This window comes from Quercus suber, unplaced genomic scaffold (assembly GCF_002906115.3).
Source record: "Quercus suber isolate HL8 unplaced genomic scaffold, Cork oak 2.0 scaffold_698, whole genome shotgun sequence".
NCBI classification, from domain to species: Eukaryota; Viridiplantae; Streptophyta; class Magnoliopsida; order Fagales; family Fagaceae; genus Quercus; species Quercus suber.
Genome location: NW_027070139.1, coordinates 64,771 through 353,128, shown reverse-complemented (window position 1 = coordinate 353,128; position 288,358 = coordinate 64,771). Strand labels below are relative to the sequence as shown.

General features: G+C 33.8%; 20 protein-coding genes and 1 non-coding gene across 60 annotated transcripts; 8 read left to right on the top strand and 13 right to left on the bottom strand.

Moving 5' to 3' along the window:
- Positions 1-23,131: 23,131 nt before the first annotated feature.
- Positions 23,132-27,948, bottom strand: LOC112038704 (LEAF RUST 10 DISEASE-RESISTANCE LOCUS RECEPTOR-LIKE PROTEIN KINASE-like 2.4). The gene is made up of 3 exons (XM_024071547.2): positions 27,035-27,948; positions 24,376-24,417; positions 23,132-24,268 (listed from the first exon to the last, which is right to left on the bottom strand). The coding sequence occupies exons 1-3, from the start codon at positions 27,870-27,872 to the stop codon at positions 23,136-23,138; spliced, it is 2,013 nt and encodes a 670-aa protein (XP_023927315.2). The 5' UTR covers positions 27,873-27,948; the 3' UTR covers positions 23,132-23,135.
- Positions 27,949-33,653: 5,705 nt separating this feature from the next.
- On the top strand, positions 33,654-37,410 carry LOC112038694 (protein MET1, chloroplastic). Its single transcript, XM_024071534.2, has 7 exons — positions 33,654-34,293; positions 35,115-35,221; positions 35,401-35,495; positions 35,653-35,729; positions 36,164-36,284; positions 36,766-36,825; positions 36,910-37,410. Exons 1-7 carry the CDS (start codon positions 33,878-33,880, stop codon positions 37,051-37,053), a joined length of 1,020 nt encoding a protein of 339 aa, XP_023927302.1. The 5' UTR covers positions 33,654-33,877; the 3' UTR covers positions 37,054-37,410.
- Positions 37,411-46,514: 9,104 nt separating this feature from the next.
- On the bottom strand, positions 46,515-54,706 carry LOC112038663 (pumilio homolog 12). 2 transcript variants are annotated; one of them, XM_024071498.2, is made up of 7 exons: positions 54,382-54,706; positions 51,854-53,535; positions 51,586-51,748; positions 49,426-49,589; positions 48,246-48,504; positions 47,219-47,332; positions 46,515-47,071 (listed from the first exon to the last, which is right to left on the bottom strand). In XM_024071498.2, exons 2-6 carry the CDS (start codon positions 53,446-53,448, stop codon positions 47,225-47,227), a joined length of 2,289 nt encoding a protein of 762 aa, XP_023927266.2. In that variant the 5' UTR covers positions 53,449-53,535; positions 54,382-54,706; the 3' UTR covers positions 46,515-47,071; positions 47,219-47,224. The 2 variants fall into 2 exon arrangements, with proteins under 2 accessions (XP_023927266.2, XP_023927267.2); XM_024071499.2 differs by having other exon boundaries at positions 54,543-54,706.
- A 5,481-nt stretch (positions 54,707-60,187) lies between these two features.
- Positions 60,188-65,896, bottom strand: LOC112038662 (ruBisCO large subunit-binding protein subunit beta, chloroplastic). Its single transcript, XM_024071497.2, has 15 exons — positions 65,741-65,896; positions 64,322-64,572; positions 64,090-64,215; positions 63,656-63,793; positions 63,326-63,421; positions 62,961-63,203; positions 62,587-62,821; positions 62,298-62,467; positions 62,117-62,194; positions 61,953-62,024; positions 61,754-61,858; positions 61,472-61,564; positions 61,291-61,383; positions 60,627-60,750; positions 60,188-60,523 (listed from the first exon to the last, which is right to left on the bottom strand). The coding sequence occupies exons 2-15, from the start codon at positions 64,556-64,558 to the stop codon at positions 60,510-60,512; spliced, it is 1,824 nt and encodes a 607-aa protein (XP_023927265.1). The 5' UTR covers positions 64,559-64,572; positions 65,741-65,896; the 3' UTR covers positions 60,188-60,509.
- Positions 65,897-73,692: 7,796 nt separating this feature from the next.
- Positions 73,693-74,358, top strand: LOC136064497 (uncharacterized). Its single transcript, XM_065766289.1, has one exon. The coding sequence runs from the start codon at positions 73,693-73,695 to the stop codon at positions 74,356-74,358; it is 666 nt and encodes a 221-aa protein (XP_065622361.1).
- A 7,971-nt stretch (positions 74,359-82,329) lies between these two features.
- Positions 82,330-90,852, bottom strand: LOC112038661 (uncharacterized). 8 transcript variants are annotated; one of them, XR_010626112.1, is made up of 5 exons: positions 90,081-90,626; positions 89,603-89,734; positions 88,958-89,274; positions 87,532-87,649; positions 82,330-82,344 (listed from the first exon to the last, which is right to left on the bottom strand). It is a non-coding gene; the product is annotated as an uncharacterized LOC112038661 (transcript). The 8 variants fall into 8 exon arrangements; XR_010626110.1 differs by lacking the exon at positions 82,330-82,344 and adding an exon at positions 85,428-85,752 and having other exon boundaries at positions 87,532-87,655; XR_010626111.1 differs by lacking the exon at positions 82,330-82,344 and adding an exon at positions 85,428-85,783.
- Positions 90,853-91,380: 528 nt separating this feature from the next.
- Positions 91,381-94,367, bottom strand: LOC112019796 (splicing factor U2af large subunit B). The gene is made up of 5 exons (XM_065766288.1): positions 94,065-94,367; positions 92,887-93,059; positions 92,528-92,647; positions 92,166-92,233; positions 91,381-91,541 (listed from the first exon to the last, which is right to left on the bottom strand). Exons 1-5 carry the CDS (start codon positions 94,161-94,163, stop codon positions 91,381-91,383), a joined length of 621 nt encoding a protein of 206 aa, XP_065622360.1. The 5' UTR covers positions 94,164-94,367.
- Positions 94,368-111,495: 17,128 nt separating this feature from the next.
- Positions 111,496-127,489, top strand: LOC112038682 (subtilisin-like protease SBT3.18). 3 transcript variants are annotated; one of them, XM_024071519.2, is made up of 10 exons: positions 121,201-121,605; positions 121,706-121,797; positions 121,909-122,006; positions 122,158-122,310; positions 122,818-123,506; positions 124,327-124,394; positions 124,713-124,964; positions 125,149-125,263; positions 125,611-125,824; positions 126,734-127,489. In XM_024071519.2, exons 1-10 carry the CDS (start codon positions 121,525-121,527, stop codon positions 127,336-127,338), a joined length of 2,367 nt encoding a protein of 788 aa, XP_023927287.1. In that variant the 5' UTR covers positions 121,201-121,524; the 3' UTR covers positions 127,339-127,489. The 3 variants fall into 3 exon arrangements, with proteins under 3 accessions (XP_065622364.1, XP_065622363.1, XP_023927287.1); XM_065766292.1 differs by lacking the exons at positions 121,201-121,605; positions 121,706-121,797; positions 121,909-122,006; positions 122,158-122,310 and adding exons at positions 111,496-111,729; positions 112,338-112,402; positions 113,741-113,895 and having other exon boundaries at positions 126,734-127,487; XM_065766291.1 differs by lacking the exons at positions 121,201-121,605; positions 121,706-121,797; positions 121,909-122,006; positions 122,158-122,310 and adding exons at positions 112,231-112,402; positions 113,741-113,895 and having other exon boundaries at positions 126,734-127,487.
- Positions 112,631-116,900, bottom strand: LOC112038666 (probable serine/threonine-protein kinase PBL16). The gene is made up of 6 exons (XM_024071500.2): positions 116,324-116,900; positions 115,213-115,508; positions 114,955-115,090; positions 114,176-114,312; positions 113,459-113,582; positions 112,631-113,238 (listed from the first exon to the last, which is right to left on the bottom strand). Exons 1-6 carry the CDS (start codon positions 116,385-116,387, stop codon positions 112,850-112,852), a joined length of 1,146 nt encoding a protein of 381 aa, XP_023927268.1. The 5' UTR covers positions 116,388-116,900; the 3' UTR covers positions 112,631-112,849.
- Positions 127,490-137,289: 9,800 nt separating the features above from the next.
- LOC112038668 (YTH domain-containing protein ECT4) lies at positions 137,290-142,400 on the top strand. Of its 2 annotated transcripts, none has more exons than XM_024071503.2 (9): positions 137,290-137,550; positions 138,333-138,406; positions 138,627-138,786; positions 138,970-139,040; positions 139,240-139,830; positions 140,316-140,900; positions 140,989-141,201; positions 141,282-141,428; positions 141,638-142,400. In XM_024071503.2, the coding sequence occupies exons 1-9, from the start codon at positions 137,508-137,510 to the stop codon at positions 141,878-141,880; spliced, it is 2,127 nt and encodes a 708-aa protein (XP_023927271.1). In that variant the 5' UTR covers positions 137,290-137,507; the 3' UTR covers positions 141,881-142,400. The 2 variants fall into 2 exon arrangements, with proteins under 2 accessions (XP_023927271.1, XP_023927270.1); XM_024071502.2 differs by having other exon boundaries at positions 138,330-138,406.
- Positions 142,401-143,968: 1,568 nt separating this feature from the next.
- Positions 143,969-146,805, top strand: LOC136064496 (YTH domain-containing protein ECT2-like). Its single transcript, XM_065766287.1, has 5 exons — positions 143,969-144,238; positions 144,724-145,308; positions 145,397-145,609; positions 145,690-145,836; positions 146,045-146,805. Exons 1-5 carry the CDS (start codon positions 143,969-143,971, stop codon positions 146,285-146,287), a joined length of 1,458 nt encoding a protein of 485 aa, XP_065622359.1. The 3' UTR covers positions 146,288-146,805.
- Positions 146,806-153,062: 6,257 nt separating this feature from the next.
- On the top strand, positions 153,063-158,220 carry LOC112038705 (YTH domain-containing protein ECT4). 3 transcript variants are annotated; one of them, XM_024071550.2, is made up of 10 exons: positions 153,064-153,198; positions 153,879-153,955; positions 154,155-154,275; positions 154,480-154,559; positions 154,730-155,024; positions 155,172-155,275; positions 155,993-156,568; positions 156,657-156,869; positions 156,954-157,100; positions 157,276-158,220. In XM_024071550.2, the coding sequence occupies exons 1-10, from the start codon at positions 153,174-153,176 to the stop codon at positions 157,516-157,518; spliced, it is 1,881 nt and encodes a 626-aa protein (XP_023927318.1). In that variant the 5' UTR covers positions 153,064-153,173; the 3' UTR covers positions 157,519-158,220. The 3 variants fall into 3 exon arrangements, with proteins under 3 accessions (XP_023927317.1, XP_023927318.1, XP_023927316.1); XM_024071549.2 differs by having other exon boundaries at positions 153,063-153,198; positions 153,888-153,955; positions 154,730-155,275; XM_024071548.2 differs by having other exon boundaries at positions 154,730-155,275.
- Positions 158,221-159,893: 1,673 nt separating this feature from the next.
- On the top strand, positions 159,894-164,279 carry LOC136061419 (YTH domain-containing protein ECT2-like). Its single transcript, XM_065766293.1, has 9 exons — positions 159,894-160,013; positions 160,213-160,333; positions 160,538-160,617; positions 160,788-161,082; positions 161,230-161,333; positions 162,050-162,625; positions 162,714-162,926; positions 163,011-163,157; positions 163,335-164,279. The coding sequence occupies exons 2-9, from the start codon at positions 160,285-160,287 to the stop codon at positions 163,575-163,577; spliced, it is 1,707 nt and encodes a 568-aa protein (XP_065622365.1). The 5' UTR covers positions 159,894-160,013; positions 160,213-160,284; the 3' UTR covers positions 163,578-164,279.
- A 1,623-nt stretch (positions 164,280-165,902) lies between these two features.
- LOC112038670 (2-oxoisovalerate dehydrogenase subunit beta 1, mitochondrial) lies at positions 165,903-172,143 on the top strand. 2 transcript variants are annotated; one of them, XM_024071507.2, is made up of 13 exons: positions 165,903-166,298; positions 167,248-167,359; positions 167,738-167,773; positions 167,883-167,942; positions 168,018-168,075; positions 168,187-168,284; positions 169,138-169,227; positions 169,325-169,393; positions 169,497-169,583; positions 169,961-170,056; positions 170,139-170,216; positions 171,069-171,122; positions 171,669-171,761. In XM_024071507.2, exons 1-12 carry the CDS (start codon positions 166,126-166,128, stop codon positions 171,075-171,077), a joined length of 966 nt encoding a protein of 321 aa, XP_023927275.1. In that variant the 5' UTR covers positions 165,903-166,125; the 3' UTR covers positions 171,078-171,122; positions 171,669-171,761. The 2 variants fall into 2 exon arrangements, with proteins under 2 accessions (XP_023927275.1, XP_023927274.2); XM_024071506.2 differs by lacking the exon at positions 171,069-171,122 and adding an exon at positions 171,843-172,143 and having other exon boundaries at positions 165,906-166,298; positions 171,669-171,755.
- A 1,186-nt stretch (positions 172,144-173,329) lies between these two features.
- LOC112038669 (geraniol 8-hydroxylase) lies at positions 173,330-175,675 on the bottom strand. Its single transcript, XM_024071504.2, has 2 exons — positions 174,427-175,675; positions 173,330-174,158 (listed from the first exon to the last, which is right to left on the bottom strand). Exons 1-2 carry the CDS (start codon positions 175,315-175,317, stop codon positions 173,553-173,555), a joined length of 1,497 nt encoding a protein of 498 aa, XP_023927272.2. The 5' UTR covers positions 175,318-175,675; the 3' UTR covers positions 173,330-173,552.
- Positions 175,676-181,167: 5,492 nt separating this feature from the next.
- Positions 181,168-183,314, bottom strand: LOC112038707 (geraniol 8-hydroxylase). The gene is made up of 2 exons (XM_065766324.1): positions 182,263-183,314; positions 181,168-181,996 (listed from the first exon to the last, which is right to left on the bottom strand). The coding sequence occupies exons 1-2, from the start codon at positions 183,151-183,153 to the stop codon at positions 181,391-181,393; spliced, it is 1,497 nt and encodes a 498-aa protein (XP_065622396.1). The 5' UTR covers positions 183,154-183,314; the 3' UTR covers positions 181,168-181,390.
- A 7,687-nt stretch (positions 183,315-191,001) lies between these two features.
- On the bottom strand, positions 191,002-193,083 carry LOC112038700 (geraniol 8-hydroxylase). Its single transcript, XM_024071542.2, has 2 exons — positions 192,109-193,083; positions 191,002-191,837 (listed from the first exon to the last, which is right to left on the bottom strand). Exons 1-2 carry the CDS (start codon positions 192,997-192,999, stop codon positions 191,232-191,234), a joined length of 1,497 nt encoding a protein of 498 aa, XP_023927310.2. The 5' UTR covers positions 193,000-193,083; the 3' UTR covers positions 191,002-191,231.
- A 3,492-nt stretch (positions 193,084-196,575) lies between these two features.
- On the bottom strand, positions 196,576-220,138 carry LOC111991686 (disease resistance protein RPV1). 2 transcript variants are annotated; one of them, XM_065766321.1, is made up of 6 exons: positions 219,490-220,138; positions 213,984-215,082; positions 213,579-213,887; positions 211,818-213,493; positions 197,825-199,027; positions 196,576-196,947 (listed from the first exon to the last, which is right to left on the bottom strand). In XM_065766321.1, exons 1-4 carry the CDS (start codon positions 219,993-219,995, stop codon positions 212,609-212,611), a joined length of 2,799 nt encoding a protein of 932 aa, XP_065622393.1. In that variant the 5' UTR covers positions 219,996-220,138; the 3' UTR covers positions 196,576-196,947; positions 197,825-199,027; positions 211,818-212,608. The 2 variants fall into 2 exon arrangements, with proteins under 2 accessions (XP_065622393.1, XP_065622394.1); XM_065766322.1 differs by having other exon boundaries at positions 197,825-198,643.
- LOC111991688 (disease resistance protein RUN1) lies at positions 201,625-246,013 on the bottom strand. 25 transcript variants are annotated; one of them, XM_065766299.1, is made up of 12 exons: positions 245,071-246,013; positions 235,246-236,344; positions 234,841-235,149; positions 233,892-234,755; positions 233,054-233,807; positions 232,870-232,909; positions 232,181-232,665; positions 231,845-231,960; positions 231,569-231,659; positions 231,143-231,477; positions 229,748-229,790; positions 229,515-229,613 (listed from the first exon to the last, which is right to left on the bottom strand). In XM_065766299.1, exons 1-5 carry the CDS (start codon positions 245,577-245,579, stop codon positions 233,160-233,162), a joined length of 3,429 nt encoding a protein of 1,142 aa, XP_065622371.1. In that variant the 5' UTR covers positions 245,580-246,013; the 3' UTR covers positions 229,515-229,613; positions 229,748-229,790; positions 231,143-231,477; positions 231,569-231,659; positions 231,845-231,960; positions 232,181-232,665; positions 232,870-232,909; positions 233,054-233,159. The 25 variants fall into 25 exon arrangements, with proteins under 25 accessions (XP_065622392.1, XP_065622391.1, XP_065622386.1 ...); XM_065766314.1 differs by lacking the exons at positions 229,515-229,613; positions 229,748-229,790; positions 231,143-231,477; positions 231,569-231,659; positions 231,845-231,960 and adding exons at positions 207,314-207,459; positions 208,941-208,985; positions 209,837-210,166; ... (1 more) ...; positions 210,539-210,654; positions 210,905-211,117 and having other exon boundaries at positions 232,530-233,807; XM_065766313.1 differs by lacking the exons at positions 229,515-229,613; positions 229,748-229,790; positions 231,143-231,477; positions 231,569-231,659; positions 231,845-231,960 and adding exons at positions 207,753-208,752; positions 208,941-208,985; positions 209,837-210,166; ... (1 more) ...; positions 210,539-210,654; positions 210,905-211,117 and having other exon boundaries at positions 232,530-233,807.
- A 9,641-nt stretch (positions 246,014-255,654) lies between these two features.
- On the bottom strand, positions 255,655-260,690 carry LOC112038691 (TATA-box-binding protein 2). Its single transcript, XM_065766286.1, has 9 exons — positions 260,638-260,690; positions 259,915-260,002; positions 259,487-259,558; positions 258,963-259,013; positions 258,179-258,223; positions 257,981-258,046; positions 257,204-257,257; positions 256,983-257,113; positions 255,655-255,835 (listed from the first exon to the last, which is right to left on the bottom strand). The coding sequence occupies exons 1-9, from the start codon at positions 260,688-260,690 to the stop codon at positions 255,655-255,657; spliced, it is 741 nt and encodes a 246-aa protein (XP_065622358.1).
- A 1,343-nt stretch (positions 260,691-262,033) lies between these two features.
- LOC112010617 (disease resistance protein RPV1) lies at positions 262,034-269,533 on the bottom strand. The gene is given in 7 exon segments (XM_065766323.1): positions 262,034-262,198; positions 262,450-263,238; positions 263,313-264,818; positions 264,904-265,212; positions 265,309-265,611; positions 265,613-266,405; positions 268,760-269,533. Coding segments are annotated over 6 exon segments (3,954 nt in total). The 5' UTR covers positions 269,284-269,533; the 3' UTR covers positions 262,034-262,198; positions 262,450-262,719.
- Positions 269,534-288,358: the final 18,825 nt, after the last annotated feature.

Here is a 288,358-nt window from a genome sequence, read left to right as displayed (position 1 = left end):
GCGTGTCTACTTACCAGTTAGGTCCCGATTTACAAGTTAGTAAGGCTTGTACACGTTGTCACATGAGCTTGTCGACGTGTGGGATCGCTTGAGCTTTCTCCTCTCACACCTTAGAGAGAGTGCTGGCTCTATCGTAACAACAGCCCATAGTTCCGACTGCCGTGTGCACGTATTCAACAAGCTTAGTCCCCGAGTTTTCACAAGCTTCGGGGTAAAAGCTTGTGCACACGTTAGGGGTTGCCATCACTTATGAACCTTGCTTTGGTCACTCACTTTTATGACAAACTTTTGCTTAGATCCCTCACCTTACGCGTACCTCAAGAGGAGAGCGACCTCGGCTCATACATTTGTAACGACAGAGCCTCACAGTTCCTGACTGCCGTGTGCACATACTTCAACCAGCTTAGGTCCCTGAGTTTCCACAAACTTCTGGGGTAAAAGCTTGTGCACATGTTAGGTTGCCCATCACTTATGAACTTTTACTTTGGTCGCTCACTTTGCGATGTGGGATCTGTGCACACAGCAGTTGGGAATTGGGAGGCTCTATCGTTACAAATGGTATAGAGCCGAGGTCGGCTCTTCTCTTGAAGGTGTGGTAGGGTGAGGGGATCTAAGCCCAAAAGTCCTAATCCCACATCGCAAAGTGAGCGACCAAAGCAAAGGTTCATAAGTGATGGGCAACCCCTAACGTGTGCACAAGCTTTTACCCCAGAAGCTTGTGAAAACTCGGGACCTAAACCTGGTTAAGTATGTGTACACGGTAGTCGAGAACTATGGGGCCTCTGTTGTTACAAATGATATCAGTGCCAAGGTCGGCTCTCCTCTTGAAGGCGTGGTAAAGTGAGGGGATCTAAGCCCAAAAGTCCTGATCCCACATCGCAAAGTGAGCGACCAAAGCAAAGGTTCATAAGTGATGGGCAACCCCTAACGTGTGCACAAGCTTTTACCCCAAAAGCTTGTGAAAACTCGGGACCTAAGCTTGGGTTAAAGTATGTGCACACGACAGTTGGGAACTGTGGGGGCTCTGTCGTTACAAATGGTATCAGAGCCGAAGTCGGCTCTCCTCTTGAAGGTGTGGTAGGGTGAGGGGATCTAAGCCTAAAAGTCCTGATCCCACATCGCAAAGTGAGCGACAAAGCAAAGGTTCATAAGTGATGGGCAACCCCTAACGTGTGCACAAGCTTTTACCCCAGAACTTGTGAAAACTCGGGGACCTAAGCTTGGGTTGAAGTATGTGCACACGGCAGTCGGGAACTGTGGGGGCTCTGTCATTACAAATAGTATACTACCAAGACTCCAATTCATTCTTATCATTAAATAAAAGTATATTAACATTATTATTTTTTATTTGTTAGGATACATTTCTTAAATTAAGGGATAATATTTAACATACAAAAATTTAATTTAGATAATATTTATCATCTAATTAACAATATTTTTTTATTTGTTAGGATATATTTCTTAAATTAGGGGATAATATTTAACATACAAAAATTTAATTTAGATAATATTTATCATCTAAATTTTCAAAATTTTAATATTATTAAATTAATATTATTTTATCAAAATATCAAGCTACAAAACTTGATTATTAAGGGATAAACACAATCCAAATTCTTCAAAAGGTGATTAATATAAATATATCCCAAGAAATCGTATATATCTCCAATAATTTGATAATCTCTATCTATTCCAAAAAACAGTATATATCTCCATTAATTTGATAATTTCTCCATTGATGACATTTAATACATACATATATATATATATATATATATATCAAAATTCCTTATAACTATCAACCACATTCTCTTTCTCTCTTTTTTTTTTTTTAATTTTTTTTATTTTGTTTTTATTAAATTGATTAGTTTTGTGTATTTTTTTTTTTTTTTGGGAGAAACAGGTTTTGTGTATTGGTTGCCTTTTGTTTAAACTAATTTTCTTAGCTTTGATCTAATTTATATGCTTAGCGGTAGGGTCTTAGAATTAATGATTAAATATTGTTAGAATTAATAGATTAATTTTAACAATTTTCTTATTTAATTTTATGTTACATCAAATTATCAAGATATTCTACATGTGTATTCTTGAATTATCAAATTTAATTTTAATTTATAATATTATCAAGATTATATTAATTTTAGATTTATCAATTGTTTAGTATTTTTTTTTAAAAAAATAACTATCAATTTAAAATCAATTTGGAATTATTAATTTAATTTAATTTTAGGAAGTAATCTTACCCTTATTTTAGTGAGATAATTATTTACACTTGATAATTTTTTCTTTCATCTTTATTGAATCTATTAAATATATTATTATTTATACATTTATTTTATAAGATTTTTCATAAAACCGTGCAACGCACGGGCCTATAACTAGTATATATATAAAATTGAAACCTATAAAACTCTCACAATTTTCTATGTAAGTACAATATTTAAATAAAATTATTTTTGTTTAGTCCAAACTTAACAAGATTGAAACTCTTATCTCTTTAACAAGTCCAACTTAAACTTAAACTCAAACTCATTATTATCATTTTTTTTTAAACAAAATTATTTTTGTTTAATCCAAAACTTAACAAGGATTGGAATTCTATCTCTCTAACAAGTCCAACTTAAACTCAAACTCAAACATTGATAATTTATCTCCAAATTTGTGAGGTTAGTTATGAACACTATAAAAAAACAAAGCAAACCCAAATTTAAAATTTAAAAAAAAAAAAAAAAAAAAAAATGAGTAGATGTATGAGCTCTTCTTATGTTATTTTCTTCTCATCTACTTTGGTAAAAAAAAAAAAATATATATTTTATGGTCTTTCATGATTTTTTTAAAACTAATTTTCGTACATGAACAACCAAACTCTCTTTAGCCATTTTTTACAAGATAAAAAAGCTTGCAATAATTAAAATTATTCTTTTGAATATTGTAACCCATTTTTCTCTTATATTTCTCTATTGTTTAGTCATATATATTTTGTTTTGTTTCAATAATTTCTAAATAGTGAATCATCTGATTCTTTAATATTTTTTGTAAGCCATTGTACGTTCAAGCAATGGCTTCTTCATCAAATTGTAACACAAATTGAAGTCATATAAAAGCAAATCATGCAATGATGTTGTTTTTTTAAATTTTTTATAAAATTATTTTAGTCTACCTCACAAATAGGTAGGTTCCCGTACATAACACGGGTTAGCGACTAGTTAATATAAAAAGATGAGACATTTTCTTATAACTTAGGGTTTTTAAGAAGATTATTCAAGTCAATACGAATTTGTGTAGAAGATGAATCTTATAATATAAGTGATTTCTTTATAAGAAATTTGTCTATAATGCTAGCAAAAGAATAAACTATAAATGCGTTCAACATATTCAACTTAGGCATTCAACTGCTATATTGTTCCTATTCAATAATGTATTCAAGCATTATTTTAGTGCATATGCATATGTACAAAATAAATCACATAAATCTAACAAATTCAACTAAATATTAAATCAATCAATAATAGACTAGCTATTTGAAAATGTGCTTTTAAAAAATATAGTGATTTTAAAATATGCCTTTAGAAAACACAATTTAAGAAAATAAAAATTAAACATTTAATTTGGGCTTTTAGGCTAATTTGTTTGTTTGGGAAATTTTTATGAGAGTTACGTGCACAATATTTTAGCAACACTTTCACAACGAAGCCTACATGACAAGTTGTTATTGGTTCTAATTTGATCCTACAACCGAAATTACTTTTTTATTCACCTATAACAACCCGCCACTCTGGATTGGTTGTGAAATTAATGTGAAAAAGTTGTGAAAGTATTGTGAAAATGTTGTGAACATAGCATTTTTTACAATTTTTTTGTTCAACCTTCATTGGACCCAAATTTTAGAAAGGTCAAATTTTTAAGTTAAAGTGTTCAAATTTTTTTTTTTTTAGAGTGGTCAAGTTTGTTTTCTACGGTGGTCATCAACCTATATTACTTTAAAATTAAATTTTCTTAAGATATATATATATATATATAATTCATGTCAGGGTGGTCAAATGACTACCTTGAATAAGACACAGCGTTGCCCTAATTGTTAAAAACATAAAAAATATATATAATCATGTTAATTTTTTATTGAGAATTTGAAGAGTTTATTTTTTGACGAAAAACTTTGTCCTAAAAAATAATACACAAGTCAATCAAATAATTCAATATTTCTTTAATATATGAATTATGATCAAGAAACAAGAATTCCAGATATTCATGTAAAGCCCCCCGGTATTCGAAGATGGTATCGTGTCTACACGTCATCAGATATGTCATCAGAAAAAAAATAATTGAATATTCAATTTCTGTAGATTAGACCCTTTTTTTTGTCTTGCTAGATTTACCTTATGATGATGAGATCACTAAAATGATTTTCAATTTGACTAAGAGTCCTCAATAATGCCTCAGGAAAAAAAAAAAAAAAAAAAGGCCACTTGATTCATCAAAATCTCTGTTCCCATATTAAGGATTTATTTAGATATAGTTTATTTTTTAAAAATTAAAATTAAAATACTATAACAAAATAATTTTTAAATATGTGAATAATACTGTAGGACTTAAATTTATATTAAAATTTATGTTTAGATGACTTTTGTGGGTCCATGAATAATGTCGTAAAGCCACATTTTTTCAAAAAAACACACAAACACAAACGTTCAGTGCAATCCAAACACTCACTAACAAGTTATATCTTATGCAAGGTTATACTTAAATATAGTGTGCTACTCAAGGTTGATATTCAAAAACATTATCATATTTTTAGTGCTGGAGTTTCCTTAGAGTTCACGTGAATGCTTGGGTCAAATAAATCTCCACCTCAAATATTATGTTTGGGAAATCTTTTCCAATTATAAAAATCTTTACCACAACGAAAAAGAGCCACATTTTCTTAGATTTATTAGTCTATTGCTAGATGCCATGCGTGTAGTGAAATTACACGTAGGCACTCGACACATGGTTCAAATAGTTCTTCCTCTTTATACTCCTATTTTCAAGACCATGATATACAAGCCACCTAGTCTTTATAAAGAATAAAATCTAGGATTTTGTCTAAAGTTAAGAGCGAAAGGGGGCTTACTCTTAATATTTGTAGCAAACGTTTACGGTTTACCTATTATGAATAAAGTTTAAAACAACCCTACACTCTATCTCACATCATAACTGGGACACAAATTCGATAAAAGCAAGGTGTATTATCAACTACCAAGATCCGGTATTGAATATGACCACAGCATACTTTTTATCTACAAATCCAAATTTGAACCCGAACGTTTTTGTTGAAAACATCAAAAAAAGCTAGTTGAATTACAAAACTCTCAGTTGGCAATATGATCACAACATATTAATGTATGGATCCTCCATGTATGTCAACTAAGTCATATTCAACCCATTTTAAATAGACAAAAAAATCATCAACATAAGCCCAATTCTTACAGATTGCATAATAAATTGCAGTTTTTAAAGTCATGGTACCAGCTGTGAGGTTTATATGAATCAGGGGACCAAGCAATATGGGGGTTAATCAGTGATTGCGATGGTTGTTGAATTCAGGGTTTAGTCTAGGTCAATTGTTTGGGCTACTAATGTGATGGCTGAGCTTTGCCTCTTTGGGGTGTGACTTGTGAGGGATGGATGGGTAGCTGATTCAATGGGAACTCATTGCTTGCAAATTTGACTCTCTACTAGATGTAGCTTTGTTAATTAACTACATGGTTAACTATTCGCAGGCACTTCATGATCTAGCTTTGTGCCCTCGAAGAACGACATTCTAAACTGTGAAACTAATAAAGCAGCAGATGCCTTGGCAAGAATATAGGAAGACTGAGAAAATGATNGCACAGATCCCACATCGCAAAGTGAGCTACCAAAGTAAAAGTTCATAAGTGATGGGCAACCCTTAACATGTGCACAAGCTTTTACCCCAGAAGTTTGTGGAAACTCAGGGACCTAAGCTTGGGTTGAAGTATGTGCACACGGCAGTCAGGAACTGTGGAGGCTCTGTCGTTACAAATGGTATCAGAGCCGAGGTCGGCTCTCCTCTTGAAGGTACGGTAAGGTGAGGGGATCTAAGCCCAAAAGTCTTGATCCCACATCACAAAGTGAGTGACCAAAGCAAAGGTTCATAAGTGATGGGCAACCCCTAACGTGTGCACAAGCTTTTACCCCCGAAGCTTGTGAAAACTCGGGGACCTAAGCTTGGGTTGAAATACGTGCACACGGCAGTCGGGAACTATGGGGCTTTGTTGTTACAAATGGTATCAGAGCCGAGGTCAGCTCTCCTCTTGAAGGTGTGGTAGAGTGAGGGGATCTAAGCTCAAAAGTCTTGATCCCACATCACAAAGTGAGCGACCAAAGCAAAGGTTCATAAGTGATGGGAAACTCCTAACGTGTGCACAAGCCTTTACTCCAAAAGCTTGTGAAAACTCGGGGACCTAAGCCTGGGTTAAAGTATGTGCACACGACAGTCGGGAACTATGGGGGCTCTGTAATTACAAATGGTATCAGAGCCGAGGTCGGCTTTCCTCTTGAAGGTGTGGTAGGGTGAGGGGATCGAAGCCCAAAAGTCCTAATCCCACATTGCAAAGTGAGCGACCAAAGCAAAGGTTCATAAGTGATGGGCAACCCCTAACGTGTGCACAAGCATTTACCCCAGAAGCTTGTGAAAACTCGGGGACCTAAGCCTAGGTTGCAGTATGTGTACATGGTAGTCGGGAACTGTGGGGGCTCTGTCATTACAAATGGTATCAGAGTCGAGGTCGCTCTCCTCTTGAAGGTGTGGTAGGGTGAGGGGATCTAAGCCCAAAAGTCCTAATCCCACATCGCAAAGTAAGCGACCAAAGCAAAGGTTCATAAGTGATGGGCAACCCCTAACGTGTGCATAAGCTTTTACCCAGAAGCTTGTGAAAACTCGGGGACCTAAGCTTGGGTTGAAGTACGTGCACACGGCAGTCGGGAACTATGGGGCTCTGTTGTTACAAATGGTATCAGAGCTGAGGTCGGCTCTCCTCTTGAAGGTGTGGTAGAGTGAGGGGATCTAAGCTCAAAAGTCTTGATCCCACATAACAAAGTGAGCGACCAAAGCAAAGGTTCATAAGTGATGGGCAACCCCTAACGTGTGCACAAGCCTTTACCCCAAAAGCTTGTGAAAACTCGGGGACCTAAGCCTGGGTTAAAGTATGTGCACACGATAGTCAGGAACTGTGGGGGTTCTGTCATTACAAATGGTATTAGAGCTGAGGTCGGCTCTCCTCTTGAAGGTGTGGTAGGGTGAGGGGATCGAAGCCCAAAAGTCCTAATCCCACATTGCAAAGTGAGCGACCAAAGCAAAGGTTCATAAGTGATGGGCAACCCCTAACGTGTGCACAAGCTTTTACCCCAGAAGCTTGTGAAAACTCGGGGACTTAAGCCTAGGTTGCAGTATGTGTACACGGTAGTCGGGAACTGTGGGGGCTCTGTCATTACAAATGGTATCAGAGCCGAGGTCGCTCTCCTCTTGAAAGTGTGGTAGGATGAGGGGATCTAGGCCCAAAAGTCCTAATCCCACATCGCTAAGTAAGCGACCAAAGCAAAGGTTCATAAGTTATGGACAACCCCTAACGTGTGCACAAGCTTTTACCCTAGAAGCTTGTGAAAACTCGGGGACCTAAGCTTGGGTTGAAGTATGTGCATACGGCAGTCGGGAACTGTGGGGGCTCTGTCGTTACACTATTCCTTTTTAATTCTTTAAAAATCTAAAAATTTAATAAAATTTCTGCAACTTGGTGAAGACACGTGGCGCAACCACGACATCTAAGCCTAACTTTTATTGTATATAATGATATATATATATATATTGATGATCAGGATGAAATAAAAATAGTATATTTACAGAGATGCTTTTTTCAACCTTTTGACCATTATCTCTTAAAAAAAAAATCAGTGGAGTATTGCATCAATTTAATCCTGAACTTTATGTATCTGCACTTTTTTTTTGTGAAGTCAATATATTCAAGTTTTATTTTTATTATTTAATTCATAAACTTATTTTTTATGCATAATCTAATATTATAAAAACTTCGTACGAAAACATTGATTGATGGTGGGTTTTGATCTTCTAGACAATTTTCAAGTACGATGATATAGTAAGAAAATGCAATCTAATGATAGAATTGTCAAAATTCATATTCAATAAAAATATATAAATTAAAAAAAGAATTGTAGAGTTTATCTCCAAACAATCTTGTCATATTTTTGAGCTTAACAGGTTTGAGAATAACCAAGAGTTTTGTAGTTTCTTGAAATTAACCAGGTTTATGTTTTTAATAGAACTCTAGAGAGTGTCCATTCACAGAAAGCACTGGAATACTGATCAGTTAATGAAAAATAAAATCTAATTTGTAATCAAAACTCTCTATATATATATATATATATATAAAAGACACCAGATAAAACTTTCTAGTTAATTAAATTCCAATTAGAATAAGAAAGTACGGAAGCAAAAGAGCGAATAAAGAATGGTTGAATTGTGCGCAGCCAGTTGCATGGTCTAAATTGCTGTTGACCTTGGCTTGTTGCAAATTTGTACAAATTTAAATAAACAGAGATGACATACTTTAGGGGTAATGTGGCGCATCGCCCCACACTCCAGCTCACCTACAACGTTAGCCAATAATGGCAATATAATATAATACTATACCTATTATTACAATAATAATAATAACAATAATACTAATAGTAATGATAATGATATTTAATAATGTTGTATATATAATAATGTATTTTTGTTATGAGAGTGACTTGTGGACTCTCAAAATTAAATCAGAGGTGGATAACCATTTATAAGGTCCAACATTTTAATAAGTAGGGTTATTGGGGCTATTGGCGCTATTGGCTAACATGATTGATTGAGTTTGTTGGAGAAGTATGACTTTCGTATTTTAGTTTGGTGGAACGCTATCCTTAATTTGTTCCTATAATAATCTAGCAAAATGTGTGTTTCAAACTTTCAATCCCTCTATATTAATGACTTAATTTTGTTTAAATATATAACTAATGTACTTTGAGTGAGTGAATTATCCGGAAACCCATGATTTTATTAGTTTGACTTTGGGCCATGACCACAATATAGGTCAGTAATAGGCCATCAACCCCTATTATTTAGGTCTTTAGAGGAAAAAAGTTGAGGAGATATCTTGGGATAAAGCCTAACAAGATTTCGTCGAGAAAAAATAGTAAGTTAATGTGATAGTAACAGATAATTAATTATAGTCTGTTATACATGACAGTTGTGACAAAGTGTAGCATTATTGCTAAATTATAATTATTTCTTTCTCATTTTTTTTTTTTGTTTATATTGGTCAAGAAATTTACAAATGTCATTTTGGGGTTTTGCTGACATGAGAGGTTCACCCAATTCGTTTACTCTTATGAAGAAAGATTACACATTTATGTCTTTCTTTTTGGTGTTTAGGTAAAGATGAAGAAAAAGAATGTGAATTTGTTCACCCAATTGCCTTTCGCCAAACCAAATTTGAACTTGATTTAATATGAGATGAGCTGTTTCTATACTAATTAATTCCCTCTCTAGCTATATTAAAAATGTGACAAAGCAAATCATGTCCCAACAATATTAATCCTACCAATGATATTGCACCACATTTACATATGAAAGTGACCATGGTCATTCTCATGATTACGTGATGGTAATTTAGTTTTGCGTAACATGTAGTCATCATCATATCATATGTCCTTAAATAAAGTGATGATTTTCAATATTTTGTGGGTAAAGAGAAACCATCATATTCCCTTGTTAAAATATTGAGCATAAAATAAAACAATATAGAAAGAGAATCTGAAAGTAATAAGAGAATTAGGGTTGTTTGGCTTTATTAAATCCAGAGATACTGTTACTAGTCTACTAAAAGGTGGGCTGCACGAAACTTCCAGGAAAGTGTCTTGGTTAATAGTATTACTAAGCAGTGGCTTAATTACAAAAATATAAAATCTTATTTTAGTAGTTGTTGGGCCATGGCAAATTGGGTTGTCACCTTTTATTTTGGTGTTTTCGCTTTTCCATAGGATATACTAATCTCTCTCTCTCTCTCTCTTTTTTTTTTTTTTTGGAATGCTGTAGCTTTCACTGCTTTATAAAAAAAATTTATAAAAAAATTCAACAAAAGATAAAATAATAATAACATATTTATGAGATATATTAAGGTAACTCTTAATTAGTACATTGATATTTATTAATATTCGAAATATTTCATTTTTCTAACTTAACTGAAATGGTCTCCAATATGATGTTGAAAACGTTATCTATAAGACTAAAATTGCGACATATTCTTTCATGCATAGAAGCAATTCCTCGCTGGCCTAGTAGAAGAGTTGGTCCTAGTCTCCTAAAGTTCACTTGTAAATGGTTGGAAGTCTTCTTCTCTAGCTACAATATATAAAAGTGACGTATTAGATTGGATGAAAATCCATTGAAAGACTGAAACATTGATGAGGATAAAAGTAGTCATGATAAAGAAAAAGAAAGTCACTAAACTTTGAATGTTCTAATAACATGCTGTGCAACTAAAGCCAAATTATCAGGGCATCTGTTGAATGTATAATTATCTTTGGAGTTTATTGCAAAATACTATAAAACAATAAGTAAAGAGGGTATAAGCTATAGGGCACCCTCATGGTACACCAAACCAAAAAAAGAAAGAGCTACACCTCATGCATATGCCACAAAGAATTCTATTCTAAATAAAGTTTCTAAAAAACAAAAACAAAACATCGTTTTTCATGATGCTAATTTGGCATATGAATCTAAGAAATTGTATGCTTGACAAAGTGAAAAAAATCAAGGTCTTCATTAATGATCAAATGTTTTAATTCTCGCTTGGAGGGAGAGTTAAAGAGAGAATTGGACTACCCTATTTGCCCTACTTTTATGAAACAAATGTTGCTATGATCATAGACAGAGACAATGTCTTTCACAGACACAGATCATTCCGACCCTTTTTTATTTTAGTTAAAAGAAAAGTTCCATAGACAAATAGACAGCACCCAAGATTTAGAGGCCAAAATGCAAAAACACTGCAACAGCCTTGAAAACTCAAGCAAAAAGAGAAGAAGGAGAAACTTTTATTAATAGAAACCTAACAGAGAAACATAGGGAACTGTGTAAGCTCTGGTAGTAGCTGAATTGGTCAGAGAATGAATGAATGCATGGCTGGAGCCCACAGAGTTTGCACTTTAAGGAACAAGTAATCACAATTTCTGGGTGAGTGGGGGCACTTTAAGAAACAACCAGTGAATTAATGTAAAACAACCCGAGTCATGGGAACCGTTTGTTTTAGGGTCCCGAGGTGCCGTCAAAGACTCCATTCAATTCCCTTTGATTTTCCAGTATGAGACTGCTGCCAGCCAATAACTTATTTCTTGGAGTTATTAATTTATGTAGTATTCATTGACAACTACGTGTATCAGTAAGTATCTAGCTAATATATCCTTCATTAGAAAATATAAAAAATGAAGTTTAGTTAGTAGTAACCATTGAAATATGTTGACCCAAAAAAAAAAAAAAAAACCATTGAAATATAGAAAATACATAATAATAATAATAATAAGGCATACTTTTTTGGTTTGTTTTAGGGTCCTACAATTGTTGATTTTAAGTTTTTAACATAGACTTGGAGGCGGGGTGTGAAACTCTCTCTCTCTTTTTTATTCTTTTTATTATTATTTAATTTTATCAAACAATAATGGATAGAATGAAAGTTTATATAATATACTTAACTCTAAATTTACTGCTATCACGTGTAGTACTTGTTAACATGACTGCATGCAACTTTGAATCTACGAACTCTTTTATTCTGGACTTTGTTGAACATGAACCTCCCATTCACAACTTCAAATACCCACCTAAAGAATTGTTCTAGCAACTTTGATGAAATTGGATTGCAGCAACTTCGCTTCACTTACTGGATCTTCAGAACTTGAATTGGATCTCTAGATTGATACTTTAAGAGAGTAGAAAAATCCCCAATACTTGTGCCCAAAGCATGGCTCTTCGGGGTGTTTGGTAGAGGTATTTAAACAACAGTTTTCATTGTTTAAAAACACAACACGTATTTTCACAACATTTTTTCACTCGCATGTATTTCTAAAAAACTTAAACAACGTTACTAGAACAACATTACCAAACAGTGCCTCTTGAAAAACGTGTTCTAGAGTTGTTTTTATACTTAATTTGTAAATTACAAAACCTTGGATCAAATGGCTTAAAAAAAAAAAAAAAAAAAAGCAAAAATAGAAAATTCAATTTGTAATCTCAATCAGCCAAGATTTTGGTTTGATCGGTTGAGATAAGTAAATCTTGTTGGGTCAAGCTAGAATCGAGTTGGAGTCAAGATTCAAGAAACTTTGGGACTATTTGTGTTGTTTGAACTTTGGCTTGTCCTAATCTTAAACTTCATTTCAATCACACTCAGGACACTTAGGCCATGTTTGGTTTGGAGAGTACTCAGTTTTCATATCTCAACACTCAAACTTATTACCCAATTCTAATATTTCTAACTCAATTTCAAAAACTCAACTTTTAAGTAAAGTTGTGGGACCTATAAAAATTATTGCTCAACAAAATGCACAGAATGGCTATTGTTTGTACCTAGGGGTGTCAATGCTCGACCTAACTCGCGAACACGACATGAACCTAACACGGGTTTTTGCAGGTTAGGGTTGGGCCTTAATGGGTTTGGGTTATAAACGGGTTGACCTGATAATGACACGATAAGAAACATGTCATAATCGGGTCAACCCCCGTAACATGCAATAGACACATTAATTTATTTGTGTCAACTCGAAATGACCTACTTAACACAACTCATTTAACTTGTATAACAAATAAATATCTTTTTTTTTTTTTTTTTTAGATTTGTCAAATACCTTTTATCTCCTACAAATATTTTAAATTAAAAAGAAAAATGAGTAATTACAAAAACTTACAAGGGATATAATTGAAAATTGAAACTTTACAAACCGTAGATCTCTAAACCCTACAAACCCTAAATCTCTAAACCTTCTTATAAATATCTAATTTTTTTTTTCAGCCATACTACTCAATACTCACTCTTCTATCTTATAGTCTCATGTCCAATTCTCAAACTCAAAGTCTCAGACCAATCCAATTCTCAAACTCAAAGTCTCAGACCAATTATGGCTCTCTCTCTCTCTCTCTCTCTCTCTCATGTGTTTAGTGAGTTTTGGAATTAAAGAAAACTATTTTCTTGGTGTTTCAAACTACTGCAGTAATATTTTTCGCATAATTTTTTTGTTCTATAAACTTTGAACTCGTGCCGTTATTAATATAAGATATATTAATTGTTTATTAAGGCCATAGTTGTAGCTTTTGTCTTGTGCCATGTGTGTTTTTTTTTTTTTTTTTTTGGTGTTTGTATTAGTGTTGGACACTGTCTACTACAATATTAATCCTACCAATGATATTGCACCACATTTACATATGAAAGTGACCATGGTCATTCTCATGATTACGTGATGGTAATTTAGTTTTGCGTAACATGTAGTCATCATCATATCATATGTCCTTAAATAAAGTGATGATTTTCAATATTTTGTGGGTAAAGAGAAACCATCATATTCCCTTGTTAAAATATTGAGCATAAAATAAAACAATATAGAAAGAGAATCTGAAAGTAATAAGAGAATTAGGGTTGTTTGGCTTTATTAAATCCAGAGATACTGTTACTAGTCTACTAAAAGATGGGCTGCACGAAACTTCCAGGAAAGTGTCTTGGTTAATAGTATTACTAAGCAGTGGCTTAATTACAAAAATATAAAATCTTATTTTAGTAGTTGTTGGGCCATGGCAAATTGGGTTGTCACCTTTTATTTTGGTGTTTTCGCTTTTCCATAGGATATACTAATCTCTCTCTCTTTTTTTTTTTTGGAATGCTGTAGCTTTCACTGCTTTATAAAAAAAAATTATAAAAAAATTCAACAAAAGATAAAATAATAATAACATATTTATAAGATATATTAATGTAACTCTTAATTAGTACATTGATATTTATTAATATTCGAAATATTTTATTTTTCTAACTTAACTGAAATGGTCTCCAATATGATGTTGAAAACGTTATCTATAAGACTAAAATTATGACATATTCTTTAATGCATAGAAGCAATTCCTCGCTGGCCTAGTATAAGAGTTGGTCCTAGTCTCCTAAAGTTCACTTGTAAATGGTTGGAAGTCTTCTTCTCTAGCTATAATATATAAAAGTGATGTATTAGATTGGATGAAAATCCATTGAAAGACTGAAACATTGATGAGGATAAAAGTAGTCATGATAAAGAAAAAGAAAGTCACTAAACTTTGAATGTTCTAGTAACATGCTGTGCAACTAAAGCCAAATTATCAGGGCATCTGTTGAATGTATAATTATCTTTGGAGTTTATTGCAAAATACTATAAAACAATAAGTAAAGAGGGTATAAGCTATAGGCACAATAAGTAAAGAGGGTATAAGCTATAGGGCACACTCATGGTACACCAAACCAAAAAAATAAAGAGCTACACCTCATGCATATGCCACAAAGAATTCTATTCTAAATAAAGTTTCTAAAAAACAAAAACAAAACATCGTTTTTCATGATGTGCTAATTTGGCATATGAATCTAAGAAATTGTATGCTTGACAAAGTGAAAAAATCAAGGTCTTCATTAATGATCAAATGTTTTAATTCTCGCTTGGAGGGAGAGTTAAAGAGAGAATTGGACTACCGTATTTGCCCTACTTTCATGAAACAAATGTTGCTATGATCATAGACAGAGACAATGTCTTTCACAGACACAGATCATTCCGATCCTTTTTTATTTTAGTTAAAGAAAAGTTCCATAGACAAATAGACAGCACACAAGATTTAGAGGCCAAAATGCAAAAACACTGCAACAGCCTTGAAAACTCAAGCAAAAAGAGAAGAAGGAGAAACTTTTATTGATAGAAACCTAATAGAGAAACATAGGGAACTGTGTAAGCTCTGGTAGTAGCTGAATTGGTCAGAGAATGAATGAATGAATGGCTGGATCCCACAGAGTTTGCACTTTAAGGAACAAGTAATCACAATTTCTGGGTGAGTGGGGGCACTTTAAGAAACAACCAGTGAATTAATGTAAAACAACCCGAGTCATGGGAACCATTTGTTTTAGGGTCCCGAGGTGCCGTCAAAGACTCCATTCAATTCCCTTTGATTTTCCAGTATGAGACTGCTGCCAGCCAATAACTTATTTCTTGGAGTTATTAATTTATGTAGTATTCATTGACAACTACGTGTATCAGTGAGTATCTTGCTAATATATCCTTCATTAGAAAATATAAAAAATGAAGTTGAGTTAGTAGTAACCATTGAAATATAGAAAATACATAATAATAATAATAATAATAAGGCATACTTTTTTGGTTTGTTTTAGGGTCCTACAATTGTTGATTTTAAGTTTTTAACATAGACTTGGAGGCGGGGTGTGAAACTCTCTCTCTCTCTTTTATTCTTTTTATTATTATTTAATTTTATCAAACAATAATGAATAGAATGAAAGTTTATATAATATACTTAACTCTAAATTTACTGCTATCACATGTAGTACCTGTTAACATGACTGCGTGCAACTTTGAATCTACGAACTCTTTTATTTTGGACTTTGTTGAACATGAACCTCCCATTCACAACTTCAAATACCCACCTAAAGAATTGTTCTAGCAACTTTGATGAAATTGGATTGCAGCAACTTCGCTTCACTTACTGGATCTTCAGAACTTGAATTGGATCTCTAGATTGATACTTTAAGAGAGTAGAAAAAACCCAATACTTGTGCCCAAAACATGGCTCTTCGAGGTGTTTGGTAGAGGTATTTAAACAACAGTTTTCATTATTTAAAAAACACAACATGTATTTCCACAACATTTTTTGACTCACACGTATTTCTAAAAAACTTAAACAACGTTACTAGAACAACATTACCAAATGGTGCCTCTTGAAAAACGTGTTCTAGAATTGTTTTTATACTTAATTTGTAAATTACAAAACCTTGGATCAAATGGCTTAAAAAAAAAAAAAAGCAAAAATAGAAAATTCAATTTGTAATCTCAATCAGCCAAGATTTTGGTTTGATCGGTTGAGATAAGTAAATCTTGTTGGGTCAAGCTAGAATCAAGTTGGAGTCAAGATTCAAGAAACTTTGGGACTATTTGTGTTGTTTGAACTTTGGCTTGTCCTAATCTTAAACTTCATTTCAATCACACTCAGGACACTTAGGCCATGTTTGGTTTGGAGAGTACTCAGTTTTCATATCTCAACACTCAAATCTCATCACTCAAACTTATTACTCAATTCTAATATTTCTAACTCAATTTCAAAAACTCAACTTTTAAGTAAAGTTGTGGGACCTACAAAAATTATTGCTCAACAAAATGCACAGAATGGCTATTATTTGTACCTAGGGGTGTCAATGCTTGACCCAACTCGCGAACACGACATGAACCTGACACGAGTTTTTGCAGGTTAGGGTTGGGCCTTAATGGGTTTGGGTCATAAACGGGTTGACCTGATAACGACACGATAAGAAACATGTCATAATCGAGTCAACCCCCGTAACATGCAATAGACACGCTAATTTATTTGTGTCAACTCAAAATGACCCACTTAACACAACTCATTTAACTTGTATAACAAATAAATATCTATTTTTTTTTTAGATTTGTCAAATACCTTTTATCTCCTACAAATATTTTAAATTAAAAAGAAAAGTGAGTAATTACAAAAATTTACAAGGGATATAATTGAAAATTGAAACTTTACAAACCGTAGATCTCTAAACCCTACAAACCCTAAATTTCTAAACCTTCTTATAAAAATCTAATTTTTTTTTTAGCCATACTACTCAATACTCACTCTTCTCTCTTATAGTCTCATGTCCAATTCTCAAACTCAAAGTCTTAGACCAATTATGGCTCTCTCTCTCTCTCTCTCTCTCTCTCTCTCTCTCTCTCATGTGTTTAGTGAGTTTTGGAATTAAAGAAAACTATTTTCTTGGTGTTTCAAAATACTGCAGTAATATTTTTCGCATAATTTTTTTGTTCTATAAACTTTGAACTCATGTGCCGTTATTAATATAAGATATATTAATTGTTTATTAAGGCCACAGTTGTAGCTTTTGTCTTGTGCCATGTGTGTGTGTGTGTGTGTGTTTTTTTTTTTTGGTGTTTGTATTAGTGTTGGACACTGTCTACATATCTTGCAAATGGGTTTATTGAGATAGTTTATAAACTAGTTCCGATGGGTATTACTTTAAAAGATTACAACTACATGTAACGTTGTAATACTCCCTTTTGATATCATATGAACAATTTTGTGATTGCATGATATGGCCCACTTGTTTTAGTTTCGTTGAATGATAATAAGACTACTTGATGTTATGCTTGTTGGTCATCTTACATTTTGTTGAACTATATTATTTTGAATGTAGGCTGTAGACTTAAAGTATATGCACTACTTTTAGAATGTAAAATATATATATATATATATCTCCAGATGGATGTAATATTTAATATTATATAGGTTGAAATGGGTTGTGTTACATTCATGTCAACTCAACACGACTCGTTTATTAAACGTATTAAATGAGTTGAGTCAGGTCAACCCGCCTTATTAACAGGCCAGGTTAGGGTTAAAGGATCATGACATGATTATTAAGTGGGTCGGATTAGGGTTGAGCCATTTAGTCGAATACCCATACCTCAATACGACACGAACCCGAAACGCTAACCTGAATTGACACCCTTATTTGTACCCGCGTAGACTTTCTCTCTCCACTTTAGAACCCATTCACGTCTTCATCTCTTTAAACAAAACCTAATATAAATTTGGCTTTCCTCTATCTCTCTGTTTTCTCAAAGATGTTGTATGTCTACATGGATGAAGTTTCTTTATATGATAATGGGTTTTATGAAAAGCAGATCTAATAGAAAATCCAACAACAAAAAGGTGAAAAAAAAGCTAGAAATTTTAGAGAGAATCAGATCAGGCTTTAGGGAGTTAGGAATTTAGAAATTAAAGAAAGTTCCAAGAAATTTTCCCTCGATCCACTACGGAAGTGCTTACACAGTTGGGTTTACCATGAGATGCGAGACCCAAAGATGTTGCAAACTTCACAACACACGAACATGGAAGAGGAGAGACCAAAATTTCAGAGTTTGCAAGACCTAGACTGGTTCTTCAGTTATCAGAGTTGTTCTTCACTTCTAAGGATTCAAGAAGGAAAGATATCTCTTCAATTTTTTGGAAGAGATGAAGCTCCAAACTAAAAGAAATGAGTTAGGAAAGTGAAACTAAGAAAAAGTGAAGGAACAACATAAGTCTGGTGTGTGCACAATGATTGAGCCATTGGAGTGCATATGGAACTCTGACTTTGATGCTGACATACAATACATACATGTGGGACCCAAGTAAATGAGCAAAATTGCAAAATTGCCATCTTGAAAATCCGGAAACACCAAAAACTTGTTCTCTTTTTCTATAACTAACTCAATTTTTTGAGTTATGAGTTATGGAAATTAAGAATGAAAATCAAACCAAACAATTGAAACTGGTGTGAGTCCCATGAAAAGTGAGTGATGAGTGATGAAAAACAGGGCAAACCAAACAGGGCCTCAATATTTCTAATATTGGTTACACAGGATCACAATTTGTGAACTTAGTCCTATGGACTCAAAGGATATCACTTATCATTTATTATTGACAATTTATCACATCACAAATTATGATATAAGTTGTATACATAATCTTAAGTGTGTGTTTGGGAACAAATTATAAGTCAGCATTTAGTTTTTTTACTTTTATGTACTATTTTTTAAAACCTCATATTTTTTAATTACTTTTTCTTACTTTTTCATAATACAAGTCTATTTTAACACACTTTTAGGAAAAAATAAATAATAAAATAAAAGCTAAATAAGTTATTCCCAAGTAGAGACTTATTGTCGCAGCGGGTTGGTTTGTGTTGTCAGGGTTTATGGTTGGATAAATATGGCCAAGTACAAGATCAATCAAAATTATTGCATATAGGGTGATGTTTTATCAAAACTAACGGGTCACACCTTCCTCTTCACTTTCTTTTTTTCTTTCTTTTTATTTATTTATTTATTTTTTTATATACATGTATAATGGTGAAGTTTTATTGTAATTTTGATCATTTAAGAGGGTATTCACTAAGCATCTTTCATATAGAAAGATTAACTGCCTTGTGTCATAGATTCATTGCTAAACTAATCTGCAAATTGGCAAAGGGACTTCCGAGCTACCACTATACTAGTTGAGTGGGAGGATCGATGTCAAGAGCGACCAAGATGAGCAAGATTGCTCAATGATTGGCTACCCAATAAAGAGGATACATGGAATTGTATATGTAGTGTGTCAAATACATGGTATATATTGTCATCAAAGTCGGCGCTAAGATTATATATGTTTCTCTGTCAACAAGTTGGTGACCTCGTGCTAATATAGTAGAAATGTTAGAATTAGGCCCCCACGAAAAAGCAGAAATTTTAGATGCTGATATGATATGTTGAGATAAGCAAGAATAAGTTCTGGTTAATTTTCAAACCAATCCCTTTCAATTTCCTTTTTCTTCTTCTATTAATTTTCTAGCACGCTTATATAAGTTATAACAGTACAATTATGTACCAAAATAAGTGCACTTCATAGCATTCGTATAGGTAAAAAGAGAATAATGCATTAAAAATTAGTAAAACATATTGGTATTGAAACTAGCTAGTGTTGCTCTTATCTATAACTTCGGCTTTGGTATGGGCAGAGAATATGGCTGATATATGCCCAAGTTCACTGTGATTAAGATATGAAATCTGTAATAAGAGAAGTGCATGGCATGAAGACACTTGATGATGATGACACTGCAGTGCACCACTCATTGAATTGTTGAACTTTTTTTCCCTGTAGGAATTAGTGTTTTAGAGCACAATATTTCAAATTGTGCTGCTAAAACCATCAAATATTTGAACAACTAAGCATTAACATGGTGGATGGACTCAATTTGATAAGGGAAACTGAACTATACAGTATACACATGAGGTTGGATATGAGTCATATGACCAGTGTGACTTAGCTGAAAATCCCCATTATTGACAGAGACAGTTTGGAATAAGCAAATAGTTACAAATCCCACGATCTGCAAGTTGGGGGTGTGTCAGTGTGACTTAGCTGAAAATCCCCATTATTGACAGAGACAGTTTGGAATAAGCAAATAGTTACAAATCCCACGATCTGCAAGTTGGGGGTGTGGAGACCACACCGAGCTTCTTAACTTTAAGAAAAATCTTTCTCATTTTTTTGACTCTCATCTGAGGACAAAAGGAAATATTCCTAGTATACTTCCCTACGGATTCTCAAGCAATCGATGTTGATAACGATGATGTGATCATTCAAGGCCTTTCACGTGGAATGAATTCAAACAACCTTCATTCATCCTTGTTGCATTAATTTTATACTCAAGATTTAAACTCAGATATCTTTGTTGGAAATACAATAAAAATGTCAATTGAGTTACAAAATTCTCAAAAAAAAGTGGCAATTTTGTGGTGCACGTAGTGTTGTAGTGTGTCAACAGCATCAACATATTAAAACTATTGAAATGCAAAAACAACTCACCTACACCCTCACCCATAACTTTTTTTTTTAATAATATATATATATATAAATGCAAGCTATGAATTTGGTTTTTGAAATATATGTCAAGTTTAATTTCATCATTGAATCATTTATGTTAATTTAATATCTTATTTTTGTTAAAAAAAATTAGTTAATACATATTTTTGTTCTAAAATTTTATTTTAATAAGTGGGTGATTTTTGTGCTTTGCTCGTGAATTAAACAACTGAATTTTATACTTGGTTGTTAAAGACATAGCTTCAGTCCATACTTGGATGTGCTCCTTCTACAATTAATATAAATGACGACAAATTTATGGGTAAGGCAAGTTCAAAGATACTTCCGAATACTACTCATTGCGTATGCGACATTTAAAAAAAAAAAAAAGTTCCATAATATTTGATTCATATATAATAAATATTCACTTTTTCTAAGGGGATTTCACCATTGCATTCATGATCTAATCACTATTGAAGAGTTTCAATTAGAATAAGATGAGCTTATAGACAAGTATGAGTTGGGGGATAATAACAAGTTGAAAATTCTTTACATGCAACGTGAAAAATGGATTCCAGCTTACTTGAGAATGACATTTTGTGGTTGGGATGTCAACAACTCAAGGAGTGAAAGTATGAATAAGTTTTTTAATGATTATGTTTGTTCAAGTACAACAGTAAGTGATGCATCAATATGAAAAGGTCTTAAATGTGCAATTATCTTTAGGAGAAATGAAAGGATGTAAAGACAAAAGCTTCAAAAAACCACATTTGAAAACATGTTATAAGATAGAAGCAAAGGGCGGCAAAAGCTTATATAAGGAAGTAATTCTTGAAATTTTAAGAAGAGTAATTTTCTAGTAAAAAATACAAGGCATCCAAAGATTGTGAGGAAGGAATGAAGAAAATATATAAGGTGGTCCCTCTTAGGAAAAAAAAGGCCAATTTTTGAAGTTAAAAATTGAACTCACAGAAAAGAATGCTATTTGCACATGTCATATGTTTGGATTTATTGGAATTCTTTTGTGAAGAAATCTCTTGTAAACTTTGTTCCTCCATATTATATTTAGAAAGATGGATAGTCAATGAGAAAAATTATATTATACATGAGATATTTGGTGAATATATATAGGTAGGGCACAAATTTCTTCCAAATGATGAGAAATAGTTTAGTGCTACAATTTTCTGAAGTTGGAGAGGTGATGTCACAATCAATTGCCAAAAAGAATAGTATCATATTGCCAAAAGATAAAAAGCATAAAGAGTTGCAACAAATTTGGAGTGGCATTCCAGTTACTCAAACCAAAAGATAGATTACCCAGTTGGTCCCAACTCTGTGAATAAACTCAATGATTATTAGTAAAAACTTAAGTAGCAGTCTTGAATTAAATTCATCATTCTAAGGATAAAGAGACTTTGTGCAATGACATAGTTGTTTTGAGACTCTTAAAATACAATTGAAAGCAAAAAAAACCATCTAGCCCCATGAAAAAAAGGAAGGGAGAACTCTTGGTATTTGGGCGACCTGTCTTCTCATCTTCTTAATTGGAGAGGAATAGAGCAGAAGGTAGAGATGGGTTAGGGTCCCTTCCTTCTTCTTAATACAATTACTCTCACTTAAATTTTTTGAAAAAAATGGAGCAGAATGACCACATTTTTTGTAAGGTAATCCCATCCAATTGATACAGAGTACTTAATTATTAGTACTTTCTGGGTTTCATTTCTTGAACAGTTAAATTATTCAGCTGGGGCAATTCCATTTATGTTGTTTGTAAGAGCAATTGACAGTCATTACACAACATTCAAAATGCAACTTATCAGAATTTTTAAAATTCATGCAAAACAAAGTCAACTCTACAATTTTTGCTAATTGTATCTAGTTTAAAGTTGGGTTATCATGTGCTTCATTACCTTCTCTCATTCATGGATGCTCCAACTATATAGAATATCAGAATGTCAGTCAGAAAGCACAATAGTGTAACAACAAAAGCTAGGTGTATTACAATCAATGTGACCAAATGATGTGAATCCATATTAATTTACTGATTAATTGATGAGTAGAAACACAGCCATGTAATCCCTATATGATTAATGAAAAGACATACTAATTTGTGTAATAAGATTGTGAAGTAAAATCGTTTATCCAATAAACGTGTATTTAGTCTTTGGCATAAACAATTACTCAACAATAGCGAGCAACAATTAAAAAAAAAAAAAAAAAAAAAGAGCAAGCAACAACTCTATTTTTCTATCCAAAAAAGAACGGATAGATTTCCTTAGTTTTTTTTTTTTTTTTTTTTTTTTAAAAAAAAAAAAAAAAAAAAAAAAGCAAGCAACAACTCTATTTTTCTATCCAAAAAAGAACGGATAGATTTCCTTAGGGTTTTTTTTTTCCCCCTTTTTCATGTAAACGATGATGTTGAAGAATTTTGTATGGACATTTTAGGAGGAGACATTTTAGGAGAAGACAAGAAGGGCTTCGGTGGAATTTCGATAGATTGAAGACTACCTTCCAACATCTCCACCACTTTAGTCATTGATGGTCGATCTGTGGGAGCACTTTGAATGCACCACAAACTCACTAATATCATCTTCCATTCCATTTCCTCTACCTCCTCTGCCATTTCAATGTTATTTCCAACATTTTCAACTAGATTTAGTTCCTGGTAAATCCAATCCGGAAAATATTTCTCACTAGTATGAGATGCTCCTACGTTGAGATTTTTTCTTTTTCCAAGCATTTCAAGAACCAACATTCCATAGCTATAGACATCAGCCTTGTATGAGACTCCTCCAAAGCCTCGACTAAAAACCTCTGGTGCAATGTACCCTATAGTTCCTCTAGTACCAAGCATGGATACAATACTATCTTTCCTTTGGCATAGTCTTGCAAGTCCAAAATCAGATATTTTTGGACAAAGATCTTCATCCAAAAGAATGTTCTGAGGTTTTATGTCAAAATGCAAAATCCTTATGCTACAACCACGGTGTAGGTACTCTAATCCTCGAGCAACGCCAACTGCAATTTGGAAGAGTGCTTCCCTTTCCAATTGACAATTTGTTCCTGAAGGCCCTTGGTTGTTTATGAACTTATCTAGAGATCCCTTGGGCATAAATTCGTAGACTAAAGCTCTTTTAGTTGTCCCATAACAGTAACCCAAAAGAGTGACTATGTTAACATGAGAAGTTCTGCTAATGCTAGCAACCTCGTTAATGAATTCTTCTCCACTACCTTTTAACTCTTTTATGACTTTCACTGCGACTAGACGGCCATCCAATAGCTTTCCTTTGTATACGCTGCCATATCCTCCTTGGCCTAGTTTTTCTTTGAATGAATTGGTCATTTTCTTAATCTCTGAATAACTATATCGCTTAGGTTGAAGTGAACCTTGATTCTTTATGAATGCCTTGGCATATTGATTCTCTGTCGTGTTCTTTTTCGTCATCATGACCATGCTTGATAATTGTTCTCTTCTAAGGTAGCAAATTATCACAGCAGAGAGGACTATGATCCCAACAACACCAGCCGAAGCACCTATATTGAAAGAGTGGAATTTAATCATGTAAATCATTCTAAACAAAAGAAATAGAAAGGTGCTTGCTGCCCATGAAATGGTTCACACCGATTATTATATGACATACCTATTAGAATCTTGAACTTTGGTGTCTGCGTGAAGGATAATCCTGTAAAACTTGCATTGTTTTAGTATGAGCAATTGTTTAATTGGAAGATAATGTTATATATCTTAAACCAATTGAGGGTTCAAGGCACATGGAGGTTAATTAATTACATTCCTATTAATTGATGGCTTAGGAAGAATTAAGCACATATATAAAGTTTCAAGTTTAGAGATTGTTGAGTCATGTTCCTATTATTTTTTAAAGATGGTTGGAAAAGAATTTGAAACAAACTTGATAAAATCAACTACCATTGAAAGGTGAGGAAGGATTATATTTAAAAAGGTTCGATTATAAATTGTGTAATTTTGATATTTTTTTAATTAAATCCTTTAACTTTTTTTTTTTTTTTTTCATTTAAGTTATTTAACTTCCTTTTTTGTTCCGATGTAATTCTTTTGTCTAATCTGCACCATTAAGTCCATCAAAACCACAACGTTTTGAAAAGTGAAAAAAATACAAAAGCCTACAGCAAAGTTAAATAAAATTAGATAGAACAACCCAAAACAAATTAAAGTTAAAGAATGCTTAAAGGTACAACCATATAAGACCTAATGAACAGAAGGACAATTTTTTGTGAAGAAAAAGAAAATCATATATATACAGTTTTTTTATTAGAAAAAGTTTCAATTTATGACGTCCGTTCTTGATAATAACTTTATATCATCAGTCCAAGACACCAATCGATTTCTAGTGTATGCGGGAATTGGACTCTAAATCTCTTATTTAACTATCAAAAACTTTACCAGTTAAATTAATAATAATATTTATACGTTAAAAGATATGCATGTAGATGTCAATTTTCTTTATATATAATAACATAAATTAGACGAACATTCTTTAAGGTTTATTGAACTAATACTCCCCAAAAAGTTTGTATAAATAACACTCTATTTCTTTAGATTTCTATAAATAGATACATAAGTCCTTGATTGACTTTTTTTAAAGGAATATTCTATTTCCAAAACAAGATTCTTGCCTAAACTATTGACATTGACAAATTGATATTCTTCTCCCTTAAGGAAGGAACAATGTAATAGGGTATAAATTTATTTGTTGTGTTTATAGTAACCTCAGATGGAGAATATTATTTATACAAATATTTAGGAGAAATTTCATTTAAACTTCAAAAGAGATGTCAAGAGCCTTGTAGTTCAATTGATTTGTACTTTTTAGGGTGTCTATGACATTTAGGGTTCAAACCCCTCTCCAACTATCAAATTATTTATTTAAAAATTTACATTTTAGAAGTATGGAAGCTAGCAAAGTCATAAGTCAATGATGAACATATAATATAGGTGAAATTCATATGTGGGGACCTGAGGATCGAGAAAGGATACAACAAGCTGTGACTATCATTATAAAAGCATTCTAAGCCTGAGGAGGGGACCTGCCCAAGGACAGGAGGAGAGGGGACAAAATACTTCCTGGAAGGGTGAATGGAAAGGATGGTGTTCAGTGAGAGTCAAGATAGGTGAAGGAAGTTTCGAGTGAAAGCTCACCTACTGCCTCCACATTAAATGACTGGTAACAGTTTTATCTGTTACATTAATGAAGAAGTGACCTGAACAATAGAATTCACAGTTAAGTATCTCCTTCTACACCTTCAACAAAAGTTTAAAGGGACAAGTGTCCTAAGGAGAGTGGGGGAGGATTGTAGATGAAAGGCCAGGATTCAATTAGCTGGGGAGTATATAAAGAAAGAGGACTTCCAGATGAAGGGATCCCAGAAAAATCAAGAAAAAGAGATTAGAACAAGAATAGTGATAGAGAGAAAGAGTAAGTACATCCTTGTGCAAGAACATCGTCCTCGGGTGAGATTATAAAGAACCATTTATATACTTAATCTTTGGCTTTCATTCATTCCTTCTCTGTCTGAATTCTCGAGCTAAGCCCAACTTGCTTTACCCCACTCTCTTTACAAATATCTATTAGTTTAGGCCTAGCTAGATAGCACAAATTTCACTATTCTAAGTGAGTTTGGGCCGCCAGATTTTTGTGTCCTTACATCATAAATAAATAAAAATTACTAATGAATGGTTAACTTTTTGGTTAATATTATAATATAAAGACCAATATTGGGGCATTTTGTAATCTAAATAATAATAATAATAAAATCAATATTAAATTTCCATCTCAAAATGGTGAAAAGAAGACCCAAACATGCAATCAAATAGCTAATTAATTAAAGCCCATAGAAAAAGCTAATCAATTAGTTATCAATTAAAGGCTTTAAGTGTTGCAACTTCAATTTATAATATGAATACTTAAAGCTAATAAATAATAGAGAAGGTGACCAAAATTAGAAAATGAAGTATAAAGAGAGGTTTAATACAAAATGCAAATGGTAAATTCTTCTTTTCTTCCTTGAATTGGTAAATTGTGAGGTGAGGTACCCTATTTCCCAAAATAGTAACATTGATGCAAAAGTGGTAAAACAGAGGTCAAGAAGCCCATCAGAGAGCTGCCTAAATTAGGGACAAAATAGTAGACTACCTTAAAACAATGCAAAATTAACAAAATAACTAAAGCTCCAAACTTTAAGAGTAAATATATATATATATATATACAAAAAAGTTATTTCTCATCAATTAATGACAACTTGTTGAAGGAACTTAATTACCTGGCTTAGCTGGTGGTTCAGCACCTGGTTTAGATTGTGAGTAATCGCACGTTGCTTGATTCAATTTGAGGTCATGACCACAAACTCCATTGGACTTGGTGCAGTTGTTACATGCTGAAGAATCCACCTTCAATTTCACATCAAATCCTTGTTTGACAGATTGCTCCAATTTTGACCAATCCAATGTGTCTAAGGACTGACTGTACCGAACGGGAATAATCACACTTGTTTCACAATTCTCATCAGGACCAAGAGCTCCCGGTTTCATGTGCACATCAAACAATGACCCAGTAGTTGTGGAGCAAGTGAGTTGCCTAGGGTGAGCTATCGAAGACAAAGCACAACCATAAGTTAGTGTAAGATTCTGAAAATTACCGTTACCAAAATCAAAGAGTGTGGGATCTAAGGTAGTGTTTGTGAACTTTGGTGAACAAAAACCAGTCCAGTAGTCCTCCCTCGTAATTGTGAGTATCTGGGCACTGAGATTCACATCTAAGACACGGTAAGTCACGTTCATAATCTCCATGGTAGTAACATTTTCCATGCAATTGCGCTTCAGTCCTGGATAGCCACAACCAGTATAGTTTTCTCCCCAGAAAGGAAAGCTAATGTTGTTGATGTTTCCACAAGAGAAAATGTTTTTGCTACAGCTTGAGTATGAATCATCTTTGCAAAGAGAGAGATGAATGTTATCGATGAAAATGAAGAATATGAAAAATGAATAAACAAGAGAATTAGGAGAAGACGAGAGAAGCCAGGAATTCATTTCCTGAGAAGGGTCATGGCCCTTCATGGGAGCAGTAATGGTTGGGTTAAAGGAAAAAAAAAATAGGATCATAGGTTGTGGTGAAGGAAGCTATAGGAAAGTGCAGTCGTAGGACTCCTAGATTTTTATTGACTTAGTAATGTGATGAATGAATACTATTTCAATTTGTAGACTCACTCAACCTATTTTTGTAGAGTCATGTGATCATGTGATGAATACTACAAATTTAATTGTATAAACTTTACAACTGATACGATACTAATCACAAAAATTAATTGAAATATTAATTTATTACGTTATTTAAAGAGAATTAATCATATTTTTTTGTCCTTTTAAACTTTTTGTAATAAAATGATTAAATTAGTAGTAAGTTTAAAATTTTTCATTTTTTTAAAACATATATATATATATATATATATAGTATGATTTTTTTTTGGTGATACCATTCCAGAAAAAAGGCAACTCCCAATAATCTTGCTTGAAACCAAAAAGCAAAAAAATCCTAAAATTTCAATGAAAAAAACTCATACATTTTTAGAGAAATTAGCCCCAAAGTCTGTCAAGTCAATTAATCCACCTTGCAAAATCCCCAAACTGATCAAATAGAGAAGATGAGTTTGTCAATTAATCCACCCTGCAAAATCCCCAAACCGATCAAATAGAGAAGATGAGTCTATCAATAGAGAATGAGCAAAAACTGAGTAGAAGTAGACGAAGAAAGAAGATGAGAGGAAGAGAGGAATGCAACAGGGAGAGAGAAGCTGAGACCTGCGTTGGTGTGCCCAGTGAGAGGAGAAAGAAAAAAAAGAGCGAAAAAGAAAAGGAAGTTTTTTATATTGTACCTGTGTGGACTAATAATATTATTTTAATGTTTACATAAGCTACAGTACCCGTGTATATTTACACAGGTACTGTAACTCATGGAAAAATATGGCCAGCTTTACATATTTTTACACCCACTGATGTGGGTGTTTTTTTACTCAAAATGTGTAAAATTTTCACTGTATATGTATTTTAGAAGACTTTAAATGAACTGATGTGAATGCTCTTACAAGAGGTTCGGATTTACAGAAGAGCAGTTGATTGGCATTTTCGTTGCCACTTTAGCTAGAGAAAAAACGCTACTAGTTACAACTCTTGGGACAAACACAGAGTGATATACAAAATCAGCAGCTAAGAGATGAAACCAATCAGACGTGAGGCTCTTCTCTTGCCAACTAGAGGTGATTTGGCTGTTATTGACTTGCACAGCCCTCCTACAATCACTGAGAAACAAAACGTGCTTAAAACCCATGTCCCTAGCCTTGATTGCTGCCTCCAGCATTGCTCCCTGGATGATGACTAGAATAGGTTGATCTGTACAGCTAGATATACCTTGTAGAATGGGGTTTCCATGAGTAGTCTTGGCTTCATAAGCATACCCGGCTCTGTTCATTTTCTTTGGTCCAGCACCAGCAACTTTGACAATGAGGTGCCAAGGGCCCAAAGGAATTTGAACCCTCCGCCCTAATTCTTCTTGAATTTAGGAATATTGTGAATTTTTATTGTATCTCTAATTTTATTTTATTTTATTTTTGTATAGAATTTCAAAAAAAATGTTATATTTATAACACTTTTATAATATTTTCATAACAAATTTTAAATAGCAAGACAATTCACCAATTTTTATTTTTATTTTTTTGGTTTTAAGCTGTTAATTAATCTACTTAATAAGAATGAGTTAAATGTCTTAGGCTTATTAAGGAGATTCTAAGAGCATTCATATCAAGTGTTTTATAAAAATGTCATTTTGACACATTAAAAAGACTGTTTTATTATTTTAACACACTATTTTACAATTTATCGTACATCACATTTTCTATTCTTCAATTCTATATATTAAAATAATATATACAAATATAAAAATACTATTAAAAAAAAAACAAAAATATATAAAAATACAAAATAAAAAAACCCACAACCTCACCACAACCTATAGCCCACCCCCACTACCAGCACCCATCAATGCCCCACATCCTAGCCACCACCAAATTCACCCATCAGAACTCGATAAGTTGAGATGCTAGACAATGCAAACCCAATAAGATGAGATGCTAGACGAAACAATAATGCTTTGCTTTGAGATGAACTAAACCGAACCAAGTAGCTTCGGTGTATGAGATAAAACAAAGAGGAGAAGAGCAAAAAAACAGGGAAAAAAAATGGTGAAGGAGATTTTATAGATTAGTGAATATGGAATTTATGAGATAGTAGAGAGGAAATTAGTGGTGGCTCATGAATGGGAAAAGAAGAGAGCAAAAGGGAAGAGGGGAGAACAAAAGAGTCTGTGAGAGTAGAGAGGGTGAAGTTGTGAACGTGTGGGTTAAAGTAAAGATAAGAAAAAATATTTTATTTGAGATGAGAGAGAAAGATGAATAAAAAATAATAAAAACCAAATGACATTCCTTCCGTACCATTCCAAAGATGTGATTCTACTGTAGCAAATACCAAAACTTTTTAGCATTTAACATATTTCATGATAGTCTGTTTTTGGTGTTTGGTGTGCCAAATGCCAAATATTTGGCATTTGGCACACCTGATGTGAATGCTCTAATTCTATTAACTTGGTCTTATCTATGTAGAACTGTAGATTAAAATTTTAATGTAAAAAGAGTGTGCTAATTCAAAAGAATATAGATCAAGAAGTTTGTGACTTGAGAGACCTTGTATCAACAGCTTCCAATTCACTAGCAGATCATCAAACATAAAAAATAAAAAAATAATAATAAAAAAAAAACAAAAAAAAATAAAAAAAAAAAAAAAAAAAAAAAAAAAAAAAAAAACCCAAACAAACAAACAAAAAAAAAATTCTAGGTTAGAAGCAAATCCTTTCACACTTGGTATACTTTCTTGAAGTAATTATATGTTTTAACATCAGAAGCAGAGTGGTGTGTTGGGGTGATGGTAAGGAGATACTTAATTTGTCAAGGTCAAAGCAATCACAAACAATTGAAATTACTTTGACCTTGACAAATTGAGTGCTCAATTTCTGGAGGGTAATTGTTTCGAATGAGAATGGGTTGGAATTTGAAGGTCATTTTATATTTACTTATCAAGCCCGGTACATAATTTTTTTTTTTTTGGGTAGTTACTTGGACGGACCTTGAAAAATTGAGTGCCCAATGAGCTCAATTGTGGCCCCAATAGATTGAAACTGGACATTTCTCATTCAAAGCCCATACTGTGTAAATCTGGGCCATAATTGGGGAAATTCATTCCATGAAGAGAGAGAGAGAGGGGAATATGACCGCGAGCTTAAATGCTCAAATCAGGGTCGTGAGTCCAATCAATAATGTAGAATAAAAAATAAATAAATAATCATGACTGAACATAAACTCGTGTGTAAATATAGTGAACAGATAATTTAACACTAAGATTTTCAAAATTTTGAATATATAGATTATCAATTTATCCATGATTGCTGGCTTTTATGATTCCACTCTAAATCATATGTCATTCTTGTACTTACAAGATGTTCAATTTTTCTTTCTCAAAAAAGAAAAATAAAAAAGGTGTTAAATTTTTAGTTATACTTAAGTGGACTAAATGGATTAAAATGGACTTAGTGAGTTGAAGTGGACTGAAATGAACCAAATAGACCAAAATGCTACACTAATATAGCTCAACATGAGTATAACAATAATAAATACTACGCTTAAATTTTTACATATCACTAGCTGTAAATTCACGCGATGCGTAGGAATATAAATATTATATAATAATGTGTAATATATAATGTAGGGTCACAATTTAGGGCCCAAAGAAGAATTGGGTGATGGCCCAATGAGCCCAATACAATAAATTTGTAGAGAGTGGGTTAAAGAGTTAAACTTTAATGAAGTTAATAATGGCTAGTATGGATTTAGAAGATGATCAAGTAAGAACAAGACTCATTGGATTGAATAAATTCACTGTCCGATGAGATAATTCGGAGTATAAATCAATATAACTGTTTATAAATACAACTTTGATTACTATAGTATTTCTTTTCTCCTTTTTCTTCGATACCTCTATCGTGGAAGGTCTATCACATTATACAGTTCATCTCAAGCCATCCTGATCCTACACTTGTGAATCATCTAAACTTTCACTTGAGTGCTTGTTCCATCAGGCGTCTTCTTTGATTTTTCTGTGAATAGTAGTGGATGAGATTGCACTGTTCAGGAGTTTTCTCTACATAAATGCGGCAAAAAAAGTAGTTGCAATTTATTTAATGTGGTAGTAGCAGCTTTTCCTTTAGATATTTTTGAGTTTTTATCACTTAAATACATGCTAGAAGCTCATCTTCATTGTGTAAACCTCCTGATATATCACCTAGGTTGCTGGACTATAGATTTGAACTATATTTGTCATGTCCGAGGAGGAATTACTCCTCGGACCGTTTTCCATCCATTCCTTCTTTGTGAGACTTTAAACTTAGGGTCTCTCTCAATCAATTACCCCTTCTCGGACACACCCATGTTCTCAGATAAAGCCCAATATACAAATTTGGGCATTTATCTTTACATATAAAAAGTAACAATTACTTTAAGTATTGTCTATTTTAAAAAAATATTTTTACAAGTATTTTTTTTAATCTTTTTATCTCTACAAATATATCATTTAATTATTTTTTGTGTGTTTGATTAATATTTTTAAAAGGTGAACTATATTCTTCTAACTTGTATTATAGTGTATTATATTTTCCTAATATACAACTAAACTTTATAAGTTTCAAATTTATTATTCAAATTCCTCATCTTTTAAGGAATAAGGAATTTTTTTTTTTTTTTATGAGGAATAAGGAAATTATCATAATAATCAAAACTTATCATAAAATTACAATGTTATCTTAGCCAAAATTAAAATGAAACTAAAGGAATAAAAAATAGAATTTATAATAATTTATTATTCACACAATTGGTAGGCATATTCAAATTCATATTTTCAAAAGAAACTAAGTATTAACTCAAATCAAAATTCAACCAAAGTTATAAAAGGGAAAGAGAAGACTTTCTAATGGGAAATTAGGGGAAAAAAACACAATACCAAAACACATATTATAAAAGAAAGAAAGAAAAAAAAAAAACTTAATCAGACCTATACGAAAAAACAAATAGAGAGAGAGAGACAAAAAGAGAGAGAGAGAGAGAGAGTACTCACAAATTTTGTGGGGAAAAAATATGGACTAAATGAGGAAAATTATAGAAAATTTATATAAAATGAAATGGGGAGAAGAAGAGTCAAAATATAAAAAAAAATGAAGAAAGTGTAATGGTAAAGTTGACCGTAATGGGGAGATAAAAAGTCAAAAAAGAAGGGAAAATGTTAAAAAAAATGTAACAGTAGATGAGAATTAATAGGGAGAAGAAGAGTTTTTTTATTTATTTTTTATTTTTTTGAGAATAGGGAGGAAAAAAGGTTTAAAAAGAGAAAAGAAAATATATAAAATAAGTGGATGACATGGCTGCTAATATAGTTTAAAAAGAACGTAGTAATAACAAATGTTACGTTTCCGCTTTTAGATATATATATATATATATATAAATATAGATAGAGATGTTCACTATATATACTCAAGTGTAAATAATAATGACCAAGATCCTTATAATTTAATCAACACATCTTTGTATATAAAGTGATTGCGGTATAGAGAGAAAATAGTTCGAGCTGGGGTCAGCAGCCTACCATAACTATATCAAAATTTAAATAAAATAAAATAAGAAGTGTAAATGGTAATGGAACACCTTAAGCCAAGAATGGCATATGCTTTTAGGTCCAGTCGAAAAAGCCAGAGTAGTCCCACAACAGGGTAAGCCCAATAAGTGACACGTGGCAAGACACCAAAGAGTTGAACACCCAACGGCAACGGCCTATTAGAGCCACTAGTCCAATTACCTGTAATCTGAACCTCTTCTTCTTCGACACCAAAAGCCTCACTCTTCCAATGGCCACGTTTTGTTTCTGGATTTCACTACTCAATGATATACTTCTCCAACTCTAATCTCTAAAGCTCAAAAACAAAGCAACTTAAACTAAACAAGTTAAACATACCAACCATGTCTTTAGCTCCAAGTAGTCACCTTTCGCTCTACTCTTCACCACCATTGTCAAGAACTATCCAAACCAAGCAAACCCAACTTCTGTTTTGTCAAACCAACCATTTTTCATTCAAGAAACACTCATTTCTGAGCGCCTCAACCTGTTTTTCACATACCCTTTGGCTGAAACCATCGGTTTTGATAGTAAAAGCATCTGAAACTGAGTCCCAGATATCAGAACAGGAGAGCGGAAGTGAAGGAGGGGATGAAGATCAAGAACAGTATGAAGAGTATGAGGTGGAATTGGTGCAGCCATATGGGCTGAAATTCGTCAAGGGCCGAGATGGTGGGACTTACATAGATGCGATTGGGCAGGGTGGATCAGCTGACAAGACTGGGAAGTTCACTGTGGGGGATAAAGTACTTGCCACCAGGTTTTCTTTGCTCTTTTTTTTTTTTGTATACTTACTTTCTCATTTCTTTGATGAGTTTGTTTTTGTTGTCAAGGATAATAAAAGTGCATGGATATTGCATAAATTGGTAATTCAATTGAATAGGCATACTTTAATTGCTGATTTGCTCAATGTAATTGTTTATGAGTTGGCTTGGTCAATATAACGAGGTTTTCATATTAAATTTTCCATTTTCTTTGTTTATTTTTGGAGAATTTATCTGTTGTTAGTCTTCAGAATAGGCACAAGGTGTACATTAAAATTCTCTAATATGAAATGAGAGGACAGGCAAGGCAGGCCACCATGACTTAGCCTTTGTGGGACAAAATGTGGGGTGATATCGAAAGGAAGTTTTGGACGGGCTAATCATGTGCAAAGAAGACTAAGTTGTGACAGCACCAATTACAAGTTGAAGGTGCTACAAGGACTGGAAAAATGAGTCCTGTTAATCATCTTGGACAAAGGCAGCAAGACAATAAGCTAATGTTTAAATAAAGGTGTCCCTTGATTGAGCTAAATGGTAAATGATTATGTTACCAAATCCGACTCATCTGAGTATGAGTGTGAACGATGGTTTATGTCTTATTTTTATTGATAATGCTTTTAATTGGAATTTTGTACTCAAGCTTGTCACTGGTTCAGCAGATTTAGGCAAATCCAAGTTGTTGATTGGCAAGATATCAGTTTATAGGTTTATCTATGTCTACTTAATTTTCCTAAATCAAAGAAAATTCTGCGACTTCTATTTTATTATTGACAAAGTCGTGATTGAAATGTGACTAAGGAGTTGTAACTGTATCCAGTGCAATGTTTGGGACAGACATATGGCCTGCAGCTGAATATGGAAGGACAATGTACACCATTCGCCAAAGAGTCGGGCCATTGCTCATGAGAATGCAGAAGAGATATGGTTAGTTCATAGCCCATTATCACAGGATAAAACAACTGAGCTCACGCTAATGTCAATCGTGTTAAATTAATAAGACAATTTGCCAATATTTTCAGGCTAATATATCTCTCAATTCATAATTTCAATGACCTCATAATTTTGCATCATGATTAAAGGCTGTAAATTTAAATTTTTATCAGGGAAGCCAGAGCAGAGAGGTGAATTAAGTGAAAGGGAAATTATCAGAGCTGAGAGGAATTCTGGAGTAATAAGTAACAAAGTGAGGGAAATTCAGGTATGTGTGTCATTTTAAAAATGACAATTAATATCTAGCTAAAATTGCATGCCTGTAAACCTTAATCACCTATGCTTCCTCTATCAACAAGAATCATGTTCCCTCTTCATTAAAACATAAAACAACATGGTGTCTGAGTTATTACGATTGGTTTCAGTTGCAAAATGCCCTGAGGAAAAGAGAACAAAAAGAGAGCAGGGAAAAGGATCTTCGTGAAGGACTACAACTTTACAAGTAAGACTTGCCAATGTGATATTTACCTAAGCTTGTTTTGTTTTTTGGTGGTTCTCTAAGCTGGTGACTCTGAAATTTTGTATTCTATTAACGGGATTGGTGGCATCTTTTTATCCCAAAATCTAGAAGTTACAGTTGCTACTTACTAAAATTTTTCATGCGGATTTCACTTCCTAACTTTTGGGCCCTATATGGCATATGAGAACTTAGGATTATATCTTTTCCCCTCAACAAAAATTTCAGTAATAGCCTTATAGGGACCTGAGATGCCTTTTAGGGGCTATCTGATCTTTCACATATAGAATATACTGATTTTTGCCTCTGCAGGTAAATTTAGAATCCATATCTTGCTCTCTTCTTTCATTCATTCACTCTCTTTATTTCCTTTTCCCATTTTTCATTTTTTTTATTTTTCTTTTCGGTTAATCATGAAGGAATGCCAAATATGAGGAAGCATTAGAAAGGTTTGAGTCTTTGTTGGGATCAAAACCAGATCCAGATGAAGCTTCAGTTGCAAGTTACAATGTTGCGTGTTGTTATTCTAAGCTTAATCAGGTAACTGCTCTTGTTAGCATGAACATAACAACATTGTTATCACTGATTAGAAATGCATTTTCTTTTGCTATATTTGTTCTTGGTGGTGTTCACGTTATTAGACCTGGCAAACTTGGACCTAGCAGGCTAGTGCATGAATTTGCTGGGTTTTATGTTCTATAGGTAGAGATCAATGTGACTATAACAGCACAAAGTCTCATGACCTGAGCTGATATAAAACACGGCAAACCAAAATCCCTCAAGCTACTCTACATTGCTCCAATTAGTAGTTTTCTCAATATGTTGTCTCTAATTTCTATCCTAGCTCAATTGCCCAACCAGGAACAACATTTCATCTGAGTGACTTATGTGAGGTTTTGCTACTTTTATGGATTACGGCATTTGATGAAGGATACAATCTTATTTACTATAAACCATCCTTATTTACCAAAAACCTGTCATTTTATGTATCTATTTGCATGAACTATACTTTTTTGAACAGATACAAGCTGGCCTCTCTGCGCTTGAAGATGCCTTGCAAGTAGGATTTGAAGACTTCAAGGTAATGAACCAATGATAAAAGAGTTGTGCTTTTCTTAAACACTATCATCTGCAAGCTGTCTGAAATTGTTGCTACTCTTAACAGAGAATCCGAACAGATCCTGACCTTGCCAATATCAGAGCATCGGAGGGTTTTGAGCCTTTAATGAAAAGATTTGATGAGTCATTTATCAACGAAAATGCCATCAATGCCATTAAATCTTTATTTGGCATATTCAACAAGAAATAGAGCCTTGATTTGATTTGGTTGCAAATAGGAGTCAAGTTCTCAATTGCATGTGAGCTTACAACAAAGCCAATGGAAGGATTGAGTTAGCCATGTTTCCAACAATCAGTTTCTCCTGTGCAAATTTTTTGCATATTGTTAGTTCAATGTGATTTTTTAAGGACTGTTGCTTATCCAAATTTTCTCTCCAATCAGAATATGTTAAGATGATTCTTTGGATCCCAGTTCATTTCTAAATTCCGGTCACCATGGATTGATTGTCCCAACCTAACTAACTGGTAGAGAACAGACAGACATGCTTAGACATGCTTGTGTCCAATCATGGTTCCAAATAATTTTCTTGTTGGCAGATTTTGAGAAGCAAGGGGCAGGTAGCTCTCAAAGAATTGTTTTCTGTTTTTCTTTGTTATTGTGTTTATATGGCGAAACATGACTTGAAAGTGGATGGCAATGACTGCAATTGTCTAAAGATTTTAGTATGGTGTTCAGTTGCTCACTTTCTAAACCCAAGAGCAAAGATTCAAGGGTTGACCCCTCATAAATTTAAATATTACTAATAAATTTGAGACAATTAATTAAAAAAAAAAATATATATATATATATATAAATAATTAAAACAGGTCCGCTTTTCTGTACTACCAAAAATACCTTTGATCTAATTAGGAATGACTTATTAATAAAACAAATTAAGCTTATAGAGGTAAAATATTAAATAATTCAAATTCAAAAAACATGTACAAATAATATCCAAAAAAGATAATAATTAATTAGTAATGATTCTTCTTCTATATATATTAAAACATAATATATGATCATTGGTGTCTTAAGAAAATAACAATTATGAGAAATGGAACAAGTGGAGGAAAGTGATAAAAAAGTGGGAAAAATATAAGATTTTAAAAAACTGTACATAAAAGTTAAGCTAAAATCTGATACCAAAGTGAAATGTTCTTCTTTAGAGTTGTTGTACTTGTATCAACTCAAAAAAAAAAAAAAAAAAAAAAAAAAATTGGGGGGGGGGGGGCATATAAGGTGGCGGCAAGAGGGATTGTTACACCTTTTTTTAAAATGTAAATATTCATCCAAAAAAAAAAAAAAAAGAAAAGAAAATTATCAAGATGTTTCTGAGCTCAAGTGAACACTAAACACCAAGTCATCTTCCCTTCTATCATGCAATAATTTATCATGCAAGCTTTTACCTATTTTGTTTTTACATATATAATGGTAATGATTCTGTGATTTAACATTTTAGATATGGTGGTGGTGGTGGTGGTGGTGGTGGGGATGGACAAACAGTATTTTATTTTGCCTAGAAGCATAAAATAAAAAAGTAAAGAGATTTCAAATATTCCTAGCCAAAAAAAATAAAAAAATAAGGAGATTTCAAATAAATAAATATAGGATACATTATTTCCAGAAATGGAAATTTATGTCTATCTTTATGTTTATCAGTGAGAGATGTATTAAAAAGAAACAATCAGTACAAGCCCTACATCAAAACAGACAGGCCAAACTACAAAACAGGATAGAAGGAACCCATAGTGAACAATTAAACTATACATGTCCTGACCGCAATTCAACTCATGAAACAGAGCGAAACAGAGCACTGCTTGGTTAACATGCTGAATCAGTAATATACTTAAGGATATGAACCCTTAAATGAGTTATCAAATATAGATCTTATTACCATTTTAAATTTTAAATTTTCAATTTCTAAAAATTATTGTTCAAAATTACTGCAGCCCTTGTTGGGTTGTACTAGAGGGACCAATCATCATTGTTTTTTGGATGAATCTGTATACTTTCATTGATGGGAAACAGGAATTACATAACAGCAAAACAACTCCTGTACTGTACAGCCACCCCTACTAATTGAAACATAAAGGAAAAACAAATGCCAATGACAAAGACCATTACATCACTACAGAGAACCTATTGCACACGTAGAGCATTTGATGAGAATTGTGAAAAGTTAGAAGCTTTGCTTCACAAGGTGATGACTATGTCAATGGGTAATCATTAAAAATGTAAAAGTTTGGTTAGCTAGTTTCATGTTAAACATTCAAAAGCCACTAAGTTGCTACTAATCATTCACATGGCTTATCGTCATCTGAAAGTTTCAGACGCTTATTTGGGACAATATCATCCATTTGCATCATTGGTGCAGGATAATTGTTGCTGCAGAAATTTAATTGCAATTCAGCATTTGTAGTGTCAAAATCTTTTTGGTATTGACCCAATTCATTTTCAGAAAATTTCGAATGCACATATCCACTTGATTCATTTGGAAAAGGAGGCATACCAAGAATTGATCCAATCATCTGAGGAGGAGTTCCATAATTGCCAACCACTGATTGCGACTCATTAGGGAAGTGGATCATATTATTAGCAGAACCACTTGATTCATTTCGAAAAGAAGGCATGCCAGGAATTGGTTTAACCATTGCAGGAGGAGTTTTGTACTTGCCAACCACTGCTTGCAAATCATTAGGGAAGCCGACCATATTATTAGCAGATCCACATTCATTTCGAAAAGAAGGCATACCAGGAATTGGTTTAACCATTGCAGGAGGAGTTCCATAATTGCTAACCACTGCTTGCGACTCATTAGGGAAGCGGAACATGTTATTAGCAGATCCACTTGATTCATTTCGAAAAGAAGGCATACCAGGAATTGGTTTAATCATTGCAGGAGGAATTCCATTATTGCCAACCACTGCTTGTGTCTTATTAGGGAAGTGGACTTTGTTATTAGCAAATCTACTTAATTCATTTCGAAAATAACGCATACCAGGAATTGGTTTAACCATTGCAGGAGTTTCATACTTGTCAACCACTGTTTGCAACTCGTTAGGGAGGCTAACCATATTATTAGCATATCCACTTGATTCATTTTGAAAATAATGCATATCAGGAATTGGTTCAATTATCTGAGGAGTTCCATAATCGCTAGCCACTGGATGAAACTGATCCGGGAACCTGCTAGCCATATGAGAAAATGCAGGTACATTTTGGTGGGACTGATTCATATAATCCTCGACTATTACGGTTGTTGGATCAACTTTTGGCATTGGCTGATTTCTAGCATTTCTATCACCATGATGCAAAGATGTGGAACAAGTCTTCTCCTTTTTTCCTTTTCCTTTGACCAGAGAACAAGACTTATCTTGAGTATTAGTTTTGATGTTGTTATAAATCCTGCATAGAACCCACTCATCCAACTGGATGACACAAAATTCAGTGATAGTTAGATCAACAATAGATGACAACAATGATATTGAAAAACAAAATGCACAAGCTCAAAGAAAATTCAAATTACATCTTAATAATAAAAATGCTAAAACGAAAGGATAAAATCTACTTACCCCTGTATCATTTTCATCCCTTCTAGTTACAGGAGGAAGATTAAGTCTATATTCATGCATGATCCAATTGGTCTTGACACCATTTGGAGCTTTTCCTCTATGGAAAACAAACACCTTCTTATACCCAACTATAGCTCCCTTGGATTCAATTTTTATGTCAGCTCTAGAGGGCTTCCAATATCCATCACCTGCCTCTCTATATGGACATGTTCTTTTTTTATACTTTAGTTTCCTTGGAGTAAAAAAGTACCATTCCTCTTTTCCATCATATTTCTTGTTGGCTTCTGTTAATCATCCAAAATGTTACATTTATACACTTGTATGAAAAAATTGCACTCAAAAAACTTAAAAAGTACACCAAGCATACTGTACTATCACTTCACCAATATTAAAACAAAAATCGATTATTGTGATGCACCATGCACATTATTTTCCGCTTGAGTGATTCATCACAATTGTTTGAAGTATATAAACTGTAGAGTAATTTTGAAAGGAAGTTGCAAAAGACTTAAAGAACATGATTTACTTATAAGATGAGGTTATAATGTGGTAAAAGGATCATATTTAAATTAAGTGAAGTTCTAAAAAGAGAAGAAGAAGAAAAACAGAGATGTAACACTCAAAAGCCTAAAGATTGTGTAGCATATCAGTTCTGAGTAAAACATGCACATATAGTCTTATATAAACTAGTGACTACAGAATATGGAAAACCCATGATTCTTTCATTCAGATTAATAAACAATTTAGCAAAAGAAACTCTGAAACTTTAACCTCATGCAAGATTATCAAACTGGCTGATCCATTCAACTCAAAACAATCAAAGAAAAATAAAAAAGAAACCCAGTTAAACATACATGTATGTTTAAGACTATATAATATGGCATGCCAATGATTCTAAGAAAATTTAACACCATGCAATATATAGAATCAAATAAACTCATGATTTGGAAAGAACAAGTCTTAATTAATCAACTCAAAAGAATTAAAGAAAACTAAAAAGAAATATGTTTCAAGAAGAACCTGCAAGCGACTCGGGGTTGTGTTTGTACAGATCAACATCCACAATCTGATTCCATGGCAGGCGTTTCTTCAAGACCTTCCTGATCAAATAACGCATGATGAGGTCATAGTCAGTGGGTTCGAACCTATACCCAATTGGTGGGTCCTTATGTTCAAAGCTGAGGTAGCTCTTCTCTTGTTCCTCACCAAACTGCTTCATCAAATCATTGAGGATTCTGTGTAAAGCCACTGAATCCACCTCTTTTGAAGATTGATTCTCCTCTTCCTTTTGCTCTTCTTGGTCTGGTTCTTCCTCCTCATTATCAGAATGATCAGCCACACTCGGTGATGAACGTGAACTTGTGTTGCTCCTTGGTGTGTTCAGGACTTGTGTTATCACGTTGGGAATCACTTGGTTAGTGACACCAGAAGCCATAATACTCGGCTTGTCTTGCTTAGATTCCATAATATTCTCTGGAGAACAAGACATTGCTATTTGCTACGTACAAACTTGACTTTGAAACTGTCTTTTTATCTCACTATTATATATACGTAAGATTCAAAGAATTCTACCAAGAATCAATCTTGAAATGATAAGTAACCGAAAATAGAAAGACCAAATAACAGAGATTTCCATTTTTTATATATGTTATTGAGATAATCAAAAATATGCCTAACCGTATTTTTCAGGTACATTATTTTTTTAAGGGTAATATTTTTTAAGGGTAATAGTATTATTTTTTTAAGGGTAGCACTAGGGATATTATAAATTGTGCTATAAATGGTTTACAAATTAATGTGACACTAATCATATAAAAAAAATGCAAATATTTATTAATTATGTTATTGAAGTAAAACTAATAATTATATTTATTGACTAATGATGACTCTAGGAATTTTTTCTGAGGTGGTCATTCAAAAACTTAAAAATGATACAAAATTAAATAAAAAGAGAACTTTATATATTGACAACAAAGAAAAAAAAAACATGCAAATACATAAAGTCATATAATTTCCTTCTACAAATTTTCTTATTTTGAAATCGTTGCATGATAGTCTCATTATCAATGTTGCAGATTATATCTCTATCAAAATTTTAGTTCAATAAAAAATTTCTTGAGCCTTTTCTTTTTGTAAAGACCTAATATATTGTTAAGTGGAACAAAATTTAAGGACAAGATTTGGCTTTAAACTTAGTTTTAGGATAAGGCTACAACTTATACTAAACAAATTAACATGTTTACATATTTTGAAAATATAACTGTTGAATTACATGTTCTTAAAACACATGTCAAATTTCATGCCAATTGAATGTTATTTACTATTTAATCCATAAATCTTTTTTTATGTATAACTTTAGACTATAAAAACTCAAAATTTAAACATTTGATTGATGACATAGCTATTGATGTTTGATCTTCTTAAAATTTTGCAAGTATGGAGGAGGATATAAGAAAAAATGTAGTTCAATGGTGAATTTGTCAAAATTCATATCTAATAAAAAAATATTAAGTGGAATTGTAGCATTAGTCTATAACCAAGTTTATTACTAAACATTTTTCAAAATTTAATTAGGTTGGGCCTAAAAAAATTTAGGGTGGTCACAAAATTTTTTTAAAGATAAAAAATCATCAATTTTTTAAAATTTATATATAATAATTTTTTTTCCAAGTTAGGGTGGTCCTGTGACCACCCTGGACTCAATGTGAAGCCGCCTTATCATTGCCGCATCAATATGTAAGCATTTTGTAGTAAAATTGATGGTAGTTAGAGCATTTTCCTTTAAAAAAAAAAAAAGAAAATCCTCATGATTATCAAACTAAATAAAAAAAAATCTGAAAATATACGTATTTTCCATAATTGAATGTATAGATAACATATTAAACATTACTATTGTACAAGAATATTTTCACTTGTCTCAACCTCAATATTTTATTGACAGTATAATCGTTAAATTTGTTAAGTAATCACTATATATATAATAAGAATTAAATTATCAAAATTAATATTGTTTGTTTTAAGTTTTACTATAAACATAAAAATTCTATATATTATATTGTAACCTTGAATTTTTTTTTCATCTATTAAGTCTTTTTTAAGTTAAATTGTGAATGACTAGATCTTATTGCGATATATGATATGTATTTTTGTATATTAGATTTCAAATAAAAAATTATAATTATAATGAATTATAATAATATGAGATAATATATTTTTTATATTGGGTTAATATGCTAAGTAAGTGAACGAAGGAATATATGAACATTATCTCCTTCACTAATTTGATTATATATTTTGCTTAAAAACGCAATTCAAAATTTAATGTATGCATATATACTCTAACATATTAAATACTTGATAATTTGATTTCCTATAACATTTTATAATTAAAGTGACATAAGTATGCCATTCTTTCTAATTTGAAATGCTAGCAATGGGCTTGCATGATGCACGGATAATGCTGTAAATAGCCATATAAGAAGGTTAATAAAATGTTCAAAATATTTTAAAGTAAGAAAATGAGGTAATGTTACGATAACATGAAAAGATTTTTTGTTAAATCAATAATGTACTACAAAATTAAGGGCATGAAGAATTTAGATTATAGAGTAAATGTCATAAAATTAGAAATTGTTATTATGTGGTGTAATAAGTTGATGTTTGTTTAATCATAGTTTTTGTTTCTTCAATGCATTGGAGTTAGCATAATTTTTTTATAATATAATGTTAATGTTTAGTTGGCTTATAGAAATATCGTAGAAAATTTATGATAGTGGTAGGTTAAACACTCAATAAAAATAATTGTGGGAGGGGAAGGCTTGAAGAAGGAATATTACCAAATAGATTCGACTTGAGGAGAAGGTGGGCCCAACTTCTCATTAGCTCCGGTCCAGCACAATGACGATAACCCAAATAGTAAAATCGAGGAAGCAGCCCACCCAAGGAGCCCGGGGAGCGACCACTCCTCAGGAGACCATAGACAAACCACCAAGGCCAGAAAACTGAAGGCAAAGGAAAGAAGTAGACCTACAAGTAAAGAAAAGGGGGAAGTTTCCAGGTAAAGTTCATCACCTCCACATTTAATGCACTGCACCAACTTAGCTGACTGCATTAATGACAGAATGACTCCTGAACAGTACTCTCACAACTTACGACACATTCCACCACCTCCTGCAAAGCCTTGATGGGACAAGCATCCAGGTGAAGATTAGTGGCTATCGAAGTGAAGGGTTGAGATGCACTTCAGGTAGTTATATAAGGAAAAAGGACTCCTCTAGAAAGGGGGAAAACAAAAGAATTAGAGGGAAAAATATAAAGTATATTCAAGAACTTTGTATCCGAGAGAGTGTTATCATATGAGTTAAGGCTCCTCGGACCATCGCGAGGAAGAATTTATACCAATATCTTTGTCTGTTTTCACTATCTTTTCTCATGAAGCTTTTCCTTAATTGCACAGTTTTCTCTTAATCATTTGACATAATTAGTCAGGCTTGAAAGGTTGATCTTGATAACCTACATTTACAAATTAATTTTATTGGGCCACAATACAATACTAAACCATCTAACTTGGGTCGGGCCGCTGTTTTAGTCCACGCACAATAATAATATCCTACTAATAGATTTTTTTTTTTAGGGAAATAGAATTTTATTATAATTCAAAATATGTAAAAACTATGAAATGGAAAACTAAATGAAAAATTACTCTAAAAAAGAGCCACATGGCAGAACTACATGTTCTCCCACATGAGATTTTTACTTTCCTACATAAAATTTAAAAAAAAAAAGTATAAAATACTTTTATATTATAATATTAGTGCACATCTATAAATAATTAATATGTGCATTTACTCTATTGACACATTTAATGAACTAAAAATTTGATATAAATGCAAATTTGATGAGATTGAAGCCTAAATAAGAAAGACTCAAGGAATGTACCACTTAGCAGAACATTATGCTCTCCCACCTCTCTTTGCTTTTATATATGTATTGATTTTTATTTTATTCTATTTTTTTTACAGCAAAACAAACACTTGAAATTGATTTCTTGGAATCAAAGTTTATACACAGTTTATATAAACATGAAAAGCACAAGATTGGATAACTGTTGTCTAATCCAATTCAAATCTAGTCAATCCAACTAAATCCAATCCCACATTCGTGAAAAGTGCTTTGAACTTGATAACTGCGAAAATGAGCTTTCATTTGTACTTAGAAACACACAAATCGTCAAAGAACACTCTGCCTTAGAAATTATCATTTTGGCATAAGGTTCCAATCTAAATTCAAAATATTTAATTTGTTTCTAATTTATAACACCCCCACCCCCAACTTTTTCTTTAAAAAAAAAAAAAAAGATTCTATTTTTGCTAATCTAAATTCATTCTTCTTTTTAAAAAAGATTCTAAGTCTAATAAAACCAGCTAAAAGACACTATTTTTACTTTTTAGCAGAAATGAATTTTTTATTAAGGGTGTAGCAAATGAGCATTGCAGAATCATCAATCATCAACGAGTACACAAACTCCAAAGATGGCATAATACGATCTTCTAACATTAAGTCTATCACTAAAGTACAAAGACTATAACCACAAGGATAGTAGCAACAACAAAGTTATCATTGTCATCAATCACACAAACTCCAAAGATGGCATAATACGATCTTCTAACATTAAGTCTATCACTATAGTACAAAGACTGTAACCACAAGGATAGTAGCAACAACAAAGTTATCATTGTCATCAATCAATTTCCTTATGTGCATTTTTCGATATCATTAGTTCAAATTGTTCAATGTGATTTTTTAAGGATTGTTGCTTCTATCTCTAATGCAACTGTGATATCTATGATTCTTTGGATCCCTATTCATACCTAAATTCCTTTCACTACGGATTGATCCTCTACCTAAGTTGGAACTAGGTGGTAGTGGTCTAGGGTAGACAGGATGATTAGTTGAAGGGAACTTTAACTGGATAATGTTTCATTTCTGCTGGAACATCCCCCCCCCACCCGGCGCGCGGGCGGCAGAAGTGTTAAGTGCATTTGAAGTTAAATTGTCCAAGAGCTCTGCAAAATAAAATGTGAATTCAAGGGTGTAGAATATGAGAATTGTAGACTATTTATACGCCATAGGCAGCATTATACTTATACTATCAAGGCATCACTAAAAGAATATAAAGATCAGAACAAGTATTAATACAATATACGATAACATGAACGAGGGCTAATCGTGGCAATCTACAGGCAAAGGATTCACACCAGATGATAAATGCCTAGCAGAAAACCCAGACATTGAAAAACAGGCTCTTCCATTCTGCAACCACCCGCCAAGCCTTGAGCTCCAGTAAAAAAATCCATCCATAGAACAATTACCATAAACTCAAAGAACTCTAGATTGTCACCCCTTTTCTTTTATTTCTACCCAATGCAAAAAAAAAAAAACGCCTACTTACAAATATGATCCCACCTTGTCCAAAAGGACAATAAAACAACCAAAAATTCTTTCATCTGTTCAGATGAGCTGTTGAAGGCATCAGTGACTTATTTCTTTCAGGACTAAGCTTCTGATTCTGAAATTCACAAGTCATAAAGCCCAACTCAAAGCTTTTCTTCACTTGCTTATTACAGAATATACAGGATTTTCTTGAACAATTAAACCTAAATGAAAAAATAAATAAATAAAAGCATATTAGACTTCCCCATAAAAATAGTTTTTTTTTTTTTTTAAATAAAAAATGCACCAAAAAAAAAGGACCAAGAAAGGTCAAATTTTATATATAGAGGCAAATAAATTTGAGATCATACCAAAAATTATTTTTTCAAACTACTGCAAGAGAGAACTTTCTTCCCATATGGGCTTGTCCGAAGTGCAGGAACATGGGGTCTTATAGCAGCCACCAATGCAATATGAAGAGCTCCCTGCTCAACAAGTACAACAACAATTAGCTTAAAAAAGAAAGAAAAAACTAGTCAAATCACAACTATTAAAGTCGCATAATCTTGGAGTTGTTACTCTAATTGTTAAAAGTAGCAATATTTAGATGATCATAATGTATGGACATATAACAGTGGAAACTCTAATGACCCTCTTTCCTGTGTTTCCTATCTTTGAATCACACAATAAACCTCTTTTGAAGAAAAAAAAAATTAAAAATAGAAAAAGAATGCTTCTCAAAACAAAGCAATCACAACAATGTGGGTATATACCAAGGTTTTTTGTACCATTAAAAGGTTGTACCCAATGCACAAAATTCCCACTTTTGCAGGGTTTCAGAGAGGTCATGGTAGGCAGCCTTACCCCCAATTTATTGGAGAGGCTGATTCCCAAAGACAAACCCGCGACCCATCGTTTTTGGTGAAAGGCATTTGCCATTGCACCAATGCTCAACCTCCTTTTTGTACATTTCTAACTTAATAAAACCTAGTTCACAGTTTTCAATTTTTTAATGCTTTCATTCCTGATTATATCTCCTGCAAGCATATCACGAACTGATGACTGAGCTTCAAACCTTGCTTACAGTGAAACTCCAACGGAAACATGCATTCTCAAGAAAGAAAGTACTAAAATAGAACATGCTAATATACAACTAGATTTAAGCCCATATAAGGAATTCTCCATGAGAGAAATGGATGATTGAATACTAATGAAGATAGAAAATGGGACCATTCAAAAACAGACGAGACTTTAAAACCTTGGAAAAACATGATTAAATCAAATAATTCCTAAGTTTTATGAGTATAACTGCATAATATATTGTTGTAAAGCACGACATGCTTATACACGAAATTGTCCTTAAGAAAAAAGATGGCTTAAAACTCTGCAATTGCTAACCTTTGACTGATTTAATGCTGCTTGGATAACATAATTGCCATAAGGGTCTTGCATTATTTGATCTAACCGAGGATTATCAATCAACTCTTGGATAACACGAGTGCGGTGTTCTTCACCTGCATACTTCAGACATTTCTCAACCACATTACTGCTACATTTCTGCATGGACAAGTCCCCAAAGTGACCCTCCAACTGGTCAATAATATCTTCTGTTGCCCATGGAAGCTGAAGCTCAAAGACAAATTGCACAACATAATTCCTGCAGAAATGAAAGTTAGAGTCTGAAGCTTAATATTGTAAATACAGATATGCACATGCAATGGGAAGTCAGAGTCTTGCTAAAACACATAATAATACAGTGGAATAAAATTCTCAGTGAAATTTAAAATTTGATTTGATGTAACAGGTGTGTTCAGCATGCCTTCCATAAACACATTTCTCAACACACACACAAGAACAAGAACAAAAACAAAAAAAGAAGAGAAAAATGGAAGTGGATCCAATGAACCACTTGCATCTGGGCCCTCCAACCCCAAGCACTAGTTCTATACACATGGCATTTATATAAAAAAGGTTGTATCCAATGCACAAAACTCCCACTTCTATAGGGTCTAGGAAAGTAATTGGTAGGCAGCCTTAACATCCCCCCCACCCCCTTTTTTTCCGAGAGGGTGATTCCCAGAACAGGAAAAATGCAAGAACATCATAGTATTTGACAATCAAGTCAATGACATATTTGATTGTTCCTAATTTTTTTTTATAGACGCGTGTGTGTGTACACACATGCATTGCATGTTATGTGTGTGTGTGTGTGTGTGTGTGTGTGTAATTATGTGTACAAGTAGTTTAAAAGTATAAGGCAGCATCGTTTAATTTATCAGTGCAAATTACATGAGAAATTTTTGCTATAGATCTCAACTATGCTGAATAAAGCCTCATCACATGCATAGCAGGTTAGCTACACAACCTTTTCCTAGCATCCTTCTTAGTACAAGGTCATATCTGTACTTTTAATCGTGAATGACCAAGTCTAAGCACTTTCCAAAAAAAACGTGCAAGAATAATTACATTTAAATAACTCCCAGGACAAGACGTGTTTAAACAACCATTAAGTTCTTGTCACATGTGAATAAGAAAAGATGGCATGGTTACAGAAGAAGGAAGTGGAAAAAAAGAGTACCCGAATTGATCTTGACAAAGGATTAGAGCATTTGATGTAATCTTATAGACTAAACAGCGTCTTTGATCACCAGTAGCATGGCTGAGGCATTTTTGAAGTACACAACAGCCATGGCGATCCGTTGCAAGATTAACACAATTAGTGGTTGCAGCTTCAAAAAGGAACTGCAAAAGAAAACGTTATTATTATTTCATGTCATGCTGCAAACTTCCTTTGACTGCTAAACTAAATATACTGCAAGATTTTAGAACAGCAGAAACACTATCAGATGGATACATACATAGGAGCTGAATAAATGATGTAAGATGATAACTTAAGTTTTTTTATAAGTGTTTCATTAAATAAACGCAAAAAGGGGCAACCCTGTACATAGGATGTGTACACAGAGTACACCAATATTAAGCACAAAATGAACAATTGTCAAGCATCTAAAACATATTCGCAAAAGAAAATGAAGAGGAAGCATTCATCCACTCAAATAAAGCTTTGAGGGAAGAAAGCTTGAGATCTGGAACAGATTTTTCACGTCCCTCAAGAGTCTTAGCAATTCACTCAGATCAAAGACACCACATCACATAGCAAAAGATGATAACTTCAGTTAAGAGGAGCTTGAAAATTGCAATCATTACAATTTCTATTTCACAAAACTCAAAGGCATAAAGCGACACACTAGACGCTACATAATTAAGGAAGAAGACCAATTTCAAATTTTAAAGGAACTTTTTACAAATAATGATACAGAATATGACTTGTACATTGCATCTTCTATGAAGCATTGTCCATATAGAACAGTCTTCCAATGCTACAGATATGAAACAGGCATATTCCACTAACTCTAGAATGATTTTAAATTCCCAGTGATATCTGAACAAAATGAGTTAATGTGCGGAAGATTGTTACAAAACAACTCCAAAAGAAGAGTTTCCAAAAGTTCCATTTCAAAATATTAACTTACTAACAATTAGTATATCAATTGAACTCTCCTTGAGAAAATGTAAAGCACGAACACAGAGCATAAGTTTGGTGAAACATCAATCTTGACTAAAACATAACCTATTCAAGACACAATTTATGAAAGAAATTACGCACAGTTTTAGAAGAAAACCACTGCTACTGACAATAAAGCATACAACACCAAAGAACCCACTGAAATATGCAAAGTATTTCACATATCTGTCATGATATAAAGTGAGACAACAAGTAACAAATAAAAGCAAAATCAGGGGAGCAAACAAACAAGACAAGATGTACTTAAAGGATTACAAGGCCAACCACATATGGAGATATATCGCAAAACCAGATACACTGCATCTGAATGCAGCTCTGAAGAAATTGAATCATATATGTCCTTGTAGAACTTGCACAGCTGCAATGCACCGCCAACACAAAGGCTATCAAATGATATGGTTCCCTCAAAGAGATCTCTAAGACTAGATAAACCCTAGCACCTTTCAATCTTACCATCAATATACAAGGTGTGGACAATATTTGGAGAATTCAACATCCATATCTTCAGTGCACTTGCAACATGAATCAATGGTCACTTAGCATTTGGATCCAAAAACAAAAGTCCTATTTTGTTTTAGGAAAACTTCCATTTTTACATGTTTTAAAATTTCATCGGCAAGATGTTACGAAAAACCACTCCAAGAAGTGAAGAACAACTTCATAGTCTCATCTACTTGATGAAAGTAATACCTAAAATATTACTTCAAGGATTATAACTATCAGCTGGGGACCACAAGTCATGAGGCAAAGGTCAATAGTTTGAATCTCCCCTTCACCCTCCCCTTGGGGCCAAAAACTTACTTGTCCAAAAAAGTAAAGTTAACCTAGTTGGTTTTTGGTAGAACAACAACTTAATAAATAAAATGCTTGATAGTCATACAAGCCTAGAACTTAAATTAAGCTATGCAATATACAACTCTGTTACATGTAGATAAAATCTAACTTCTTTAGAAAAAAATTTTCATTGTAATCTTTGTACACTTTCACCTTGAGAATATGACCCCTAGATGGCGAGGAATAACAAATAGGTTGACTTGTTTGCAACTTTGCATACAGCAAGGGTAAATATCTTTTTTTTTTCACACAGATATATCTGTTAATGCACATACTTAGCTGAAAAGAAATTAGATGCACAAGACATGTAATCCTTACCTCTCTGTATTGAGGCGTTAAATGTTGCAAGCAGCGCTGAGCAACATGGTTGCCATTCATGTTTTTCATTAAAGTCACAATGCCAGGTTTTAGTGAGGAAACAACCATGGAGAACTGCTCTGGAGTCTTAAGGGTTTCAATGACCTTCTGAACAGCCCTAGTCCTGTAGGTGGGAAGAAAAACTCAGCAGACAACTAACACATATCAAATTAAAAATAATAACCATCTAATTGTGCAATAACACTCATGTTAGAGAAAGAGAGCCAACCCGTGCATATCACATGATATCCTAACAAGTTCACCAGAATTTCTAGTGATTGCATGAAGTATTTGCATCCTCTGATCCTCATCACAAACTTCAAGCAACTTCTGTACTAGGTAATTCCCAAAAGGATCCGTCATGAGCACAACAATGTAATCAATGATCTCAAGAAAAATCTTTTCAATATCTTTTGTGGTGCCCTCCACAAATTTTCTCTGTAAGAAGCGGCAACCATGTTGGTCCTTGGCTAAGAGATATATTCTTCCAGTGACTTCATCAACAGAGTTATATTTCTGAGTCAGTGGCTTCAGATCAGTACCCTTGAAATCTGTAGTTTCAGGGGACAAATCCCACGAGCTCAAGCCATCTAACTGACAACATCCAGCAGTTGGAGTAGATAAGCTATGCCAAAGATGATGATTTGAGAGAAATTTCCCATTTTGGCTGACATGGGTTGGTGATTCATTTCTGCCAATGGAGCTGAGCTTCACAGCTCTGGGTGTGTTCATTTCATATGATCTTGTCATAATTTTGTCAGGAAACTTTTGCTTTGTCACTTTGTCCAAAAGTTGAATTGCATTAAAATCTGTGAATGAAAGGGAAGGATTCAAATGGTTTGAACCCCTATGGTTTGTATAGTTGTTCCAAAATGACTCTTGTCTAGATTTTCCAAGCTGGTGAGAGATTGGCACCTCAAAGTATGGCTGCCTTGGGTTCTCACTCATCAGTCTAGTTGAGACATTCCCATGTGCTTGAATAGGATGCTGAGCTTCAAACCTCTGACTTTGGAGCTGCTGCAGGTACAGGTATTGCTGATGCATCCTATAATACTGTTCCTCTTCCACATTCCTCCAACTAATTTGTGGCTGGTTTAATTGTTGTGAATGTAAATAATGCACTGGAGACTGTGCATCCAGGAAGAATTGCTGCCGATCTGGCATAACAGGAAACTGTACACCATGGACCGGCACATTAGAGAGGTACTGTAAGCCCGGCCCCGCATGAGCAAATGGAACAGTAGTGGAGAAATTTTCAGTTGGCTGACAATAGCCTACTTGCTGCTTTAACAAATTTGAACTTTCCTGGCCAACTTTTGTCTCACCAAACTCATCAAAATCACAGGGTACTGTTTTTGGTGGTGATTGGAAAGAGGGAACAACCATCACCTGTGAATCCACATTGGAATTTGGTTTCATTAAGCTGTTTAGATATTGACCATTCAATAAAATGTTGTGATTTTGTAAGGATATAGACTTTCCAGCTTCCATTGGCATGCCATTGGTGAAGCTCAATCCTGCAAATGCAGACGACAAAGACTGGTCACCAGGCAAATTCATTTCCTCTGGTTGAACCCTTTTAGTCGGTGATTGCCCAAATTTATTCAATGAGATTTTTCCCTCATCCAAATTCCTATTGTTTTGAAGTTTCTCACTTGAAGGCCCTTTGCAGGAATGCAGACAAATAGGAGACAAGTTTCCACCCAAAGACACCCCCTTTGGTCCAGATCCCTCAGAATGTGGTTTTCCAGAAGTAGCATTTGGAATCTCACCAAGAAGCTTCTCGAGCTCATCAAATTCTAATTCAGTTCTCCCTTGGTCCATATTGTGAAAAAAAAGAGTTCAAAATCCTCTCTACCAAACAGCGCAAACTCTACCAGGCAATGGAGATCCACACAAAAAATCCTTCAACTGAACAAGAAAAGAAAAAATCACTTGAACCATTCACAATTTTAAATTCAGTAAAATCCTACAAAAAATAAAAAATTTCAATCAAATTAATTAACCAAAATTTCATCAACATCCTTATCATCTAAACAATTTCTACACAAATTAGTTGCAACTACATTGTGCATTATGAAAACAACCCCATAATCATTTCCCAAACAAGAAAAAGTTTTCTTAACAAGGAGTAAATAATCCAACATCTCATAAAAACCTCCATCTTAGCCCCTCCCAAGCCCCACCAAATTAACTGATCCTCAAAATTCAAAGTTATGAACAGATTGAATTGATTCATCAACTAATGCAGTCATACCTCAGTCAACAAATTCTCCCACCACAAAACAAAATTGAATTTAGAAAAAAGAAAAAAAAGAAATTGAATTTAGAAAAAAGAAAAAAAGAAAAATATAAAAGCAACAATTCAAAGAACAGAGAACATATACGGATTCTATACCAGAAAACAAATCAATGCCAAAATCCAACCTCGTAAGCAGACCCCACAAACGACTTGGGAAGCCACTATCATCATCGTCATCAGACCAATTCAAAAACTTTTACGTCCAAACACAATACATAGCACAAATCGGAATGTGTGAACATACAATAAAAAATAATAAAAAATAAAATCCAAATTGAACCAAGTTCACATCACTAAAAACCCAGTATATCCCGATCATCAAAACCCAAAATTCTCACATAAAGTTCAAACTTTTATCCAAAAAAGAACCAAACCCAACAACACAATTCAGCATGAATACGTATTCCAATGACTGATACAGAGAAAAAGAAACCCATATCTTAGAAGGGCATTACCAGTGAAGAAAGAGCCGGCATTAGAGAGAAGAAGACGAGGCCATGACTGAGTTTATGTGTCAGTCAGTGTGTGTATATGTGTGTATATGCGAAAGCGCTTACAAAAGTAAAAATAATAATAAAAAACAAAAACAAACAAATGGGAATGTAAAGGGAGTTACATGTATAAAGCGGTGTTGGTTGAGGTCAGAAAGAGAAAAGAGAGGCGGCGTGAAGAAGAAGGAGAAGTTTTCAAAGGACTAGTGGAGAGAGAGTGTGTGTGTTTTGTGTTTGTGTCATTGTTTTGTGAGAGAGAGAGAGAGAGAGAGAGAGAGCAAATTGATTTGGCTATAAACACAAAGAAACACACGCCAACTAGAATTGCGAGATTTTTATATAGCAAATGACATTGCATGGAAAAAAAGGAATTATTGTATGCCATGCTTTCCCTCATTGTACGTTCCAAATGTCAAACTTCGTATGATAATGTTTTTTTTTTTTTTTGACACATACTATATATTGAGAGAGAGAGAGAGAGAGAGAGCAAATTGATTTGGCTATAAACACAAAGAAACACACGCCAACTAGAATTGCGAGATTTTTATATAGCAAATGACATTGCATGGAAAAAAAGGAATTATTGTATGCCATGCTTTCCCTCATTGTACGTTCCAAATGTCAAACTTCGTATGATAATGTTTTTTTTTTTTTTTGACACATACTATATATTATTTTTTTAAGAATCAACTATATTATATATCTCATGGCCTTTAAAAACTATATTATATATCTCATAGAATTGCCAATGTGTAATCTATACCGCATTATATAACTCTTGCCAATGTCTTATGCCACTTATAATGGATATACATACTTAAGGGAATAGATTTTTTTTTTTTTGTTGAGGAGTACTTAAAGGAATAGTTAAATACTCATCTAGACATCCTTATATATCTTATAAACAACCTATTATTATTATTATTATTATTATTAAGACTTGGTCCTATTTCCAATCATTAGTCTTAAATAAATTATATGATAAAAAATACTAATACATCTATTACTTGTTTGACCTTTTTCCTTTCCTTTTCTATTCTTTGCTTTTTTAAGGTTTCTTTCTCCTACGCGAAACAAATTCCTAGCTAAAATGGTAAACGACAGAAGGGTACGTATGATAAAATTCATGAACATAGCTCCAAATTTTACAGCAAAATAATACTTTAAACTCTAATAATGTCTTTATTACATTTATGTTAGTGTAGTTTACAAGCCATAGTCCAATTCACATTTTACTTTTTTTTTTTTTTAGTAATACTACCGCCACAAACTATTTTACAATATTTTTACAACCTATTGATGTGGCAAATTTTTATTAGTTCTAATATGAGTCCACTACTAACATCAAATTTATGTTTACCAATAATTTTTTGAAAATTACTAAAGCCACATTAGTAATTTGTAAAAATATTGTAAAATAGTTTGTGTTCATAGCATTACTCCTTTTTTTTTTTTTATAAGAAACAACATTTTACCCCTAATTGGGAAAACTATTTACAAGGTCTTTTTTATTATATTTTTTATTTACCTGTTTCCCATTAATTGGCCCTCAGTCCAACCAACTTTTTATTGTATGAATTTTAAAATCCTGCAAATATTTAATATAAACCATCCACCATATGTTTGTTTATCATAATTCTTATGGTGGTGAGTGTTTTGGTCTTATGATAATAATAAATTATTATTATTATAACACAATTCATAAAGGCCTCTTTACGGAAAATCTCAAATGAATTCTTGGAATCAAAGGATATAAGACTATTGGGTTCATATAAAAAGTGCCGCCACTTATTAAAGCATAGGGATAGGGTGCCCCCAGTTGAATACTCACTGTAACACATGGCCCAAAAAAATTAATTAATTTGTTGCAAATTCGGAATGTTAAATTGGTGCGTATTGCGATCGTCATTCTTCTTTTTCTTTTCCTTTTTAATCAAACGCGTTACTATCTTTTTTTTTTTTTTTTTTTGATAAGAAACTTGGATATAATTTCATTAGACCAAAACAGAATACAAGTTTGTTACATCTTTGAGCACTTGGTCTACAATAATGGGTGGAATGTCTTCTACCCATATTTTACAATTCGATAGATTTTTGGCCATCTTAGCCATCAAATGAGCTGCTTCATTTCCGCTCCTGCTGACATGAGATGCAGTCCATGCCTTAAAGCAGCTAAGGCTTTGCAATGAGCCCTCCACTACTTTTTGAATAGGCCACGGGCATAACTCAGACTTCTGCAAGGCTTTGATAACAACTTGAGCATCACCTTCAATTGTGATCTCCCTTAAGCCCAACTCCCATGCAAACTGAACACCTTCCTGCACAGCCCACGCCTCTGCTTCCAATGCCTTCAGCGGCAAATCCACCCGTTTGCTCATGGCTCCCATCATCAGCCCCTCTTCATTCCTTATAACCACCCCCACGCCGCAATTTCCAGATTCCTTAAAAACAGCCCCATCCACATTTATTTTATACCAACCACACCTTGGAGGAGACCATAGAGACTTAGGGGGTTTTGAAGGCTTACTCAAGCTTTGATTTTCCTGTCTAAACGCGTTACTATCTAAACAAATGATATGATGACTTTTCAATACACTTGTAATTGCTTTAAAAAAAAAAAAAAAAAATACACTTGTAATTAGTCGAATGGCTATAGTGCTCTACTGTTATATTAAAGATATCCCCCATTAAAGATAATTACAAACCGTCATTCTATAATGCTAATAACCTATTTGAGAGCGTATAGATTATGTTAAAGTAGGATTTTTATCTCGTATTTAATTGATGGAGTTATTGGCCTCAAAAAAGGATTTGAATCAAAGCTATAAATAATCTTATAAAATAATCTTATAAGAGGATGTTTCAATTTAGTTAAGGAATTGAAATATTCGAGTAGTAGTATGAGATTATCAATATACAATATTTGACTGATATGATTGATAAATTGGAATATTTAGAAATTTGATTTAGATTTTTTTTTCTCCCCTCTCTTTGATGTCATATCTTTCATTTAGATGACATGATATAAGATATGTGAGGTCAAAAGTCAAATGGAATGATCATGCTTGGATCAAGCCTAGCATTTTTTATTTTTGGAGGGGGATGGATCGTGCCTACTTTGTACACCTACCTAAACAACTACAAGCATGTAACCACAATATGTGTGGCTACATTTTACATACACTAAAATTTGTAGATTCTTTACAAAAATAAAAAAAAAATAAAGATTTGTAGATCATATGTTTAACTATCATATTTTAATATTTGTAGGTTATATTTTTTTTATTTTAACTTAAACCATGATGATTTCATGTAATTTTTTGTTAGCACTTAAAAAAAAATCAATCATACAGTTTCAAAGAAGTGTTTTGATCCTAATTAACTTGTATATACTTATAATTTGGTCAAGAACAAATATGTATCATTTTTTTGATACTAAAACAAAACTTATAAGCTACTCACATGGTGATTCTAACATACCACATGGTCAATGAAATGCCACATATTATCCCAAGATCAACCTCGAGGTGATTTAGATCAAAGGTATTTATACAATAAAATGGTTAGATTATGTGTAGGGGTGGCAATTCGTGTTCGTGTGTCGGGTTCATGTCGTGTCAAATTATAAGTATTTGACTACATAGGTCAACACTAACCCGACATATTTATTAAACGGGTCAAGATTCCTCAACCCTAACACGACCCATTTATTAAACGGGTCAGTCGTGTCGACCTGTTTATCAGATTTTATCAAAATGAAAAAAAAAATTATGAAAAAACAAACAAATAAATATTTTTAATGTAAAATTCAGAACTAACGAGTAATTGTATCATAAATAATCATTCAAAATTAAAGCATATCCCAATATCACAAATAATCAATCACAATATGTCAAAGAAAATAAATCACAACAACTAATATGTTTATATACCTAGAGTTTGAAGGGCATATTAGTAAAATACCATTTAATTAAACAAGTTAGACAGGTCAAACGAGTTCTATGTGTTCAACACTAACCCAACCTATTTATTAAACGGGTCAGCCGTGTCAACCCGAATATGACACGAACTTGTTAAGCCTCAACCCATAACCTGTTAATTTCGTATCGTGTCGTGTCGGGTTCGCGGGTCGTGTCAAATTTTGCCACCCCTAATTATGTGTATAGTTGGTTTTCTTATATATGCGTCATTTAATATTGGGCTCTTTATTTTTTTTAATTAACTAACTTGGCACAAAAAATTAGAATCTTGAATAGGTCACGTAGCACAAAATTTGACTTCAATTGAAATGCAATTTAAAATCTAATTCCTATAAAAAAAAAATCTAATTGAATTTTCTCTCAACTTTAACTTTAAATATATAAATGATATAGTTCCTAATAGTTTTTAGTATAATCTAATTATTTACTTGCCGACAGTATTTAAGGATTTACGTTAGTAATATTTATTGCTGCATCATGCACTATATCAACCCCTCAATATTTCTTTAGGAGGACAATTATTTGTAAAGGGTTCTACGAGAGAGAACCAAACAATTTCTCCCCCGATAAACTCAACCAATCCAGTGTGTGCCTTCATTTTGAACCAATTTTGTGGTCCATGATTGTGGTATATATTAATATATGAACTTGAGCAAATACATGTTTATTAATTTCATGTTCTCTCTGCCTCCATAAATTTGTTAGCTGTGTACAGACTCACTCTACAGGGTACACTCTATGTTATTCCTCTCTCTTTTTCCTCCCTTGCAAAATGATTTTTTTTCTTTCAAAAAAAAACATTCATGAGCCAAATATTATATGAGATCCTCCTAAATTAATAATTGAATATTTTACTACACTGACATATATTTTATCTTGGTGCTGCTTTTCTCCATATTCTACGCTTTTAAAGATAGAAAACTAGGAGCAAATTTTCCTCTATTACTCCCATAAAGTTTTTGCTTATATTAAATGCAACCTCAAGTACCTCAGACGTGTATGTGTCTTTTTAATAATTTGATTTTACTACTGTGCAACGTAAAGAAAGCAGGCTCAAAGAGTCAAGAATGCACGTTAACATTGTTATGCTTCTGCATCTAGGCCTAAAGGGACTGACATGATCATCTCAATAAGTTTAAATGCTTATTAACTTCACTCAGGAGACGATGACACAATAGTCAGGTTCATCATGTCTGACCAAATCAGAGAGAGAGAGAGAGAGAGAGAGAGAGCAAATTACATTTTAATTGCACAAATTGAATGTTTTAGTTTAGCTAGTTTCAAATTGAATCCTGATCTTTTAAAATCATACTATCATTATCAATTTAAACCCCAATCAAATCCAAAAACAAACCCCCGCCTCATACTCAAAAGATTCAAAATTTGAGTTGAAATGATTTTACAACTTCAGAACTCAATTTGAAACTAACAAAACTATAAGATTTAACTTGTACCTATCTATCTTAAACTTCAATGTTTAATTTGAAACTTCTGGAATTAAATAGTTTAATTTAAAAAATTTTAAATTGTAAGATTTATTTTGAAACCAAACCACCTTAAATCATAGGATTTAAAATATAATTTTTTTTTTTTTTAAAAAAAAAACCAACTAAACTACTGTCAGTTGGGACATGCATTTATTACCTGGCAGATCACACAAGCTTAGAAATTAGAATAACAATTACGAATAGCGGCACATATTGTACATAAAGAAACACTGAGACCCCAACACGAGAAAAGACACGCATAAGGAGAGATGTGAAAGTGTGCAAAAACAATTGGACCCCAGGTTGAACAAAAAGGAGAATAGTGAGCATTATCATGCTGGAAATCATTAATAAAAGTCCACACAAGTTGAAAGCATTTAGGGCCCAAACAATGTTTATCTAATGGCATTACTCTCAACCCTTGAAAAAATGTCATACTCCTGCAAGCTCACCTCACTACACTTTTATTTCTTTTGCTGCAACATAATAAAATTTACAAAATTTTATAAATAAATAAAAAAGGAGTCAGCTACAATAAAACTACACTGGTTCCGTTCCACTCCTCACTTTCCCCTCACATCTCACAAAGCCAAAGCCGCTTGAAATGCTCTATTGTCAATCAACCTTAGTAGCCATATCCTGATAAAAACAAAACAGAAAACAAAGGCATTTAGTTTAGTTTAGTATCTATTTTTGAACAACATAAGCAAAGGGCAGAGTTATAATTTTTAGCACTACAGACCTGAGTTGTCCATGGGGTTGCCAGCAGGCATTGGTTCCGGCTCCTTGATTTCAACAACTACACAATCTGACATCAAGAATGTTTTTGCTACCGAGGATGCATGCTCAAGGCAACATCTAACCACCTGAAGTAAGAGAATGCAAATGTTTCAATAAATAGCTTCAAAAGTTAGCTGTCTTTGGGAAAAAAAAAAGGATAAGTTATGATTCACTTGTACAACATGCAGATTTGAACCGGGTAAACCCCCATGCTAACTAAACCAAAAGAACTGAAGCCACAGATTAAGGGTCATTTCAAAACTTGAACCATCTATATAGTAAACACTCTACAGCCAACAATTTTTCAGTCTAACAAGAAGGACTAACCGAATCCTTATTTTCTATTTCTATTGTTAACGATATATACATAAAAGAGATGAATGGAAAGTAGAACCCATTCTCTTCAATAAAAGTGGGTATTAGTGCATGAACATGATTTTAAAAGAGAAAACCAGGCCTCCAAGACCCTAACACAAGGTTCTACCAGCACATCATACGATTGCACTTATAACACATTTGTAAGATTCTGGCATGTATTTCATCATGAATTGCTTATAATTTCAACTACCAGCACCTTAAAAAAAAAAACATAACACTGAAAGCATGTCAAAATTATCATAACTCACCTTAGTTGGATCAATAATTCCAGCAGCCATTAAATCTTCATAATTTCCAGTGGCCGCATTATATCCATATTTAGGGTTGTCACTGGAAAGCACCTAAAAATAAAATAAAAAACTACATTCATTACAATACAACATAAAAAAGACTAAAGACAGACCAAAATGACAAGAATAGTAAGAATACCTTCTCGCTAACCACACTTCCATTAACACCAGCATTCTTGGCAATCAATTTCAAAGGGTAACTCAAAGCTCTTTTGACAATATCTGCTCCAACCTGCAATTAATCCAAACAGCTTGAGCCTAAAAAGCTATCTAAAAGATCAATAGGACATGTGCCTCATTTTGCATTTAACAAGATCTACAAATTGGAAGGATTTCAACCAAGTTTAGTACTTCTATTGCTTAGAAGTGACTTCTACAATTTTATCAATGCCAAGACTTGAACCTTCAGTAAATAGCTTACCTTTTCTTCATCATTGTCAAGGCTGTCCCTGATGGCATCCACCTTTGATGCAAGTCTAAGCAAGGTGCATCCACCTCCAACTACAATACCTTCCTCAACAGCAGCCTGAAACTCGTTGAAATTGTAAACTGATAAGGACTTACCCTAAACATAAAACCTATTTGTGCAGGTGTACTTTACAATTGTAACAATGTATTACCTTTGTTGCATTAAGAGCATCTTCGACTCTCAGTTTCTTTTCCTTGAGCTCTGTCTCAGTTTGTGCACCAACCTTGTGAGAAGAAAGTCAATGAATTCAGATTTTCACTCAACCCCAAAAAAAAAATCACACATCACAATTACAACCAGCTATTCGGAACTTACCTGGATAACAGCAACTCCACCGGACAATTTTGCAATCCTTTCATTCAGTTTTTCCCTCTCATAATCTTGCTCTGCAACCTGCATGAGAATGTCGATTTAATTGGCCTATAAACAGTCAAAATGAATCCCACACACACTGCTTGTTTATGTGAAAGATTAAGAGAGGATGAGAGATTGATACCTCAATAAGATTTCTAATCTGTGCAACCCTCTTGTTTACTGCTTCCTGTGTGCTTCCATCACCAACAATTGTTGTAGTATCCTTGGTAAGCACCACCTTAGAAGCAGTGCCAAGTACTTCCTTGTCAGCTTTGTCTAAGGTAAGCCCCACCTCATCCCTAATTACAGTTCCTGCAAGCCAGGCGAAAAATCTCTCAACATGTGACAACAATAGCACAGAAGAATACACTGAGACACTTCATAGTTAATACAGAACAGCCAGGAAAGAAGAGAACATGATGTGAACAGACCTCCAGTGAGAATAGCAATGTCATCAAGGTACTGGCTCTTGCGCTCTCCAAAACCGGGAGCTTTCAGTGCAGCAATCTTCAGAGCCCCCCTAAGCTTGTTCACAACCAAAGTTGCTAGAGCTTCTTGTTCAATGTCTTCTGCAATTATAATAATTGGGTATCCACCTCTGATAGCATCCTCCAAAACATTAATAAGATCCCTTGCATTTGTTATCTTTTTATCAACAAGAAGCAGCTGCAATAAAAAAAAAAAACACACAAGCGTCAATTAGCAGAGCCAACAGATATTACTGTCAATCTTAACGGTTGCAGGAGGGGAAAAAAACCAAAAATACAAAACAAAACAAAACAGGTCAGTCTGACAGGATGCACACCTTGCAGTTTTCAAATTCAACTGCCATTTTCTCACTATCAGTGACAAAGTAAGGTGAGATGTAACCACGATCAAACTGCATTCCTTCAACAACATAGAGGCTGTTCTCAGCACTTTTTCCCTCTTCTAGGGTCACCACACCCTTACGACCCACCTTACTCATGGCTTCAGCTATCATATTTCCTACTTCATAGTTGTTTCCGGCACTAACTGCTGCTACGTCAGCCAACTCGCTGTCTTCAACCTGCAGTCCAATGCCATTGTTATTAAGTGACATTTTAGAAACTGATTAATTCAAGAAAAAATAAAATTATGGTGGGGGCATGATCTTGATGCTTGAAACCAGAAAACTCAGACAAATATTACCTCCTTTGACATCAACTTAAGCTCAGACACAAGAGCTTTCGTGGTCTTCTCAATACCTCGAGTAATTAAAACAGGGTTCGCACCAGCTGCAACCACCTGGAATTGTAAATCATTTTCATGAGATTGGGATATCATCGCTGATTAAAAAAGTTTGAAAGAATTTTTTGTTTTCTTTGTTTTTCTACTATCTTCCTAAATGAAGAGAGAGAAACAGAAAGCACGGCACAGAGATCATATGAATTTAAGTTCATTATTGTCTCTTTTATGAAGTGAATAAAACAGGATTTTCATATTTTTGAACAACACAGTACCATAAATCAAAATACAAACCTTGACACCCTCAGCAATAAGACCTTGTGCAAGAACAACAGATGTTGTTGTTCCATCACCAGCCAAATCATTAGTCTTGGCAGCCGCTTGTCTCACTAACTTAGCACCAATGTTCTCAACTGGGTCCTCCAACTCAACCTTAAAGAGGGGAAAGACCAAAATCCATCAATATCTCACACAAGATGGTATTGGTTCATAATAGGTTGAGCAAAAGAAGTCTATACAAAGGAGAAATTTGTAAAAAGATTAATAGCATCGCATAAGAATTTATTCATCATAATTTTTCTGGGCAAATCAAGTTCATTTGATCCTTAGTTTCATCAATAATGGAAATCTAAGCATCTAACACCAAAACATTCCAACTAATGAAGACAACAGCGTTTTTGAAGATCAAGAAACAACCTTGGCATTGTAAACAATGAATAGAAACTAACCTCTTTTGCAACAGTAACACCATCATTAACAATTTTTGGAGAGCCATACTTGCTTTCCAAAACAACATTCCTGCCTTTTGGACCAAGAGTAACCCCAACTAAATCCGCAAGCTTGTTCACACCAGTCTGAAACAAACCAAGCAATTGATTAGAAACTAGAAAAAACAAATAACCAAAATCAAAACTCCACCACAACAAATCAACACCCAACATCATCTAATCATAGACTCACTTGCAGCTTCTTAATAGCTGAGCCATCCTTGTTGAAATGCAATTCCTTTGCCATGGCACAAATCTTGGGAGAGCAATTTCTTTGTGACATCACATTCTGCCTCCTAGCAAATGAGAATGAAGAAATGGAAGCAGAAGATGACAACTTGTCTGAAGAAGCAAATTTCTTGTCCATAACACGGCAGCCAGGAGTAGCCAAGAAGCCTACTGAAGACATGGCTGTGAAAGTTGATGCCATCTACTTCTCAAAAGCTGAAGACAATGAACATTATTGTCTTAGTAATCTCAAACACATTAGATAAAGGTACTCAATCAAAACACCAAAGGAGGTACTAAAACAGAACATAAGAGAGAAGGAAGGAAGCTACAGGGGAAAAAAGGAAAGCACTTTATCAATTCAATAATACTGACCAAAAGCAGCTCATGTACAAGCAAATGAGACAAATAATTCAAGCAATTTATCAAACCCAGATTACACTTTAACTTCTAACTTCACAATGAAACCAAATTTTGGAATATTAAGCACAAGCATGTAGCTTGACAGGACGCGCACTTGTCATTTGGATAATAATAAGATCTCAAAAAAGTTATCTTTTTTACAAATTTATAACCACATAAACTTTCCAAGCTCGAGTAAGTAATTTCAGACGAGAAAAGTTAAGAAATTTGAATTGGTTCAAAGCTGAACCAGCAGTAATTGGCTAAAGCTGGCATAAAAATTTGAATTTCCCAGCTCAAAACAAACATAGCTGTGAACTAACAAATCTTAGAACGGACTCCAATTGTCCTAGAATATCTAACAACTGCAGCAACATCTCCAATACAACTTTTCACAGATGGCATAGTGAAACATTATAACTTAACCCACAATTAAAATACTTATCACATATTAACACAATTCTTCAACTTTATATTAAGAAAATGAAGCAGTTTCATCAAAACCCAAGTGGTAGTTAATAACAAAAGTACATAGTAAAAGTTTAATAAACCAATCTTCAGGCTCAATTATCCCCAAATCCAAAAAATGAAATGTCAGATATTTACAAGCCAAACTACTCAATCCCCAGAACACCTCCAGGAAATTCAAATGCAGTCATAAACTAAACCAACAAAAATACCATATATTTCCCCCATGCTTCAAAACATTATCCAAATGAAGCCAAAACAAAAGCAAAAAGCACATACAAACCAAACAATGAAACACCTTTGCATTTCAAGTTTTCAACAACAAAAAAGCAATCTTTTCCACAAAACCAATAGCCCCACCAAAAAACAAAAACACCCATATGCATTTTCCAAGGATTTTGCACCATATGAAACCAAACAAAACCAGAAAAACACATACAAAACACACAAGTTTGCATTCAACAACAAAAGCAAAGCCCAAAAAGAACAAATGGGTAATCTGAAAGATGCTTACTTTTGGTGAAAGGGTGAGCTTTCTAGGGTTTAGTGGGGGGTTTTGGATAAGAAACAATGAGAGCGTGTAGTAGTAGTAGGTATAGAGTTGGTTTTTTAATCTCTCTTTGTGTGTTTCTCTCTCTCACTCTGACAACAATGATAAAATAAAATAAAAAAGGGTAAACGGTACCCTTCAAGGATCTTGAAGCTTCGGTTAAATCTGGGCCGTCCGATGTAAACGAGCGCAATTCTGGTTGTCCTAGCTTGAAACACTCTAGAACCTTTGTGATTTCACGGTTGCTGCAGTGTTACTACTTGGTGTGTTGATTTGACATTGCCATCACACGTGTGAAGGAAGTACCAATTTTACTTTGGTTGTAACTAAAAATGGCACTCAATCATTGTATGACACCTGTTGATTATCACTAAAATAGTCTAATAATTCATCATACTTCTTAAATTGGAGCTTTGGGCAAAAATTGTCCATACCAACTGGCAATTTTTTTTTTTGGGTGTGTTTTCAACCAGAAATGTCCAGAAAGTTTGTATTTTTTTTTTTTTTAATTATCTTAGAAGCTATTTGAAAAAAAGTCATGGGTAATTATTTGAAAAGTCATGAAATGAGTTATAATTGATTCCTCCAAAATTGATTTCATTGAAACTTTTTTTTTTTCTGGTTGGGTCACATTGGGTTGGATGGATTCTATAACATCAAATTCTTTTTTCTAGTCAGGGCATTGTTGCGAGCTAACGAGGATGAACTTTCAGTGGTGGGCCAAGCAAAAGCCCAACAACGAAGTAAGTGAAGTTTCCAGCCCTGGCAAGCCCAAGAAGGAAAGGAATGTGAGTAAAGGAAAAGAAATTTTAGGGGAAGGCCCAAACAAGGAAAAGAAAATAACAGGCAAGGGTAATTGGAAGAAAATAGCAAGAGAGAAAAATAAAGCCCAAGTCACTGGAGTTGGAGCCTAGAGCCCTACTGTTGAAAAAAAAAAAAAATCAATTGTGTAGAAACATAAGTAACAAAGGTTAGGCCTCAGAACTCTGATATATCAGCAGTGGCTGCTATGCAGCACCACCAGGAGCAATGATTGCCTTAAGTTAGAACTGTCAGGGGCTCGGGAACGCCCAGACAGTTAATGCACTACGCAACATCGTGCAACAATGGGACCCTAGTATTGTCTTCCTATCGAAGACAAAACTCAACAAACAAGGCATGGAAAAGGCAAGGGATAAAACAAGCTTCGTGCATGGCTTGATTGTTCCAAAATCAAAAAGGAGTGAAGAGATAGCAATGTTATGGAAGAAAGACATTAATTTGGAGATCAAAGGATGTGCAGGTAATTATATTGATGCCATTGTTATTGACTCAATTTCGAGGTTCAAATGGAGAATCACAGGTCTCTATGGACACCCCGAAACGCATAGAAGAAAAGAAACATGGGAGCAACTAAGATATTTGAAGAGGAAATTCCAACTTCCTTGGATTTGTTTTGGTGATTTTAATGAAATATTATCGATGAATGAAAAATTAAGAGGTGTTCGCAGGCCACAGAGACAGATAGACAAGTTTAGATATGCCATTAATTATTGTGAGTTTAGGGATTTGGAGCATACAGGGCCAGATTATATGTAGTGCAATATGCAAGAAGGTGCAAGTAGAGTATACCTAAGGCTGGATCGGGTGTTTGCAAACCAAGATTGGATTGACCATTTTAAGGATGCTCGTCTTCACCACATTGTTGATTCCACTTCGAAGCATTGTGCTCTTCTTATCTCTAATTCCTTTGTTCCTTAGTTTCCTAAAAAGCGCCGCTTTCACTTTGAAGCAATATGGACCAAAAGGGAGGATAGCAGAGGGATTATTAAAGCCGTTTGGAAGGATGGTGCAAACTTTAGTACCCCTAGTGGGTATGGCTATGGGGCTAAAACAATGTGCTGAAGACCTCTCGAGATGGAATAAGACTGTTTTTGGACAAGTTCCAGGAGAGATACAAAAAAAAAAAAAAAAAGAAGCACTTAATGAAATGGTCTTAAGGGATAATGATGGAAGCAAAGGCAAAGAAATTAATGTGCTTCAAAGGGAAATCAATGATTTATTAGACAGTGAAAAGACCATATGGCAACAAAGGTCTAAGGTTCAATGGCTAGGCCTTGGGGATTGTAACATGAAATATTTCCATTTCAAAGCCTCTGAGAGAAAGAGGAAAAACACTGTAACTAGGCTAATGGATGAAAATGGGAATTGGTGGGACAACAATGAGGGGGTATTGCAGCAGTGGCAGTGTCCTATTTTGAGAATTTGTATACTATATCTTGTCCTAGCTGAATTTTGGAGGTAATAAATACTATTCCAACTAAAGTGACCAATGAGATGAATCAAAGTTTGATCAAAGAATTTACCAGAGAGGAGGTTGTAGCAACACTTTAACAAATGCATCCTACCAAAGCCCCAGGTCTAGATGGTAAGTCTACAATTTTTTTTCAAAAGCATTGGGATATTGTTGGCAATGATGTTACTTGTATGGTTCTTAATGTTTTAAATTCTAACATGCCAATAGCTGATATCAATAGAACTAATATTGATCTTATCCCAAAGACTAAAAACCCCACAAAGATGACTGAGTTCATACCTATAAGCCTGAGTAATGTCATTTATAAAATCATCTCTAAAGTTCTTGCCAATCGACTCAAAGCAATTCTTCCTCAAATCATCTCTTAAAACCAAAGTGCATTCTTTTCAGAGCGACTTTATAATAGATAACATTTTGGTCGCCTTTGAATTGTTGCATTATCTAGACCATAAAAAAGATGGTAAGGATTGCTACATGGCAGTCAAGTTTGATATAAGTAAGGCATATGATAGGGTTGAGTGAAGCTTTGTTGAAAAAGTCATGGAGCGATTTGGCTTTCATGAAAAATGGATTAGACTTATTATACGTTGTATTACCACTGTGACCTATTCTGTTCTGGTTAATGGAGTAGTTCGAAGATGCATTGTGCCTACAAGGGGTTTGTGTCAAGGGGACCCTTTCTCCTCTTACCTCTTTCTCCTATGTGCAGATGGCTTTTCTTCACTCATCTATTATGCTGTCAAGAATAAAGCAATCAGTGGAATCTCTATTTGTAGAGGATGTCCCATGATCACTCACTTATTCTTCGTGTATGTCATACTCTGAATAAGATTCTTGAGCTCTATGAGGCGACTTCTAGTCAGAAAAATCAACACAAATAAATCATCTGTGTTCTTTAGCCACAACACTTTTGATGACACAAAGAAAGAAGTGCTAGACATTTTGGGTCCCATGCAAGACTCGAGGCACAGCAAATACTTAGGCCTCCCATCAATCATTGGAAAGTCAGAAAAGGAAGCATTTGCTGAAGTTAAAGAAAGAGTGGGGAAGAAACTATCAGGATGAAAAGAGAAAATGTTGTCGATAGGAGGAATGGAGATTTTGATAAAGGCAATGGCCCAAGCCATACCTGCTTATACAATGAGCTACTTCCAACTGCCTAAGGGGCTCTGTGATGAAATTGAAGGTATGATGAGGAGATTTTGGTGGGGACAAATGCAGCAAGAGACGAAGATTGCTTGGGTCAGCTAGGGAAACATGTGCAAGTCCAAGCTTAGAGGAGGTATGGGGTTTCAGAACCTACAAGCCTTTAACTTGGCTATGCTAGCTAAACAAGGATGGAGGTTGCTGTCTAACCCAAACTCTCTAGTGGCATGTATTTACAAAGCAAAGTATTTCTCCCATGGTGATGTTCTCAACTCAAAGTTTGGAAGTAACTTGTCTTGTGCCTAACGAAGTATCTTCAATGGGTTAGAGGTGACTAGAAAAGGTACTTATTGGAGGGTAGGTAATGGGAGGCTTATTCATATTTGGGATGATAAGTGGCTACCCACTCCCACAACTTATAAGGTAATCTCCCATCCTCGCATGCTTGATGATTACCCTATGGTATCTACTTTGATTGATCCTAATACAAGAAGATGGAAAGCTGATTTAATAAGAGCCTTGTTCCTGCCTTTTGAAGCCAACATAATTTTTAACATTCCCTTAAGCCATAATCTACTTGAGGACAGAGTAATTTGGCTTAGCAACAAAAAATGGGACTTCACTGTCAAAAGTGTCTACTACATTACTCTTAACGTATTGGAAACTAATGAAACGGGTGAAAGCTCTAAGGGGGATCCCAAATTACCATTATGGAGGAAACTTTGGCACCTTAAGATTCCAGCAAAGGTTAGAATATTTGCTTGGCGTGCTTGCATGAATGCTCTACCCATAAAGCTTAACTTAAGCAAGAGAGGAGTAAATACTAATGTGTCCTGCCCCATATGTGATGAAGAAGTTGAAACCAGCTCACACTCCCTTATCTCATGTGAGTATGCTAAACATGTCTGGGATAATTGGTTTGAGAATCCAGTGAACATTTCAATCAATAACAATGATATCTTAGATGTTGCTATGAGATTTGTGGTTGAAGGAACATCCCAAGATCTTGATACATTCTTCCTGATTGCTTGGTCCATCTGGTATAATAGAAACTAGAAACTTTTTGGAGACAGTTGCCACTCCCCCAACCAAGTATGGAATTTTGCTAGAAGGCTCTCTCGCGACTTCATGGAGGCTTCTAATACTTTTTGTGATCAACAATCTTCCTTAAAGGAAGGATGGAGTCCCCTTCCCTTGGGTATGTATAAAGTTAATGTGGATGGCGCTATCTCAAATAACGGTCAACCCTCCAGCATAAGTGCGATCATCAGAAACAACAAAGGAGAAACCATTGCTGCTCTTTGTATGCCCCTCCTTGGTGAATACTCTATCTTGGACTAAAGCCATTGTAGTTAAGAAATGAGCTCTTTTAGCTAAGGAAATGGAGCTGCAGCAAGTCATCTTTGAATCTGATGCCCTATTAGTTGTTAATAGTGTAAATGCTAGTGACAAAAGTGACTACAATGGCCACTTGTTCCAAGGTATTAGGTGTATTCTTAACTCCTTCATTTCCTGGCAGTTGAAGCATCTAAAAAGGGCATACAACAAGGCAGCCCATGAGTTAGCTTAGCATGCTAAATGTTATGGCACCAATCAAGTCTAGAAAGGAGTATCATCACCTATGGTGCAACACAGTCCAATTTGATTGTAGTTAGCTTGATTTCATTTGTATTCATGACCTTGTTGTATGTCTTGTTCAGTTGAATGAAACCTGTTTTCTTAAAATAAAATAAATAAAAAATTCTTTTTTTCTTTTTTTAATATAAGATAGAATTTTACTCTAGTTTAATCTAGATGTATATGTGTGTGAAACTCCCTCCTGAAAATTTGAACCGACCTTTGCCCCACACCTTACAAGCACTTATACTTGTAGAGTAACCACCGTACTAAGGATGCGCGATGGTAACATCAAATTCTTTTACTTGCAGGGAGTATTTGCTAGGCATTAATTGAACATGTGTTCAATTAAATTGGTTTAATTATACATTCAGTTCTTGAACTTTTTGAAAAAAGAAAAAAGGAAAAAAAAAAAAAAAAGACCTTGTCATACTTTCCTACATTAACACAACATGCATGCAACTAAATTGGTTTAATTACACATCCAATTCTCAAACATTTGCTTCATATTTCAAAATAATCCATGTCATTTGAAATGTTTCATTTACCGTTCCTAAACATAAGTTTGTGTACGAATAGCTCATATCATCAATTCTTGTTTTGATTTGAGTTGAGAATGTTTAGCAAAATCTCAAAGATTTTGATAGTAGTAAAGGAGAGAAGAAATTAGTTATTCGATTATTTATTTATTTATTGACATTTGTTTGGAGATATAAAAAATCAAAGCAAAAATGATTTTAAAAAGACTATGACATGGCCCATGGGTGACCTATAGCGACAATTCCAAAAAGCGTGGCAGTAGGTGCCTATAGCGGCAGAAATAGAAACTGTCGAAGGAAAAAAAAAATGCTGGGATAGCCCATGAATTTTTTTGTAGTGTTTTGACACAAATTTAAACCTATAAAGACTATAAATATTTCAAAGGATGATGAACATTTTAAATAATGGTTAAATAATGGAACAAAGGTTGGGGACTAAATTTCGCCCTACTGTAGTTTCTGAATTTCGCCCCATAGCCCTTTGCAATGTCATATATAAACTAGCTTCTAAGGTTATTGCAAATAGACTTAAAAAAGTCCTGCCACATCTAATTTCTAAGTCACAAAGTGCGTTTCAATCCAACAAGGCTATTTCTGATAATATTCTGGTGGCCTTTGAACTATTACACCATATGAAGACTCAAAAATTAAAAAAAGCAAATTTTATGACCTTAAAGCTAGACATGAGTAAAACATATGATAGAGTGGAGTGGTGATTTTTGATTGAAATCATGAAAAAAAAATGGGTTTTTGTGATGTTTGATTGACCCTCATATATGAATGTATCAACACGATGTCCTACTCAATCTTGGTTAATGGGGAACCCAAAGGCGAAATCTCTCCTTCTAGGGGAATCCGTCAGGGGGACCCATTATCACCATATCTTTTCTTATTGTGCTCGGAGGGGTTGAATAGAATGATCCAACAAGTTGCAAGAGATAATCATATTCGGGGTTTTTCCTTATGTAAAAATGGCCCAAAGTGGCAAAGATTACTAACCTATTTTTTGCAGATGATACTTTGTTGTTTTGCCGAGCAAGGATGGAAGATTTGCAAGCCATCTAACACATTCTATCACTATATAAAGGGGCATCCTGTCAACAAATAAATCGGGAGAAGACAACCCTTTTCTTTAGCAAAGCAGTGTTCGAGGAAAAGAAGGGAGAAATTCTAAGTTTCCTAGGGGTTCCAGAAATTAAGGAGTATGAAAAATACCTTGGCTTGCCGGCTGTTATTGGGAAAAATAAAAAGGTGAGCCTCAATTATATCAAGGAGAGGGTGTGGGCAAAGCTTCAAAGATGGAAAGAAAAGCTCCTATCTCAAGCGGGGAGAGAGATTTTGCTCAAGGCGGTGGTACAAGCTATCCCTACATTTGCAATGAGTTGTTTCAAATTGTCGGTGGGTTTGTGCAAGGATATTGAAATACAAATCAGAAAATTTTGGTAGGGTGAACGTGGTGACCAAAGAAAAATTCATTCGAAAAGTTGGGAAGTATTATGTAAACCAAAAGAGGAAGGGGGTATGGGCTTCAAAGATTTGGTTAGATTCAATGAGGCTATGCTTGCCAAACAAATTTGGAGGCTGTAAACAGATAAGAATTCTCTTCTGTTTAAGGTTTTCAGCAAAAAATATTTCCCTACAGGTTTGGTGTTGGAGGCAAAAAGCAAGAAAGACTCCTTTGCTTGGCAAAGTATTCTCAAAGCAAGGCATGTCATTGAGAAAGGAATGTTATGGAGGGTTGGTGATGGGTCACAGATTTGGGTATTCAAGGATAGTTGGATTCCTGGTTGTCTTCCTACCAAGGCAGTACCACTCATGCAAGAATGTGAAGATGACTCCACAGTTAGTTCGCTTATAGACTAGACAACAATGGATTGGAATGGGCAAATGATTGATCAGAAAATTGCTCCCTATTTGGCTCAGAGAATTAAGACTATCCCATTATGCAAAACACCACAAGAAGACTGTACTGTATGGCCATAGAGTCGGGACAGAAACTATTCAGTTAAGACCGGATACCAGCTATTAGGTGAACTAGAAAATAGGGAGGCTGCCTCGAGTTCAAATAGTGCTGATTCAAGGAACTTTTGGATAGGAATATGGAGCTTGCAAATCCCTAATAAGATAAAACATTTTGGTTGGTGAGCTTGCACCGAATCACTCCAACGTTGGCAAACTTATATCGGTGCAAAGTGGCGGGGTCACCGTTTTGTAGCAACTGTGAGAGAGCTTGTGAAACAGCCCTCCACACTCTTTGAGAATGTGATAAAGTGCTGGGTTGCTGGGGTCACGAGTTTAATAAATTAAGAAGCCAAGAAATGGGTGCGGGTTCCTTTACTGATCTGGTGTTCTCTGTAAGGCAGCAGGAAGAAAATATGGAGCTGTTCATGGTTGTTGCATGGTTTATATGGAGTAGACGTAACAAAATGCATTTCAACGAGCAACACATGCCAGCTGAGAAGACCCTTGAAGCGGCAACAGCATTGCTTGCTAACTTCCACAAGAATCATGACTGCAAACCCAAGAGAAATCTGGTTCGGACACAACGTTGGGTACCACCAGCTGAAGGAATATACAAGGTGAACTATGATGGTGCTTATTTCGTGGATGAAGAAAAAGCAGGGATTAGTGTTGTGGTGCAGAATGATTTGGGTCAAGTTATGGGTTCACTAGCAGAAAAAATTGACATGCCGACGACTGTTGAAGTGCTTAAGGCAATGGCAACAAGGAGAGCAATGTTATTCATGGAAGAATTGGGATTGAGGCATGCTGTATTTGAAGGAGACTCGGAGCTTGTTGTAAAAGCATTAGTGGGTCACTGTCCAGACCGGTCTAGTATTGGTCATATTATAAAAGACTGTAAGTCTTTAAGGGGTTTGTTCCAAACTTGTTCTTTCTCTCATGTTAGACGGCAGGGCAATGGAGTTGCTCATGCTTTAGCTATGAGAGCTAGAAAGTCTTTTCCTTTAGCTGTATGGATGTAATTTGTTCCACCAGACATTACTTGTCTAGTTTATGTTGATGTAACATCATAATTTTTCCACACATTAATAAAGTAGAACCCTTTCTTCTAAAAAAAAAAAAAAAAAATCTCTATAATAAATATATATGTAAAAAAAAGTTGGGGACTAAATGTTGTAATTAAACCAACTCTTGCCCAAATCACCAATTCCAATTATAAAGTGAAACAATTAAGGCTTCGTGAGAGTACTATGGACTGATTTCACTGATTAGTGGGCCTTGTAGAACCACGAGTATGTCTTTGTACTCTGCAGTGTGGCGAACTTCTTTGATGGATGTAGTATTAACCCAAGCCCAAGCCGGGTGAATAATATATAGCCCAACTTAACTGGGCTTAAAAGCAATTTTTTTTTTCTCTCTCTTTGGCATTACAAAGGTAGATATTTTTATCTTTTGTTTTGTTAATGGTGGTATATATTATTATGTTATTGTTAGCGGTCCCCAATCCCCATCTTCTCCATGGTAGGTGGCAACCCCAAAAGATCATAAATGTTATATCATATGCTGCACAGTGTAAATGTTATATTGCTTTAATCATATGGCTCAAAATTAAAAGTTACATTAAATCGAGAGACACGTGTAACTTCATAACTTGTTGAAATGAATAACTGTAGGTAATAGGAAAAAAAAAAGTGTGGATCAATGTAAAAGTAATTGTTCATCATTCACATTTGACCAATTTTAATAAGTTGTGAAATTAAGTGTATCCGTTAAAGTTATTAAGATAAATGTTTTTAAGTAAAATTCTATTATCAAAGTTTCCACAAATTTATATTCTACCTTCTTATATATATATATATATATCTATGTATGTATGTATGTTTATATGACATTTGGTCCATAATAATTATTCTTTATTATCTAACTAAGACACCAATTGTTTCTTAAAAAAAAAAAAAAACGCCAATTAATTTTTAGTGTAAGCAGAATTTAAATCACAAATCTCTTACAGGGCCAGCAGAACTATGGATGCAATTGATGCAATCGCCTAAGGCCCCCAAATAAAAAATAAAAAAAGGCCTCCACTTGTATTAAAATATATACATAATAAATTTTAATTAAGAAAAAAATTATAAGTCCTTTTATTGGCCAATAAAATGAATTAAAAATATCTCATTGTATCCTAAAATACAGATGATTAAAACGGAAAAGAAGGCCCCAATTGTAAAATAAAAAAGAAAAAAGAAATATTATATATATATATATCTTTTAATTAAGGAAAACAAAATTTTAAGTCCTTTTATTGGTAGTAGAGTGCATTAAAAATGCACAATTATATCCTAAAATAAAAAAATAAAAATAAAAAGAGAATAAAATAGTCAAATTCGGCTAACAAAATTAAATTATAGGAGACAAATTCATTAAATTGTTCTTGAAATATGCTAAAATCAAAGTTAATACTAGAAAAATTCATTAATAATACAACATTAATATCTTGAAATAAGAGATTATAAATTTCTAAAACAAAAGAAAAAAAAAACTCTCAATCTCTCTATCTTCATGTTTCTCCATCTATATTCTCACCTTTTTTTTCTTCTTCTTGAATCTTTGTTTTTTATATAAGCTTTCTTCCATCACTATGAAATCAATCTGCAATAGCTTCACTACAGTGGTGTAGCCGTCTCTCTCTCTCTCTCTCTCTCTCTCTCTCTCATAAAATAGAAGAGTACTGAACTATTGATTTGTGATGACTATTAACTTTTTATTCAATATTTCAAAATAATAATAATAATATGCACTACACAGCTGACAGGATAGATTACTGCACTACACAGCTGACAGGACAGATTACTACACTACACACTGCAAATAACAAATATCATTGTAGCACATGTCAGCCACATCCCATATGGCCCACACACTATGACTAAAGACACTAACCACCTATTGATCAAATGAGTTTTAACATTTAAAGTTTCAAGATTTTTTGGATTTTAAGTTTTATTAACAAAACATTCTTATATCCACCCACTTTATAATAAACACCTATACACACGATCTCTTTTTATCACCCCAATTGATAATTGAATGTATATATCATATCAACTCATTTGTATTATGATGACGCTAATTTTTTGAACCAATTAATAAATTAATTTTTATTTGTGTAGAATTGTAGGTTTAAACTTTAAATAATAAAGTGGTCACAACGTTAGAAAAGTTGCAATAACCAAGTTCTATTATTCTACACTTTAAATTTTATTTTTAGTTAAATTATAATTTTTAATTGTAGATTGTGTTTTATTTATTTATAAATATTTGCTCATTATATATGTTTACTAGAAAAAATTTATCTGGATATGAAAAACTTAAAAAAAAAATAATAATAAAAGAAGAGAAAAATTGAAAAATAAACTAAATCTCAAAAAGGATAAATAGATTTTAAATTAAAAAAATTCAAAAAATATTATTTAATTAATATTTAAATATAAAAAGACCCCACTTAAAATTTTCACCTAAGCCTCTAAAGTTGTTGAGTCGGATCTCTTATTCAATGACAAGTGAATTTACCGGTTAAACTAACTGGAACTTATAGATATATACTCCTTTGATTAAAACTCAATCTCCAAGTTTGGAAAAACTTAAAAGATGCTTAATTTTTTATTTTTGGATTATTCTTTATTATAAACTTTGTCCTGTTCGAGCATCTCCAATGGCTTCTTTAAAGCCAATTTTAAAGAGAAAACACCCTAAAAATCCACTCCAACAGCTTCTTCATCTTCATTTTTTAGATTAGAATTGCAACAGTGCTTCTCTACAAATAGAGAACACTGTAGTATCTATTATTCACACTTCAAACATTTTTAGCTATTATAATAATCAGCTATTGAATAAAAAAATGTTGGAAGATGTGTAGTTGTTAAAAAAAGAATAAATAATGAATAAAGAATTAATGAAATAATATTTAAATGAGATGGAGAAAAGAATAGAGAATCTGTTGGAAAGTGTATTTGAAAAAGTAGGTAGGTAAAATTTAAATATCACTGATTACTGTCCAAACAATACAAAAATTTAGATAAGCTACTGGAGATTTATTATATTTAATGGGCCTCAGTCCAAAAATTATGGACTCTGAAATTAAATCGCTAATTTCAATTTGGTCTCTCATCCTCTCATGATTTGCCCAGAAAGAACGGCTAGCCTTAACTATTTCGCTTCGTCATTGATGGAAAGAAATTATATCTATTGCGCTTTCAATAATATTAATTAGTGAAATATTTTTAAATGACTTTGTTGCTAAATATGATTGTTATCTCTTATCAGGACTTATGTACGCGTGAACTTTTATTATTATTCTCTATAAAAAGCAACAGGCTAAATGCATTTTGAACGTGCCAAATTAAAAAAAAAAAAAAAACATATGAATTTTTGAGCAGCGTTTTCTTTGGTCCATAGGGCAGAACGACCTTTACAGCACCGTTAGCCAATTAAAGTGAGTATGAAACGTGTGAAAATTTGCAAGAGCAATCTGGTGGCCATGGGGGCACTGATTCGGCTTTCAAGAGACAGATTCATGAATATGCATTAATATGATTCTTTAACATCGATTCCGACTGGACTTTTGACCAGCCAAGTCCAATCTGATCAATCTCAAAATATTTTGTAAGACCAGGCTCTCAAGTTTCTACTTTGCATACATATTATGCTAATAATCATGTCGACATTGTGGTTCCACAGGAGTCAAAAGTTGTAATGCATGGACATGGACCTGCAATAATTGTTGAGAATATTGCAGATGTTTTCCTAGCAGGATAGGTCTCTATACCTGAATTTTTTCTTATTTATATTAGGGAATGCTAACGAGTGCGCTTAAGGAACTGGTTAATAATCTATTTAAAGAAAGTTTTGATACCACTTTTATGAGAAATGAAAAAAATTGTCAAAATATTAATTTTTTTTTCATTTCCCATAAAAACTTTCTTAAATGGATTATTAACCAGTGTCCTAAAGGCACTCGTTAGCATTTCCTTTTATATTATAACATTATTTGCTTTACTTAGAATAGAGCAAATTCTAAAAGTATTCAAACCACAATATGAGAGAAAGATATTACACCCTCCTTTTAGCAACTTTATTTATGGGTAAGCTATTTCCCCAGTTGCTATTGTATAGATAATTTCTATGTTAAGGCCAAGAGTTGAACAATTGTATGCTATGTGCCTATGTGGCTAAAAAGTTGTTGACAGATTTCTTAGTCAATTGATGAAGGGAACATATTTCATAAAAAGAAAGCAAATGAGACGGTAGGCTATTTCTACTTGCTCTATTGCTACAAAACTTGGCAATCAATGTGCACATGCATGTCATATGGGCTGGAATATATACAATAATTTATTTTCTTATTTGTTTACACCGAATTCCAACACTCTTTAAAACACTTTGCAAAGTGTTATTTAGTTGCACGAGAATAAGGTACTAGTTATGAAAATGATTGTTGGAAAGACAAATTGCTAAATTACAAGATTAGTACAGAAATGCACAATTGACACAAAAGGCTAGATAATTTCTTACTAAAGTTAAAAAGCTTGACTAGATATCTGCTCTAGCTAGTGTAACCTATTTTAGACTTTTAATCTCTAGCCGATCAAATGATCTTAAGTTTGTCCGTTTCTTTTACTATTCTACTATTGCCCAAAAAAAAAAAAAAAAAAAAAAAAAAAAAAAGTGGAAATGGTTGAACTACATATAGAGCATGCGCTTCATACATAAAAAGAAATTCCGAAGGGAATGCCATAATTTGACGAAGAAAAACCCTCAAGAAGAAAATAGAGATATATCTAAAAGTTGTGAAAATTCCATTTACATCACAAATGTCGAGTTTGACTCCTGTAAATTATGGAATTGTACAAATCCAACAAAGTAAGAGTTCAACGACAAGGAGTTCTTCAAGAAAACTACAACAATGAAAAGATTGAGGTATTTACAAAGTAGTATCGAGATTTAAGGTCTTCTATTGAGGTAACTCATTTCTTTCTTTCTTTTTAAATTATTCATGAGATTATTTTATTGAAACTAAATAAATATCAAGTTAGCATGATTATTACAAATGTGTATGTGGAACATATTGAAAATATTGCTATAAAATTGTTACAATCATCACAATCAATATGACTAAATTATTAGTAGCATATGTTTCATCGTCAAGAATCTGAGAAGTTCTATCAAGTCTCCTAAACTTAAACTGCTAGATGATCGAGTTCACAATATGGTCATGAGTTTAAATCTCAGTAAATTTCCACTATTTCCGTCAACTCATCAAAATATTTTTAAATTGCTTTAAAAATTATACACAGTGCAAGCACCTAACAAAGACTAGCTTAAAGAAGCATATAGTCAAATAGCTTCAATTTTTATACTTCTCTATGATTCGTATAAAATGCACTTCGTAAAAAAAAAAAAAAATTGAAGCAAAAGAGATCTAGGCCTTAGACGTGAAGTATCATGTTGAGCTTAAAAAATCTTGAAAAGAGAAGAGCTCGTCATCCTGAAAAGAGAAGAGATTATCAAGAAGATCCTAACAATAAAAAGATCGAGGTATGTGACAAAATAATGTCGTCATTTAAGACAAATCGCAAAAGAGGTAAAACTCTAGGACTACAAGGAAATAAGAAAAATGTCCACCTAAGCTATTGGTAATTTACTATTTATATATGAATTATTCTAAAATTCTTGTTTAACCAAGTCTTAGCAAGTGCATGTGCTACTGAATGCAGATATCAACATGGCCTCAAGAAGGTCCAAAACGACATAGCGTCAAGAAATCTTTCTAGCAACAAGTGACAAGATTCCTTAAATGAATGTAAGTCACCAAAAAATGGCTAAGTGATAAGATTTTGCTAAGACAGATGTAAATCACCGACGAAGCCTAAGTGACAAGATTTCTTAAATGGATATAAGTCACCAAAAAATGGCTAAGTGATAAGATTCCGCCAAGACAAATTTAAATCATTGACAAAGCCTGAGTGACAAGATTCCTTAAATGGATGTAAGTCACCAAAAAATGGCTAAGTAATAAGATTCCGCCAAGACAAGTAAATCACTGAAGCAGCCTAAATGACAAGATTCCTTAAATGGATGTAAGTCACCAAAAAATGGCTAAATGTTAAGATTCCGCCAAGACGGATGTAAATCACTGTCGAAGCCTAAGTGATAAGATTCCGCCAAGACAGATGTAAATCACTGACGAAGCTTAAGTGATAAGATTCCTTAAATGGATTTATGTCACCAAAAAATGGCTAAGTGATAAGATTTTGCCAAGATAGATGTAAATCACTGACAAAGCCTAAGTGACAAGATTTCTTAAATGGATGTACGTCACAAAAAAAAAAAAAAAAGGACAAGATTCCACTAGACCGATGTAAATCGTTGATGAAGTCTAAATGATGAAGCCTCGTAACTGAATGTAAGTCACCCAAAAGTGGCTAAGTGAATAAATATCCTTAGATGAGTGTAAGCAGACAAGGATTCTCACACAAACACAAGTCACATGCAAATCAAGAATATCAAACGTGACAACCAGAAAATGAATAAAAGAAGAAGCATTAAAGTGATAAAAAATGGTCATCCAAAGAAATCACCTCGCCCTTCATCAATGATAAAAAAAGGCCTTCCAAAGAAATTAGCTTGCTCTTTAGCAGTGATAAAAAATGATCGTTCAAAAAAATTAGCTCACTTTCAAGATCAAGCTATGATCCCTCGAATATCCAAAAAAACCTTCAAAAAGCAGATACTAAGAAGTTGTCACAAAAATACTAACATTCCTAAAGAAGAAAGTAGTTGAAGATAAAGAAGCCTAAATCTAAACAAGTCAAGAATATTCCCTAAGCCTGACCAGCATAAAGCAAAATCAGACTTGGGAATGGGGGGCAACTGATGAGTTCAAAAAAACCATTAAGGTCACCATTAATATGGACAACCTTGCATCATTAGTAGGTCATCAAAGATAACCGCTCAACACATTCAATAACGACCATCAAATGTTATAAACTCTCATCAAGCCAAAAAACATTACAATCAAGGTAATAATCACCCTAATTTATGTACAACAATTACCTAAATCACCTATAAAAAGGACAATTTGTCTCAGTAGTTGAGGTACGTCAAAAACTATTACAAAACACTATCTAAATATGAAATATATAGGTTGATACTAACTTAAGCATCAGAGGTTTCTTCGATCTATCTCTCCTTTATTTCGCAGGTCCTACGAGATCATCTAATACTTCGGATTGGATGAGTGACTCAACTGACAATTTTGGCATCATCAAATATTTTTTTTTTTTGAGAAATTTCCAATAATAATATAATCGTCAAAACATGTTTAGAATTGGAGTAAATTTTTTTTTGAACCCATTGCAAACTTGATTAAATACGAGTCTTAACTAGGGGTAGACCTCAGACGTAGGTTATGGTTTGGGGACCAATATAGGTCATGGCCTCCCTAACAATTTTCAAATTCTCTTTAGGTTACAAATACATTTTTTTTAACAAAATATATAAAGACTTCTCAATATATATATACCTACTTGATTTCACCTCAATTTTATATAAAATTTTTAGAAATATATACCAATTATAAAAGTCCTAAAAAATATTCATTAATTTGTCATTTCTCAACTCACCTACATGAGGAAAATAAATATATGATTTCATGAATGAAACAAAATATTGGTAAAATAAAATTCAACCAAAGAATTTTCAATCAACTTTGTTAGATCTACAAGAAAAATAGAAAAACATAATGAAATAGAATTGAACAAGATTATTTTTTGAAACCTTTTAATTCTTTTAAGTAATATACATCAAACATATATATTTGGATTTGGAGTAATAAGAAATTTAAGAATGACCAGTTGAACAAACTGTATTTTGTAGTAGAAGACACCCAAAAATCCACTCCAACAACGTCTTCATCTCCATTTTTAGATTAGAATTGCAACAGTGCTTCTCTACAAATAGAGAACATTGTAGCATCTATTATTCACACTTTAAACAATTTTAACTATTATAATAATCAGCTATTGAATAAAAAAATGTTAGAAGATGTGCAGTTGTTAAAAAAAGAATAAATAATGAATAAAGAATGAATGAAAAAAATAATATTTAAATGAGATGAAGAAAAGAATAGAGAATATGTTGGAAAGTGTATTTGAAAAAGGGTCATGCTAATGAGTGTCCTTAGGATATTGGTTAATAATCCAGTTAAGGAAAGTTTTGATGGGAAAAAAAAAAGTAATTACTGTCCTGACAGCTTTTTTCATTTCCCATAAAAATAATGTCAAAACTTTTCTAAAATAGATTGTTAACAAGTGCCCTGAGGGCACTCGTTTGCATTTCCCATTTGAAAAAGTAGGTAGGTAAAATCTAAGAGGCTGTTTGGATGAATTTTTTTCATCACTCAATTTCTGTTACTCAATTTCCATCACTCATCACTCATTACTTAATTTTTCACACCCGTTTGCCACCATCACTCACTTTCCATCACTCAATATTTTTCACATTATTTGTGGGTCCTATAACTGTCACTCGGTGAAGCATTTTTTTTTTCAAGTACCCAAACTCACTGAATCCAGTAAAAAAAAGAAAAAAAAGAAAAAAAAAAAAAGAGAGAATTGAACCTGGAAAAACTACTAATGATCCACGTCTTTGACTGGCAGGTACAATGTACACAATCAACAGGATAGGTAACTTGGCAGCATGATGATAATCTGGTGGTAAATAGAGAAAGAAGACAGAAACCTGATGAGGTTTGAAGAATTGGCAATAAGCACTGATAGTTATAAAGGGAATATTTAACAAGTGGTGGATAAATGAAGGGATAAAGTTTTGTAGCTAAGTCAACAAATAGAATGAAAAAATTTATAGGATATTAGCAAGATTAATGGCACTAAAATCAATCAAAGGAAGGAGTGTTGGAATTTAAAAGATAATTGTATTAGCTCTTTCTAGAAAAATTAGGCACTTTTGTTGCAAATAGAAAGCAATGGGTAGTGGCAGTGCTCAACTATATTGGAAGATATAATATAAATTAAATAAATATCTAAGCAGTCGAGATATACATGTCATTTTTTTTTCACGGATGGTGTGAACATCGTAGATACACATATATGCACATATATATTCAATGTACACATGCATATTATATATATGATTTTCTTATAATATTCAATAAATACAATAAAAAATGGAAGATTTGAATCCAAGAAATCTTCGTTGAAGACACTAAGGGATACTAGTTGAATACTAAATGATATTTTATTGTGAACGAAATAATAAAAATATAACATATTTATTATTTTGTATTTATTTGTTAGGAATTTTATATATGAATAAATTGTGTTCTAATTTGTTTTTTTAATCAAAATTCCACTTCTAACACATGTCTAGATAAACTTCAAATACACATTTAATTTTTGTAAAACTTACAAAATGATTAAATTATAACAGTTTTAACTCATATTGTAGTCATTTGTGTATCAAAAACTTCATAGTTCAATTTAAATCAATATAAAATTATGGTGTTTATTATATTATTATTATTTTAATATTTTGTTACTTATACATCTATTTTTATGAATAATAATAAATAATCATATAAATAATTTGAGATCTTAGTCTTAGCCCTTTTAAAGCTAATTTTTTTTTCTTCATATTTTTCATCTACAATTAAAAAACTTTTGACTCTTTATTTTCTTTTCTTTTTTAATGCTAGTTTTTATTTTATAAAAGTTTAACATTAGAAAACATGATAAAATATGAATAATTTTTTTTCTATATTTTAAAATTAAGTTTGACATATAAAAAGTGCTACTTAGTATCAGCAATNAAAAGAGAGAATTGAACCTGGAAAAACCCAGCCAAAAAAAGAACCCAGTAAAAGAACCAAAAAAAAAAAAAGAGAGAGAGAAAGAATTGAACCCAGAAAAACCCAGCCAAAAAAAAAAAAAAAAAAAAAAACCCAGTGAAAGAAAGAAAGAAAAAAAAAAGACAAAGAATTGAACCCAGTGAAGAACGTGAAGAAGCCACTAGTGTGAAAGGAAAAAGAAAAAAAAAAAGAACATGAATGCACGCACTGAACCCAGTGAAGAAAAAAAAAGTCAAAAGTTGTGGCTTTCACTGGTGGGTCCCTCCATGTAGTGTTATTTACGAAAATGTTATTGAGTTATGAGTTATGGAAACTGAAAACACATAAAATGTGTTTTCAGTTCCATAACTCATAACTAAAAAATCAGAGAATCGAGTGTTGGAAACAGAGTTATGGAAACAGAGAAAATGTGAACCAAACAGACTTTTTATCATGGGTCCCACCATTTTTTAGAATTGAGTTATGGAAACAGGCCATCCAAACAGCCTCTTAACTAAAAAATCAGAGAATCGAGTGTTGGAAACAGAGTTATGGAAACAGAGAAATTGTGCAGCCAAACAGACTTTTTATCATGGGTCCCACCATTTTTAGAATTGAGTTATGGAAACAGGCCATCCAAACAGCCTCTAAATATCACTGATTACTATTCAAACAGTACAAAAATTTAGATAAATTGCTGGAGATTTATTATATTTAATGGGCTTCAGCCCAAAATTTATAGACTCTGAAATTAAATCACTAATTTCAATTTGGTCTCTCAGCCTCTCATGATTTGCCCAGAAAGAACGGCTAGTCTTAACTATTTCGCTTCGTCATTGATGGAAAGAAATTATATCTATTTCGCTTTCAATAATATTAATTAGTGAAATATTTTTAAATGACTTTGTTGCTAAACATGATTGTTATCTCTTATCAGGACTTATGTACGCGTGAACTTTGATTATCATTCTCTATAAAAAGCAACAGGCTAAATGCATTTTGAACGCGCCACATTTTTAAAAAAAAAACATGTGCATTTTGAACGCGCCACATTTTTAGAAAAAAAAACATGTGCATTTTGAGCCGCGTTGGGCAGAACGACTTTTACAGCACCGTTAGAGCCAATTAAAGTGAGTATGAAACGTGTGAAAATTTGCAAGAGCAATCTGGCGGCCATGGGGGCACTGATTTGGCTTTCAAGAGACAGATTCATGAATATGCATTAATGTGATTCTTTAACATCGATTACGACTGGACATTTGACCAGCCAAGTCCAGTCTGATCAATCTCAAAATGTTTTGTAAGACCAGGCTCTGAAGTTTCTACTTTGCATACATATTATGCTAATAATCTTGCGGACATTGTGGTTCCACAGGAGTCAAAGTTGTACATGCATGAAGGAAAAAACAAAGAGTGTTCTACAATGGAAACATTACTAATGATCCACGTCTTTGACTGGCAGGTACAATGTACACAATCAACAGGATAGGTAACTTGGCAGCATGATGATAATCTGGTGGTAAATAGAGAAAGAAGACAGAAACCTGATGAGGTTTGAAGAATTGGCAATAAGCACTGATAGTTATAAAGGGAATATTTAACAAGTGGTGGATAAATGAAGGGATAAAGTTTTGTAGCTAAGTCAACAAATAGAATGAAAAAATTTATAGGATATTAGCAAGATTAATGGCACTAAAATCAATCAAAGGAAGGAGTGTTGGAATTTAAAAGATAATTGTATTAGCTCTTTCTAGAAAAATTAGGCACTTTTGTTGCAAATAGAAAGCAATGGGTAGTGGCAGTGCTCAACTATATTGGAAGATATAATATAAATTAAATAAATATCTAAGCAGTCGAGATATACATGTCATTTTTTTTTCACGGATGGTGTGAACATCGTAGATACACATATATGCACATATATATTCAATGTACACATGCATATTATATATATGATTTTCTTATAATATTCAATAAATACAATAAAAAATGGAAGATTTGAATCCAAGAAATCTTCGTTGAAGACACTAAGGGATACTAGTTGAATACTAAATGATATTTTATTGTGAACGAAATAATAAAAATATAACATATTTATTATTTTGTATTTATTTGTTAGGAATTTTATATATGAATAAATTGTGTTCTAATTTGTTTTTAGGTCTAAAAAGTATCTAAAAATATTAAATTTAGATAAATAAAATTAAAACAAGTAAAAAGAAAACTAAAAAAAAATCTGTGTAATAAGACAAAAAGGGTGAGTTTTATTTGGTGAAGCCAGGGGGCAACCCCCTCCCAACTCTACCCTATATATGGGTCCTATATAGTTGTGCATGTGACTCTCACACAGCTGCAAGGTTCACCAACTGTTGACTATCAGAAACATACATAATATACTTCCTATAAAGTCTGTAAACACTAATGTGTCATGTAGTTCCTTATCCTTGTAAAACAAAACTACATATATTATATACATAACAAATTCTATAACTTTTTTTTCACAATTTATTAAAGTAGCAAAATGTGATTATTAGTGCGATATTATTTTTGAATGGAACCATCATTGGCATCATTTAAATTATACATCAATCACAACCCACTATCTTAGTAGTTGGAAAAAAACAATTGTGAAATTTATTATGTGATTAAACTTATTATTAATTATTAAAAAAAAAATACTATGCTTGGGCATTTAAACACTAAAAAAAAATGAAAATGAAAAAAATTTATGAACACAGCTTTTGTGCCACAACTATAATGTGGTCCACTTTAAATAATGAAGAAAAAATGATAGATTTATTTGAAAATGATTGTTATCACTGACAGTTTCACCACTTCAAAAAATTGTGACAAATAATTTGGCCACAGAAGATGTGAATACAAATGGAGATATAGTGGGTGTTGAGGTTGAACTAAATTTGGTGAAAGTTCAGAACCCATGGGAACTATGTGCCAGGTGTAGAACCAGGGATGAGGTTTGTGGACCATGCTCCAAATAGTTTCAAAAAAAATACAACAGTATGACAGCTTCCAACGTATGATCCATCCACATCAAGAATTGAACTTAGCCTATGTATTCTCACTAGCAAATACAATACCATATACACAAAAAATTTCACCACTGTAAAATTGGCAAGTTTCTATTAGTTTTTATTCAATTTTTTACCTATCACTAATAATCTTTTACTTCATCCAAGGACGCAATTTTTTGTTAAATTTATTGCGTTTATAGACTTTCTCTATTCTCAAACGTATGTTTGAAAGCCATAAACTCTAATGGAAATGGACTTACATGGAAACTTCTTGTTTGTTTGGAAAGCAAAACATGGCCGCCTTATTGAATGTTGCTATTGCGGCGTGTTCCTCTAGTGGAAGACTTCAGCTGGAAAATCCTCCTAATTTGAAGCAGCCTGCTACTATTTTGTCAAGAATTGGTCCAAATTTGGGACAAAAAGTATGCTAAAATATGTTAGTCATAAAATTAGTATTTTTTTAAGTTTCTTAAAAAAGAATTATATTCTTATAACAAACCTAATGTGAAAGTTCATTCGTTCAAACCATTATTTCAAGCATTATTTTTAAATTTCTTGATCTAACTTTTCAAATTTGCTCCTTTCAGGAAAATAGAACAACATTAATTAATAAATAGAATTGATCAAGATAAGTATTTTGTAAACCTTTAATTTTATTCTTTCCAATAATAATTTTTTTTTTTTGGGGAAATTTCCAATAATAATATAATCGTCAAAACATGTTTAGAATTGGAGTAAAAAAGTTTTTGAACCCATTGCAAACTCGATTAAATACAAGTCTTAACTAGGGGCAGACCTCAGACGTAGGTTATGGTTTGGGGACCAATATAGGTCATGGCCTCCCTAACAATTTTCAAATTCTCTTTAGGTTACAAATACATTTTTTAACAAAATATATAAAGACTTCTCAATATATATAGTACCTACTTTATTTCACCTCTATTTTATATAAAAAATTTAGACATATATACCAATTATAAAAGTCCTAAAAGATATTAATTAGTTTGTCATTTCTCAACTCACCTACATAAGGAAAATAAATATATGATTTCATGAATGAAACAAAATATTGATAAAATAAAATTCAACCGAAAGAATTTTCAATCAACTTTGTTAGATCTACAAGAAAAATAGAAAAACATAATGAAATAGAATTGAACAAGATTATTTTTTGAAACCTTTTAATTCTTTTAAGTAATATACATCAAACATATATATTTGGATTTGGAGTAATAAGAAATTTAAGAATGACCAGTTGAACAAACTGTATTTTGTTGTAGAAGATCTAGATGATAATAAAACATATTACCCTTTTTCAAATGTATTTTTGTAATGTGGCTATTTCTAACATATATTACAAACAACAAGAAGAAAGGATGAAAGACCATTTATCTTCATTTTATTGATTTAGGACAAACAACTGATTAAAAAGACAAAATTTACTATGGTTACCCTCAAAATAAATAAAATTGAAAATTTGTGGTTCCATCCAAACTCTTAATCTTATGATATGGTGTATGAATTGAATGGCACCAAACCAAGTGTGACATGATTAGTATGTAAAAACTTGAATGCTAAAAAGACTGGAAATTTGAGGATACTTTTTTTAGGATATATATCAAAAATATTTACAAACTGATTGAAGAAAACCCATGTTCCAGTGAATTAAAATAAAATAAATTTAACCTTCATTGTTCTTAACTGGCAAGGCTTTCTCCAAGGGAAGAGAAAAAGGTCTTAGAAAGCATAGTAATAAGCAGAAGTAGTCCTTCAATTGTCATGATAATTAATGAGCAGTTGATCGATCTCCAAAGACTTGTGTCAACAAGTCATACTGGTTGGCATTAGAAGAAGTCCCTAGCTGGGAGGAGCCAGATTCTGATGCTGGTAAGGCATGGTTGTGCACCCCCTTATATACGACTTTTAGATTGTTGGGTTCTGAGGTTGACCACTCAGCTCTCTTTTTTGCAGAACAACTGCTCCTTTGGCACTTGAAATAACTTCTGAGCATATATAAATTATTGAAAGGCATGTAATGACATGCATTAGCATAGGTCATAGATCAATATATATACATATATAAAATTTGATAATTGAGAGAGAGAGAGAGAGGGATTTGAACTTTGGATTTTTTTTGTTAGAAACACAAGGTTCTTGGTGCTCATAGATCTATATATAGTTTAGAAAATATTGGAAATTAAGTTGAATCCCTACTTGTTCATTTTAATCTCTGCATATACCAGCTAGCACTTCTTTGTATTTATAATGTATTTACAAAATAGTTCATTCAAAAATAAGATGAAATCATTCATAAGGAGATGATCCTATTACCTCATTTTACCAATATTTTTGATGAACTTTTGGCCGTACTTTCTCCATTCATATCCATCTTCAGGTAACACCAATCTATAGCCTCCTTGGTCCATATCTTGCTCTTCTGTATATCCCTCCTCCAATATTTCCCTAGTGGAAGATCACAAGGATCAGATTGACATATTCTCTCATACAGTCACTGCATAAAATTACTACACACACTTATTTTTATATATTGAATTCATATGTATGAGCCTATAAGCATGTATATGTGTGAGAAAAGAGTGGAGGGAGAGGAAAAATTAAGTATTGGTTTCTCTTATATTTAAGAAATAACGTATAAGTGAAAGATATATATGCTTTTCTTATCATTCAAAACATTTAAGAATGCATCCAAGCATATATCATCATCATCATCATATAGGGCATGCGGATAATGAATTAGTAGCTGAAAAAAAATGAATGAATGAAGCCAAAAAGTAAAGCTGAAGTGCACCTTGATGATGAAGACGATGATATATATATGGTGTGGGTGGAAGAGAAGCATATGTGGGGGCGGATCTGAGTTTAAAATTACAAAACCTTGCAGTACACAAATGATTAATTTGTTTTTTTACTTATCCTATACAAGTTGGATCCAAACAAGGAAACACAAAGTTGATCAGGGAGAGAAAAACACAGTATTTGGTTCCAATAAATCAAGATCCGTGCACCAAAACCAACAAACTTGCATCGTAGGTACATTTCAAAGTACCTCCATACTTGTAGTACATCCTTATTATACATGCACACATACATAGAGAGTTAGAAAGCAAAACTAAAAAGAACAAAAGGGAAAAGCTTGCAACCAAATTTCCATGATCAAAGATGCACTAGATCTAATGTATATATATATAAAATAAAATAAAAAACACAGGAAAGATTTAAAAAGTAAAAATATAAAAGATTTAAGGAAATTTCTCAGAAGATATAAGGAAAATGAAAAGAAAAACTATAGTTGAAATAATCTTTGCCCTTTTGACATTTTCTTTTTCGTTTCCTCCGACCTTCTAAGACTAAGAAAGTTAGAGAGAAAGCAGCAAGAAATGTACATGGAGTCTTGTCTAGTTGGGGAAGCTTCACTCATGGTAGCTGCTCTCACCCAGAAAGAGCCAAAAAGTATTCAGCTTACTCTACTACTTGCTGTTTTGTGGAAAAATGGGAGAGAAAGTGAGAGGAAAATGTTGTTCTCTTTCTATGATGATGGTAGTGATATCTCTTTCCTAGGGCCAGTTATATTATTTTCAATGGGAAGAAACATAGAAAATACAGAAAATTTGTCAATGTCATTCTACAATAATATAATATTTCTTGGCGTTAGTCATTTTTCCATGGAGACAATATTACACAAATTAGAGAAAAAAAAAAATTCTATTAAGTAGGAGCCCATTTTTTCATGGGATTCCTATGACTGTGTGGTGAAACATTTTCCACACTTTGATATAGATCATTCAACCAATGAAACTGAAGGACGTGGAAACAAATGGATCATTCCTATTGGACCACTTGTCATTCTTAAACGTAGGTGGCGTGGAAACTTTGGGAGACCATGGTTCACCATATCATTAAGAAAACAAAAAATGGTGCAATATAGAGGTGAATGGATAGAACCGATATATATCTTGATTCCTGACCAAACACTGGGAAAACTATAAACTGACGTCTCCTTAATGACATCAGTAGATATTAATTTGTCACCAAACTTACAGTTTAGCATAAAAAAATAAAAATAAAAATTGTCACCAAACGGTCCAAACTTACAAAGTTTTTTTTTTTTTTTTTAAAGGATTGAGTATGGCAGACCCAACAGAGGAAATCAATAAATGATGCTTGTGGAAAACATGCACCTGTGATGTCCCAAAAGGTAACATGTTCTGTACGATTCCTGGCATTGATTGAGAAACAACTGGTGGTTGCACTACATTATTTCCAGAAAGGAAGAAGTAAATACTGAAGAATGACTAATATAACTGAAAGATTAAAATGTGTTGCAAGAGATTTCTGAGAAGTTACACATCTAAAAGCCTAATTATCTATCACATTATAAATAGAACAAGAAAGAAACCTACCATACCTAAATTATACCATCAAAAACAAAGTAAGAAATGAAATCCCTTGCGGATGATAGGGAAATATGTGTAAGTCTACCAAATGGCAACTGTTGCCGGTGGGAGGCGAACAAGATCCAGCCAATCAGTGCATTGATTCTCCATTGAACATAAGATCTACAGCAGTCACGCCGAGGTGTACCACAGTGGGACATGTAGTCCAACATTGCCTCCTTACCCAAACCATAATCACGAGACACAAACAAAAAACCACACACAACAGCCAAAGAACACAACAATGGTTCTCAGTAACCACAGTAAACTATTAAAAATTAGAAAATCATTTAATAAAAGCCACAAGCAACTCTAAACAATACAGGCAAGAGCAGAAACTACTAAAAAATGAAAATACAAGTTTCGTATTGAACAGAACCCAGTATAGTTAACTAGTTGATAATAATTGCTATATGTAAGTAAAGAGTTTAGATGCAAACCTGGAACAGCAGCACCATGCAGCACATCGGCATTAGATGGTGCCATGTCAAAACCACTTGTTCGTTTGCTGCAGACATGTAGACAATCAGCAAAATAATAGTGGAGTGATACAGTTTTCAAAACCATATTAAATAACAACATTTTCCAAATTTCTATGGATCTCAAAGTTAAAACAAATTCCCCACCATTTCTCTTATTTTATGGTATACCAGTCAGTGGGGAACATGTGATACAAATGCATAGTAAGATCAACAGTTATTTAGAGAAAAATAGGAAGATCAATCCAGTGCGATTGCAGAAGAATATCTGTAAGTGTGAAAATCAAAGTGAAAAAACAGAAACAGTTGATTATGTTGCATACCTTTTTGATCGAGAACGAGAACGAGAGTCTGATCTGGATTCGTTCTTAGATCCATCCCTAGAAGAGGATCGTGATCTATGTCCATGCCTCCTCTCTCTGTCTCCGCCATAAGAACGGTGCCTACAAAAGGGAGATATGATATTTACCAGTCAGAATATAAGAATATATCTGAAAAACATGTTCAACTCACTTATATGGGAAATTAAATAGGATTTACATTAAATAAGTTCCAAAGCGCAACAATGGTCAAGAAAGGACCACACGTTAAAATGTGTAGGCAAATCTTGTAACCAATAGTTCCTTTTTTTCACTGACTAATTCCAATCATTTTGATAATCAGTAAATGAGAACGTGATAACCTGTCATAATGGCTGCTTTGATGACGGTCATAATCATCATACTTGCCCCTTCCTTTATCATCCCTCATACTTCTATCCCTATAGTTCCTGTGATGACGGTCTCCATCTGTTTCCCTATCCCGATTTCGCTCTCTAACCCTCAACCTCTCACGATCTGATCCACGCAAATTTTGCTGAGATAATTTCACCCTAGTCAGTCATTTGATTAATATCCATAATGACAGAGTATAAGATATACAAAGAATACACTGCAAGCTAGAATATCAACAACAACAACAACAAAGCAGTAAAACTACCAAAACTATTAGAATATGAGAAGTTACAAATTTAAATGTAAACCAACATCCATGAACAAAACGCAAAAATGATCAAAATTTCACTAAAGCTGATTAAGCATGCCACACAGCCAATGAGCTCTACCTCAAATGGCACTTCCTCCTCCCATAATAACAGGATGAAGGACAAGGTCATGCGATCACCTACAGGTTGCATGTGTAACTTACCAATAAATTTAAGGATAAAACTTAGACACAGTACCTTAAATGCAGTACCTTAGGTTCTCTAATTAAATTCAAACACATAACTAGATTGACTTTAATTCTCGTTAGAAAAGATAATATTGTTTGTACAATGTACAATACAGTCTAGACGTGTTTGCATTTAATTGGAGAACCTAAGTTTTGCACTAAATTTAAAAATTGTCGCACAAAAAGGAATTGTTCCTCGATGTTTTGCACAGCATGTCAGTGTGTCTGCCAAATGTGTGAAGTATTTATGGTACACCCCCAGCCGTCTTTACACACGGAGACATACAAGTTACTCATTCAACTAAATTCAGCTTATAATCCAAAACCATAGGCTGGATTGGGAAAATTCCAGCCCCAAAGGTTACTTAGGTCATGTTTGTTTCAGTTCAAAATACTATTTTATTTTCACGTCCGGCTGCTTTTAAAAACCTCGTATATATTTTTCCTAAGTACGACTATACTTTTACATAGCTATGAAAAAAAGCTCATCCAAACACAAACTAATCTCTAACAGAACTCGGATTCTAAAACCACATCACTCAAAACACTTGCTGAAACATTATGACCACACCAAAAATAAACACATTATTCGAAAAAATTGAATCATAAAAAATTAAGTAATTAAAGTACAGAAAAATAAATAAATAAGACCTTGTGATGCGAATGGCGAGCATCGAAAGGAGAAGAGCGACCGGGTTCGGATTCGGGTTCGCGTCTTTCTTCGTTGTCAATAGAGGCGTAATCGGACATTGTAGGTTTACAATTCGAATTTGAAACCCTAATCGTAATTTTGGGTAATTACTATATTATTAGCACTGTGCTGTGCTCACCGTTTTGCTATCTATTTCTTCTTACAGATTTGGATATTTTTCAGAGTATGATATACGAATACGATATATGAATTGCACACACGAGAGTCGAGTAAAGACGCTGTTTTGGTTGGACAGAACACAGAAGAAACAAGAGGATAATTATTAATGGGTTTCTATCGAAGTTGGCCCGAGTAAGGGCTGGACTTTTGTGCAGAAGCCCTAACCCCCAAATTTTTTTTTTTTTTTTTTAATTTAGCTAAAGCCCACTTCGACAAGGCAAGAATACTTTTTCTTTTTTCTTTTTCTTTTTTTTTGCTAGGTGCAAGCCTACATTTGGTAACAATTTCTTTTACAACGGCAGAGAAATTTGAAGTAGGTTCAATTAATTAAAGGTTAAAATACAAAATTAATCCTTTAAGTTTTACCTTTTATTATTTTAGTCATTTAAGTTTCAGTTTTGTCATTTCAAACCTCTAAATTTCAAGTATAGTCAATTCAGTCTTTCGTTCGTCTTCTACTGCTGCTGTTTACTAATCAAAACGACTGTCATTTTAAATGATTTTTTTTTTTNTTAAAGGATTGAGTAAAGAAATTCTCAAAAAAAAAAAAAAAAAAAAAAAAGAAGATTTAGTAAAGAATGTGATGAGTGAATGAAGTTTAAACTTTCTTTTTATATCTCTCTCAAAAAAAAAAAAAAAAAAGAAAAAAAAAAGTTCTTTTAATCAACACAAATGCTGCAGCGTGGATATTGTTTGCGCTTGGATTAACTTTTTACTAATAAGTTGATGTATTAAAAATGAATAAAAGTATATTTATATTTGGAAAAATCAAGGTCTTAAAATATTGTACATAAATAAATAAGTTGATAAATATCACCAAAAAGTAAAATCAAATCCAAAACACGCTTGGCGTGCAAGAATATAATTATTCTTTATGGTTATTCTTTAGGTTATGTATTAGCTTATTAAAAAAAAAAAAAAAGATTCTCTAGTTCATTTTAATGTATTAGTTCAAATTTCAAATATATATTAACTTCTTATTTATGAAGAATTTGTTATTATTTTTTTAAAAAGCTTGTTTAATATATTATCATTTTATTCAAGTGTGGGGGCTCGAGGACCGAGGAAAGGGTTGTAAAACTGTAGAGTTGAAATTGGGGCATTATATGTCCGAAGAGGGAGGTTATCCGAGGATAAGAGGAAAAGGGGCAAAAGGTTTTTAGGAGCTTCAGGTGGGAAGGATTGGCTGAGGAAAGAGAATCATGAGGAGTAGGGGAAGTTTCTAGCAAGTAGCATGTTGCCTCCGCATTAAATGGTGGGCAACAGCTTTATCAGCTGCATTGATGAGAAAGTGACTTGAACAGTGTAATTCACAGCTAAGCAACTTCTTCAACCACCTTCCTTAGATGTTTAAAAGGACGGGTGTTGCTAGCAGAAATTTGGTAGGCGAAGATGGGGGTTCAAGATGCGAAGTGCAGAGAGTATATAAGAAAAAGATGGTTCTCATAGAAATGAGAGGAGACAAAAATATCAAGAAGAACATTGAGAGAAGAGAGTGAGCAGTGTATTTTTTGTGTATCATTGGCTTCCTCAAGCAATCTTGTACTTAGACATTTGCTCACATATTCTATAATATTACACATTTCTTCCTTATTTCCATCATCAGGCAAGGCCCTCTCTTGTTGTTTGATTCTCTCTATTACAAATCTATTTATTTGGGCCATAGTTTATCTGTACCAACCCACTGTTCTAAGTGGGCTTGAGCTACAAAATTTTTTGGTCCTTACATCAAGCATATAAATTTGTCATTTATTCAAATTTATATTTGTGGGAGATTTTTGCAATTTGAATTCAAATTTATTCAAGTTAATTAAGCTTAAGCTCCATTAATATTTAAAACTCATACGCTACTTTCAGTCTTAAATTAAAATTACTTAGGGAAAAAAGTGTACTAACTTCATATTGTATAAAATGAATAGCAAACAAAGATGACCATGATAAGGTCACTTTATGTATTGGAGTGCCTAGTCCTAGTGGCTTGGACAATGGAATCGAGGAAATCATTTAAGAGAATAAATTATGCATAAGTGGTTAGTTTTACAAAGCAATATAAATTTAAAACTTAATCCAAAAAATATATATATAAATTTTAAAAACTATAAGAGGAAGGGGGACTCAGAATTCCTAGGTTAGAATTTCCTCGCCTAAAAGAGTTACGACAAACAAGAAAGCGTGCAAATAAGAATTATCGATATTCTCACTTATTTCCAAGGTTAACCTCAAAGTGCATGCTAGCAAAATAAATTGGTTTCATGAAAATATTTTGATGCTTAATTTCTAGTTTTCTAGTATTAATTTTCCTTGACCTTGATAAGTAATAATATGGAACCTACTACGTACCAAGCCTATACAGTTTCTTTTTGAGCCAGTATACAAGACCTAAAATCAAAACTTGTTCACAAACTTACCAGGATTTGAATTTTGAAATAAACTATACAATTCTTGACTCATTCTTTTTGGATGAATTGGTAGCAAGTAGCAACGTATTAATGTAAATGTTGAAGAATTTTGTTACAGAGTAATATCTTGTAAAAGCAAGACTGTGAGTTATGAAAACAATAAGAGATTCACAGAGAAATTCAATGAGAGAGAGAGAGAGAGAGAGAGAGAGAGAGAGAGAGAGAGAGAGAGAGAGAGAGAGAGAGAGAGAGAGAGAGAGAGAGAGAGAGAGAGAATGAATTGAGACTGATAAAATATCTTCTTGTTTGAGAGAATTACATAATACAAAAGCTTAATTACAACAGAGATACACCTTCCTATTTATAGTTACAATTACTACATTAATAGAATATATTAGATCCAAACTATGCACCTAATTCACGGAAACCCCAGCTCAACCATAACTGCTCTTTGCACCACAATAACTGATCTTTGAACATTCCCAAGATGACACCGTTTAATACACTGAGAAGAAGCACCAGACTTTAATCAAAATGGTGCGCATCACTTGACCCTTTAATGAAACGGTGCACATCATCTCTGGCTTTAATGAAATGGTGTGCATTACTTATATCAACAACTATTATAAACTCAAACAATGCGTTTGCTGTTAAACCTGTGTGACACCTAAAGCTTTACCTTGAGCAACTGAACCTTTACCTTGAGCTTCATCTTTAACAAATGTTATTTTTTATATATAGGTATTAGGTAGATAGAGCGAAAGGAATTTTTTTTTTTAATTTCTTAATTTTTTAATAAAAAAAAAACTGAAAAACGTTAATTATAAAAAAGAAGACGAAGAAGAAGAAGAAGAAGGCTTTAGGGAACCTAGCCTGCCCACCACTCTCTTTTCCTCTTGTCTAGAGCAGTCAAGTCAATGCTAAAAAGAAATGTGGACTGAAACTTAAGAACCCAGTTCTAATGGGAAGCACCTTCAAATGCTTTGTCCTTTATGCAGTATATTGTTTAGTTGCAGACAGTGAATCAGTATTTGAAAAACCGAACTGGGAGACTAGGAAGAAATAATAGTCCAAATTTTCAAAATTGATCTTGGTTACAAATGAAAATACTTCTCAAATAAGACATCTGTAGCAAAGTAGTTTGAAGAGAACAAAGCATCTACTCGTTTGGTGAATTGGGACTTCTAATTTTTCGATACAATCCTCAGTTATGTTCCTCAGCCTTTAAATGAATCAACATTGCCTTTCGTTTTATATTCCACTCAAGATCTTGTTAGATTTTTTTTTTTATTCTGCTTGGGATCTTTACCCTCTATAAATGGTATTTGCAAAACAATCTTCTCCCCCAAATTTCTCAGTTAATTGGCAGTGGGAATGGGGATGGTTTATGACTTTCATGGCCAGGGGAACGACATCATTCCCTAAGCCCTTTTTTTGCTCTCTCTTTTTCTGTAAGGATTTTGCTAAAGGATAATTATAGCAAATCCACCTGAGGTTTGGCCCATTTGCGCTTTGCCTACCCGTGGTTTAAAACTTATCACTTTGCCCACATGAGGTGCCTTCCATTAGAGATTTGTTACCTGCATCTCCCTTTGCCGTTAGAAAAACACATTTTTAGAGAAAAACAAACATAAAAAAGATCAAAAAGTTATGGCTTTTTGTTGCCTAAAAACTTCTTTGAGAACAAAACACAAGAATAGCACACAGATCAAATGCTCAATGAAATCACTTTTAATCTATATCAATATCAACAATCTCATAACAACTCAAAATTGTGAACCAATTTTTACAAGAAGACCAACAATCTCAAAACAACTAGCAACGTTATTAACAAAAGAGAGTGAGATAGAGATAAGCAATCAACAACCAAAGAATGAGGTAATGAGAAATCTAGTCGTGGGTTTGGATTGTGGTAGATCAGCCATGGGTTTGGTGGCGTGGTGGCAACCCTAGGTGCCACTTGTGCCTCTCCTAATTCTCAGTCCTTTTCTACAAAACCAAACACCACCAATTAAGGAAAAGAAAGGAAAGGAACCTTCCAACTTCAAACCCACCCCCAATTCCAACTTCAAACCCACTCCAAATCCCAGCCATAGTAGCAAAACACCTAAATAAGCAACTGGACGAAACCGAATCCGACGACCCCACAACTTGGCGAATTTGACGGCTCTCCTTGCAGCTCCTCAACCCAAATCATGATCGTGATCAGCACTAAGAAAGCCAAAAATTCAAACCGAAAGAAACAGAGAAGTGAGAAAAAACAAAGACATATTTATATATTGATTCCTTCAACTTTCTTGAGAAACTAATAGAAAAAAATAATGAAGGAAAAGCGAAGTGTACCGGCAAATATGTGACCAGTAAGGAAGAGGAAGAGTGTGGCATTGCAATTGGTGGATCTTCTTCAACTTCGTGTTGTGAGCCAATGTGACATGCGAAGAAGAGTGTGAGATCACTGCTGAGAGAGAAGCCATGGCTGCACCGCTGAAGCTTAGAGAGAGAGAGAGAGTTAAGTTTTGTTTGGTAGCTTTGTGAAATGTTTGGCAGCCTTTGATAAATAGGAGATTGCTTTTTAGGCAAAGAAACAGCTCAGGGTACATATTCAAACCAATACGTGTTTGAATAACCCATTGGACAAGAGAATTTCAATACTGTTAATTTATGTTTTGTTCTCAAAGAAGTTCTTAAGCAATAAAAAGCCCTAACTTTTTTATCTTTGTTATATTTGTTTTTCTCTAAAAATGTTGAACGGTTTTAGACCCCTTAAAACACAACCAGATTGGTTAGCCTAGATTAATTAGCCAAGTTGTTACTTAGTCAAATTATGCAATTCTAGGTTAAAGCAATCAAATAATCATATCAAGATATAAAGCAGCAGACAATAAATGAACACAAGATATGATGACCCAGGAAACCACACGGTAAAAACCTGGAGAGAATTTGACTTAGCTATCCTCAAGGTAAACCTGAATCCACTATGCGAAAGAATCGAAGTTCATACAGAAGGACTACAAGCTCCCCGCTTAACTTCCTAATGCTACCCACCAATAGAACTTACTGACACGACCACATGCAAGCTCCGAATCCACGGACTCCTTCTTTCTTGGATTCTTCAATCAGCTACAGGCACCCCCGCTTGATATTCTTTAAGCTTCAATGGTAGCAACCAAGTTGATCATCAAGCTATTAATACTATCTCTAACTTAAAAACCCTAAGCTTTGTGTAAAGGAAAGCTCCTCTAGATCTCACAAGAGATTTACACAAAACAGCAATGTATGAGCAACAATACAATTGGAGCGACCTTCAAAAACGTGGCTAGGGTTTAGTTTAAATACCTAAGGTAAAAACATAAAACCCTAAACGTTTAATGAAGTAGGGCTGAGTTGGAAATTCTGCAGAAAAATCAACCTGTGCGATTTTCGATCGATTGAGTCTATTCTTCGATTGATCGAGCCAGGCCGAAAGTCCCAAGTACTTCTGCAGCCACTCGATTCCAACTTTACAATAATAAACCAACTTTGAGCAAGCCTAAACAAGACTAAATACATTGTTTTGATTATGGTTTGCCAACATTACACATTAGAGTTTTAAATACATAAAATCCTAAGACCTTAGAACCTAACAAATGTGTTTTTCTAACAGATCCCTAACAGAAAGCACTTTAGGTGGGCAAAGTGATAAGTTTTAAACCACGGGTAGGCAAATCGCAAACAGGCCAAACCTCATGTGGGTTTGCTGTAATTATCCCTTTTGCTAATGTGTGCCCTTAAGGTATACATTAAGCCATCTATTTTTGAAAACATTTTCTCGGATTCAATTTCCGAGAAAATGTTTCCAAAAATAAATAGTTTAATATTTGCCCTTAGAGCACACATTAACCGAACCCTTTTTGTAATTAACGTTTTCAGTTTTTTTTTTTTAAATTTCTAAATTAAGAAATTTTTTAAAAAAAAAGTCCAAAATGGCGTCATTTTGGTTCATAAATGGCAACATTTATTGCTTAAAAACTTCTTTGAGAACAAAACACAGGAATAGCACACAGATCAAATGCTCAATGAAATCACTTTTAATCTATATCAATATCAACAATCTCATAACAACTCAAAATTATGAACCAAATTTTACAAGAAGACCAACAATCTCAAAACAACCAACAACATTATTAACAAAAGAGAGTGAGATAGAGATAAGCAATCAACAACCAAAGAAGGAGGTATTGAGAAATCTAGCCGTGGGTTTGGATTGTGGTAGATCAACCATGGGTTTGGTGGCGTGGTGGCGACCCTAGGTGCTACTTGTGCCTCTCCTAATTCTTAGTCCTTTTCTGCACAACCAAACACCCCAATTAAGGAAAGGAAAGGAACCTTCCAACTTCAAACCCACCCCCAATTCCAACTTTAAACCCACTCCGAATCCCAACCACAGTAGCAAACCCACCCCCAATTCCAACTTCAAACCCACTCTAAATCCCAGCCACAGTAGCCAAACACCTGAATAAGCAACTTGACAAAACTGAATCCGACGACCCCACAACTTGGCGAATTTGACGGCTCTCCTTACAGCTCCTCAACCCAAATCACGATCATGATCAGTACTAAGAAAGCCAGAAATTCAAGCCAAAAGAAACTGAGAAGTGAGAAAAAACAAAGACAGATTTATGTATTGATTCCTTCAACTTTCTCGAGAAACTAATGGAAAAAAATAATGAAGGAAAAGTGAAGTGTACCAGCAAATAGGTGACCGGTAAGGAAGAGGAAGAGTGCGGCATTGTGATTGGTGGATCTTCTTCAGCTTCATGTTGTGAGCCAATGCGACATGCGAAGAAGAGTGTGAGATCACTGTTGAGAGAGAAGCCATGGCTACGCCGCTGAAGCTGAGAGAGAGAGAGAGAGAGAGAGAGAGAGAGAGAGAGAGAGAGAGAGTGTGTGTGTGTTAAGTTTTGTTTGGTAGCTTTGTGAAATGTTTGACAACCTTTGATAAATAGGAGATTGCTTTTTAGGCAAAGAAACAGCTCAAAGTACAGATTCAAACCAATACATGTTTGAATAACCCATTGGACAAAAGAATAGCAATACTGTTGATTTGTGTGTTGTTCTCAAAGAAGTTCTTAAGCAATAAAAAGCCCTAATTTTTTTTATCTTTGTTATTTTTGTTTTTCTCTAAAAATGTATTTTTCTAACTACAAAGGGAGAGGTGGGTAAAAATGTTTGAACCACGGGTAGTCAAAGCGCAAACGGACCAAATCTCAAGTGGGTTTGCTGTAATTTTGCTAATGTGTGCCCTTAAAACACACATTAAGCCATCTATTTTTGGAAACATTTTCTCGGAAATTGAAAAAGTATTGACAGCTTTTTTAATTCTTGAAAAAATGTTTCTAAAAATAAATAGCTTAATATTTGCTCTTAGAGCACACATTAACCGGACCCTTTTTGTAATTAACATTTTCAGTTTTTTTTTTATTTTTAAATTAAGAAATTTTTTTAAAAAAAAAAGTCCAAAATGGCATCATTTTGGTTCGTAAATGGCAGCATTTAACAGAAGAATAACGGATGACTGAATTAATTATACTTGAAACTTAAAAGACTGAAATAACAAAACCGAAACTTGGAGAACTAAAATGACAAAAGGTAAAACTTAGATAGTCAATTTTGCATTTTGGCCTTAATTTAATTAATAAAATCTCTTTTCATCGAATAAAATATTTAGGTTTAATCTGCGTTTACCCCAAAAAATTAAGTGGAGTTTTAACTTGATAATAAAGAGCAACTATCATGAAACGGGCATCATAAGTTTGAAATGTTGTTGATAAAGATAAATAAAAGGTTGGGAGACCTGTATTTTGTGAATTTTGGTGACTGTGGTCTTTATTTTATGTTTGTAAGAAATTAATTATTTTTTTGAGAGCAATGTTATCCAAATGACCAGATTGAATCAGACTAATCTCTTTACCCTGGTGATTGGCAAATTTATAAAATAATAAATTTAAATTTAAAATTTAAATTTAAAAAAAAAAATCTTTACTCATTTGAGAAGTCTAAAGACGCTAAATTTGGTGTCAAATTTTTCACACTTCTTTTGCTTTTTATGTTTGCGATGGGTCCAAGTGGAATGGAACGTGAGAAATCACATGATTTTTTTTCTCAATGGCCCTAACAAAACTTTTACCCAAGCTACATGTGTGTTAAGAATTTTTTGAAAAATTAATAAAAATTAGATTAGTTCCAGCTTTTAAAAGTATGAAGCTAAATACCAAGAGCTTTCTACCTTAATTGGCATTATAGTGTTTCCAACTAAAACTTCCAAAGTTCAAAACCTCTCACCCAAATATTATGAAGCTAGGTTAAAATGTGTTACATAGTTTGTAAATTACATGCAACGAAATATTTTTTTGAGAAGAAAGATCTCAAACTATCATTAGAGAGAAAGGCAACCATGATCGGTTAAAAAGACAGCATAGAAGTGTGGAGGAACATCTTTTATTCACACCAATAAACCTTTAACATACTTAGCATGTTTAGCTAGATTGTGCACTACAGCATTACCTAATCTACGTGTATGGGAATAAAAAATATTACTTGAGGCAACTGTAGAGGATTTTGCCAAGGTAAGAGCATTCGCAGCAGTGGAGGCAAAATTTTAGCTATTTAGCTACACAAAAAGTCACTTTATCTATTTTACCTACACACATGCTACAGCAGTGGATCTATTTTAGCTTTCAACACAATAAAATAATATACACATCACAATAAAATAATATAACAACTATAATAAAATAATATATCCTACTACCAAAAAAGCACCAACCACAACCACTTTACCATCAGCCACAGCCACAGCCACAGCCACAGCCACAACCACAACCACCATCACCACCACCACTAGTCCACAGCAGGAAAAAAAAAAAAAAAAAAAAACCACAGCACCACAAAACACAGCACAACCACAGCCAACACAGCACCACAAAACAATCAACCCACAACCACTCTACTATCAGCCACACCCACAACCACCACCACCAGTCCACATCAAGAAAAAAAAAACCCCAAAGCTTGGATCGACGGAAAACCAAGGCAATGGGCAAAGGAAGAAAGCAGCGGCTTCAATGATGAAAACCAGATCTTGGATCGACGAATGAAACCCACAAAATCCAAAGCTTGGGTCTAATCAGCGGGATGGGTTTATTGGCAGAATGGGTGGGGAGATCGGCGAGATGGGTTGGCGTCATTCATGGGTCGAGGCTGGGCTGTGAGATCGGGTTGGCGGTGGAGGAAGAAAGAAGAAAGAAGAGAAGTCAGAGAGAGAAAGAGAATGGGAAATGTTAATTTAATGAGAGAAGAGAGAGAGTGTAATAAAAAAAAAAAATTACTTGTGAGCTACAGTGCACATCTAAAAATAGATGTGCACTGTAGCTGAGGAGCTAAATCTAAAAGATTTAGCTCCACTGCTGCATGATGGTTTTTGGTGGTTGTGAGCTAAAAAAATACCATTATACATATATAGCATCACTGTTGCGAATGCTCTAAGGAGGTGACCAAATAAAGTGAAGGATTCATCATTGCTATTAAAAGCCTTGATGACCACCTCGGAGTCTCCTTCAAGGGTAAATGATGAAAATCTCAATCTTGTGCTAAAAGGATGGCTCTCACAGCCACCAAGGCTTAACATCATCTGAAGAGCAAACAAAAATAAAGAAGAATATATATATATATATATATACTTCTGTTCTCATGTGTTTACGTGATGCTAGATTTAAGCACTTTAAAGACAACATTCTTGGTATGATTACTGCTTCTTTGTATGATGGTCCTGTTTATTTCAACTGTTATCCTGATCTTACTCTTGCTTTGGATGATCCTAATATTGTTAAAGCTTTGACTCTGAATATTGCTTCTTCTGGTTATATCATGGATGAAGGTAGTAAACATTTTGCTTTGATCTACCGCATTTATTACAGATTGTTGGGTACTCAGTTAAATCCTAGTTGTTTAAATCACAGAGAACCTTCTGGTAAAACTATGTTAATTCAATGTTCAACTCTTGATGCTAAAGTTCAAGTTCCAAAAATAATTCAATGGCAAGATGTCAAGCTTCCCACTAAATGGTTGTTGGAACAAGAATCCCCTATTTCTAAACCTGTTTTTGATGAGCTATACACACACATTATAGAGTTTTTTTTTTTTTTTTTTAAATTATAATTCTATAGTTAGAATGGATAAGGAAGAATTTAAACTCTATACATCTTTGTTAAAAACTTGAGTTACAAAGCACTTGGTATATTAGTCATTAAGTGGATAATTGAGCATGTATAATATGCATGTTAAGATGGAATAAGAGAATTCTAAACCAAAAAAAAAAAAAAAATTTAAAAGTAACAATTTCCTTTCTAAAATTTTCTACATAGGATTCTTCACTTGTATCCTAGTTAGGCTCACAGCCCCCCACCCCCCTATGCGTAACACCTATCTGCCCCATGAATCATAATTTGGTGAGGTTGACAAAACTCAGGTTTGCTGTTTGCACTTCTTGGTGATGTTATAGACATATATAGCTAAGTCAACCTTAAAAATTTTGAGTAACACTTTATCACTTCACAATAGGGGGTGGACAATGTTTGGGTTACCACATCTCATGTTTTCTTATTTCGTTATCCTATGACATCATAACACTTAATTTCAAAATACACAAACCGTACATTCAATCATAATATTACAAATTTCAGAAAAAATAAATCAATAATGATTAAAAAGATCACCTCCCAATTCGGTATCCAACAAGGATTTGCCTACCCCAAAGTAATGGATTCCAGCCAGAATAATCTTCAATGAGTCCTTCGTTTAACTTGGACATCTCTAAAAAGAGAGGAGCTAAAGTTAAACATATCACCCTGAGTTGGCTATGCAATTGGCACTTTTGAGTTCTGACACAAACAAAACCACTAGGAGTAAACCTTGTTATTTACTTTGACAGTCTTTTTTTTTCTTTTTTTTTTTAATACTATAGAATTTTAACATATGGCCGTTCCATAACCAAGACATTAATTGAATATTGGTGCAGGATTTTTTTGAGAGAGTTTCAACTTATAGCATCCATTAGAGACTTTACCAGTTAAACTAATTGGAACCCACTTGTTATAAGATTTAAACTTCAAATCTTTTACAATATTTAATAACTACTGAGTACAACCTACTCTTTTTCATGTGTTGTGTTGTATCCATTTTGAGGTGTAAATATTAAATACACATCACAAGATAGTATTTTGACTCTTCGCTTGGCAAAGTATTTGAAAGGCTCCAAAAAGGGACTAATCTAAGGAACACGGTCGATGGCAAATTTGGAAAAAAAGCAAGAGTGTAAAATTCTACACCTCTTGTACGTATGCAAAATTGAATCTCCTAGAAAGAGAAAGACAAGCAAGTAGATTGGATTAGAGCATTAGTATTGGTGGAGGCATTTTGCTAAAATGCTAAATTTACCATCAAAATATAGCAAAAATGGGCTGCATCAGTGGAGCCAAATCTATATTTTTTTGTTGCAGAGCTATAGTGCAATAGCTAAGATGGTGTAAAAAAATATATTATATTAAAAGATATATTATTATATTGTGTTGGTGGTTGTAGTTTTTGTCGGGCCGGCTGAACTATGGATGCAATTGATGTGATCGCCTAAGGCCCACAAATAANCTATTTCTAAACCTGTTTTTGATGAGCTAGATCTCACAAACATTCAACAATATCTTGACGATACTGTTAAAATAAGTTTTCAAAATATTCAACCACCCTTGAAGATCAACGAAGGAAGACATTCCTTTGCTGGATCTGAAAATATTTCAAAACAAGATCAAGATCTCAATGATTTTTTGTAAAAGAATTTTGAAAAACCCTCTAATTTAAAATTAAAAGGTGTTTCAAGTGATAAATCCCAAATCAGCTCTGTTTACTATTCTACTAAACCTGAATCTTCCTCTCCATATGGCAAACCTGCCAATGAAGAAGATGAAGATACTGGATCTGTTTGTCCATCTGATTCTGATTTTCCTTCTATTGAAAATAATGTTAACCAATTAAGAGTTTTGACTGTTTTAAATGCAGATTTTGAAATTGATATGGTTTCTTTGTTCAATGAGTTCATGCTTTCAAAAAATAGACCTAAAAGGAAATATTTCCAAAATAATTTTGCTCAGTCTGAAAAAGACCGTGTTAAAAGAAAATGGAAAGAAAAAATGCTTCAATTGAAAAAACATATTTTGTTCTTTGATTTTCTTGAAAATTATTATGTTTCAAAAGATGAAGTTTCCAAAAATCATTTGAATGTAATAAAGAAGTCAAATTGTGTTAAAAGTGACAAGACCATTGTTAGGACTAGCCATCCTCCTCTTGAAACTATTTTGATAAATACTGGCAAAACTGATGTTAAAGCTTCTCCTTTCAAAATTGCTGATGATCAAACTCCTATTGTTAGTCTTATTGAACAAAACAATTTTACTAATGAATCTTTGGATGTTATCGGCCAACAGCTTGACCATATTGAAGAAAAAATTGTTGAAAAAACTGTTGAAAAGTCTGCTTCTGTTGAAAAACCTATTTCTATTAAAACTGAGAAGCCTTTGATTAATTTACCCACTTTTGATAACAAATTCAAGTTTAAAACTTCTCAATCCAAAACTCTGGACACTGTTGAAAAAATGCTTGCTGATTTAAAAGTTAAAACTGAGGGTACTTCTACAAGTATTCATGCTGCTTGCACTATTTCAAGAAATGAAAAAGAAATTGTTTCTGATGAAAATACAGATTCTGATACTGTTTCTTCTGTTTCTGCCAAAAAGGTTTTTGACAATAATTTCCCAGAAATTAAAAGATTTGTTGGAAGTGCTTCCAAACCCATGTTTCTTACAAAAAATTGGTATTCAAAACCTACTCCTCCTAATATTCAGTTTGAAGAAAGACCTTTTCAAACTCAGTTTTTGTTTCTGCTGATAAAATTTATGAGTGGAATATTGATGGTTTTTCTGAACAAGAAATTATTAACAAAATGGGACATATGTCCATGGTTGGTATTGCTTATCAAAATAATCATGATCTTGATCAAACTAAAATTGTTGACTTGCTTGCTACTGGTTTTTCTGGTACTCTTCGTGGACGGTGGGATTCATATCTCACAGAAGATTCCAGAGACTCTATTAAACATGCTGTTAAAAGAATGATGAAGGTTTGCCTATTTTTGATGATCGTATTGGTCGAGGTATTCCTGATGGTGTTAATACCTTGATTTATACTATTATCAAACATTTTGTTGGTGCTCCATCTAATGTTTCATCTCGAATTTCTGATTTACTGAATAATTTGAGATGTCCTACTATGTCTGATTATAGATGGTATCAAGATGTTTTTCTTTCCAGAGTAATGCAGCGGAAAGACTGTTACAAACCTTATTGGAAAGAAAAGTTTATTGACGGTCTACCTCCTATCTTTGCTCATAAGGTAAAACAAGAATTAATTGGTAAAAATGATTCTATTGATTATGATAATTTAACCTATGGTGATATTTTAAGTACTATTAAAAAACTTAGTATTAATATGTGCAATGATGAAAAACTGCTAAAATACCAGTTAAAAAATAAAAGAAAAGCTAAATATGAAATGGGTAATTTTTGTGAACAATATGGTTTGCCCCGATTGCTCCTTCTCGGCAAAAGGGCAAAAAACATGATAAAAGTCACAAAAATATAAAAAATACAAAACCAATTTCAATAAATTCTATGCTAAAAGAAAAATGTTTCTAATAAACATGTTAACCAAAAATCAGGTAAAGGTAAATGTTTCAACTGTGGAAAACCTGTTCATTTTAGTAAAGATTGTACACAAAAACTTGGTAAGTTAAAAATAAGTTTAACATGTTAAATATTGATGATAATGATCAAGAAGAATTATTCAGAATCCTTGAATCAAACAATTCGTCTGATTATTTGGAAGATGATTTTTCTTCTTCAACTGATTCTTGCTATCAATCTGCTGATGATTCTTCCGGTTCACCTAATATTAAAATTGGTTGTAGAGATTCTTGTTGCAATGTTATTAACTCTGTTAATGCTCTCACTAAAAGTGAAGAAAATGAAAATTTGTTGATTAAAAAAAAAGGCCCCCACTTGTATTAAATATATATATATATATAATATTAAATTTTAATTAAGGAAAAAAATTTTAAAATCCTTTTATTGGCCAATAGAATGAATTAAAAATATCTCATTGTATCCTAAAATACAGAAGATTAAAAAAGAAAAGAATGCTCCAATTGTAAAAGAAACAAAAAAAAAGTTACATCAGGTGTAACTTGAACCCATCTCATATATATATCTTTTAATTAAGAAAAAAAAATTTAAGTCCTTTTATTGGTTAGTAAAATGCATTAAAAATGCACAATTATGTCCTAAAATACAGAAGATTAAAAAGGGAAAAAATAGTCAAATTCGGTTAACAAAATTAAATTATAGGAGACAGAGTCATTAACTCATTCTTGAAATATGCTAAAATCAAAATTAAAACCAGACAAATTCATTAATAATACAACATAAATATCTTAAAATAAGAGATTATAAATTTCTAAAACAAAAGAAGAAGAAAAAATCTCTCAATCTCTCTATCTTTATGTCTCTCCATCTATATTTTCACCTTTCTTTTCATCATCTTGAATCTTTTTTTTTTTTATAAGCTTTCTTTCTTCATTGTGAAATCAATTTGCAATAGCTTCACTACAGTGGTGTGCCGTGGATGATGTGTGTGCAAGCCGGCCCTAGAGGTACTCTCTCTCTCTCTCTCTCTCTCTCTAAAATTTTCATAAAGATTGAAGTCATTGAAGAGTACTGAACTACTTATTTGTGATAACTATTAGCTTTTTATTCAATATTTCAAAATAATAATAATAATCTGCACTACATAGCTGACAGGACAGATTATTGCACTACACACTGCACATAGCAAATATCACTATAGTATACCATAGCCACATCCCACATGGCCGACACGCTATCATTAAAGACACTAACCACCTATTGATCAGATGAGTTTTAGCATTTGCCTGTTTGGTAAGAGATTTCTAGTAATGTTATTGTTGTTTTATGGAAATAATAATCTGCACTACATAGCCGACATAACAGATTATTCCACTACATACTGCACATAGCAAATATCACTATAGCACATCATAGCCACATCCCACGCGGCCCACACACTATCATTAAAGACACTAACCACCTATTAATCAGATGAGTTTTAGCATTTGCCTGTTTGGTAAGAGATTTCTAGTAATGTTATTGTTGTTTTGTGAAAATATATGTGAGTGAAAAAATATGTGGAAATACGTGTAATATTGTTTAAATATTGAAAACTATTGTTTAAATAATAGTACTAAACACTTAAAGCTTCAAGATTTTTTGGATTTTAAGTTTTATTAACAAAACATTCTTAAACCCACCCAATGTATAAAAAACACCTGTACACGCATAGTTTATTTTTATCACACCAAGCGATAATTTGATGTATATCATATCAGCCCATTTGTATTATAATGATACTAATTTTTTGAACCAATTAATAAATTAATTTTTATTTGAGCAGGACTATAGGTTTAAACTTTAATGAATAAAGTGGCCACAACGTTAAAAAAGTTGCAATAACCAGGTTCTATTATACTTTAAATTTTATTTTTAGTTAAATTATAATTTTTAATTATAAATTGTGTTTTATTTATTTATAAATATTTGCTCATTATAAATGTTTACTAGAAAAAATTAATCTGGATATGAAAAACTTCAAAAAAAAAAAAAGAAGAAGAGAAAAATCGAAAAACAAATTGAATCTCAAAAAGGATCAATAGATTTTAAATAAAAAATAAAAAAATCAATAAATATTATTTAATTAATATTTAAATATAAAAATGCTTCACTTAAAATTTTCGCCTAAGGCCCCCAAAGTTGTTGAGCCGGCCCTAGTTGTTGTTTATTGTAGTAGATTTTTTTTTTTGTATTTGTAGGGTCAGTTTTTGTAGCCCAAAAGATATGTGTTCCCCCCAGGCCTAACGAACCCTGAACAATGAATTTGTAGAGAGTGGGTTGAAGGTTTAGGCGCTCACCGGCGTTCATGAAGCATAAACTACTTTTCTTTTATTGAAAGATTCAAAGACCAATTTACAGCTGGGGGATGCTCCTCGGACCATGGCCGAGGAGATTTTTCCTCCCCCAAAAAATCCCCTCCAAAAACTCCTCCCCTTTTTACACTTTGCTCTCCTTTCTTATATATCCCACTTTTCCTCCTCCTGTTGATCATCTATTGGCCTCCCTTCTGACCGTCTGTCCCGTCAGAGGTCATATCCGTGCTCAGGTGGTTCACCCTGATCGATGTTGCCCTGCCAAGGGGTTACATCCCCATTAATGCGGCCAGAAGGGTTAGGTGAGCGTATTCAATGCCGAGGTGACAGCTCGCCCAGGGCTTGCCCCTTCTCCGTACTTCTGTTGCCAACGCGTGGCACTGGGCCCTCTCCTCCTCGGATATTCCAGGAGTCCTGTGGTAGGGTGGTCCTCGTGTTTTTCCGAGGTCTCGGACGCCCGAGGACAGGGTCATCCTCGGACCCATCATGCATCCTCGGTGTGGGCCATTTGGGCCTGGCTTGGAGTGGGCCAAGGCTACCCGATTTTCTGGCCCCACAGTATTGTTTATACTATTTTATTGTGTTGAATTCTAAAATAAAATTACTAATGTTAGTTGTTTTATAAAGTGAGGTAGTAAAATAGATAAAGTTATTTTTTGTGGTGCCAAATTGCTAAAATTTTGGTACCACTGATGCAATCTTGTTAGAGGGCATGAAAGGCATTCCACTGAATATTCGTATGCCATGGAGACAAAATTATGTTGTTGGCAAATCAAATCTGAATGGCAGATTCCATGTTAGTAAAGAGAGAATAAGAAACTGCGCCTGGAAATGGATGCTGGCAATGAATTAAGGAGGAAGGAGGCACACATCCTCGAGAATGCAATTATTCAAACATGTTAAAAGGTAAGAGCCACGAAACTTTTTACAACTGTTGAGTTCGTAATTGGAGCGACATCACTTTCATGAGACCCACCATTCATTACTGACGTTATTTTTAATAGCACTATTTATAGCATACTATTTCAATGGCTGTGAGAATTTTTGTATCTTTAATGATAAAAAATTTCTCAATTTTGATTAGTGCTTCTAAAAGTAAGTGTTTTTTTGGGTGAGAATCTTATAAAGTAAAAGTTGATTATTAAAGATACAAAAATTTTTAATGTCATGAGACCGACCATATACAAACTTATTTCAAAAGTGGAAAAAAGTTCACTGGTATTAGACCATAATAGCAAGTGTCATGAGAGTGTATTCTAGTTTTTATTCTATGTTTAGCACATAAACTCATATCCTCACATCCTCACTCACTGTGTAGTGATGTGAGATGAAGTTTGAATGTGGAAAAAGTATCTTTAAGAGAAGGTCTCATCAGACCTCTCTCTTACAATTCTTATGAAGCTCACCTACTGCGAAAGGATGGTCTCATGAGATATTCTCTCCTCATGAAGATGGGTACGGATCAACACGTACACATCATCCACTAATTTCTTTCGTTCACTTTCAAAAAATAGTGTAGGTGAATTATTGAGGTATCCTTGACATCTTGTGGAGCTCAACTAGGAATAAAGAAACCAAGGTTGGTAGTAAACTTATGTATGTATATATGAGCTGCGGACTTTATGCCTTTGTATATTAATAGCTTTCTGTGCTTTCTCTTTTGATAAAGTTTTTAAAATTGCCCGGGGGGGGAAAAGCAAAAAGATTGTCTTAGGTTTCACCTTTGTTAATAGTTTATGTCTGATAATAGTTTGTTTTCCAAAAGCAAACTAAAAGCCAGCACAAGAAATCCTGGTGCAAGATGATATAATACAAAGCATATATCTGTTTAGATTAATATTTACTTACTGTTAAAATAATCCAATTGCTAGTAACTGCAACCAACATGTTATAGCCAAAGGAAAAAAATAACCAAGCATAAAATTTTCCTACCAAACCCACATTAAAAAGAAGCTACCTAATACAAAAACTATCCCTTTAAACTGGAGATGCTTATATGAGAAAAACCAGGATCAATTTAGTTACTCTATGCATCTTCTTTTCTTTTTAACTCAGCATTTGGAACCTCAATAATTACAGTAGGCATAGTTTTTTCAGTTGAAACCTCAGTAGAAACCTGTAGAGGCTCCAAGGAGTCCACTATATCTCTCATTAGAGGCCTTGCCTTTGGATTCCGGTTTAAGCAATGATAAGCTAGCATGGCAGCCTTGTTAACTCCTTTGATAGGATAATCTCCTTCTAGTCTTGGATCAATGATATTGAGCAATTTTTTCTTCTCTTTAAGCAATGGTAGAGCCCAATCCGTTAGGTTCTGCTCTCGTGCTGGTCGTGACTTGTCTAAAGACTTTCTTCCAGTCAGAAGTTCAAGAAGAACAACACCATAACTATAAACATCACTTCTAGGAGTTAGATGGCCTGCTCAGAAGAAAAGATGAATATGCATGTCAATTTGGAATTAACTAGAGAAACCAATTTCTAAGTCTTAAGAAACCCTCAAATGATGTCTAATGGCCTAGTCCATTTCATATGCTTAGTTGAATAACACAAACTTTCATGTGTTTTCCAGAAACCTCATAATACAGAAGGGTGCTTAACAGATATGTGCTACGAAATTCTAGTCAGAAAGATAACTTACCCGTCATAATATACTCAGGTGCAGCATATCCGTATGTTCCCATTATGCGAGTAGAAACATGAGACTTGTCTCCCACTGGTCCATCTTTTGCAAGGCCAAAGTCAGAGAGCTTTGCATTGTAGTCCTGTTTGTGAAACATGTATACAAAAACCATAGTTGCAAATTAAAGCTACTGATTTGACTATAACTTGACATAATAGCACCTTTATTGCATTAGAATAGATCAGTTAGACGCCATATTATGCATGAATTTATATGACTATGTAGAGAAATTGTTTTCAGTTCAGGATCCAGGCTGAATTTCCAAGTGCAGACCAATCCATAACTGAGATTGCAGTTGGCATTTGGCAAGTGGAAAAGTGGATCGTGAAAATACCACCTCATTGCTTATCAATTGACCTTGGAGCGCATAATCCATGTTATGCTGACCTCAATGGGTATGTGAAACAATTTTTTTTGGAGTTTGATAGTTTCCCCATGGTAGTACTTATTTTTTTAATAAAGAATGTTCCACATAGTACTTGCCGATTTAATTCTTAATGTTTTACTTATAGATGTATTGAATTTTATCATTACCATCTACACAAGCCTTCATCCAACATAAATGAACACTCTCCTTTTTCTACAACTTTTTTGATAGTAAAAGAAAAGGAGGAAGACCAAATAAATCACTTGATTTATTTCCAAAGGAGACGAATAGAGATTCTGTATACTAACCAAGTCTAACAGAATATTAGATGTCTTAAAATCACGATAGATGACAGGTTTCTCAGCTTCGTGGAGAAAGGCAAGTCCTTTTGCAGCACCAAATGCAATTTTCATTCTAATGGACCATGGCAAAGGAAGCAACACTCCTGCAGAAAAAGAGTAATTATTTACATTAAATATCATAGAAAACTAAACAATAGGCCTCCCATGCCACCAACAAACCTTTAAAAAGAAAATTCACTAGATTTAACAATAACAAGTTCAGAAATTATAGACATTGTATAAAAACAACTTCCCAATCAGTTTTTTGCCTCTATCACTAAAGATAAATTGGACTTAATTCTTCAAAGTTCAATCACCTTAGTGAAAACTAACAATAGGCCTGCCTCACCCAAGTGCAAATCTTAAAACAGGTTAGTTATATTTAACAAGAAATTCACAGCTAATAGGTTCTTCTTAAATAACCTGCCACTCTTACTTTTTCCTAAGAGAAATTAGACCTAAGCCTGTAAAATACCTTTCACTAGGGGTATAGTAGCATCTCACTAAATTTTAGCACCTCCTCTTCTTGCAAATAACATCTGATAAAGGCTGTTAGACATCATTGTACCACCTTTGACCTTCCCAACTGCTTTACACCAACGGTGCATCCTTAACACATATGAAACCAACATCTTAAGATGGCAACCCAGGGTCCTAAACTATTATCATTTATAGCTTCGACTTTCACGAAACATCATTAAAAAGGGTATTGGAAAGGAACGCAAGAAGCAATAGGAAATTCTTACTTGAAAAGAGATTGTTTTCCACACTTCCCCGAGCCATATACTCATATATTAGTACCCGCTGTTGGTCTTCACAGCAATATCCAATCAATTTTACCAAATTTGGATGAGAAAGCTGCCCCAAAAATATGACTTCTGCCTAGAAACCCACAAAGCGCTTCATCAACCTAATATAAGTTGCTAAATTTGAAAGAAGAGTGCAGGTATATATATAGCACCATAAATTTGAAAGAACGAAACAATAAAGAACATAGAGATCACCAGCCATTCTCTGTGGCCTTGATGACTATTGTCACCATCATGGACCTTGACAGCTACAGGAATGGGAGGAAGCCCTTCTCTTAGATCCTCAGAAATAAACCCTTTATAAACACTTCCAAATCCTCCTCCTCCTAACACTCGGTCGTGCCTAAAGTTTCCTGTGATTATCTTTAGTTCATTAAAGGTGAATGCAATCAATGGATTTGTTGCTGAATCACGGCGTAGGTCTTCTACTTCTTCTGGATTTGATGGTAACTTACTATCCTCCTTCCACTCTCTCACTGATGGGCTTTGTTCTGCAAGATGAGAGGGCATTATACACATCCTCCAGGTGTAAAATTCAATCTATTCAACTTTCATGACAAAGCCTTAAAGAGAAAGAAAAATATGTATATAAAATTCTCAGTACAGTGCAACGGCATAATTGGTGATGTATTCACACGTAAAGAGGTTATCTTTCCGAACTAATTTAATATCCTACGTTCAAAAGTTCTTCAAAGATATTCCCAGTTCAAACTTGATATAACATATGAAGATGTAAAAGGCACACTAGGAGAGAATGTTATAAGAAAAAAAAAGATTCTGTCTTGATTACAATGCTAAAAGAGTGCAGGAACACTTAAAATCAGGATTCTAACTACAATAAAATCTAGCTAAGTACCCAATAATTCACCAACTACAGTATTAAGAAAAAGAACTAACACAAAAGGAAAAGGAGCAAACAGAGCATGAATTGAGTCTTGTTAATTATTTTGGCAAACATAACATTCTTGAATATGCAAACCTTAATCCCTGATTTCATTGGATATCTTTTTTTTTTTTTTTTTTTTTGAGAATATTTCATGGGATAACATAGATCAGCCAAGGAAGAAAATTTGCATAAATTTATCACTCATACAAAAAAAAAAAATCAAACACAGAGAAGTGTAGCAAACAGAGGAAAAACAGAGTATGAATACTCAAATCCAAGTTGAACTCTAACATAACTAATTTCATTGAAATAAAGAGAAAAAACAGAAACCCATCTGTGAAATCATGTAAAATAAAAAATAACATGACATAAAATCAACCCAAACAGTTAAAAAAATAAAAACTTCATTGAAAAACCAACCTGACTTTGCATTGGATGAGACTCTGTAAACAGAGGGTTCCCACCCACACCAGCAATTCCCCATCACACTAAATCCAGAAACAGACCAAGACCCACTTACTCACCAACCTCCCATTACCAAAGAAAAGTTATATTACTCTTTTAGAAAGAAGATTTAGACCCAAATTAAGAGAGAAAAAAACAAAGAAACACTCTGTTTTAAGTGATGGATTTTTCTGGAAAATGAGAAATATTGTAGGTAAGAATTGTGTTGTGGGTGCAATTGTTGATGAAAGCAAGAAAGAGTGCAAGAAAATTCTTGATGGCAATGATGTGGTGAGTGTTGAGGTGGGTGCTCGTTCCTGGCTATGGTGGAAATGGGCCCACAGAGTCAGGGGATTTTGTTTTGATTCAAATTGTGCCTTTGTGTGCTTTCTTCTCAGTGCGCATGTAAGTGCATTCTAATCCCCACCAATCTTTTTCATCACTCTCCAACATGATCTCATTCTTTTCCTTCTGTGCCCATCGTTCTTTGTTTTGCCCCACGCATTCACATCACGGTGTGTAGTTCCCCCAATTGAGGGAAACTTGTTTTTATCTTTTACTATTAAAAAAAATTGAGGGAAACTTGCAACTACCTTACCTAACAATTTATTATTTGAATTATGTATAGTACTACCTTAGTAGATATTTGTGTGTGCATATTACACATTTGGAATAATATAGTGGGTGAATTATTTAATTCTCCCACAATCAATATGTTATATAATTGTATATTGTGAATCTACTTAGCAAAAGAAACATGCACACACATACACATCGTGATCTTGCCGTCATGGCCTTTAATCTGTAAATGTTTATACGATTGATTACGGGGGCATACAATAGCTGAGAATTCGCTTACTATTGCAGAAAAATCAATCTGGTAGGATCACATTGCAACTGCTATAGAAAATTTTGAATTACTGATGTGAGTGACACACATGCATAGCATGTTGTAGCGTGTGATTATTTTATCATACTTTGCTCTTTAGTCTTTAGGCAATATGAGTCGCAAATTGTGGCCTATTAGTACTGATGGACATTAATGAACTAGGAAGAAACTAGGAAAGAGATAAGCATGAAATAATTCACTGAATCGATTCACTCCACTAGTCAAATAGCCTTAATGAATTGTACTTATTTTATATTTTCCAAAAGTCATTTCATTTGGCAAGTAATTATATGCTCTCAAGAACCAAAAACAGTTGAACATAAAGTTTGTCTAAAAAAGTAAAATGGCCTACAAACTATAATGGGGAGGAACTTGTCAACTTAGAGTAGTGCTTAATGCTGAGTTGTCAGTGCAGTGTGTGCTGTCCTGTGTACGATGATTATGTGCTAAACAATCATGCTATTTTTTTATTGATCCTCATCTAAACCTATTCTGAAGCAGAAGTTAAGCTTGCAACTTTTGACATTTGGTCCTGCACAGTTGTTAGCTAAAGCAAAAGAAAATTAATGAAGCTAAAGAGCTCAAAGTGTTCGTTACCTTTATGTCGGTTTTTACCCATATTTAACATCCCTCTTCACCAAATAAATTTGGGAAGATAAATAATGAAGGACAAAGAAATGCAGACACAAACACATTCAGCTCATTTTTGTAAGATAGTGCTTAAATGTAAAAAGTCAAGATGTGCCTATTTTTTATTGTTAGATTTGATGGAAAGGATGTGATGTTTTTCGGAACTTATAAAAACTTTATATCAGCAACCTTTGCAATCAGTAAGAAATGTTTAGCACCTGGAAGGAGCCAAAGAGTCACCATCTTAATGTGTAATCAGTGCTCTTCATTGGTTATTGATTTGTGTTGAAAAGAAAATATTGGGATACAGAATTTAGTGCTAGGCAATATCATTTTGACTGTATAAAAGCTAAAATTGGTTGGATTCCAGGTTGTTCTTTTGATCAAAACATGCCTAGTGTAAGGATGATATTAATCTACATGTCGATTACATATATGACTCATATATAACGACTTTTTGACAGAAATGACAAGGCAAATATGGTCAGGGTAATAACCATTGTCTAACATGATGTATGAAAAATCACTCAAGTTGTGCTTGCAACTAGATTAGAATAGCTTGCTTATTACTCATCGGTAGGTAATTTAAAGTATACTTATGTCCCATCCCATGGTCAGTAAAGTTAATAACACTCATGTTTACCATGTTTGTCCTGATTATGTTTTTTTTTTTTTTTTCCTTTAATTATTCTTCTAATGAGAGAAAAGTTACTCTCTTTCTCTCTCTCTTTATCTACTAGTTGTATGTTACTTAAAACACTAAAGCAGCCTGGAAATTAGTGGACACATTAGTTCAATGTCCCACCTTATCTCTGAGCTTGATATTCTCATTCTTCTGAAAGTACTTCAGAATCACTTAACAGAGGAAGAATTCTAAGTGAAAGGGAATATGTTAGTGATGACTGGGGGGTCCAGTGGTCTCCCCTCCTTGTCTTGTTATCTCTAGAAATCCCTGGAGATGACCACACGGTTTGACATGAGTGGAAAAAAGTTCACTAACCACCACTTTTTTTTGGGAAATCCTCCTCTCTCTCTCTCTCTCTCTCTCTCTCTAACACATTCACACGCCCACATCCACACTCAATGTCTTGATAATAATGGCTTATATAATGACCATTTATGCAGATAATTGGAGAATTATGTACATATATATTGTTTATCATAATCTAATATAACTGTTATAGTGTTAATGTTAACTTAAGTGATAATTAACATGGTGTGGTATATTGTGACCATAGATTTCAATTGTAAAGCACTTTTTATCAATAAAGTGCCTATATGTAAAATCAATGACTTACATGTTACCTGCATCTAGTAACTACCATTGCTTAATTGAATGCTTCAATGAGACTTTGGTCCCACTTCTGCTAAGAAAACGGCATGCAAATTTTTCCTCAGTAATCATCAAGCTTGAACTGGGACCAAATGGTCATTTACTATAATTTTCCGTGAGTCGTTAGTTGAATTCCTAAAAGCCATGCAACTAAGGGTACTAGGCCAGTTTCTGTATGCTATCAGACAACACAAACGGTGGGATTTCGGATACTTCATTTGCAGGCACAATGCCTTTAGATCATAGACCTCTCTAAGAACACACTTCCTGGCACAAAAGAATTCAAATGATCACAATCCTGTGCCTGTAATCTTTTCAGTGAAAATGCTAATCTATAAGAACCTGCTAGAGGTAAGATGCTTCACAGGTAACCTTCGAAAGTAACCCTATTCTAGCCATCCTACATAGCAGATGATACTGTTTTCCTACAGCATCATTTCATTAGTTTTACCTAATAGCCCATTGCAATCTGAACTATATTTATAAAATTCTAAGCTTGCTTAGCAGACACTATTTTATTTGATTCCAGTTAGAAAGTAACAAAATCTTGACAAACAGGATAATTAGTGGGTTCACCCTATTGTCATGTGTCTTAAGATTTCTTATCCTTATATAAACTTCAAACAACAAAGAAGAATAATATATGTGTTGGCTCTCATATAATCGAACAGTTAATCTTCTCTATTTTGCTAATAGGTACATTTATTAGTATGCCTCTTATTTTCTAATGCCATATTCATACATGATGTGCACACTTGAAATTGTTACAATTACAAAATGTATCTGAGTAATTTTACTTGATCATGTACTATAGTCCTAGAAGGTGAATTGAATTGGACCAAATAATTCAGCTGTAAACTGTCCCAACAGAGATAAATCTTTAAGTTGTACTTGAAATTACTGCTTGTCAAAGCAAACTAGATAAATGCTTTCCTTCAATCAAATTATGATGCATGAAAATGCCATAATAGATTTCTATGACTGAAATATAATGCCAGTTGACAAAGCAAGTTCATATGCATTTTTATTGAGAAGGTTCAATGATGTGAAATTTAACTTGGAAGGGTTAGACGTGTATCGAAAGTCTAAGGCCCTTGATTATAAACTTCTGATTACGCAACACGATTACACTCAATTCACGCAACGTGTTAGGACAGCTTTAGCTATGCAATGATTCTCCTAATTAAGCCTAATATTGCATTTTTTTAATCAAGTTAGTCTGTCTTTGTAGGTTGACAAGTAAGCATTGCGTATATATAATCCTTGATGTTTGAAAGATGGTTTTCTTACATAAATGTACTCCTTAGGGCATAATAAATTTGTAGATTATAAGATAAATCTTAATTCATATAGTAATTAACAAGAATAGATAAGCACTATGTAGCTTGGGGCAACACTAGGAATCCTCTGTTTATTAGATGTGATTATGCTTGTTTGTGAACTATTATTTCTTATAGATGCAGCCTATAACCAAAATGGATCAATGCTAACCAGGCTAAAGTATCAATCTTTAGTTAAAGAATTCAATTGCTTAAAGGAACAGTAGAACCTAAAACTAGGGTTGCAGACTTATAAATAACACTGTTGAATATTGTCATACCAATCTTGGTAAAAACCAAGTTGTACAAAGCAACTTAAATTAGTATTCTCAATTGAGAAAGAACACTTGCACTAGCTCCCAGATTTAAATTTTAACTTCAAGTTTTTTCAATTGCAATTTATTTTGATAAATAGAGTTATTATAAAGATTAAATCATGTAGTGCCCCCCCCCCCCCCTAGGGCATTGTTAAATTCATGTGCTCTCTTTCTCTTTAATTAAGTTTCACAAGAAATGCCAGATATGAGCTTCAAGCAGCCAATAAGGTAATGCAATTGTCTTAGTCTAATTTAGCCAATAAGGGTGAAAGGTATTAAAAGTTTTTAATGCAGTTTTAGTCAACTAATATTGTTTCCAAGGAAAAGGAGACTGAAAGGTCTTGAGCATGATGGTCACATGCATTTCTCTTTGTAGTATTCATGGCAGCTATGATGCAACTTCATTGAGGTAGTCCTAGGCTGTAATTGTACCTTAGGCACAATACTATACTGGCAAATATACCAGCAAAAAAATGGAGAGAGAGTGAGGAAAGGCTGGAGGTGGGTTGTCCTCATCTTTGTCAACTTAACGAGCTTCAAAGAGAAAATATCATCATGGACCCAAGAAGGAATGTCAGTGCTTTTGCAGATTGGAAGACTTTGAATGCACGCTCTGGCAAATCATAAGTCTGCCCTGACCACAACACTATTTAATGCCAACCAACCATGTGGTTCTTCCATGAGAGACAATGGCTACTTATCTTCAGTGTTTTTGGGGCCTATCTCTCACACTTCCACTTTATTTTATTCAGTCCACAGCCACACCTCATGTAACTTTATTACCTTAAAGTGCTTCAGCTTCTTTTGTCCCCTTCTCTAATAATGATCTCATGTCATCTTTATTTCTGATTTTTATTTGATTTCTCACAGGTTTATATAGTCTATTTAGGAGTCAGCCATATTCATGATCCTACTCTCACTTCAAAATACCATCACCAACTGCTTTCCAATGTATTTGCAAGGTTTTTGTTTACATATTCTAAATCCTATGTTTTAATTCTTTAGAATTTGTCATGATGTACTCAATTATTATCAAATTTATCACTTCTCTCATTGGATATATTATCCTTTAGTGAAGAAGATGCTAAGCAATCCATACTCTATAGCTACAAGCATAGCTTCTCAGGCTTTTCAGCAAAGCTCAATTCAACACAAGCAACTTCTTTAGCCAGTAATGAGCTAACCTTTCAGTTTTTTCTTCTTCATCTATGTCTTTTAAGATTTTCTGGAAATCATTAATTGTTTTGTTTTAGAGTTGAATAAGAACCTTATGCAAGATTTAATTATCAAAAAAATATTAACGTGAGAAGAGGAATTTGCAGAGATGGAAGGAGTGATATCAGTGTTTAGGAGCAAGACACTGCTGTTGCACACAACAAGAAGTTGGGACTTTTTAGGCCTTACCTTGGATAGTAAAGTGACTCCATGGCAGCTAGCCTTCGGTGATGATATTGTCGTTGGGGTCTTTGATACAGGTTTTCCAATTAGTAACTCACCTTGTTCTATCTTTGGCCGAAAAGGCCTTAAAGCTAAGCTCATTGCCAATCCAAATAAGTTTCACTGGCAGTTCACTACTTGGGATCTTCCAAATTGCAAATTCTAAATGCGTTTTAGTGCAATACTGCTCACTACATATAACAGGATTTGGTTAATTTCACATTATCTTTAGAGTTTAGTATGACTCAATTAAGTTTTTTATGTTATACAAGTTCTACCTCAATTTACAGGTGGCATGATGATCAGCCTTCTGGTGACATGGGCAATCATGCTTAACAAAATGATTCCATTTATATTTGTCACAAAGTGTCTCGATTCGAGTTTAAATTGTATTAAATCAATATGCATTCATCTGGCCTTGTCATCGTGTGATCAATCCTTGCAGATCTATAATGAAACAATAAGAACAAATGATAAATTTTGATCATTGATTCACAAGTTCTTGATATATAACTTGATGTACATGCTTATTGTTTTGTGATAAGGTATATGGCCTGAATCTGAAAGTTTCCAAGAAGGGCCTCGCATGAGGCCAATTCCACCAAATTGGAAAGGAGAATGTGTAAAAGGTGAAAGGTTTGACCCTGCAAAAGACTGCAACCGGAAGCTAATTGGTGCCCGTTACTACCTCAAAGGTTTTGAACATGATTATGGACCACTAAGTAAGAGTGGCAACCCAGAATACCGATCACCTCGGGACTTTCTTGGTCATGGTACACATACAGCTTCAACAGCTGTAGGATCCATGGTGAAAAATGCAAGTTTCTTTGGTTTAGGTCAGGGCATTGCCAGGGGTGGAGCACCTAGAGCTAGACTAGCAGTGTACAAAATATGTTGGGGAAAGAAATTTGTAGGCAAGTGCTCTGAAGCAGATATATTGGCAGCCTTTGATGATGCTTTTCATGATGGAGTCCATGTTATCTCAGCTTCATTTGGTGAAAGTCCACCTTTACGTCCTTTTTTAGAATCAAAAGCTGCAATAGGTTCATTTCATGCCATGCAACTTGGTATTACTGTAGTATTCTCAGCAGGTAATAATGATAATGATGAGCCTGATCCGTCTATAGTACAAAATGTTCAACCATGGTCCATTTCAGTGGCTGCATCTTCTATTGATCGAATGTTTCCAACCCAGATACTCCTGGATAATACTCTCTCTACGATGGACCTCATGGTAATTAACTTCTGGCTAAGGGAAATCATTTTTTGTTGTTTTCAGAAGCAAATATGCATATAATATAGTAACATGACATTTTTCAGTAATATATTACAAGATATGAAAAGCACCTATTTCAGCCGGAATTGATTTTCTGATGCATAATTTTCATGCATCGGAATAGGATCCCATTTTATGATTAATATTTATTTCTTACATCTAACAATGTCTGTGGTGTCACATCATTTAAACGTGATATTTGATACACCTTTAAATTTGTAATATTTTATCTGAACCATAAAATGGATCCATTTGAAATTGAGAGTATCCATTTCTGCCTAGTTCTATATATGGTGCAAAAGATCTCACTTGCCTATTACTTGATAAAGCAAGGACAGACTGACAGAGGTGCCCTAGAAGACCAATGTTTTATTTTCCACTCTAAACTTGAAAGCTAAGTACATTAATGTTACATCATAAAATTTCACTGCATCATTTTCATAGGTTTCCGAAGACTGCATTGGGACCAAATATCCATCAAATTTGATTGGCTTTGGGCATGTCACCTTTTTCTCTAATTCTTAAACCAAGTCACAGTCAATCAATCATGTTGAAATCACATATGTTTCTTTAACATATAATAACCCAATAATTAAGAAATGAAAGTTTAGACATTTGTGGTGGTCGTTACTTCTTGACTTAATTAGGAGATATGTGATATATATTATGAGCACTGGTGGGTCATGACTCATGACAACAAGCATGCATGTAGTGTCTTTATTCACAGATGCTTAGAATATAAGCCGGAAGTTTAACTAGTAGACTCCTTTTTGTACAGGGAGAAAGCTTTATTACCACTGAGGTTAAAGGAAAATTGGCAGATTCAATCATATATTTTCAAGATGGGTTAGCTCCCTCTCTCTCTCTCTCTCTCTCTCTCTCTCTCTCTCTGATTTGATATAAACTACCTTAATATTATTGGATACCTCATTCTTAATTTTTGTGAAAGTCTGAAAGACTGTATTAAATTGTAAGCAATAAAGTATAAGGGTCTGCCTTATATGTGCTGTACAAATAACCTACACTATGGGCCAAAGTCCATTGGGCTTATATTCTGACACTTTATGTGCATGCATGCATACAGCAGAGTTCTTGCAAACACACAATGGTAAAATCTTTCTTTCATGTCTGACATTGCTATTCTATGTTGCAATACTTTCCCAGGATTTGTGATCGGGACTATTATAATACTACACTAAACAAATCAGCTGCAGGCAAGGTAGTCCTATGCTTCTCCACCATTGGATCAGAATCAAGTGGAGAAGCAGTAGCAGCAGTGAAGATGGCCAATGGGTTGGGCTTGATCTTTGCTGCACCTATGACTATGCAGATTCCTTATGTTGAAATCATCCCCACAGTTCTTGTCAACATTGAGCAAGGGAGTAAACTTAAAGACTATCTTGCTCAATCTCCTAGGTAACTGAACATGATTGAAAGAAGTTGTTTGGTACTTACTGCACAATCCTAGTAATTGGAAATGATAATAGCCACTATAGCATTTAAAAAACATGTTCAATATTCTGTAAATCTAAATGATTAATGTTATAACAAATAGTGGGAAAGGCTTTTGACATGCATATATTCTGGACCATATATGAAGGTTCCCTGCAGTGCAGATAAAACCAACTAAAACCATAATTGGAAAGACACCAGCACCTACAGTTGCAACCTTTTCTTCTAGAGGACCAAGCTCGATTACACCCGATATCCTCAAGGTATGTTGTGACGATTTAGAAATTTTGGAAAAGTATTCCATTTCCTTGAATAAAACCCCAGCTCTAGTACATCTTCTAAATTTGTTGTTATGGGGTCTTGATCTTGTCTTCTTGTTTTCAGGATCCAATTTATATTATATTACTATGTTAAAATGAATTAATGAGGATGCAAATGAATTCTAACTAATGCTATTTGATGTTGCATTTGTGCATGTGCATCCAACTTGAAAATGACAAGTGCATTTGGTCACCAAATGTGAATTTGTATTTTCATCATCAAAGATAATAAGAAATTTTTTTTTTTGTATACATACAATAACTTCATTCTCTTCTTTCTTTGTTAATAGCCGGATGTAAGTGCTCCAGGAGTAAATATACTAGCAGCATGGCCTACTGATACTTCACCAACATTGTCACCAAGTGATAAACGTTCTGTGAAGTGGAATTTTCAGTCAGGAACATCAATGTCATGCCCTCATGTGTCTGGTGCTGTGGCCCTTATCAAATCAGCACATCCAAACTGGTCCCCATCTGCCATTAGATCTGCTCTCATGACAACAGGCAAGAAGAAAATGACTTCAACCATTGAATAGTGTTAGAACAATGGTTAAAACTTAAAAGATCAACTTTATTACTTCTTAGCAAAGTTAAATTTTTGAGACAGATAGTAATTTATCAGGATATCATAACAAGTGGTCCCCGCTAATAAGTTTAATCTTTTGAGAAGAAACACCTTTTATGCCACATTGTCATGCATGTTATTGTCAGGCTATGGACCATGGAAAAAAGAGCATTTGGCCTAACTAAAATGTGAACTAACTTGTCCTCATACTTTTCTTTAAAGCTGAAAGATAAGGCTATATTGATAGGGTACTCCACTCAACCACATGGAAAGAGGGATCTTAGCTAGGAAAGCCCACATTCTCAGTCAACTTTCAATTGGCTTATAGCTAAAAGCCTAAAATCTAACACAAATGTGTTCCTAGTCAGTGCAAAAGGAGGGGATGCTTCCATGACGAGTACCGAAAGCATGACAATACATGAATGCTTTCGAAATCAGATGGTGACACAAAGGAAGTATGAGTCACCACAAGGCACTTTAGTCCTGTGGAAAAAATGGGGGCAAAGAAATGAAGAATACCTTTCTTTTATAATCGTTACAAGAAATTCACCTTATTTGGTAGTATTAACATGGATCTTCTAAACTAAAAGATAGGCAAAAGATGCATAATATTGGGTCCTAGTTATAGCCTAGTGGTAGTGACATCCTCTATGATGCCTGATATTTGTAATTTAGTGGTAGTGACATCCTCTGTGATGCCTGATATTTGTAATTTGAACCCCCCTTCCTCGCCCGCACTATCTATCAAAGAAAAAAAATGCCTAATATGTTCTGCTTTTACATTCTACTTGTAAATCATCTTGACTAACAAGTACACAATCTCTTACTTCTTGTGCTCCTTATCACAGCTTACACTAGGGACACAACCTTTGACAGCATTCTAGCTGGTGGATCAATGAAAGTTTCTGATCCCTTTGACATTGGCGCTGGTCACATTGACCCCTTCAAAGCAATGGATCCCGGGCTAGTTTTTGACATGAAAACCAGCGATTACATTCTCTTCCTTTGCAATATGGGTTACACCCAAGAAGACATTGAGAAAATTGTTCTTCCCGCTGCTGGATTGGAAACATGCTGTCCAAAGGTACATAAAACCAACACAAACATAAATTACCCATCAATCACAGTTTCAAATCTAGAATCAACAATGACAATCAAAAGGACAGTTCGTAACGTGGGACAAAACAGGAATGCCATTTACTTTGCCAACATTGTTAAGCCTAATGGAGTTGAGGTAGTTATATGGCCTAGAATTTTATTCTTCTCATGGTTCAATGAAGAGAACTCCTATTATGTGACTCTCAAACCACTGAAGAAGTCTCAAGGGAGGTATGATTTTGGAGAGATAGTTTGGTCAGATGGCTTCCATCATGTAAGGAGTCCATTGGTTGTACTGGTTAACACTACTACTGTTGATTATGGTGATTCCATAACACAAGCTAGCACAATTTAAGCTTAATTGTTACTCAAGTGAAGCTTTTGCCCTGTAAGTTTGAAAGTTTACACATTTGGCTGTTTTGCCATCTATGTTAATAACTATGATGAAGTCTCATGGCTTCGTCTTCTTGGAAATCAAATGTATACCTTCATAAAAAGCTTATTGTGCTCTAGCTAATTGTAATACATACATAAACGAGGTACTGGATATATACATGTGAGCAGGGGTGGCCCAACATAATTTGGGGCCTAAGGCGAAAAATTTATGCGGGGTCTTTAATATGTAAATATTAATTAAACAAAATTATTTAATACTAATCAAATTAAGGTTAATTTAATACATTAAATACATAAATAATACCAACTAGATTAATGTTAATTTCATATAGAGAATTGAATATCATAGTTGAACCTATAAATATTAATAAAAAGAAATAAAAATATATTGCGATTAAAAAAGATACTTTATTTTGGATATAAGACAATGCATAGTTAAATAAAATTGTAATCTAATTTTTAATTTTATATTTTGATTTTAAGAGAGAGAGATAGATATTATTTGGTGTATGACTTTGTAGGATATTATTTTACAAAAATCAAAGTCTCGAACTATTAGGAGAGATTAATCTATAATTGATGATTTAACACATTTGTAACATCTTTTTGAAATATTTTAGGGTTTCAATTGAGTTAAGGTTCTATTGGTCTCGTACATTGAGAGTCTTAATAAAAATAAAAAAGAAAAATGCGCTAATTAAAAGCACTATAAAATGTTCAAAATATAATGTGATATTGTCTCTCATTGATAAACTTCATCAATTTAACTAATAAATGTTTATATCATTTTTTTTGTGATTAATAACATGGCAATTTGTAAGCCAATAGTAAAATTTGTAGTATCTTTAACATTACTAATAAAAAAATGTACAACCTTTAGAAAATATGTATATATAATTTTATAAAAATTTAGGCCTTTAACTATGGAAAGTGTGGCTTTTTTTCCTGAGGAAAAATTTGTTTTTTGGTAGGGGCCTTAGGCCTAGGCCCAACTTGCCTATGCCTTGAGCCGGCACTGCATGTGAGTGGAAGTTTCATATAAATGGAAAATAAATAACTTCAGAAATTACTATAAAATAATTGGACCAAAACCATTTTTGAATGAAATTGAACCTTTACTTCAATACTTCATTCAATAGTGCATTTAGTAAAAAAGGGTTCCATACAACTGGTGGATTGTGCTTGTGAAAGCTCCAGCCTTTTGAACTTATTCACCTTAATTAAAATGCTTGGAACTTACTATTTGTGGAATCAACACTTAGAGGCTAGGCTGGGAATAGGGATAGGGATCAACGAGTTATTGAAAATTGTTTTCTATAAGAATTGTAAAAAAACTATCTCGGGAAATCTATGAGGATTGAATTAGGTCTCGTCTCAACAGGAGAGTCTGTGTTTTACTATCAACCACAAGTTTTATATTGGACGAAGGAATTGTCATCATAAACTATAAAGGCAACTGCCGCAACTCTAGTAGCAACTGCAATGTCACATTGAAAATGTGCCCACTATACCATAGATGATGTACCAATGTTAATTATAAGCCGAAATGGGGATGAAAGATACTTTTCTTCTACAGCCATCTGAGTTATAAACTAGAACAAAATGGTAGATGCCTCTTGTGGTTGAAAAAAAAAAATACTCAATTAATGCAACAACATGCAATGAAATTGTCTTTTTTTTTTTTTCCTTATTTTGTGCAAATTCAATGGGTCATTCAAATAAATTAGTCAAGTACAATAAGTAGTATAAATAAAAATTCAGCAACAACCAACAACTCATAATTAAAACACCAAATTTTTACATGAAAAACCCTATAATGAAAAGAGAAAAAATGTGGTCTTCCGCTATAGAATAATAGGTTCAAAATAAATGCTAAGGGCTACCAAAAACATCATGAATAACAACACCAAACTCTTTTTTTGTCAGGAATAACATACCCAATTTTCATCAAATCAGAGTTGAAATAATCTTCCAAATTTTTACTTGAAATTGACAGGCTTCGTAGAGAAATTTCAAATTTCTGAAATTTCTTTTTGTCTCTCTCTAAAATTAATATCTTATTAGGTTACTGTTTTTCACGTAATAACCAAAAAAAAACTGTTACCAAAAAGTTACCGTAATATAGTTTTTTTTTTTTTTAATTAATATGTGTGGGGTGACCCTCACATAGGAGGGACCGCCGAACATTTGTTGCTCTCAATGTTGAAGCGATAGAAACAATAGTCGCGTTACTCACGTAGTTGACTAATTTATTTTATTTTGAGTAACATTCACAATTTATTTTATAATATTTTTACTAGTAAAAAGTTGATAGATATTGTAAAGCATTGGCTTAAAAATTATTTTTAAAAATTTTCTATAGAAAAAAGTAACTAATTTTTTTGAAAATTTTTAATATTTTTTATGAAATTTGTATTAAAATATTTCATTAACAAATGACTTAAGATTACTCATTAATCGGACAATTTTTATAAATTTTTGTTGTAACATCATTGTGGGAAGAAACTTAGTCTTGACTCCAATCAAGTATTAATCACACACACTACGGTACACCCTTCCTTAGGCCAAGTGCTTATAAGGCAAGGGTGAGAGGCGTCTCTCCTCGATATGGGATTGAGCAAATTCATGCAAGTGGGAGCAAGAGTCGACCCTGCCCATCCCAAAGCGAACTATACTTGATTGGGGCCGAGACTAAGTTTCCTCCCATAGTAGCCTTTTAGTCTATAACCAAGTTTTTTTTTTTTTTTTTTTTTTTTTTTTTTGAGAAGCATCTATAACCAAGTTTATTACTAAACGTTTTTCAAAATTTAATTAGGTTGAGCCTAAAAAAATTTAGGATGGTTACAATCAGGTATTGTTCATTTTGGGATGGGCATAGTCGACCCTTACTCCCACCCACACGAATTTGCTCAATCCCACATCGAGGAGAGACACCTCCCACCCTTGCCTTATAAGTCTTTTTTTTTTTTTTTTTTCTTGAAAAACTTGCCTTATAAGCCTTGAGCCTAAGGAAGGGTGTATCGTAGCTTATCAAAAATCACTCATTACATCAACCATATGTTAAAAAAAGTTGTTGGCAATTAACAATCCCCATAAAACAAGCTAGAATAAAAATAAGAAGAAAATAAAAAGATTTTTGATGAGAATTTTTTTTTTATTTTTTTTTTTATTTTTTATAATAGACTACACTTCTATTATTTGTAGAATTTTAGGCAAGTGAAGTGAACAAGTAGATAACTAGATGACAAACTTGTGCTCCGTTTCCTTATTTTGTTCTGTCTAGTTTGGCAGAAAACAATTCAACCTAAAACATTTTTTGTGGTCAGCGAAAAACAAACACAATATAGAGCAGCAAATGTTTCCTAGACTTGAAACTTTTTTCTGTTTCCCTCTCTCTCTTCGTAAATTAAGTAAGGAAAAAGTTAACGAATATTTTAAAAATATTAGTTTAGGAAATATTTAAAAAAAAAAATTTATGAGAAAAAGTAATTTTTTTTTTTTTTTAGTTTTTTATATTTTTCTTGATAATATCAATTTTTTTCTAAAATGACTTATTAACAAATTTCGTAAGAGCGTCCGTTAATCGGAAGTAATTAACCATTAATTATCTATACTATTAATAAGAGAATTTTCTTGTTTTGTCTTCAATTTTGTGTGTACTAAAATACCCTTATACAAATTCTGAAATAGCATACCCTTTAGTTTATTTTTTTTCCTACAAAAAAAAAAAAAATGCTAAAACAGTAATACTATCTCATGTACAAAAGGAAAAAAAATCATTATTCTTACCACCCATTTGTATTCAAATGTCTTTTTCCTATATGTATTTGTTATCTATTTGAATTCAAATACTTCAATTATCTTTATTAAAAAAAAAATACAAAATTACTTCTTCCCAAATTTTTAAAAGAGTAATACTATCTCACGTAAAAAAAGGGAAAAAAAAAAAACCTGTTATTCTCACCACTCATTTGTATTCAAATGTCTGATTCTTACTTGTATTTGTTATCTATTTGTATTCAAATATTTCAATTATCTTTATAAAAAAAAATACAAAATTACTTCTTTAAAAAAAAAAAAAAAAGTCACTACCTCACGTAAAAACTACTCATTCTTATTCCGAAATTTCTATGTTTAAAAAAAAAAAATCCTTTAAAACATTCTAAAATTTCTGTTATCCAAATTCTATACAGTTATCACAAATCTTGATCTATCCACACTAACGTTAATCATATTTCTTTTGTTTAAATCTTAAATTTTTTTACTTATCACAATTCTTATCCTAATCAATAAATCCAAATGTTCTATTGTGTTTCAATTTCTTATGGTTCTCTATTTCATTTTTAAACATTATTCCACATTATCTAACTTCTTTCTTTATAAATAAATACAGACAGTTATTTATATATCACTTTTAAACATTATAATACTAAACCAAAATTAAAATAAAATAAAATAAAAAGAGCATTATTGCACGCTCAATGCGTGTTTGATGAGTAACTAATTGTTTGATTTTTTAAAAATAATTTTTTTTGCTCTAATTTTTGGATAAATTCAAAATTTAAAGTTTATTTTCTCCTCCCAAATGGCTCAAAACATAGAAAATATTTTCCAACTTGGGTTTTGTTTTGAGAATGAAAGTTTTGTTCGTATAATTATTTGGAATAGGAAGAGATGTTAGTTATTTCCTTGAGAGCTACACAACAAAAATAATAAATTTTTTTGATAATAAAAAGATAATGCACCAAGTCTATTAATAGGATTAACCCTCCATATTTACTATTTAGAGTTAAGAAATTTTTCACCGCAGGCAATGAGTTATCAAATAAAACATAAGTATATGATTGAGAGGTTCCAAGCTTTGCAAGGCCTTCCACACATCAATTAGCATCCAGAAAGATGTGCTCAATCTTCGGGGCAGTCATTCAATTGGGTAATGCAATTAGAGAGGAGATTCCAAAGAGTTATTTGCAGTTGAATTGCTTAGGAGGTGCACCACAGATAAGGAATCAAGTTCCACAATAAAAATGGTGATGCTAAAATCCTTGGCTAACTTATTTTTAAACTTAAAAAGTCTGCATTGAAACAAGTCAATTTTCTAGAAAATGAATAATTTTTTCACAAATTTTTTTTTATAAGTTTTCTACTAAAACAAACAAAGATTAATTGTTGGTTTTAAATTCACCAAAAAGTAAGTAATCTAGATAACTGGATTGGATAACTACATAATTTAACAGTAAAAAATTACTACTACTTTTACTTTGTCTTTAATATGGGGAAGGAAGTAAAAGCTCTGTTATCTACTTTGATATTCTCCTCACTCCTCGGTATAGTGAAGTCCTTGTCATCTGCCTCAACCTACAAGTGTGACCAAAATGCAGCTAAATGTTCATGGTAGACAGGTAGTAACCTACCAAATCAGATTTTGTGCACCAAATATGTGGCACATGTAATTTCTAAGTGTCTGTAATTCATGTGCACAAAAATTGTTTTCATCGTCTAAAGACGTGGTGGACTGTAGGATGGCTTGTTTCCTGATTTGCAGCATAGCCTGCAAAAGATAAAAGTCATTTCCTTCTCATTTGAAATGTGTCAAATTATTTTTGTGGTCTATTATGTTTTTCCCTACCTTTTGCTTTTAAAATGTTCCCTAAAAAATGACAATATAGTATAAGTGTATAACAGTGTCTTGTCAGTTATTTTTATTCGCCATTTTTCAAATAGAATTGAGTGACTGTATATCCTTATTTGATTTAACTACTAGTGAGAAAAACTATTCTTAATCATTTCAAATAATTGTATGAACAAAAATTTTCCTTAAAGAAGACATACCCTAAGTGGGAAGGCTTTTTTATACCCTAAATGGAAAAATAGACAATAAATTCGGAATCCACTTGGAAAATTAATCATGAAAGCAACTAATTAGAGAAGAAAAAAAATGTCATGTAGAAAAAAATGTCACTATTGGTCAAAAATTAGTCAACGACTAATACGCAGAGAGAAAAAGGGGCGCAAAGAGAAGCTATAATTAGAAGAGTTTGTTATGATTGTGAATTTTATTTCTGATAGTATGTTAACCAACATGAAAAAGTCATAAAATCAAAATTACAAGAGGTAATAGATTCACTTGAGAGGAGATCTCATTCGTAAGAGTATTTGTATCAATTCATGCAAAACTTTCTGTCAATTTTAGCATAAAAACCTAAATTTTTTATTTTACACAATTACTTTTCAAAAACATTCACATCAGATTATCTATTCTACATTATATTTTATTTAAATAATCACTCTTCATTATTATCTTCAGATAGAGAGAGAGGAATTTGATGAGACAAGAGGTGAGAGAGAAAAACAATTAAAATAATGATATACAAAGCTACATAAATCATGTATATTTACATGGTTACTATAGCATTTTTTGCAAATTTACACGAGTTTAACTTGATTGATGTAAATGATTTTGAGGTTAAAATGTGTAAATTTAACACATTTTTCTATTATATACCTACATTCGCAAATGCTCTAACAAAATGTCAAAAACCCACCTTTTGGTAGCATCCTTTCTTCACCAAGGCGTTTGCATGTTTGTTCCATTTTCTATGCAAATGCTCAATGATGCTTTGGGAAACATGGGCAGTAACTTCCTACATTCATAGACAAAAGCAATTAGCAATTTATTAGTTTAGGCTGTGTTTGGTTCCCGTAAAATATTTTCCAGAAATGCTATTTTTCAGAAAGGAAAATATTTTTAAGTGTTTGGTTGCATAATGAAAATTGTTGTAGAAATTATTTTTATGTGTTTGGTTCTATTCTGAAAATGCTATTTTCCTACACATTTTTCACATTTTCTCAGCTATTTTCTCAGCATCCAATAAAATTTTATTACAAAAAATTTCAAAATCACAGCAAACTCTGGTGATCAAAAGCAGAAACAAAACCAAAGAAAAAAAAAATCAAAGTCGGTTAGATCGTGGGTTCTGGGTTCGCGAGTCGCACCGGCGATCGACAATTGACGACCAACGATCATGGCGATCGATGATCGACGATGGGTTCATGGCGATTGACGATCGAAGATGGGTTCATGGCGATCAACGATGGGTTCTGGGTTCTGGAAGTGCGATTGTGGGTTCTGGGTTCGCGAGTCGTGGGTTCGCGAGTCGCACCAGCTATAGATGATCGACGATCGTGGCGATCTATGATCGACAATGGGTTCGTGGCGATCTGGGCTCTCTCTTTGCGTGGCGATCGTGGGTTTCGTGGCGATCGTGACGATGGGTTCGTGGCGATCATGGCTATCAATGATGGGTTCGTCGACGAAGTCGCACCGCGATCTGGGCTCTCTCCTTTTCTTCCTCTCTCTCTCTCTTTTTCCGGAAATACTTTGAAGTGAACATAGGAACTGAAAACCATTTCCGTTGTCTAAGGGAAAATAGGAAGTGATTTTCCAGAAAATTCTATTTTTCGTAATTGCCAAACACGTGGAAAATGTGGAAAATAATTTTCTGAAATTGTTTACCACCAATTCAAATGCAGCCTTATTGTGAGTTCTTAAATAGATTGATATCTTCAAAGGTATCCAAATCCATGTGAATTATTGGGATTCCAACATTAAGAGCAAGTGTAGGTCCATTTTTTAGTCCCCAAAGTTCATGCCAATATATATTGAGGGGGGTTTAACTAATTTGATATGCATATGCACGGGACACTATTTTTCACACCCTACCTATGTGTCAATAATTTCAACATTTTCATATAGATCCACCACATATATTTGAAAAAGCTAAAATCCAATCAATAGTTGACAAATAAGACGTGTATAGATTTGGGTGTTAGAAAGCGTGTGTCCCTAACATTACTGATATATGGAGGAGATTACTACTCCTATATTCTTGGCCTCGAATAGAACATCCTGGCAAAGTTACAAGAAGAATCTCTAAAAGGATGAATTATAGACTTTGAGGATCTCTTACAAGGGAAAAGTGAGATGTACAAGAGGGTTTGACACCTCAGTTCATTAGGTGGTATTTGATGTAGGTTTTATTTATTTATTTTGTTACACTATTTAGTGTTATAGCTAGCTATTTTACAGGGATGACTTATTCACTAATTGTACATGTAACTGATATGCTCATCTTGAAATAAAAAAGAACAAATTAGAATCTTCCCGTTGCTAAAAAGCACTTTCCAAACTGAATGTAAAAAAGAAAAAAGAAAAAGAAAAGGAAGCATTTCCAAACTTATATCTAAATATAAATATATATATATATATATTTTTTAATACAAGATAGAATTTCTACTATAGCCTAATTTAAGTGTATATGTGTGACCTTTCAAAAAAAAAAGTGTTGTTTAGCTTAAAAAAAAATATATATATATATATATATATATATAAATAATCGTTTAACTTTACATATAACTCTAAAAATCTTAGATTGTATTCTTAACTGATTGGAAACTTGTGAAATGCATAGGAATATATAATAAAATAAAATTTTCCCTCTTTTATAACAAGCTTATTCGATTATATATATATATATATATATTATAAATTATAGATGTTTCTCAGTATTTTCACTTATCCAAACAAAATTTCTTAAGACATTCAAATAACTTCTTTAGATTTACTATAGTGGTAGTCCAAAATTGGTATAATATGTAATCCCAAACTACTATTTATTACAAATGGACAATTTTGACAGAGCATTGTGCTGCAATTAGCATGCTCACTTTTTTATTTTTTATTTATTTAGTAAAGTGACAATATAACATTCATTTATTTATAATCATCTTTACAATGAGAAATAGAAATGAAAAAGGAGGGGCACTTTTCTAGACAAACAATGACCTCTTCATTTTCATTAGTAGCACAATTAAATTTTAAAGGTACACTAAAAATATAAATGACTTTGAAGCTCTCAAAAATAAACAAAACACCTTCTAGTTTCCAAGCCACCTCTAAGAAACAAATTTGATCTGAATTTAGAAATTTTAATAAACTCACTAAAATGCTCTCTACATGCTGACTGTCACTTACAAAGTATGATCTGAACATGATAAAATGATTGGAATAACACATGTGGCGAATTCTAATATGTTTGTTAAGGATTCTTAGTATATTCTACAATTTTGATACTAATATAATAATATATCTATTATTGGTGGTGTTGTACAAATCAATGCATTATTCATGTACTATTTGTTATATTCCTATAATTTTATCTCCTATAATAATAATAATATATAAAGTAAGGTAATTGGAAAGAGTAGTAGTATTTTGGAATATTTAAAAACCCCTTTAAAAAATTCAAAATTCAAAAATATCATAGATTTCACCATACTAAAAAAAGCATGAAAATGAAAAGATGAAAATGTCTTGTTGATACCTTTGTTTTTTTGTCATTTTTGGTGTGTTCACATCTCTTTAAAGATACCAACCACACTTGCACTTCCATCACAAAAAGGCCCATAGTACAGAGGCCCCTTCAAAGTAAAGCCCAATTTTTATTTATTTTTTTAATACATATATTATTTTTCTTGGTTGCCATTGGACAAGTAAACCCAAGGTAAAGGTTAATTGCATGACTAACAAAATAGGGACAGCTGTGTCCTTTTCTAATTAGGGTTTCCATCTTTTGGCCAAAGGGCACACACAACTCTTTCAATTTGAGAGATTGAAAATTAAAGGGCTTTTAAGGGCCCCCCGCGCGTGTACCCACGTGTCTTCCAAAACTACCTCACAGACCAATCAAACTCCGCCTCCTCCACCACCTACAACACTTCAAACCCACTCAATTCCCGCCACGTGTACCACGGTCCAATCACAGAGCTCGAAATCCCTCACCCGCGGGTGACCGAATAAGGACTGTGTAAAAAGAGAGCCGTGGTGCTATTTGAATCACCGCTTTTGGATCAACAAAACCCTCTCTCTTCCAAAACCCACAAACCCTTGGCGGCTGTGTGTGTGCGTGTGTGTGAGATACCACAGTTTGAGACCCGTTGTTCCCTCCTAATCTCTCTCTCTCTCTCTTAGGGTTTCTCTCTCTAAAACCCTTTATTTAGGGATTTTTTAGATTTATTTAGGGTTTGGAAACCTATTTTTTCAACGAGATCTATCCAGAAATATCGGTCATGGCCACCGTTGCTCCAGCTCCTTCTCCTCCCACCGCAGATCGTATCCTTTTTTGATTTCTTCATCTGGGTCTGCCTTGTTTTCTCGTTTTTTAGCGTTTTCTCCATCTGGGTCTGGTTGAGTTTTGTGGGTTTTTTTTTTTGTGCTGATCTACTTTTGTGTGACTCGGGTTTGGTTTGGATCCATCTGGTTGTTTCGTTTTATGGGGTTTTATTGGTCTTTGTGGAAGATTATGTGTTCGGATCGGGTTGAGATGTGTTTGTTTGGCTTGGATTTTGATGTTTAGGGTTTGTTTCTGCTAGGTTTTGTGGTGTGATTTGTTCATTTGTTGTGTGTTATGTATGTTGAAGCTGTTCTTGATTTATTTCCCCCCCCCCCAAAGATATTAGAATTAATGGGTATTTGATTTTCATGATGCTCTCGTTGAAATTATGATTGAATTGGCAATTTTGATGGGTTATTTTTATTGGTTTTTATTGTTTTTGTTATTGGCATGCCTATTTGTTGAGTAATTTTGTTGGTTATCTTTAAGATCTGGATTGTTTGCAATTTAAAATTTCGGTGTTTGATGGGTAATTCTACTTTGAATTGGTTTGAGGAGAGATTGGTTCATATTTTTGTGAAATTATATGATTTGAATATTTGTTATCTGTGAATTATAGGAGACCATAATTTGGAATCAGGCTTTGGAAACAATTGTGGTTGTCTGATTTGTTTATTTGTGCTTTTGAAAGATGGATTATATAGAGGATATATTGTGATCAATGTGTTTCTTCAGTTTCCGAAAGTATGTATTTCCTTTACTTTTCTTCTTTCTATAGAAGCTACAGAGTTGCTGCAGAAATTGTCTTTGGATTCTCAGACGAAGACTCTGGAAATTCCCGAGCCTACCAAGAAGGTAATTCTCACTCCGCGTTTTGTGTGATTGATTAGTTAATTGCATCTCGTTATGTGTTTATTGGAATCCAAATTTCACATGTGAAGATATTTGATACACTAAAGCCAACAAAAAGCATTGAGTTGCAAGGAAAAATCAGTTATATTGTAATTTATTCTGGCGTTATGTTATATACTAAATATACAGAAAGTGTCTTAAGATTGATTGTATCTTGATGCAGCCTTCAACTAATCAATATGGATCGGTTGATTCGGGCAATGTTTTGAATGGTCAGATCCCAGCATTTGAGCGGTCTGTGACTCCATTACTAACTGATTTCATGGATCCTAACATGTGCTATGTTCCCAATACTTATCCATCCACTGCCTATTACTATGGAGGTAAATTAATATGTGAACTAACTGAATGAACTTGTACAATGTTGGTTAGGAGATAAAGTAGTCCTATTTACCATTCAAATGTCTTATTATAAATGATTCTCTGCCTTTCTGGATATTTTCTACAAAATAATGTTTGCCAGGCTCTGCTTAGATTGTACTTATGTGCATTAGAACCTTTTGTAGGTTATGATGGGACTGGTAATGAGTGGGATGACTACTCAAGATATGTGAATGATGGAGTTGAGATGCCTTCTGTAAGTTGTGCTTTATCATTGGTGATTTTCTTGGCTTCTTTATAAGCTTGGTCAATCAAGTGAATTTGTGATTGGTTGTACATGTCAGTTATCATGTTTTAAATTTTTTATGAGCCTGCATACATTTTGATGGTTATGTATATCAATGGTTCTGACTTATTCTAATTTTGTCTATTAATGTGCTGTTTCATATTTTCAGGGAGTTTACGGGGATAACGGGTCTGTTATGTATCACCATGGTTATGGATATGCACCATATGGTCCATATTCACCAGCAGCTTCTCCAGTTCCAACTATGGGTAATGATGGGCAGTTATATGGGCCTCAGCATTACCAGTATCCTTTCTTCCAGCCGATAACTCCAACTAGTGGGCCATATAACCCTAGTCCTGCTGCCCCTCAAACTGATGTTTCCACCTCTGTAGCTGCTGATCAAAAGCCTCTTCCTGTGGAAGCAGCTAACGGGAATTCTAATGGCATTACAAATGGTGGAGGCATCAAAGGGAATAATGCTTCAGCACCCATAAAACCTGCTCATCAGAATTCGTTTGTCTCTAATGGTTCATATGGAAGGGGTGCTGTGCCAGGGCGTGGTCCTACTTCCAATTATCAGGATGGAAGATTTAATTTTGATATGTTGAGGTCTCCATTCCCATTGTTAGATGGCCCGCTACTTTCAGATGGGCAGCCTAGGCCTGTGAACAGCACAACAATCCCTTCTTCATTTTCAAATGGCAATAGCCTTCAATCTTCTAGGAATCAAAGTTTCCGTCCAAATACTAATTACATGGTATGCATGAGTCTCATATTATTTCATTTGGTTTTTATAGTTTTAATGTTTCATATTGTAATTGAACAGGTAGTTTGATTGCCAGTGCTTTCCTGCTATGGGAACTGTTGAAAGATGAACTAGATTTCCTGCTGTTTGGATTAAGATATGGCCATTGTGCAGACAGTTTAAATCCATAGCTTACAAGAAAATGTGTGATTAGATATCTTTTCTTAGTTCCATTTGTTGGCTGATTCCAAACTTCAATTTCCACCAATAAAGGTTTAACTGGCTTGTTGAAATGTCTGCACTCTGGAGCATACTGTTTTGTCTGCCTTTCTGGTGAACATATAATGTGATGATAAAATTGATCTTAGAAATTCTCCTATGATTGTTGTCATACACAGATTTATTATGATTTCACTGGAGGATGTAATTTTTTTTTGGTTGTTGATAAGGTTGCCTTTTTATATGTTGCTTACTGAAGGGTTTGTTTTATCTGACAGGGTTTGCACCATCCAAGACCGATGCCTGGAATGAGCACTCCTGGGTTTATGGGTAGGGTGTACCAACCAAGCAAGTTATATGGTCAGTATGGGAATACTGTTAGATCTGGTATGGGCTTTGGATCTCATGGATATGATTCAAGAGCAAATGGACGTCCATGGTTGGTGTTTGATAGTAAGCATAAACCAAGAGGACGATTTGGCTATGGTAATGAGAACTCAGATGGTTTGAATGAACTGAACAAAGGACCTAGATTTAAGGGTGGCCCCAAAAACCATAAGGGTTTTTCACCCAATGTCTTGGCAGCAAAGGGTCAGAATGAGACAATAAATGCAACTAGTGATGAGGAGAAGGATAAGACAAGTGTTGTTCCAGATCGTGACCAGTACAACAGACCAGATTTCCCAGAGGAGTATACTGATGCTAAATTTTATATTATAAAGTCATACAGTGAGGATGATGTCCATAAGAGCATTAAGTATAATGTTTGGGCCAGCACACAAAATGGCAATAAGAAGCTTCATGCAGCATACCAGGAGGCTCAGGAGAAATCTGGGGATTGCCCCGTGTTTCTTTTCTTCTCGGTGAGAATATGGATGCAAGAATTTAATGGGTTTATTTCTTTTAATTCCTTGCTTGCTCCTTAGCATTGTCTTTTGAATTCTTGTTTAGGTCAATACAAGCGGGCAGTTTGTTGGCCTTGCGGAAATGGTTGGACCAGTTGATTTTGAGAAGAGTTTGGAGTATTGGCAACAAGATAAGTGGAACGGCTGCTTCCCTGTTAAGTGGCACATTGTTAAGGATGTTCCTAACAGTTTGTTGAAGCACATTACCCTTGATAACAATGAGAACAAACCTGTGACGAACAGTAGGGACACTCAAGAGGTAATATTAGTTCTTGCTTTTGTTGTTGCCTGGTTTTCTGTGTTTTTCCTTTCTAAACAGCTATGAATGTCTTTGTGCAGGTCAAGTTAGAGCCAGGGCTTAAATTGATTAAAATATTCAAGGAGCATTCCAGCAAAACATGCATTTTGGATGACTTTGGGTTTTATGAGGCCCGCCAGAAAACAATTCAGGAGAAGAAGGCCAAGCAACTGCAGTTTACAAAACAGGCAAGACTCTTAACTCTTAAGCCTTCTCTTCCTTGTTATAAGCTTTTCATACTCATTCTGTCCTTTGTAGTAACAATGAATTTCTTATCAGATATATCCTAATAATTGCCGTCAAATTGGTTTTCTTTATATTTTGTAGGCAAGATTTGACATTGTTTGCTATGTGAGGTTAAAATAGTATTGTATACTTACTGATCTTGTGAATGCAGGTATGGGAAGGAAAGCACACTGATGAGAAGAAAGAAAGGGTTAATGGTGAACTGAAAACCCAAAATTCGGTGGAGGCTGCCTCAGATTTGATCAAGGAGCCTATCCCTTCTGTGCAGGCTAATGAGGACCCCAAGATTTTGGATAATGGTTCAGTTGCAAAAACTGGAGATGCACCTAAGAGTGCTAAACCAGTTGTGTCAGAGAAGAGGATTCTAGCTAATGGTGTTGCAAATGGTTGCTAGTCTCTGTCTCACACAATGGTGGTCCATGTGCATTGAAGTTTCTTATGAGGAACTTAGCCAGAAGTTATGTTGGTTTTTGTATAATACAGAACTAACTGCTGGCTTAGTTTCCATATCTTATGGGCCACCATCTCGTGTCTGTCTTGCTCGTGCTTAAAGTTAAGCAATAGAATGTCATCTTTAGTTTTTTTCAAAGCTATGGTGAAGGCAAGGAAGGCTTCTTTGGGTCTGTTTTAAAGTGGTAGCTCCTAACAGGTTTTGATTCGCTAGGATTTTGGGTTTAGGGGGTTTATGTCTTAGTGGCTTTTATATTGTTATCTTCATGTTTTCTTTTCTCTTCTTTTTTTTTTTTTTTTTTTTGGGTTTTCCTTTTTCTTGGCAATTTCCTATCTTGTAAATCTAGATCTACTTTGTCGAGGGGCAGCTTTGCTTTTGTGCTTGTAAGAGAGCTAGAGGCAAGGTGGGAAAATACTGCACAATATAGTCAAGAGTTTAAGAAGATTTCCTTTATATTTTGCAATTGTTGCTGTTGTTATAATTGTCCTCTGTTTACTATGGTATTATTGTCTGCTTTGTTTTCAAATTTTGGTCAATTTTTTGTTGAAAATAGAATAATATCATTTAGGGGGTCTGCATAACATAATGATTATATGATTTCTACGAAGGACACCTCGTGTATGTGCTTGAAGTAGAAAGTCTTTACTAATCAAGGAAAAAATAGAAAAAGCGAAGGACACCTCGTGTATGTGCTTGAAGTAGAAAGTCTTTACTAATCAAGGAAAAAATAGAAAAAGTAAAAAGCTTTTACCGGTAAAACTGTTTCCTGATAATAACTTGTAAATCATACATCAGAGTGGCAGCTCTATCATTCTATGCATTATTGCTGTTGGACTTTTCTCATCTTTGGATGAAAAGGTAATGTTGTACTGAGTAAATATTCTTGGTTGTCATAATGGGCAAGTAGCGTTCGCACGCAAATTCAGGGAAAAAGTAAAAAATTTTGAAAGGCAATAAATGATATCTGCAGCTCAAGAAAAAACAACTGGTTTCTGTGGCTTTTCTTCCGGACTTTGGGTACAATATGCAATGAAAAAAAAAAAAAAAACGTGCGGTAAAACATAATTCATAGAATATGTTTGCAATTGAATATTGTTTATTTTGTTAAAAATTAAAAATAATAAAAAATTATTTTTCGGTTGCAGTTTACTTTTAAAATTACTGTTTATAAACTTAAATATACTGTTCATAAGACATGAACAATGCACTAGATGCAATCCAAACAAAGCTCTATATGGGTCAATAATAGTTTTACTTTGTATAAACAATGGTAAAATTTAAATGAGCTATAGATATGTTGTTGAGTCAGAGGACACGTTTTTTTACTTTTAGTACAAGTATAAAAAGAACAAAAAAAAAATCTATTATATTAATTGAAGATAAATAAAAAAAGGGATAAAGTAATATTTGTTTGAATATAGTAATTTTTTAAGGATATAACTCATATATGAAATATTACTTTACTGTTGTCTCAAAAAAAATATTACTTTATCTCATTTTTTACTATCTCATTATCTTAATTTAGCTCAAATAAAAAAGTTGTCAACGTTGTATAAGTTGAACTTATCATATTAAAAATTAGGATTTCAATTCTATAAGATTTCTAATAAAGTCTTATGTTTGTAACATACAGTTATCTATTGTCACAGCCTTTCTTTTCATTAGAAAATTTAGTTAGATTTATACAAAAGTCCTAACATAACTCCAATTATTAATACTTATTGGATTAGTTTTTATTTTATTTTATTTGAGGGTACTTATTGGATTAGTTTGAGATTTTTTTTAATTTATGTGAGATAAATAATTAGATAATATAGGTATCATCTATACTATTAATAAGAGAATTCTCTTATTTCGTCTTCAATTTTTGATGTACAAAATATCCTCATACAAATTCTGAAATAACATACCCTTTAGTTTATTTATTTTTTCTTACCAAAAAAAAAAAAAAAATAAAAAGTAATACTATCTCATGTACAAAATGGAAAAAAAAAAAAAAAACCGTTATTCTCACCTCCCATTTATATTCAAATGTCTGATTCCTATATGTATTGTATNTTTGTCTCTAATGGTTCATATGGAAGGTGTGCTGTGCCAGGGCGTGGTCCTACTTCCAATTATCAGGATGGAAGATTTAATTTTGATATGTTGAGGTCTCCATTCCCATTGTTAGATGGCCCGCTACTTTCAGATGGGCAGCCTAGGCCTGTGAACAGCACAACAATCCCTTCTTCATTTTCAAATGGCAATAGCCTTCAATCTTCTAGGAATCAAAGTTTCCGTCCAAATACTAATTACATGGTATGCATGAGTCTCATATTATTTCATTTGGTTTTTATAGTTTTAATGTTTCATATTGTAATTGAACAGGTAGTTTGATTGCCAGTGCTTTCCTGCTATGGGAACTGTTGAAAGATGAACTAGATTTCCTGCTGTTTGGATTAAGATATGGCCATTGTGCAGACAGTTTAAATCCATAGCTTACAAGAAAATGTGTGATTAGATATCTTTTCTTAGTTCCATTTGTTGGCTGATTCCAAACTTCAATTTCCACCAATAAAGGTTTAACTGGCTTGTTGAAATGTCTGCACTCTGGAGCATACTGTTTTGTCTGCCTTTCTGGTGAACATATAATGTGATGATAAAATTGATCTTAGAAATTCTCCTATGATTGTTGTCATACACAGATTTATTATGATTTCACTGGAGGATGTAATTTTTTTTTGGTTGTTGATAAGGTTGCCTTTTTATATGTTGCTTACTGAAGGGTTTGTTTTATCTGACAGGGTTTGCACCATCCAAGACCGATGCCTGGAATGAGCACTCCTGGGTTTATGGGTAGGGTGTACCAACCAAGCAAGTTATATGGTCAGTATGGGAATACTGTTAGATCTGGTATGGGCTTTGGATCTCATGGATATGATTCAAGAGCAAATGGACGTCCATGGTTGGTGTTTGATAGTAAGCATAAACCAAGAGGACGATTTGGCTATGGTAATGAGAACTCAGATGGTTTGAATGAACTGAACAAAGGACCTAGATTTAAGGGTGGCCCCAAAAACCATAAGGGTTTTTCACCCAATGTCTTGGCAGCAAAGGGTCAGAATGAGACAATAAATGCAACTAGTGATGAGGAGAAGGATAAGACAAGTGTTGTTCCAGATCGTGACCAGTACAACAGACCAGATTTCCCAGAGGAGTATACTGATGCTAAATTTTATATTATAAAGTCATACAGTGAGGATGATGTCCATAAGAGCATTAAGTATAATGTTTGGGCCAGCACACAAAATGGCAATAAGAAGCTTCATGCAGCATACCAGGAGGCTCAGGAGAAATCTGGGGATTGCCCCGTGTTTCTTTTCTTCTCGGTGAGAATATGGATGCAAGAATTTAATGGGTTTATTTCTTTTAATTCCTTGCTTGCTCCTTAGCATTGTCTTTTGAATTCTTGTTTAGGTCAATACAAGCGGGCAGTTTGTTGGCCTTGCGGAAATGGTTGGACCAGTTGATTTTGAGAAGAGTTTGGAGTATTGGCAACAAGATAAGTGGAACGGCTGCTTCCCTGTTAAGTGGCACATTGTTAAGGATGTTCCTAACAGTTTGTTGAAGCACATTACCCTTGATAACAATGAGAACAAACCTGTGACGAACAGTAGGGACACTCAAGAGGTAATATTAGTTCTTGCTTTTGTTGTTGCCTGGTTTTCTGTGTTTTTCCTTTCTAAACAGCTATGAATGTCTTTGTGCAGGTCAAGTTAGAGCCAGGGCTTAAATTGATTAAAATATTCAAGGAGCATTCCAGCAAAACATGCATTTTGGATGACTTTGGGTTTTATGAGGCCCGCCAGAAAACAATTCAGGAGAAGAAGGCTAAGCAACTGCAGTTTACAAAACAGGCAAGACTCTTAACTCTTAAGCCTTCTCTTCCTTGTTATAAGCTTTTCATCTCATTCTGTCCTTTGTAGTAACAATGAATTTCTTATCAGATATATCCTAATAATTGCCGTCAAATTGGTTTTCTTTATATTTTGTAGGCAAGATTTGACATTGTTTGCTATGTGAGGTTAAAATAGTATTGTATACTTACTGATCTTGTGAATGCAGGTATGGGAAGGAAAGCACACTGATGAGAAGAAAGAAAGGGTTAATGGTGAACTGAAAACCCAAAATTCGGTGGAGGCTGCCTCAGATTTGATCAAGGAGCCTATCCCTTCTGTGCAGGCTAATGAGGACCCCAAGATTTTGGATAATGGTTCAGTTGCAAAAACTGGAGATGCACCTAAGAGTGCTAAACCAGTTGTGTCAGAGAAGAGGATTCTAGCTAATGGTGTTGCAAATGGTTGCTAGTCTCTGTCTCACACAATGGTGGTCCATGTGCATTGAAGTTTCTTATGAGGAACTTAGCCAGAAGTTATGTTGGTTTTTGTATAATACAGAACTAACTGCTGGCTTAGTTTCCATATCTTATGGGCCACCATCTCGTGTCTGTCTTGCTCGTGCTTAAAGTTAAGCAATAGAATGTCATCTTTAGTTTTTTTCAAAGCTATGGTGAAGGCAAGGAAGGCTTCTTTGGGTCTGTTTTAAAGTGGTAGCTCCTAACAGGTTTTGATTCGCTAGGATTTTGGGTTTAGGGGGTTTATGTCTTAGTGGCTTTTATATTGTTATCTTCATGTTTTCTTCTCTCTTCTTTTTTTTTTTTTTTTTTGGGTTTTCCTTTTTCTTGGCAATTTCCTATCTTGTAAATCTAGATCTACTTTGTCGAGGGGCAGCTTTGCTTTTGTGCTTGTAAGAGAGCTAGAGGCAAGGTGGGAAAATACTGCACAATATAGTCAAGAGTTTAAGAAGATTTCCTTTATATTTTGCAATTGTTGCTGTTGTTATAATTGTCCTCTGTTTACTATGGTATTATTGTCTGCTTTGTTTTCAAATTTTGGTCAATTTTTTGTTGAAAATAGAATAATATCATTTAGGGGGTCTGCATAACATAATGATTATATGATTTCTACGAAGGACACCTCGTGTATGTGCTTGAAGTAGAAAGTCTTTACTAATCAAGGAAAGTAAATAGAAATATAAAAGTAAAAAAGCTTTTACCGGTAAAACTGTTTCCTGATAATAACTTGTAAATCATACATCAGAGTGGCAGCTCTATCATTCTATGCATTATTGCTGTTGGACTTTTCTCATCTTTGGATGAAAAGGTAATGTTGTACTGAGTAAATATTCTTGGTTGTCATAATGGGCAAGTAGCGTTCCACGCAAATTCAGGGAAAAAGTAAAAAATTTTGAAAGGCAATAAATGATATTGCAGCTCAAGAAAAAACAACTGGTTTCTGTGGCTTTTCTTCCGGACTTTGGGTACAATATGCAATGAAAAAAAAAAAAAAAAACGTGCGGTAAAACATAATTCATAGAATATGTTTGCAATTGAATATTGTTTATTTTGTTAAAAATTAAAAATAATAAAAAATTATTTTTCGGTTAGTTTACTTTTAAAATTACTGTTTATAAACTTAAATATACTGTTATAAGACATGAACAATGCACTAGAGCAATCCAAACAAAGCTCTATATGGGTCAATAATAGTTTTACTTTGTATAAACAATGGTAAAATTTAAATGAGCTATAGATATGTTGTTGAGTCAGAGGACACGTTTTTTTACTTTTAGACAAGTATAAAAAGAACCAAAAAAAATCTATTATATTAATTGAAGATAAATAAAAAAAGGGATAAAGTAATATTTGTTTGAATATAGTAATTTTTTAAGGATATAACTCATATATGAAATATTACTTTACTGTTGTCTCAAAAAAAAAATTACTTTATCTCATTTTTTACTATCTCATTATCTTAATTTAGCTCAAATAAAAAAGTTGTCAACGTTGTATAAGTTGAACTTATCATATTAAAAATTAGGATTTCAATTCTATAAGATTTCTAATAAAGTCTTATGTTTGTAACATACAGTTATCTATTGTCACAGCCTTTCTTTTCATTAGAAAATTTAGTTAGATTTATACAAAAGTCCTAACATAACTCCAATTATTAATACTTATTGGATTAGTTTTTATTTTATTTTATTTGAGGGTACTTATTGGATTAGTTTGAGATTTTTTTTAATTTATGTGAGATAAATAATTAGATAATATAGGTATCATCTATACTATTAATAAGAGAATTCTCTTATTTCGTCTTCAATTTTTGATGTACAAAATATCCTCATACAAATTCTGAAATAACATACCCTTTAGTTTATTTATTTTTTCTTACCAAAAAAAAAAAAAAAATAAAAAGTAATACTATCTCATGTACAAAATGAAAAAAAAAAAAAAAAACCGTTATTCTCACCTCCCATTTATATTCAAATGTCTGATTCCTATATGTATTTGTTATCTATTTGAATTTAAATAATTCAATTATCTTTATAAAAAAAATACAAAATTACTTATTTCAAAAAAAAAAAAAAAAAAAAAACTACTACCTCACGTAAAAACTACTAATTCTTATCCCAAAATTTCTATGTATTTTTTTTAAATTCTTTAAAACATTCTAAAATTTTTGTTATCCAAATTCTATACAATTATCACAAATCCTCATCCATTCACATTAGCGTATATGATCTTTGTTTTGCTTAAATCTCAAATTTTTTATTATCACAATTCTTATTCCAATCAATAAATTCAAATGTCCATTAGGTTTCAATTTCTTACGGTTCTCTATTTCATTTTTAAAATTATTTCATATTACCTTACCACATTATAACATTAAACCAAAAATCAAATAACCAAAAAAAAAAAAAATAGCATTATTGCACGTGTGATGAGTCTAGTGTTTTTTAATAAGTTCTAATATAGAATTCAAATTCTAATGAATAACAATTAGCACTGAATTGTCTATGATTATGTGAGGAAATTATCATAATTAATTTATTATTTACATATATTTTTTTAAAAGATTATTTACAGATTTTTAAAGCACCGAATTTTATTCAATCTACGTAACACTTAGTTAAAGTTTCTCAATAAAATTATTATTCTATAAACTTGTGGCTAAACAATGAAGGGTTTAAGAAAAAAACAAGCGATAAAACCAAAATAGCAATATAGCAATTGTTTTTTAAAAGATAGTGTTGCAAGAGTTTGTATGAGCTTATTTAATTTATTTGACTTATGTATAATTTTTTTTTTTAAGTTTGAGCTTATATATATGATTTGTTAAATTGAATTACATGACCAAGAAATAATCATAAAAATTTGGAAGCCATAGAAGTGGGTGGAAGATTCAGCCACCATCCAGGTCAATTTGATGACAATATACTTTTTTAGTTGAGCTATTTGAACTTTGAAGCCCACCTACCACTATCCTATACCTATTATCTACACATTGAAAGGTGATTCGCACCATTCTACATCAAGATACTAGATATAATCTATTATTATTGCATTTTCTTGCATTAGCAAAGCTCCATAGTTTTTTTTTTTTTTGGGTGCTAAAAGCTCCATAGTTTCTTAGTAATGGTTCTTGCGCTTAGAGCTCCTTAACTGCTATGCATTTTGACATTAACTTATTTAGGGTGGTGAAGCTGTTTCTGGCAATTTAATCAACTGCTCTATTTTTTTTCACATACCTTCCACCAAAGGACAAAGGTTACTGCCAATTTTGTGTTATATTAAAGCTTGAGGTCTAATCAAAGTATTGTAACTTAGCGGGGTTGATTGTTTTTCTTTATGAGAAGAATCAAAGTTTGAATCCCCTTCTACCATTATTTTAATTATCAATTTATAATAAATAAAAAAATAAAATAAAAGTTTGAGGTGTATACTTTTTGTATCTTGTTTTTCCACTCTTTCTTGCTTCCCAAAAACTTCACTTCACTTGTGAATTAAATGCTGCTAAAGTATAAGGCATTCATTGAGAATCATTTAAAATAACTTCTATTTATGTGAACATCGAGATTTATAACACAAACTTGTTCCACATTCAATATCAGGAGAATTTCACGACAATAAGTTAAGCAATATGGATCGTGTAAGGTTACATTTGGATTTGAAAATTTAACATCAAGAAATTTGAAAAACAATTAGTATAATAATTTGATATGAACTTCTCAATCCAAGATTATGATTGAGTTTTGGGGGTTTAGCTCTAATAAAAACATTTGAAATGATATGGAATTGATATAATATTTTACATTTAATCATTCCAGATCTACATATTAACAAAACTCAAATCCCCATTAATTTTATAATTAAAAAACCCTTGTTCTCTTGTACTTTATTAAAGTCATCAAACTAAAAACTAAAATCAGAACCCTTTTTTTTTTTTTTTTTGAGAATCCCAAACCCCTCATTTCATACCCTTCAAATATATAACATTACTTTTTTTTTTTATTCTTGCAGTTTCATTATCTACAATGAGGGGGGCCAATAATTGCCTTGCCCTTTCTCAAATTTTTTTTTTATTTGTATAAAACAAAAACTAGCTAGTCGAATGATTTTGAATGTCACCATTGGTTTTGTTCAATTTACCCACTTCATGCTTCTACTTAATTACTCCACACATTGTTGTTGATCCATTTGTCGAATTAGTTATCTCATTGCTAGATAATGCTTTATTTATCATTTTTTTAATACCAATCAAATTCTTTATTTTCCTAAATAAATGAGATAAATAGTTGGATACTGTAGTGGCCTGTGTCCTTTAAGAAGTAGTAGTAGCATGCAGAAAGATCATCTGCATCTCTAGGCCCAAGCAACGTTACTTAAGAGTATATAATCTTTCATTATCATTTTCTTAGGTAGAGCTCGTTTACAATAAGACAAACACTTGTAGTAGATTCAACTCTTTTCTTGAAGTATATAAATCTTGCCATATAATTTCAAAAATAGATAATTAGATATCAATGAATTACAAATTCCAACTCAAATGACGTAGTCTTTTTCAATGAGAGAGAGAGAGAGAGAGTAGATTCATCTGGTTCTAGGGAAAATTACTTTATGAAGCTATTCCATGAAGTCATCTCCTCACATATTTGTGGTACCCTTATGCTATGAGAGGATGGTTTCATGGAGTCTCAATACTTCCTCTTAATCCTAGGCACGACCTATTAAATAGATTTGTTGCTTATCAATTAAGGGGGAAAAAAAAATCTAGAAATAGACTTGCAAGTGATTTCATAATTTGCCTTTTATAAATGATCAGCTAAGCAAGCAAGTAAAAATAAAATAACATAAAACCTTTTTTTTTTTTTTTTGCTGAGTAAAACAAATAAGAATTCAACTATTTTCTCAAGTATATACAAGTATATATACTCTATAAATCATTTATAGTATACAACGTAACTGAATTGACACATTTCCATGCACAAAGTGTTTGGGATCTAGGGGAGAAATGGTTCAAATTCCAAAATTATTAGCATATTGTAATTATCTCTTGCTATATAATTTCAAAATCCAATGTTAAATTCCAACTCAAATGACGCTGACTTTTTAAATAATAATGAGATAAAGAATATGGTCCTCTAACCCTAGCAAAATATCCTTATGAAGTTGTTCCGTAAAGCCACCCCTTCACATGCCTGTAGATCCCATATACAATGAGTTGATACCTTTATGGTGCCTTAATACTTCCTATGAGTCCTAGAAGCAAGACCTATTCACCTATTTGATAAGTTTGTAACTAATAAATTAAGAAAAAAGAAACCCAAATAAAAAAAAAAAACCCCATAAATGACCACCTAAGCAAACAAAATAAAATAAAACCCTATTTTTGGGCCAAGTAAAATAAAATAAAAATTCAACTATTTTCCTAAGTATATTGAGCATATATACATACTCTCTAATTATCACACATATATGGTGATATATATTTGTTTACCCTTTTATTTTTCTATTTTAAGTTTTGCCATATAATTCCAAAAACAGATGGCAATGAGTTTCAAATTCCAACTCAAATGACGTTGTCTTCTTAAAATATAATGAGATAAAGAATTAGGCACTCTAATCATAAAGAAAGTTACCTTATGAATTTGTTCCATAAAATCACTCATTCACAGATGTGTAGGTCTTATTTGTTATGAGATTGAGAGGATGACTTCATGGAGTCTCGATATTTCCTCTTAGTCCTAAGTGCGAGATGTGTTTGATAGTTTTGTAACTAATCAATTAAGGGGGGAAAACTAGAAATAAATTTGCAAGTAAACTCATAATTTTGACAAAAAGAAAAAGATGTTATTTCATAAATGACTGCCTAAGCAAGCAAAATAAAATATTTTTAAAAATACATTCTTTGGCATGAGGAAACAAAATAAAAAATCAACTATTGTCTTTTTAGTATATACGAGAATATGTGACCTCTATTTGTTTACTTATTTTCTTCTAAGTATTTTAAGTCTTGCCATATAGTTTTAAAAATGGACATCAATAAGTTTTAAATTCCAACTCAAAGATGTTGTCTTTTTCAATAATAGTAAGTAAAAAAGTATGATCATTAGTCCTTTGTTTTAAGGAAAATTACCTTATATAGTCATTTTACAAAACCATTTATTCATAAGCGTGTGAGACTCACATATTATAAAATGATGGTTTTATGAAGCTTTGTTACTTTCTCTTAATCAAAGATGCAAGGCCTATTGTACAGTTTTGTAACTTATCAATTAAGAATTTTTTTAAAAAAAAAAATCTAGAAATAAAGTTCCAATTTCCAAGAACTAGAATAATTTTGGCACCATCACAAAATACTTTTTTTTTTTTTTTTTTGGGTTTGAGAAGTAATATCACAAAATACTTGGGTGGTAGGCTTGTTAATCTGTGAGTGTGGTAGTAGAATATTTAAAGACTAAATTCATCACTTCCTTATATTATATTATATTATATATTATATATATCTAATAATTTTGGCAGAAAGGAAAAAAAAAAATCCATAAATGATTGCGTAGCATAATAAAATAAAACTTTCATTTATTTAGTTTGTGTGTGTATATTTATATATATAACTTATATTATATTATATATTATATACATCTAATAGTTTTGGCAGAAAGGGGAAAAAAAAAAAATCCATAAATGATTGCGTAGCATAGTAAAATAAAACTTTCATTTATTTTGGCTGAGTTTAGACACCAATAAAAACCCTGTGACTCTGAGTAAGTGTGACATTCCAAAAACCCAAAACCCTTTAAGGCGGCTACGAGCCCTGTTGTTCTCCAAAGCCTCAAAACTCTCTCTTTGGTCATGGCCACCGTTGCTCCTCTTGAAGGTCGTATCTTTACTCAGTTTGCTCATCTGGGTATACTTTGGTGTCTGGGTTTTCTTTGCTGTTGTTTCTTAGTTTCTGATCTCTTCTTCTATGCCTGCCTATGGATCCAAACTGGGTTTTTTTACCTTCTTGTATGTTTCCTTTGTGTATGATGTGTTTCTGGAATTTACTGTGTGTTTGGGTTTTCCAGTGTTGTGTATGGCTCTTAGAGCTTTTGCTTTATTAGATTTTATTGTTTTGTAGGCTAGTTTTTGTAGTCTTGGTTATAGTTTCAGAGCTGTGAAATATCGTGTTGTGTTTTTTGGTTGTGGTTTTTGAGATACTATTGTAGATGGGTTTGGTGATCTCTGAAATTTTTGATTGAGCTAATTACTCAAAACTGTTTGAATGGACATTTAAAAAAAAAAAAAAAAATCTAGTTTTGGTTAATCAATTTTGTGTTTTGGGCTTGGTTTTATTACAAAAAGTTTGGTGCTTTATTCTGGATTGAAGGGTTAAGGTTTTGTGTTGTTAGTTGTGTTTGGGTTATAGAAAGATGAAGTGTTAAATGCATGATGACAATAACGTGTTATTGAGTTCTCAAATTCTCTGTGTTTCTTGGATAAGCATATGTAAGAGAATAAGGTCATGAAGGTACGGAGTTATTGATTTCTTGTATTTCCTTTATTTTTTTTTTTTAGAAGCTGCAGACTTGCAGCAGGATTTGTCATTAGATTCCCAGACAAAGGCAACGGAAGTTTCTGAGCCTGCTAAGAAGGTAAATTGCACTTTAGACTTCACCAATTATCAATTAGAAGGTTGTCTCTCTGTAATCATTCTGTGTTGATTAGAATGTAACAGTCGTTATGCTCCTGAGGGAAATTTTAAAGTGAAAACCTGTTTTTGAGAATAATTCGGTGTGTAAATTTTTAGAGGTATATATTTTTGGCATTAAGGTTGATGTATTTTATATGCAGCCTTTTGCCAAGGAGTTCCGGCCATATCAGCGGTCTGCAACCCCATTGTCACCAGATCTTTTGGATCCAACCATGCGCAATTTCCCTAATGTTTATTCACCTACTGCCCATTATTCTGGAGGTAAGTTAAAATAGGTCCCCATATGAGAATGCATTGTGTTATATTTGATGTAACCAAAGCTTGCTTCAAGGGACGGAGGTGCAAACTATATCAAAATGTTAACACCATAAATCATTGGTGTAGTATATTGTCTATATTGTGGATGAAGTTTGTGTATTGAAGGGTATGTTGTACTGTATTAATGTTCTTGTATATATTTTGTAGGGTATGATGGGACTGGTACTGAGGGGTATTCTAATACTTACTCAACATATGTAAATCCAGATGGCACGAAAATGGCTTCTGTAAGTTTGTGTTTAATTTGTGCATAAATTTGCTCAAAAGTGGGTGCTGTAGCTGGTTATACTTTTCATCTTAGAATTCCTAATACTCTTTCATGTGTTTTAATGGTAGCCTTCACTGAGAAAGTTTCTTATAATCTAATAGTTTCCTTGTCTATGGTGTCTATTTTTAGGGAGTATACGGGGAAAATTGGTCTTTTATGCATCCCTATGGTTATGGCTATGCACCCTATGATCCATATTCAGTAGCAGGACCCCCTTTTTCGACTATGGGAAATGGTGATCAGCTATATGGGCATCAGCACTACCAGTATCCTCACTATTTCCAGTCGCTGACTACAACCAGCAGGCCACACACCCCTAGTCCTGTTGCTCCTTCCCAAGAGGATGTTACCACCTCAATGGCTGCTGACCAGAAGCCTTTAACTGTGGAAACTTCTAATGTTTCAAGTTGTGGGGGTCTGAAAGGTAAAAATGGCACAGCTTTCTCAAAACCTACATTTGAAAATTCTTTCCTGCCAGGGAGTATATATGCTTATGGTTATCAGGATCCAAGATCTACTTTTGATGGGGTGAGGTATCCCGTCCCAAGGTTTGATGGCCCTGTATTTTCAGATGAGAAGCCCAGGCCTGTGACTGGTTCGAAAAAGTCAATGTCAAATGTCAACAACCTTCTGTCTTCAAAGAACCAGAATTTCCAACCGAATTCTCACTTCATGGTAAGAAAGATTCCACATTGCCATCTTCAGTTGGGACTTAATTTCTGCATAGCGATGCTGGTGTTGATCTCATGAAATTCAGACAGCATCTGCAAATAGAATGGTTAGAAATGTAATCTGCAGCATTCACTAAGTTTACAGTGTAAATTTTGAATGATTGCATGAACCTATGTGATATTGTAATATTATATGACTAGAATAATTTGACCAATGACCCATAGCTCAGATGGAACCTCCTCCCCTTGTAATAGTAAGGTGGAGGGTGAGGTCATGAGTTCAAGACTTAATTCATCAATTAAAAAAAAAAAAGGTACTAGAATAATTTTTCTGGTTCAACCCATGAAAGTTCTGTTGGGGCCAATAAGCTCTAGATTAAATGGCATGTCCTTTTCCCACAATTGGGACAGAGGGTAAGTTCGTGGGTTCAAGACTCATGGGATTTGTGTGTAACTTACTAACAACAAAGCCTTAGTCCCAAAACTTTGTGGTTGACTGTGGATCCTTAATAGACTATACCGGCTATACAACTGTAAACCCTGATACAGGGTGAGTTCTGTCTGTAACTTACCAACCAAAAAAGTTTTGTTGACCCTGACCAAACTGTCTGCCTATCGTACTTTTGATCAATTTAGTTTGGTTTTCAGAGCCTATGTCATAACCTGATTTTTAAAGTTTTACTGGAGGTCCTATAAGGAATTTTCTTATTTGTTGCTGCAGGGTTTCCATGATCCAATACTAATGTCCGGCATTGGTGCAGCTTATGGGTTTATGAATAATAATTATCCGTACAAGTTTCATGGTCATTATGGAAACATAGCTAGATATGGGATGGGCTTTGGATACAATAGTTATGATACGCAAACATACTGGCGTGGACATCTAGCAGTTGACCCTAAGTATAAACACAGGGGACGAGTCAATGGGTATGTTGGCTATGCTAATGATGTGGACTGTTTGAATGAATTGAAGAAGGGGCCTAGAGGTGGCAAAGGTTTTAAGAACCAAAATGAATCTGTGCCCACTGTCTTAGCAGAGGGCCAGAACTTGCCTTCAATTGAAACTAATGGTGAGGAAAAGGATAAGATGAGTGAGATGCCAGACCAAGAACAGTTCAACAGAGAAGATTTCCCTGGAGACTGTACTGATGCTAAGTTCTTCATTATTAAGTCATATAGCGAGGATGATGTCCATAAGAGCATTAAGTATCATGTTTGGGCCAGTACCCCAAATGGCAACAAGAAGCTTCAGGCAGCATACCAGGAGGCTGGTTGCCCTGTATTCCTTCTCTTCTCGGTAAGCATCTAATTATCTATGCATAATGGCTTTTCATTATTTTATGGTTTAAATTGGTTTTCAACAACGTTTCTGAGTTCTTATTTAGGTCAACACTAGTGGGCAATTTGTTGGCCTTGCGGAGATGGTGGGGCCAGTTGATTTTGACAAGAATGTGGAGTACTGGCAACAAGACAAATGGAAAGGCTGCTTCCCTGTTAAGTGGCATATTGTAAAGGATATTCCCAACAGTTTGTTGAAGCATATTGCCCTTGAGAACAATGACAACAAACCTGTCACTAACAGTAGGGACACACAAGAGGTAATTTCACTTCTAATTCTTGTCTTTGCCTTCTAATCTTCTTTGGTTTGCAAGTCTAAACAGCAAACTAATGGGCTTGTGTAGGTCAAGCTAGAGCAAGGGCTTAAAATGATTGCGATATTCAAGGAGCATCCCAGCAAAACAAGCATTTTGGATGATTTTGGGTTTTATGAGGACCGCCAGAAGAAAATTCAAGAGATGAAGACTAAGCAAAAGAAGTTCCTGATAAAGGCAAGACCCTCCCCACTTATTGGTTAATGTTTTGTGGTCTATGTTCCAATATTTTATTCTTGACTCATTCATAATGTTTTCTTTTTGTGATAATAATGACTTGCTAAAGACAATATTCAATGTTGTATATCATATGTGCTTACTTTTTTGCCTACTTCTGATCTTGTGAGTGCAGGAATGGGAAGGAAAGCCCACTGATCAGGAAAAAAAAGGTGCAAATGGGGAGCTGAAAACACAGATTCATTTGGAAGTTACCTCAGATTTGATCGAGAAACCTATCCCTAATGCACAGACTGATGAGGACCTGCAACTTTCAGAGAACATTTCAATTGAAAAATCAGGAGATGCCCCAAAGGATGTTAAACCAGTTGTATCAGAGAATAGAACCGCAGCAAATGAGGTTGCAAATGGTTGCTAGACGCTGCATTACAGAACGTTAGTCCATTTGCTCATGTGAAGTCTCTTCCAAGGAGTCCTCTGAGAAGTTTTGCTGCTTCCAAATATACACAGAAAAACTACCGGCCAATTTTCCATCTTCCTGGCCAACTAGTGCCCATTACATATGTTTTGCTTTGCTTCGATAGTCAATCATTCATTGAGTAGTTGAAAGTAATCTTTAGAAGTTTTAAACCTAGTGTCAAGCCCACATTACTTTTAGGCTGTTTTTTCAAGGTTTTAGCTCCCAACAGGTTCTGATACCCTAGGATTTTGTTTGGGGATTCTGTTTCACAGTTTTATATCCCCCTATTTTGCCCTTACCTCTTATATCCTCTTTTTGGGCTATTTTATATCTTGTAAATCTAGGCATGCTTCGTTGCAAAGCAAAGCAACGATGCTTTTATATTTGCAAGAGAGCTTGAAGTAAGGTGGGAAAGTAGTGTAATTTTGTCAAGTTTAAAAAGCTTCATACTTGTAAGAGCTTGAAATAAGGTGGGAAAATAGAGTAATTTTATCGAGTAAAAAGCTTCATCGATCATCTACTCTTATAATTGTTGTTTTTCTCTTATATAGTTGTCATTATTATTTGTAGGAAAAGGATCCATAAAGCATACTCAATTTATTTGAGATTAAGGAGTTGAGTATAATTATCATTACTGTAATCATAAGTTTTAGTTTGCTATTTTGGTTTGTTTGCCATCAGAGGAAATTTATTCTTCAGTTCCGGGTGTCTTCTACACAAGTTACTGATTCACTCCAAAATGCTCTTGATACACTTGAAACAGGAATGTGTTCATTGATGTCAGTTTTTGTTTGGAACAATTTATTCTGGCATGTGACTCGTCCAAATGTCGTATCATTTTGCCAGGTTGAATTTTTAGCTAATTGATATGCACCTTTGTCTACGATTGCCTTGGTGGCCATAGTCCAAAGGAAAACCCTCTTTTTTTTAAACACCCTTTTGTCTTGGAATTATTGTTTTTAAAGCAGCATTAGGGACTTAATCTTTTTCATAATTTATTGGGTAAAATAAAGAAACTACTTATGAGGTTTAGGTTAATGTCAGGCACTACAAATACTTTCAAAAACATCTTATTTGCTCTTTAAGCACAAACTGCTCTTAACACCATTTGGAAGTTCCCCTAATCCTTCAAGTTCTTTGTTTCCTTCTCTATTTTTGCCTGCCATACATCAACCATTTACCACCCATATTTGTGCATATAATTGTCTCAATATAGTCACTGAAACTTGTTTAGCTGATGAACATATGAAAAGGAGTCCAACTTCTTTTATGAGAGTCAATTCTAACTCGCTGTTGAGACCAACTTTAAACATATTTGATGTTTCTTGCTGGTTGAAGATGTTGGAGGTCATGATGTTAGGAGCAACACAATTACTTACCTGAACACAAATTACAAACGTTGCTTAGTGTTGTTTGTGCTTAGACAACAAATTGAATGTTTTTGAAAAATCTTGGTAGTGCTAGATATTAGCCCAAATCTTATGGGTGGTTTTTGTATTTTCCCTAATTTATTGAGGTGTTAAGCTATGATTAGTGCAATATGATTTTCACATGCCACCTTAATAGTTGTGAAAAAAAATTATAATACTTTTTGTGTCACTAGTGTTATTGCCTTTAAAAAAAAAAAAAACTCTTTTATTATGCAAAATGACCCCCCTTGTATATTGAATGGGAATGGAAATATGTAGGAATATTACTCAAAAAATTAAAAATAGAATCCAAATGTTGAACTTTGGGATTCACTTCGGAAAAGAAATTCAGATGTTCATCTGGATGTTTAAGATCCGGATTCCCCACATTCTTTGTTTCCTTCAAACCCCAAAAACTTCATTCATTTTATTATCCACAAAAATTTGCCAATTATCTATTTCAAGATACAAAATATTGTACTTTCTTTTTTTACAACTATTAAGATAGTAAGTTAAAATTGGTGTACAATTTGAAAAAATTGATATTAATTCTACACTTATGAGAAAATAATGTTGCACCCACACCACACCCATCACAATTTGCTATTTTAGCAGCTTGTGAAAATTTTTTGTGCATAGCATTGCTGCAAAAAAAAAGAAAAAAAAAAAAAATAATGGACATTTAAAAAAAAAAAAAAAAATCTAGTTTTGGTTAATCAATTTTGTGTTTTGGGCTTGGTTTTATTACAAAAAGTTTGGTGCTTTATTCTGGATTGAAGGGTTAAGGTTTTGTGTTGTTAGTTGTGTTTGGGTTATAGAAAGATGAAGTGTTAAATGCATGATGACAATAACGTGTTATTGAGTTCTCAAATTCTCTGTGTTTCTTGGATAAGCATATGTAAGAGAATAAGGTCATGAAGGTACGGAGTTATTGATTTCTTGTATTTCCTTTATTTTTTTTTTTTAGAAGCTGCAGACTTGCAGCAGGATTTGTCATTAGATTCCCAGACAAAGGCAACGGAAGTTTCTGAGCCTGCTAAGAAGGTAAATTGCACTTTAGACTTCACCAATTATCAATTAGAAGGTTGTCTCTCTGTAATCATTCTGTGTTGATTAGAATGTAACAGTCGTTATGCTCCTGAGGGAAATTTTAAAGTGAAAACCTGTTTTTGAGAATAATTCGGTGTGTAAATTTTTAGAGGTATATATTTTTGGCATTAAGGTTGATGTATTTTATATGCAGCCTTTTGCCAAGGAGTTCCGGCCATATCAGCGGTCTGCAACCCCATTGTCACCAGATCTTTTGGATCCAACCATGCGCAATTTCCCTAATGTTTATTCACCTACTGCCCATTATTCTGGAGGTAAGTTAAAATAGGTCCCCATATGAGAATGCATTGTGTTATATTTGATGTAACCAAAGCTTGCTTCAAGGGACAGAGGTGCAAACTATATCAAAATGTTAACAGCATAAATCATTGGTGTAGTATATTGTCTATATTGTGGATGAAGTTTGTGTATTGAAGGGTATGTTGTACTGTATTAATGTTCTTGTATATATTTTGTAGGGTATGATGGGACTGGTACTGAGGGGTATTCTAATACTTACTCAACATATGTAAATCCAGATGGCACGAAAATGGCTTCTGTAAGTTTGTGTTTAATTTGTGCATAAATTTGCTCAAAAGTGGGTGCTGTAGCTGGTTATACTTTTCATCTTAGAATTCCTAATACTCTTTCATGTGTTTTAATGGTAGCCTTCACTGAGAAAGTTTCTTATAATCTAATAGTTTCCTTGTCTATGGTGTCTATTTTTAGGGAGTATACGGGGAAAATTGGTCTTTTATGCATCCCTATGGTTATGGCTATGCACCCTATGATCCATATTCAGTAGCAGGGCCCCCTTTTTCGACTATGGGAAATGGTGATCAGCTATATGGGCATCAGCACTACCAGTATCCTCACTATTTCCAGTCGCTGACTACAACCAGCAGGCCACACACCCCTAGTCCTGTTGCTCCTTCCCAAGAGGATGTTACCACCTCAATGGCTGCTGACCAGAAGCCTTTAACTGTGGAAACTTCTAATGTTTCAAGTTGTGGGGGTCTGAAAGGTAAAAATGGCACAGCTTTCTCAAAACCTACATTTGAAAATTCTTTCCTGCCAGGGAGTATATATGCTTATGGTTATCAGGATCCAAGATCTACTTTTGATGGGGTGAGGTATCCCGTCCCAAGGTTTGATGGCCCTGTATTTTCAGATGAGAAGCCCAGGCCTGTGACTGGTTCGAAAAAGTCAATGTCAAATGTCAACAACCTTCTGTCTTCAAAGAACCAGAATTTCCAACCGAATTCTCACTTCATGGTAAGAAAGATTCCACATTGCCATCTTCAGTTGGGACTTAATTTCTGCATAGCGATGCTGGTGTTGATCTCATGAAATTCAGACAGCATCTGCAAATAGAATGGTTAGAAATGTAATCTGCAGCATTCACTAAGTTTACAGTGTAAATTTTGAATGATTGCATGAACCTATGTGATATTGTAATATTATATGACTAGAATAATTTGACCAATGACCCATAGCTCAGATGGAACCTCCTCCCCTTGTAATAGTAAGGTGGAGGGTGAGGTCATGAGTTCAAGACTTAATTCATCAATTAAAAAAAAAAAGGTACTAGAATAATTTTTCTGGTTCAACCCATGAAAGTTCTGTTGGGGCCAATAAGCTCTAGATTAAATGGCATGTCCTTTTCCCACAATTGGGACAGAGGGTAAGTTCGTGGGTTCAAGACTCATGGGATTTGTGTGTAACTTACTAACAACAAAGCCTTAGTCCCAAAACTTTGTGGTTGACTGTGGATCCTTAATAGACTATACCGGCTATACAACTGTAAACCCTGATACAGGGTGAGTTCTGTCTGTAACTTACCAACCAAAAAAGTTTTGTTGACCCTGACCAAACTGTCTGCCTATCGTACTTTTGATCAATTTAGTTTGGTTTTCAGAGCCTATGTCATAACCTGATTTTTAAAGTTTTACTGGAGGTCCTATAAGGAATTTTCTTATTTGTTGCTGCAGGGTTTCCATGATCCAATACTAATGTCCGGCATTGGTGCAGCTTATGGGTTTATGAATAATAATTATCCGTACAAGTTTCATGGTCATTATGGAAACATAGCTAGATATGGGATGGGCTTTGGATACAATAGTTATGATACGCAAACATACTGGCGTGGACATCTAGCAGTTGACCCTAAGTATAAACACAGGGGACGAGTCAATGGGTATGTTGGCTATGCTAATGATGTGGACTGTTTGAATGAATTGAAGAAGGGGCCTAGAGGTGGCAAAGGTTTTAAGAACCAAAATGAATCTGTGCCCACTGTCTTAGCAGAGGGCCAGAACTTGCCTTCAATTGAAACTAATGGTGAGGAAAAGGATAAGATGAGTGAGATGCCAGACCAAGAACAGTTCAACAGAGAAGATTTCCCTGGAGACTGTACTGATGCTAAGTTCTTCATTATTAAGTCATATAGCGAGGATGATGTCCATAAGAGCATTAAGTATCATGTTTGGGCCAGTACCCCAAATGGCAACAAGAAGCTTCAGGCAGCATACCAGGAGGCTGGTTGCCCTGTATTCCTTCTCTTCTCGGTAAGCATCTAATTATCTATGCATAATGGCTTTTCATTATTTTATGGTTTAAATTGGTTTTCAACAACGTTTCTGAGTTCTTATTTAGGTCAACACTAGTGGGCAATTTGTTGGCCTTGCGGAGATGGTGGGGCCAGTTGATTTTGACAAGAATGTGGAGTACTGGCAACAAGACAAATGGAAAGGCTGCTTCCCTGTTAAGTGGCATATTGTAAAGGATATTCCCAACAGTTTGTTGAAGCATATTGCCCTTGAGAACAATGACAACAAACCTGTCACTAACAGTAGGGACACACAAGAGGTAATTTCACTTCTAATTCTTGTCTTTGCCTTTTAATCTTCTTTGGTTTGCAAGTCTAAACAGCAAACTAATGAGCTTGTGTAGGTCAAGCTAGAGCAAGGGCTTAAAATGATTGCGATATTCAAGGAGCATCCCAGCAAAACAAGCATTTTGGATGATTTTGGGTTTTATGAGGACCGCCAGAAGAAAATTCAAGAGATGAAGACTAAGCAAAAGAAGTTCCTGATAAAGGCAAGACCCTCCCCACTTATTGGTTAATGTTTTGTGGTCTATGTTCCAATATTTTATTCTTGTGACTCATTCATAATGTTTTCTTTTTGTGATAATAATGACTTGCTAAAGACAATATTCAATGTTGTGTATCATATGTGCTTACTTTTTTGCCTACTTCTGATCTTGTGAGTGCAGGAATGGGAAGGAAAGCCCACTGATCAGGAAAAAAAAGGTGCAAATGGGGAGCTGAAAACACAGATTCATTTGGAAGTTACCTCAGATTTGATCGAGAAACCTATCCCTAATGCACAGACTGACGAGGACCTGCAACTTTCAGAGAACATTTCAATTGAAAAATCAGGAGATGCCCCAAAGGATGTTAAACCAGTTGTATCAGAGAATAGAACCGCAGCAAATGAGGTTGCAAATGGTTGCTAGACGCTGCATTACAGAACGTTAGTCCATTTGCTCATGTGAAGTCTCTTCCAAGGAGTCCTCTGAGAAGTTTTGCTGCTTCCAAATATACACAGAAAAACTACCGGCCAATTTTCCATCTTCCTGGCCAACTAGTGCCCATTACATATGTTTTGCTTTGCTTCGATAGTCAATCATTCATTTAGTAGTTGAAAGTAATCTTTAGAAGTTTTAAACCTAGTGTCAAGCCCACATTACTTTTAGGCTGTTTTTTCAAGGTTTTAGCTCCCAACAGGTTCTGATACCCTAGGATTTTGTTTGGGGATTCTGTTTCACAGTTTTATATCCCCCTATTTTGCCCTTACCTCTTATATCCTCTTTTTGGGCTATTTTATATCTTGTAAATCTAGGCATGCTTCGTTGCAAAGCAAAGCAACGATGCTTTTATATTTGCAAGAGAGCTTGAAGTAAGGTGGGAAAGTAGTGTAATTTTGTCAAGTTTAAAAAGCTTCATACTTGTAAGAGCTTGAAATAAGGTGGGAAAATAGAGTAATTTTATCGAGTAAAAAGCTTCATCGATCATCTACTCTTATAATTGTTGTTTTTCTCTTATATAGTTGTCATTATTATTTGTAGGAAAAGGATCCATAAAGCATACTCAATTTATTTGAGATTAAGGAGTTGAGTATAATTATCATTACTGTAATCATAAGTTTTAGTTTGCTATTTTGGTTTGTTTGCCATCAGAGGAAATTTATTCTTCAGTTCCGGGTGTCTTCTACACAAGTTACTGATTCACTCCAAAATGCTCTTGATACACTTGAAACAGGAATGTGTTCATTGATGTCAGTTTTTGTTTGGAACAATTTATTCTGGCATGTGACTCGTCCAAATGTCGTATCATTTTGCCAGGTTGAATTTTTAGCTAATTGATATGCACCTTTGTCTACGATTGCCTTGGTGGCCATAGTCCAAAGGAAAACCCTCTTTTTTTTAAACACCCTTTTGTCTTGGAATTACAGGAGAATGATATGTTTTTAAAGCAGCATTAGGGACTTAATCTTTTTCATAATTTATTGGGTAAAATAGAGAAACTACTTATGAGGTTTAGGTTAATGTCAGGCACTACAAATACTTTCAAAAACATCTTATTTGCCCTTTAAGCACAAACTGCTCTTAACACCATTTGGAAATTCCCCTAATCCTTCAAGTTCTTTGTTTCCTTCTCTATTTTTGCCTGCCATACATCAACCATTTACCACCCATATTTGTACATATAATTGTCTCCATATAGTCACTGAAACTTGTTCAGCTGATGAACATATGAAAAGGAGTCCAACTTCTTTTATGAGAGTCAATTCTAACTCGCTATTGAGACCAACTTTAAACATATTTGATGTTTCTTGTTGGTTGAAGATGTTGGAGGTCATGATGTTAGGAGCAACACAATTACTTACCTGAACACAAATTACAAACGTTGCTTAGTGTTTGTGCTTAGACAACAAATTGAATGTTTTTGAAAAGTCTTGGTAGTGCTTGATATTAGCCCAAATCTTATGGGTGGTTTTTGTATTTTTCCTAATTTATTGAGGTGTTAAGCTATGATTAGTGCAACATGATTTTCACACGCCATCTTAATAGTTGTGAAAAAAAATTATAATACTTTTTGTGTCACTAGTGTTATTGCTTTTTTTTTTTTTTTAAAAAAAAAACTCTTTTATTATGCAAAATGATCCCCCTTGTATATTGAATGGGAATGGAAATATGTAGGAATATTACTCAAAAAATTAAAAATAGAATCCAAATGTTGAACTTTGGGATTCACTTCAGAAAAAGAAAATGAGAAATTCAGATGTTCATCTGGATGTTCAAGATCCGGATTCCCCACATTCTTTGTTTCCTTCAAACCCCAAAAACTTCATTCATTTTATTATCCACAAAAATTTGCCAATTATCTATTTCAAGACACAAAATATTGTACTTTCTTTTTTTTACAACTATTAAGATAGTAAGTTAAAATTGGTGTACAATTTGAAAAAATTGATATTAATTCTACACTTATGAGAAAATAATGTTGCACCCACACCACACCACACCCATCACAATTTGCTATTTTAGCAGCTTGTGAAATTTTCTTGTGCATAGCATTGCTGCAAAAAGAAAAAAAGAAGAATAGAAAAAAGAAGCCTCCTTCCTCTTTGGATTGACGATGGGCACAATTGTGATAACAATGACATGTTAGGCTGAGGTGGACCTCAGTCCCGCCTAACTATATCTTATCATAAATAAATTTTGTCTGACTGTTGGTCTTTGGCTAACAACCAAACCAAGTAACTAAATTCATTATACAAACAAACAAACAAACAAAACAACAATATAATTCTCAACTGAACAGCTCTGGCTCTATGCTCCTTATCATATAGTAGTATATCCTGGTTTCAAAATGATAGATTTATAACAAACGTGATTCACTTCAAACAGAATAAGATTAGATACAGTCCCATAAAAAACACATTCATATATTATAAGTTGAGACTTGAGAGAGTAGCTCTGCTCTTATCCTTATTTTGACATGGCAGCTAGCTCATTGAGGAGATTAAGGTTTGGAAGATTGGGTTGTTGGGTTCCTAGGAGGGAGTTTTCCACTTGTGATGACAAGGTTGTTGTCCAGCAAAATGGGAAATCCATGAACCTTTACTCTGCCATCAACCAAGCTCTTCACATAGCCTTGGAAACCGATCCTAGGTGATTTGTTTTATTACAAAATTGTTGGATTTTGGTTTCTGATTCTTATTTAGAGGCTGGGTCTAAATGGGTCTTTGTTGGTTTTGCTGGAATGGGTTTGTTTGGATTGAACTGTAGCTTCTGATAGTCATAGATTGCTGAATTCCATTTCTTTATTTGCCTGGTAAGGATAAAGATTGGATTATTTTGGTACTAAATCTATATAGATTTTATGGTAATTGGCCTTTTCTTTCTCCTGTCCATCATTGAAAATGAATTATATATGGAAAAAGAAATACCAAGTTCCCAACTTTGGAGTCTTTTTTTTTTTTTTTTTTTAATCATCCATGGGTTTATTAACTGATAATTGAGAACTTGCTTTGAGTGATTTATGTAGCTTATGATGTTAGAATTCTGAAACACTAAAACAAAAGAAATTGGGACCCCTCCAACACCAGATTGTTCACATTGATTAATTTTGTCTCTTAAATTTTTCTAAAATTGTTTCCGTTTATTAAAGATATATGACAACTAGGAGAAGATGATAGATACAGATGGTCAGGACTTGGCCAACAAAACAGCTTATAAGTTATAACTGCTAGCAACAAAGCAAAATAAAAAGAAACAATTACTACAACAAAGCCTTAGTCTCATTCATAAACCATTTCTTGAATGCCAGGCTTAAATGGTAAATGGTCTCCCTTTGTTTCAAATTTCTGTTTACTTCCATTAATGTAAAACTCAATTCTCCTTCCATAATGAATTGCTTTTGATTTCTGAGCTCTAAAGCACATGTTAGATTCTGTTTCATTCCTGTGGTTATGCCTGAAGTCACACATTAGAGCTCATATATAACTGAATCTTTATGCAAAGATGTCTATATTTTCAATTGCATTTTGACTAATATAAGTTGCCTCATTGTGTTTGTCTTTATAGCATGTTTCAGCTCATGCTTTTCCTTTCCTTTCAGAGCTTATGTATTTGGGGAAGATGTAGGCTTTGGTGGGGTATTCCGTTGCACGACAGGATTAGCTGATCGATTTGGTAAAAGTAGGGTTTTCAATACCCCTCTTTGTGAACAGGTATTTTGTTTCACATCATATTCTTTTGCTACATTACCTTTGTCCTTGTATATATACACCCTAAAACATTATGTGGGTTAGAGTAATTATTTTTGGCATAAATTAATCCTCTTTAAATTGGACGAAATGACAAGATGAGGTGCTCTGGAAATACCCATTTAGAAAAAAGGATCGAAGGTTTTGGGCTTGTAGCTTAAGGCTCCAACAAAGTCTGAGTATAACAGAAAGCTGTACACCACATTTTGATAATGTGTGATACACAAAGGATCTTTGTTAGTCTACTTTTACTATTAGCTTCCTATTTCTTTTTTCTGTTTTTGGTATCATTTGATCAAGGAGCATTTGATAGGTTTGGTACTAATGTGGCCATGTAAACAGGGCATCGTTGGGTTTGGCATTGGTCTAGCAGCAATGGTGAGTTTGAAACCTAAATACAGGTTGCTTTTTTTTTTTTTTATTAATTTTTTTTATTTTTATTCTACCCTATAGCTGTAACTTTCTGTCTCATCTGATGTCATGATAGGACAATCGGGCCATTGCAGAAATCCAATTCGCAGATTATATTTTTCCTGCGTTTGATCAGGCATGCATCCTCCCCAATGCTATGTTCTATAGTTGCCTTACAATTGACTGTTGAGTGACAGAATATTTCTTGTAGATTGTTAATGAAGCTGCGAAGTTCAGATACCGTAGCGGGAATCAATTTAATTGTGGAGGTAACTTCTTATAGTTTGTTTCCATTTTAAAAAGTTTTACAAAAAAAGCTTCTGGACCTTTTATCCCCCCCCCTCTTATTTCACATGCTGAGGTTCAACATTTCTCCCTAGGTTTAACAATAAGAACCCCTTATGGAGCTGTGGGCCATGGTGGACATTATCACTCACAGTCCCCTGAAGCTTTCTTCTGTCATGTTCCTGGTATTAAAGTATGTTTTCATTCTTCTTAGACATCTAGTCTTCTTTCTGGGATTTATTTTCTATTTTTGTTATTATCTATTCTCTAAAATGAGCAATTCTCCATTTTGTAACTGTAATATGTGAGTATTCTGAAGAAATACTTCCATTATATGAGTTCACAATTAGTTGAAATCAATGTGTAAACTGTAAAGTCTCCCCCAGCAATGAGTACGGTCTCCTTGAAAGCAATTTATACTTCTTGAACATCCATAAAGGGTATGTGAACCACAACAACAGTACCTACACTTTTAATAAGGTTCTTTTCTTTTGGAAGTTTATGACTGTACTTTTGTCTTGTCAAATGACAAATGAAAAATCAGCTACTTACACCACCATCACATCGGACAATTATGACATTGGTGGGAACATTCCTATTATATATTTTACTGTATGCAAGCAAATGCTCAAACATGTGTATGTGTGTGTCTAATCCATAATTTCTAGATTTCATACATAGCCAGGTCCGTCAGCATGGGTTTTTGGTAGTTGTTGTGCCTGGAACCTAGTGGCCACTTCATAACACGCCACTCATGTCTTCATCTGCACATAGATCTTTTATGTTTGGCAGCTACCTTCATCATGAGAGCTTGATATTTTCAATTGAAAATGGATTTTTCTGCATTCAAAATACATGAAGCTAAATTGGTTAACCAATTTTTGGGATGGATGAGTGCCATGAGGTTGAAAGAGGGAATTAGCAATATTGCATTTCTTGTTTCTTCCTAAATTTTGTTGCAAGGGAAATAGGGCTTCTTGCACATTGTTGTCCAGTATAGCATTGATGTATTATTATCAAATCTCTCAAAATAAGTTCTTGTATAGGTGATCATCCCTCGAAGCCCGCAGCAAGCAAAAGGTTTGTTGCTATCCTGCATCCGTGATCCAAATCCTGTCGTATTTTTTGAACCAAAGGTATTGCAAGGAAACTTCATTGAATTGTTAGGCGATGATTTATCAAACGAGAACTTTGAGATTGAAATTGGAATTGGAAAAATTTCTTGTGGTACAGTGGCTCTACCGTTTGGCAGTAGAAGAGGTTCCTGAGCATGATTACATGTTGCCTCTATCAGAGGCAGAGGTACGCTACTTCTGGTTTCATCATAGCTGAAGAATTCAAAAGATAACACTGATTGTAATGTAATATAGGAACTTTGATATTAAATAAAATTGAAAATACGCAGGTGATTCGAGAAGGCAGTGACATTACACTTGTTGGGTGGGGAGCTCAGTTATCTATAATGGGACAGGCCTGTCTTGATGCTGAAAAGGTATGTGATTCTCATTGCTGGAAAACTATTCTTTAAAGTTTCCAGAAGCTAAAATTTTCCTGTAAACATTAGAAATACAAAGCTTACTAATAGTAAAAATTTTCAATTATGGTAAATACTAATAAATGACAAGTGATATTTTCACAAAGGGCATTGCCTTCCCACCTCTTGAGATCAACTTTTTCCAGAAAATAAGTTGTCTAGTCCAGAGAATTCTCAAGTTTCAAATATTCCCTGATTTGGATAAATTTTAAATTGCAAATATGTAAGTTTTGACTTGGTATTTATAACACAGGATCAAATCATGTCATTTTAAGGACTCTGATTCTCATCCTCCTTAATTTTATAAACTCTATTCAAACCATGCGACTTTGCAGGAAGGAATTTCTTGTGAACTGATAGACCTGAAGACTCTAATTCCTTGGGATAAGGAAACTGTAGAAGCATCTGTCAGAAAGACTGGAAGACTTCTTGTATGCATAATTTCTCCATTCAAATGCTTTATGAGATGAAATTGGTGAAATTATAGGTGATCCATAAATTTCCCGCGTGCAGATTAGTCATGAAGCTCCAGTTACAGGAGGTTTTGGTGCCGAAATTTCTGCTTCTATTGTTGAACGTTGTTTCTTAAGGGTAAGTGCCAACCTTTGTATATTTCTAATCACTTGGTAATACTTACATACTTCACTTGAACACAAGTCTTTTCTATTTTATTTTACTTTCTGATTTTTCCTTTTGATGTTTCATCTATGGTAGCAACTTTTAAAAAAATTGCAAATTCTAGTAAAACTTGGGATTTCCTTTACTTACAGCAGCTAGGGCTCCTAATAATTGGCTAGTTCCCAAACAAGAGGCACACAAACTAGTATAGTCAGTAGCTGAAAGATATTTAAAAAGAAATCCAATTTAAGAAGCAAATACCTGTAAGACCACGAGTGGCTTCTTTTCTTTACACGCGCATATTTTTATTTGATCTGTGACTTAGATTAATGGAACCTGAATTTAGCCGAGCCGAGACATATCACTAGCTAGATGGTCTAAAAGCGCCATATCACTAGCTAGATGGCAGAAAAAAACATACCTAAGAACTAAGCCAACCCTATCAACATTTAAAAATAAAAAATAAATGTCATGTCAAACTTAACAGATTATGTTACTTGTCTTCTTCCAATAAAACCATGAATATGCCTCTTGGGAGCCACTCCCACTCTCAAGTTATTATTAACATCAATGCTCCCACACCCACTCTGACTTTGTCACTTAGACCATGCCCTCAGAGATGACTTTCTGGACCAAATTTCTTCCAGGTTCCAACCCAATGGATAAATAGTATCCTCTGTGTGGCACTATAGAATGGTGGTGTGTTCCATGACCAATACAAAAGTCGGTTGCATTTTGGGTTGATACTTTCTGTGCTTCTATGGTTAACTAATGATATTTTCTCTTTATTGGTTCATACTAAATGAATTGTAATCACTCGTGTAGGTTAGTTAGCAAGTCTTTACATGCTATGGAAATCTTTCTCTTTTGAAGTGTGAGGTAGGTTCAAATTATTGACTTTGACAGCAATAACCATTAACTGCAATTTGCATCAGATGATGCTTGTAAGCTGCAAAAAATTTGTAAATCTAAAGTTGTCTTGGTTCAATATAGTAACAGAATTTTCCAAGAAGGCCTAACAAGAAAAAACCCATTATAAGTGACATTTAGAAGATGAAATCCTCAACAATGTGGAATACCGGGAGTGAGGTTGCCTTGATATGGATTTACATAATGGGGTTGACTTACAAATAACATCTTTGAATTCTCTTTTTATTTATTTATTTTCTTTATTGTTTCTTTGCTTACTTCTCCTGTTAGCTCTCTTCTGTCTGTCTTGAGTTGAAGCATGTCACATTAAGTTATATGGAGCATCATAACTTGTCTTGAGAAGTGGAAATGCTACTTGTAGAACTGATTCTATGAAAAAACTCAAAATATAAATGCTTGCTTTATAATTGGTAAGGAAAACTGGATCAGCCTGGATGTGAGCTGATATACTTGAACTTGAATGAATTAGTGACTAAAAAGTTCATGCTTTTGCAGTTAGAAGCCCCTGTAGCCAGAGTATGTGGTCTGGACACCCCCTTCCCTCTTGTTTTTGAACCATTCTATATGCCTACAAAGAACAAGGTATTGCTGTTTAGGTCTTTTCCCTGCAGAACACTCTTGTCAGGATATAAATTCATTCTTGTTAACATGATCCCTGCCTGCATGCAGATATTGGATGCGATCAAATCAACTGTAAATTACTAGGTGCACATTGGACTGTCCTGTTATATTCTAAAGATGCATCATGGTCATTATCACCATGTTGTCATTTACATGTACAAATAATCCTCACATCTGGGCTATCTAACGACAATAAACACATCAAGAAGAAATTGAAGTGCACTGTCCATTTTCAATCTCTTCTAAATGTGAAAAAAAAAATACTGCAATTAAAGGGTTTAATAGCCAGAATCCTCTTAACTTGATATGAATGAAATGAACATACAAGCAGCTCATTTTGCTGCCCGAATATGTTGATAACTTGATACCACAAAGTGAGGCCTGGTTTTATTATCTTATCTGAACCAGAAAAATCTTTAGAACACCTAAAATCAAGGAATTAAAATTATATATTAGAAAATTGCAAAATTCAAAATAAATCATTCAATGATGTATATGGCCTCCTGCATCAATAATACCCATCACATAGGTACTATTGTAGTGTAAAATCAATGTGATAAAACTATTTCCTCAGCTTTTTTCTTATTATTTTGGGTGCAAAACAAATTAATCAATACTGCCTAACCTTTCAATAGAGTCAAACTTTACAATAATTGTCCATGCCAATAAATTGTCTGATACAGTGACTGTGGGTTGCCATTAAACATGTACGTTTCAGCTTTGGAAAAATCAAGAGAGTGATTAATGGAGTACTTTTGCAACCACCTTGAAGATAGGACTCTTATCAGTTTCGGCTGATATGGGATCCTATTCCTCCTTTAGGCTAAAGTACAAACTTGTTCCATCCTCTCTTTCTCTCTGTTTGTCTCCTTTAGAGTAGTCATCTTTTTAGTGCCTCTTATTTTCTTCTGGAGGTGACATTCGTGGTGCTTGTCCCAACCAATTGGATCACATTCAATGAAGGGTGATTGGGTTGGAACTTTAGTTTTGTGTTACGTACCAGCTTGCCATACCAGATTGGTTCTACCTTTTGAATTTGCTTAGGAGTTTATCTTTATCTTAGCTATTGATTGTTATCTAATATTTCAAGTATTTGTTATTTAATAAGATAGCAATTGCCTTTATCCTTATCAGATTAGTAGGCTAGCAGTTGTAGGAATTGTTTCTATCGATTAGGTGTTGGATTTGTTTTTATGTTCAGTTGTAAGCCTATGTAAGGCCTACTGTGATTAATAAAGAGGGAGGAGAATATTTTAGTAAAAATCAAGCTTTGCTTGTTAAGGAGGTCTCAGTTATCCCTCAAAGTATAACCATAAATTTCTTCTTGTCTACTGTTTTATTTCTAAAAATCCTTAGATCTAACCATAGCCCCTCGAGGGAAAAGAGGTTGTGCATGCAGCCTTGGAGGGGGTTGTATCATTTTGCATGTATCCCATATTTAAAATTTTGTATCATTTTAGATTTATTGTAAATAAAGTAAGTCACTTTTTCATTTTCTAATAAAAGTTTTCTGAAAAGGTTTACTAAAGGCAGTAGTTAATAAAGCCCTTGTTATATTGCGGATCAAGTTTTGAGTTACCATTGACAAGCCATGTATATTATTTGGCTTCAACAAAATTATGAAAGTACAACAACAAAAACAGCAAAAATATATTACATAGTCACCCCAAGTACATTTCTCCAACTGATTTCACAATCAGAATTGGATAATAGGGGCAGTATTTTCAGCTGCAACAGAAGTAAATTCCTCAACCGTTTTTAAACTGGAATAGGGACAGCTCTTAGAGGATGAGCTCTCTGTAAGGTGATGCCAAACTTATCTTCCATGTTCAAATCCTCAGGTTTAACCCCACCTTCAAGTTTCCAATCAAAGGCTTGGATAAGTGAACCCAACATCAAGGGCAACATTCGAATAGCCAATAGCAAACCAGGACATATTCTTCTTCCACCACCAAATGGTATAAGCTCAAAGTTCCTGCCTTTGACATCAATTTCCAATTCCAAGAACCTCTCTGGCATAAATGATTTTGCATTGTCCCAGAAGCTTGGGTCTCGGCCTATAGTCCATGCATTTACAAGCACTTGTGCGTCTTTTGGGATAATGTAGCCATTGATTTCTACATCTTCTCTAGCTTTCCTCGGGAGTAAGAGAGGAAGCGCTGGGTGCAACCTCAAAGTTTCTTTGACTATTGCTTGTAAGTAAGGTAACTGAATAATATCTGATTCCTGAACATGGTTGCCTTTGCCAATGACTTGCTCCAGCTCTGCTTTGGCTCTTGACAATGCCTCTGGATTGTGTAGTAGCTCCGCCATTGCCCATTCCAGTGTGGCTGAAGTTGTTTCAGTGGCAGCAAGAAATAGGTCCTAAGTGCATAACAACTAAATTAGAACATATTTTTGTAGATCACAAACCATATCCATCATTCGTCAAAAGTAAACTAAACAAAGGACTAATAATCAAAGTGATAAATGTAAACTACTAGTTATCCCAAGAGTTCAAGTGGTCCAGAAGGCCAAATTAGGGCTAACTTGTAGGATTTTTACCTACTCTAATATCATGTAATTAAACTACCACTTACCCTAAAATCTTAATAAAAAAAAAATCCAAGCTGAAGAGAGTAATAATACTGACCAGGAATAGACGTTCTATCTTAGTTTTGTCCATCTCCTCACTGTTTTTGTCACTGATGTTGAGAAGGGTATCTAACATATCATTGTTCATGTTAGAACCACTTATTTTTCTCAAATGCAGTCTTTGGCTAATGATGTTGTCAAAGAGGTCTAACATCCTTCTAAAGTTCACTGCCACACTATGCCTTAAGCCTTGGGGGTCAATCTTCTTAAGCACAGGAAAATAATCTGCCAAGTTTGGTTTCCCTGCATCTTTCATGATATTCCACACCAGCCCCTTCAACTCTTTAGCTTGGTCAGAATTGGAGTCCACCATATCCATCGAATAGATTGTGTTTGATAACATATTAATTGTAGTCTTGAAAGCTGCTCTGCCAATGTCTACTGCCTCACTGGTTAGGCTGCTTTGTCGATTATCAGCAAGGAGATCCTGCACTTTCTTGTGGCGGATATCTTGATTGACATCTAGTATCTTGTTGGATAATAGTTGTTCCATGCATAATCTACGAAGTTTTTTCCACCGTGTTGAGACGGGTATCAATGGCAAGCTAAACTCATCATGTCTGCAGCCATGGAAAGCATCTGGGATCCATCTGTTGGACAAGAGTTGGTCATGCGTTTGGAGGACTTCTTTGGCCATGGCTGCTGAAGAAATGACTATTGTGGTTACTTGGCCTAGTTTTAGTCTCATTATAGGACCATGGACCTTGGCAAGGTTAGCTAGGGACATGTGGGGTTTGTCACCAAGGTCCAAGAGGTTTCCAATTACTGGAAAAGGTTTTGGACCTGGTGGAAGCTTTTTGGGAATTGCTTTGCTTCTTAAAATAATGAGTAAGGCTTGGATTATGATCCAGGTGAGGCAAATACATATTATACAGCTCAAGAAATCCATCTTTCTATGTAAACTCTAAACTCAAGGAGGAAAGAACAAAGCACTAAGAAAACAAGATTCCCTTTCTTCCTTTATATACAAGCATAAGAGAACTTCAAGTTGCAACACACCTACTTGCTCTAAATTCACCAAAGTCACGGGTGGAGCTGGTTAGCAAGTGTCTTGAATTTAGAAATCAGAAATTGCTCTAGTATTTGTTATTAGACAATCAAACCTATTTGGCTGTATTGGGGTTGGGGTTTTGTGAGAGTACCTATACATTGTTGTAGACCTAAGGTTGAACCACATAAATGCTTGGTGCTCTCTTTTTGTATGTGATTGTCTATTTTTCTTTTGGGTTTTCTTCATTCCTATTATTTATTTTTAAAGATTTTTCTATAGCTATAATGTTTTTGCAATCAATCTAGAGGTCGTTTCCCACAATAGAACCAAGATTTTTCTTTGAGGGTCTGAACTATTAGTGTATAGTTTAGACTAGATTTTTTTTTTTTTTGAGAAACAGTTTAGACTAGATTAGCTCATTGGACTTGGCCTAGTATACTGTACTTGTACTGCACACATACTTAGCTTATATAAGACTCTCTATTGTACATTATTATTTACATAGAATATACAAACTATTTAGTCTTTCTCTCTTACTTTATATTCTTAACACGAACCCTAGTACCATGTTGCAATTAAATGAAACTTAAATCACAAATACATATACACACGTGTACATAGTTATGCAGTGTTTGATAGTAAAAGTAATAGTGCAAAGTTTCTTACTTTGTGAGAGATATGAAATGACTGAAATTGATTAGATAGTATCTTTAAACATTACTGAAACTCTAGATTTAATTGTTCTTCTGGATTTTTTAACATAAGTTTTGATTATTACTATAATTCATGTAATTGAGTAATTGAAGACTTATAAACTTTATGTAAAAAAAAAAATTGAATTTAAATTGAGAAATTTATTGTATCTAATATATTTTTTAGTTTTATTCATATTTATGAGATATTTTTTGCTTTCTTGATATTATGTTAATTTCTTAAATATTTAAATTTTTTACTTCGAGCAATGAGTCAAATGACTACTTTCACTCACCAGTCTAGCAACCTTATAAAATACCTTAATGCCTAATGAATATAGCAATTATTCAACCCATAAATATTAAATCAATACACTAATCAAGAATAATTTTAAGAAACAATCTTTTAAAAAAACTCAATCTTCTTCTTAATTGATATACCATGGACCATGGGACTCTGTATTCTTTTCTGCATCGAAGTTCAACAAAATACTATAAAAAAGGAATAAAGACAGGAAAAGAATCATATAATAATGAAAAAAAAAAAGTAAGACAACTCAACATATGAGAAAAGCTTTAAACGTTTTAAACACCTGCAACAAAACCTAAAACTACTTTTTTTTTTTTAATAATCAAAACCGACAACTACTTAATAGAAAACTAATTTCCACCACTAAAGGATATCTTCTACAACTTTATGTGATATAATATATCCATGGGACTGTATTCTTTTCTGCACCTAAGTTCGACAAAATAATGTGAACAAAGAATAAAAAATGAAAAGAATCATATAATAATGAAGTAAATAGAGATGTCAATTATACAACTTTATGTCAATTATATGTCCACTAAAGGATGTCTTCACTAAGTGACTTGTGAAATATACTATATAGCTAGCACATATACCAAATATTCAACTCAATAATAACAAAGATCAATAATCATTTTATAAGGGTATCATTTCAATCAATCTTTCAAAAAAAAAAAAAATTGATCTCTTCTATATTGACATACCTTGGGTCATGGGATTCTACATTCTTTCCTACCCCAAAGATCAACAAAATACTAGGGAAATAAAAGGAGAGGGAAAGAGTCCTAAAATAAATTGAAGAAAAAACGCGACTAATCAAGATAAGAAAAACTATGCATTTTGTTTAAACACTGAAATGTTGTTTAAACAACAGTAACAAATGGGCTCTAAGCATTTCGGGCACACACAACAAAACATACAACTCTTTAGACAAATTTTTATTATTTAATTATTCCAACAACTGAATGATAGTTTCTACAATTTTATACATCTAAGTTTGTACGATCAATTGAATTTACAACAACAACTAAAGAGAGAAGATACCTTTTCAAAGTTGAGGAAAGAGATTTTTTTTTTTTTTTTTTTTTTTTCATTTTTATAATAATTTTTAGAACCCACGAGGAAAGAGATAATTTTGCGATCGAACAACTACAAATGGAAACCTCGGATTTGTTTTTGCTGTCAAGGATATAGAATTTGAGGTTTATGTACCGAAAAAAAAAATGTTATATGTTTAACATGTCTATTTTTAAAGAATGATCACATGTCATGGGCCGACTGACAGTTTTTTTTCCTTAAACCATTTTGAGCCAATTAGATTGTTGGGGATATATGTAATTTGCAGGGGGTCAAACTATAAATATTCTTGGGGTGCAATGATGACTCCATGGTATATATAATGAAGGAGTTTCATGTATGAAAATCATCCATTTCATAAGCAAACAACTCATCTGCGTGGCATTCAGGAAAAAAAAACATAACCAAAAAAAAAAAAAAAAAAAGAACTCATCTGCGTGAGCCATAATTTCAGTGGCATAAGATCTTGTTTGTCTGTTACTACTGTTGGAGTGAGTGTGTTTCAAACACTTAACCTTTACTTTGTGTCCCACATTAGTTAGGAATAAATCTTGTTATAAGTTTATAAGTCTTTGCATATCTTAGATGATAAGTTAGAATATAATGGGCTAGGTGTTGGCTTGGGCTAGAGATTTGGGTTTGTTATATCTTTCCTGGGCCTCACTTTTTCCCTTTCTTTCTTTTAGCCCAAATTTGATTCACTTCTTTCTCTTCAGTTTTCCTAGCCTCTTGCTGCTGCCACTCTCCATCTGTTCAGCTCTAAATTTTCTTTCTCATCTCTACAAAATTTCAGCTTCTAAGTTTTTAGTTTTAAGGAAAGACAAATTAAGGTTATTCCTAGTTCTTCTTTCTTGAGTGTGTGATTAGCTTGAAGAAATAACTATAGTCTAATCTTGGGGATTGTTTAGCCAAGAGAGCCATTTATACCGAGTTCTCTCTGGGTGGCACGAATCAACCTTTAAAGACAATGCATTTTGCATGATTCTATAGTTTGTGAGATCTTTCTAACTCTATCTATTTATTTTTGTTATTGCTAATTTTTTAGGGTTTGTATTGTTGAATTAAAACTTGTTTATTTAGCCTTATTTTCCAATAACTACTTACTTATCGAAGTGTACAAGGATAAGTTTGAAATGTAGAAAGAAGAGGGAAAAGACTGGAGAGAAAGATGAGACTTTGAGAGTGAACGCAATCTCTCCCGTCCAAACATAGGGTGAAGATGAAGCAATAGGATAAAAAGTAAAAACCCCTATATAATCTAGTCTTTCCTTTGAGAGATTTTCATTGGACATACATTTTACCACACATTTTGCACATTTATCAATCTGTAATTGAATTTTATCACTTACACATGAGGCCACCACTAATACTTATGAAAATTAATCTAATCATGACTTTACACATATGCTAGCTGTGGCAAAGTGTGTGCAAAAAGTATTTCTGTACCTTTTGCTTCCATTAAATTACATACTAAAAAAAACATTGTACTTCTGGTTTTACTTTTTATTCATGCACGAGTTTTATTTATGCAAAAGCTCTTTTTGAGATCTATTAATTGGTATCACTACCAATTAGATGATGATTAACTAAATGACATTTTCTCTTTAATAGGTCATGCTAAATGAGTCCTAATCACATGTGTAGGCTAATTAGCAAGAGTTTACATGCTATGGCAATCTTTCACTTTTGAAGTGTGAGGTAGGTTCGAAACTTCGAATTATTGAGTTTGACAGCAATACCCATCAACTGCAATTTGCATTAGATGATGCTTGTAAGCTGCAAAATATGTGTAAATCTAAAGTTGTCTGGGTTAGATATAGTAACAGAATTTCCCAAGAAGGCGTAACAAGAAAAAGCCCATTATCAGCCATATAGAAGATGAAATCCTCAAAGATGTGGAGTACCGGGGGTGAGGTTGCCTTGATATGGATTTACGTAACAGGGTTGACTAACAAATTACATCTTCGAATTCTATTTTTATTTATTTTATTCTTTATTGTTTCTTTGCTCACTTCTCCTTTTAGATCTCTTCTGTCTGTCATGAATTGAAGCATGTCACATTAAGTTATATGGAGTATTGTACTATCATAACATGTCTTCAGAAGTGGAAATGCTACTTGAAGAACTGATTCTATGAAAACTCAAAATATAAACATGTACTTGCTTTATAATTGGTAAGGCAAACTGGATCAGCCTGGACGTGAGCTGATATACTAAACTTGAGTGAATTAGTGACTAAAAAGTTCATGCTTTTGCAGTTAGAAGCCCCTGTAGCCAGAGTTTGTGGTCTGGACACCCCTTCCCTCTTGTTTTTGAACCATTCTATATGCCTAAAAAGAACAAGGTATGCTGTTTAGATCTTTTTCCTGCACAACACTCTTTGTCTGGATATAAATTTATTCTTGTTAACATGGTCCCTGCCTACTTGCAGATATTGGACGCAATCAAATCAACTGTAAATTACTACATGCACATCGGACTGTCCACTGTCCTGCTTCATTCTAAAGATGCATCATTGTCATTATCACCGTTGTTGTCATTTACATGTACAAATAATCCTCACATCTGAGCTATCTAACGAAAATAAACACATCAAGAAGAAATTTGAAGTGCACTGTCCATTTTCAATCTCTTCTAGATGTGAAAAAAAAAGAACTGGCAATTAAAGGGTTTCATACCCAGAATTCTTTTAACCTGATATAAATGAAATGAACATACAAGCAGCTCATTTTGCTGCCCAAATACAAGCAGCTCATTATTATCTTATCTAAACCAGAAAATCGTTAGAACACCTAAAATCAAGGAATTAAAATTCTAATTTAGAAAATTACAAAATTCAAAATAAGTCTTTCAATAATGTATATGGCCTCCTGCATCAATAATACCCATCACATGGATACTATTGTAGTGAGTAAAATCAATGTGATAAAGCTATTTCCTCAGCTTTTTTCTTTTTTCTTTTGGGTGAAAATCAATACTGCCCAACCTTTCAATAGAGACAAACTTTACAATAATTGTCCAAGCCAATAAATTGTCTGATACGTACAGTGACTTTGGGTTGCCGTTAAACATACCTTTCAGCTTTGAAAAAATCGAGAGGGTAATTAATGGAGTACTTCTATGATTGCAACCACCTCAAATAAAGGACACTTATCAGTTTCTGATGATATGGGTCCTCCTTTAAGGCTAAAGTACAAACGTGTTCCTTCCTCTCGAGGGACCTCTTTTCTCTGTTTATCTTTTTTAGAGTAAGTAATTCTTAGGAACTCTTAGAACATGATAAATAGTGTTTTTTTCTCTCACATTTATGGTGAGGTCTACTTATTAAGTAAGGTCTACTCTGAATGTAAGAGGAGAGAACACAATTTCGCTATACTTTGAGAGTACTTAAGTATTTTCCCCTCTAGAGTAGTAATTTTTTTAGTACCTCTTGTTTTATTTTGAATGTGAGAGTGTCCAAGAAAAAAACAAGGTTATGGAGGTGACATTCGTGGTGCTTGTCACAACACAATTGGATTGCATTCAATGACGTGTGATTTGAAGTTGGAATTTTAGTTTACATGTTTCCAGTATTTAAAATTTTGTATCACTAGATTTATTGTCAAAAAAATTAGCCACTTTTTTTTTTTTCAATGAAAGGTTTCATAAATTGGTTTACTAACATATACCTTTAGTAAAACCCTTGTTATATTACCGATCACGTTTTGAGTTACCATTGACAAGCCATGTATATTATTTGGCTCCAACAAAATTATGAAAGTACAAGAATAAAAACAGCAAAAACATATTACATAGTCACCCCAAGTACATTTCTCCAATTGATTTCACAACCAGAATTGGGTAATAGGGCCAGTATTTGCAGCTGCAACCAAAGTAAATTCTTCAACCTTTTTTAAACTGGAATAGGGACAGCTCTTAGAGGATGAGCTCTCTGTAAGGTGATGCCAAACTTATCTTCCATGTTCAAATCCTCAGGTTTAACCCCATCTTCAAGTTTCCAATCAAAGGCTTGGATAAGTGAACCCAACATCAAGTGCAACATTCGAATAGCCAATAGCAAACCAGGACATATTCTTCTTCCACCACCAAATGGTATAAGCTCAAAGTTCCTGCCTTTAACATCAATTTCCGATTCCAAGAACCTCTCTGGCACAAAGGATTTTGCATTGTCCCAGAAGCTCGGGTCTCGGCCTATAGTCCATGCATTTACTAGCACTTGTGCATCTTTTGGGATAATGTAGCCATTGATTTCTACATCTTCTCTAGCTTTCCTGGGGAGTAAGAAAGGAACTGGTGGGTGCAACCTCAATGTTTCTTTGACTATTGCTTGTAAGTAAGGTAACTGAAGAATATCTGATTCCTGAACTTGGTTGCCTTTGCCAATGACTTGCTCCAGCTCTGCTTTGGCTCTTGACAATGCCTCTGGATTGTGTAGTAGCTCCGCCATTGCCCATTCCAGTGTGTTTGAAGTTGTCTCAGTGCCAGCAAAAAATAGGTCCTAGTGCATAACAACTTAATTAGAACTTATTTTTGTAGATCACAAACCATATCCATCATTCATCAAAAGTAAACTAAACAAAGGACTAATAATTAAAGTGATAAACGTAAACTACTAGTTATCCCAAGAGTTCAAGTGGTCCAGAAGGCCAAATTAGGGCTAACTTGTAGGATTTTTACCTACTCTAATACCATGTAATTAAACTACCACTTACCCTAAAATCTTAATAAAAAAAAATCCAAGAAGCAGAGAGTAATAATACTGACCAGGAATAGACGTTCTATCTTAGTTTTGTCCATCTCCTCACTGTTTTTGTCACTGATGTTGAGAAGGGTATCTAACACATCATTGTTAATGTTAGAACCACTTATTTTTCTCAAATGCAGTCTTTGGCTAATGATGTTGTCAAAGAGGTCAAACATCCTTCTAAAGTTCACTGCCACACTATGCCTTAAGCCTTGGGGGTCAATCTTCTTAAGCACAGGAAAATAATCTGCCAAGTTTGGTTTCCCTGCATCTTTCATGACATTCCACACCAGCTCCTTCAACTCTTTAGCTTGCTCAGAATTGGAGTCCACCATATTCATCGAATAGATTGTGTTTGATAACATATTAATTGTAGTTTTGAAAGCTGCTCTGCCAATGTCTACTGCCTCACCGGTTAGGCTGCTTTGTCGACTATCAGCAAGGAGATCCTGCACTTTCTTGTGGCGGATATCTTGATTGACATCTAGTATCCTGTTGGAGAATAGTTGTTCCATGCATATTCTACGAAGGTTTCTCCACCGTGTTGAGATGGGTATCAATGGCAAACTAAACTCATCATGACTGCAGGCATGAAAAGCATCTGGCACCCATCTGTTGGACAAGAATTGGTCATGTGTTTGGAGGACTTCTTTGGCCAGGGCTGCCGAAGAAATGACTATTGTGGTTACTTGGCCTAGTTGTAGTCTCATTATAGGGCCATGAACCATGGCAAGGTTAGCTAGGGACATGTGGGGTTTGTCACCAAGGTCTAAGAGGTTTCCAATTACTGGAAAAGGTTTTGGACCTGGTGGAAGCTTTTTGGGAATTGCTTTGCTTCTTAAAATAATGTGGAAGGCTTGGATTATGATCCAGGAGACGCAAAGACATATTATACAGCTCAAGAAATCCATCTTTCTATGTGAACTCTAAACTCAAGGAGGAAAGAACAAAGCACTAACAAAACAAGAGACTCCCTTTCTTCCTTTCTATACAACAAGCATAACAGAACTTCAAGTTTTGGAATACACCCACTTGCTCTAACTTCACCAGAGTCGGGTGGAGCCTGTTAGCAACTGCCTTGTATTTAGGTAGTATTTAAGCCCCATATGCTCATCAAAGCTCTTTAACTTCACCAGAGTCAGGTGAGTTTTAGTTAGCTCAACTGGTAAAGTCTCTGATGGTTGTATAAGAGATCTGAGGTTCAATCTCCGCCTACACCAAAAATTGATTCGTGTCTTGGTCTGATGATAAAAAGCTATCATCAGGAGCGGACACCATAGGTTAAAACTCTTTCAAAAAAAAAAAATTAATTATTATTTTTTAGTTGCTTCTCCCATTAATTATTGATTAATTAAATTATTGTTTATTAGTTGTACTAGCACACACCCCATGTGCAGATAATCTTTTTTTTTGAGAAACAATAATGCAATAATCTAATTTGACTCAAGCTATATATATATATATATATATATTCTCAATGAGTACTAGAGGAGAAAGTGACATGATGGGAAATTACTTGATAAAAGGAAATTGTAAATTCCTAAATTGCCTAAGCCCAATCCGGTTTTTCCTTTATTTTTTCCTTTCCACCATTTTTTAATTCTCTCATCTCATCTTTATCTTCTCTCATTTTTTATTTATTTATTTTTTTCACTCTTGTCTAGAATGGTTCTCATCCACACATTTAAACTTCTCTTACTTTTCCAATGCCTTGACTTATACCTTCCCAGTTCCTAACTAATCATCTCTCATCTACACATTCAGAGGTTCTCTCTTTTTCCTATCTTTTTTTTTTTTTTTTTTTTTTCTCTCTCTCTCGCAAGTCTCCTCCTCTCTGCCCTTTTCAGTCACTTCATTCTCTTCCTAACAAATCTCTTCCTCTCCCTCCTTCTTAGCCTCAGTTACAAACAACAAAAATGCAAGATTTTTTCAATTTTTGTCATAAAAATCTTGCAGAAACATTGCGTCGTCATCTGATGTTGGGCTTGTTGTGGGCTTGATGTTAGGCTTGCCGTCCGTTGTTTTATTTATTGAGAATCCGTGGGCTTGCCGCTTGCTCTGTTATATTTTTTTTTTTTGCTTGAAAGTAGAACAAATAATTTTTTTTTTTTTTTAATTTGAGGGTGTTCTTAATTTTTTTTAAGGGTAAACAAATAAAAAAAAAATTAATTATTATATATAAATTTTTTTCTTTTTTAGGTCAGCGTGTACTTGGGGGATGAACGTGACGCTGCCACTAAATGAGACTAACAAATTATAAAATACCCTAAATGCCAAATGTATATAACAATTATTCAACCCATAAATAATAAATCTATAAACTAATCAAGAATAATTTTAAGCAACAATCTTTTTATTAATTGATATACCATGGATCATGGGACTTTGCATTCTTTCCTGCATGGAAGTTAAACAAAATACTGTAAAAAAGAATAAAGAAAATAAAAGAGTCATATAATAAAATGAAGAAAAAAAAAATGACTACTCAACCTATGAGAAAAGCTAAACCCATGTTTTTTTTCCCTTTAAAAGCCGAACCAAACAAGCACTTAGCATTCATAGTAGTGGTGCTATATAGGTATAATGGTATTTTTTTAGTTCTCAATCACAAAAAACATCACGCAGCAGTGGAGCTAAGCCCCAAGCTGCCGATCCACGCCTCCGACCCACGCCTTTGCCCAATCCTCCATCCCAACGCTCACCCAATGCCGATCAGACCCATCTGCCTTAGCCACAAGCCACCGCTGCCGCCCATCTCTCTATTCTCTTTGCTGTGATTGAGTTTTTATTTTATTTTATTTTATGTATTTTCATATAGGTTTGGTGGCTGTAGTGGTGGTGGTGGTGGTGGTTGATTTTGGCTATGGTAGTGGTGGTGGATGATTTTGACAGTGGGTTTGTGGATTTTGGTTGTGGTGGTGGTGGATGATTTTGGCTGCTTTGGCAGTGGGTTTTGTGTATTTTGGCTTTGGCAGTAGCTTGTTCCTTGGTTTGTTTTTTGTTTTTTTTTTCTATGTTGTGTTGTGGTTGCCAAAGAGAGTGGTGGTTGTGGGTGGCGGTGGTGGTGGTGGTTGTGGGTGTGGTTGTGGTTGTGGCTGTGGCTGATGGTAGAGGTGGTTGTGTTTGGTGTTGTAGATGTTTTTGTGGGTAGTGGGATATATTATTTTATTGTAGGGGATATATTATTTTATTATGTTGAAAGCTAAAATAGATCTATTGTTGCAGCATGTGCGTAGGTAAAATAGATAAAATGACTTTTTGTGTAGCTAAATAGCTAAAATTTTGCATTCACTGCTGTGAATGCTCTTAGACAACTTATTAATAATTTAATGGTAGCTTCTACACTTTTGTGCGTTCTATTTTATGTGAGTCAATTATATTTTTATTTTTATTTTTATAATTCAATAGTTGGGGGAATAATGATTTGAACATTGGTTTCATTTGGAAACACAAGAACGCAATTTTTTTTTTTTTTTGGAGAAGTTTCTATAGCATTCATTAATTGTTGTAATTCAATACATCATAATGATGGACATGCCTCTTTTTTTTTTTTTTTTTTTGGTGCATGATAAAATTTCATTCAATATATCAAAATGATAATTACTCTTTTTTTTTTTTTTTTTTATAGGAATGATAATTACTCTTTATCATTAAATCAAGACATCAATGGAATTAATTGAAATCCACAATAAAGTACGGTCCTTATAATAACCAATTAAATTATAAGGCTCTTGGCATGATCAATTACATTTTTCTTTCTGAGAAGATGATCATTTACATTTTAATTGCATTTACAACAACTAAAGATATTTAATCCGCATGAAACACCACAAGGCATAGGTAATAAATTAAAAAAAAAAATGTTATATGTCAAAACGTCCTTCGTTTCTTTTGATTTTTTATTTTTATTTTTACACTCGGACAAATTGAATTTTTGAGGGTGCAAATGTAATCTTTAAGGATTTATACACACACACACACACACACACATATATATATATATATATGTATGTATTGTGAATGTTAGGCTTGGAAGCCCATCCCTTGGTTCTAAAAGAAGAAATGACTTTGGGCTGCCTCCTATTTTAAAATTAACCAGTTGATAATTCGTGCGATGCATGAGAAAACTATTAATTATGAAAAAAAACTAACAATGAATGAAGAGTTAAAGCTATCACTTATGCAATGTTGTTGACAATGCTAAACAACCTTAAAAACTTGAGATAAGCTCATGGAATGGATTTGAAATTTTTTCACAAAGAAAGAAAGCCTTATGTGAAATTTTCTGAATGTAATACCTTACGTTTTATGAAGGTGAGGGTAAAATTTGATATATTTAAGAAGCAAATAAATATCTAACGTAATAGATATCTAACTCTTATCACAAAAAAATGAATGTTGCACTAGGATTTCAATCTCAAAAATCCATATCCTCAATAGTAGACACTAAACATTGTTTTCAGACTTGGACCGTTCAATGAACCTTAAAAGGGAGGAGTTCAAGGTTTTTGAGGTTAGATCGAGGTCGAAACAAAGTTGAACCGTGATAACGTCATAGTTAATTAAAAATATAAATAAATTAATTAAATTAGTACAAGTAGAAATATTAACTAAAATAGTCCAATGAAATAAAGAGACATATATTTCTTTATATATTATTAGTCAACATTCATATAATTTTTTTAAGATGTTTCAACTAATATATCAATACCAAACCCAATAATAACAACTACATTTTCTAGAATATTATACCAAACCTAGACATTCATATAATTTTTTAAGATGTTTCAACTAATACATCAATACCAAACCCAATAATAACAACTAGATTTTCTAGAATATTATATCAAACCCAAATCTCTATCCAATAATAATAATAATAATAATAATAATAATAACAACTACATTTTCTAGAATATTGTAATTATAGTATGGACCTAAAAATAATGAAAAGAAAAGAAAAGAAAATGAAGAAGTACACGTTGACCAAGAGAGAGAGAGAGAGACATGACATACATATCATGTGGTGGAGTGGAGAGGCTCAAAAACATTTTCAACTCCCACCCTTCAGGGCCCGTTTGGTAGAAAAGTTTGAGTAATGTTGTTTGTAATTTTTAAAAATATGTATGAGTGAAAAAGTGTGTGAAAATATGTGTAATGTTGTTTAAAAACTGAAAATGAGTTGTTTAACAACTCTACCAAACGCACCCATTTTTCACTCTCCTTTGTCATTTCCAATGCTAGTCACATGCTTGGGTTCATAAAACTAAAAGTCAGTACAAAAGAAAGAAAAGAAAAAGAAAAAATACAACTTATCTACGTATAGTTTAATCAAAATTTAGGTTATTTATTTATGGTTTGAAATTTGATATTTTATTCACATGAAGTTAGCTCAGTTAGAGTTTCGTAATTCATCTCTGTTAAAAATAGAACTAAATATGTAATTTTGCTCCACTTTTATATTTCTCTCCTCCCAAAACATAAATCCAGGGGCGGCGTTAAACACAGCCTAGGGGGTTCAAATGAACCCCCTGACCTGCCCCCAACAAAAGCAATTTTATATAAAAAATTTTAATTTTTTTTTGTTTTGACCCTTCTAAAATAAAATTTTAAACACCTTGACCCTAATTTTTTTTCTTCTTAAAATCCAACTGAAATTAACTTAAATATGATCATCTTAGTACTATTTTCACAATATTTTCATAATAATTTCACAATGAAAATTAAGTAGTAAGTTGTAATTGGCTTTTATTTAGACTTGCAACTAACATAACTTTTTTTACCTACCATCTAAATTTTGTTGTAAAATTTTTGTGAAAGTGTTGTATCAATAGCTACACTCTTAAAATATTTAATTTTATAAGAAATAAAAGAAAATTCAAAATTTAACTTATTCATTAAAAAAAAAAACTTTCCCTCTCAGACTTTGGCTTACTTTGGCATTTACAACAGAATGAAATTATTTTTTTCTGCACTTTTCTTCTACATTTGTATTTTATTAAATGTATGATTAGTTGTTTTAAAAGAATGTATGATTAGTTATTTAATTCTATTTGTTTATGTATTCAATAGTTGTTGTCTTACTAATCTTTAAATTATTAATAATTTTTTAGACTATTGTAAAATATAGTTATATTATATGCTAAAATGTATGGAAGTGGTATGTAAAGAAAAAAAAATTAGTTATTTTATTTTTTACTTTCTTACCCACGATAAATTCCTAGCTCCGCTAATACTGACCCCCCCTAGAAAAAAACCCTGGATCTTCTTCTTAGAAGAAGATTGGCAAAATGGGATTCCGGCAATGTGGTGGTGACTTTCTAGCGGCGACAGTAACATAGTGAGAGACTGTAAGTTAATAAGTTACTGAAGGAGGAGAGAGATACTGGATCTGAAATTTTTTCTTTCCTTTTGATATGAAAGTCATGTTCCGCTCCGGTATGATTTTTTTGGCTGAAGCATGATATTTTGTCCGGTATAGCCAGAACAACCCGGTATTTGAACTAGAACGAAACACATGTGTTTCTGTACTGTTTTAAGCTCCGGTAAGGAATATACCAGCTGCACCGGCCAGTACAGTATGGTATCGACTCCCTTGCTTTAAAGTTCATATTCCTTACTTGAATCACTTGATCTGAAATAGCTGGAGTCAGTCATCTTTTGGAATATTTGGATACCTCAAAAAAAAAAAAAAGATTCAATAGACTGACTATCCATCATTTTTTTTTGTTTTGACCCTTCTAAAATAAAATTTTAAACACCTTGACCCTAATTTTTTTTCTTCTTAAAATCCAACTGAAATTAACTTAAATATGATCATCTTAGTACTATTTTCACAATATTTTCATAATAATTTCACAATGAAAATTAAGTAGTAAGTTGTAATTGGCTTTTATTTAGACTTGCAACTAACATAACTTTTTTTACCTACCATCTAAATTTTGTTGTAAAATTTTTGTGAAAGTGTTGTATCAATAGCTACACTCTTAAAATATTTAATTTTATAAGAAATAAAAGAAAATTCAAAATTTAACTTATTCATTAAAAAAAAAAACTTTCCCTCTCAGACTTTGGCTTACTTTGGCATTTACAACAGAATGAAATTATTTTTTTCTGCACTTTTCTTCTACATTTGTATTTTATTAAATGTATGATTAGTTGTTTTAAAAGAATGTATGATTAGTTATTTAATTCTATTTGTTTATGTATTCAATAGTTGTTGTCTTACTAATCTTTAAATTATTAATAATTTTTTAGACTATTGTAAAATATAGTTATATTGTATGCTAAACTGTATGGAAGTGGTATGTAAAGAAAAAAAAATTAGTTATTTTATTTTTTACTTCCTTACCCACGATAAATTCCTAGCTCCGCTAATATTGACCCCCCTAGAAAAAAACCTTGGAACCGCCACTGCATAAATCACATACAAAAATAAGACAAAACAAAATAAAAAATGGAGAGTTTTGTAAAAATTAACACTTGGACCCTATATTCAAAACTCTTAACAACAATTTCAAAAACGTAATAAATCAAACAAAAAAACTAATATTAAATCTAAGCACTTAGCAATAAAAATGTGGTATTGGTCTCTCTCTTAACTCACATAGACTTTATCTCCCCTTTGTTCAGTGGGTTTTGTGTGCATTTGTTTGTTTGTTTTTTAATTTGGAGTGGAAGGCTTGGTAGTGAACGTATAGTGCTTGTAGAAAGATTCATCTCCAGGGATTTTAGTCAATATGCAGTAACTTAAGTAATTCCTAGACACATCCAGGTCTCAGATAGATCTCTAAACCCAACTATATCAAGAGAGATGAAAGGATCAACGGAACAAACCCACAAGCCATTTCCAAAAAATTGGCGGTGATACCAGTGCTCTTATTGCCAACTCGCACACACTCCAAGGATCGTATTTTAAATCGAAGAACGTTTAAATCTTCTCACTTTCAGACTTGAAATAAATGCTTAACAGAATATTCACTACAATTACTGCTAAAGTAAAATTTTTTTGACTGTGATTCATTATTTTCAATCAAATAGGTTGAAAGCGGACCAGTTAATTAAGTGGAAATTATATTAACCTGCTTGATTAGGGGTAATAGAAGTAAACTTGAAAAAATATTAAAAAAAGTTCTTTTGGCTGGAGCTTTGATGAATGGGATGCGGAGGAGGAGATTATGATGATTCTTAATTTTTACAAAACCTTCACTTTTTGATCTTATTTTGTCTTTTTTTTGCATGTGTTTTTTGTTTTGAGAAGAGAGACATAAAAGTGGAGTAAAATTATATATTTAGTTTTATTTTAACAAATGTTGATTACAGAAATTTAATTGAACTAATTTCAGGTGGGTAAAGTATCAAATTTCAAACTACAGGTAGGCAACTTAAATTTTTTTTTAGGAGTCACAAATTACATAGTTCAAAAATATTTATTTATTTACATTTACTACTTTTCAATATGGTTTTACCCATTAAAAGAGAACATTAAGAAGATTATGGAGGTGACATTTGTGGGGCTTAGGCTATGAGTGCCATTGTCACAACAAAATTGAATCATATTTAATGGACCGTATGGAAATGTATTTAGGTTATTGTCACAATTTATTAAGTTTTTTTTTATTTTTTATTTTTTTTGGAGAATGAACAATTTATTAAGTTGATAAATTGTTATTGGAACATTATTCTTACATTAACCCATTACTAACACTATATATCGCTAGATTTATTGTAATGTTACAAGTACCAACTACCATTATGGGTTACCATTGTCAAGCTATGTATGTATATTATTTGGATCCAACAAAATTATGAAATTACAAAGAGAACAAAGACAGCAAATCATAGTCACCCCTAGAACAAAGGCCAGTAGTTATTTACTAATTTAATTTTAAGCTACAACACTTTTCCTCCACTGATGTCCCAACCTGAGTTGGATAATGTGGGCCAGTTTTCGATCAGCTGCAACCCAAGAGAAGTCTTCCTACTGTTTTTAAACTGGAATAGGGACAGCTCTTAGAGGATGAGCTTTCTGTAAGGTGATGCCAAACTTATCTTCCATGTTCAAATCCTTTGGTTTAACCCCATCCTCAAGTTTCCAATCAAATTCTTGGATAAGTGAACCCAACATCAAGTGTAACATTCTCAGTGCCAATAGCAAACCAGGACATGTTCTTCTTCCACCACCAAATGGCAAAAGCTCAAAGTTCCTGCCTTTAACATCAATTTCCAACCCCAAGAACCTCTCTGGCATAAATGATTTTGCATTGTCCCAAGAACTCGGGTCTCGGCCTATAGCCCATGCATTCACTAGCACTTGTGCACCTTTTGGGATAATGTAGCCATTGATTTCTACATCTGCTCCAGCTTTCCTGGGGAGTAAGAGAGGGACTGCTGGGTGCAGCCTCAATGTTTCTTTGACTATTGCTTGTAAGTAAGGTAACTGAGGGATATCTGATTCCTTAACTTGGTTGCCTTTGCCAATGACTTGCTCCAGCTCTACTTTGGCTCTTGACAATGCCTCTGGATTGTGGAGTAGCTCTGCCATTGCCCATTCCACTGTGGCTGATGTTGTTTCCGTGCCAGCACCAAATAGGTCCTAATTCATAACAACATTAAGTTAAGAGTTTCTTTTTGTAGATCATAAACAATATTATTCATTGTCCATCAAAATCAAAATAAAATAGGACTAATTATGAAAGCAATAAACTACTACTTATCCCAAACGTTTAAGTGGGGGCCAAGGCCAACTTGTGGGATTTTTACTTACTCGATCTGATACCATGTAATTAAACTACCACTTACCCCGCCCCATCATCTTAATCTGATAGAAAAGAAATCCAAGACAAAGAGAGAGTAAAAATACTAACCAGCAATAGACGTTCTATCTTAGTTTTGTCCATCTCCTCACTTTTTTCTTCACTGATGTTGAGAAGGGTATCTAACATATCATTGTTAATGTTAGAACTAGACACTTTTCTCAACTTCAGCCTTTGGGTAATGATTTGGTCAAAGAGGTCTAACATCCTTCCAAAGTTCACTGCTACACTTCGCCTTAATCCCTGGGGGTCAATCTTCTTAAGCACAGGAAAATAGTCTGCCAAGTTTGGTTTCCCTGCATCTTTCATGATATTCCACACCAGCTCCTTCAACTCTTTAGCTTGGTCAGATTTGGACTCCACCATATCCATCGAATAGATTGTGTTTGATAACATGTTAGCCGTAGCCTTGAAAGCTGCTCTGCCAATATCTACTGCCTCACTTGTTAGGCTGCTTTGTTGAGTATCAACAAGGAGTTCTTGCACTTTCTTGTTGCGGATAGCTTGGTTTGTATCTAGTATCTTGTTGGAGAATAATTGTTCTATGCATATTCTACGAAGGTTTCTCCATTGGGTAGAGACGGGTATCAATGGCAAGCTAAACTCATGGTGTCTGCAGGCATGAAAAGCATCTGGCACCCATCTGTTGGACAAGAGTTGGTCATGTGTTTGAAGGACTTTTTTGGCCATGGCTGCTGAAGAAATGATTATTGTGGTTACTTGGCCTAGTTTCAGTTTCATTATAGGGCCATGAACCTTGGCAAGGTTAGCTAGGGACTTGTGGGGTTTGTCACCAAGGTCTAAGAGGTTTCCTATTACTGGAAAAGGTTTTGGACCTGGTGGAAGCATTTTGGGAATTGCTTTGCTTCTTGAAATTATATGGAAGACTTGGACAATGATCCATATGAGGGAAAGAAATATTGTAGAGCTCAAGAAATCCATCTCTCTCTGTGAACTCTAATCTTAAAGGAGGAAGAAGAATGCAGTAACAAAACAAGACTCCCATTCTTCCTTTATATGCAAGATGTAGCACAGAACTTCAAGTTGCAACACACCCACTTGCTCTGCCGAGCTATATATAGTGCCAACAGCCAAGTTGCAATAAATGAAAATCAATCACAAATATATACACACATGTGCATAGTTATGCATGCGTTTGATTGAAAAGTCCATCCTTCGAAACTCTTTCTTTGCTCTTTTAACTTTTACCTTGAGAGTGACTACTTTTAACACTTCACAATTCTAACAGACTTGTGAAATATACTAAATATATAGCATATATAACAAATATGCAACTCAAAAACAATGAAGCAGTTCACCAATTAAGAATCATTTTTAAAGGGTATCATTTCAATCAATCTTTTTCAAAAAATTGATCTCTTCTCTACTGACATACCTTGGGTCATGGGATTTTACATTCTTTCCTACCCCGAAGATCAACAAAAATACTAGGGGATTAAAAGGAGAGGAAAAGAGTCGTGCAATAAATTAAAAAAGAAAAGAAAAGAAAAAAAAGTGACTATTCAAGATAAGAAAAACTACGCATTTCGGACACACAACAAAACCTACACCTCTTTAGACAAATTTTTAGTACTTATTCCAACAACTAAATAATAGTTTCTACAATTTCATACATCTTATTTTGTACGATCAATTGCATTTACAACAACTAAAGAGAGAAGATGCCTTTCCGAAGTTGAGGAAAGAGATTTTTATTTTTATTTACTTTTATTTAAGAACCTACGAGGAAATAGATAATTTTGTCATTGAACAACTACAAATGGAAACCTCGGAATTTGTTTTTGCTGTCAAGGATATAGAATTTGAGGTTTATGTACTAAAAAAAATGTTATATGTTAACATGTACATGTGATCATTGTCTATTTGTAAAGAATGATCACATGTCATCGGCCGACTGACCTTTTTACTTCTTTTTTCTTAAACTTTTTTGGGCCAATTAGATTGTTGGGGATGTAATTTGTAGGTGTCAAACTTTATAAATATTCTCGGGGCGCAATGATGACTCCATGGTATATATAATGAAGGAGTTTCATCTATGTGGAGGTTGCTGGTGTAATGGCTTAAAATGTGGTGATTGATTCAGTATCATCTTCATTTGTTTTGAAATGAAAGTGATCCATTTCATAAGCAAACAACTCATCTGCGTGGCATTTAAAGAAAAATAATAAAAAAATAAAAAACAAAAACAAAAAACAACTCATGAGCTATAAGCCTATAACTTCAGTGGCCCAAGATCTAGTTTTATTTATCGAAGTGTACAAGGATAAGTTTGAAATCAGAAAGAAGAGGGAAAAGACGGGAGAAAAATGAGAGTCTGAGAGTGTGACCGCAATCTCTCCCATCCAAACATAGGGTGAAGCTGAAGCAATAGGATAAATACCCCTTTATAATCTACTTTTTTAGAGTTTTTCATTGGACATACATTTTATGATACACTTTGCATATTTATGAATTTGTGATTGAATTTCATTACTTACGCATGTGGCCATCACTATCTAATTATAACTTTGCACATATGCTAGTTGTGGTAAAGTGCGTGCAAAGATGTGTTTCTATACTTGTTGCTTCCATTAAATATTATACTAAAAAAAATAATGTTGTACTTCTGGTTTTACTTTTTGGTTCATGCGCAAGTTTAATTTATGCAAAAGCTCTTTTTGAGATATATTCATTGGTATCATTACCATATTTACTTTTGAATAAAGGTAAAACTTAGGTATTATTCTTAGACCAACATGCCTCAATTTCTCCCATCAAATTGAAACACATAGCATCATTGAATATAATTGTCCTTTGAAAAAGACAATATTGTTTGTACTTCATTGGCTAATACAACTATGTATTTTTTAATTTAATTAAAAAACGTAAAATATTGCACCTAAAGAACCGTACTTGCTTTGCCCTTATTAGAATGATGCATACATACTAAATGTACACACTATATTTAATGTTTAAATCCAATATTAAAAAAAAATTCAAATCACTAAAAATAAAAAAGAGAGATCCAAAATTATGAGATCAGATCAAAATTCAAATTGTGATAATATTTTTATTCATTAATATAAAATAATAATAATAAAATTTAAAAATTAGTAATACTTGAAAGAATACTTATATAATTATAAGACATAAATATCTATATGGAATAAATATTCCAAGATATATTAGTATTTTTATTGTATAATTTTTTGTCCAAAAGAAAAAAAAAAAGGCTCAAACTACATTGTCTTTTTCATATTTTCCAACTTTCAATTTCAATAATTTCCTCAAGACACACACGCCTTGGCCACGTAGTCTCCAAACAAAAATCTCAAACACCAACTGACCAACATATCTCAAAAAGACCCGGTCCCGCCAAGATCATAATCCCAAATGGACCCCACTGTGTTGTTTGCGCAAAACAAAAACTGTCTACAGCACCAACATGCATTGCAAGTTGCATTTGCAAGTTGCAACTGTCGCGGTAACAAGCATTGTTATTAATACCGTTTCGGACTCCGTTTCGGTTTGTCCAGTGGAATGGAATATTTCGGTACCAGCCGATTTCGGCGTACCGTTTCAGAATGTTTCAGGGTTCTTAAAAAATAATTTATATATATCCTTGTTGAATATAAAATTGTCAATTCTAATAAATAAATAACTAAATATCAAATAATACAAATCATTTAGTCTTAACTCTTTAAGTCTTAAACATCAATATAATATCACACAATAAGAAGATTTACAAGACAATAACTAAATATAAAAAAATACAAGATTTACTCCTCCTCCTCATCATCATCTATGAGAGAATGATCAAATTCATCATCAAAAGAACTCCCAAGAACTACCAACACCCATTGGACCTTTACTCTTTTTTTTCTTTTTTTTTTAATAATAGGCCAAATCCGGTACCGGCCGGAATTTGCATCTCGGCCGGAATTGGCCGGAATTGACCGGAATGGCCAGAATGGACCGGAATGACCCGAAATTTGACCCGAGGTGGAACGTGAGTATTCCGGTACCGGTTTGCATACCGGTACGAAAAATTCCGGCCGTTCCGGCCGGAACGGAACGGAATCAACAACAATGGTAACAAGTACACACGCATTGCCAACTTGAATACCTGCTGTCGATCTAGATTCATGCACTCTCATTTTCACTGAGGTTAGCAATTTGAATGATATTTTTAATTTGTTTTTGGTATTAAAAAAAAAGAAGTTTTAGGGACTTTAGGTTTTTATAGAAGAAAATTTCAATATAATCATTAATTTTCTTTTCATTACTCAATTGCTCATTTAAATGTTTTCAAATTTATGTTGGTCAACGATGAGGTTTATTTATATGGATTAAATGAGTTTGTGACAAAGCACATTAACTCATTTTGACAAGAATAATGAACTAATTTATTTCAAGTCAATTATGTGTTAAGTAGATTAACATTAAATTGACTTATTTGTTAATTGTGTTAAAGCAAGTTGATCCGTTTGACTTGAATCCATTTATATTAACCGCTAATCCACGCAAAAAAATATACTCCCATTAACATTAGTGTCATATTTGCATATAGTTTTAAACATTTTCATGCTTACCACATATACAACACATCTCATCCATGCTTTGTAGCATACAAAGGTTAAGACAAAGGCGGCGACAACTTAAACAACGACTTAGGTCAACTAATAAAGTTTTTTATCATCAAATGAAGGCCATTTTGCATTATAATCAGGCGGTGGTATCACTTATCTAAAGTCCATTCTAACAAATTAAAAGTATACAAACTACAGGTATAGAAGTTCTTAAATCAATAACAAAGCCTTTCTTGCGTCCAATCAATCCAATGACAGTCCTTGCTAGTAACACCAAACTGCTATTTCTTCAATCCCCCCTCTTGGAAAACCAAAAGAAATAAATACAAGTTAATAGACAAAAGTGGGTCTAAAAAAACACTTACATCTAATTACAAAGATCATGTTTAGATTGATCTAAACCCAAATGCATATTGACTAAGCCAGAATTACTACGTCTTGTTAAATAAAATGACATATATATGAAACCAAACAATGAAAACAAAGTCTGAGATGCAAACAATTCCTGAAGAACTAAGAAATATTCCTTTGCTGGATGCTGAAATTGCTATCCTTAAGTGCCTTCGAGCATACAGGTATACTGATCTAACATCTTCATACTACCTAAGAAAGTCATTAAGATGATTGAGCAGCGACTTTGAAAACTCCTATGGACTGGAAGTGACAACTCATTTCCTAGGTAGCTTCGAATTCAATATGTGTGGGGCTCAAGAGAGTTGAGGACTGTAACAAGTCAACAATCATGATATATAAATGAAATGTTTTTGCTCATTCTGGCTCAATTTGGTGGCTTGGATAAAAGAAAATCTGTTAAGAGGAAGATCCTTTTGGATGACTAAAATTTCTCAAAAACAATTTGGGGATAAAGGAAACTCCTTAAGCTTAGAGAGTGAACAAGACAGTTAATAAGATCTATGGGGGATGGAGAAAATTATTTTGTAGCTGGATTGGTGGCATGCTGATGATATTCTTTACACCAGGTACGGTTACAGAGTAGTACATGATGGTGCAAGTGTCTTAAGGCAAAGTTTTGAGGTGGCTCACCACTAAAATGGTTGAACCACTCTAAAATTTGACAAGAATTATATAATAATCAAAGTACTGTAAAACAGAAGCATGTAATCCAATGCGAGGGAGAGAGATTGATGGTACTTTCATAGGAAATACACATTTATTACCATTAAATCATTTTGGTGGAGTTGATTATCTGGGTGCTGGTCCTCAAAATAGATGTTATTTGTAATGATCTGCTCCGGATAAGGAAGTCTTCTCAACCTTCCAGGATATGGGTCCTCATAGGAGCAACCAGCGTCACTCTTTTGCTTATCATTTGGAGTATCACTTGCTACTGATTGATGGATGAAATACATATTGTGAGAAGGCTCATCAGTGGAGCACTCAATGATTGTTTGCCCAAACTCTTCTAGCTCTTGAAGGAATAAGAAACCTTTCCCACACTTCAGCACCATCAAAAGTGGGAAGTAGCATACAACTGGAACCTCAATGTGACTGCAATGATTCAAAAAAACAAAATAAAAAAATACTCTTAAGAATAACCTGCAAGGTAAACTCTACATATCAGCATGTTAGAACTTACAAGACTAACCCACAATTCTGCACTGTCAAGCTTGGCCAATTTCTAGCAATTGAATCCATAATAAAGATGAATCCTTAAATTGATAGCAGATAATCCCTCAAATACAAATATTTTACAGAAAGAAATTAATAATATTCATCGAAGCAACAAGAGTGCAGATTTTTGCAATTTTCTTCTTTCCATTTGATTTTACAACAACACTGGGATTGCAAGCATCTGTTGCATTCTCCTATGGAAAATTGTAATAAATACTATAAAGAGAGACTAAAAAGAGTGGATTTTACCCTCCCATAATTGAACTAAAACGATGAGCACACAACCAGTTGCACCTATCTTCTTGTCTGCTAGCAGAGCGACAATTTGTCCTCACCAACAAAGTCCAATAAAATGGCCCTTGTAACTGATTAAAAAGAGAGAAATGCAAGCATATGCCAACGAATTTAAGAAGAAAATATACTTACACAGCTACAAACAAACAAGATTCTTTAGAGTGAGAAAGATGGTGACTTTTACACAATGGGGCTCCGCCATTAGGACTGAACTTGTTAAAAGAAAAATTACTGTCAATTCAGGATGTGTAATGTGTGAAGGAGGAGAAGAAACATTGGACCACTTATTTACCAAATGTCCATTTGCAAGTGCATTGTGGTTTGATTCACCCTCGAATATCAGAGCGGACTCAATTCCATCTGTACATCAATGGCTGAAGATGATCTTAGAGGAATATAAAGCTGATCATGTTCATGGAATGGCACTTGTACGTACAGGAAAGTAGTGCAATCCCCTGGACAATATGGATAAACAGATATCCATCATGCTACAGTGACAAGGTTCCTAATAGAATGGCCACAACCAACAGAACAGGGGGAACAGAGCAGATAGGTTCACAATAGATGTTTGAAAAATCAGAATAAAATTGTAGTAAATAATATATATATATATATATATATATATATTTAAAAAATAAAAATAAAAAAAATAAAAAATAAAAAGGAGCAATGAGAGTGCCGAATTTACCCTCCAACACAATTGAACATAAAAAGAAAAAAGAAAAAAAAAAAAAGAGATTCAAAGTTTTGAGATCAGATCAAAATTCAAATGGTGATAATATTTTTATTCATTAATATAAAATAATAATAATGAAATTTAAAAATTAGTAATACTTAAAAGAATACTTATATTATTATAAGACATAAATATCTATATGGAATAAATATTTCAAGATATATTAGTATTTATATTGTATAAATTTTTTTTTTTTTAAAACGAAGGCTAAAACTACATTGTCTTTTTCATCATATTTTCCAACTTTCAATTTCAATAATTTCCTCAGGACCCACACGCCTTTGCCACGTACTCTCTAAACAAAAATCTCAAACCCCAAAATAACTCAAAAAGACCCGGTCCCACCAAGATCATAATCCCAAATGGACCCTACTGTGTTGTGTGCGCAAAACAAAAACTGTCTACACCACCAACATGCGTTGCAATTTGCAACTGTCGCAGTAATAAGTACACACGTATTGCCAACTTGAATACCTGCTGTCGATCCAGATTCATGCACTCTCATTTTCACTGAGGTTAGCAATTTGAATGATATTTTTAATTTTTTTTTTTGTATATAAAAAAAAAAAAAAAGGTTTTAGGGACTTTACGTTTTTATAGAAGAAAATTTCAATATAACCATTAATTTTTTTTTCATTACTTAATTGCTCATTTAAAATTTTTCAAATTTATGTTGGACAACAATGAGGTTTATTTATATGGATTAAATGAGTTTGTGACAAAGTACATTAACCCATTTTGACACGAATATTGAATTAAATCATTTCAAGTTAATTATGTGTTAAGTAGATTAACATTAAATTGACCGATTTATTATTTGTGTCAAAGCAAGTTAACCCCTTTGACTTGAACCTATTTATGTTAAACACTAATTAATCCACACAAAAAAATATACTTATAGTCCTTTTAAAATTAGTGTCACGCAGATAGTTTTAAACATTTCCCTGCTAAACACATATATACACATCTCATCCATGCTTTGTAGCTTATAAATTTTAAAACAAAGATGACAAAAATTAAAACAACTTAGCTCAACTAATAAATTTTTTTTTGTCGTCGATTGAAGGACATTTTGTATTGTATTATAATCAGGTGGTGATATCACTTATCTAGGTCCACTCCAACAAATTAAAAGTATACAAACTACATATATAGAAGTTCTTAAATCAGTGACAAAGCCTTTCTTGCGTACAACTGATCCAATGACAGTCCATGCTAGTAACACCAATAACTGTTACTAGACAAAAGTGGGTCTAAAAAAAGACTTATATCTAATTACAAAGATCATGTTTAGATTGATCTAAACCCAAATGCATATTGACTAAGCCAGAATTACTACGTCTTGTTAAATAAAATGACATATATATGAAACCAAACAATGAAAACAAAGTCTGAGATGCAAGAACCAATTCCTGGAGAACTAAGAAATATTCCTTTGCTGGATGCTGAAATTGCTATCCTTAAGTGCTTTAGAGCATACAGGTATACTGATCTAACATTTTCATACTACCTAAGAAAGTCATTAAGATGATTAAGCAGCGATTTTGAAAATTCCAATGGACTGGAAGTGACAGCTCATGTCCTAAGTAGCTTGGAATTCAATATGTGTGGGGCTCAACCGCTCAAGAGAGTTGAGGACTGTAATAAGTCAACATTCATGAGATATAAATGATTTGTTTTTGCTCAAGCTGGCTCAATTTTGGTGGCTTGTATAAAAGAAAGTCTGCAAAGAGAAAGATCCTTTCGGATGACTAAAATTTCTCAAAAAAAATTTGGGGATAAAGTAAACTCCTTAAACTTAGAGAGCGAACAAGACAGTTAATAAGATCTATGGGGGATGGAAAAAATTATTTTGTAGCTGGATTGGTGACATGCTGATGATATATATTCTTTACAGTTTAAAACAGGTATGGTTACAGAGTAGTACATGATGGTGCAAGTGTCTTAGGGCAAGGTTTTGAGGCGGCTCACCACTAAAATGGTTGAACCACTCTAGAATTTGACAAGAATTATATAACAATCAAAGTCCAGTAAAAAGGAAGCATGTAATCCAATGAGAGAGAGAGAGAGAGTACTTTCATAGGAAATACACACATTTATTACCATTAAATGATTTTGGTGGTGTTGATTGTCAGGGTGTTGGTCCTCAAAAAGGAGTCCAAATCTTCTGTCCCACTTTTCCTGCTCCACTTTATACTCCACCAATAAATACTTGACACATGTTCACCTAATTAATTAAATACGACTATTAATTAATAACTGTAGTATTAATAAGTCAATAATGATAATATTTAATTAATTAGGTAAACACGTGGCAAATATTTATTGGTGGAGTATAGAGTGGAGCAGGAAAAGTGGGACAGAAGATTTGGACTCCTCAAAAAGACGTTATTTGTAATGATCTGCTCCGGATAAAGAAGTCTTCTCAACCTTATAGGATATGGGTCCTCATAGGAGCAACCGGCTTCACTCTTTTGCTTATCATTTGGAGTATCACTTGCTACTGATTGATGGATGAAATCCATATTGTGAGAAGGCTCAGTAGAGCACTTAATGATTGTTTGCCCAAACTCTTCTAGCTCTTGAAGGAATAAGAAACCTTTCCCACACTTCAGCACCATCAAAAGTGGGAAGTAGCGTACAACTGGAACCTCAATGTGACTGCAATGATTCACAAAAACAAAATAAAAAAATAATCTAAGAATAACCCGCAAGGTAAATTCTACATATCAGCATGTTAGAACTTACAAGGCTAACCCACAATTCTGCACTGTCAAGCTTGGCCAATTTCTAGCAATCGAATCCTCAATAAAGATGAATCCTTAAATTGATAGCAGATAATCCCTCAACTACATATATTTTACAGAAAGGAATTAATAATACTCATCGAGAGCAACAAGAGTGCAGATTTTTGCAATTTTCTTCTTTCCATTTGATTTACAACAACACTGGGATTGCAAGCACCTATTGCATTCTCCTATGGAAAATTGTAATAAATACTATAAAGAGAGACTAAAAAGAGTGGATTTTACCCTCCCATAATTGAACAAAAATGATGAGCACACAACCAGTTGTACCTATCTTCTTGTCTGTTAGCAGCGCAACAATTTGTCCTCACCAACAAAGTCCAATAAAATGGCCCTTCTCACTTATTAAAAAGAGAGAAATGCAAGCATATGCCAATGAATTTGTTAAATAACATTATTATCAACGTGATATGTTATACCATGTTGTGTATGCTAGAATGGATGCGGAAGGGGAAGCATAGAATAGGAACATCGAGAATACGAAGGTTACGTGGTTCAGCCTTGTCAGCCTACAACCACGGAGGAATCCCTTAAGGGTTACATCTTTATTGTATAAGAGTGTAGTACAATAACCTGTGTTACAATGAACTCTAATATGAGTATATATAGGCGACTAAACCCTAGACTACTAGTACAAGTAGGAATGGGCTTGGGCCTATTACATTGGGCTAATATGTCTAATATATATCTCTAACACCCTCCCTCAAACTCAAGACGGAAGCTCGATAAAGGTTTGAGGTTGGATAAGTATGGGAAGATCACTTAGAGATGTCATAAATAATGGCTTTGAAGAAACCACAATGAAGAATGTGCCAATTGACCAATTTCAGAGTTTCAAATGAAGAAACGAAATTCAAAATTGGAATCTATGTGAAAAACTGAGCAAAATAAGCCCTTTCGAAAAATTTTGACTTTTGATCAAAGGTCAACGCAAAAAGTCAAAGTCAACTGGTCCAAGGTCAAAGTCAACGGATACTGGTCCGGGTTGGTTCTAGGTTCCGGGTTTGGTCACGGACTTGCTGCCGTTGAAGTCATCCTATGACGTGTCAGTGACGTGGACTAGGGCTGATGTGGACGTGCTTGCGTGATTGCTGACGTGGAGTGATGACGTCATGATGACATCAGCATCAATTTTTGGTGCTTGCGGTGCGTGAGAGTAGGTAACCGGCATGTGGAAGAGAGTTTAGGAAAACCTTCGGCGCGTGTAACATCCGATGCGCTCTAGATTCCTCAATTTTGCAGATCGACGGGCTACAAGGCTATCAGGGCGGCACGTGTAACTACAGGAGGATCTGAACATGTGAAATCTGCGATAGCGTGTGGAGAAACTATGTTAGCGCATGGAGGGGCGTGCAACGTTTAGTGGAGACCGGACTTCTAGGTTTTTCTCGCGGGAGGTCGTGGCGCATGTTTGTGTGGTTGGTTTCATGAGGCGAAGCTTGGATTTGCATAGATCTAAGATTGATGTCACGGGTTTGCTTGAATTTGTAGATCTTGGACATAGGACTGAGCCACGGTGGCTGTGAGATGCTGTGGAGTCTAAATCCAGCAGACAAGCATGTGTGACTTCTGATGGTGGTTTGCATGGGAGAATCTTCTTTGCATGCTAGAGATGTTTGTTTGATGCCAAGAATGAAGTTTGGCTCTGATACCATGTTAAATAACATTATTATCAACGTGATGTGTTATACCATATTGTGTATGTTAGAATGGATGCGGAAGGGGAAGCATAGAATAGGAACATCGAGAACACGAAGTTTACGTGGTTCAGCCTTGTCGGCCTACATCCACGGAGGAATCTCTAAGGGTTATATCTTTATTGTATAAGAGTATAGTACAATAACCTGTGTTACAATAAACTCTAACATGAGTATATATAGGTGACTAAACCCTAGACTACTAGTAAAAATAGGAATGAGGTTAGGCCTATTATATTGGGTTAATATGTCTAATATATATTTTTAACAGAATTTAAGAATAAAATATAAATATACAGCTACAAACAAACAAGATTCTTTTAGAGTGAGAAAGATGGTGAGTTTTATACACAATTGGATCCCCATTAGGACTGAACTTGTTAAAAGAAAAATTACTGTCAATTCAGGATGTGTAATGTGTGAAGAAGGAGAAGAAACATTGGACAACTTATTTACCAAATGTCCATTTGCAAGGCCATTGTGGTTTGCTTCATCCTTGAATATCAGAGCGGACTCAATTCCATCGGTACATCAATGGCTGAAGATGATCTTGGAGGATTATAAAAGCTGATCATGTTCATCGTGCTACAGTGAGAAGGTTCCTAATAGAATGGCCACAACCAACAAAACAGGGGAAAAAGAGCAGATATGTTCACAAATCACAATAGATGTTTGAAAAATCAGTATAGTATATGTTATCAGAGTTGGCAAGGAAAGTTTGTAGTAAATAATATAAATAAATAAAAAAGGAGCAACCATAGTGCCGAATTTACCCTCCAACACAATTGAACAAAAATGACTACCATGCATGCAATCAGCTGTACATGCTTTCCCTTCAGCAGGCAATGTGACACAATTTCTCCTTTCCAACAAAGTCCGAAAACATCCTTGTACCCAATATAAGGCAACTAGCAGAAATAGGAATAAAAAATTACTTAGGTTTTTACTAAGCAATCGTCATACATTAGTAAACTATTTTAAAAAATTTCTTTAAAAATATATTAATAAACTTTTATGGAAAATTTAAAAAGCATGAGCGGCTCCACATTGGGTTCAGAGAGTGCAGGGTGGTGTGTGACCACCCTAACCTGGAAAAAATAATAATTAAATATATAAATTTTTATGATTTTTTTATCCCAAAAAAAAAAAAATTTGTGATCATCCTAAATTTTTTTAGGCCCAACGTAATTACACTATGGACAAAGTTTGGCAACAAATTTGGTTGTAGACTAAAACTACAGCTCCAATTAATATTATTTTATATGATATAAATTTTGACAAATCGACCATTGGATTACATTTTCTTCTAATATCCTCTATTCTTGCAAAATTTTAAGAAAATGAAAAATCAATTAATAGTTATGTCATCAATTAAATTTTTTAATTTCGAGTTTTTGTAATCTAAAATTATACATAAAAAATAAGTTTATGGATTGAATAGTAAATAACATTCAATTGATATGAAATTAGACATTTGTTATAAGAACATAAAGGACATGTAATTCAACAGTTAGGTTTTCAAAATATATAGTCATATTAATTTGTTTAGTAAGAGTTGTAGTTTTAGGCTACAACTAAATTTATAGCCAAATTTTGTCTTTAAACTTAAGTCTTTTTCACAATATATTAGCACTTAAAAAAAATCCAAGAAAAATTTTATTTAACTAAAATTTTGAAAGGTATGTATCTTGTAGCATTTTGATAATGAGACAATCATGCAACAATTTCAAAATAAAAAATTCGTAGAAAGAAATTGTACGACTAAGTATTTAAAAACTTAATGACCGCCTTGAAAGAAAAAAAATATTCCTAAAGCCAACACTGTGAAAAAAAGAAAAGAAATGCAAGCAAAAGCCAATGAATTTTTTAAAAATAATAAATAAATGATAAAAAATACAGCTACAAACAAACAAGATCCATAAGAGGGAGAAAGATGGTGACTTACAAAAGATAAAGATAAAGCTTATCAACCTTGCAGAATCATCAATTCTACCATTGTCACTAGGATTCATCTTCCTCACAATTAGAGTCACCTTGTCCTTGTGTGCATAAATTCTCAATCCAATTTTCAATTAGATTAGGGTGTTGCATGTATCCACTTTGGCTGTGGCACGTCTACTTCATTAGAGGTACCTTCTCCATTAGATTCACCACAACTTTGCTTAATTTTGGTATCTTTTTGCTAAATTGTCTAAATTATCCTCGTAAGGAGTGATGTTGCAGCTACTAGACACATGCATGTTTTGTGTGAAGTCTTCAATGTCTTGCTCATATACCAAATGGGCTGCCCATTTTGTCACCACCAAGCCTGGACCCTCGGGTCTTATTTCAAGTCCAATAGCAATCTGACTCAATTGATTAGCATTGATTTGAAACAATTCCTTGTACATGTTACTTTTGAAAGGACAATATGTTATCCAAAGGTGATATGAATCAATCTTACCAAATTGTTCTGGAACACCAACATGTGAGATTTCTATTTTTGTATATTCATTGACACTACTTAAAAGAGAAACCCTATGTGTAGCTTCATAAAATTCTGAAGGAGGTTGGTGAAGTGAAAGATGGGGGTGGATTACAAAAACAACACATAAAGCAATTCCCATAAAATCTGAAGGCCCTTGTAGATTTAGTGTAGTCTCTTCACTTTGATGGCTAAACCATTTTGGAATTTCACTTCCAAGTTTAATAAAATTTTGGTAACCTAAATTATTAGGTCTCTGAAACACACAAATCAAGATGTTTAGAACTTCACAAGAGAGAGAGAGAGAGAGAGAGAGAGACCTAAATGTAACGTGCCAGCATTGTTGAGAACATGTCACTGAATCCTTGATTGTGGATCAATTTGATGCAGTTAATAAGATAGAGATGGGGACTAAAAACATCTTTTGGTCTTAAATGTAATGTTTCCAGTGAAGTACAACCTTCTGCCTCAAAATACTTTATATTTAATGGAAGCTTTGATAGTAATCGTAGATCCTTGCAATCACTCAAAAAAGAATGTCCAGTCTTGATAATTGAATGATATTTTCAGGAAGGCAAACGAAATTGTTTCCCTTTAGATTTAAATAATTTAAAGAGGTCAAAGAGCCAATAGCATCAAGGACTGTCTGAAGATTGCAATAACTTAGATTAAGATCTGTCAAAGAGGATAAGCTTGATAAAGTATGCGTTAACATGCCCATGGGATTTGGACTCCTTTGCAATAAAGGAAAACTGAGGAGCTTTTTGGATGGTTTAGATAATGAAAAAGCACATCCACCAATAGATAGTTTTTTGAGATTTTTTAAGAGAGCGAAGGACAAAGATAACCCTCTTATAGTAGTTCCACTCACATTTAGCTCCTCTAGGCCTTCAAGATTTTCAAGGTTCTCTGGCAATTTCACAAGTCTTGAGCAGTCAGATAAATTGAGAGTTTTTAGAGACATCAAACTACAAATTGCACTAGGAAGACTTGAAAGGTTTTTGCAACCATTCAGATCCAATTGAATAAGCTTTTTGAGATCTCCAACAGATGCATGAATCTTGCATAGTCTTGTACAACATTGAAGAATTAATTTCTCAAGATTTAAGGCTCCACTAAGGTTCGGGATCTCAATTAACTTTTAAGAGTCACTCAGGTCAATGAGTTTTAACTCATTTAAAATCTGTTATAAACCAATAAATAATTAGACAAACTCAAGCCTTAATAAAAAGGAAGGAAATACAAATTAGCATAAGTGAAAATCTTACCATAATTCCTTTCCATAATTTTTTAATGCCACTGCAATGCATTCTTAATTCAACAAGTTTAATTGGTTGGAAATTGGTTGGCATGGATTTTAAAGGATATCCATGCCAATCTATTATGCGTAACTCATTAGAAAGAAATGAGGCCTTGTGGAAGTTGGACACGACCTCTATTATAGCCTTGTAGAGGTTGCGCATAGCCAATTTTAAGAAATCTCAAAATTTTCATCTTTTAAAAGGCTTCAGCACTCAAGCGTTCATTTTTATCCACAAGCATCTTTAAGACTATACCTTCAACAAACTCTGTTCCCTATTAACTAAGAACAATAAAATTAGAAAAAATTCTTAAAAGAATTTGGAAAAATATACATACTTCTCAAAATTCAAGTTTAGACTTGTCAACTTACAGTATTATTTTTCAATACATGCAGGATATCCATATAACACCATAACCTACTACGTCTATTGTGCTCTTTAGGAGATTCACAACAAACAATGTCTTGACCCATTTCTTGTAGCAAATCATGCATCAACAAAGCTCCATCAGATGCAATGGTTATGAGAGATTTGTCCATAAGAACATAAATATCGTACTCAGGATAGTGACCTAAACTTTCTAAAGTATCTCTTATGCAATATATGTGCTCTCCTTTAAAGGAACATGCAATATCTAAAAACAATTCTCTCTGTGTATCCTCTAGCCCAACTAAACTTATTTGAAGTATTTCCATAATGCCTCTATTAGGTTTTGTTTCTAGTTTATCTCGAGCACTTCTCCATGCATCAAGTTTTCTACCAATCTTTCTACTGTTTCCAGCCAAGTCCGTATTACAACTGGCTATTTGATGTCCAGACAATAATGTTTGCAATAATTTTCACTTCTGAAAGGCTCAATTTACATGTAACTTCATTTTCCATAGTATGCATGTATGCAGGTATGCATATCATAGGTTCCATGGAAGTGTTTAATACCAAGAATGGCCTCATAAGACAACCTATCCTCCAATCATGGCCACTTCAATGGTCAGGAAAGGAAAAGGAGAACATTGCACAGGCTATTTTTTGGTAATTACATTCCAAAGTCTGATAAATCACACACAAGTACCAATAGCGGCTCTTGATATTTAGCAGTAAGAACAATTAACACAGATGGACGCACAGTCATCACTTACACTAGAAAAAGCACCACGGGAATATGCCAGCCCTTAAGCCTGATGGGGAATTTAACATCACATGAACCAACTATGTTCTGAATCTTAAAAGCTTATAACAGTGAAAAGCATCAAATGTTAGACAAATAGTAATTCTTTGTAAAATACCAAAGCTGCATGTGTCAGTATGTTTTATCACATATACATACATAAATGACACACAGAATTGCACTGAAATTAATTTTTACCTTGAACTTAGCTGGAAAACCAAGCTTCTGTATAATTCGAGCATACTGAAAAGCAGAGATACAATGTCAAATTCGGAAATTCAATATTAAAACAACAGCATTAAATCCTAAGGCAATTACTACATCTTGTTAAATAAAATGACATATATATGAAACCAAACAATGAAAACAAAGTCTGAGATGCAAGAACCAATTCCTGGAGAACTAAGAAATATTCCTTTGCTGGATGCTGAAATTTCTATCCTTAAGTGCTTTAGAGCATACAGGGATACTGATCTAACATCTTCATACTACCTAAGAAAGTCATTAAGATGATTGAGAAGCGATTTTGAAAATTCCTACGGACGAGAAGTGACAACTCCTGTCCTAAGTAGCTTGGAATTCAATATGTGTGGGGCTCAAGAGAGTTGAGGACTGTAACAAGTCAACATTCATGAGATATAAATGAAATGCTTTTGCTCAAGCTGGCTCAATTTTGGTGGCTTGGATAAAAGAAAATCTGCAAAGAGAAAGATCCTTTTGGATAACTAAAATTTCTCAAAAAAAAAATTGGGGATAAAGGAAACTCCTTAAGCTTAGAGAGCGAACAAGACAGTTAATAAGATCTATGGGGGATGGAAAAAATTATTTTGTAGCTGGATTGGTGACATGCTGATTATATTCTTTACAGTTTAAAACAGGTATGGTTACAGAGTAGTACGTGATGGTGCAAGTGTCTTAAGGCAAGGTTTTGAGGTGGCTCACCACTAAAATGGTTGAACCACTCTAGAATTTGACAAGAATTATATAATAATCAAAGTCTTGTAAAACAGAAGCATGTAATCCAATGAGAGAGAGAGAGAGAGAGAGAGAGAGAGTTTGATAGTATTTTAATAGGAAATACACACATTTATTACCATTAAATCATTTTGGTGGAGTTGATTATCAGGGCGTTGGTTCTCAAAATAGATGATACTTCTAATGATCTGCTCTGGATAAAGAAGCTTCTCAACCTTCCAGGATATGGGTCCTCATAGGAGCAACCAGCTTCACTCTTTTGCTTATCATTTGGAGTATCACTTGCTACTGATTGATGGATGAAATCCATATTGTGAGAAGGCTCATCAGCAGAGCACTCAATGATTGTTTGCCCAAACCCTTCAAGCTCTTGAGGGAATAAGAAACCTATCCCACACTTCAGCACCATCAAAAGTGGGAAGTGGCCTACAACTGAAACCTCAATGTGACTGCACTGATTCCAAAAAACAAAAAATAATAATAATCTGAGAATTACCCACAAGGTAAACTCTACATATCAGCATGTTAGAATTTACAAGACTAACCCACAATTCAGCACTGTCAAGATTGGCAAAGTTCTGGCAATCGAATCCTCAATAAAGATGAATCCTTAGTTGATAGCAGATAATCCCTCAACTACAAATATTTTACAGAAAGAAATTAATAATACTCATCGAGAGCAACAAGAGTACAGATTTTTGCAATTTCTTCTTTCCATTTGATTTTACAACGACACTGAGATTGCAAGAATCTATTGCATTCTCCTATGGAAAATTGTAATAAATACTATTCGGAGAGACTAAAATGAGTGTAGATTTTACCCTCCCATAATTGAACAAAAATGATGAGCTCACAATCAGTTGCACCTATCTTCTTTTCTGCTAGCAGGGCAACAATTTGTCCTCACTAAGAGAGTCCAATAAAATGGTCCTTGTCACTGATTAAAAAGAGAGAAATGCAAGCATATGCGAATGAATTTAAGAAGAAAATATAAATATACAGCTACAAATAAACAATATTCTTTAGAGTGAGAAAGAAGGTGACAATATTCTTTAGAGTGAGAAAGAAGGTGACTTTTACACAATGGGCTCCCCCATTAGGACTGAACTTGTTAAAAGAAAAATTACTGTCAATTCAGGATGTGTAATGTGTGAAGGAGGAGAAGAAACATTGGGCCACTTACTTACCAAATATCCATTTGCAAGGGCATTTTGGTTTGCTTCACCCTCGAATATCAGAGAGGACTCAATTCCATCTGTACATCAATGGCTGCAGATGATCTAAGAGGATTATAAAGCTGATCATGTTCATGGAATGTCACTTGTACGTACAGGAAAGTAGTGCTATCCTCTGGACAATATGGATAAACAGATATCCATCATGCTACAGTGAGAAGGTTCCTAATAGAATGGCCACAACCAACAGAACAGGAGGAACAGAGCAGATAGGTTCACAATAGATGTTTGAAAAATCAGAATAAAATTGTAGTAAATAATATATTTAAAAAAAAAAAAAAAAAAAAAAGTAGCAACTAGAGTGCCAAATTTACCCTCCAACACAATTGAACAAAAATGACTACCGCAAACATGCGTCTTGAACAAAAATTCTTTGACTACCGCAAATAGTAAATAATATACAATAGATGTACATGCTTTCCCGTCAGCAAGCAATGTGAGTATGACACAGTTTCTCAATTCCAACAAAGTCCAAAAACTTCCTCGTACCCAATATAAGGCAACTAGCACAAAGAGTAATCACAAATTACTTAGGGTTTTACTAAGCATATGTTATACATTAATAAACCATTTTAGAAAACTTCTTAGGGTATATTTTAGTAAATCATTTTAGGACACTTTTTATTAAAAATTGAAAATTTTCTATAAAAAAATTTCCTAAAATAGATTACTAAATAAATAAGGGCATACACTCACCGAAGCCAATTACTTAAACTCATATGGCCCTCGTATGGCCCTGTCACAAGTTAAAAAGAAAAAGATATGCAAGCAAAAGCCAATGAATTTTTAAATAATAATAATAAATAATTAAAAATACAGCTACAAACAAACAAGATCAGTAAGAGAGAGAAATATGATGACTTACAAAAAATCAAAGATAGAACCTTGTAGATTCATCAATGCTACCATTGTCACTGGGATTCCTCTTCCTCACAATTAGAGTCGCCTTGTCCTTGTTTGCATAAATTCTCAATCCAATTTTCAATTAGATTAGGGTGTTGTATGTATCCACTTCGGCTGTGGTTCGTCTACTTCATTAGAGGTACCTTCTGAGGTCCTGCCCTGTCTCCTTCAAAGTCATCAAGACTTTGCTTAATTTTGGTATCTTTTGCTGAATTGTCTAAATTATCCTCATAAGGAGTGATGCTGCAGCTGCTGGACCCAGGCATGTTTTTTTTGAGATCTTCAATGTCTTGTTCGTATACCAAACGCGCTCCACATTTCGTCACCACCAAGCCTGGACCCTCAGTTCTTATTCTAAGTTTAACATCAATTTGACTCAATTCCTTGCCACTTTTCCTTTTGAGAGGAAAATATTTTATCCAAAGGTGACATGAATCAATCTTACCAAATTGTTCGGAAAGAGTAACGACTAAGTCATCTGAAATTTGAGAACCATCGACCATACATAAAAGCTCAACCATATGTGTAGCATCATAAAATTCCGAAGAAGGTTGGTGAAGAGAATGATGGGGGCGGATTACAAAAACAACACACACAGCGATTCCCTTAATATCTGAAAGCCCTTGTAGATTTAGTGAAGTCCCCTCACTTTGATGGCTAAACCATTTTGGAATTTCACTTCCAGGTATGATAAAATTTTGGTAACTTAAATCATAAGGATTCTGAAACACACAAATCAAGATGTTTAGAACTTCACGAGAGAGAGAGAGAGAGAGAGACCTGAATGTAACGTGCCAGAATTGTTGAGAACATGTCACCGAAACTTTGATTCTCGATCAGTTTGACGCAGTTAATAAGAAAGAGATGGGGACTAAAAACATCTTCTGGTGTAAAAGGTAATGTTTCCAGCGAGGTACAACCTTCTGCCTCAAAATACTTAATATTTGATGGAAGCTCTGGCAGTAATCGTAGATCCTTGCAATCACTCAAAAAAAGAGTCTCCAGATTTGATAATCGAATGATATTTTTAGGAAGGCAATCGAATTTATTTCCCCTTAGATTTAAATGATTTAAACATGACAAACAGCAGCCAATAGCATCAGGGACTGTCTGAAGATTGCAATAACTTAGATTAAGATCTGTCAAAGAGGATAAGCTTGATAAAGTACGCATTAACATGCCCATGGGATCTGGACTCCTTTGCAATAAAGGAAAATTGAGGAGCTTTTTGGACAATAGAAAATCACATCCACCAATAGATAGTTTTTTGAGTTTTTTTAAGAGATTGGAGGACGAAAATAGCTCTCTTATAGCAGTTCCACTCACGTCTAGCTCCTCTAAGCCTTCAAGATTTCCAAGGTTTTTTGGCAATTTCACAAGTCTTGAGCAATCAGATAAATTGAGAGTTTTTAGAGACATCAAACTACAAATTGCATTAGGAAGACTTGAAAGGTTTTTGCAACCATTCAGATCCAAATGAATAAGCTTTTTGAGATCTCCAACAGATGCATGAATCTTGCATAATCTTGTACAACATTTAAGAATTAATTTCTCAAGATTTAAGGCTCCACTAAGATCTGGGATTTCAATTAACTTTTGAGAGACACTCAGGTCAATGAGTTTTAACTCATTTAAAATCTGTTATAAACCAATAAATAATTAGACAAACTCAAGCCTTAATAAAAAGGAAGGAAATACAAATTAGCATAAGTTAAAATCTTACCAAAATTCCTTTCCATAATTTTTTAATGCCACTGCAATGCATTCTCAATTCAACAAGTTTAATTGGTTGGAAATTGGTTGGCATGGATATTAAAGGGTATCCATGCCAATCTATTATGCGTAACTCATTAGAAATATAACTTAGGCCTTTTGGAAGTTGGACATGACCTCTATTAAAGCCTTGTAGAGGTTCCTCACAACAATTTTTAAGAAATCTCAAATTTTTCATCTTTGAGAAGACTTCAGCACTTAAGGGTTCATTTTTATCTGTAAGCATCTTTAGGACTATACCTTCAACAAACTCTGTTCCCTAGAAACCAAGAACAATAAAATTAGGAAAAATCTTGATAGAATTTGTAATAATATATATACTTTATAAAATTCAAGTTTAGACTTGTCAACTTACAGTATTATTCTTCAATACATGCAAGACATCCTTGTAACACCATAACCTACTACGTTTACCAGGCTCTTTAGGAGATTCACAACGAACATTGTCTTGACCCATTTCTTGTAGTAAATCATGCATCCACAAAGTTCCATTTGATTCAATGGTTATGAGAGATTTGTCCATAAGAACATAAATATCGTAGTCAGGATAATGACCTAAACTTTCTAAAGTATCTCTTACGTAAGATATGTGCCCTCCTTTAAAGAAACATGCAATATCTAAAAACAATTCTCTCTGTGCATCCTCTAGCCCAACTAAACTTATTTGAAGTATTTTCAAAATGCCTGTATTAGGGTTTGCTGCTAGTTTATCTCGAGCACCTCTCCATGCATCAAGTGTTCTACCAAACAATGAAGAACCTAAAACTTTAAGAGCTAAAGGAAGGCCATTAGCATATCTCACAAATTCCATAGACAAATCCGCATAATTTTGTTCTGGATAAGGTTTCTTGAAAGCCTTCCAACTAAAAAGCTTCAAAGCTTCATCTTTATTCAGTTCCTTAGCTTCATATATATGTTTCACTCCATGCCTTCTCAACAAATGCCTATCTCTACTTGTTACAATGATTATACTCCCTGGACCAAACCAACCACCATTCCCTGCTAATGCTTCTAGTTGTTCTTCTTCGTTCACATCATCAAGAACAATAAGAACCTTTTTATTGTGTAGTCTAGTGCCTATGACATTAATTCCTTCATACAAATCATGTATATTTATTTCAGTTCCTATGAAGATCTTAGAAAGAAGTATTTTTTGCAAAGAAACTAAACCTTTACTTTCAGTATCTTCCCTAACATTTTCAAGAAAGCTACAAGCTTCAAAGCCACTATAAATTCTATCATAAATTTCTCGGGCAAGAGTTGTTTTGCCAATTCCACCCATCCCACAAATCCCAACAAAGTGGGCACAATCCAACCCTTCACATGTGCATAAATCCAACATTTCCTTCACACGGGAATCCATTCCAACAAGGTGCTTGAAAACAAATGAGAATTTATGATCCAATTCAAGGGATATCCTTTGAATGATTTTTTCGATAACTGATGATTCACTCCTGCAAAGAATATAGCAGAATAATAGTTAGTTTTGATGAGGCAGAGCTAGATACATTAATTTAGGGACAAAACATTCAGCAAAAGTACAATCTTAGCTTTGTTAATTAAAAAAAGTGGAACTCTAAAAGTGTATAATATATACATGGCACAAACTATACATGCAATGTTCTTCAACCAGAGTCCAATTCTTCTCTCAAAATATTACTCCTAAAATAAAACCAAAGTCCAAATCTACAAGGGACAAAGAAAGTTGTCATGTGGCCAAGTAAAGAAAGTGTTGTTACTATGAACATAAATTAACATATAAATTACATCGCATAATTTATAGAATAATTATTTAGACAATGATATTTCACTAATTAGAGAACAAATAAAAAAGATATTACCTAGTTGGTGTGCATCATAATATCTTATAACAAGAAAATAAAATATCGTCAATTTCTTGAGTTTGAGGTGGTGGAGTTGAGATGTGGACTAGGTTGTTCTTTTGAGACAATACACACCATTGAGTAGACTAACAAATATGCGTGCCACCGCATGATAGAATTAAATTACTAATTATCCTTACAAACTTTTACCACTTATAGGATAAGAAGCACTCAATAATAATATTATTTCTAAAGAAGAGAATATTGACTGAGCAAGAATTTTAACAATTTGATGTTGCGTGAAAAATCAGTAACAAAAACTGATATTTTTCTCTCTGCTCAACACCTATGGCCGGGCATGGGATCCTCTTATAATATTGTAATGAATCTAATCTATTCCATTTAAAATTCTTTATAATGAGTTTATAAATGACTTCCCGTTTTTCCTCTTTTCAATTGCTCTGCCTCTTGACTATCCTCACAAATCAAAACAGTAAAAAGTCATATAAATATTAGTAACGTTATTCATGTATAGAACATTAGAACTTGTTATTTGTGGAAACGAATTCCAAGATATAATCAGTATTAACTATTAATCAGTCATAAAACAAACATCCAAACATGGTAAATTAAATCATTCCCTCTCCTTCCCCTCTACTCCCCCTCAATCCAAACAAAGTATAAAATATTGGGCAAGAATATGTTTGACAAGGAAAGATTTTAAAGTCACTAATGCCAACATTCAACTCATAATTGATATTAAAAATAATATAATTAGTTAATTACTATTTATATTTCAATTTAAGAATAGGAAAGAAAACGTAAAGTCCATCAATAAAAAGCTGATCTTATTTTTTTTTCTCTTAATTGGCCATTTAATTCGGATTATATAATAATTTTTATAAAAATATTCCAATAGTCCTCCACTTACTTTTATAAAAATCTATGCAAAATATATATACAAATTTTTGAGGTCAAGACTCAAGATAGAATAATATGCATAATGAGAGTTTCAGACTTGAAACCTCACTTAGTGCTTCAACAATGTTATTTTAAAGCCAATAGTGATATTAAGACATTTCATCACACACATAATATTTCAGTACTCTGCCATGAGCTTCTAAACCCGCACATTACAGCCTTGTGCTTGATCCCAGCTTAAATAAGAAGCAACCTCTTTTCCATGCTCACTTAAGTATATCTATCAAGGATACTCTCGTAACTCTAAGATCCCATTCATAAGAGCTATAGACCACATTAAGAGTATTTTCATTTTAATAGAAAAACTCATCATTTATTACGTTATGAGATACAACACTTACACCATAAGGAGTGACAAAGAGTACTTGTACTTAAAAACTAAATTAAGTGCATATTATTCAAACTATTCTATGATTTTTTTTTCCCTTTGAACTTAGTTCTTGGGATCTCCAATCCTATGTAAGGTGTCTTCATAGACAGTCTAGTCTTCTTTTTCTCCTCGATGTTCATTTAGACATATGGTTATAGCTAGAGAGTTTTTCTTCTCATACACAACTTGACACAAAAGTTCTAGATTATAATGGTATTAACAATTGCAAAAAAATTATAATTTTTGTACCACTAACCTTTTTTTTTATGCTCAACTTTTTTTGAATCACTCTTGCCCTTTGTGGGTAACTGTTTGCGAACTTCTTATTATTTTTTCATCATTTCTCAACTCATATACATATGGCAAGAGATGTAAATCTATTAGCATCTAGGTAGTAGGCATGTTCGGTGCAGTTTTGGGTCATTTTTAGCACAACACTTTGCGATGCAGCTTGGCAAAAACCATCGCCGTGCAGTTTGCACCGCACCTCAGTTTTACAATCACATGTGCAACATGGTGCAGTGTACAATGTGCGATTTGGCTGGTTTTAGGATAGTACATTTTTCAAGATGTCAAGGTTAATTATTAGTTTATGATTAATAACCACAACAATATGACAATAAGTATCAAAGAAATATAAAACTTGTGTAACAAAAAAAGTAATACAAATATATACAAGACAAAAAAAATCCAGGACAAATTGATAGTAAACAAAAAGTACAACACACAATTATACATGTTAAACAAATATAACATGTAACACTAAAACGCTTAACAAACAACAACCATAAGGTCCATAATAGTGTACCATATACACTAGTCATGCCTACTGAGAGTGCAAGGGTTTTGGGAGAAAATGGTGAGAGTGTGAGAAGGAGAAATGAATGAGGTTTTGAACTTTTGATTTTGTATTTAATCAAAACGAAGTTGTTTTTAACGTGAAACATGAATGCGCTAATGCTGGGTTGGCCACTTAATTCATATAATATTAAAATTTTAATATATATTTAACGTAAAATATATATATATATATATATGAGTGTGTGTGTGTTTGGGGGGGGGGGTGCAGTGCAGTGTAGTTGTGTGTGGTTTATTATCATAAAACGCACATTGCATGCATAGTCTGGTGCAATGCAGTGCAGTTAATTTCCACTTGCAATGCGGTGCAATAATTCCATTTGATGGGCAATTTTATACCACAATTGTATAATATGAATGTCTACACATTCTTAATTTTTTCAGGCACAAATTTAAGTGTCTACTTCAGTACCTTGGCACAAACATTGGAAAATGAGTGTGAGTTAAAGAAGTTTAAACCTGTGTTGTGTATCCAAGAGTTAAGTCATCTTGGATATACACACTGTAAGTTCCTTAAAAACATTCTCCCCTCTCCCCGAGTGTGTGTGTTAAAAATACTTAGTATTCTCAAAAGAAAAACAGTGGGTTAATCCTACGTTGGAAAATGAGTGTGAGTTAAAGAGATTTAAAGTCTGTGTTGTGTATCCAAGAGTTAAGTCATTTTAGATATACACCACTGTAAGTTTCTTTAAAAAACATTCTCCCCTCTCTCCGTGTGTGTGTTAAAAATACTTAGTATTCTAAAAAAAAAAAAAAAGAGTACCTTGGCACAAAAGATAATATTAAATTAAAATGTGGTATTATTGTATCTCCATCATACAATAGGAAAACCAACCTCAATTGTCATCATTGTTCTCACTTAACAATAGGAATATTGTTTTTTCCATAATTCTACTTTTTCACACTCTGGCCAAAAATAATTTTTTATTTTTAATTCTCAAGAGGATTAACATAGTTGAAATTTATCATCTACTCTTTTATGAGTCTCAAAAAATATTTCTCAAATAACTTTTTTTTTTTCAATCTTATGTTCCATAATTTTCAATACCCCTACTATTCGAGAAAATTTAAATTAAAACGCGTCACATATAATTCATAATTTCCAACCTCAAAAAATTAAAGACATGGGAACTTTTCTCAAAATGATCAAGTTTCATAAAATAGAAACACTACATTTCATGAGGTTTATAAATAAATAAATAAAATCATGAGATTTTTCAACTTCACATAAGCATTTTTTTTTTTTTAATGAATTACAATAGTATTTCTTAATAGTGTTTCTCTCAATTTTTATGGTAGTTAAAAATAGGCGAAATAAATACTATTTTGGACCCTATGTTTTGTGGCTATAGTTAATTTGGTCCCTAAATTTTGATAACAGTCGATTTTAATTTGTAATCAATTTAGTTTCTACATTTTGGAAACAGTCAAATTGGTTCCTATTTTTTTTTTTTAACTTGAAGTCAATTTGACCCTTGTTATTTTTAATTTCTAGTCAAAGTCCAAATTTGGGTTTTTTTTAATTGCTAAGTTGATATATGTATTTATCAAAGTTAGAGATTGGTAAATTTGAATTGTGTCTTGATGTTTGGTTACTAAGAAAGTGAAAGAAAATGTAATAAAAGTTGTGATTTGACGTTAAAGACCAAACTGAGTACAATTTAAAAATAATAAAAGCCAAATTGTCTGCTACTAAAATATATTGAACAATTTAACAATAAACTCAAAATCTAGAGACTAAAATGATATTTTGATCTTAAAAACATTCAAGAGAAAGTAACTATAAATAATATCAAGAAAAATGGTAACCAAAAAAAATAAAATCTTACTCATCCCGTAAATCCCATCCAGAGATACCAGCAACTTTTGTCACAACATCTTTCCAAGTTTGCACATTCTCATTATTATCTTTGAGATGTTTTGCAAAAGCTTCTGCAAAAGTGCCCCTCAGTTTGCGCACATCACTAGGATCCACATCATAAAAAACAGGTAGAACTGTTAGCTTCTTCTTGTCCATGCACTCGACGATCTTTGCTAGTTCAGTCAAGCACCAACTCGACGAAGCGTAGTTTTTAGAGAAAACAACGACAGCAAATCTCGATTCTTCAATTGCTCTCATGAGCTCTGGGGAGATGAATTCTCCTCTCTCGAGACTTTCATCGTCCCTAAATGTGGTTATGCCATTCCGTTTCAACGCTACGTATAGATGGCTTGTAAATTTTTTGCGCGTGTCGGAGCCTCTAAAACTGAGAAAGACGTGGTATTCGTACCTCCATCCAGGCACAATAGAAGAAGAGGGAAAACATGAGGAGGAGGAGGCGTTTTCTGTGCCCATAGAATTGCTGTTAAAAAAAACTATTCAACTAGTTTTATAGAATTGATGCACGAAAGGTTAGGGAAGAAGAAAGCAGAGCACTGGACCTGGATGGAGTGTTTGACTGTTTGTTAGTGACAGACTGAGCACAGAGCACTGGTGCATTTCTGTTTCAAAAAAAAAAAAATGGTGTAAAATCTATTTCTTTAAAAAAAAAAAATTGAGGGTGTAAATTGCATTTTAATTTTTCGACAGTTTTATCTTATTTTGTGGTCACGGTGGATCTGTAATTTGAAAGGCCCACTATAAATTGTGTTACATTTGGGAGGCAAATGTATACGTGGGTTGTGCAGGCCACATGTGCTCTGATGCTAGCCCAAGTCCATGGATCTTACATCTATTATTGCTAGCCTAGGTTCTCTTCTGTGGAAAAGTTTATAGACTTGGTCCAATCTAATCTGGCCCATTGAATATACTCTCTCTCTCATAGTCACTTATTTATTTACTAGTTAGAGAGATATAGATACCCTAATGAATGACTGACTCATTGAAGGAATAAGTAAATTCGCATTGACCTTTGATTCAAATCATATGTTGCTTTACAGCCTTTACTGCATTCGAGGATTTTTATGACAAAAGAACTCATTAATCTCAGAGTTTTGTATTTATTTTGCGAATGTGAAGGACATGCATCTTTCTCTTTCCTTTGTTTTCTTTTTGAAAAGGATGCCATTAACTTTAAAAATGCCTTCAATGCATCTATTAGTACATGCAAATTTGTGGGATGTTATCTTGGAAAATTTTATTCTCACAATTCTTATATACATCTGTATATGTCTCTCATTCATATTTAGATGATTTTAAAATTGAAATTACTGATGTAATACACTGATTACATAGATGGGAGACATACATTGAATGGGTGTATAAAAAGTATATCTGCAAATCATACTTTTTAATGTTCATGTTGTGTTTTCATCTTTATTTTGCATTATGGTGAAAAACCTACATTATGCTTAAAAAAAATAAAATAAAATAAAAAATAAAAAAGAAAAAAAAGAAAAGAAGAAGGAGTCTTCATAAGATTATTCAAAAGACAAGCCTATGAATGAGAGTAGGCGTGTCCACTGCAACCTCTTGAAGCCCATAATGCATAGCTAGGAAAGGCCCGCTCTTCTCTGAACAACAAAAGGTTTAGGCAAAAATGCAAAACTGACCCTCTAACTTTCACCGTTTTTCAATTCAGTCCTCTAACTTTCATTTTTGTCAATTCAGTCCTCTAACTTTCAATTTTTTGTCAATTCAAGGCTCTGTTACTGTGCCGTTACTGCTGCTGTCAGAATCACTAAAACGACGCCGTTTTGCTCTTTTTTTTTTTTTTTTTTTTTTTTTTTTTTTTTTATTTTTNCCGATTTGAGAGAGAGAGAGAGAGAGACTGAGTTCACCGCCACCACCCCACCGTAAAATTCGCCCAAAATTCTTCTGATTTTAAAGAGACAAAAGATTTCGAAGTCGCTGACCCACTCCGTCGACCCATCTTGAAGTCTTTGCTCTGACCTTGCCGTCACAGACCCACGACAAAAAGCTCCTCCTCCTTGCAGCTGGTAAGTCTCTCAAACTCTCACTCTCTCTACCTCACCTCTCGCTTGCCTTGATTCTAAATTGGAATTGTTGATGAATCGGAATCATTGTGGGTCTGTGATATAAATAAAAGAAACATTAGATAATAAAAACATTAGAAAGTGATATATTGCTGAGAATGGGTCTGTGACTGCCTTTTTTTTTTGTTGGCTGATTGGGTCTGAGGTATATTGTTGCAGTGTTATATAATTTATATGTTTATTGTTAATGAAATTTGTTATTGAATGATATACAATAATATTTGTAGTGGTTGTGGTTGTGTTGGATACAGAGATTCTCAGTTACCAGGTTGGTGGGAAAGCTGAAGAGCATGTAGATTTGCTTGTGAACCATTTGGCTGATTGGTTAGAAGAGGAGCACGGAAAGAACCTGGTTTTTCAGAGGAAGGGGAACAACGTCAATGTTTTTTTTTTTTTCCTGATTTTTCTGATTTTAATTCCAAATTAAAAAAAAAAAAAAAAAACAGAAGCAAAACGGCGTCGTTTTAGTGATTCTAACGGCAGCAGTGACTGCCCAGTAACGGAGCATTGAATTGACAAAAAATTAAAAGTTAGGGGACTAAATTGACAAAAATGAAAGTTAGAGGACTGAAATGAAAAACGGTGAAAGTTAGAGGGTCAGTTTTAATTTTTGCCAACATAATATATTGGTTGTTAATGGGAACAAATATCTAGGGCCGGCCCTAGTTTTTGTCTAGAGCCTAATGCATCAGCAAGCATCATATGGAAGTCTTCGAAGTCTTCGCATGTGCATAGGTTATACGTAAGCAACCGGCCCTACCACTGTAGCTAAACGATAAATACCTATTTGGTAGTCGTGCTCGTCGGGGCCACCACCACCACTTGTAGCCGTCGGCCTCTCCTTTTTCTCTCCACCTTTTTTTCTACTTTTTCTTCCTCTGTTTTTGGTTGTATCTGGGATGTTTTGGTGACTGGGTTGAACTTAGGATGTGAAAAAGCTTGACAATTTGGCTTGGTTTTGAAATTTGGGGCATTTGGGTGGTTGTTTTGTACATCTGGAAAAGTAAAGTCCATATCCAAGTTGAAAATCGTAGTAAGAGAAAAAAAAGAGGAAATAACTTTAAAAAAGGGTATTTGGGTCCTGTTGTAAAATGAGTGATTTTTTATGCTCCATTAGTCCATGACACTTTCTCATTGGGTTTTAATATATAATGTCAACTTTTGATAATAGTTCTTTATTATCAAATTAAAACACTAATCAATTTTTTGTGTAGGTAGGGAGATTGAACCCTAAATCTCTTATTTAAACATCAAAATTTTACCAATTGAGTTAACTGAAATCCACGAATCTATGACCCTTAAGTGCATGCTTAAAGCAACTATACTTTATTAATAAAAAATTCAATCTTAATGGTTGTTGAACAGTACCCAATAACAATAGCCTTGTTAAATATTTTCTTTATGGGGACACTATTTGTCAACCAAAATATCTTATGCGGTATGAGCTATAGTGATAAAAATAAAAATTGATGATGATTTCAAAGTTTTTTTTTATTATTATATATATTTTTAAAAAATTTTAAGGATACAGAAGCCCAACTAAAGGCAATTAAAATTTGATAAACGAATGTACTTTTAGCCAATTTCTCTTTGTTTAATCATGTTCTCTTTATGCTAATACTTACAAATGATTTCCTTCATTTCATTGAGATAATAAATTGGGTGTTTGAGATTAGAATCTTCATATTTGGTTGTGTGTAAAAATGAGTGGTTAAGGAAGTGTTTGGGAGGTTGCTTAAATTTATGTAATTTTAGGATATAAAAATATTTTATACTTTAAATTCTTAATTGTAGATTTTAATAAAGTCTATTTGTAACAGTAAATATTATTTATTACTTAAAAAAATAGTCTTATAGTGTTAGATAACTTTTTAAAAATAAACTATGAATTAAGAAAATCAAATTTCAAAGCATTCAACAATATTGTGGGCAAACATATATATTATACAACAAAATAAGTATTATATAATATGTATGTATTAATACACATAAAAATAATTTCAAATGAAATTATAAGGCATAAACCCCACCCATGGACAGCCCTACTCTCAGTGTATGTAGTCTCCCGTCCCACACACCTCAAATTATTATATTTTCTTAATTCCTTTTGGTAGAACTAAAATTTTAGTTTTAAAATTCTCATTCTCTTAAGGAGATTATCATGATAATCAAAACTTATCACATAATTACAATTGATATTACTCAAATGATTGATAGGCACATTTAAATACATAGACACGTAAATTGTAATTTGTATAAACTCAAATTTTCACTTTCAAACAAATGAATGATTAACTCAAAAAAGAACAAACCAAAGTTATAAGAGGAAGAGAGAGGACTTGTGGTGGGAAACTCAAAAGGCACAACAATACAAAACCAAAACACATCAACCCAATGTAGGGATATTAAAAAAAAAAACATTCATCAACCTAAAATAATGTTGCAAGAAAGAATTAAAAATCTAGAGAGAGAGATAGCACAATCACCTTTTTTTCAAAAGAAAATATGAGAGAGTGTAGTATTTTCTTCAACTCTAAGAGATAAAGATGATAGTTTTATTTATTTTTAGTTTATACTTATAGTCACCCAAAATGGACTGAAGTTAACCAAATGGACTAAAGTGAACCAAAATGGACCAAATGGACCAAATTGGATGAAATTAAACCAAATTGATCAAAATCGGCCAGATTGGAATGAAGTGGGTGTTTATTATCTTTACCTCTTGAAGTTTATGAAAATGACATATGGTTCTCCAAGTATGCATGGAACTGAATCCTTCAATTTGTCCTTGAATACTACATTAGCATACAAAATTACAAATATGAATACAGTGATGACATATGAGTTTTTTTTTTTTTTTTTCAGATGAGTATAAACTAAAAATAAATAAATAAATGGTGTCTCTATTGAAACTATTTGTATTACATGTATTTTCTATTATAAGTTCTTAAGTTACATTTAGCTTCAAAAACATGTAAAGTCATGGTAGTAAAAAGTGATGAAGCTATCATGATTAGTAAGTTACAATTAGTTTTGAAAATGTGCAAAGGTATAATACATTATTGCATATATTAATATGTGTACGTGTGTGTATATCAAATGATGGAAAGAAAATAATGATAACTGTGTTACATAAGGCCCCAAAAGGCACTAAACAGCTCATAACAAAATACGCCTCTATTAACACCAGATTCATAACAGAAGCACAGCAATACAATCTTCAGATAGTTAAATTTTTTGCAGCGAAATGCAATTACAATTTGCTTCTACTGAAATTTAAACCTTTAGCAGTTCTGCATCCAAATTACTTCTTAAAGCCATCACCAGACAGGACATTTTCTCTTTGTTTTGCCTTTTTAGATGAGGAAGAAGGTAGTTATGGAAATGCAAATAGCCACTGCCAAAATATAATAACTACTGCCCAATATATCATCAGAAATTATGGCAAGTGGAACATGAAGGGCTACCATTACCATCACCTTTTTTTCTTTTTTCTTTTTGTGGGGTTAAGGTCTATGATCATCTTAACAAAGACTTGATTCCATTTTCAATACAAGAATTAAATTAAATTATACATCCTTTGGAGTCGCTAAGTCCACAGCAACTGTAGAAATTTAAGTTCACATTTTCCAGACACAAGCCAGTCTACTAAATCTGAAAACAGACTAGGCAATACTAGTGAGATAAGGAAGACCAATTTGTGTGCAGACACCAATAGAGTATACAACAAAGGATGAAGCTCCACAATTTTTCAATCTTCCAAACAACACCTCAAGCATTATACTTGTTGTTTAAAACCCCTTGATTATATTAACATTATATGTGTTTTAAAATTTTCCTTCAAAAAAATTATTAAAATTTTTTTTATATATATGAGTTAAGCTGCGCTTCCTGCATTTCATACGTTACAAATCCAATTCAATGGTGTGTTGTCATTGGACTCAATGCAAGAGACTTCAAATTTTTAACCTTTCAATGTAAAATAGTGAGAGTAGAGCTCAATATGGAGTAAGTGATGTGATTCACTGCAAGGACGGTATAATTTCTCCTCAAATATACCCCATGTTGTGTGCCTATTATATGCACCAGGCAACAAAAAAAAAAAAATGTCTGCAACTCAACATGCATTGCAATTTGCATTTGCAACTGTCGCAGTGCANTGATTTGAGCGTCGCGCGAGAACATTAACTAGTATATAAAAAATGGAGGCTTAAATATTCATATACATTGGCAGATTGCTTCCTCAGGAGCCATGATATGATTCGTTGTCCCTCTCTCCCCTTCTTCAAAACTGTTTCAATCACCAGCTTGTTGGTTTTCTTCCATGACCACTATAAAGGACATTGGTATGGCAATTGAGTAGATGCAATGCCAATATGTGAATGTCTCCAATGATCATGGAGATAAGTAGTTAGAGACCTTGCGTGATTCGTGGAAATATATAATTATTTTGAAATAGAGGTATAATATATTATTCATTCTCTAAATTTTGTCCAGCATAATTCGTTTCCCTAAAAATTAAACAATTTATAAAAGTAATTTCTATCTCTTTTTACAAATATATAATTTTATCATTTTTGACTTTTTTTGATTGATATTATTATTTTGTAAAGTGGTTCATATTCTTCTAGCTCTTGTTATTATGCATTATATTTTCTTAATTTTATTTTATATATAAATAAGGGTATTCAAACCTCTTTGAGTATCTAATATTCCCTCGGTTAAGGTTGTCCATAGCCACCAATAACTCCCAGAACTGATCGACCCAATGCCACTCGAACCGAGACTGACTCGATCAGAGCAACCCATAGTCTGCAATGGTTTCTGACGTCAAGGACAAAAGGGTGTGGGTCAAGATTTGCATTTGCAACTGTCGCAGTGCACATGCATTGCCAACTTGAATACCGAACTGGCTGGCTTATGTCAGTCCAGATTCATGCACTCTCATTTTCACACTCTGGTTAGCTCAAAGAAATTACCAAGAGGAGATCAAGTGGCATGCAGTTTGAATTGAAATGCCATATGCCACAACTCACACGGTTGTACTGTCTTACTTGCAAGTTGCAAACAATGAGGGTTTGCAAAAGACAGGACTGTGCCTACAATATTAATTCCCTGTACATTTCCAGTTTTGACTTTGAATGAGTCTTTGTTTTCTTTTTCGATCACAAAAGTAACTACAGTTAATATATTATATGTCTCATATAGGCTAAAACTCTATCATATCTATAAAATTGTCTCTCTCGATTATCTGTATGAGACCTTAATTCAATCAAGGGCCGGTGATCACATTCACTTCAGAAATGTCCCACGTTTGCAGTGCTAGTACGTTCGGATGGATTAACTTTTTTCCGTTTATTTGTTTATGAACAGCTTTTTAAAAGCCTTTTTTTTTTTTTTCTTTTCTTTTCTTTTTCTCACTACAATTACAACATCCAAATGCACCAGCAGATAGCATCATAGCACAATAGAGTCGATTCAAGTTTCACAAAATTACATTCTATCCAAACAGTCAAAAGCAAAAGTCCAACAGAAAGTTAAAAATTCTTACTCTCTTTTTTTCCCCATCTGTAAAATATATGGTTCTTCTCCCACTACTATACATCAGAGCCAAGAAAATTAAATGCAGACACTGAACACATCTTTTTTAACTTAAAAGCCAGAGAACCGATGCACAATTTGCTTTTATATTTACAGTTCAATCCAGGCTCAGCAGCTACATTGCCAGGTATTCCACCACCTAACTTTTGCAAACAAGATCTGGCTTCTCTTCCCACAAAATCTGCATCAAATTCAAAACAAATTATCTGAGTTCACCTTGGTATACCTGTAAAACATTCCTCCAAAAAAAAAAAGAAAAAAACATTCCCACAACATTCCTCACAAGCCAAAAAATGCCAACAAGATGCCCCTGTAAAATCAAGGGCATTAAACTCAGTCTGTTGTCAGCATGGCCTGTGAAAAAATCAACATCCTCAATTGTACTCTACAGAGGGGTAGGAGCCAAGGACAGGACTCTCCTAACATCCTCAATTCCCCCATCAAATCCCCTTAATCCTATCTGGCCAGAGGTGATATACAGTTTTGTTAAAAGTACACCAAGTGCACCTTGAAGCTTAAAGCTCAAAGCCCCAAAATCTAAGCGCTTCGCTTGGCCAAAGCAAAGCCCGTTTCAAGAAGCGCGCCTTAGACACGTTTTTTTGGCACTTTTTGAAGAAGAACAAAGCACACCTAGACACGTTTTTCTATTTTATTGCTAAAAAAGATATATATTATTAAAGTTAATTGTTTGATCTTGAAGAAAATGACATGGACAGGACCATTGACTTATCATACAAACACTATTCTTAAACTGTTGTATTATAAAAGCAATTAAAAAAAAAAATTTAACATGTCAAAAGATAAAAACAAGGCTAATATACTATTCTCTCTTATGCTTTTGGTCTTGGCCTATTAGATGTATGTTGATGGAACCATATACATCATTTGATCATAACTATCGTGTATATGTATTTTATAAAGCACAAGACAATTATATAAAATTTTATGTTGAAACTTTCTATGACTAAAGTATTATCATATTGTCCATTAATAGTTATTTTCGACTTACTATATTAAAATTTTAAGAAATTGAAATAACTAAAGTAAAATTTGAACTTACAAACATTATACAATTGCACTTACTTAAAAGGTAAAATATTAAAAAGCTTGAGTTTTTATTTTATTTTTATTAATTATCATGAATAATTCTATTAGAGGTTATAAGATAATATATTTGAAAAAGGTGCTCTTTACTTCAATCAAGTGCACAGTTGCTCTTTGCACCTAGGGCCCTTGGCGCCAAGAGACTCTGTGCTTTACTCTTTTACCAACACTAGTGATATGTGTAGTGTGTACCATTTTTGACCCTTACAGTAAACAACCTCTAAATGGAACCTCAACACCTTGAAATAATCAAGTTCAAAATACGATGGGACCCAAAATTATTTTTTAATCTGCAGTGCTCAATTTAATAGTCTAGAAGTTCATGTGAAATGAAAAATACTTGTGCTACTACAATCTATGACAGTCCCAGCTAGTCATAATTTCCAAATTTCAATCTAAAAAATCTGATTTAAAAGGGTATTATGAACATAAATACCCTTTACTGAAAGATTTACCAAGGAATCTGTAAATAAGAGTTGGATTTAGCATGAATAATCTGGTCCCTGCACCATGGATCTTAACAAAAATATTACAATTGTGCAACATACCATTGCTGGTTGAAACTTTGCTAGACCAAAAAGGTACCTAAACAGAATCATTTATGACTCAACTATTATCAAATCCTTTTTGAGTATTTCTTATACTCACCCAACCCATGACCTCACCCACTCCTACAAGGGGAGGAGGTGCCATTTAGGCTAGAGCTCACTCGCAAGTAATTTTTTTTAAAAAAATGGGATACTTTTAAAATAAATTTCAAATGTCGCAGGCACCAACCAATTTCTTAGAATCATTACTACCAAACAATCTTTCTACTGTTTCCAGCCAAGTTCGTATTACAACTGGCTATTTGATGTCCAGACAATAATGTTTGCAATAATTTTAACTTCTGATAGGCTCAATTTACATGTAACTTCATTTTCCATAGTATGCGTGTATGCAGGTATGCATATCATAGGTTCCATGGAAGTGTTTAATTCCTAGAATGGCCTCATAAGACAACCTATCCTCCAATCATGGCCACTTCAATGGTCAGGGAAGGAAAAGGAGAACATTGCACAGGCTATTTTTTGGTAATTACATTCCAAAGTCTGATAAATCACAGACAAATACCAATAATGGCTCTTGATATTTAACAGCAAGAACAATTAACACAGATGGACACACAGCCATCACTTACACTAGAAAAAGCATCATGGGAATATGCCAGTCCTTCAAGCCTGATGGGGAATTTAACATCACATGAACCAACTATGTTCTGAATCTTAAAATCCTATAACAGTGAAAAGCATCGATGTTAGACAAATAGTAATTCTTTGTAAAATACCAAAGCTGCATGTGCCAGTTCATTTTATCACATATACATACATAAATGACACACAGAATTGCACTGAAATTAATTTTTACCTTGAATAGCTGGAAAACCAAGCTTCTGTATAATTCGAGCATACTGAAAAGCAGAGATACAATGTAAGATTCGGAAATTCAATATTAAAACAATAGCATTAAATCCTAAAGATCTAGACAGTTTGCATCTCTTTTAGTGACAACATGATGTGAGAAGGGAGTGAACCATTTTTAATCACGTTCTTGTAAAACAAGGAACAGTTTGCTTGTAAAGCGTATAGGCATGTATAATTTCACCGTTCAGCTGTGTCCACATTTGCATGAATTTAAGCGCTAGTTTGAAGAGACTAGATATCTGAAAATTAAAGCCAGACTACAAACAACAAGCTATAGGGTTCTGGATACTCTTCTGCATCTCCCAGATGGCCCTATGTATAAAAACTTATGTATGCAGCTGCCTGAAGGTTTAAAGGCATGCATTATAAAGTTGAATACTGTACTATTTCAGCTGAATATATTGTACTGGTTACCACACTGATACACAACCCTAAGGTAACATTTGCCAAAGATTTGGGGCATTGATCTGTTCCAATTCCAATTGGTTCAGCTAATTTTATTGTTTTGTGCAGATACCATTCCTTATTCTATTTTGAAAACTTTTCAGGCAAACCCAAATGCATATTGATCAAGCCAGAATTAATACATCTTGTTAAATAAAATGACACATATATGAAACCAAACAATGAAAACAAAGTCTGAGATGCAAGAACCAATTCCTGGAGAACTAAGAAATATTCCTTTGCTGGATGCTGAAATTTCTATCCTTAAGGGCTTTAGAGCATACAGGTATACTGATCTAACATCTTCATACTACCTAAGAAAGTCATTAAGATTATTGAGCAGCGATTTTGAAAATTCCTATGGATGGGAAGTGACTACTCATGTCCTAAGTAGCTTGGAATTCAATATGTGTGGGGCTCAAGAGAGTTGAGGACTGTAACAAGTCAAAATTCATGAGATATAACTGAAATGCTTTTGCTCAAGCTGGCTCAATTTTGGTGGCTTGGATAAAAGAAAATCTGCAGAGAAAGATCCTTTTGGATAACTAAAATTTCTCAAAAAAAATTTGGGGATAAAGGAAACTCCTTAAGCTTAGAGAGCGAACAAGACAGTTAATAAGATCTATGGGGGATGGAAAAAATTATTTTGTAGCTGGATTGGTGACATGCTGATGATATTCTTTACAGTTTAAAACAGGTATGGTTACAGAGTAGTACATGATGGTGCAAGAGTCTTAAGGCAAGGTTTTGAGGTGGCTCACCACTAAAATGGTTGAACCACTCTAGAATTTGACAAGAATTATATAATAATCAAAGTCCTGTAAAACAGAAGCATGTAATCCAATGAGAGAGAGAGAGAGATAGTATTTTAATAGGAAATACACACATTTATTACCATTAAATCATTTTGGTGGAGTTGATTATCAGGGTGTTGGCCTCAAAATAGATGTTATTTCTAATGATCTGCTCCGGATAAAGAAGTCTTCTCAACCTTCCAGGATATGGGTCCTCATAGGAGCAACCAGCTTCACTCTTTTGCTTATCATTTGGAGTATCACTTGCTACTGATTGATGGATGAAATCCATATTGTGGGAAGGCTCATCAGTAGAGCACTCAATAATTGTTTGCCCAAACTCTTCAAGCTCTTGAGGGAATAAGAAACCTCTCCCCCATTTCAGCACCATCAAAAGTGGGAAGTAGCTTAAAACTGAAACCTCAATGTGACTGCACTGATTCCAAAAAACAAAAAATAATAATAATCTGAGAATTACCCACAAGGTAAACTCTACATATCAGCATGTTGGAATTTACAAGACTAACCCACAATTCGGCACTGTCAAGATTGGCAATTTTCTAGCAATTGAATCCTCAATAAAGATGAATCCTTAGTTGATAGCAGATAATCCCTCAACTACAAATATTTTACAGAAAGAAATTAATAATACTCATTGAGAGCAACAAGAGTGCAGATTTTTGCAATTTCTTCTTTCCATTTGATTTTACAACGACACTGAGATTGCAAGAGTCTATTGCATTCTCCTATGGAAAATTGTAATAAATACTATAAGGAGAGACTAAAATGAGTGTAGATTTTACCCTCCCATAATTGAACAAAAATGATGAGCACACAATCAGTTGCACCTATCTTCTTGTCTGCTAGCAGGGCAACAATTTGTCCTCACCAACAGAGTCCAATAAAATGGCCCTTATCACTGATTAAAAAGAGAGAAATGCAAGCATACGCCAATGAATTTAAGAAGAAAATATAAATATACAGCTACAAATAAACAATATTCTTTAGAGTGAGAAAGATGGTGACTTTTACACAATGGGCTCCCCCATTAGGACTGAACTTGTTAAAAGAAAAATTACTGTCAATTCAGGATGTGTAATGTTTGAAGAAGGAGAAGAAACATTGGGCCACTTATTTACCAAATATCCATTTGCAAGGGCATTGTGGTTTGCTTCACTCTCGAATATCAGAGCGGACTCAAATCCATCTGTACATCAATGGCTGCAGATGATCTTAGAGGATTATAAAGCTGATCATGTTCATGAAATGTCACTTGTACGTACAGGAAAGTAGTGCTATCCTCTGGACAATATGGATAAACAGATATCCATCATGCTACAGCAAGAAGGTTCCTAATAGAATGGCCACAACCAACAGAACAGGAGGAGCAGAGCAGATAGGTTCACAATAGATTTTTGAAAAATCAGAATAAAATGCAGTAAATAATTTTTTTTTTTTTTAAAGGAGCAACAAGAGTGCCGAATTTACCCTCCAACACAATTGAACAAAAATGACTACCATACAATAGATGTACATGCTTTCCCGTCAGCAAGCAATGTGAGTATGACACAGTTTCTCCATTCCAACAAAATCCAAAAACTTCCTCATACCCAATATAAGGCAACTAGCAGAAAGAGGAATCACAAATTACTTAGGTTTTACTAAGCATATGTTATACATTAATAAACCATTTTAGAAAACTTCTCAGGGCATACTTTACTAAAAGAACACTTTTTATTAAAAATTGAAAAAGTGACTAACTTTTTCATTTCTAAAAAAAAGAAAAAACCTAAAATGGATTACTAAATAAATAAGGGCATACACTCACCGAAGCCAATTACTTAAACTCATATGGCCCTCGTATGGCCCTGTCACAAGTTAAAAAGAAAAAGATATGCAAGCAAAAGCCAATGAATTTTTAAATAATAATAAATAATTAAAAATACAGCTACAAACAAACAAGATCAGTAAGAGAGAGAAATATGATGACTTAAAAAAATCAAAGATAGAACCTTGCAGAGTCATCAATTCTACCATTGTCACTGGGATTCCGCTTCCTCACAATTAGAGTCGCCTTGTCTTTGTGTGCATAAATTCCCAATCCAATTTTCAATTAGATTAGGGTGTTGTATGTATCCACTTTGGATGTGGCTCATCTACTTCATTAGAGGTACCTTCTCCACTAGGTCCTGCCCCATCTCCTTCAAAGTCATCATGACTTCGCTTAATTTTGGTATCCTTTTCTGAATCGTCTAAATTATCCTCATAAGAAGTGATGCTGCAGCTGCTGGAACCAGGCATGTTTTTTTTGAGATCTTCAATATCTTGCTCGTATACCATACGGGCTCCCAATTTCGTTGCCACCAAGCCTAGACCCGAGGTGATTATTTGAAGACTCAATTGATTAGCATCGACTTGACTCAATTCCTTGCCCCTTTTCCTGTTGAACGGAGCATATGTCATCCAAAGGTGACATGAATCAATCTTACCAAATTGTTCAGAAAGACCAACCCTAAAGTCTTTTATAATTTGAAATTCTTCGTCAAAACAATAAATAAAAATCCAATGTGTAGCTTTGTAAAACTCCGGAGGAGGTTGGTGAAGTGAAAGATGGGGGCGGATTTCAAAAACAACGCACACAGCGATTCCCGTATAATCTGAAGGCCCTGGTAGATTTAGTGAAGTCCCCTCACTTTGATGGCTAAACCATTTCGGAATTTCACTTCCAGGTATGATAAAATTAGGGTAATCTAAATCAGCAGGACTCTGAAACACACAAATCAAGATGTTTAGAACTTCACAAGAGAGAGAGAGAGAGAGAGAGAGAGAGAGAGAGAGAGAGAGAGATACCTGAATGTAACGTGCCAGCATTGTTGAGAACATGTCACCGAAACTTTGATTCTCGATCAATTTGACGCAGTTAATAAGATAGAGATGGGGACTAAAAACATCTTTTGGTGCAAAAGGTAATGTTTCCAGTGAGGTACAACCTTCTGCCTCAAAATATTTAATATTTGATGGAAGCTCTGATAGTAATCGTAGATCCTCGCAATCACTCAAAAAAAGAGTCTCCAGATTTGACAATCGAATGATATTTTTAGGAAGGCAATCGAATTTATTTCCCCTCAGATTTAAATGATTTAAAGATGACAAACAGCAGCCAACAGCATCAGGGACGGTCTGAAGATTGCAATAACTTAGATTAAGATATGTCAAAGAGGATAAGCTTGATAAAGTTTGCGTTAACACGCCCATGGGATCTGGACTCCTTTTGAATAAAAGAAAATTGAGGAGCTTTTTTGATGGTTTAGATAATGGAAAAGCACATCCACCAATAGATAGTTTTTTGAGATTTTTTAAGCGACTGAAGGACAAAGATAGCCCTATAGCAGTTCCACTCACGTTTAGCTCCTCTAGGCCTTCAAGATTTCCAAGGTTCTCTGGCAATTTCACGAGTCTTGAGCAGTCACATAAATTGAGAGTTTTTAGAGACATCAAACTACAAATTTTATTCGGAAGACTTGAAAGGTTTTTGCAACCGTTCAGATCCAATTGAATAAGCTTTTTGAGATCTCCAACAGATGCATGAATCTTATATAGTCTTGTACAACTTTGAAGAATTAATTTCTCAAGATTTAAGGCTCCACTAAGGTCTGGGATCTCAATTAAGTTTTGAGAGTCACTCAGGTCAATGAGTTTCAACTCATTTAAAATCTGTTATAAACCAATAAATAATTAAACAAACTCAAGCCTTAATAAAAAGGAAGGAAATACAAATTAGCATAAGTGAAAATCTTACCTTAATTTCTTTCCATAATTTTTTAATGCCACTGCAATGCATTCTCAATTCAACAAGTTTAACTGGTTGGAAATTGCTTGGCATGGATTTTAAAGGATATCCATGCCAATCTATTATGCACAACTCATTAGAAAGATAAATGAGGCCTTTTGGAAGTTGGACATGACCTCTATTACGGCCTTGTTGAGGTTCCACATAACCAATTTTAAGAAATCTCAAATTTTTCATATTTGAGAAGGCTTCAGCACTTAAGCGTTCATTTTTATCATCAGGCATCTTTAGGACTATACCTTCAACAAACTCTGTTCCCTAGAAACCAAGAACAATAAAATTAGGAAAAATCTTGATAGAATTTGAAATAATATATATACTTCTCAAAATTCAAGTTTAGACTTGTCTACTTACAGTATTATTTTTCAATACATGCAAGACATCCTTGTAACACCATAACCTACTACGTTTACCAGGCTCTTTAGGGGATTCACAACGAACAATGTCTTGACCCATTTCTTGTAGCAAATCATGCATCGACAAAGTTCCATTTGATTCAATGGTTATGAGAGATTTGTCCATAAGAACATAAATATTGTAGTCAGAATAGTGACCTAAACTTTCTAAAGTATCTCTTATGTAAGATATATGCCCTCCTTTAAAGAAACATGCAATATCTAAAAATAATTCTCTCTCTATACCCTCTAGCCCATCTAAACTTATTTGGAGTATTTCCATAATGGTTCTTTTAGGTTTTGCCACTAGGTTATCTCGAGCACTTCTCCATGCATCAGCTGTTCTACCAAATAATGAAGAACCTAAAACTTTAAGAGCTAAAGGAAGGCCATTAGCATATCTCACAAATTCCATAGACAAATCCACATAATTTTGTTCAAGATGAGGTTCCTTAAAAGCCTTCCAACTAAAAAGCTTCAAAGCTTCATCTTCATTCAGCTCCTTAGCTTCATATATATGTTTCACTCCATGCCTTCTCAATAGATGTCTATCTCTACTTGTTACAACGATTATACTCCCTGGACCAAACCAACCACCATTCCCTGCTAATGCTTCTAGTTGTTTTTCTTCGTTCACATCATCAAGAACAATAAGAACTTTTTTATTGCGTAGTCTAGTGCCTATGACATTAATTCCTTCATACAAATCATGAATATATATTTCAGTTCCTATGAAGATCTTAGAAAGAAGTATTTTTTGCAAAGAAACTAAACCTTTACATTTGGCATCTTCTCTGACATTTTCAAGAAAGCACCAAGCTTCAAAGTCACTATAAATTCTACCATAAATTTCTCGGGCAAGAGTTGTTTTGCCAATTCCACCCATCCCACAAATCCCAACAAAGTGGACACAATCAAACCCTTCACGCGTGCATAAATCCAACATTTCCTTCACACGGGAGTCCATTCCAACAAGGTGCTCGAAAACAATTGAGAATTTATGATCCAATTCAAGAGATATCCTTTGAATGATTTTTTGTATAACGGTTGCTTCACTCCTGCAAAGAATACGGCAGAACAATAATTTGATGAGGCAGAGCTAGTTTAGGGACGAAACGTTCAGCAAAAGTACAATCTTAGCTTTGCTAATTAGCAAAAGGGGAACTCTAAAAGTGTTTAATATAATATATACATGGCACAAACTACACATGCAATGTTCTTCAACCAAAGTCCAATTCTTCTCTCAAAATAATACTCCTAAAATAAAACCAACGTCCAATTCTACAGGGGACAAAGAAAGTTGTCATGTGGCCAAGTAAAGAAAGTGTTGTTATTAAGAACATAAATTAATATATAAATTACATCGCATAATTTATGGAATAATTATTTAGACAGTGATATTTCACTAATTAGAGAACAAATAAAAAAGATATTACCTAGTTGGTGTGCATCATAATATCTTATAACAAGAAAAATAAAATACTGTCAATTTCATGAGTTTGAGGTGGTGGAGTTAAGATGCGGACTAGGTCGTTCTTTTGAGACAATACACACCATCTAGTAGACTAGCAATTATGCGTGCCGCCCCATGATACAATTAAAGTACTAATTATCCTTACAAACTTACACCACTTACAGGATAAGAAGCACTCAACAATAATATAATTTAAATAGAAGAGAATATTGACTGAGCAAGAATTTTAACAATTTGATGTTGCGTAAAAAACCAGTAACAAAAACCGATATTTTTCTGTCTTCTCAACACCTATGGCCGGGCATGGGATCCTCTTATAATATTGTGATGAATCTATTCCTTTTTAAAATTCTTTATAATGAGTTTATAAATGACTTCCCCTTTTTCCTCTTTTCAATTGCTCTGCCTCTGACTATCCTCACAAATCAAAACAGTAAAAAGTCACAAATATTAGTAACGTTATTCATGTATAGAACATTAGAACTTGTTATTTGTGGAAACGAATTCTAAGATATAATCAGTATTAACTATTAATCAGTCATAAAACAAACATCCAAACATGGTAAATTAAATCATTCCCCTCCTTCCCCTCTACTCTCCCTCAATCCAAATAGAGTACAAAACGTTGGGCAAGAATATGTTTGATAAGGAAAGATTTTAAAGTCACTAATGCCAACGTTCAACTCATAATTGATATCAAAAAGAATATAATTAGTTAATTACTATTTATATTTCAATTTAAGAATAGGAAAAAAAACGTAAAGTCCATCAATAAAAAGCTGATCTTATTTTATTCTCTTAATTGGCCATTTAATTCGGATTATATAATAATTTTTATAAAAATATTCCAATAGTCCTCCACTTATTTTTATAAAAATGTATGTAAAATATATATACAAATTTTCTAGGTCAAGACTCAAGATAGAATAATATGCATAATGAGAATGTCAAACTTGAAACCTCACTTAGTGCTTCAACAATGTTATTTTAAAGCCAATAGTGATATTTAGACATTTCATCACACACATAAATCATAATATTTCAATACTCTGCCACGAGCTTCTAAGCCCACACATTACAACCTTGTGCTTGATCCCAGCTTTCGTTAGAAACTTAGAGAATTAGCCCTATCTCATAAGAAGCGGCCTCATTTCCATGCTCACTTAAGTAGATCTATCAAGGATACTCTCGTAATTCTAAGATCCCATTCATAAGAGCTATAGACCACATTAAGAGTTTTTTCATTTTAATAGAAAAACTCATCCTTTATTACGTTACGAGATACAACACTTACACCATAAAGAGTGACAAAGAGTACTTGTACTTAAAAACTAAATTAAGTGCATATTATTCAAACTATTCTATGATTCGTTTTTCCCTTTGAACTTAGTTCTTGGGATCTCCAATCCTATGTAAGGTGTCATCATAGACAGTTTATTCTTCTTTTTCTCCTCGATGTTCATTTAGACATATGGTTATAGCTAGAGAGTTTTTCTTCTCATACACAACTTGACACAAAAGGTCTAGATTATAATGGTATTAACAATTGCAAAAAAATTATAATTTTTGTACCACTAACTTTTTTTTTATGCTCAACTTTTTTTAAATCACTCTTGCCCTTTGTGGATAATTGTTTGCAAACTTCTTATTATTTTTTCATCATTTCTCAACTCATATACATATGGCAAGAGATGTAAATCTATTAGCATCTAGGTAGTAGTAGGGGTGATCGGTGTAGTTTTGGGTCATTTTTAGCACAACACTTTGTGATGCAGTTTGGCAAAACCATTACCGTACGGTTTGCACTGCACCTCAATTTTGCAATTACATATGCAGTGTGGTGCAATGTACAATGTGTGGTTTGGCTTGTTTTAGGACAGTACATTTTTCAAGATGTCAAGGTTAATTATTAGTTTACAATTAATAACCACAATGATGATGCCAAAAAATACGCTCATAAGGATTCCTATAAGGAAAAGAACTCTACACCAGGGAAGAGATGTCAACCCTCTACTACTATAAAAGTCCCAATACCCTCACAAACCAAGGTAGGCATAATTCACCACAGTTCTAGTACTCTAGAGTTGTGAACAAGAGATTTCTTTAACTTGATCATCGGAGGGTATTTGGCCGGTACCACACTGGTACTCTTTTTAAAGTCTTTAGCTTTTGTGTTGTGTAGGTTCTTGTTTAGAGCGCATGAGTTTCGTGTGGCTTACTAACGATTTCTCAGCATCATTAGTTGGCGCCATCTATGAGAAGTTTGCAATTTGTAAGCCATATTATCGCTTCCTGGACAAAACAGTTGCATGGTACTCACTCGCTTGATGGCAACCACTAACGACATTCAAGAAGAGGAACCACCCATGACTGCCCTCGAGAGACTAGTTCAAACTCTCGCCACTGCCGTGGAACGCCTCACCAAACAAAACCACGACCTGGAAGAACAACTGCGCCAAAAAAATGCAGCACCGAATAACTAAAAAGAAGATCAAGAAGGAACCAACGCTGAAAGAAGGAACCAAGAAGGACCTGAAGGCAGCAACGCCCCAAGACGACAATATACATGTAGCCGCTTTCACAAATGGGCTATGGAAGGGTAAATTCCTATTTTCACTATACAAGAACGACCTGAAGACTATGTCAAACGTGCCTTACTGGGCAACCAAGTACATGAATGCTAAAGACGCGCTTCTGACTTGAGAGAAGAGAGAAAGGCAGAAGGATACGCGACAAGACAGAGGGCGAAAGATGGCAAGAACTGGAGACGCTGGATGGACAGAAGTTACACCACCCATGGAACACCAAGCACCTACAAATACTACCAGTAAAAAAGATGGCATGAAGAGCAGCACCCCTTTATTTCTAGTTTCCCTTAGTGAATTTTAGCTATACTCCTCAGTTATTCTATTTACTTTAGTTTTTGCTACAATAACTCTTTTAAAGCCCAAAGGGCAGGTCTTCGTTTTCTTTTTAAGAACTACTTTTTCTACGAATGCATAATTTATTATAATAAGAGGAGTATATTCAGACATGGCCAAAGTCGCCTACGGGTGGACGGCCACTACGCTAAGTTACCTATAGGTAGACACATAACCAAAGTTGCCTACAAGTGAACGGTCACTACACTAAGTCACCTACGAGTAGATGCATGGCTAAAGTCACCTACGGATGGACAGTCACTACGTTAAGTCACCTACGGGTAGACACATGACCAAAGTCGACTATGGGTGGATGATCACCATACTAAGTCGCCTACAAGTAGACGACCAAAAAGGTGACAAGGCACCAAAATTTAGTCACCTCAATTAGTCCACGACCCCCAAGTGCATGACTCACAAGGTGACGAGGTACCAACATTAAGTCACCTCAACAAGTCCACAAAGTAGAGGAATCCAAGTCTATAAAGTAGACGACCCTAGTATGCAGTCTATCAAGTGGACGACCTCATCTCAAAATGATGAAATGTTATCAAGCCCATAAAATGGACAAGCTTCTTAAGTCCACAAGATGGACGATTTCATTCTAGGAGGATGAAAAAGTTATGAAGTCTACAAGTGAACGGTCACTACACTAAGTCACCTACGAGTAGATGCATGGCTAAAGTCACCTACGGATGGACAGTCACTACGTTAAGTCACCTACGGGTAGACACATGACCAAAGTCGACTATGGGTGGATGATCACCATACTAAGTCGCCTACAAGTAGACGACCAAAAAGGTGACAAGGCACCAAAATTTAGTCACCTCAATTAGTCCACGACCCCCAAGTGCATGACTCACAAGGTGACGAGGTACCAACATTAAGTCACCTCAACAAGTCCACAAATCTACAAGTGAACGGTCACTACACTAAGTCACCTACGAGTAGATGCATGGCTAAAGTCACCTACGGATGGACAGTCACTACGTTAAGTCACCTACGGGTAGACACATGACCAAAGTCGACTATGGGTGGATGATCACCATACTAAGTCGCCTACAAGTAGACGACCAAAAAGGTGACAAGGCACCAAAATTTAGTCACCTCAATTAGTCCACGACCCCCAAGTGCATGACTCACAAGGTGACGAGGTACCAACATTAAGTCACCTCAACAAGTCCACAAAGTAGAGGAATCCAAGTCTATAAAGTAGACGACCCTAGTATGCAGTCTATCAAGTGGACGACCTCATCTCAAAATGATGAAATGTTATCAAGCCCATAAAATGGACAAGCTTCTTAAGTCCACAAGATGGACGATTTCATTCTAGGAGGATGAAAAAGTTATGAAGTCTACAAGTGAACGGTCACTACACTAAGTCACCTACGAGTAGATGCATGGCTAAAGTCACCTACGGATGGACAGTCACTACGTTAAGTCACCTACGGGTAGACACATGACCAAAGTCGACTATGGGTGGATGATCACCATACTAAGTCGCCTACAAGTAGACGACCAAAAAGGTGACAAGGCACCAAAATTTAGTCACCTCAATTAGTCCACGACCCCCAAGTGCATGACTCACAAGGTGACGAGGTACCAACATTAAGTCACCTCAACAAGTCCACAAAGTAGAGGAATCCAAGTCTATAAAGTAGACGACCCTAGTATGCAGTCTATCAAGTGGACGACCTCATCTCAAAATGATGAAATGTTATCAAGCCCATAAAATGGACAAGCTTATTAAGTCCACAAGATGGACGATTTCATTCTAGGAGGATGAAAAAGTTATGAAGTCCATAAAATGGACACAAAGTGGACAACCATGTGTTATTAAGTCCACGAGTTGACCATCGCACACCCTTGGTGCGATGGTCACTCCACATGTATAAGTACTTGTAGGATATGGGGGGCAAAGACCGGGGTTCAAGTCTCCAGGAGGTAGTTTCACACACATATACACTTAAATTAGGCTAGAGTAGAATTCTATCTTATATAAAAAATAAATAAATAAATAAAAAAGTCCACGAGCTGGACGACCTTATTAAGTCTACAAGGTGGACGACCCTATTAAATCCACAAAGTGGACGACATTGATAAGTCTAAAATGGATGACCTCATCCTAAGAGAATGAAAAGTTATTAAGTCCACAAAGTGGACGAGTTTATCATTAAGTCTACTGATTGGACGAGTCAATTAGTAATACCAACGAAATTGACGATTGTGCCAAGTCCCCAAAGCAGACAAGCCCCATAAAGCTGACGAGTTCGTTCACCAGAGGGTATGACTAATATTACAAGACGACGGTTTTAACATAAAAGATAACGAGGTCGTAGGCGAAGCTGACGACCCCAACGAGTGAGTAGGCGAAGTTGACGACCCTAACGAGGTAGTAGGCGAAGCTGACAACCCTGACGAGGGAGAAGGCGAAGCTGACGACTCTGACGAGGGAGTAGGCGAAGTTGACGACCCCAACAAGGGAGTAGGGGAAGTTGACGACTAGGGGTGGCAAAATTTGACACGACCTGCAAACCCAACACGACACGACAAGACACGAAATTAGCATGTTATGGGTTGAGGCTTAACAGGTTCATGTCATATTCAAGTTGACATAACTGACCCGTTTAATAAATGGGTTGGGTTAGTGTTGAACACATAGAACCCGTTTAACCTGTCTGATCCGTTTAATTGAATGACATTTTACCAAAATATCTTTCAAACTCTAGGTATAGAAACTTATTAGTTGTTGTGATTTATTTTCTTTGACATATTGTGATTAATTATTTGTGATATTAGGATATGTTTTAGTTTTGAATGATTATTTATGATGCAGTTACTCGTTAGTTCTGAATTTTATATTAAAAATAATTTATTTGTTTGTTTTTCAATAATTTTTATTTTTATTTTGATAAAATCTGATAAACAGGTCGACACAACTAACCCATTTAATAAATGGGTCGTGTTAGGGTTGAGAAATCTTGACCCATTTAGTAAATACATCAGGTTAGTATTGACCTATATAGTTGAATACCCATAAGTTGACATGACACGAACCCGACACACGAATACGAATTGCCACCTATACTGACAACCCTGACATGGCCTTGCTTGGTCTCCACGTTTGCATATATAAAGAAATATCTTGCGCCCCACGCTTGGTGTTAATCAAAAAGACTCCTACAAGGAAAGGATTTCGAAAAATACGCTAATGAGGATTCCTACAAGGAAAAGAACTCTACACCAAGGAAAAGATGTCAACCCTTTACTACTATAAAAGCCTTAATACCCTCACAAACCAAGTACGCATAATTCACCCCAGCTCTGGTACTCTAGAGTTGTGAACAAGAGATTTCTCTAACTTGACCGTCGGAAGATATTTGGCCGGTACCACACTAGTACTCCTCTTAAGGTCTTCAGCTTTTGTGTTGTGCAGGTTCTTGTCTAAAGCGCGTGAGGATCGTGTGGTTTACTGACGATTTTTCGACATCATCACACAACAATATGACAATAAGTGTCAAAGAAATATAAAACTTGTGTAACAAAAAAAAGTAATACAAATATATACAAGACAAAAAAAAATCCAAGACAAATTGGCAGTAAACAAAAAGTACCACACACAACTATACATGTTAAGCAAATATAACATGTAACACAAAAATGCTTAACAAACAATAACCATAAGGTCCATAATTGTGTACCATATACACTAGTCATGCCTACTAAGAGTGAGAGGGTTTCAGGAGAAAATGGTGAGAGTGTGAGAAAGAGAAACGAATGAGGTTTTGAACTTTTGATTTTGTATTTAATTAAAACAAAGTCGTTTTTAACGTGAAACATGAATGCACTAACGCTGGGTTGGCCACTTAATTCATATAATATTAAAATTTTAATATATATTTAACATAAAAATTTAAAAAAAATAAAATATATATATATATATATATATGGGGGCACAATGCAGTGCAATGTAGTTGTGTGTGGTTTATTATCATAAAATGCACATCGCGCCGCATAGTCTGGTGCAGTGTAGTTAATTTCCACTTGCAATGCGATGCAATTATTCCATTTGATGGGCAATTTTAGTTATTTTGTGTGTGGTCGTGTTGTTTGAGCGGTTTGGTGAACATACCTAGTTAATAGTCTCTAATTACTAGGAACCACTTTTAAGAACAAAAAAAATGTTCATAATTTCACTATAATAAGGGACTCAATAATTTTACAAAACTTGGCATCATTATACCACAATTGTATAATATGAATGTCTACACATTCTCAAATTTTTTTCAGGCACAAATTTAAGTGTCTACTTGAGTACCTTTGCACAAAAGATAATATTAAATTAAATTGTGGTATTATTGTATCTCCATCATACAATAGGAAAACCAACCTCATTTGACATTATTGTTCTCACTTAACAATAGGAATGTTGTTTTTTCCATAATTCTACTTTTTTCATACTCTGGCCAAAAATAATTTTTTATTTTTAATTCTCAAGAGGATTAACATAGTTGAAATTTATCATCTACTCTTTTATGAGTCTCAAAAAATATTTCTCAAATTACTTTTTTTTTCAATCCTATGTTCCATAATTTTCAATACTCCTACTATTCGAGAAAATTTAAATTAAAACGTGTCACATGTAATTCATTATTTCCAACCACAAAAAATTAAAGACATGGGAACTTTTCTCAAAATGATCAAGTTTCATAAAATAGAAACACTACTTTTCATGAGGTTTATAAATAAATAAATAAAAATCATGCTATTTTTCAACTTCACATAAGCATTTTTTTTTTTTTAATGAAGTACAATAGTATTTCTTAATAGTGTATCTCTCAATTTTTATGGTAGTTAAAAATAGGCGAAATAAATACTATTTTGATCCCTATGTTTTGGGGCTATAGTTAATTTGATCCCTAAATTTTGATAACAATCGATTTTAATTTGTAATCAATTTAGTTTCTACATTTTGGAAACAGTCAAATTGGTTTTTTTTTTCTTTTTTTTTCAACTTGGAGTCAATTTGATCCCTATTATTTTTAATTTATAGTCAAGTTTAAATCTAGGTTTTTTTTAAATTGCTAAGTTGATATATGTATTTATCAAAGTTAGAGATTGGTAAATTTGAATTGTGTCTTGATGCTTGGTTACCAAGAAAGTGAAAGAAAATGTAAGAAGAGTTGTGATTTGATGCTAAAGACCAAATTGACTATAATTTAAAAATAACAAAGGCCAAATTGTTTGCTACTAAAATATATTGACTAAATTAACAATAAACTCAAAATCTAGAGACTAAAATAATATTTTTGTCTTAAAAACATCCAACAAAAAGTAACTATAAATAATATCAGGAAAAATGGTAAACAAAAAAAAAATAAAATCTTACTCATCCCGTAAATCCCATCCAGAGATACCAGCAACTTTTGTCACAACGTCTTTCCAAGTTTGCACATTCTCATTGTTATCGTTGAGATGTTTTGCAAAAGCTTCTGCAAAAGTCCCGCTCAGTTTGCGCACATCACTAGGATCCACATCATAAAAAACAGGCAGAACTGTCAGCTTCTTCTTGTCCATGCATTCGACGATCTTTGCTAGCTCAGTCAAGCACCAACTCGATGATGCGTAGTTTTTAGAGAAAATGACGACAGCAAATCTCGATTCTTCAATTGCTCTTATGAGCTCTGGGGAGATGAATTGTCCTCTCTCAAGACTTTCATCGTCCCTAAATGTGGTTATGCCATTCCGTTTCAATGCTTCGTATAGATGGCTTGTAAATTTTTTGCGTGTGTCGGAGCCTCTAAAACTGATAAAGACGTGGTATTCGTACCTCCATCCAGGCACAATAGAAGAAGAAGAAGGAAAACATGAGGAGGAGGAGGCGTTTTCTGTGCCCATAGAATTGCTGTTAAAAAAAACTATTCAACTAGTTTTATAGAATTGATGCACGAAAGGTTAGGGAAGAAGAAAGCAGAGCACTGGACCTGGATGGAGTGTTTGACTGTTTGTTAGTGACAGACTGAGCACAGAGCACTGGTGCATTTATGCATCGTCTGCTTGCAATCACGTGCGTGAAGGATATTGATACTAAGACTTACAGATCAGAGCAAATTTATCTTTGAGATAGAAGCTCACAGATCGGAGCTCTCTCTCTCTAAAGTTGACTTGGTCATCTGTGAAGGAGTAGATCTTGGTTGATAGGAAGAGAGAGGAAGAAAATTCGTTGTGCAGAGAGAGAGAGAAATCAACCGGAGGAGAAAAGTGAGACAGAGAGTAATAATTTTTTCTACTTTATCAATTTGCACGCGGCCTATTCAGCCAAAAAATAAATAGATATATGTATATATATTTGCAAGTGGCCTCAGTCAGTGGCCATCTTCCAGTCAATAGCAGAGTGTGTGCGTGTAAATAAAGTTGAAGTGGGTGTCCACTCTTTCACTAAAAGGAAACATCGTAGCAATGAATGAAGTAAGAAACAGAGTAGGAAGCAGCCATACCTTCTTAAAATACAAACAACAATCTTATTGGAAGAAAATCACGTGTGGAGCCTATTTAATATTGTTGGCTCATTGCTGAAATTTAAATAAGGGGCTAATGAAGCAGCCTCGTCTTCCAGGTATCTTCCAACAACTACTCAAATGAAACATAATACATTGGTTGTCAATGGCAAATGAGGCGGTCAAAAGACTTCCAAATTTTAACCAATGGGGTTGTGACTTACTTCATTGAGATAGTATTTTAATTCTATGACCAAATATTATTTAATAAACAAAATAATAATTTTTTATTGAATAAAAAAAAAGAAATAAAAAAGAAATAAATGCTACATCCAAAATATTTTCACAATAAATTCTAAGTGGCAAGTTGTTACTGACTATTATTTATAGACAAAAAAATGATTTCAATGATGGGTTTAAATTAGAACTAATAAAAACTTAAAACAGTGAATGTTGTACTTCACCAAAAAAAAAAAAAAAAGCTACATACACATAAAAGTTCATAACATTTTTTACGGCAATTGAGTTGGTACACAAAAAATGGCAAATGTTATTTGAAAATGTGTACAAAATTTACCACTTTTCTGTATCTACAATATAAATTTACATTACAAATACAATGTAAATATAATATCTTTTAATGTGAAATATGTTTTATTCTATTAAAGAAATATTTGAGTACAACAAGGAAAGTTGTAGAAAGAAGAAGGCAAAGTCTGTAGAAATAAAAAAAAGGAAAGTTGTAGAAAGACGAAGGCAAAGTCTGCAGAAATAAAAAAAGAATATTGTAAGTACATTGTTTTGTGGATGGTAGTTTAAAAAAAAAAAAGTGGATTATTCCTATCATGTTACCAATTAAAAAACAAATGTTAATAGAACAAAATTACAAAAAATTAATAAGTAATTTTGCATTTAAAAATAAAATAATAAAATAAAAATAACATTTAAAAATTGAATATTTTTTGCCCCACCAATATTAAGAACCTGCTACTTAAAATTTATTATAAGAATAATGTGATATATAGCCTTTGTCTAAAGTGAAATACATCAGCAAGCATCACATTGAAGTCTTTGCATGTGCCCACTGCCTACCCCTATAGCTATACGTAAGCAACTAGCCCTACCCCTTTAGCTAAACGATAAATACCTATTTGGTAGTGGTGCCCATCGGGCCACCACCACCACTTGTAGCCATTGGCCTCCCCTTTCTCTCTCAACCTTTTTTTCTACTTTTTCTTCCTTTGTTTTTGGCTATATCTGGGTTGTTTTGGTGACCGGGTTGAATTTGGGATGTGAAAAAGCTTTACAATTTGGCTTGGTTTTGAAATTTGGGGCATTTGGGTGGTTGTTTTGTACATTTGGAAAAGTATCAACCATAAGAGCATCCGTAGTAGATGTTACAAAAATAATGTTATTTTGACACATCAAAAGTCTATTTTATTATTTTACCACATTATTTTACAACATCTTATTTATCAGATATTTTATAATTTAATTCTATACATTAAAATAATATTTACTACACATTAAAATAATATATTATCTCCCCCCTATTATCACCATCAACAACAGCAACCCACACCTGCAGATCAACTGCCACAACCCACAACCACCGACCACCCCCCCAGATCAACCACCGACCACCAATATCAGCCACTGCTACCAAAAAAAAAATCAAACAAACACTACACAGCCACAAATCTCACACCCACAACCCAATCTCATTCCCACAACCCACAACCCGATCTGAGACCATCCCAAATCTCATACCCATCCCAAATCTCACACCCACAACCCAATCAACCTACCACCATCAACCAAAATCAGCCAACCACCAACAATCAAAACAACCAACCACCAAAAGAGAGAGAGAGAGATCGGTGATGACGATGGCTTGTGGTAGCCATTACAGTGACCAGAGAGGAAATAACTTTAGAAAAGGGTATTTGGGTCCAACTATAAAATGAGTGATTTTTTATGCTCCATGAGTCCATGACACTTTTTTTCGAGGGTTTCAATCTACAATGTCCGCTTTTGATAATAGCTTTTTATCGTCAGTCCAAAACACTAATTGGTTTTTGGTATAAGCAAAGAGATTGAACCCTAAATCTCTTATTCAAACATCAAAAATTTTACCAATTAAACTAACTGGAACCTACAAATCTATAACACTTAAGTGCTGCTTTATCATGCTTAAAGCCACAATACTTTATTAATAAAAAATTCAATCTTAATGGTTGTTGAACAGCACCCAATAACAATAGCCTTGATAAATATTTGCTTTACGGGGACACTATTTGTAAACCAAAATATCTTAAGAGGATTTGAAAAAAAAAAAAAATATATATATATATATATACCTTCATATATATAAAGCAGGAATTTCATACGGGAGAGTATGATGTTTTGTTATGTGATGCTTCCTTTAAAAAAAGAAGTAAATACTCATAAGCCACATTAGAAATAAATTTTAAAATAGGAACTTTTTATTTCCTTTTATTCAATGTTTCAAGACTACTCTGTTTTTGATAAACCAAAAATGTATTGACCCCTTATAATGAATTAACCAATTAATTAGCCAAGATTAGCATGTAATACGCGTGGTAGCACAAACAAATCACCAACTAAATTAATATGCAGCGGAAAATAAATTGACACGGTGATTTGTTTACGAATAGGGAAAACCTACACGGCAAAAACCCCATCGATTGATTTTAAGGTTACCACTCTCAAGAATTCACTATTATCACAACAAGTTGTTACAAGTAAAGGAATCTCAGTACCTTATATCCATGGTTTTAAAAACCAGTACGGTCAAAGAATTGGAATGGAGAGTGGTCCTCGGTTTTATGGTCGGACCGATAGTCGAACCAATGATGTCATAAATAATTAATTAATAATTATAAAATATAAATAAATAAATAATTTTATAACTAATATTTTAACTAAAAAATTAAATTAAATAATAGTAAACATTAAACCTTAACTTTAATTTATAAGAAATAATATGTTCACAACATTTTTATAACAAATTCTAAGTGGTAAGTTGTTATTGGTTGTTATTGTTATGGCAAAAAAGTAATCTTAATGTTAAGTTTAAATTTGAACCAATAACAACTAACTACTTATGATTTGTTGTGAAAATATTATAAAAATATCATAGATGTAGCATCTCTTTTATTTATATATTAGACAGCCAAACTCAAGCCCACTACAAAAATTATTTTAGTTATTCTTTCATTTTTCAAATAACAAAAAGTCTCCCGTGAGTAACAATATCATTCCCACTTGATATTTCTTTTCCACCACATGTCCTACCTTTAGTCCTTTACACGTTGATACTCCACCTACCTCATATTTTGAAATCTTACATCCACACCTTCAAGGGCGTAGCCAGGATTTTTTTACATTGGGGGGCCGATTTTTGACGACGATGATTNGGTTTTTTTTTTTTTTTTTTGCTATTTTGTGCGGTATGAGCTATAGTGATAAAAAAAAAATTGATGATGATTTCATAGTTTTTTCTATGTTTTTTTTATTTGTTTTTTTTTATTATATATATTTTAAAAAATTTAAAGACACAAAAGTCCAACTAAAGGCAATTAAAATTTGATAAATGAATGTGCCTTTAGCTAATTTCTCTTTGTTTAATTACGTTTTCTTTATGCTAATACTTACAAATGATTTACTTCATTTCATTGAGATAATAAATTGGGTGTTTGAGATTGGGATCTTCATATTTGGTTGTGTGTAAGAATGAGTGGTTAAGGAAGTGTTTGGGTGGTTACTTAAATTTACATAATTTTAGGATATAAAAATATTTTATGCTTTAAATTCTTAATTGCAGATTTTAATAGTATATCTGTAACAGTAAATATTATTTATTACTTAAAAAACATAGTCTTATAGTTTTAGACAACTTTTTAAAAATAAAATATGAATTAAGAAAATCAAGTTTCAAAGCATTCAACAATATTGTGGGCAAACATAAATATTATACAACAAAATAAGTATTATATAATATGTATGTTTTAATATACATAAAAATAATTTCAAATGAAATTATAAAGTATTCAAGCGTCGCGCGAGACATTAACTAGTATATAAAAAATGGAGGGCTTAAATATTCATTGAGATTGGCAGATTGCTTCCTACTATGAGCCACGTATGATTCATTGTCCCTCTCTCCCCCTTCTTCGAAACTGTTTTAGATCACCAACTTGTTGGTTTTCTTCACATGACCACTATAAAGGACATTGGTATGGCAATTGAGCAGATGCAGTGCCAATATGTGAGTTGGTCTCAATGATCATGGACATAAGTAGTTAGAGTCATGTGTGATTTGTGGAAATATATAATTATTTTGAAATAAGGTATAATATATTATTCATTCTCTAAATTTTATCCAACATAATGCTGCGACTTAAATAATGTTCCCAAGTGTAGGATTGTCGCGAAGTAATAACTCAGAAAGTCCAAGGTCGAATCCACAGGGAAAAGGGAATTGATTAGCAAACCACAAGAGAATAAAACTAAAATAATAAAGTTTAACTGAAGAGATTTTTGATAGTTTAGTAAAGGTAATTTAAATTGAGAGAAAGTAACAATATATTAAGGCACTAAGGTTTAGGGATCCACACACAACACATCTATTGGTAGTCTTAACAATATTTATTTTATAACTCAATTAAAATTCATACGAAGGATGATCTTAGTCGGATGATTTAATAATAAAAACTCAAGAATTAATTGTCTAAGGTAGTTTTATGCAAGCGATTGATATTAGGCAAAATAAAACTAGTGAATTAGTTTGCAGGGAATACTAAGCATTTAATCTGCCTGGAGTCTACGATAAATCAAAGGATTATACACAACTAAACACTTTTCTAGATGAGTAAAACAATAAAAAACATAAAAACATAAACATTAAAACAATAAATAATTGTTAAGAACATACCAATAAACGGTTGGGTTTCACCTCTTGTCTTAGCAAGGCTTCTAGCAAGCCATAACACAAATAGAACTCTAAAAACTGTAAAGAAACTTTAAGAAAACCTAAATTATGTTCTATAGTAGCTCTCATAAAAAATTTTGCCCTAAAGAGCCTTTAAATAGGTCAAGGAATCCTATTACAAGTCGAATTCCTGTTTGGAGAAAATCTCAGATTTTTAGGCTTTATTTAACCGACGTTTTTGGCCCATTTAACTTCAGAATTCGCTAAAGGCCTTATAGGTGAATTGGCATCTCCCCATGCACAAAGTGTTTGGGGGTATAGGGGGGAAAGGATTCGGGTTGCAGGGTTAGCAGCATGTTGTAATTATTTCTATAAAAAAATTCAGAATTCGGACTTTTGGTAAATTACAAAGTTGTAGCCCTTTAAGTTATCTTTCCAACCCAACTTGAATCATCTCAATTGAATATTTGAGCCAAAAGTTATGCTCCAAATACTAACTGGCATGCAAGCTGGAATCTTAATACGAATTGGACTTAGATTAGGCGCAAATTTCCTTTGATTCATTGCTCCAATTGGACTTGAATTTAATTAGGTTGGCCGTCTTTGACTTCATCATGGCCCTTGTAAAATTAAAGTCCATTAGGTTTCTTTTTTGCACAAATCCACTTATTTAATTTCATTATCCTACCAAAAAGAAAATCACACATTAAAATTCAATTAAACACAAAATTGATTATTTAGCATTATTCCAAAATCAACTATAAAATGCATAAATTAACTCAAAATAAGTATGATAATGCTTTTCTAATAATGATATAAATATGCAAAATTAAGCTATTATCACATAATTCGTTTATCTAGAAATTAAACAATTTATAAAAGTAATTTCTATCTCTTTTTACAAATATCTAATTTTTGGTATTTTTGGTATTTTTGATTGATACTATTCTTTTGTAAAGTGGTTCATATTCTTCTAACTCTTGTTATTATGCATTATATATATATATATATTATATAAATAAAGGTATTCAAACCTCTTTGGGTATCTAACTATTCCTTCGGTTAAGGCTGCCCACAGCCACCAATAACTCCCAGAACCAACCGACCCACTACTGCTCAAACTGAGACCGACCCGATTAGAGTAGCCCGCTATCGGCAGTGGGTCTTTGACTTCAAAGCCCAAAGGGTGACTTGACGGTTTTAGGTTTCGAAACCCGACAAAAACCTAATCGACCAAAGGTCTTTCACGGTAACACCATCCCTAACCCTCTCTCTCTCTCTCAGATTCGTCTAGATCCGACGAGATCTAGTCCAGATCCTTCAAGATTCAGCAAGATCTCGTCGTTATCCGATGAAATCTATGCTAGATCTCGATGGATCTAGCCAAATATCGACCTCGTTAACAAAACCTAAAACCAACTAATACCCAACGAGACCCGAACTGGCCGATCTGACAAGTCTTCCTAGTCGGTTTCGGGTTACTTTTTTCCCTACCCAAAGTTTTCGGGCCAAGTTTGGGTTGGGCACAAACCTAACCCATGGACAGTCCTACCCTCAGTGTATGCAATCTCCTATCCCACACACCTCAGGTTATTATATTTTCTTAGTTTCTTTTGGTAGAACTAAAATTTTTAGTTTTAAAATTCTCGTTTTCTTAAGGAAATTATTATGATAATCAAAACTCATCACATAATTACAATTGATATTACTCAAATGATTGATAAGCACATTTAAATACATAGCCATGTAGATTGTATTTTGTATAAACTCAAATTCTCACTTTCAAAAAAATGAATGATTAACCCAAAAAAAGAACAAACCAAAGTTATAAGAGGAAGAGAGAGGACTTGTGGTAAGAAACTCAAAAGGCACAACAATACAACACCAAAAAACATCAACCCAAAGTAGCGATATTTAAAAACATAAAAATTCATCAATCTAAAATAATGTTGCAAGAAAGAATAAAAAATCTAGAGAGAGAGATAGCATAGTCACCTTTTTTTCAGAAGAAAATATGAGAGAGTGTAGTATTTTCTTCAACTTTAAGAGATAAAGATAATAGCTTTATTTAGTTTTAGTTTATACTTATAGTCATCCAAAATGGACCAAAGTTAACCAAATGAACTAAAGTGTACCAAACTGACCGAATTGGATGAAATTAAACCAAATTAATCAAGAATGGGCCAGATTGGACCGAAGTGGGTGTTTATTATCTTTACTTCTTGAAGTTTATGAAAATGACATATGGTTCTCTAAGTAAGCGTGGAACTGAATCCTTCAATCTGACCTTGAATACTACATTAGCATACAAAATTACAAATATGAATACAGTGATGACATATGAGTTTTTTTTCGGATGAGTATAAACTAAAATTAAATAAATAAATGGTGTCCCTATTAAAATTGTTTGTATTACATGTATTTTTTATTATAAGTTTTACATTTAGGTTCAAAAACATGTAAAGTCATGGTAGTAAAAAGTGATGAATCTATCATGATTAGTAAGTTACAATTAGTTATGAAAATGTGTAAAGGCATAATACATTACTGCATACATTAATGTGTGTGTGTGTATATTTTAAATGATGGAAAGAAAATAATGGTAACTGTGTTACATAAGGCCCCAAAACGCCTCTGTTGACGCCAGATACATAACAGAAGCACAGCAGTACAATCTCCAGATAGTTAAATTTTTTGCAGCGAAAAGCAATTACAATTTGCTTCTACTGAAATTAAAACCTGTAGCAGTTCTGCATCCAAATAACTTCTTAAAGCCATCACCAGACAGGACATTTTCTCTTTTTGTTTTGCCTTTTTAGATGAGGAAGAAGGTAGTTATGGAAATGCTAACAGCTACTGCCCAATATAAGCATACAGAAATTATGGCAAGTGGAACATGAAGGGCTACCATTACCATCACCTTTTTTTTTTCTTTCTTTTTCCTTTTTGTGGGGTTAAGGTCTATGATCATCTTAACAGAGACTTGATTCAATTTTCAATACAAGAATTAAAATAAATTATACATCCTTTGGAGTCGCTTAGTCCGAAGCAACTGTAGAAATTTAAGTTCACATTTTCCAGACACAAGCTAGTCTACTGAATCTGAAAACAAACTAGGCAATGCTAATGAGGTAAGGAAGACCAATTTGTGTGCAGACACCCAATAGAGTATACAACAAAGGATAAAGCTCCACAATTTTTCAGTCTTCCGAATAACACCTCAAAACATTATACTTGTAGTTTAAAACCCCTTGATTAAATTAACACTATATGTGTTTTAAAATTTTCCTTAAGAAAACCATAAATATATATGTATATATATATATATATATGAGTTAAGCAGCACTTCCTGCATTTCATACATTACAAATCCACTTCAACGGTGTGTTGTCATTGGATTCAATGCAAGAGACATCAAATTTTTAACCTTTCAATGTAAAATAGTCAGAGTAAAACTTGATATGGGGCAAGTGATGTAATTTAACACAAGGACCATATAATTTCTCCTCAAATAGACCTCACGTTGTGTGCCTATTATATGCACCAGGCAAAACCCAAAAAAAAAAAAAAAGGGTCTGCAACTGAACATGCATTTGCATTTGCATTTGCAACTGTGCCTACAATATTAATTCCCTGTACATTTCCAGTTTTGACTTTGAACGAGTCTTTATTTTTTTTTTTCAGTCACACAAGTAATTACAGTAATTATATTATATATCTCATTTACGCTGAAACTTTATCGTATCTATAAAACTGTCTCTCTCGATTACCTGTATGAGACCTTAATTCAATCAAGGGCTGGTGATCACATTCACTTCAGTAATGTCCCACGTTTGCAGTGCTAGTACGTTCGGATAGATTAACTTTTTTCCAATTATTTGTTTATGTACAAGTTTTTAAAAGCTCTTTTTTTTTTCTTTTTCTTTTTCTTTTTCTCACTACAATTATGACATCCAAATGCACCAGCAGATAGCATCATAGCACAATAGAGTCGATTCAAGTTTCACAAAATTACATTCTATCCAAACAGTCGAAAGCAAAAGTCCAACAGAAAGTTAAAAATTCTTATTCTCTCTTTTTTTCCCCATCTGTTTCTTTTTTCGTCAACAACTCTGTAAAATATACGGTTCTTCTCCCACTACTACATCAGAGCCAAGAAAATTAAATGCAGACACTGAACACATCTTTTTTAACTTAAAAACCAGAGAACCGATGCACAATTTGCTTTTATATTTACAGTTAAATCCAGGCTCAGCAGCTACATTGCCAGGTATTCCACCTCCTAACTTTTGCAAACAAGATCTGGCTTCTCTTCCCACAAAATCTGCATCAAATTCAAAACAAATGGTCTGAGTTCACCTTGGTATACCTGTAAAACATTCCTCCAAAAAAAAAAAAAACATTCCCACAACATTCCTCACAAGCCAAAAATGCCAACAAGATGCCCCTGTGAAATCAAGGGCATTAAACTCAGTCTGTTGTCAGCATGGCCTGCGAAAAAATCAAAACCCTCAATTGTACTCTACAGAGGGGGAGAAGCCAAGGACAGGACTCTCCTAACATCCTCAATTCCCCCATCAAATCCCCTGAATCCCATCTGGCCAGAGGTGATATACAGTTTTGTTAAAAGTACACCAAGTGCACCTTGAAGCTTAAAGCTCAAAGCCCCAAAATCTAAGCGCTTCGCTTGGCCAAAGCAAAGCCTGTTTCAAGAAGCCCGCCTTAGACACGCTTTTTGGGCACTTTTTGAAGAAGCACAAAGCACACCTAGACACATTTTTCTATTTTATTGCTAAAAAAGATATATATTATTAAAGTTAATTGTTTGATCTCGAAGAAAATGACATGGACAGGACCATTGACTTATCATACAAAAACTATTCTTAAGGTGTCGTATTACAAAAGCAATTTTTAAAAAAAATTAACATGTCAAAAGATAAAAACAAGGCTAATATACTATTCTCTCTCATGCTTTTGGTCTTGGCCTTTTAGATGTATGTTGATGGAACCATATACATCATTTGATCATAACTATCATGCGTATGTATTTTTTAAAGCACAAGATAATTATATAAAATTTTATGTTTAAACTTTCTATGACTAAACTATTATCATATTGTCCATTAATTGTTATTTTCGACTTACTATATTAAAATTTTAAGAAATTGAAATAACTAAAGTAAAATTTGAACTTACAAACATTATACAAAATATTAAAAAGCTTGAGTTTTTATTTTATTTTTATTATATATCATGAATAATTCTATTAGAGGTTATAAGATAATATATTTGAAAAAGGTGCTCTTTACTTCAATCAAGTGCACAGTTGCTCTTTGCGCCTAGGGCCCTTGGCGCCAAGAGACCTGTGCACTTGACTCTTTTACCAACACTAGTGATATGTGTACCACTTTTGACCCTTACAGTAAACAACCTCTAAATGGAACCTCAACACCTTGAAATAATCAAGTTCAAAATATGATGGGACCCAAAATTATCTTTTAATCTGCAGTGCTCAATTTAATAGTCTAGAAGTTCATGTGAAATGAAAAATACTTGTGCTACTACAATCTATGACAGTCCCAACCAGTCATAATTTCCAAATTTTAATCTAAAAAATCTAATTTAAAAGGGTTACGAAATTTTAAGGACTCAAACCCATTCCCCAAGAACTTATTAAGCCAACCTTTCCCCAGAAACCTAATAAATCTGATGTTAAAGGGTATTATGAACATAAATACCCTTTACTGAAAGATTTAACAAGGAATCTGTAAATAAGAGTTGGATTTAGCATGAATAATCTGGTCCCTGCACCATGGATCTTAACAAAAATATTACAATTGTGCAACATACCATTGCTGGATTTTCCTGAACTCCATAAGCACCGGGTATATGTTCTCAAAGGCTGTATAGGTCTCATCTCTCACCTTAAGATTCGAAATGAAACAATGCTGATCAGATCCAACCAGAATAGCATATAAAACCTGGGAGGCCAGAACACAAAAAAAGGAGTCTAGTGATATCACCTTAGCTCCAGTAAGAACGATTTTTCATGACACAAAAATAAGCAGCACAATCTTTGGATGTTTCATGCGATAGATCAACCCTGGGAACAGCTCTGGCTCATACTGACCACCAGAATGAGAACACAATCAATTTCAATTCTCAAAGTTTAAAAATTGTAAAATTGTTACAAAACATGGTTAAAAATTTGCAAGTCCAAAAAGATACCTAAACAGAATCATTTATGACTCAACAATTATCAAATCCTTTTTGAGTATTTCTTATACCCACCCAACCCATGACCTCACCCACTCCTACAAGGGGAGGAGGTGCCATTTAGGCTAGAGCTCACTAGCAAGTAATTTTTTTTTTTAAAATGGGATACTTCTAAAATAAATTTCAAATGTCACGGGCACCAACCAATTTCTTAGAATCATTACTACAAAACAATCTTTCTACTGTTTCCAGCCAAGTCCGTATTACAACTGGCTATTTGATGTCCAGACAATAATGTTTGCAATAATTTTAACTTCTGAAAGGCTCAATTTACATGTAACTTCATTTTCCATAGTATGCGTGCATGCAGTTATGCATATCATAGGTTCCATGGAAGTGTTTAATTCCAAGAATGGCCTCATAAGACAACCTATCCTCCAATCATGGCCGCTTCAATGGTCAGGGAAGGAAAAGGAGAACATTGCACAGGCTATTTTTTGGTAATTACATTCCAAAGTCTAATAATTCACACACAAATACCAATAACAGCTCTTGATATTTAACAGTAAGAACAATTAACACAGATGGACACACAGCCATCACTTACACTAGAAAGCACCATGGGAATATGCCAGTCCTTCAAGCCTGATGGGGAATTTAACATCACATGAACCAACTACGTTCTGAATCTTAAAATCCTATAACAGTGAAAAGCATCAATGTTAAACAAATAGTAATTCTTTGTAAAATACCAAAGCTGCATGTGTCAGTATGTTTTATTACATATACATACATAAATGACACAGAATTGCACTGAAATTAATTTTTACCTTGAACTTAGCTGGAAAACCAAGCTTCTGTATAATTCGAGCATACTGAAAAGCAGAGATACAATGTCAGATTCGGAAATTCAATATTAAAACAACAGCATTAAATCCTAAGACAATTTGCATCTCTTTCAGTGACAACATGATGTGAGCAGGGAATTAACCATTTTTAATCACGTTCTTGTAAAACAAGGAACAGTTTGCTTGTAAAGCATATGGGCGTGTATAATTTCACCGTTCAGCTCTGTCCACATTTGCATGAATTTAAGTGCTAGTTTGAAGAGACGAGATATCTGAAAATTAAAGCCAAACTACAAACAACAAGCTATAGGGTTTTGGATACTCTTCTGCATCTCCCAGATGGCCCTATGTTTAAAAACTATGTATGCAGCTGCCTGAAGGTTTAAAGGCATGCATTATAAAGTTGAATACTGTACTATTTCAGCTGAATATATTGTACTGGTTACCACACTGATACACAACCCTAAGGTAACATTTGCCAAAGATTTGGGGCATTGATCTGTTCCAATTCCAATTGCTTCAGCTAATTTTACTGTTTTGTGCAGATACCAATTCTTATTCTATTTTGAAAACTTTTCAGACCGACAAGGTTATTTTGATAAAATTGGTATGCCCTAATATTGGAATGAGGTTATGCGGGAATACACACACACACAAAGGATAATCCCAGAAAAGTACACTGGAATGCACTAACACTAAAATATTTCATTCCAGTACACACAAGAAGTCGGCTGCCAAAACTATATTTATAACTTTGTTCCATTACCTTCCATGCTGCCAACTTCGACTGCTGTTCACTCTTAGCTCTGGTACAAACCTAAACATTTGGTATTCACATAATCATTAAAAAATCTTAGAAATAAAAAAACAGCAAAGATGCCAAACCATGTATGTCTATTTTAAAGAGAACAACATAGCAAGCTTTCAGATAGAAAACACCAACTTAAGATTCCAAACAAGAAAATTTGCTAAAATAGTGGATTCATTTAACAACAGGAGGAACAAGTAGCACTTATAGGCCTCATCCATCCACAAATTGAAAGACAATTTTTCTCTTATCACAAATTTCTAAGTAAATGACACATAGATGGGCTCATTTTTCACTTATCAGTCTAGTACAGATCAATGAACCATACATGTTAATCTTCAAGAATAGAGATTTTTGATTGAGAGAGAGAGATAACAACAAAAACAAACCCAGATGGCACTTTAAAGGCATATAAAACAGCATATAAAGAGAACTTCTACTGTTGTACTTAGAAAGGTACCAAATGCTTGGTCAAAACTTACCATCTTCCCAGAGGCAAAAATCAAGGCTGTGGTTTTTGGTTCCCTTATCCTCATAATTACAGCAGCAAAACGCTGCAAGAACACAACAAATGTAAAATTTAAATGTTATTGATATAAAACCCAAAACACAACTCTAAGTGAAACAAGAAACAAGCTTAGCCATCTTTGTCAAATAAAAACCATTAAAAAAACAGGGGAAAAAAAAGAAAACAAAAAGGAAAAATAGCTTTTCGGAGTCATTGAATTCATAGAAAATCAATGGCTTAAACAAGCCTCATAAAGTAAACAAATATATTCCAATGTCGACTGGATTCAACAAAGGATAAATAGATAAGGAACACCCAGCACTATGGCCCCCCCCCCCCCCCCCCCCCCCAAAAGAGAGAGAGTGAGACAGAGAGAGAGCCATGCCCACAAACGTCCCATACCTTGGGATTGTATTCTGCATTATGAGCTTGAAGTGCAATGGCCTTAAGATCCAACTTGCAGTCCAAATTTACTGTAGACACAATCTTCCTGAAGTGACGACACTACCATGTTATAGGCTACAAATTCTGGGAGTAAATAACATAAGTGAGTTATTGCAATGTCCAATTCATTAACAGAGCCACATACAGGAAGGGACAAAGTAATAAACTAGTCTTTTATTTTATATAATCTGAAGATCACGAGCACACAAATCTATGTAACCAAGAGATCCATATACATAAGAAAGCAGAATTAATATTCAACCCTTCCACCAATATGCATCTCCAGGCTTCAGTGCTCATTTTTTAATTAAATCAAAGTAAGAAAGTAATAAAATCTATCAAGAATAAGCAACTAGAATCCACCCAAGTACAAGAAATTGTGTCTTTTGTGAGTGGGTGCGAGCGCTAAACTTATGTGAATCATAAAGTATCTAATTATTCAGAAACCAGCCAAATCAAAGAAAAAAAAAGGGTTGAAATGTTAGGCTCTAGTCACACATCCATTCTCGAGACAGGAGGGACAGAAAATCATAGTGAATGCAGGAACCAAATAAGAGTTAGGCAAACCCCAGCATTTACATTCAAAACACCAAAACACATTCACACTCATTTCCACAGTAGCCAGAGCACAACTGTAATTTCATATTGCTGGATACAAAATGTCAATCACAACAAACATACAGCCACACCATAACATCAACATTGTACAGCAAGTGACCCACATCAGAATCCATATCATTACCATTGGTCCTCAAAATAGATGTTATTTCTAATGATCTGCTCCGGATAAAGAAGTCTTCTCAACCGTCAAGGATATGGGTCCTCATAGGAGCATCCAGCTTCACTCTTTTGCTTATCATTTGGAGTATCATTTGCTACTGATTGATGGATGAAATCCATATTGTGAGAAGGCTCATCAGTAGAGCAGTCAATGATTGTTTGCCCAAACTATTCAAGCTCTTGAGGGAATAAGAAAACTCTCCCACACTTCAGCACCATCAAAAGTGGGAAGTAGCTTACAACTGAAACCTCAATGCGACCGAACTGATTCCAAAAAACAAAAAATAATAACAATCTGAGAATTTCCCACAAGGTAAACTCTACATATCAGCATGTTAGAATTTACAAGACTAACCCACAATTCGGCACTGTCAAGATTGGCAAATTTCTAGCAATTGAATCCTCAATAAAGATGAATCCTTAGTTGATAGCAGATAATCCCTCAACTACAAATATTTTACAGAAAGAAATTAATAATACTCATCAAGAGCAACAAGAGTGCAGATTTTTGCAATTTCTTCTTTCCATTTGATTTTACGACGACACTGGGATTGCAAGCATCTATTGCATTCTCCTATGGGAAATTGTAATAAATACTATAAGGAGAGACTAAAATGAGTGTGGATTTTACCCTCCCATAATTGAACAAAAATGATGAGCACACAATCAGTTGCACCTATCCTCTTGTCTGCTAGCAGTGCAACAATTTGTCCTCACCAACAAAGTCCAATAAAATGGCCCTTCTCACTGATTAAAAAGAGAGAAATGCAAGCATATGCAAATGAATTTAAGAAGAAAATATAAATATACAGCTACAAATAAACAATATTCTTTAGAGTGAGAAAGATGGTGACTTTTACACAATGGGCTCCTCCATTAGGACTGAACTTGTTAAAAGAAAAATTACTGTCAATTCAGGATGTGTAATATGTGAAGAAGGAGAAGAAACATTGGGCCACTTATTTACCAAATATCCATTTGCAAGGGCATTGTGGTTTGCTTCACCCTCGAATATCAGAGCGGACTCAATTCCATCTGTACATCAATGGCTGCAGATGATCTTAGAGGATTATAAAGCTGATCATGTTCATGGAATGTCACTTGTACGTACAGGAAAGTAGTGCCATCCTCTGGATAACATGGATAAACAGATATCCATCATGCTACAGTGAGAAGGTTCCAAATAGAATGGCCACAACCAACAGAACAGGAGGAACAGATAGGTTCACAATAGATCTTTAAAAAATCAGAATATAATTGTAGTAAATAATATTTAAAAAAAAAAAAAGAAAAAAAAAAGAGGAGCAACAAGAGTGCCGAATTTACCCTCCAACACAATTGAACAAAAATGACTACCATACAATAGATGTACATGCTTTCCCGTCAGCAAGCAATGTGAGTATGACATAGTTTCTCCATTCCAACAAAGTCCAAAAACTTCCTCGTACACAATCTAAGGCAACTAGCAGAAAGAAGAATCACAAATTACTTAGGGTTTTACTAAGCATCTGTTATTCATTAATAAACCATTTTAGAAAACTTCTTAGGGCACGATTTAGTAAACCAATTACTTAAAGTCATATGGCCTTGTCACAAGTTAAGAAGAAAACGATATGCAAGCAAAAGCCAATGAATTTTTAAATAATAATAAACAATTAAAAATACAGCTACAAACAAACAAGATCAGTAAGAGAGAGAAATATGATGACTTACAAAAAATCAAAGATAGAACATTGTAGAGTCATCAATGCTACCATTGTCACTGGGATTCCTCTTCCTCACAATTAGAGTCGCCTTGTCCTTGTATGCATAAATTCCAAATCCAATTTTCAATTAGATTAGGGTGTTGTATGTATCCGCTTTGGCTGTGGCTCGTCTACTTCATTAGAGGGACCTTCTCCACTAGGTCCTGCCCCATCTCCTTCAAAGTCATCACGACTTCGCTTAATTTTGGTATCCTTTGCTGAATCGTCTAAATTATCCTCATAAGGAGTGATGCTGCAGCTGCTGGACCCAGGCATGTTTTTTTTTTAGATCTTCAATGTCTTGCTCGTATACCAAACGGGCTCCCCATTTCGTCAGCACCAAGCCTGAACCGGCGTGGCTTATTTCAAGTTTAATCTGACTCAATCGATTAGCATCGATTTGACTCAATTCCGTGCCCCTTTTCCTTTTGAGATGAAAATATTTTATCCAAAGGTGATATGAATCAATCTTACCAAACTGTTCAGAAAGACCAACCCCTAACATTTCTTCCTCAGGAATTTGATATCCATTGACATTACAGGAAAGACCAATATTATGTGTAGTACTATAAATTTCCGAAGGAGGTTGGTGAAGTGAAAGATGGGGGCGGATTGCAAAAACAACACACATAGCGATTCCCGTAATATCTGAAGGCCCTTGTAGATTCAGTGAAGTCCCCTCACTTTGATGGTTAAACCATTTCGGAATTTCACTTCTGGGTATGATAAAATTTTGGTAACTTAAATAATAAGGACTCTGAAACACACAAATCAAGATGTTTAGAACTTCACGAGAGAGACAGACAGAGAGAGAGAGAGAGAGAGAGATACCTGAATGTAACGTGCCAGCATTGTTGATAACATGTCACCGAAACTTTGATTCTCGATCAGTTTGACGGAATTAATAAGAAAGAGATGGGGACTGAAAACATCTTCTGGTCTAAAAGGTAATGTTTCCAGCAAGGTACAATCATTTGCCTCAAAATACTTAATATTTAATGGAAGCTCTGGCAGTAATCGTAGATCCTTGCAGCCACTCAAAAAAAGATTGTACAGATTCGATAATCAAGTGATATTTTTAGGAAGGCAATCGAATTTATTTCCCCTTAGATTTAAATGATTTAAAGAGGACAAACAGCCAATAACATCAGGGACTGTCTGAAGATTGCAATAACTTAGATTAAGATCTGTCAAATAGGATGAGCTTGATAAAGTACGCGTTAACATGCCCATGCGATCTGGACTCATTTGCCAAAAAAGAAAATTGAGGAGCTTATTGGATGGTTTAGATGATAGGAAATCACATCCAAAAAGACATAGTGTTTCAAGATTTTTTAAGAGAACTACAGATGAAGGTAGCCTTCTTATAGCAGTTCTACTCACATCTAACTCCTCTAGGCCTTCAAGATTTCCAAAGTTTTCTGGCAATTTCACAAGTCTTGGGCAGTAAGGTAAATTGAGAGTTTGTAGAGACCTCAAACTACAAATTGTATTAGCAAAACTTGAAAGGCTTTTGCAACCGTTCAGATCCAATTCCTCTAGGCCTTCAAGATTTCCAAAGTTTTCTGGCAATTTCACAAGTCTTGAGCAGTCAGATAAATTGAGAGTTTTTAGAGACATCAAACTACAAATTGTATTAGGAAAACTTGAAAGGCTTTTGCAACCGTTCAGATCCAATTGAATAAGCTTTTTGAGATCTCCAACAGATGCATAAATCTTGCATAGTCTTGTACAACCTTTTGCCTCAAGATACTTAATATTTGATGGAAGCTCTGACAGTAATAGTAGATCCTTGCAATCACTCAAAAAAAGAATCTCCAGATTTGATAATCGAATGATATTTTTAGGAAGGCAATCGAATTTATTTCCCCTTAGATTTAAATGATTTAAAGATGACAAACAGCAGCCAATAGCATCAGTGACTGTCTGAAGATTGCAATAACTTAGATTAAGATATGTCAAAGAGGATAAGCTTGATAAAGTACGCATTAACATGCCCATGGGACCTGGTCTCCGTGCACATCCACCAATAGATAATTTTTTGAGATTTTTTAAGAGAGTGAAGGACAAAGATAGCTCTATTGCAGTTCCACTCACGTGTAGCTCCTCTAGGCTTTCAAGATTTCCAAGGTTCTCTGGCAATTTCACAAGGTTTTTGCAACCATTCAGATCCAATTGAAAAAGCTTTTTGAGATCTCCAACAGATGCATGAATCTTGCATAGTCTTGTACAATTTTGAAGAATTAATTTCTCAAGATTTAAGACTCCACTAAGATCCGGTATCTCAATTAACTCTTGAGAGCTGCTCAAGTCAATGAGTTTAAGCTTGTTTAAAATCTGTTTTAAACCAATAAATAATTAGACAAACTCAAGCCTTAATGAAAACAAAGGAACTACAAATTAGCATAAGTGGAAATCTTACCATAATTCCTTTCCATAATTTTTTGATGCCACTGCAATGCATTCTCAATTCAACAAGTTTAATTGGTTGGAAATTGGTTGGCATGGATTTTAAAGGATATCCATGCCAATCTATTATGCACAACTCATTAGAAAGATAAATGAGGCCTTTTGGAAGTTGGACGTGACCTCTATTATGGCCTTGTTGAGGTTCCACATAACCAATTTTAAGAAATCTCAAATTTTTCATCTTTGAGAAGGCTTTAGCACTTAAGCGTTCATTTTTATCCTCAGGCATCTTTAGGACTATACCTTCAACAAACTCTGTTCCCTAGAAACCAAGAACAATAAAATTAGGAAAAATCTTGATAGAATTTGAAATAATATATATACTTCTCAAAATTCGAGTTTAGACTTGTCTACTTACAGTATTATTTTTCAATACATGCAAGACATCCTTGTAACACCATAACCTACTACGTTTACCAGGCTCTTTAGGGGATTCACAACGAACAATGTCTTGACCCTTTTCTTGTAGCAAATCATGCATCATCAAAGTTCCATTTGATGCTATGGTTATGAGAGATTTGTCCGTAAGAACATCAATATCGCAGTCAGGATAGCGACCTAAACTTTCTAAAGTATCTCTTACGCAATATACTCGCTCTCCTTTAAAGAAACACGCAATATCTAAAAACAATTCTCCCTGTGCGTCATCTAGCCCATCTGAACTTAAAAAGTATTTTCATAATGTCTCTATTAGGGTTTGCTACTAGTTTATCTCGAGCACTTCTCCATGCATCAAGTTTTCTACCAAACAATGAAGAACCTAAAATTTCAAGAGCTAAAGGAAGGCCGTTAGCATATCTCACAAAATCCATACACAAACCCACATAATTTTTTTCAAGATGAGGTTTCTTGAAAGCCTTCCAACTAAAAAGCTTCAAAGCTTCATATTCATCCAGCTCCTTAGCTTCATATATATGTTTCACTCCATGCCTTCTCAACAAATGCTTATCTCTACTTGTTACAATGATTATACTCCCTGGACCAAACCAATCACCATTCCCTGCTAATGCTTTTAGTTGTTTTTCCTCATTCACATCATCAAGAACAATAAGAACTTTTTTATTGCATAGTCTACTGCTTATGACATTAATTCCTTCAAAAAAACCATGTATAATTATTTCAGTTCCTATGAAGATCTTAGAAAGAAGTATGTTTTGCAAAGAAACTAAACCTTTACTTTCGGCATCTTCTCTGACATTTTCAAGAAAGCACCAAGCTTCAAAGGTACTGTAAATTCTACCATAAATTGCTAGGGCAAGAGTTGTTTTGCCAATTCCACCCATCCCACAAATCCCAACAAAGTGGACACAATCCAACCTTTCACGCGTGCAAAAATCCAACATTTCCTTCACACGGGAGTCCATTCCAACAAGGTGCTCGAAACCAATTGAGAATTTATGATCCAATTCAAGAGATATCCTTTGAATGATTTTTTGGAAAACGGTTGCTTCACTCCTGCAAAGAATACGGCAGAACAATAATTTGATGAGGCAGAGCTAGTTTAGTGACGAAACATTCAGCAAAAGTACAATCTTAACGCAAAAGGGGAACTCTAAAAGTGTATAATATAATATATACATGGCACAAACTACACATGCAATGTTCTTCAACCAAAGTCCAATTCTTCTCTCAAAATAATACTCCTAAAATAAAACCACAAAGTCCAATTCTACAGGGGACAAAGAAAGTTGTCATGTGGCCAAGTAAAGAAAGTGTTGTTACTAAGAACATAAATTAATATATAAATTACATCGCATAACTTATAGAATAATTATTTAAACAGTGATATTTCACTAATTAGAGAACAAATAAAAAAGACCTAGTTGGTGTGCATCATAATATCTTATAACAAGAAAAATAAAATATTGTCAATTTCATGAGTTTGAGGTGATGGAGTTAAGATGCGGACTAGGTCGTTCTTTTGAGACAATACACACCATCTAGTAGACTAGCAATTATGCGTGCCGCCCCACAATACAATTAAATTACTAATTATCCTTACAAACTTACACCACTTATAGGATAAGAAGCACTCGACAATAATATTATTTCAAAAGAAGAGAATATTGACTGAGCAAGAATTTTAACAATTTGATGTTGCGTGAAAAATCAGTAACAAAAACTGATATTTTTCTCTCTTCTCAACACTTATGGCCGGGCATAGGATCCTCTTATAATATTGTAATGAATCTATTCCATTTAAAATTCTTTATAATGAGTTTATAAATGACTTCCCGTTTTTCCTCTTCTCAATTGCTCTGCCTCTGACTATCCTCACAAATCAAAACAGTAAAAAAAGTCATATAAATATTAGTAACGTTATTCATGTATAGAACATTAGAACTTGTTATTTGTGGAAACGAATTCTAAGATATAATCACTATTAACTATTAATCAGTCATAAAACAAACGTCCAAACATGGAAAATTAAATCATTCCCCCTCCTTCCCCTCTACTCCCCTCAAATCCAAACAGAGTATAAAACGTTGGGCAAGAATATGTTTAAGGAAAGATTTAAAAGTCACTAATGCCAACGTTCAACTCATAATTGATATCAAAAAGAATATATTAATTACTATTTATATTTCAATTTAAGAATAGGAAAGAAAACGTAAAGTCCATCAATAAAAAGTTGATCTTATTTTTTTCTCTTAATTGGCCATTTAATTCGGATTATATAATAATTTTTATAAAAATATTCCTATAGTCCTCCACTTACTTTTATAAAAATGTATGTAAAATATATATACAAATTTTCTAGGTCAAGACTCAAGATAGAATAATATGCATATGAGAGTGTCAGACTTGAAACCTCACTTAGTGCTTCACCAATGTTATTTTAAAGCCAATAGTGATATTAAGACATTTCATCATACACATAATATTTCAGTACTCTGCCACGAGCTTCTAAGCCTGCACATAATGCACATTACAGCCTTGTGCTTGATCCCAACTTTCATTAGAAACTTATGACTTGTTTGGAAGTTTAGAGAGGGAAGAGAGTAGAGGGGAGTAGAGGGGAAGGGAGTAGTGGAGAGGTGAGTAGAGGAGAATGATTTTTCTCTACCTTGTTTGGATGTTTTTAAAATTAGTAAGGGGGAAGGGAGTAATTAACCCTTCCCCTTGTATAATTTTTTTAATATAATAAGGGTAAATTAGGTAATTTACTTGGTCAATAGTTTATATACTCCCCCTCCAAATCTCTCCAATTTGGGAGAATTAAAAATGGGGGGCTAGAGAGAGTTGAAACCCCTCCAAATCCCTCCAAACTCTTCCCCCTCGTTCCTTAAAAAAACTTCCAAACAAGATAATTAGATTACTCTCCCTCCCTCTACTCTATTTCCCCTCCATTTTTAAACATTCAAACAGGCCATTAGAGAATTAGCCCTATCTCATAAGCAGCAGCCTCATTTCCATGCTCACTTAAGTAGATCTATCAAGGATACTCTCGTAATTCTAAGATCCCATTCATAAAAGTTATTGACCACATTAAGGGTCTGTTTGGATCGCGTCTCATGTCTGCTCCGTTTGCGTTTTTGCCCAATTTTTTTTTTTTTTTCAGCTCAGTGCCTCTTGCAGTGCAAGGTAAATGAACAATAATTTTAAAATGAACAGTAAAATAAACAGTAACTAAAAATGATTTTTTTATTATTTTCGTCATAATAAACGGTACCTAACCTCACCAAAATTGAAAAAAGAAGTGTAAATTCTTATTCTAAAATAGAAATAACTTTTTATACAAGATGTACATGCCTTAAACGTGTGTAACAGTGTAAAAAATGTTTGTAAAAAAAAAACCACGATTTTACCTTTGATGTGGAAGTAAATGCTCGCCGGATAAATTCCCCATTTCTCTCATCGCATCCTTCCATTTATGGATCTTCTCTCTGTTGATTCTGTCATTTTTCTGATGTTCGTCAAAGGCTTTTTCAAATGGCCCAGTCTGGTTCCGTACGTCGGAGGGATCTACGTGGTAAAAGACGGGCACCACTTCTTTAAGTCCCTTATTTCTTTTGCATTCAACAATTTCAGCAAGTTCATCCAAGCACCACCTAGAATCGGCATATTTTTCTGAGAAAACAACGATTGCATACTGGGAATTTTTTATTGCTTGGATGAGCTCAGAAGCAATTTCTTGTCCTAGTTGGAGTTTTTCGCTGTCTCTAAAGGCTTCAATGCCTCTCCATCTAAATGCCTCATATAGATGGTCTGTAAAGCTATGGCGGGTGTCCTCACCCCGAAAACTGAGAAAAACGTCGTAGTTTGAACCAGGAATTGAAGAAGAAGATGATGACAATGATAAAGAAGGTGTTTCGGAGCTAGTGGAAGCCATTGGAAACTTAGTAACTAGCTTTTTTGTGGAAAAGTTACAAAGAAAGTTGCAGAACAAAGAAAATGGAAACCTGGAAAGAGCGTTATCAAAGCTTAATGAGATCTTACTTTCTTTAAGTAGAATGCCGTATGGCAAGGAACGTAAAGCTAGCTCTATTAGAGAAAATGAGAAGCAGAAAGAAGATGAGAAGCAGAGAACGAACATTAGGATGAGAGAATACAAAGGTTGAAGAAGATAAGGGTGGTTGAGAAAAAAAAAAAAAGTAAAAATAAATAAATAAATAAAGGTAAAAGGTAAAGTGGGACACGTGTCCATGCAAGGAAATTTACAAAATGAAAATTACAACTGAATTAGGACACAATATATTACCATAAAAGTTTCAAAACAGTTGAGGTATTAAATTTTTTATTAGACTAAGATTCACCACAAATAAAAACAAATAATATTGTAAAAATATTGTCATATTTTATTATATTTCTGAACTATTTAAATAAGTGCTATTTTTTTAGGAAAAAAAAATGTATATATATATTGTGGGGCCTGTTGGTTAAAAAGATATAGTAATCCTCAGAAGTGGGCTCGGGGCCCAACGGCCCAATCCAAGGACGCTTAGTTATCCGAGGATAGCCTAAAAAAGTTTTATTATTATTAAATGGATAATATAGGAGAAAAGAGTGGATATTGTATACAACGGCATAACGTACGTCCGAGGACGCCAAAGTCCGAGATGAATGTAACTTTCATTTTATTGAGGAGACTCTGCAAAGTTGTATCTGAACTGGAAATTGGGTATACCTAAGAGGGAGTCGGAGAAGGTAGCAAATATCTTCCAAGGCCATCACCTCCACATTAAATGCGTTCCAGTTAACCCTCTGGCCGCATTAATGTAGAGGTGATACCTGAACAGTGACTAAGCAGCTTTATGGCCACTGAGCAGAACGTTCCGGTAGGTGCTGGATGGGACAGAAAATAGCTCTCACGATAAAAACTACACGTGTACAATAGAAACGGAGGGGAGAACGGAGTATATAATATAGAAACGAATGAAATTGTAGGGAGGGGGCTTTTCGAGAAGAAAAAGAAAAAAGAAAAGAGAGACAGACTGAGAGAAAGCCGAGGAGAGTTTTTCTCAAGGAATGAACCTAAAGTATCTCTTGTTACTTGATGAGTATAACCTTTCCTGTCATACAGCACTAGTTCTTGGACCCATGTTCTAAAAATTTATTGTTTAGACTTGTTGGGCTGAAAACTCATTCGTACTCAGAGTCAAATCCAAATTGAGTCCCTACATATATATATATATATATATATATATCAAAGGCTTGCACTTGGCTAGTTGGCTTAGAACGCAGCACAGCAACCTGCAGACTGCAGTGTGAACTTGACTTAGAATTAGGGATTTTCGTGCATGCGGGCCAACGAGCATGATGACCGATTGACCGGGTTATAAAGAGAAGAGTTATTGGAACATTTGTGTCGTGGGAGTCCTTCCAAGAAGTTTCCTAGATATCTTAATGTTACTAGGACTCCCACATTTATTGGAACACGTGCCAGCAATACCTTTTTAAAATACCAACAACAATCTTATTGGAAGAAAATCCCGTGTGGAGGAATATTGTTGGCTCATTGCTGACTGAAATTAATGAAGCAGCCTCGTCTTCCAGGTATCTTCCTGCTCCAACGACTTAAATTAAACATAATATATTGGTTGTCAATGGGAACAAGTATCTTGGGCCGGCTCTAGGCAAATGAGGCGGTCAAAAGTCTTTCAAATTTCAACCAATGGGATTATGACTTATTTCATTGAGATAGTAGTAAATTAAGACCAAATATTATTCAATAATTAAAATAATAATTTTTTATCGAATAAAAAAAAGAAAAAAAAGAAAAAGAAATAAATGCTACTTCTAAAATATTTTCACAATAAATTTTAAGTGACAGGTTATAACTAACTATTATTAATAGGAAAAAAAGTCATTTTAGTGGTAGATTTAAATTAGAACCAGTAAAAACTTAACACAGTGAATGTAGCACAAAAATAAAAAATAAAAACTAATGCTACATACACATAAAAGTTCATCACAATTTTAATGACAGTTGAGTTGATAAGTTTTTACAATCTGTCAGTTGGTTCAGCATATTCTACCATTTTTTTTAGGGACTTTATATGTTTATTTTATACTTGCAATGTAATTTACATTGTAGAGACAGAAAAGTGGTAAATTTTGTATACATTTTCAAATAACATTTGCTATTTTTTTGTGTGTCTACATGTAAATTTAAATTACAATTATAATGTAAATATAATTTCTTTTAATGTGAAATATGTTTTATTCTATTAAAGAAATATTTGAGTACAACAAAGGAAAGTTGTAGAAAGAAGAACGCAAAGTCTGTAGAAATAAAAGAAGAATATTGTAAATACATTGTTTTGTGGATGGTAGTTTTTTTTTTTTTTTTTTTTTAAAATAAATGGATTAGTCCTATCATGTTACCAATTAAAAAACAAATGTTAATAGGACAAAATTACAAAAAATTAATAAGTAATTTTGCATTTAAAAAATTAAATAATGAAATTAAAATAACATTTAAATATTAAATATTTTTTCTTCTATCAATAACAACCAGTAAAAATCTGTCATTTAAAATTTGTTGTAAAAATATTATGGACATAAGATTCCTCTTTAGTTTTTTTCTAGAGCCAAATGCATCAGCAAGCATCCTATGGAAGTCTCCGCGTGTGCATAGGCTATACGTAAGCAACTGGCCCTACCCTTATAGCTAAATGATAAATACCTATTTGGTAGTGGTACTCACCGGGCCGCCACCACCACTTGTAGCTGTCAGCCTCCCCTTTCTCTCTTTACCTTTTTTCTACTTTTTTTTTTTGGTTGTGTCTAGGTTGTTTTGGTGACTGGGTTGAATTAGGGATGTGAATAAGCTTGACAATTTGGCTTGGTTTTGAAATTTGGGGCATTTGGGTTGTTGTTTTGTACATCTGGAAAAGTAAAGCCCATAACCAAGTTGAAAATGTTAGTAAAGGAGAAAATAACTTCTTTGTTTTTTTTTTGGTTAAAAGGCCATTCATATAAAAACCAACAAAAGACGATTACACAGTTACAGCTGCCATACTGGCAGCAGCAAGTCTAGCATAATACAAGCCATTATTATCCTTAGCAACTAAAGTTTCAAGTTCACCAGTGAAAGGAAACTCAAAAACAGTAAAGTCTTCCTTCATAGAGCTACCCCATTTTGCCAACAAATCCGCATTTAAAAAAAGGGTATTTGGGTCATGTTGTAAAATGAGTGATATTTTATGCTCCATGAGTCCATGTCAATTTTTTTTTAGGGTTTCAATCTATAGCATCTGCTTCTAATAATAACTCTTTATCGTTAGACCAAAACACTAATCAGTTTTTTATGTAGGCAGGAGGATTGAATCCTAAATCTCTTATACAAACATCAGAAATTTTACCGATTGAGCTAACTGGAACCTACAAATTTATAACACTTAAGTGCTGCTTTATCATGCTTAAAGCAACAATACTTTATTAATAAAAAATTCAATCTTAATGGTTGTTGAACAGCACCCAATAACAATAGCCTTGTTAAATATTTTCTTTATGGGGACATTATTTGTAAACCAGAATACCTTAAGAGGATTTGAAAAAAAAAAATATATATATATATATATATATCTTCATATATATAAAGCGGGGATTTCATGCAAGAGAGTATGATGTTTTGTTATGTAGTGCTCCCCTTAAAAAAAGAAGTAAATACTCGTAAGCCACATTAGAAATAAATTTTAAAATAGGGACTTTTTATTTCCTTTTGTTCAATGTTTCAAGAGTACTTTGTTTTCATTAATCCAATGTTTCAAGATTACTATTTGTTTCCTTTAGCTCAATATTTCAAGACTTTTCTTCTCTCTTACACGAAAAAAAAAAAAACTCATTGCATTTTCATTCACCATTTTCACTTATTGCACTTCTACTACTTTATATACACATACCTACAGCCTTTCATGACATCTCATCTCAAATACACCCAAACCAAGAACAATGTCACATACCTTCAACCTTTCAACAACACCTACATAACTCTAACATTGTTGTACCATTTTATCTTGACCTATATGAGTAGGCTATGACCAAAAAAGGGGACTTGTGTTTTTTATTTAGTGATGAAAGCTTACGGGTTTGATATTGATGTCAAATGTTGTGGATTTTGTAAAGGTTGTGATTGGCTTTGAGTCTTTGGGTGTGTGGGATTTTGGTGTGGAAAAATCGTAAATATATTTTGTTTTAAAAATAAAGAAAATAAAAATAAATCTTCTAATTGATTATTTATGAAGTTAGCTATTTTTTATTTTGTTATAGAACTCATAGTTAGTAGCTTTCTTTGATTTTTTTTTTTTTTTTTTTTTTTTTTGCTATTTTGTGCGGTATGAGCTATAGTGATAAAAATAAAAACTGATGATGATTTCAAAGTTTTTTTGTGTCTTTTTTTTTTTGTTTTTTATTATATATATTTTAAAATTTTTAAAGATAAAGAAGTCCAACTAAAGGCAATTAAAATTTGATAAATGAATGTGCTTTTAGCTAATTTCTCTTTGTTTAATCACATTCTCTTTATGCTAATACTTACAAATGATTTCCTTCATTTCATTGAGATAATATAATTGGGTGTTTGAGATTGGAGAATCTTCATATTTGGTTGTGTGTAAAAATGAGTGGTTAAGGAAGTGTTTGGGAGGTTGCTTAAATTTATGTAATTTTAGGATATAAAAATATTTTATACTTTGAATTCTTAATTGTAGATTTTAATAGTCTATTTGTAACAGTAAATATTATTTATTACTTAAAAAAATAGAGTCTTATAGTGTTAGACAACTTTTTAAAAATAAATATGAATTAAGAAAATCAAGTTTCAAAGCATTCAACAATATTGTGGGCAAACATAAATATTATACAACAAAATAATTATTATATAATATGTATGTTTTAATATACATAAAATAATTTCAAATGAAATTAAAAAGTATTCAAGCGTTGCGCGAGACATTAACTAGTATATAAAAAATGGAGGGCTTAAATATTCATCAACATTGGTAGATTGCTTCCTACAGCGAGCCATGTATGATTCGTTGTCCCTCTCTCCCCTTCTTCGAAACTGTTTCAAATCACCAGCTTGTTGGTTTTCTTCACATGACCACTATAAAGGACATTGGTATGGCAATTGAGTAGATGCAGTGCCAATATGTGAATATGTCTCAATGATCATGGAGATAAGTAGTTAGAGACCTATGTGATTCTGTAAATATATAATTATTTTGAAATAAGGTATAATATATTATTCATTCTCTAAAATTTATCCTACATAATTAGTTATCTAAAAATTAAACAATTTATAAAAGTAATTTCTATCTCTTTTTACAAATATATAATTTATCAGTTTTGGTATTTTTGATTGATATTATTATTTTGTAAAGGGTTCATATCCTTCTAACTCTTGTTATTATGCATTATATATATATATATATATATATATATAAGGGTATTCAGACCTCTTTGAGTATCTAGCTATTCCCTGGTTAAGGCTAGCCACAGCCACCAATAACTCCCAGAACCGACGACCGGTGCTGCTTGAACCTAGACAACCCGATTAGAGCAACCCCTGTCAGAGTTGGTCTCTGAGTCAAAGTCCAAAGGGTGCAGGTCGAGTGGCGGTTTTAGGTTTCGAAACCCGAAAATCGAACCGACCAAGGTCTTTCATAGCAACACCATCCCTAACCCTCAACCTCTCTCTCTCTCTCTCTCTCTCTCTCTCTCTCTCTCTCTCTCTCTCTCTCTCTCTCATCCTCAAATTCGTCTAGATCCTACGAGATCTAGTCCAGATCCTTCAAGATTCTGCAAGATCTCATCGTTATTTGACAAAATCTATGCCAGATCTCAATGGATCTAGCCAAATATCGACCTCATTAACAAAACTTGAAACCAACCAATACAACCCAATACCCAACAAGACCCAAATTGGCCGATCTAACAAGTCTTCTTGGTCAGATTCGGGTTACTTTTTTCCCTACCTAAAGTTTTTGAGTCAAGTTCGGGTTGGGAACAAACCCAACCCATGGACAGTCCTACCCTCAGTGTATGAAATCTCCTGTCCCACACACCTCAGGTTATTACATTTTCTTAATTTCTTCTGGTAAAACTAAAATTTTTAGTTTTAAAATTCTCATTCTCTTAAGGAGATTATCATAATAATCAAAACTTATCACATAATTACAATTGATATTACTCAAATAATTGATGAGCACATTTAAATACATAGCCATGTAGATTGTATTTTTTATAAACTCAAATTCTCACTTTCAAACAAATGAATGATTAACTCAAAAAAAGAACAAACCAAAGTTGTAAGAGGAAGAGAGAGGACTTATGGTGGGAAACTCAAAAGGCACAACAATACAACACGAGAACACACCTACCCAAAGTAGCGATATTAAAAAACATAAAAAGTCATCAACCTAAAATAATGTTGCAAGAAAGAATTAAAAATCTAGAGAGAGAGATAGCATAGACACCTTTTTTTCAGAAGAAAATATGAGAGAGCGTAGTATTTTCTTCAACTTTAAGAGATAAAGATAATAGCTTTATTTATTTTTAGTTTATACTTATTGTCACCCAAAATGGACCGAAGTTAAGCAAATGGACTAAAGTGGACCAAATGGACCAAATTGTATGAAATTAAACCAACTTGATCAAAATGGGCCAGATTGGACCAAAGTGGGTGTTTATTATCTTTACCTCTTGAAGTTTATTAAAATGACATATGGTTCTCTAAGTATGCGTGGAATTGAATCCTTCAATCTCACCTTGAATACTACATTAGCATACAAAATTACAAATATGAATACAGTGATGATATATGAGTTTTTTTTCTTCAAATGAGTATAAACAATAAATAAATAAATGGTGTCTCTATTGAAACTGTTTGTATTACATGTATTTTTTATTATAAGTTCTTAAGTTACATTTAGGTTCAAAAACATGTAAAGTCGTGGTAGTAAAAAGTGATGAACCTATCATGATTAGTAAGTTAAAGTTAGTTCTGAAAATGTGTAAAGGCATAGTACATTATTGCATACATTAATATATATATATATATATATATAATGATGGAAAGAAAATAATGATAACTGTGTTACATAAGGCCCCAAAAGGCACTAAACAGCTAATAACAGAATAAGCCTCTGTTAACACTAGATACATAACAGAAGCACAGTAGTACAATCTTCAGATAGTTAAATTTTTTGCAGTGAAAAACAATTACAATTTGCTTCTACTAAAATTTAAACCTTTAGCAGTTTTGGATCCAAATAACTTCTTAAAGCCATCACCAGATAGCAAGGTCTTGAAACTCGGACCGTTCATTGAACCGTAAAAGAGAGAGGTTCAAGGGTTTTAAGGTCGAATCGAGATTGAACCGGGGTCGAACCGTGATGATGTCATAATTAATTTAATAATAAAATAAATTCAAATAATATAATAATGAGCAATCTTGATTTAAAAAATATATAGAAATTAAATAATTTTCAAGTATATTATCAAAAATTTAAATAATAAAAAATAATAAAGCATAAAACAATACATTAAAATTACCATTAATCATTCAAGTATTTAGTTAAAATGATTATTTTATTGGCATGTTTAATGTTTTATATAATACGTTAAGGTAAATAAAGAGCAGTTTTTTTTTTAGGAAAAAAAAAAGTAAAAATAAAAACAAAAACTGAATCAGCAAAAATAAAAATATAAAATTGTCAACTCATTAAAATCAAATGTCACTACTCACTGTCAGGTCACCTAGGGCCCTAGGCCAAGTCTCAGCATTGGCAGGTAATTTAAATAAATAATGAAAAGACCTAACTCATTTCCCACTAAAATCACGGTTTCTAAGCAATCTGATACAGTTTTCCAAGCAATCTGATAAACTCCTTTCCAGTTCTTGACTTTGTCCTCCTAACCCACTTCTCAATTTTCGTCTCTTCCTCTCCCTCACTTCTTTGTCTTCGTCTTCCCCAGTTCCTCAAAAAATCTGTAACAACAAAGTCTCTCTTTTACAGGTTCGGTCTTCATTCACTCTACCTCTTTCTCTGTCCGCCTCACTCTTTCTTCTTTAAAGAACAAATCCAGCGAATGGGAAGCTATTTTATATGAAGACCGAAACTATCCATCCCCACTTTTGCTATGAAATTTTCCAGAGAAGTAACTGGCAAACCCGTGTCCGGTTTTGAAAACCGCATGGTTTGACTGCGGTTCAAGGGGTTCGCTACAAAAATGGAATTTTCGGTTTTATAAGTTTAAAAAACCAGAGTGTTCACCAGTTTCTGGTTAATCCAGTCCGACCGTACGGTCTGGTCCAGATTTAAAAACCATGCTTCCTACTCTGTTTCTTGCTTCATTCATTGCCACGATGTTTCCTTATAGTGAAAGAGTCCAGGAGTGGACACCCACTTCAACTTTATTTACACACAATGCTATTAACTGGAAGATGGTCACTGACTCAGGCCACTTGCAAATATATATACATATATATATATATATATATTTGGCTGAATAGGCCGCATGCAAATTGATTAAGTAGAAAAAATTATTACTCTCTGTCTCGCTTTTCTCCTTCGGTTGATTTTCTCTCTTTCTCTCTCTCTCTCTCTCTCTCTCTCTCTCTCTGTACACTGAATTTTCTTCCTCTCTCTTCCTATCAACCAAGATCTACTCCTTCACTGACGACCCAAGTCAACTGTAGAGAAAGAGCTCTGATCTGTGAGCTTCTATCTCAAAGAGAAATTTGCTCTGATCTGTAAGTCTTAGTAAATATTGAAATCTGTAGTATTGTATTTTATGATTAAAGAATATACATGAGTGTCTTTATATATGAGGCATATGTGTGCAGTACAAATAAGAGTGTAGTACAAAAATGTGTGCTATACAAGTAATTTAGTTGAGCCTAAAGCCTACAACATTATACACATTAACAGCCCCTCTTAAACTCAAGATGAATGTGAGACCAACTTGAGGTTGTCAACCAAATCACGAAGGAATCCCTTAGGAAGTAACTTGGTGAAGATATCTGCAAGTTGATCTTTAAAGGAGACTAAGAAGAGCTCGAGAATACCATGGACAAGATGATAACAAATAAAATGACAATCAATCTCGATGTGTTTAGTCTATTTATGGAAGACATCATTGTGAGTAATATAAATGACACTTTGGTTGTCACAGTAAAGAAGAGTAGCAGAGGACATGGACACACCTAAATCCTCAAGAAGCCATCGTAGCCAAATAAGCTCAGATATGGTATCAACAAGGGCACGATATTCTGCTTCAGTACTGGAGCGGGCCACAAAGGTTTATTTCTTACTTCGCTAAGAAATCAAAAAAGAACCCGTAGTGGACCTCCAATCTGTAGGATCTCCTGCCCAATCAGCACTAAAGAATGCACGGAGTACAAGAGGAGACTGAGCTGAGTAGAAAAGGTTATGGAAGAGAGTGTCTTTCAAGTATCGAAGAATGCGTAGAATAACAGTATAGTGAGTTGATCGTGGAGTAGACAGATACTGGCTCACTTGATGAACAACATAAGAAATGTCCAGACGAGTAACTGTGAGATAAACTAGGCTGCCAACTAACCGTCTATAAAGAGAAGGATTAGACAATGGTTCCCCCCTCCCCCCGAGGGTGTCAGATGCATATTAAGTTTAACTGGAGTGTCAACAGTCTTGATGTCAATGAGTCCAGCTCAAGACAAAATGTCAGAAGCATACTTAGCTTGAGTAATATAAAGACCATCTATGGCATGAGTGATTTCAAGACCCAAGAAATAGCTAAGATGTCCAAGATCTTTCATCTTAAATTATTGACTAAGAAAATCCTTAAGTTCTTAAATGCCACTGAGGTTATCACTAGTTATGATCATATCATCCACATATAGGAGAAGCAAAATGTTGCCTTTATCAGTGCAACAAAGAAATAAGAAAGAATCATAAGGACTGGCAGTGTAACCCAAGCGAAAGATGGTTGAGCTGATCTTGGCAAACCAAGCTTGTGGAGCTTGTTTAAGGCCATAAAGTGCAGGTCGAAGGCGACAAACCTTGTTTGATTCAACAGAGAGACTAGAAAGAGGTTGCATATAGACTTCTTCACTCATATCCCCATTAAGGAAGGCATTTTTAACATCTATCTGAAAAAAGATCCCATTTACTAGCAATGACAACAATTAAGAGGGCACGAACAGATGAGATACGAGCAACTGGAGCAAAGGTCTCTTCATAATCAATCCCATACCCCTGTGTAAAATCTTTTGCAACAAGACGAGCCTTGTAGCGCTCAATGTACCCATCAGAACGAGTCGTGATCTTATAGATCCACTTACAACCAACCACAAACTGTCCAGGAGGGAGAGTAACTAGATCCCAAGTATGGTTTTTGGTTAATGCATCAAGTTCCTCTTTCATTACAATCTGCTATAAAGGGTCACTGGAGGCCTCACAATAGGTGTGAGGCTCGTGGAGTGTAGCAAGGGCAGTGTAACAATGATAGTCAAGTAAATATGCAGGAATGGATCTTACCCAGGTTGAGTGGCAAGGTGTAATGTCTTGTGGAGGATCTTCAGGCGAAGCAGGAGTAGGGGACCCAGGCTCAAGATGGGGTAACTCATCATCAACCTATTCATCTTCGACCTGTCTAGGAGAAGCATCAAAAATATCTGGAGGTTGGATAGAGAAGTCCATAGAAGGATCAAGAGTATTTGTAGAAGGAACATGAGACTTATCTAGAAAAATTTCTAAAACAGAGGAGGTAGTCGAGGAAGAACGAAAGTGAGAGAGTTCAATAAACAAGCAGTGTTCCCAAAAGACAACGTTACGAGAAACACGAAGACGATGAGAGACTCATCTAGAAAAATTTCTAATACAGAGGAGGTAGTCAAGGAAGAATGAAAATGAGAGAGCTCAACAAACAAGCAGTGTTCCTAAAAGACAACATTACGAGAAACATGAAGACGATGAGAGACAGGATCATAACATTGATACCCTTTTTAAGTTTCACCATAACCAAGGAAATGACAAAGTCTAGATCGAGGCTCAAGTTTGTTGTACTCATGAGGCTGAAGAAGAATAAAACAAGCAGATCCCAAGGAGCAAAGATGATGATAGTAAGGGGGTGACTCAAAAAGGCACTCATATGGAGTTTGATTATGGATGACAGTGCTTGGAATGGGATTAATAGCATGAACAACATGAAGATCAGCTTCACCCCAAAATGGGGCAAGAATTTTGGCAGAAAGAAGAAGAGCACGAATAGTGTCAAGAATATGACAAAATTTTCTTTCAGCTCGACCATTTTGCTGAGAGGTACCTAGACAAGTTAGATGATGTAGAGTGCCATAGAAATGTAACAGAGCTTAAAAAGCATATTGAGTATAGCATTATCAAATCGAAAAGTTTTGATACGTTTGGAGAATTGTGTTTCAACCATTTTTGCAAAGTTACTGTATATTGGTAAAATTTCAGAACGAGATTTCATAGGAACGATCCAACTATAACGAGAATAATCATGAATAAACACAACAAAATATCGAGATCCACCAATACTAGCAACAGGAGAAGGTTCCCAAACATCAGAATAAATTAACTCAAAAATAATATTAGAAATAGATTCACTGTTATTGAAAGGCAAAGTTGGTTTTTTTCCTAACTGGCATGAAGTACAATCAAAAGTGTCTTTGGACACAAAACCCAACAGACCCTTAAAAACTAACTGTTGTACTCGAGAAAAGGGTGCATGACCAAGACGAGAATGCCAAAGTGCAAGAGAAGGTAAGGAAGAGACCACAGCAGCTGTAGCAGCAATAGAAACAGGAGCAACAAGTGGAAGATGAAGATTGTCCACGGGAAACATATGCCCAACTCTAGGACCGGTCCCAAGCTCTTGCCTCATCCTCGAACCCTGCACAATACACCCAGAATAGTAAAAAATAAGTCGATATCCTAATTCAGCTAATTGTCCCACAGAGCACAAATTATAGGATAGGTCAGGTACATGGAAGACCCTACGAATAGAGAGGTTGGAGGTCAAAACAAAACCTAGACTATTCCCATGCATGGTGGAACCATTAGTAATATGAATATTAAGAAGGTGTGGTGTAAGGTCAAGTTTAGAGAATAAAGACAAGTGAGGTGTCATGTGATTGCAACAGGCAGAATCAAAAAACTAAGTTTAAGACTTATCTAGTAGAACTGAGAGAGCAGTGGAAAGAGATGCATTACCAACCATACGAATAGCCTGAGCTATGATTTCCTGTAGTTTTGTGGGGGAGAGGTTGATAGTGGATCCAGAAGACTAGGACTCAGCTGAAATGGAAGGCATCGGCGGAGTAGGCTCAGTATTTGCAACAGCAGCAGTAGATTTGTTGCGACGGTAACAAGTCTTAATGGTGTGGCCAGGACGCTAGCAATAGCTGCAGAACTTTTTGTTGTCTTGCTTGCAACGATTGCTAGAGCCAGAGGAATCACCTGATTGCTGAGGTTGCTCTATAGGTGGAGCAGAAGGAGTAATAGCCAAAACATTGAGCTTATTCTGGGCTTAAAGGGTAGCAAGATGAGTTCTTCTCTAACCAACTCGTTTACAGCAGTATCAAGAGAGGGAGGAGGACTGCGATTAAGAAGCTAACCTTGGATAGGATCAAAGTCCTTGTGAAGTGACATCAGGAATTCATAGAGAAGAAATTCATCTCTCATAGCAGCATATTGCTGAGCATCCTTTGAGCATGCCCAAGATGGATCAAAAAGGTCAATTTAGTCCCAATTGAAGCGAAGCTGATCATAGTAGTCATTGATGGATTGCCCTGGTTCTTGCCTAAGTTGATGCAATTCAACCACTAACTGATATTTCATGGATCCGTGAGTAGTGGAGTACCTTTTGGCTAACATATCCCATGCTGATTTTGCATCATCAAAGCTGCCCAACAGATTGGAGATGGAGGGAATGGAAGTGTTCCAAATCCATGTGAGGATCATGTGGTTGTGACTATCACATTCAATAATGCAACTAAGGAAGACATCATCTTCTTCACTTGCCCCTTTGACAGGAATAGTGATTGCACCAGTACAATATTGCCAAAGCATGCGACCCTTAAGAAAACTGCGCATAACTTAAGATCAAGATAAGTAATTCTTATTCCCCTCCAATATAGTATTGATAGGGCGAGGAAGAAAAATATCATTTTTATCCATTTAGAGACACAATATACAAACAAAAAAAAAAAAAAAAAAAAAAAAAAAAAAAAAAAAAAAAAATTTTTTTTTTTTTTTTCAAAAATGAAATCTACGCGAAAAACTGGGTAAGGAGAACCTAGATTGCAAAAGTCAACCCTGGAGAAAGTTAACGGTCAAAGTCAATAGCCCGGTCAAGGTCAACAGCCCAGTTAAAGATCAAAGTTAACACAGTTAACAGTCAGCGGAGATGATGTGGTGCTGACGTTAGCAGATTACTGGATGCTGATGTAAGCTAGGGCTAATGTGGCACTGATGACATCATGAGTGACGTCAGCTTAGAGTTGATGACTGTGCATGAGCTTTGATGCAGAAGGTTTGGGTGGCGCATGAGGGCGCGTGTGGTCTACAATGGCTGCGAGGCTTCCACCAACATGTAGATCGGCACAAGACGATCTCAATGATACCTGCAGAAACGTAATCAGAGCAATGTTGTGACGGCGGAAGCGATGTTGAAGCTGCAGTAGCTGTTGTGAAGGTGGAAGCGATGTTGAGAATGGTGTAACACCAATAAAAACAAAACTACTAAGAAAAGGTCAGAGCAGTGGCTCGATATCGTGTTAGAAATACCGAAATCTGTAGTATTGTATTTTATGATCAAACAATATACATGAGTGTCTTTATATAGGAGGCATATGTGTGCAGTATAAGTAAGAGTATAGTACAAGAATGTGTGCTATACAAGTAAGAGTGTAGGCGGTGCATGTGGTCTCCAATGGCTGTGAGGCTTCCATCAACGTGTAGATCGGCACAAGACGATCTCAGTGATACCTGCAGAAACATAATCAGAGCAATATTCACGGCGGTGATGACACGTGCATGGTCTGTGCGGTGTGGGACTCCTCAACAGCAGCAGCTGCAGGTCCAGAACCCAAAGACAACGACTGGAAGCCGTTGGAGGTTCAATGGCAAGAAGCTACAACAGCTGTTGTGATGGCTGAAGCGATGTTAAGAATGGTGTAACACCAATAAAGACAAGACTGGTAAGAAAAGGTTAGAGCAGTGGCTCTAATACCATGTTAGAAATACTGAAATCTGTAGTATTGTATTTTATGATCAAAGAATATACATAAGTGCCTTTATATAGGAAGCATATGTGTGCAATACAAGTAAGAGTGTAGTACAAGAATGTGTACTATACAAGTAATCTAACTGGGCCTAAAACCCACAACATTATACACGTTAAAAATACCAATAGCCTTCATGCACGTGATTGCAAGTAGACAATGTATAAATGCACCAATGCTTCTGTCTGTCACTAACAACCAGTCAAACACTTCATCTAAATCCAGATCTAGTGCTCTACTTTCTTCTTCCCTAATTTACTTTCCTTTCTTGCATTAATTCTTTAAAACTAGTTGAATAATTTTTTTAATACATATCTTTAGTATATTTCTTGATAGCAATTCAATAGGCACAGAAAATGCCTCTTCCTCCTCCTCATGTTTTCCTTCTTCTTCTTCTTCTTCTTCTTCTTCTTCTTCTATTACGCTTGGATAGAGGTATGAATACCACGTCTTTCTTAGTTTTAGAGGTTTTGACACTCGCAAAAAATTTACAAGCCATCTATACAAAGCATTGAAACAGAATGACATAACCACATTTAGGGACGATGAAAGTCTCGAGAGAGGAGAATTCATCTCCCTAGAGCTCATGAGAGCAATTGTAGAATCGAGATTTGTGGTCGTCATTTTCTCTAAAAACTACGCTTCATCGAGTTGGTGCTTGACAGAACTAGCAAAGATTGTTGAGTGCATGGACAAGAAGACACTGACAGTTCTGCCTGTTTTTTAAGATGTGGATCCTAGTGATGTGCGCAAACTTGGGGGGGGTTGGATGGGATTTACAGGATGAGTAAGATTTTATTTTTTTTGTTTACCATTTTTCCTGATATTATTTATAGTTACTTTCTGTTGGATGTTTTTAAGACAAAAATATCATTTTAGTCTCTAGATTGAGTTTATTGTTAGTTTGGTCCATATATTTTGGTAGCAGACAATTTGGCCTTTGTTATTTTTAAATTGTAGTCAATTTGGTCTTTAACATCAAATCACAACTTTTCTTACATTTTCTTTCACTTTCTTGGTAACCAAACATCAAGACATAATTCAAATTTACCAATCTCTAATTTTGATAAATACATATATCAACTTAGCAATTAAAAAAAAAAAAAAAACTCATATTTGGACTTGACTATAAATTAAAAATAATAGGGATCAAATTGACTTCAAGTTGAAAAAAAAAAAAAAGGAATCAATTTGACTGTTTCCAAAATGTAGAAACTAAATTGATAATAAATTAAAATCGATTGTTATCAAAATTTAGGGACCAAATTAACTGTAGCCCCAAAACATAGAGACCAAAATAATATTTATTTCGCCTATTTTTAACTACCATAAAAATTGAGAGATACACTATTAAGAAATACTTGTACTTCATTAAAAGAAAAAAAATGCTTATGTGAAGTTGAAAAATCTCATGATTTTTTTATTTATTTATAAACCTCATGAAATGTAGTGTTTCTATTTTATGAAACTTGATCATTTTGAGAAAGTTCCCATGTTTTTAATTTTTTGTGGTTGGAAATTATGAATTATATGTGACACGTTTTAATTTAAATCTTCTCGAATAGTAGGGGTATTGAAAATTATGGAACATAAGATTGAAAGAAAAATTTATTTGAGAAATATTTTTTGAGACTCATAAAAGAGTAGATAACTATGTTAATCCTCTTGAGAATTAAAAATAAAAAAATTTATTTTTGGCCAGAGTATGAAAAAAGTAGAATTATGGAAAAAAACAACATTCCTATTGTTAAGTGAGAACAATGATGTCAATTGCGGTTGGTTTTCCTATTGTATGATGGAGATACAATAATACCACAATTTAATTTAATATTATCTTTTGTGCCAAGGTACTCAAGTGGACACTTAAATTTGTGCCTGAAAAAATTTGAGAATGTGTAGACATTCATATTATACAATTGTGGTATAATGATGCCAAGTTTTGTAAAATTATTGAGTCCCTTATTCTTGTGAAATTATGAACATTTTTTTTGTTCCTAAAAGTGGTTCCTAGTAATTAGAGACAATTAACTAGGTGTGTTCACCAAACCGCTCAAACAACACGACCACACCCAAAATGACTAAAACTACCCATCAAACGGAATAATTGCACCGCATTGCAAGTGGAAATTAATTTCACTGCACCAGACTATGCGGTGCGATGTGCGTTTTATGATAATAAATCACACACACCTACACTGCACTACACCGTGCCCCCATACACACACACACACACACATTTATATACATTTATATATACACACACACACATATATATTGAAATGATCAAAATGTTGCTATTGAAATGATCAAAATGGACAATGCGTACTCTTTCACTATCTTCTTCTTTCACCTCAAAGACATCAATTGTATCTTGACAATCAACTTGCTTCCACTCTATTGCAAGACTATTAAGGAATTCATATTCAAATAATCTGAATATCTTACATGTGTAAACTTGAGTTGCATGACCCAAAATACCACTCTTCTTAACTGCTCTTTGCGGGGCGCCTTGCTTGCATCGAAAATCTTCATTAAGCTCTGAAGAACGCATACCTGCCAACAGACTTTCATATTTAATTACAAAGTTAGTGAGGCTTATTGTTGTATCTACTATATTATTCAAAACATGGTTTGTGCTTTCACTCCTCGAGGAAGCTTTAAATTCAGCTGTGAAGCTATCCTTAGTGAATTCAGTGCTCCATTTATGTCAAATTTTGTACATCATATTAAGCCAGTGATGATCTTCAAGATTAAACTTATGCATCATTTTATCCCATGTGTTTTGAAATTCCAATTCTGAATCACAATATTTTTGACACTTGTTCCACAAGGACTGAAACTTCGAATTAGAATTTAACTCTCCAAAGTAGGAAGGTGCATTTTTTGAAATATGCCACAAACATAGTCAATGATGTGTGTTTGAAAACACTTCCTCGATAGCATTTGACATGGCTTGATCTTGGTCAATAAAAATTGTTATTGGAGATCGATTCCCCATTGAGTTTAAGAATGACTTGAACAACCATTTGAAAGAAGCTATAATTTCATCCAAAAGAAATGTATATCCAAATATTACATTCTGCCAATGGTGATTAACACCTACAAATGGAGCACAAATCAAATTATATCTATTGGTGCAGTAAGTAGTGTCAAATACCACAACATCTCCAAAACAATCATAATCAACCCTTGATCTCCCATCTCTCCAAAAAAAAATGTGTCATGCAATTTTCTTGATCTACTTGAATCGTGCAAAAAAACATGAGATCTTCTATCTGCCTTTTCTTAAAATGATTCAATAGGCTTTGAGCATCTCTAGCACTAATCGTTGACATCTTTTTTGTGTTCACATGATTATAACAATCTTTTTTAGTGAAGCCCACATTCTCACTCCCTCTAACTTCTTATGTTAAATACATATAAGTATTCTCTGTACTTATACTAGCATTTACCAAGTAATCAATTAAACCTGCCTTAGGTTTTGAAATACGACGACCCGATCTTAACAAATGTCTCTCTGATGGTAGTGCAAGTTCATGATTATGCTCTGGATTAAATGCAGTAACCCTCCACAAATCATTTTCAACTGTGAAACGAATAAATGCTTTACAGCTAGTTCTAGTCTCTAGTTTCTTCCAATTTTTCTCTTCACAAGGATCTTCATCTATTTTAAAACCCTCCTTAGAACATAGAAATTCACGTTGCCTTATGTTCTTTGTCCCATAAAAATGTCTTGGCTTTCCTTTCCGTATACTAAAACCTGTTTGTAATGCATAATTATTGTATAAATAGTATGCTTCAATTTCAGTATATGCCACCTTATCCAACAAATTGTCATCACTATTTTCTAGTTGTTCAACAATCAAATAATCTTCAATTCCTTCAATATCACTTGAATTGCAAATAACTACAATAATTTGTATGAAAAATATAAATGTTAGAAATAAAATATTAAGGAATTTACAATACAATAATTATCTTATGTATGCAATTTTTTATGTGTTCTTAAAGGCCTATGGCATGCTTTATTACAAAGCTTCCCCACTTCTAGGCACAAATATAATTAGAAATTAGACATAGTTACCAATATAAAGATGAATATATATATATATATATATACACACGTAAATTTAGAATATAATTAAAAAAAAAAAAAACATATATCACTACACATATTTTATTTGGGAGTAAACACCTTTATATAATTTATTTGGAAGCAAATTGTGGGGCCTAAGAATCCGACGATCTCGGCCCACTTCATATTAAGCCCAAGACCCACACCGAGGATTAAGAATCGCCCGAGAATGAGCATAGAAAGCCCAAGTGGCATAGGGATATCGCCGAGGACGATCCTGTTCTCAGACATCTGAGACCACAGAGAGGAAAGGCAGCACGCCACCAAAGGCAGCCTCCCTGAGCACCCCAAGAAAAAGACAAGTAGGAGGGGTCATTCGTGGAAGCATGGTGAGGAGTAATTTAAGGAGGAATTGTCACCTCCACATTAAATGTGCACAACTAATGTTCTGGCAGCATTAATGGAGAAATGACTCCTGGGCAGTGCTGCCTCGATCGCTACAACTCACAGGAGGTTTAGTAAAGTGGCTAATGGGACGGGTTGTCAGAGAGAGGCATGGATGGTCAACAAGTGAAAGAAAGAGATCGTTGGAGG

Excerpts from the sequence above, each read along its gene's own strand:
- LOC112038704 (XM_024071547.2), bottom strand. The coding sequence starts at position 27,872 with ATGATCCTATTTTTTTTTTCCTTTAACCCAACCATTACTGCTCCCATG. Across the intron at positions 24,418-27,034 it reads TGAACCACCAGCTAAGCCAG|GATTATCCTTCACGCAGACA; the intron begins GTAATTAAGTTC and ends CAAGTTTTACAG. Across the intron at positions 24,269-24,375 it reads AAAGTTCAAGATTCTAATAG|GTGCTTCGGCTGGTGTTGTT; the intron begins GTATGTCATATA and ends CTTTCAATATAG.
- LOC112038694 (XM_024071534.2), top strand. The coding sequence starts at position 33,878 with ATGTCTTTAGCTCCAAGTAGTCACCTTTCGCTCTACTCTTCACCACCA. Across the intron at positions 35,496-35,652 it reads ACAAAGTGAGGGAAATTCAG|TTGCAAAATGCCCTGAGGAA; the intron begins GTATGTGTGTCA and ends GATTGGTTTCAG. Across the intron at positions 36,285-36,765 it reads GTTATTCTAAGCTTAATCAG|ATACAAGCTGGCCTCTCTGC; the intron begins GTAACTGCTCTT and ends TTTTTTGAACAG.
- LOC112038663 (XM_024071498.2), bottom strand. The coding sequence starts at position 53,448 with ATGGACCAAGGGAGAACTGAATTAGAATTTGATGAGCTCGAGAAGCTT. Across the intron at positions 51,749-51,853 it reads ATATCATGTGATATGCACGG|GACTAGGGCTGTTCAGAAGG; the intron begins GTTGGCTCTCTT and ends TCCCACCTACAG. Across the intron at positions 47,333-48,245 it reads CAGCATTAAATCAGTCAAAG|GGAGCTCTTCATATTGCATT; the intron begins GTTAGCAATTGC and ends CTTGTTGAGCAG.
- LOC112038662 (XM_024071497.2), bottom strand. The coding sequence starts at position 64,558 with ATGGCATCAACTTTCACAGCCATGTCTTCAGTAGGCTTCTTGGCTACT. Across the intron at positions 63,204-63,325 it reads TTAAGTTGATGTCAAAGGAG|GTTGAAGACAGCGAGTTGGC; the intron begins GTAATATTTGTC and ends ATTGGACTGCAG. Across the intron at positions 62,468-62,586 it reads CATTGCTATTCTCACTGGAG|GAACTGTAATTAGGGATGAG; the intron begins GTCTGTTCACAT and ends CCTGGCTTGCAG.
- LOC136064497 (XM_065766289.1), top strand. The coding sequence starts at position 73,693 with ATGGGTGCGGGTTCCTTTACTGATCTGGTGTTCTCTGTAAGGCAGCAG.
- LOC112019796 (XM_065766288.1), bottom strand. The coding sequence starts at position 94,163 with ATGTCCGATTACGCCTCTATTGACAACGAAGAAAGACGCGAACCCGAA. Across the intron at positions 92,648-92,886 it reads CAAAGCAGCCATTATGACAG|GCACCGTTCTTATGGCGGAG; the intron begins GTTATCACGTTC and ends TCCCTTTTGTAG. Across the intron at positions 92,234-92,527 it reads TCTCGTTCTCGATCAAAAAG|CAAACGAACAAGTGGTTTTG; the intron begins GTATGCAACATA and ends ACATGTCTGCAG.
- LOC112038666 (XM_024071500.2), bottom strand. The coding sequence starts at position 116,387 with ATGGGGAATTGCTGGTGTGGGTGGGAACCCTCTGTTTACAGAGTCTCA. Across the intron at positions 115,509-116,323 it reads CTCATCCAATGCAAAGTCAG|AACAAAGCCCATCAGTGAGA; the intron begins GTTGGTTTTTCA and ends CTCATCTTGCAG. Across the intron at positions 113,239-113,458 it reads ACCTGAGTATATTATGACGG|GCCATCTAACTCCTAGAAGT; the intron begins GTAAGTTATCTT and ends TCTTCTGAGCAG.
- LOC112038682 (XM_024071519.2), top strand. The coding sequence starts at position 121,525 with ATGGCTACTTATCTTCAGTGTTTTTGGGGCCTATCTCTCACACTTCCA. Across the intron at positions 122,311-122,817 it reads CGTTGGGGTCTTTGATACAG|GTATATGGCCTGAATCTGAA; the intron begins GTTTTCCAATTA and ends TTTTGTGATAAG. Across the intron at positions 124,395-124,712 it reads ATCATATATTTTCAAGATGG|GATTTGTGATCGGGACTATT; the intron begins GTTAGCTCCCTC and ends ATACTTTCCCAG.
- LOC112038668 (XM_024071502.2), top strand. The coding sequence starts at position 137,508 with ATGGCCACCGTTGCTCCAGCTCCTTCTCCTCCCACCGCAGATC. Across the intron at positions 137,551-138,329 it reads TTCTCCTCCCACCGCAGATC|AAGCTACAGAGTTGCTGCAG; the intron begins GTATCCTTTTTT and ends TTCTTTCTATAG. Across the intron at positions 138,787-138,969 it reads CACTGCCTATTACTATGGAG|GTTATGATGGGACTGGTAAT; the intron begins GTAAATTAATAT and ends AACCTTTTGTAG.
- LOC112038705 (XM_024071548.2), top strand. The coding sequence starts at position 153,174 with ATGGCCACCGTTGCTCCTCTTGAAG. Across the intron at positions 154,560-154,729 it reads ATGGCACGAAAATGGCTTCT|GGAGTATACGGGGAAAATTG; the intron begins GTAAGTTTGTGT and ends GTCTATTTTTAG. Across the intron at positions 156,870-156,953 it reads ACAGTAGGGACACACAAGAG|GTCAAGCTAGAGCAAGGGCT; the intron begins GTAATTTCACTT and ends GGGCTTGTGTAG.
- LOC136061419 (XM_065766293.1), top strand. The coding sequence starts at position 160,285 with ATGCGCAATTTCCCTAATGTTTATTCACCTACTGCCCATTATTCTGGA. Across the intron at positions 161,083-161,229 it reads AAGTTGTGGGGGTCTGAAAG|ATGAGAAGCCCAGGCCTGTG; the intron begins GTAAAAATGGCA and ends CTGTATTTTCAG. Across the intron at positions 162,626-162,713 it reads CTGTATTCCTTCTCTTCTCG|GTCAACACTAGTGGGCAATT; the intron begins GTAAGCATCTAA and ends GTTCTTATTTAG.
- LOC112038670 (XM_024071506.2), top strand. The coding sequence starts at position 166,126 with ATGGCAGCTAGCTCATTGAGGAGATTAAGGTTTGGAAGATTGGGTTGT. Across the intron at positions 168,076-168,186 it reads GAATCAATTTAATTGTGGAG|GTTTAACAATAAGAACCCCT; the intron begins GTAACTTCTTAT and ends ATTTCTCCCTAG. Across the intron at positions 169,584-169,960 it reads CCTGTCTTGATGCTGAAAAG|GAAGGAATTTCTTGTGAACT; the intron begins GTATGTGATTCT and ends GCGACTTTGCAG.
- LOC112038669 (XM_024071504.2), bottom strand. The coding sequence starts at position 175,317 with ATGGATTTCTTGAGCTGTATAATATGTATTTGCCTCACCTGGATCATA. Across the intron at positions 174,159-174,426 it reads AGATAGAACGTCTATTCCTG|GACCTATTTCTTGCTGCCAC; the intron begins GTCAGTATTATT and ends TTATGCACTTAG.
- LOC112038707 (XM_065766324.1), bottom strand. The coding sequence starts at position 183,153 with ATGGATTTCTTGAGCTGTATAATATGTCTTTGCGTCTCCTGGATCATA. Across the intron at positions 181,997-182,262 it reads AGATAGAACGTCTATTCCTG|GACCTATTTTTTGCTGGCAC; the intron begins GTCAGTATTATT and ends GTTATGCACTAG.
- LOC112038700 (XM_024071542.2), bottom strand. The coding sequence starts at position 192,999 with ATGGATTTCTTGAGCTCTACAATATTTCTTTCCCTCATATGGATCATT. Across the intron at positions 191,838-192,108 it reads AGATAGAACGTCTATTGCTG|GACCTATTTGGTGCTGGCAC; the intron begins GTTAGTATTTTT and ends GTTATGAATTAG.
- LOC111991686 (XM_065766321.1), bottom strand. The coding sequence starts at position 219,995 with ATGGGCACAGAAAACGCCTCCTCCTCCTCATGTTTTCCCTCTTCTTCT. Across the intron at positions 213,888-213,983 it reads ATGTATTGAAGAATAATACT|GGAACAGAGTTTGTTGAAGG; the intron begins GTAAGTTGACAA and ends CTTGGTTTCTAG. Across the intron at positions 213,494-213,578 it reads AATTATGGAAAGGAATTTTG|ATTTTAAATGAGTTAAAACT; the intron begins GTAAGATTTTAA and ends GGTTTATAACAG.
- LOC111991688 (XM_065766319.1), bottom strand. The coding sequence starts at position 245,579 with ATGGGCACAGAAAACGCCTCCTCCTCCTCATGTTTTCCTTCTTCTTCT. Across the intron at positions 234,756-234,840 it reads AATTATGGAAAGAAATTAAG|ATTTTAAATGAGTTGAAACT; the intron begins GTAAGATTTTCA and ends GGTTTATAACAG. Across the intron at positions 233,808-233,891 it reads TGCTGGCACGTTACATTCAG|AGTCCTGCTGATTTAGATTA; the intron begins GTATCTCTCTCT and ends TGTGTGTTTCAG.
- LOC112038691 (XM_065766286.1), bottom strand. The coding sequence starts at position 260,690 with ATGGATTCTGATGTGGGTCACTTGCTGTACAATGTTGATGTTATGGTG. Across the intron at positions 260,003-260,637 it reads GTTGATGTTATGGTGTGGCT|GAAGATTGTGTCTACAGTAA; the intron begins GTATGTTTGTTG and ends TCGTCACTTCAG. Across the intron at positions 255,836-256,982 it reads TTCAGGAAAATCCAGCAATG|GCTTTGCTTTGGCCAAGCGA; the intron begins GTATGTTGCACA and ends TTCTTGAAACAG.